The sequence below is a fragment of the Sciurus carolinensis genome, chromosome 10 (assembly GCF_902686445.1).
Source record: "Sciurus carolinensis chromosome 10, mSciCar1.2, whole genome shotgun sequence".
Lineage (NCBI taxonomy): Eukaryota > Metazoa > Chordata > Mammalia > Rodentia > Sciuridae > Sciurus > Sciurus carolinensis.
In genome coordinates this window covers 101,186,722-101,471,717 of record NC_062222.1, presented here as the reverse complement: position 1 = coordinate 101,471,717, position 284,996 = coordinate 101,186,722, and the positions used below count along the sequence as shown (strand labels likewise).

At 38.5% G+C, this 284,996-nt stretch overlaps 4 protein-coding genes, 3 non-coding genes and 2 pseudogenes across 12 annotated transcripts in view; 3 read left to right on the top strand and 6 right to left on the bottom strand.

Annotated features, from left to right (window-relative positions):
- Cnga1 (cyclic nucleotide gated channel subunit alpha 1) overlaps positions 1–7,284 on the bottom strand; it is an 11,394-nt gene extending 4,110 nt beyond the window's left edge. Inside the window, exons 1-6 of the mRNA XM_047567155.1 lie at positions 7,172–7,284; positions 6,309–6,425; positions 5,339–5,401; positions 2,064–2,102; positions 1,874–1,978; positions 510–617 (exon numbers count right to left, since the gene is read on the bottom strand). Of these exons, the coding sequence (XP_047423111.1) occupies positions 510–617; positions 1,874–1,978; positions 2,064–2,102; positions 5,339–5,401; positions 6,309–6,425; positions 7,172–7,278 (539 nt within the window). The 5' untranslated portion in view covers positions 7,279–7,284. The remainder of the gene's footprint in view (positions 1–509; positions 618–1,873; positions 1,979–2,063; positions 2,103–5,338; positions 5,402–6,308; positions 6,426–7,171) is intronic.
- A 19,862-nt stretch (positions 7,285–27,146) lies between these two features.
- On the top strand, positions 27,147–27,219 carry Trnap-ugg (transfer RNA proline (anticodon UGG)). The gene has a single exon. It is a non-coding gene; the product is annotated as a tRNA-Pro (tRNA).
- Positions 27,220–56,368: 29,149 nt separating this feature from the next.
- Nipal1 (NIPA like domain containing 1) lies at positions 56,369–76,115 on the top strand. Its single transcript, XM_047567301.1, has 6 exons — positions 56,369–56,500; positions 66,797–67,063; positions 69,400–69,456; positions 71,883–71,973; positions 74,046–74,206; positions 74,707–76,115. The coding sequence occupies exons 1-6, from the start codon at positions 56,455–56,457 to the stop codon at positions 75,333–75,335; spliced, it is 1,251 nt and encodes a 416-aa protein (XP_047423257.1). The 5' UTR covers positions 56,369–56,454; the 3' UTR covers positions 75,336–76,115.
- A 19,926-nt stretch (positions 76,116–96,041) lies between these two features.
- Txk (TXK tyrosine kinase) lies at positions 96,042–161,775 on the bottom strand. 4 transcript variants are annotated; one of them, XM_047566614.1, is made up of 15 exons: positions 161,689–161,775; positions 146,222–146,276; positions 145,311–145,413; positions 144,440–144,645; positions 142,673–142,738; positions 139,380–139,434; positions 122,252–122,331; positions 121,177–121,304; positions 115,967–116,038; positions 113,072–113,243; positions 105,719–105,935; positions 103,169–103,233; positions 101,073–101,191; positions 99,147–99,304; positions 96,042–96,440 (listed from the first exon to the last, which is right to left on the bottom strand). In XM_047566614.1, exons 1-15 carry the CDS (start codon positions 161,726–161,728, stop codon positions 96,372–96,374), a joined length of 1,605 nt encoding a protein of 534 aa, XP_047422570.1. In that variant the 5' UTR covers positions 161,729–161,775; the 3' UTR covers positions 96,042–96,371. The 4 variants fall into 4 exon arrangements, 3 of the variants coding, with proteins under 3 accessions (XP_047422570.1, XP_047422569.1, XP_047422571.1); XM_047566613.1 differs by lacking the exon at positions 161,689–161,775 and having other exon boundaries at positions 146,222–146,392; XR_007110520.1 differs by lacking the exons at positions 101,073–101,191; positions 161,689–161,775 and having other exon boundaries at positions 146,222–146,392.
- A 2,261-nt stretch (positions 161,776–164,036) lies between these two features.
- On the bottom strand, positions 164,037–283,552 carry Tec (tec protein tyrosine kinase). 3 transcript variants are annotated; one of them, XM_047566868.1, is made up of 19 exons: positions 283,426–283,552; positions 249,632–249,704; positions 248,164–248,349; positions 204,414–204,518; positions 195,692–195,773; positions 194,786–194,914; positions 191,310–191,350; positions 189,822–189,997; positions 187,235–187,300; positions 181,606–181,660; positions 177,495–177,574; positions 175,681–175,814; positions 172,211–172,285; positions 171,351–171,522; positions 171,014–171,230; positions 168,731–168,795; positions 166,074–166,192; positions 165,838–165,995; positions 164,037–164,668 (listed from the first exon to the last, which is right to left on the bottom strand). In XM_047566868.1, exons 3-19 carry the CDS (start codon positions 248,299–248,301, stop codon positions 164,585–164,587), a joined length of 1,896 nt encoding a protein of 631 aa, XP_047422824.1. In that variant the 5' UTR covers positions 248,302–248,349; positions 249,632–249,704; positions 283,426–283,552; the 3' UTR covers positions 164,037–164,584. The 3 variants fall into 3 exon arrangements, with proteins under 3 accessions (XP_047422824.1, XP_047422823.1, XP_047422826.1); XM_047566867.1 differs by lacking the exon at positions 283,426–283,552 and adding an exon at positions 283,183–283,256; XM_047566870.1 differs by lacking the exon at positions 283,426–283,552 and adding an exon at positions 283,032–283,101.
- On the bottom strand, positions 186,647–186,780 carry LOC124995160 (small nucleolar RNA SNORA2/SNORA34 family). Its single transcript, XR_007110635.1, has one exon. It is a non-coding gene; the product is annotated as a small nucleolar RNA SNORA2/SNORA34 family (small nucleolar RNA).
- LOC124994801 (UDP-N-acetylglucosamine transporter-like) lies at positions 196,557–199,065 on the bottom strand (annotated as a pseudogene).
- Positions 230,304–230,729, top strand: LOC124994673 (proteasome maturation protein-like; annotated as a pseudogene).
- Trnaa-ugc (transfer RNA alanine (anticodon UGC)) lies at positions 259,883–259,956 on the bottom strand. The gene has a single exon. It is a non-coding gene; the product is annotated as a tRNA-Ala (tRNA).
- Positions 283,553–284,996: the final 1,444 nt, after the last annotated feature.

Genomic DNA, 284,996 nt, shown 5'->3' with positions numbered 1-284,996 from the left:
TAGAATGCATTTTGACACAATGTACACAAATGGAGCATGTGTGTGTGTATGTGTATATATACGTATGTGTGTGTATATATATATATATATATATATATATATATATTCCTCCCAATCTTTTTTTCATTTGTTCTAATTAGTTATACATGAAAATAGAATGCATTTTGACACAATGTACACAAATGGAGCATAACTTCTCATTCCTTTGGCTGTACATGGTACCAAATCACATCAGTAGCATAATTCAGACTTTTAAATATATGATAGAGCAATCAGAAGTTTAAAAGTACTCCCTACCCCTCATCCCAGTACTAGAGGTCCAAGTATATTGAGAACCAAAGAACCTTCTCCTGATCTCAGGAAAACAGAAAGAGAATAATTCAGCCTCTCTTTACAACCGAGGGTAGAGAAAGGAAGTATATCCAAAAGAACTTTAGGTCAAATTGTTTTAGTCAGTTAATTTGGACGTTAGAAGTGGATTAAAATTCACAGAAAAAATATATAAACACCTAGCAATAAGCATTGTCCAGTTGTACATCACAGGTAAGGAGATACAAAGCAGCCAGTTGTAGTATGTATTTCCTGAGGGATCAATAATCACAACTTCTTTCTTCTCCCTAGCAGCAGGTAGAAATAAAGAGGAAGGTTACCAAGAAACAAGAACATTTTTATTTATCATATCAAATATGGTCACTCCTACCTCCCACAATTAATGAAATTGAAGTAAGCTGGTGAAGTTTACCCTGAAGTCAGAAGGTTAACTTGGTAAGTGCACCAGTCATAAGAAACTGATTAGTGAGGGGTGGATAGATAAACTACCAGTATTATGTTGAACCATATATTAAATTTCACTAAGGTCTTGGTTTTACTGTAATACTGTAGTCAGTACTATATGCCAGCCACTAAGATTACAGAAAACTATGGATATTCCACAAACTCCTTGGGAAGTTTATGGGTGGTGGAAGAATAGAAAATTTGCCACCACTTCCCAATCAGGTAACAAAGTGACTGGAAACACACTGTGTGCAGGGAGGGAACACTCCTGGCTTCTTTCTCTTCCGTAGAGAAAGAATAATCTAATACAATCTAATTCAAAACCCTTATTCACCAGCATGGAGGAAGGATTCTTTAAGAGAGGTGATAAAGGGCAAGAAAAAGGGAAGAAGAAAACATATGGTCACATGGACACTATTTTTGAATGTTCTGGTCCAAGCCTATGTTTTTAAGTACTTTTCTCCTTATACAAACCTATAGGAGAACCTAAATGGGCACAGAATGAAACCATTGTTTGGTAAAGAATTTTAAGTAAGTTCAGAAAACAATTTGCTTCTAATAGAAAGTAAAAAGAGCTTTCAAATGCCACTTGACCTTTCCTTGTGAAATTTTAGTTCTCAAGTGTTTGTTTTAGAAAGAACACAAGAAAAAGGTTGTGTTTTGATAGCATTTGTACTGCTCTCAAAAGAAGGCATGCTTTCACAATAAACCTTCTTTACTTTGGAGTATTTGCCATACAGTATATATTATGCAAAAGTGTTAATGAAATCATTAAATTCTGATTTCAGTTTCATGCAAGATCCTAAATACCCAATTCTCCTTGAACTTAAATATTTCCCAGTGGTAAGTTTATCTTCACCAATGCTTGTGGAAAGCTTTTGCAGTTATCCATAAGAAAACTAATAGTTACTAATTTTAGGGAACTTAGAAAAAAGTTTTAATTCACATTTGATAATAATTTATTTTAAATATTTGTTTTTAATATTTAAAGATGCTTATTCTTTATACTTTCTTTTACTTCTTATCATGGGAAATTATTCCTACATCTAAAACCCACAACAAATTTATTTCTAATTTCAATACCAATAAAAATACTCACTCTTCTTTTTTATCTTTGTTTTTCTCCTCTTTCTTTTTCTTCTCTTTATTCTTTTCCTTCTTCTTTTTCTTTCCTGGCTCCTTTTTATTTTTACCATCAGACTTGCTGAAAAGTTTGCATATGTAGTGTTAAAAAATGAAAATGTATGGGGCAACAAATATGAGGACATTTGTGTCAAAGTTTCACTTACCTCTTCTCTTTTTTCTTTTTCTTTTTTTCTTTTGGTTCTCTAAAGAAGGAATAATACCTCTGTCACATAATCATATTATACTCTGACTTCTATTCTTTTTAACTTTCCTGTAAAGAAAATTCTCAGTCTTGTATTCAAAAACCTGCCCCGGTGCTTAGAAACTAGAAATCTAGTCTCCTAAAGGAAATTGCTGCCAAAAAAAAAAAAAAAAAGTGGACACTTACCCAGATAATAAAATAATCAAAAAATTCCCAGGTTAATTGATGTGGAAAATTGAAGAAAATGGAGGGAATTAAAGATACAATCCCAAGAAGTCAATATAAGAAACAACAGCCCCCAAAAGAGTACACTTCCAAAAAGTATTGGTTTATTTTAAAACTAGTCATTTAGAATTTAAGCTCCTTGATGTCATTTGTATTTATCCTTAAATAAAAGCACAGAGAATTTTAAGAAAACACCACCAATTTTCTTTAGAGAAAATAATCCTAGCCAAAGCAATTTTTCATGAATAATCAAAAGAACTCTGTGTTAATACATCCAAGTAGTAAGACTGGACATCATATGTCTGATTGAGCATGAACCAGAGGGAACAGGTAAACTGTCAATTAACATAGTCACATCAGCACCTATCCCTAAGTTGCCACCTAGGGCCATTGTGGAATGCTTTAGGATCAACTGATGGAGCACAGCCCATGGATGGATCACTTGGTATGTGGATGTAAGACAAAAATAGCCTGTGTTTATACTATAGCCTCACTTAGTGGTGACCTTGAAACACAGTAGTGAGATTAATCTCCCCTATGGCACAATCTTCAAACAATACACAGTTATTCACTTTTGTATGGGAAAAATGATTTAGCTTAAGAATATTTATGTGCAGTCACAAATACCTTGACTTGTTGGTAGAGTACCTAGATGAAAAAAGATTGAAAGATCAAGGCAAATAGTTCTGGAGAAGAAACAAACTCACAGATTTATGAGCACATGCACTAAGACTGAAAATCTCTGTATCCCATTTTACTGTCCATCAAATAGCAGGCACCACAGAAAGGGTACAAAACAAACAAGTAGACAGACTGACTCAGCCAGGTGTTAAAGTCAACCTCTCATATCAGCATTTCCAATGCTGGCAGAATGTGGATATAAATGGAGCCACAATCATAGAAGAGATGTCTTCCCACTCACCAAGGTTGAACATCCAACCCACCAGTTACAGAGGCCAGTGCCATGACTCCAATACAGCACTCTTCAAGTTACTACACTGGACCCTTGTCACCATGAAGGTACAACAATATATTGATAATTGATATGTATATGTGCATATATATATGGTTTGTTTGTTTTTTCTGTCACAGGGCTTTAACCAGTGCCATTATTTATTATTTTAGGCTCTTAAACATAAGTTCAAAGTCAGTCTCAGCAACCTAGCAAGGCCCAAAGCAACTTAGTGAGACCCTTTTTCTAAATAAAATATATTAAAAGGCGGGGGAGTGTCTGGGAATGTGGGTGAAGAGTTAAGTGACTCTGGATTCAATCCCTGGTACCAAAAAAATATGATCCACTTACATAGAATACTGAGAATCAGAGGATCTTTTTTACAGGAAAGGAAATGTGGCATTGAAGACTGAACACAGGATTCAGTGGTCCTATCACGTGCTGCCCCACTCAGAAGTTGATGATGTGATAGAGGTTTGGAGTGGCCTTTTAAAGGCAAAGTTGAGGTGCTATCATAGAGTTCAGACCCCAGGAAGATCAGGTGACACCCTCCAAGATACTATATATATGAAGAATCAATGGTCATTAGATGATGCCCTCTGCCTATACAGAGTGCCTGGGTCTAGGAATCAAGGAGTCTAAGGGTGACTAACTGAGAGACAACATACTTCCCATTCCTGCAACTTTAGGCTTGATGAGTCTAGAAGTCCTGGTTTCCTGGGGAGAGGGGGCAGGTGTCATGTCTCTCCCAGGCTATGTAACTAAAGTTCCATGAAACATTAAGCTATCACTATTCCCCAGCCACTTTAGATCCCTCATGCCAAGAATCCAATAGTCAAGGAAGAGTCACCATACTTCCAAGTCATTGACCTTGATCATCAGAAGTAGTAGTGCTGCTGGTATACAATGAAGGAATGGAAAATGCATGTAGTACCCAAGTGACCCACTGTGGTATCTTTAAGCATTCTCCAGCCCAGATTTGGTAGGAAGTGGACAAATGCGGTAGCCATGACCTAAGAAGAGCATGATACCCAGCAGCTCAAATCCTTCAAGAATAAGTGTCTGTATTGTTTCATCAGGTAATTCATGTATGGCAACAGATGTTCTGACAAAGGGAGAAAGGACCCTAGAATGAGTTGGAGGGAATGGGGAATTTCAGTCAAATCTTCAAAACCAGCTGCAATTGTCAAAGACCTTAATTTATCCCCTTAACCTTCCTCTTATCAGCTTTCTCAGGGGCAGGGGGGAAGAAAACAACTAGAATCCTGGAGGAATATGCCCAAATTGGTCAATTTTCTATACAGAAAAGTGGATCTGAGTCAAGTACAGGTGGGCTGGATAGACAAGGTGGTTCACAGAGTTCAGGTATTCATTCTTGGCCTGCCAGGAGTGTTGGTTGCTGATAGTTGATGGTTTTTCCTATTCCTTGGCTAACTTTGGCTGAGAAACCACTATGCTCAATGTTATAGCCCCACTTCCTAGCGCCAGCCCTCATTCAATGACTGTACATGGATAAAGGCCCAGTCATTTGATCTAATATGGGACAACTCTGAAAGTCCCTCCATGCTCCAAAGCTCCTCACAGGATCACACTGTATATCAACTTAGTCTCTGAAATTCAGCTTCTTCCTCTGCCCAATTCTACCCCCAAATCCCTTTCAGATATTGTACCCAAGAGCATTCCCAGTAAACAAGTGTGCACAAACCTCCTTCTAGATTGTCTGCTGGGGAACTTGACTTAAGATACATTGGTTCAATTTGGAAAGGACTAACCAGGTTTCATACACTTTTGTCAGCCACTCTACCCTCAAGGGAGGGTGATTGCATGCACACAGTAGACTTGGGTTTTTCTACATATATTCAAATAAATGAATAAATAAATAAGTACTATTTTTAATAAGAAGTAAATCGCCAGAAAGAAAAAAAAGAAACCATAGAATACCATCGCTGTTATTTGATTAGATGGTTTGCTTAATTTGCTCCATATCAGATCTAGGTATACTAAATATCAGATTTACTGGTTTTCTTTAAAACTTTAATTTTCTATTGTAAATTACTTACTGGTCTTTATTGCTGCTGTTGTTGACATTGAAAAGTGCCATGGCACCAGGCAGGTATTGCTCCCTGGGAAACACAAAACATACAGTGAAATCATGATTGACACCTGAATAATGTCCGTTGTAAGCAAAAGGCCTTAAAGAACAAATTCCTTTCAGTTTCTACTCACTACTAAAAATTTCCTAGATGATTTTTGAAAATATAGGGCCTCCATGAAGCACAAGTTCCCAAATACCAGTGTTTTGAACCATGGTGTTTAGTTCATGACTGTTGGTGGATGTTCATGACAAGAATTAGCATCTTCCTTTTCCTTCAAGTGAACCAAGGTGGATGCCACTAGCTCCCACCAAGTGATCTAAGATAGGTCCGGGAAGATAGGAAGAGTTGAAAAGAAAAATGAAAACAGTGGAAAAGCTGTGGGAAGGAAAAAAGCAAAGTAAAAGTATCACAGAATGGGAACCCCTAATCCACACCAATGCCTCCTTCCACACCCTCAGAGCCTCATGCTGACCATGACTGTCTTACTTCCTACTAAGGAAGTGTACCTCTTCTCTTTTAGCTGTTCACTCCTCTGCACTGTTTCCTGGAAGTAGGGTCAAATGGGATAGAGCAGGTTAAAGAGTGACAGCCAAACTTCTTATGTAAAATTGCTTCAGAACCCTGAAAAATTGTCCTTCTTTCCTTAGAAAGAAACAGGAAATCAAAGAGAATTAGGCATGATGTTTCTGAAGGGATTGACGTGAGCCTCATGGAAATGATCATGGAACCCAAGGCACAAGCAGTGGCAGGAATTACAGCCAGGCAGTGGCAGTTTTCCAGTGGAGGACAAGGATTGGAACAGAAGGAGCAAGTTACTCCCGAGATCCTGTATAGTGTCTGAACATTTGCCCAGCCCAGTCTTTGGAGGGAGTAGAAGACTTCTTGTCCAAATAATAGTTAAGCCATGTCCTGAGGGACAGGTTCTGCTGCTCACCTCTGTGACGAGTCTCCCATTCTGCATGAGTCATGTTTAAAGGAGCCTCTTGCATGGAACCTCTCATTCTCTGATTCTTCAGATACAGAGGCACTGTCATCATTGTCAGAAAAGGAGCTACAGTTCAACAGGAGGCAAGGATGAATTCAATTAGTTTGCAACCATTGCAGAGGAGCAACATTTCTCCTACAAGGGACCACACGTCTCACCTCTTTCTTTCCTTCTCAAACTAACATAATTTTTTAATTAGGTTGGGGTGAAAACTGTATAGAATACATGGTATTCTATAGAGCATATGCAAAATACAGTAAAATGCACTTATTAAGAAACCATTTTCTAGAATTCCACATTCATAATTATTTAATGCATTGGTTGATGTTAACATTTATCAAACAGAAAGTGGGATATCTGGGTTTTAGATCTTATTATATAGTTGTATGAACTCTCATTTCCTAATATTCTCTTCCACTAAAAAAAATTCAACCACATTAACACACATTCTGTTAATTTATAGGGCAACCACTTTGTACTTTTAAATCATATTAGTAACAATTCATACTCAATGTACTTTTTCACGTTTATCTGTGGCAATGTCCTCTGTTTAAATGCAAAGTATCCCATGAGGAAAGGACCTGTCAATGACTAAAGAAATATTTGGTGTTGTGTGCTTCTGAAAAATTATCTCAATATTGTCCATGTTCATTTGTTATACAAGTTATACTGTTTCAAAGTATAAATAAATTCATGGCATTATATTATAAAGCATAAGGCTAAAAGTTATAAAGTTAAATTGAAATTAAACCTAGGTGAATCAAAGAACAATGACTACTATTAAAAATACGTAAGAAAATGCATGGATGTACCTGCAGGCTCCATTTTCCATCCTTCTTATTTCCTTTTCAATATCTGGAACAATCACATTGGGAATATTTACAAAGGAGTGCTGTGTATTGATAATATTTGTCTTCATGGTTTATTAAATATCTGAGGAGAAAGAAATCTTAATAGTGGGATGACTTTTTTATGTATATAATCAAAAGTTTGACTTTATTATTCTTTCAAGGCTATGACAACACTCATTTCCAATTATACATAGGAATTGTTTTTTAAAAGAATACAGACATGGTTCAGCCCCTTAACTTCAATTGGCCTGTTTTGTGGTGTACATTCTTTTTTTTTTTTTTCTTTTTTTTTTTTTTTTGGTGTACATTCTTTAATTCAGAAGTGTACCAGAGTCAGGTGTGATGGCACATACTGGTAATCCCAGCAGTTGGGGAGACTCAGGCAGGAGGATCACAGGTTCAAAGCCAGCCTCAGCAACTTAATGAGGTCCTTAGCAACTAGTGAGACCCTGTCTCCAAATAAAAATATTTAAAAAACAGATTTGGGATGTGAATCAGTGGTAAGTCCCTATATAACACTGATGACACAACATGAAAAACCCTGACCTAAACTCTAATCCTGATATATTATTTTCTAAGAGCAAGTAGAACAGGCAAGGTCAAAACTCAATTCTCTTGGGCTGCTTCCAGCATGAGGTATGTTCTGGTTACTGCCATCCACTGCATTGCTGTGTCCACCTACTCCGGCTTTCCTCAGTTGATGATTTCTGTCCATGCTCCTCATAAAGGACCCTCCCTTCAGTGTGATGACACTCAACCTGAGAAGACCGGGAACGTCTGCCATTCTCTGCTGCCCCTGTGGTCACAAATACTCCATGCTAGAAGGGTCCTGGCTGCAGAGTAGTGCATATTCTCCCCCTCGATCCCCTTCTTCCCTTGATCACCTGGGCCTAGAGTGTGATCCTCATCTTTGAAAGAGCACAGAAAACAGCACATGTGATGCACCCCTTGAGGAATTTCCTGGAAACCCTTGTAAAACTTTTGTTTTGGTAAGATTGGGGGCACCTGTGGGTATCACTGGGGCAGAAACAAGAATTATACACTGTCCATGATCTTGCAAATGTATTTGGATTCAAAGACTCCCTGGGTCCAGGGAAGTTTAGGTTGTGCGATCATTGTACACATTCAAACCAGGCTATTATTTGAAGGTACCCCCTGAGACTGCTAGATCAGCCAGTCATTTATAGACAGCATTCATTTCTGACTAGTAAGTCCTAACAATGGTAATAGTTGTTCAATATGTTTAGTATTACTCTTTCCTAATTTTATTATTTAACAGTTTTTTGTATGTCACAGTTCTTCAAATTAGTTTATAAGTTCTTGGAATCCAGGGCAATTTCTTAAAAGTTCTTTTTTAATCCTTCAAATGTCTATTATGATGCTACACAACTAACACATGGTCTGTTGGGGGCTGTGCCATGTGGGCTGTGCCGGGATGGCGCCTACAGCCAGCCGGAGGTTGCTTTGATCACATTGGCAGTGAGGAGGTTAATTAACATAATCACACTTGGCTTATTTATCCTTGGCCGTATTCAATTAAGTCCATGCACACAACAGCATGCACAGGTGTTCCCAAGTGCTCCTGCTCGTGCCTGCTTGCTTTAACCTTTGCGGTGATAGGGCAGCTGGCTCCTGGCCTGAACTCAACTGGAGTGGCCCCGCCCTCCGCCTCCTGGAGGGAATGTAAGTGGGCAGTAGGCGGAAGGCAAGAAGCAGCAGCTAGCAGAAAGAAGAGGCAGCAGAAAGCAGAAGCAATAGTAAGAAGAAGCAGCAGAACCCTAAGAAGAAATAGATCTCTGATAAGCATAGCAAGCCTCTCTTTCTCTAAAACTTTCTCTCCAAGCAAAGTCTCTCTTTCTATAAGCAAAGCCTATCTTTCTCTCAAATTTCTCTTCCTCTAAGCAGTTGCTCTTCCTCTAAGCGAAGTCTCTCTTCCTGATAAGCAGTTTCTCTTCCTCTAACCTCTAAGCAAAGCATCTCTTCTTCTCAAAGTCTCTTTTCCTCTGTAAATTAGTGAATATAGGAAAAGTAGTTTATTCCCAGTCTGCCTCTGATAAATACCCATGCAATTGTTACTGCGGGCAGCGACAATGGTCAATTTGTAATTTACTTAGTTACAAACCAGTCCATCTGTGGTCTGCTAATTTAGAAGATTTCCTCTTTGTTACATGTTTTTAAAATGGGAACAATGGTTCTAATTGAACAAAATATTTTAATTTGTGTAGGATGTTTTTTTAAAGCTTGGAATATGCTGTGAAAACAGATTTTTATTAAAGTACAAAATGGTTTTCTAATGGAAATTCCCTGCCTAATCCATACTGTTTCACACCACTGTGCCTTTGCATGCTCACTCCTTGGGTCAGAAAGTAAGCCTCCCTTGAGTCCAAATAGGTGCTAATCATCGTGGAAATCCAAGCCACCACATCCTCACCCTTGACCAAGCTAATTATTTCCTCCTCTTCTCTACCATTGCATTTCATACACATTTCAAGTATTTTTCTATGTGCTAAAGGTCACAGCTGGACCACAGCTGGATTGTGACCTTCTCTAAAATATAGACCTTTATCACCATGGCTGCGTGTTTGCACATAATACTACTGCTTGAGTTTATGAATTCTATTTTTGAGTTCTGAAAGTTGTACCCACATGACTTTTCATTAGAAATAATTAAAACTTGATGAAATTAACAAAGATTTTGAAGTGGTTCTTATGGTGGCAAATATGGTAAACTGCCCCCCCCCCCGGCCAAAAAAAAATCCATTTTTCTCTCCTTCCAGTATGCTTTTATGTTCTGGAAAAAAAACTGGAAGTGTGAAAAAAAATCTACAATTCCATAACTCTTTTGTAGCTCAGATTCTGGGTGCCATTTAGGTTTAGTCAATCAAATGCACTTGCATGAGATTTGGAAGACAGAGATGAAGACAAGAGTTCTTCCTCCTCTGCTATGGCTGCCAGCAAAAGCAGGCAAAGGGACATTAGGTTTTCTTAGAGAGCAATCCTTGAATGGGCACTAGCATTCTGGGTGCTGAAGGCAAGGCATCCACTCCATGCTGGAATGGATCTAGCAGAAGTAGGGTGGCTTTTAAGCCCAACTGCAGTGGAAATGGCTTTCTGATCCCTGGCTCATAGTTAAGGTGATTCATTCATGAACAAACAACTCCACCGGGAGCAACCACGCTGCCCACCTTCCGGATTGTGGGAAAGAAAGAAGCTTCCCTGTGGGACCAATTCTGGATGGTTGTTCTGGAGTGATGCTTGGGGTTCCATCTAGAGCATAACAGGGTTGGGACAACAAATTCCATAATTTACTGCAAATTTTTACATTAGTCTAACCTTTCAAGACAATGAGAGTATTGTCTCGTTAAATGTATTCATGTATAAATTAATTAAAAGAGCAAAAATACTGCCTTGAGAACTAAAGGACATTTAAAGAAAGGCAAGGTTAACGATGATACAGAAACACCCTTATGCTGTTTTAGGGATCTCCTACCAGATTAGGACTCATGTCACTGGATGTAAAGAGTGGAGGTTTCTAAAAATCCAGGAACTTGAATTAGCTTTGACCATTCCTCTATACTGTAAGCACTTGATAGTGTATCAGGAGAATATGTTCATTATTGTGCTTATGCTGTTTCTTTAATACAGAATTCTTCACCTTTCTGTTTTCCAAGGAAAATCCTATTTGTATATCAAACATCAGTTCATATATGACCTCTGTGAATACCTCAGTAATTACTCAGGCTCAAGAATTTATCGTATCCTCCTTTTTGTTCACATAGTTTTCTGTGTCTGCCTCTTTACACTCTGGCTAACATATAGGTACTGACATGTCTGGTTTCCTTGCTAAATTGTGAACTCTTTGAAAAAGTTCACTGGAGAGCTGTTGTGCACAATACTTGGCATGTACTAAAGTTCTTTAAAATGTTAAAGTTGGATTAATACTGTACCAAGTCCTAACTGTGCCTAAAACATAAATCATTACTACAATTATCTTATGTTTTGGTGGAAGCATGAGTTATAAAGTAGGAGCTACACAATACATTTATTTTTATTGCAGAAATAAAATCACTTTTATGATTCATGTTTTGACCTTCATCACTGCCAATTGCTGCCCGGGACTCAATGCACCCCTGATTTGGTGTGGGTCCTTGGTGACTGTAAGACTTGAGCATGACCCAACTTAGTGTCAGTCTAAGAGGCCAAAGGTCTGCCTTCACCAGCACTATTTCAACCTTGAACAGCATATTATAGTACAAGACCCCATTTACAGGTAAGACACTGCTAGTAGTCACAAGGCTTTACCCTAGAACTTAGTGTGCTAAGCTGGGGAAACCTAACACTGAGCAGAGTCTGTCAGTCTCCGTCTTCAAGCCTGCCTATGGATGGAGCCTGTGGAATACCTCCAGTGCCAAGGGAAGACATATGGCTCCAGTCTATCAGACTTGTATCTCAGATAGCATCATCTGTGGTTAGTTGTAGCAATCTTGAGTCACAAATTCACCTCAGCAGTAGGCATCCTATACAGTGTAGATCTTGGTCTTACCCCAGTGCTGTTCAGGTCTGGGTAAGCTGTGGGTTTCAGGTGTAACAAAGCCCGGTGGTATTGGTGATCGCAGGTATGACACAGGAACCAAAGGTTGTCCACCCATAGTGACTTCTCAGAGCTGGGCAAAATCCCATAGTGCCTGCTTCACAGGCCAAGAACTATGGTTAATTATGTGGGTTTATTTTAGCCCCAAGAAGAGGCTTGTGGGGACAGACTACTCTTTCTAAATACTCTCCTGGTTCTTTCTGAGCAACATACCAACAGTAGTGTATTTGGGGACAAACCTGGGCTCTAGTACTGAAATAGTGACCACACACTAACAGCAGACTCCCAGAAAATCTTAACCTGAGCACCAACCAGTGCTGAAATGGTGGAAGTTACTACAGGTTCAGAGAATATAAGCAGTTGTTCAGAAGTTCTGGAAAGACAGGCATGAAGTCAGATCAGGAAGACTGGAATAAATGTCTAATCCTTCAATGCCCAGATGACATTGCATGACAACAAGCTAATCTTTCTGGAAACCATGACCAATCTAATAAGGTGCCAGAAACTCTCAGGCAGAGAACTTAAAACAGCTGTTTTAAGAAAACTCAATGATCTTGAAGATACAGAGAATCATTTCAATACTCCAACAGAAAAACTTAGCAAAAAGCTGGAAGCAATTTTTTAAAAATAAAACACAAATTCTTGAAAATTTAGAAAAAAGAATTAAGAATGAAGAAATTTCATGGGAACTTTGGGACATTATTAAAGGAGAAACTATTTGGATTATTATTAAGGTTCAAGAAGGACTTGAGACAGCTAAAGGTATGGAAAGCTTTTTCAAAGAAATAAGAGCAGAAAACTTCCCAAACCCAAGAGAAGAATACAAATATCCAAACACAGAAAAGCCAAAGATCATCAATCAGATTTAACTCAGTAAAGTCTACTCCAAAACATTTTATAATCAAGCTCTCAAAAGTGAAAGATAAAGAAAAGATTCTCAAGACTACAAAAGGACCGGAAAATATATAGGAATGTCCCAGTTTGCTTGACACCAGACTTAATCTGCAGAAACTTTACAGGCCAGGAGAGAGTGGCATGAGATTTTCACAATACTGAGGGAATATAAAACTGTCAGCCTAACAGCCACGTCAATGTTCATAGCTGCTCAATTCACAATAGCCAGATTGTGGAACCAACCTAGATCCCCTTCAATTGATGAATGGATAAAGAAACTGTGGTATATATATATACAATGGAATATTACTCAGCCATAAAGAATGATAAAATTATGGCATTTGCAGGCAAATGGATGAAATTAGAGAATATCATGCTAAGTGAGATAAGCCAATCTCAAAAACCAAAGGACGAATGATCTCGCTGATAAGTGGATGATGACACATAATGGGGGGTGGGAGGGGTTAGTGTTAGGGTTAGGGATAGGGTTAGGGAGGGGGCAAGAATGGAGGAAGGAAGGACTGTATAGAGGGAAAAGAGGGGTGGGAGGGGTGGGGGGAAGGGAAAAAATAACAGAATGAATCAAACATTACCCTATGTAAATTTATGATTACACAAATGATACACCTTTACTCCATGTACAAACAGAGAAACAACATGTATCCCATTTGTTTACAATAAAAAAAAAAAACTGTCAGCCTAGAATATTGTACCCAGCAAAGCTATCCTTTAGAAATGAATAAGAAATAAATACATTCCTAATCAAAAACTGATGGAATATACCTCCACCAGACCTATTCTACAGTATTAAAGGAAATTCCTCAAACCCAAAGAGACAGTAATGAATAAGAAGAATATATGGAATTGTATAAATACTCACTTTAAGAGCAATTATACAAAAAATTCAGAATGCTCTAATATTGTAGGTATGGTACATAAATCAGTCATGTCTTTGGTATACAGACTAAAAACAATCAAAAATAATTAACTACATTAACATGTTAAGAGATAGGCAGTATTAAAAGGTCTAAAATAAGATACCAAAAATTCAAACTGTTGGGGGAAATGGAAAGCAAGGGTAGAGTTTTCAAATTACTATGTATTTTCTCTTGATCTTGTGTGTGTGTGTGTGTGTGTGTGTGTGTGTGTGTGTGTGTGTTTGTTCCTGAAGATTGGAATCCAGGGCCTCTGAAGTGCTCTACCATTGAGCTGCATCCACAACCCTTTTTATTTTTAATTTTAAGACAGGCTCTCACTTAGTCACCCAGGCTGACCTGGAACTTGAGGTCTCCCTACCTCAGCCTTCTCAGTTGCTGGAATTGTACCACAATCTCCAGATTGTTTCTTTATAATCATGTTAAGTTGCTGTCATTTCAAAATAGCTTGTGATAATCAAAATATGTTTTTCGTAAACTTCATTGTAACCACAAAGCAAAAATCTGTAAGAGACAAACCAAAAACAATAAGCAAGGAATCAAAACACATTAATAGGATAAATCCCTTCACCACAAAGAAAGATTGTAAGAGAAAAAAGAAAGAAAAATACTACAACAAAATTTTAAAAATAGGTTACATATTATCTGTTAAGATTAACCTATCAGTAATTACTTTGAATATAAATGGATTAAATTATCCAATTTAAAGACATAAAATAAATTAAAAATAAAACAAGACCCAATGATATGCTGCTTATAAGATAATCACTTTACCTATAAGCACACATAGACTGAGAGTGAAGGATAGAATAAGGTATTCCATGCAGAGAAAATCTAAAAGAAAGTAGGGGTAGACATCCTTATATCAGATAAAATAGACTTAAATCAAAAGAAGTATATAGAGACAAGAAAGGTAACTATCTTGGAATAAAGGGATCAGTTCAGCAAGAGGAAATAACAATTCTAAATATATATGCACCCAATATTGGAGCACCCAAATATTTCAAGCAAATATCAATAGACCTAAAAAGAGAGATAAACTCCAAAACGAAAATAGTTGCAAGATCTAACACCTCACTTGCAGCATTAGACAGATCATCCAGACAGAAGAATCAAAGAAACAGTAGAGTTAAATTGCACCCTAAACCAAATGGACCTAACCAACATCTATGGAACATTCCATTCAACAGCTCATGACTATACTCATATTTCATCAGTATATGGAATATTTTCCAGGATAGAACATGTATTAGGCCAAAAAAAATTTTAATAACTTTAAAAGAATTGAAATCTTATCAAGTATCTTTTCTGATCACAGTTCAATAGAACTAGAATTTTTCAATAACAAGAAAAACTTTGTGAACTATACAAATATATGAAAATTAAATAACATACTTTTGTTTTCCTTTTATTTTGCTTTGGGTACTAGCAATTGATCCCAGGGATGCTCAACTACTGAACCACTTCTCCAGCTTTTATCATTATCATTATTATTATTATTATTTTGAGATAGTGTCTTGCTAAGTTGTTCAGGGCCTCCCTAAGTTGTTGAGGCCAGCTTTAAACTTGTAATCATCCTGCCTTAGCCTCCCAAGCTACTGGGCATTGGGAACCATGTATAAATTGTGGGTTTGTTTGAGCCATCAAGGCAGGGAAGCTGCTTTTCTGGGAACTCCTGGGTGAAATTCCCCGACTGGAGAAAGCCCAGATCATGCTGGTACCCGCCTTAGCTCATAGCCCTAAGATCAAACACGGCTGCCCAGAGATGGGCGTAACCTGCCAGGCACCAAATATCCTGTTTTTCCTGAAAGAGCTCTTTACCAACCCCTTTGGTCTATACTGCTATAAATAAAACAAACGCGGATTTTTTTCTTGTTGTTAGGAGTCAGACCCATCAAGTCTGCTCCACCAATAACTGCCCCCATGTTATTTTTAATTAAAATCTTCTTTTACTTTTACAGACTGCATTTTGATTCATTGTACACAAATGGGGTACAACTTTTCATTTCTGTGATTGTACATAATGTAGATTCACACCATTCATGTAATCATACATGTACATAGGGTAGTACTGTCTGTTTCATTCTACTTTCTTTCTGTTCTCCACCCCCTTCCACTCCATTTTCCTCTACACCATCCAAAGTTCCTTCATTCTTCTATTCCCCACCACCACCACCCCTTGTTGTATATTGTCATGCACTTATAAGAGAAAACATTCAGCCTTTGATTTTTGGGGGCTGGCCTATTTCACTTAACATGATATTTTCCAACTTCATCCATTTACCAGCAAATGTCATAACTTTATTCTTCTTTATGGCTAAGTAATATTCCATTGTGTATATATACCACAGTTTCTTTATCCATTCATCAATTGAAGGGCATCTAGGTTGGTTCCACAATCTAGCTATTGTGAATTGAGCTGCTATGAACACTGATGTGGCTGCATCACTGTAGTATGCTGATTTTAAGTCCTTTGGGTATAAACAGAGGAGTGGGATAGCTGGGTCAAATGGTGGATCCATTCCATGTTTTCTGAGGAATCTCCATACTGCTTCCCAGAGTGGCTGCACCAATTTGTGATTCCACCAGCAAAAGTGTGCCTTTCTTCCCACATTCACGTCAATGCTTATTATTGCATGTGTTCATGATAATAACCATTGTAATTGGAGTTAGATGAAATCTTAGGGTGGTTTTAATTTGCATTTCTCTAATTAATAGGAATGATGAGCACTTTTTCATATACTTGTTGATCACCTGTGTATCTTCTGTGAAGTGTCTGCCCATTTCCTTAGCCCATTTGTTGATTGGGTTCTTTGTATTTTGGGTGTAAAGTTTTTTAAGTTCTTTATAAACTTTGGAGATTAGTGCTCTGTCTGAAGTGTGTGTGGAAAAGATTTTCTCCCACTCTGTAGGCTCTCTTTTCACATTATTGATTGTTTTCTGTGCTGAGAAAAAGCTTTTTAGTTGGAATCTATCCCATTTATTGATTCTTGCTTTTATTTCTTGCGCGATGGGGGTCTTGTTAAGGAAGTCTGGTCCCAAGCCAATGTGATGGAGATGCAGGCCTACTTTTTCTTCTATTTGGTGAAGGGTCTCAGGTCTAATTCCTAGATCCTTGATCCATTTTGAGTTGAGTTTTGTACAGGGTGAGAGATAGGGGTTTAATTTCATTTTACTACACATGGATTTCCGGTTTTGCCAGAACCATTTGTTGAAGAGGTTATCTTTTCTCCATTGTAAGTTTTTGGCACCTTTGTCTAGTATGAGATAACTGTATTTATGTGGGTATGTCTCTGTGTCTTCTATCCTGTATCATTGGTCTACCTGTTTATTTTGGTGATGATACCATGCCGTTTTTGTTAATATTACTCTATAATAGAGTTTAAGTTCTGGTATAGTGATACCTCCTGCATCACTCTTCCTGCCCAGGATTGCTTTGACTATTCTGGGTCTTTTGTTCTTCCAGATGAATTTCATGATTGCTTTTTCTGTGTCTATGAGAAATGTCATAGGGATTTTAATTGGAATTGTGTTAAATCTGTATAGCGCCTTTGGAAGTATGGCCATTTTGATAATATTCTGCCTATCCAAGAACATGGGAGATCTTTCCATCTTCTAAGGTCTTCCTCAATTTCTTTCTTCAGTATTTTGTAGTTTTCATTGTAGAGGTCTTTCACCTCTTTGGTTAGATTGATTCCCAAGTATTTTATTTTTTTTGAGGTTATTACGAGTGGAGTTGTTTTCCTCATTTCCCTTTCAGATGCTTTATCACTTGTATATAAAAATGCTTTAGATTTAGGCGTGTTGATTTTATAACCTGCTATTTTGCTGAATTCATTTATGAGGTCTAGAAGTTTTCTGGTGGAGTTTTTTGGATCCTCTAAATAGAGAATCATGTCATCAGCAAATAGTGACAGCTTGAGTTCCTCTTTTCCTATTTGTATCCCTTTAATTTCTATAGTCTGCCTAATTGCTCTGGCTAGTATTTCAAGGATGATGTTGAGTAGAAGTGGTGAAAAAGGGCATCCCTGTCTTGTTCCTGTTTTTAAAGGGAATGCTTTCAGTTTTTCTCCATTAAGAATGATGTTGGCTGTGGGCTTAGCATAAATAGCCTTTACAATGTTGAGGTATGTTCCTACTATCCTTATTTTTTCTAGTGTTTTGAGCATGAAGGGGTATTGTATTTTGTCAAATGCTTTTTCTGCATCAATTGAAATAACCTTAATAATATGATTATTAACCTTAAGAATAATATAAGTAAGATAAATAATCATAATAATATGATTCTTAATCTTAAGTCTGTTGATATGATTTTATTGATTTATGAATGTTGAACCAAACTTGCATTCCCAGGATGAACCCCACTTGATGGTGGTGCACTATCTTCTTAATGTGTTTTTGGATGTGGTTTGCCAGGATTTTGTTAAGGATTTTTGCATCTATATTTGTCAAAGATATTGGTCTAAAATTTTCTTTCCTTGATGTGTCTTTGCCTGGTTTGGGTATGAGGGTGTTATTAGCTTCATAGAACGTGTTTGGTAGGGTTCCCTCCTTTTCTGTTTCCTGGAATACTTTGAGAAGTATTAGAATGAGTTCTTCTTTCTTTGAAGGTCTTGTAGAACTTGGATGAGAATTCATCTGGTCCTGGGCTTTTCTGGTTGGTAGACTTTTGATGGCTTCTTCTATTTCATTGCTTGATATTGATCTGTTTAAATTGTGTATGTCCTCCTGGTTCAGTTTGGGAGGAGCATATGTCTCTAGAAATTTGTTGATGTCTTTGGTATTTTCTATTTTGTTGGAATATAGATTTTCAAAGTAGCTTCTCATTATATTATGTATTTCAGTGGTGTTTGTCGTGATATTTCCTTTTTCATCATGAATTTTAGTAATTCGAGTTTCTTCTATCCTTCTGTTTGTTAGTGTGGCTAAGGGTTTGTCTATTTTGTTTACTTTTTCAAAGAACCAACTTTTTGTTTTGTCGATTTTTTGAATTATTTCTTTCATTTCAATTTCTTTGATTTTAGCTCTTATTTTAATTATTTCCTGTCTTCTGCTACTTTGGTGTCATTTTGTTCTTCTTTTTCTAGAGCTTTGAGATGTAATGTTAGATTATTTAGTTGTTGACTTTTTATTCTTTTCTTCAATGCATTCCATGCAATGAATTTTCCTCTTAGTACTGCTTTCATAGTGTCCCAGAGATTTTGATATGTTATATCGTCGTTCCCATTTACCTTTAAATTTTTTTTTAATCTCCTCCCTGATGTTTTCTATTATCCTTGCTTCATTCAATAGCATATTGTTTAGTCTCCAGTTGTTGGACTAATTTCTGTTTTTATTTTGTCATTGATTTCTAATTTCATTCCATTATGATCTAATAGAACACAAGGTAGTATCTCTATTTTTTTTGCATTTACTAAGGGCTGCCTCGTGGCATAACATATGGTCTATTTTCGAGAAGGTTCCATGTGCTGCTGAGAAGATAGTGAATTTGCTCATTGATGGATGGAATATTCTATATATGTCTGTTAAGTCTAAGTTATTGCTTGTGTAATTGAGTTCTATGGTTTCTTTGTTTAGTTTTTGTTTGGAAGATCTATTCAGTGGTGACAGTGGTGTGATAAAGTCACCCAGAATTATTGTGTTGTGGTTTATTTGATTCCTGGAATTGAGAAGGATTTGTTTAATGTACATGGATGCACCATTGTTTGGGGCATAAATATTTACAATTGTTATGTCTTCCTGATTTATGCTTCCCTTAAGCAGTATGAAATGTCCTTCTTTATCCCTTCTGACTAACTTAGGTTTGAAGTCCACTTTATCTGATATGAGGATGGAGACTCCCTGCTTTTTTACTGAGTCCATGTGCATAGTAAGTTTTTTCTGATCCTTTCACTTTTAGTCTGTGGATGTCTTTTTCTATGAGATGAGTCTCTCGAAGGCAGCATATTGTTGGGTCTTTCTTTTTAATCCAATCTGCCAGTCTTTTTGATTGATGAGTTTAGGCCATTAATATTCAGGGTTTTTTTTTTTAAGGGACAATGGACAATCTTGCTTCACAGAAAATACATTGGTATAAAGCCCTTTGCATTTTCTTTTCCTTCTTCCTCCCTAAACAAGCACAAATACAATGTGTACTGCTCAGAGAACTGTTTTGATCATTCCATTTCTAAAAGACAGTTATTTCATTATGGATTTTAACAAAAAAAATCTACAAAATGTTTTATTTACTACCTCTACTTTAAACATACTTTGTGCCCTTCTAAACATCTAGAAAGACTAGATGTTTCAAATAAGGTCTTAAGTTTGTCCACTATGTACATAGTAGTGTTAAATAAACTACACACATGTAACAATGGTTACATTTGAAAGTGTCTTCTAAGTAGGATCACTCTGGCCTAGAATCCTTCATTTCTTCCACTTCTTTCTCCTATGTCACATGTGCCACATCTGAGTGTCACATGATATGATGTTATAATTTCACTTCCAAAAGTCCATTTCAGAAGACTGCCTTTCTATGAATTTTAACACAAAGTGTACAAAATGTGTTAGTTTACTAACTATTTTGTCATACATTGGCAACCTCTTTAATATCTAGAGACTAGATATTATAAAATTAGGACTCCTTTGTCCAGTATATATATATAATATATACAGCACAGCAAAGTTAAATGAAATGCACATCACAGGGCAATGAGTAAGCTGAAGTTTTCTAGCACACTCTTAACAAAACACCCTTGCAACTTCTTCCCTCCCACCTCCCTCAACCCAGTGAACAAGTACAGACAGTATTCTGTTCAGAGGTGGCTTAAAAATTCCAAACTATTTCCCATCGGTTTTTAAAAGTTATTTACAAAGTTTTAATTCTACCATTTCTACTTTTAAATATATCAAGCACTTCTAAATATATAGAAGTGCTAGATATTCCTCATAAGAACCTGTCCACTATGCACACAGCACTGGTAAATAAAATTGCACACATAGCAATGGTTATAATCTGAGGTATTTTCTAATATGACCATTTTGTCCTTGAACCTTTCCCTCCTCATGTCCTTCTCTCTACTTTCAGTCCAGTGGACAATTACAGGCATATGTAACACTTAGAGATGGCTGAACAAATTCATATTCAAAAGTCATTTACAGAGGACAAGCTTTCCTATGAATTTCAACACAAAATGTACAAAATGTGCTAATTTTACTAACTACTTGGTCATACACTGGCAACCACTTTAACATCTAGAGACTAGATGTTGCAAAACTGGGACTCATTTGCCCATTATATACACTATATACACAGCAAAACAAAATGCACCAAATAAAATTGATGTCTGAAAATGTCCCAAGTATGAACACACTAACATATTACCTTTTGCAATTGCTTCCCTCCCACCTCCTCCACATCACGGAACAAGTGCAGACAGTACTATACTGCTCACAGAGGTGGTTTAACAGTTTCATTCCCAAAAAGACTATTTCACATGAATTTTAGCAAAAAGATATTTACAAAGTGATATTTTACTACCTCTACATTTAACATACATTGGGCACTTCTAAACATCTAGCCAGACTAGATGTTTCAAATAAGGACTCAGTTTGTCCACTATGTACACGACAGTCTTGAATAAACTGCACACATGTAACAATAGTTCTATGGCCTGTCACCAACCCAGTGGGCTATAATGCTCAAAATTTTTGGAAGACAATCCTTCCTAGGAATTTTAACACAAAACATACAAAATTTGTTTACTAATTCTACTTTTGTCATATACTGGCAACCTCTTTAACATCTAGATAGACTAGATGCAGATTAGGATTCATTTGTCCTTTTTATACACTATATACACAGCAAAGTAAAACAAAACCCATAGACATAAGGTACAAGTCTTAGCTAACGGTATGCACACCCAAGGACCAGCACACAACTCTGTATGACTCAAAAGGGGGTTTGGCTACTGGCCCCCAAAAAAATATTTCATAAGAATTTTAACAAAAAGAAATGTACAAAATGTGTTGTATGTTACCACTTCTACTTTTAACATATATGGGGCACTTTAGAACATCTAGAAAGCCTAGATATTTCCAAAAAGTACTTAGCATTTTCATCTATCTATACAGTAATGAGGAATAAATGCACACACAGAACAATGGTTACAATAGGAAAATGTCTTTTACATAAAACCAGTCTGCACAGGACCTCCTCCTTCCTACAGTTGCTCTTTCAACTGCTTATTGGTATGATGGTTCATTGCCTACTTTTGCTCTCTTATCTCAACCTTTGCTTCATGAATCATTTTAATTATGTATATTCTGAACTCCTTTTCTGACATTTCTTCTACCATACTGTCACTGGATTCTATTAATATAGAATCTAGGTTTGTTTGGATCATTTTCTTCCCTTGTCTTTTCATGTTGTTCATGTATCTTCCCCTCTAGCAGTACAGATCTGGGGTATTGCAGTTTCCCCTCTATAAGCTTATAGAAACCCCATAGGTTTCCAAAACTTTTTCTTTAAGGGGGAGATCAATATTAGCAGTACCCAGTACAGACAATATGGAACCCTAAACCAAATAGCCCCTATGAGGATGTTAACAATTTTGTCATAATAAGCAAATGAGTTCAATTATTATCTACAGTATAACAAATAGATTTGCAATAAGATCTACAGTTTCTAATAGAGGACAAAGAGGATGGGTAGGGGTGTAGGATGTAGCTGTTAGTGGGATAAGAAAAGAATATATAGAAGTTCTAGATCATAGAAGGAGTGAGAGTATAATCAAAAGAAGTTGGTTGTTAGCATGTGAAACAGGAGAAAGAGACTCTGAGGGAACAGGTAAACAAAAGGAAAATAGAGCAAGAAAAGTCAAGAAATAAAAACTTAAAATTTTTCAATAAGGAGAAAAAAAAATCTACACTATAACAGTCATATAGTATTTAAACCTCCCAGTCTTCAGTAGCCTGATGTATGAGAGGTACCTGACAATGAGCTTCCAGTCTCCAGCAGGCATTTCAGGTTGAGACTTGCCCCACCTAAAGATGGGAGATATGGCTTCCAGGATTATCCAAGATGTCCGCTCTGGTTCCAAATGTGTTGGCAAATGGGGAACTGCAGCACAGGATATGGGTGTGGTTGGCTGGAGGTCCTGGAGGCAGGGCACAGTCAATCGGTCTGGGAGTCCTGGCAGTTGGGGAGCAGTCATTCGGTCTGAGGGCCCCCAAGGCGGAGAGTGGTCGATGGGGCTGAGGGGTCCTGGAGACGGGGTTCAGTCATCCTGGCCAGGGGTCTTACAGGTCCTGGCTGTTGTCTCAAAATATGCCCCCACTTTTTAAAATGTATATTTCTGATCTGTGTTTATTTTGTAATACTATTTTCATAGCCTTTATTTCATAGTTAGTCCATATCTCAAAGGTTACCCACTCCAACAGGCAGAAACTGGGATTAAAGACCTGTGCCACCATGCCTAGCTAAATAGTTTACTTTTGAATAAACAATGAATTGAAGAAGAAATTAAGAAGGACATTTTTTAAAGTTCTTGAAACAAATGAAAATGGGGATACAACATACCAACACCTCTGGGATACAGCAAAAGCTATATAAAATTGAAGTTTATAGCAATCTATGCCCACATCAGAAAAATAGAGATCTAAAATAAACAACCTATCATTACATATTGAGGAACTAGAAAAACAAGAATGAACCAAACCTCAGATTAGTAGAAAGTAAAAAAAAATAATAATAATAATACAGATCAGAGCAGAAGTAAGTGCAATGGAGACTGAAAAATAAATAAACGCACAAAAAGTAAATAAATGCACAAAAGAAAACAAAACAAGAGTTGGTTCTTTGAAAATATAAGCAAAATTTATTAGACTAACTAAGAAAAAGAAAACTCAAATATATAAAAATCAAAGATGGAAAGAGAGCCATTTACAACTGACACCACAGAAATATACCAAAGATCATTAAGGATTATATGAAAAATTATACAGCAACAAATTTGACAACATAAAGAAATGGACAAATTCTCAGATACATACACTTTACCAAGACTAAATCATGAAGACATAGAAAACCTGAACAGACCAATATCAATTAATGAAATTGAATGAGTAATTAAAGTCTCCCATGAAAGGAAAGCCCTAGGCCAGATGGATTCACTGATGAAATCTACCAAACATTTAAATAACTAACACCAATTCTCCTTAAATTATTCCAAAAAAACAAAAAAGGAATAAATTCTTCCAAAAAGAGTCTCCAAGGCCAGCACAACTCTGACACTAAAACTAGACAAGGACATGATTTTAAAAAAGAGAACTACAGGTCAAATCCTTGTTAAATGTAAATATAAAATCTTCAATAAAATACTAGCAAACTGAATCCAACAATGCATTAAAAAAATTATTTGCCATGATCAAGTGGGATCCAACCCAGGAATGCAACAAGGTTCAACATACACAAATCAAAAAATATATTGTACCACAACAACAGAATGAAGGACAAAAATTATAAGGGCATCTTAATAGATGCAGAAAAGTCACTTAATAAAATTACACATTTCTTCATGATAAAAACTGAATAAATTAGATATGGAAGGAATGTACCTCAACATAATAAAGACCATTTATAATAAGCCAACATTATACTAAATGGGGAAAAGAAGAAAACTTTATTTCTAAGATCTGGAACAAGACAACATACCCACTTTCACTCCTTTTATTCAACCCAGTTCTGGAAGTCCTTGCCAGAGGAATAAAGCAAGAGAAAGAAGTAAAGGGCATTCAAATTGGAAAGGAAGCTCCATTGTCATGGTTTGCAGATGGTATGAACTTACATCTAGAAAACAACTATTAGAACTAATGGATCAGTTCAGCAGAGTTGCAGTATGCAAAACGGATATACAAAAATCAGTAGCATTGATATACAACAATGTGAATTAGTCTAAAATAGAAATCAAGAAAGAAATCTCATTTTTAATAGCTCTAAAACATATAAATAAAATACCTAGGAAAAAATTTAAGCAAAGAAGTGAAATATCTCTACAATAAAAATTATGAAATGTTGATGAAAGAAATTGAAGAAGATACATAAAATGGAAAAATATACTGTGTTCATAGATTGGATGAATTAATATTGTCAAATGTTCATACTACCCAAAGCAATGTTCAGATTGTGACCCCTATCAAAATACCATGACATTTTATTTCTTTTCCCATTTGCATACCCTTTATTTCTTTCTCTTGCCTTATTGCTCTGACAAGCACTTCCAGAATGGCAATGAATAAAAGGGGTGTAAGTGAGAATCCTTGCCTTGTTCCCAATCTCAGAAAGAAAACTTTCATTCTTTCCCCATCTAGTTCCCCTGTGTTAGAGTTGTTTTTTCCTAGTACCTAAAACTATGAAACTATTAGGAAAAACAGGAGAAATACTTCTGTCTGATGGGCAAGGATTTGGGGGGCAAGATCCTAAAAGCACAGAAAATAAAAGCAAAAATAGACAATGAATGGAATTACATCAAACAAAAAAGTTTCTGCACAGGAAAGGAAACCATTCACAGAGTGAAGAGCTAACCTACAGAATGGGAGAAATCTTTGCAAACTATATGTTTGATAAGGGTTTGATGTCCAGGATACTCAAGGAACTCCAAAAACTCAATAGCAAAATATAGTAGTAGTAGTAATAGCAGCAACAGCAGCAGCAGTAGTCATGATAACCCAGTTCAAAATGGGCAATTTTAAAAAGACAGCTGGTCATGGTGGTGCACCACTGTAATCCCAGCAACTTAGGTGGCTAAGACAGGAGGATTACAGGTCCGAGACCACCTCAGCAACTTAACAAGACACTAAGCAACTTGGTGAGACCCTGTTTCAAAATGGGAATTTTTTAAAAAGATTTGGGGAGGTAGCTCAATGGTAAAGTGCTCCTGAATTCAATCCCCAGTATCAAATAAATAAAAACAATAGATCTAAATAGATGTACCTCAAAAGACATACAAATGACCAACAGGTACATGATAAAAACACAACATCACAAATTATCAGGGAAATACAAATCAAAACCACAAGGAGGGGCTGGGAATATAGCTCAGTTGGTAGAGTGCTTGCCTAGCATGCACAAGGCCCTGGGTTCAATCCCCAGCACCACAAAAAACCAGAACAAAAACTCACCAGGAGAGATTCCCTCAACCCACTAATAGTGGATATTTTCAAAAAATTAAAGATAACACATGCTGGCAGAGATGTGGAGAAAGGGAACCCCAAACACTATTGGGGGGAATGTAAGTTAGCACAGTCACAAGTTCCTCAAAAAAGTTAAAAATAACTGCCAACAATCCCACTCCCAGGTACATATCCAAAGGAAATAAAATCAGTATGGGAGTGTCATCTCCGTTCCCATGTTCATTTCAGCGCTATTCAAATAACCAGGAGGGCTGGGGAGATAGCTCAGTTGGTAGAGTGCTTGCCTTGCATGCACAAAGTCCTGGGTTCCATCCCCAGCACCGCAAAAAAGAAAAAAAAAAAACCCTCAAATAACCAGGAGATAAAAGCAACCTGAGTGTCCATCAACTGATGAGTGAATAAAGAAAATGTACATATACACAATGGCATACTGTTCACTGTCTAGACACTCACACACACACACAAATTAGAAATTCTGTCATTTCATTCCAATGTGAATGGAACTGGAGATCATGTTGTATTAAGTGAAATAGGCAGGTACAGGAAGACAAGTACCACATGATCTCATGCATATGTGGAATATTGAAAAGTTGATCTCATTAAAGTTAAGAGGAGAATGGTGGTTACCAGAGGTCGGGAAGAGTGGTAGCAGAAGGGCCCCATGGGGAACATCAATCAGAGGTACAGGTTACAGTTGGTAGGAGCATGTTCTGGTGAGCTCTTGCATAGCAGGGTAATTGTAGATAATAATAAAGTACTGCACATTTCAAAAAGTTAGAAGGAAGGATTTGGAAAATGTTCACCCTAAACAAATGATACATATTTTAGAAGATAAATATGTTTCGACTGGCCTACACATTACACCATGTATATGTGTATTAAAACGTTATATGGTACTTCATTGAGATGTATGATTATTATGCTTTTGTGTATCAGTTAATTTTTAAAATTTTTTTATTTGTTTTTTTTTTAGTTATACATGACAGTAAAATGTATTTTGACGTATCTTACATACATGGTGTGTTAGTTGTTTTTTTTTTTAATTAAATAGTCAATGAACACATGAAAATGTGCTTAACATCACAAGTCATCATTTTCATTTATAACCATAATTAAATACCATTTCACAACAAGTACAATGGCTAAAATTTAAGACTGACAACACCGAATGATATATCGCTGAGGGTTAGGAAGATGGTACAATCTCTTTGGCAAAATATTTGGCTGTTGCCTACAAAAACAAACACACACCTGCTCTGCCGAGCCTCTATGACATTCCAGATCTACAAGTCTGAAACATTTGATGGATTCTTACAGAAAAAAATAGTAATAATAATCCCGGGCTGGGGATATAGCTCAGTTGGTAGAGAGTTTGCCTTGGAAGCACACGGCCCTGGGTTCAATCCCCAGCACCACCAAAAAAATAAAAAGAAAAAAGAAAATGAAAACTCAACAAGTAATCAACATCTGTGCTCAATTAATTAATAAATTGAAAAGATTAACAGAGTGGGTAGGAACGGGTAATGGATCTCAGAGCAAAAAGGAAATGAGAGGCATGAGATCTTGTGGGATCCAAGAAGAGCTGTTCCTAATTCTCTGCCGGAAGCTTGAGAGAAAGCTTCCTGAAAAGGCAAGGCTACAGAGATCTTGGGCAGAGTAAACACGTATCCAAGCCCATTATGAGGTGGAACAGGATTCCAGGCAGAAGCAGACGTGGGTACAAAGATACACACATGAAAGAACAAGGTGCCTCCAGCAACTGCAGTGGGTCAGATGGTGAAGAGTAGTCAGTTCATGGGAATCAATGGCAGAGAGGGGTGGGAGGGAGAGCTGCAGGAGTCAAGTCACTGAGTGGTGGAATGCTCTGTTGTCCAGAAGGCCTGGAGGGCTGGAGGATTCGAAGTGCAACACTGCCAGTTTCCCAATGCTGTGAGAACCTGGAGACGGCAGCACAGGCCGGGGCAAGAGAGAGCCAGGGTAGGAATTTGTAGGACCTCGTGGCATCGGTGGGGTCCCATAATGCAACAGTACAAGGCTAAAGGAAGAAGAAGGGAGACTGGAAAAAGAGCAGTTTAGCAAATTAAAGGTCAAGGGGGCAAATAGCTCAATACGGTTGAACCCGTCTAGTAGGAAAAAATAAAATAAAGAGCTGGAAGCAGAGGACCCTGTGGTCAGGAATGAGATGCCATAGTGGAGGTTATGATGGTAAAGGTGAAGTATCTCTGACTCAGGGACTCAGGTGACCACAGTGGAAAGGAAGAGAAAGTCACCAGGGTCAAGGAAGACACAAGCCAGTCATGCTGGGGACTCAGATGTCCCAGATGTGTCATATTTCACAGCTATGGATGTTGCCCAGAATGACAGTGAGACTCAGTAGGAAGAGGAAATTGGAGTAGCATGTACTGAATAATTAGATAAATGTGGAGCCAACAGTCAGCAGCTCAATGGACACCCATGACAAGGAGAAGAGGAACCTCAGTGGGGAAAGATAAGGGTGTAGTGAAGGATTTAGTGGAAGCAGTTGGAAACCAGTAAAAAAAAAAAAAAAGGTCAGCCTCTCTAAGAGGATCAGGTGCTTCCCATCTGCATCATCAGAATCTTTCCAAATTCTGAAAGGTTCTTGACTTGAAGTAAAATTTTTGATTGCTTCAGAGAATGCCTCTGGGAATTGTCAATGACAGGCAGGTGAGAAAGACCTTCTATGCTGCCTTCAGCCTCCACAATTTTAGGACCATAAGGACACAGGAAAGGGGGAAAGAAAACTTTACTAAATGCCTTGGAGTTCGGGCATGACGTGAGGCACATGTTAGCACATTTAATCTGAGACACAGGCCTCACAGTTTCTGTTTCACAGGGGAGGATATGAAGCTCAGAGGGTAACGTGATTTGCTCATGATCATCAGGTTTTCATTGTAGAGCTGGTGTGCAGAAACAAACTTCAAAGTCCAAGCCCTTTCCATGCAATGCCAGAAAGTGTCAGGGACCAAGAAGTTCTCATTCTGAGAACATTCTGACCTTTACAATAAGCATCAGCGCCCCTCCCCCCTCCTGGCTGATAATTCTGACAGTATGGCGCCTATGGTGCCGTCCGTTGCGAACCTCACCTTCCCGCCGGCGGGAACTTGCAGCCTATCAGGAGCCCAATAGAAGAACACAGCCAACCAGGCTGCACCTCGTCATACCCCTCATTCCCTGAGCATATAAATACCCCTGTGTGAACAATAAAAATTTGCAGCTTGATCAGAATTCCTGTCTTGCTGCCTCTCCCTGCGTCTCTTGTCCCTTCATTCCTTCTCTCTTAGGTTTGCGGTCCCGTGTTGATGTCCCGCGGGTCGGGACAAGAAAGGCATAGTAGAGGAACACTCACCAGCTGCCCCACGCTGCTGCTAATCCCTGCCTCTTTCCTGTCAGTGTGGCAGCCTCCACGGAAGCAAAGACCAGCAAAGACCAGGCCTTTAGGACTCAGCCAATTACTTACAATGCAGGGAAATACTTTCAATCTGCATGTCTTAAAACATCAACTCAATCTTAACGGGGTGATCTTGAGGGGTTTACCTTCTAATTTGTCCTTTAGGATTCCCAAGCCATCCCCAAATAAACACACTTAAAAAAAAAAAAAAAAAAAGATTTGGTAAGCAAATGCAGACTTTCAGGATAAATTCCTAGCCCCCTTCTCACTGGATGGCTGCTCCTAAATCCCAACTGTGCAGAAATTCTGAATTCTCTTACCGTCTTTAGGGAAAACACCAGAAAAGATTTTTCATGGAATTTCACTGGACTGAGCTCTTTAAGGGAAGGAATAAATTTCGTCCAGTTTTTATTTCATTCATATCTTCTTAGCATTTAGCACTGTGCTTAGTACCTAGCAAGTACCCATGGATTTTGTGGAAAAGGAAGAAAGGAAAGAAGGGAGAGAGGGATCATGGAGAGAGGGAAAGGGGAGGGAGGAAGTAGGGGTAAAAATGATGAGGGAGTGAATCCCAATCTGCTTTGCTACCTCTCCAACTCTTTATTGAAGCCTCCTTCCCCACCTCTTTGCTTATCACTTTCTCCCAACTCATAAAATCCTGTTGTAGCAGGTCAGGATTGTAAGGATATTTCAGTTCCGATGATTCTGTGGCCACTAGAGAGGTGGATGGACTTGGGCTTCACATTTTCAGTAGTAAGTTCAGGACTACCAATTATAATCCTATGGACTGGAGCTTTCTCTGTCCCGGCAATTTTTTTCTGTGTCCTTCTATTTGTAGTAGTGGCACCATATATTGCATAGAAATCAGTGGTCTATACAGTGCCATATTCAGCATCCTGCTCTACTGAGGACTAGGAGGCTCCTGTTTCTACCCATCTTCCTCAGAGTTCAACCTTCACCTTTATGCAGGTATCTCCCAATTCCACATATCCAGCCTTGGCTACTTTTCGTAGCTCCTGCACCATGTTTTACTCATCTATTCATTCGGAATATTGTGCATACTTCCTATTATTCAAGCTTCTTTAACTTGCTTTCTCAAGCATCTGCAACAGAGTCCTGTGGCCAATATGTCCAAAGGGACTTTCATTTTTTTTCTCATCAAACCAGCTGTTTTTCTGACTTTCCATCTGTTCACAGAATCTGTTTTCGCTTACTTAAGTTCACTTAGAACTGGAGTTTGAGTTATCGCTGACTCTTTCTCCTGCTCATTCATCCTCTGTCAAGTCATATGTTTCTACTCTAGCAATCCCCTTGCCTTTATTCTCATCTTTTTATTTGAATTGTCACTTGAATTTATTAGGTGCTGGTTATTGCTTGTCTTTGACTAGGTTTTTTTTTTTTTTTTAAGTATATTTTTTCTAGTTGTTGATGGGCCTTTGTTTTTATTTATTTATTTACATGTGGTGCTGAGAATCGAACTCAGGGTTTCACACGTGCTAGGTGAGAGAGCTACCACTGAGCCACAACCCCAGCCCACTTTGAGTAAGCTTTTAACTGGTCTATTCATCTCCAGTCTCACTCTCCCTCCAAATCACCAGGAAAATTACTCCCAAATTAACCTTCTTAAGGAACATATATTATCATTTTCCTGTTCTAGAATATTCAAGGTATCACCATTGTTTACTGAATTAGCATTCTTTTCTTCCTGCAACAGAGACCCAACTCTCCTTCCTCCTTCCTTCTTCCTTTCTTCCTAACCTTTTAAAAATATTTTTTCTTCCAAAAAGAGGTCCCATAGGATGAAATACTATGCAGTCATTAAAAATAACAGAGCATTTCCATTTCAACAGGTATTAAATATACCTCAGAAATACCTCAGAGTATGCTTCTATTTGTAGGGGGGGAAGAACAAATATGTGGGGGGGGGAGGATAGAGGGAGAGGGAGAGAGAGAGAGAGACCACACACATATATGTGTAAAGAGACAAGAAATCATTTTGGAAAAATCAACAAGCAGTGGTAATAGTAATAGCCTACTTCTGAGGGAGAGGAGCCAGGGACTGGAAAACAGGAGTGGAAGGGGAAATAGTTTTCACTGTGCATCTTTTGTAGATTTTGAGTTTTGTATTATGTAATGAATTATTTAATGGACATGTATAATGCACCCCCCATTTCAAAATACAAAACAATTTACAATGATATCATCCATATTTCTACCACCAGGAATTAATAACAATTGACTTTTGTCAAATTGGCAGTCTTTTGGGCGTGTGAAAAAAATAAAACTTTAGGACTAAAGTTAAAGCCTTTGACAAACAGTCATTTCCAGGTCCATTTTTGTCTTCCCTCTTCTCTGCCTCCCTAAAAACAGCCTCTACTCTATGTCTGTTGTGTGTCCTTCCAGGTCATTCTTCATCCTTTTACCTACCTAACATAAGCATCCACACCAACGTATAGTTTGTGGTATATATTTTAAAGTTTACAAAGCAGTATCTTTCTCCATGCACACTTCTGCAACTTGGTTTTTTCCCACTCAAAAGAATGTTCTGAAAACTATATATGTTAATAGATAGAGTTATTTTATTTTCTAATATTCTTTGTTAATATTGTAGCCTGTAAGTACTCCATATTTTTTTCTATTTCATTTCCTCAAAAGGGGTTGCGGGTTTGGGGTATTTTTCTTTTCTTTTCTGTTTTTTTTTTTTTTTTTTTTTATTGTAAACAAATGGGATACATGTTGTTTCTCTGTTTGTACATGGCGTAAAGGCATACCATTTGTGTAATCATAAATTTACATAGGGTAATGTTGTTTGACTCATTCTGTTATTTTTTCCCTTTCCCCCACCACTCCCACCCCTCTTTTCCCTCTATACAGTCCTTCCTTCCTCCATTCTTGCCCCACTCCCTAACCCTAACTCTAACCCTAAAACTAACACCTCCCACCCCCCATTATGTGTCATCATCCACTTATTAGCAATATCATTCGTCCTTTGGTTTTTTGAGATTGGCTTATCTCACTTAGCATGATATTCTCCAATTTCATCCATTTGCCTGCAAATGCCATCATTTTATCATTCTTTATGGCTCAGTAATATTCCATTGTATATATATATACCACAGTTTCTTTATCCATTCATCAATTGAAGGGAATCTAGGTTGGTTCCACAATCTGGCTATTGTGAATTGAGCAGCTATGAACATTGATGTGGCTGTATCTCTGTAATATGCTGATTTTAAGTCCTTTGAGTATAGGCCAAGGAGTGGGATAGCTGGGTCAAATGGTGGTTCCATTCCAAGTTTTCTAAGGAGTCTCCACACTGCTTTCCAGAGTGGCTGCACTAATTTGCAGCCCCACCAGCAATGTATGAGTGTACCTTTCTCCCCACATCCTCGCCAACACCTGTTGTTGCTTGTATTCTTGATAATCGCCATTCTAATTGGGGTGAGATGGAATCTTAGGGTGGTTTTGATTTGCATTTCTCTTATTACTAGAGATGTTGAACATTTTTCCATATGTTGGTTGATTGCTTGTAGATCTTCTTCTGTGAAGTGTCTGTTCATTTCCTTAGCCCATTTGTCAATTGGATTATTTGCATTCTTGGTGTAGAGTTTTTTGAGTTCTTTATAGATTCTGGAGATTAGTGCTCTATCTGAAGTATGATTGGCAAAGATTTTCTCCCACTCTGTAGGCTCTTTGTTCGCATTGCTGATAGTTTCCTTTGCTGAGAGAAAGCTTTTTAGTTTGAATCTATCCCAGTTGTTGATTCTTGCTTTTATTTCTTGTGCTATGGGAGTCCTGTTGAGGAAGTCTGGTCCTAAGCCAACATGTTGAAGCTCTGGCCCTACTTTTTCTTCTATAAGATGCAAAGTCTCTGGTCTGATTCCAAGATCCTTAATCCATTTTGAGTTTAGTTTCGTGCATGGTGAGAGATATGGGTTTAGTTTCATTCTGTTGCATACAGATTTCCAGTTTTCCCAGCACCATTTGTTGGAGAGGCTATCTTTTCTCCATTGCATATTTTTGGCCCCTTTGTCTAGTATGAGAAAATTGTATTTATTTGGGTTTGTGTCCGTGTCCTTTATTCTGTACCATTGATCTTCTTTTCTGTTTTTGTTGTTGTTGTTTTGCTATTACATTTCCACACACACACACTGATCAACACTTAAAACTTTCAGTTTTAAAGTTTACCTCAATCCAAAGAGAGAAAACATTTTTGCACTATGGTTTCAATTTACATTAACTTATAAAGTTAGATAAACTCTTATATTTATTAGTCATTTGGATTTCTTTTGTGAATTACATATTTAGATTCTTAGTTCTTTTTTCCTGTTATTCTATTCATTTAACATTTAATGCACATTTTATTAAAACTTGCATTATTATTATAGAAGAACCTAAATGCTACTGGTCCTCTGACAACTAATTATACTTTAACTTTACATTTCTGAAGTAAGCATAAAATTCTGCCACCTATTTATGTCATTTATGTGCTTTACTAACTTGTAAATTCCTTAAATCAAATAGCAATATACACTTACTCACCAGTTTATAACTTCTACAGCAATTTAACTAATATGGCCTCATTTGATATTTAATTATCTTCACAACTATGTAGTGATACATATATATATATGAAGTGAGAGCTAAAGATTTGTGTGAAGTCACCCAAGCAGTGAACTACTTCTGGATAAAATTGAAAACTGAATTGAGGATCCAGTTTGTAAGGTTGGAAAAGCACAAAGATTCTAAAGCACTGTTTTTAAACAAAGATAGTTATATATTATGCACTCAGAGCATTGTTAACACCTAAGCATTTGAAGATGGCCAAAGATGACTCAACGTGTGTAAGGTTTCCTGTATGTTTGAGGTTTCTGGAACAGAATTCTGCACAAATGTCCCTAAAGATTATGATGAACAATGTATTTATTACTTATATATTTTTATGTTGAACTTAAAAACTACAATATGCATCTTTTAAAAATAAACCATGTTCTCATCCTCATTAGTTCAGTTTTTATAAAGAAGATATTCTACTCATCAATGCAACCAATAAAATTCGAACTCCATTTGAAAAAAAAATACAGAACACTCTGCATTAAACTATAAACAGTAGTAACCTCTGGAGAGAAAAGAATAATACATATCTTTAGTGTTTTAATTTTATACAGTGAACGCATTAATTTTATAATAAAAGGAATCACTTTAATATTTTGTCCTTGAAGAATATTATTTAACAATGTGAAAAAAAATGTTCACAATATATTGTTAAGCAGAAAAAGCATATCGCTAAGCAATATTTATATTGTCATAGCATTCTACTTAAAAACTGTGTATATTCACTCAGAAAGGAAAAGCACTTTAAAAACATTAAATTTGTAGAAGATCATAGACTTTTTTTATTTGTTTTAATTAGTTTTACATGACAGCAGAATGCATTTTGATCATTGAGTTCATCTGTATTTTCCCCTAATAATTTTTTTAATGAGGGAAAAAGTATTTTTTAAACAGGATTCTGTTTAATAGAAAAAATCATTTGTGTCAGCAACTTTGCTCTAAAATAATGTTTTCCACTGGTGGAAAGATACATGTTGGTGACGTGGTACAAAATGTCAGACGGAGTATTAAGTTCTGGAGATCTATTGTAGAGTGTGGTAAAATTTGATTAATCAATCAGATGCTTCAGTCTTTGCCCAATCTCAGTATTTAAAGGTAGAACTAAGTTTGTTTCTTAATATTTAACAATGCTCAAGGAATTGTGTAACACTCTGGAATAGTCTTTGCCGGCTCTGCAACAGAGAGACAGTGACTGAAAAATAGCAATCACCTGCTTAGCAAGGTCTTAGTTTCTAGCCCAACCCTTCAGTCAATTGCTGTGAAACCTTGGCAGAAACTCTTTTGAGTCTCAGTTCCCATTTCTGTAAAGCAGAAATGATAATACCTTCCCCTGTCTGTCATCATGAGTCTCTATGGAGAGCTAATGAACTATATATAAAGCTTCAATGGAGGCCATGAAAAGTTATACAAATGCAAATAGATACTATTATTATAGAATCTCCATATTCAGAGAGAGAGAGAGAGAGAGAGAGAGAAAGAAAGAGAGAGAGGGAGAGAGAGAGGGAGAGCAACAATCCTCAACTTTTTATGGAGTCAAGACAGTTAACATGATTAAAATAATCTTTCTTTAATTCCTCCCACTGAGCCATCACTTTGAGAAGTCAAAATTGTCAAAGCAACTATTAAGAAAATAATGATTAGCTTCAAAGGATCAGAAGCCAGCTATAATTCCCATGAAAAACAAAAACAGAACTGACACAATACTGGTGCAGTATATACCCACACAAACACAGGGACCCGTCAAGCTTGTTAAGTCAAGTGCTATCAATGTAGAAAGAAAACCCAGTTCCTCCTCAGTTCTACCAAAGAGATCATTATTATCATGATCATTATCATCGTCTTCACCAGCTAAGGAAAATTTACAAAGTACCCATCATAAAATAAAAATCCTGATCAATCAAAAACCAGTAAACAAAAGCCATCAAAAACCTAATCTGTTTTTCCAATAGGTCTTTTATTAACCAGAAGATTTTAAAAGAAGACAAAGTGATACAAAAGATTGCTTTAAATGTCAGGAAAAGTAAGCACAATAGGAACAAGGATTCTGTTTTGTTCACTACTATAATCCCAGCATCTAGAATTGTAAATGTGCCAATTTGTTAAATAAATACAAAGCATTGATTGTGTATATATATATTTTACGTATCTATGTATAATCTAGTGCTAGTCAGCTTTTAATTACTATAAACTATACCTATGGTAATCAGCTTAGAAAAGGTTTATTTTAGTTCATGATTTCAAATCAAGATTAGGTACACCCATTACTTTTCAGCTTCTGGTGGTGCCAGATGGCAAAGACAAGAAGTGCATGGTGAATAAAAACTGCCAGAAGTCAAAAGAGGAAGAGTTAGGGGCCAGGCCAACAACCGCTCCACAGGCATGCCTCCTTGACCTACCTCCCTCCACTGGGTCCCAACTCTAAGGCTCCACTACCCCTAACAGTGCCAACCAGTACTTGTTAACATTTTTGCTTCTCCACATTGGTTGAACATTTGCTATCCAGCAATACCGGGTAGATTGCTGAGGCATAAAGGGAAGAAGAAAGGGGGAAAATAGAAAGAGACCAACTTTCAGTCCTAGAAAAGCTAATAGGAGAAATCTGTAAGCAACAAAATCCAATATAATAATGTGTGTGCAGAGGCCAATCCTGTTAGAGTTGGGAGAATCACCAAGAGCTTCCTGAGGCAGGAGATATGTAACTGGATCTTGAAGGTTGAGTAGAGGTTTGCTAGACAGTAGGGGAGATAAGTTTTCTTGGCAAAGGAAATCTCATGAAAAAAAAAAAAGAATGATGAAAAGAATAGCTATCTTGGTGATCCAAGATGGCGGACTAGAGGGTGACTGCATCTCCAGTTGCTCCAGAACCCAGGATTCAAGAAGGGGAGGCATTGAGAGACTCGGACTAAAATAGAGCCACGGGGTGAGTCTCCCCCACCGGGTGAAGCTCTGCCTGGGTGGCAGGCCCAGATAGGGGCGGCTTATCAGAGCAGGACAGGGCAGCTAGAGTCTTCCCCAGGTAGCCCTGCTCACTCCGATGGTGGGCTCCTCCCACACGGCCAGCTTCTCGGAGCAGGCCCCCCAGTGAGAGCCTTTCTGCACAGAACCAGCTCCAAGTCCCGCCAGCGGCAAGCTCCGGCCCGCAGGCAGCTTCAGGGACCAGGACAGGGCAGCCAGGGACTTCCCCAAGCAGCCCTGCTCCCTCCGGCGGTAGGCTCCTTTCACGGTCAGCTTCTCTGAGCAGACCACCCAGTGAGAGCCTTTCCACACAGAGCCAGCTCCAAACCCTGGAGCCAGTAGGGGGTCAGGGGCAGCTTTCTTTGGAAGTACTGCATTATCGAGTTCCTCCAAGACTTCAGGCTACTGAAGGCTGGGAGGTGATACACTGGAAATCTACAGGGACACTATAAGCCAATAGAGGAAATCTGCAATATCTCAGTCTCACTGACATCTGACCAATATGAGAAAAAAAGGGAAGAAAATGTCCCAAACAAACCTAGATACTACATCAATAAAACCCAATGACAGCACAGCAGAAGAAATGTCAGGGAGTTCAGAAGGTACATAATTAAAAAAATCAGGGAAGCAAATGAGGAGATGAAAGAGCAAATGCAGGCATTGAAGGAGGAGATGAAAGAGCAAATGCAGGCATTAAATGATCACACCAATCAACAGTTAAAAGACCAAGACCAAATACGGGAAGCAAGAGATCATTTCAATAAAGAGTTAAAGATACTGAAAAAAAAAAAAAAAAAAAAAAAAAAAACAGAAATCCTTGAAATGAAGGAAACAATAAACCAAGTTAAAAACTCCATAGAAAGCATAACCAATAGGATAGAACACCTGGAAGACAGATCCTCAGATATTGAAGACAAAATATTTAATCTTGAAAACAAAGTTGGCCAAACAGAGAAGATGGTAAGAAATCATGAACAGAATCTACAAGAATTATGGGATATCATGAAAAGGCCAAATTTAAGAATTATTGGCCAATACCAAAAGTAGTAGAAGACAGGAAATAGTTAAAATCAGAGCCGAAATCAACGAAATTGAAACAAAAGAAACAATTGGAAAAATTAACAAAATAAATAGTTGGTTCTTTGAAAAAATAAACAAAATTGATAAACCCTTAGCCACACTAACAAAGAGAAACAGGGAGAAAACTCAAATTACTAAAATTCGGAATGAACAAGGAAACATCACAACAGACACGAGTGAAATACAAAACATAATTAGAAGCTATTTCGAAAATCTATACTCCAACAAAACAGAAAACCTCGAAGACATCAACAAATTTCTAGAGACATATGAATTACCTAAACTGAACGAGGAGGACATACACAACTTAAATAAATCAATTTCAAGCAATGAAATAGAAGAGGTCATCAAAAGCCTACCAACAAAGAAAAGTCCAGGACCAGATGGGTTCTCAGCCGAGTTCTACAAAACCTTTAAAGAAGAGCTCATTCCAATACTCCTCAAACTATTCCATGAAATAGAAGAGGAGGGAACCCTCCCAAACTCGTTCTATGAAGCCAATATCACCCTGATACCTAAACCAGACAGAGACACATCGAGGAAAGAAAATTTCAGACCAATATCCTTAATGAACATCGACGCAAAAATTCTCAACAAAATTTTAGCAAATCGCAGACAAAAATATATTAAAAAGATAGTGCACCACGATCAAGTGGGTTTTATCCCAGGAATGCAAGGTTGGTTCAATGTCTAAAAATCAATAAATGTCATTCACCATATCAACAGACTTAAAGTTAAGAATCACATGATTATTTCAATAGATGCAGAAAAAGCATTCGATAAAATACAGCATCCCTTCATGTTCAAAACACTAGAAAAAATTGGGGTAGTGGGAACATTCCTTAACATTGTAAAGGCCATCTATGCTAAGCCCATGGCCAATATCATTCTAAATGGTGAAAAACTGAAAGTGTTCCCCCTAAAAACTGGAACAAGGCAGGGATGCCCTCTTTCACCACTTCTATTCAACATCGTCCTTGAAACTCTAGCCAGAGCAATTAGACAGACCAAAGAAATTAAAGGGATATGAATTGGAAAAGAAGAACTCAAACTATCCCTTTTCACTGATGACATGATTATGTATTTAGAGGAACCTGGAAATTCCACCAGAACACTTTTAGAACTCATAAGTGAATTCAGTAAAGTAGCAGGTTACAAGATCAATGCTCATAAATTCAATGCATTTTATACATAAGTGATGAATCTTCAGAAAGAGAAATTAGGAAAACTACCCCATTCACAATAGCTCAAAAAATAAATAAAATACTTGGGAATCAATTTCACAAAAGAGGTGAAAGACCTCTACAATGAGAACTACAGAACACTAAAGAAAGAAATTCAAGAAAACCTTAGAAGATGAAAAGATCTCCCATGTTCTTGGATAGGAAGAATTAATATTGTCAAAATGGCCATACTACCTAAAGTGCTATACAGATTCAATGCAATTCCAATTAAAATCCCAATGATGTACCTTACAGAAATAGAGCAAGCAATTATGAAATTCATCTGGAAGAATAAAAAACCCAGAATAGGTAAAGCAATCCTCAGTAGAAAAAGCGAAGCAGGGGGTATTGCAATACCAGATCTTCAACTCTACTACAAAGCAATAGTAACAAAAACGGCATGGTATTGGTACCAAAATAGACATGTAGATCAATGGTACAGAATAGAGGACGTGGACACAAACCCAAATAAATACAATTTTCTCATACTAGACAAAGCGGCCAAAAATATGCAATGGAGAAAAGATAGCCTCTTCAACAAATGGTGCTGGGAAAACTGGAAAACCATATGCAACAGAATGAAATTAAACCCCTATCTCTCACCCTGCACAAAATTCAACTCAAAATGGATCAAGGACCTCGGAATCAGACCAGAGACTTTGCATCTTATAGAAGAAAAAGTAGGTTCAAATCTTCAGCTTGTTGACTTAGGATCAGACTTCCTCAACAGGACTCCCATAGCACAAGAAATAAAAGCAAGAATCAACAACTGGGATAGATTCAAACTAAAAAGCTTTCTCTCAGCAAAGGAAACTATCAGTAATGTGAAGACAGAGCCTACAGAGTGGGAGAATATCTTTGCCACTCATACTTCAGTAGAGTGCTAATTTCCAGATCTATAAAGAACTCAAAAAACTCTACACCAAGAATACAAATAATCCAATCAACAAATGGGCTAAGGAAATGAAGGGACACTTCACAGAAGAAGATGTACAAGCAATCAACAAACATATGAAAAAATGTTCAACATCTCTAGTAATAAGAGAAATGCAAATCAAAACCACCCTAAGATTTCATCTCACCCCAATTAGAATGGCGATTATCAAGAACACAAGCAACAATAGGTGTTGGCGAGGATGTGAGGAAAAAGGTACACTCATACATTGCTGGTGAGGTTGCAAATTAGTGCAGCCACTCTGGAAAGCAGTATGGAGATTCCTCAGAATGCTTGTAATGGAAACACCATTTGACCCAGCTATTCCACTCCTTGGCCTATACCCAAAGACTTAAAATCAGCATAGTACAGAGATACAGCCACATCAATGTTCATTGCTGCTCAATTCACCATAGCCAAATTGTGGAACCAACCTAGATGCCCTTCAGTTGATGAATGGATAAAGAAACTGTGGCATATATATACAATAGAATATTACTCTGCCATGAAGAATGATAAAATTATGGCATTTGCAGGCAAATGGATGAAATTGGAGAATATCATGATAAGTGAGATAAGCCAATCTCAAAAAACTAAAGGACAAATGATCTCACTGATAAGTGGATGAGGACATATAATGGGGGGTGGGAGGTGTTAGTGTTAGGCTTAGGGTTAGGTTTAGGGTTAGGGATAAGGAGGGTGGTAAAAATGGAGGAAGGAAGGACTGTATAGAGGGAAAAGATGGGTGGGAGTGGTGGGGGGGAAGGGAAAAAAATAACAGAATGAATCAAACAACATTACCCTATGTAAATTTATGATTACACAAATAGTATGCCTTGACTCCATGTACAAATAGAGAAACAACATGGATTCCATTTGTTTACAATAAAAAAAGAATAGCTATCTCTAATGGTTGCTTTTATGAACTGAATTCTATCCCCTCATAATTCATATATTGAAGCCCAAAACCCTACTAGCTCAGAAAGTGACTGTATTTGGGGATAGGCCTTTATAGAAGTGATTACACTAAAATGAGGCCATAGAATGTGCCTAATCCAATCTTTGGTGTCTTTATTTTATTTTGTTTTTGGTACCAGGGAGTGAACCCAGGGATGCTTAATCACTAAACCACAACCCCTTTTTTATTTTTTTATTTTGAGACAGGGTCTCACTAAGTTGCTTAGGGCCTCCCTAAGTTGCTGAGGCTGGCCTCAAACTTTGAATCCTCCTCCTGCCTCAGCCTCCCAAGCCACTAGGATTACAGGTTTGCACCACCATGCCCAGAATGATTGGTGTCTTTAAAAGAGGAAATTCAGACATGCAAAGAGACAAGAGGGCATGCAGAAGAATGATCACGTGAAGACAGCAGAAAGATGACCATCTGCAAGTCGAGAGGCCTTAGAAGAAACTGATACGGCTGACACGTCCATGGTGGACTTCTGGCCTCCAAAACTGTGAGAGATAAATCTGTTGTGTACTCAGATATTCACTAATCTCCAAAATGTATAAAGAACTTAAAAAACTTTACACCAAAAATACAAAGAACCCAATCAATAAAAGGGCTAAGGAACTGGGCAGACACTTCATAGAATAAGATATTCAAGCAACCAACAAATATATGAAAAAGTGTTCATCACTAGTAACTAGAGAAATACAAATCAAATCCACCCTATGATTTCATCTCACTCTAATTAGAATGGTGATTATCAAGAACACAAGCAATAATAAACATTGGCAAGGATGTGGGGAAACAGGTACACTCATACATTGCTGGTGAGACTGCAAATTGGTGCAGCCACTCTGGAAAGCAGTATGGAGATTCCTCAGAAAACTTGGAATGGAACCACCATTGACTCAGCTATCCCACTCCTCGGTTTATACCCGAAGGACTTAAAATCAGCATACTACAGTGACACAGCCACATCAGTGTTTATAGCAGCTCAATTCACAATAACTAGATTGTGGAACCAACCTAGATGTCCTTCAATAGATGAATGGATAAAGAAACTGTGGTATATATACATAATGGAATATTAGTCATAAAGAAGAATAAAATTAAGGTGTTTTCAGGTAAACGGATTGGAGTTGGAGAATATCATGCTGAGTAAAATAAGTCAATCCCCCAAAACCAAAGGCTAAACGTTTTCTCTGATAAGTGGATGATGATACATAATGGAGTGGGGAGAAGAGGGATTAGACAAGAATGGAGGAACTTTTGAACGTGTAGAGGGATATGAGGAGGGGGAGGGTGGGAAGGAAAGACAATGGACTGAGACAGACATCATTACCGTATGTACATGTATGATTACACAAATGATGTGACTCTACATCGTGTACAACCATAGAAATGAAAATTTGAACCCCATTTGTGTACAATGAATCAAAATGCAGTCTGTAAAAATAAAAAATAAATTTAAAAATTTCAGTTGTGTAAACCACCCTATTATTGGTCAATGGAGCAGTATTTGCATATAACCTCCTTACATGCTCTCTTATGCTTTAAATTGTCTCCAGATTACTTATAATACCTAATACAGTATAAATGCATGTAAATAGCTGTTACACTCAATTGTTTAGGGAATAATGATAAGAAAAAAGTCTGTACATATTCAGAATAGATAATTATTTTTTAATATTTTTGTTTTGCAGCTGATTGGATCTGACTGTTTCTTATGGCATCTCTAGTAGACCCACACAGCTGGTCTTAGGATGCCTGAGTGCTTCTGATTCCTCCACTACACCCACACAATACAGAGGGCTTATCATCAGTGTGGTGACCTTTCATTTTATTATAATTCATTCTTGTCAGTGTCTCTCCCACCAGACTTGAGACAGGTATCAATGAGCTCCAGTTTTTCTGTCTCCAGCATCTTTTACAGTGCTGAACTCATAATAAGCAACCAAAATGTTCTTTTCACTACTGTTGTTTATTTTATTGCATAAATATTACATGTGTGTCCAATCAAAATTATTCGTCTATAGTTGCATCACTTTAGTGACCACATTTAAATGATTTTATTCCTATTTAATGACTATTTAATTCCTATTACAGTACAATATGTGTACATTTATTATTGATAGCTGCCCTCAGAATAATTTTATCAAATTCCTAAGAAAATTCAACATGTGCTTTAAAAGGAGATTTTATTGAACTTATGGATTAATTTTGCAAGATCAACATGTTAACATATTAAATTTGTTAGCACATTATAAGGGATATCTTCTCATTTATTAATAGCTTTTTAAAAATCTACTTTGTAATATGCATTAAATAAACTATGTATATTTCTCATTAAATATACTCTATTCATTTAAACTTTTCATTTCTTATAATATCTGTTAATTTATTATCTAGTTATTGCTGGCCTACAGGAAAGCTATTAATTTAAAAATTTATTTTGTAACTTATCATCTTACTTTCTTATCGGTTATAATAGTTTTTTAATAGATTCAGTTGAGCTTTCTATGTAGACAATCATCCACAGTTAAACATGATTTTATCCCTTCAAATATATATATATATGATACATATATCTTATAGAACAATGTTAAATAATAGATAATACAATTGGCATTTCTTGTCTTGTTTCAGTGACGAGAATTTCTCCTATTTTTTGCCCATGCATTTCAGACAAATTTTCCTATTGTGTTAAGGAAGTTTTATTTAATTCCCCACTTTATCAAGAATAGTTGTTAAATTTTATCAATTATTTTTCATCAATTTCATATCAATTATTAAAACTCAGGTTGATTCCTGCTTACATATGTGGGAAGTGTTAGTTGTAACTAGAAGCATCATCCCAAAGCAGAAAGTACCTACAGCAGTGTAGTTCAAAATCTTGGCACAATGTTTGTCTGCTGCTTAGAAGGCACATTATATTTCTCCTTTAAGGGATGAAGGAAAGGACTTTAAGGAGATGGAGATGGAGGAAAGGACTGACTGGTAAAGTCTGGTTAAGGTCACAACTTAAACTATGGCAGCCCAAATGTCACACTGTCACACATTGTCATCCAATGTCACAACTGTAATGTGGATTTGCTCCTTTAACGTATTGATGGGGAAGCAGTAGGGAACAAAGGAAAGGTTCTATCTAGGAAAATGCCTGGCATTGTAGTAGGTACCAAATAAATACTTGTTGAGTAAACAATTAAGTAAAAAATATTTAGGATGCAATGACTTTTTTGAGGTAGTTCCTGAACAATTTTAAAAATTGTTTTCAATTTTACTTTTTAGTCAATATGTCTTTTGTTTTTTAATTTAAATTTAGGTATTTTTCTATAAAATAATGTATTTTATAAAAACTCCTCATTTTGGCACATGTCAACTTCATAACTTAAAAAATGACCTTCATAAAAAAGAGAAAAATCTACAACAGGTGTTTTGCCGTTATCTTCAGTGAAAGAGCTCTTGAGGTTCCTTTTCTTTTCCTTTTTCTTTTTTTTAATCATTTCTGAGAGATAGTCTCCTTAATTTACACTTTCTCATTCATTTCTAACTTTGACCATGACCACAGAAGTTAACCTATATACACTGTTTGCTCCACGGAGATCATTTCTGTGATCAATATTTATAAATTTTTCCAGAGTAGAGGAAAGAGGGTGTTTTCTCTATGGGATATAAGGTGCAATAGATAAGGATTAGGTCTTTCAATTACATTTACACCCCATGCTTCACTCCGCTCCCTCTTTTGTCCCCTGGCTTGATCAAATAAGAGTGAGGGATACTGGTAGACGTCTGCTAAGAGAAAGAACAAAAGTAATAGAACAAATTGACTAAGGGATCTACAAACCAAAAGGACAAAATGTAAAAAGTCAATCATAAGATGGATCTGTATTGATAGGAACATTTTAAAAGCTTTGTTTAGTAGTGTCTAATTTTCTAAAAAGAATGAAATCACTAATATTTGAAAACATATAATCATCACACAATAAAAAATTTTAATTTATAAAAATAAAACATGAAAGTAGGTGATAGTGGCTATTCGAAGTCTAATTAAAATACAAATGGCTATCAAAAAGAGTTAAGAAGGCAACGTGGTAGAAATTCTAGCCCCGTCACAACACTACTGTGTTGTTTTGGATGAGTCATTTCATCTCTTCAGGTGCTGATTAATTTTTTAAAGGAGGATATGCAGAATGTTATAAAAATGCTTTAAGACACTTAACGTTTTAGGAATTCCCAATGAGTTGGAGCTCATAGTTTAGAAGTTAATTCTTTATTACCATTTATGTGCATTTGATGTTGTTCTATCTTAAATTATTTTGAAGAAAATGAAAAAAAAACTGTATTAAATACTTCCTTTGGAGAAAGATATGTATGCCAAAGTTACTGCTTTTGACTTCTAAAAAATTTTTTTAATTTGCAAAAATCAGGTAGTGTTACTCTGTGGTCATATTCAGTTTAGCAAAATCCTAGGCTTTTATTTATTGTTATTTTTAACTAAATTGTATTTTAATTGTTTATCTGTCAAAAATGCAGGGAATCAACAAAGATGCAATTGCTAACTGTACCTGAAAAACATCGAACATGGAAAACAAAGAAAAATCTGATACTTTAGTCAATCAAAACTGAAGTGTAAGCATATGTGAAAATATAACTGTACCACTGAGTTCTTACCTTTGGTTGTTTAAGTCAGGTATCTGTGTCCTCTACAGTGGAAATCAGTGCTGTATCCAAAACAAACAGAGATGTACTGGAAATCTTGACATTGTCAAAATTCAGGTCTAAACTTCTTTGAAATAGTAAACATGCTAATTTTTTTTCCTTTCCTTAAACATGCACAAATCACTAAGTTTCTTATTCATTTCCAGGGGGGTTAAAAAAAAAAAGTTCCGTGGCATTGACTAAAGAGGATTTTCGTGACTTGTATTGGATTTGGGGATTTATATGTGGATGAAAATAACAGCAACCAAATCATCATTATCCTTTGCTTGAACCTGAGTTCATTAATATGTATGAGAATTAGAGATAAAAGAGGGTTTCTCTAAGCCACGCCTCTTAGCAAATTCAAAAGTAAACCCAAGGTAATATTGCCTAGTGAAATTTACTAAAAATATACTGCCAGTTTTTTCCAAGGTTACAATTTTGAAAATATTGTCTAGGTATTTACAACATATCATTAAATTTTCGAGTTTAATACTGTCATATTAAAAACTGCTAAAATACAAATTGGGTACCCTTAATTATTCATTGATATTTTTAATTTTATATTTCATAGAAGAACTGCATATTTTAAAATATCTGGTGGAGAATTAAATCTGAGCTTGTCTAAGAGAATAATTCATACTTCAATGTACAAAAAAATCACAAAATGTCATCTATGACATCAGAGTAAATTTCTCTGAAAATTCTTCATGTAACATCTGGTATTCTATGTATTCACAAAACTTTTACTTATGACCAAAAATCAAAAGGGCATGAAATAAATCTTATCACCTTTTATCAAAATTGCTTTTATTTTGATCTATCAACTCCCAAAACACTTCATTCTCCAATTTTGGCAGTATTTGTCCTGCTGAATAACTAGCCACTGAATAATCAAGTGACATTTGTTGCCTTTATTAAGTAGCTCCAGCTCCCAGTGGGATAGGAGGTTCTCAAAAGAGAAAATATCCCAAGATGCTTGGAAAAAAATTTAGGAGAGAACTGAATACCTTAGAAAAGTTAACTTTGGATTTCCAGGATTTTAAAAGTAATTTTTTTACTTCTAATTATATCATAAACATGCTTTGTATAATTTTGTATTCAAAAAATGAAAATAAAACTGAAACATTTTTATCCCTTGGGGGACAACCAATATTAACATTTTGGTTGTGTCCACCATTACATTTTTTAAATAAAATCACTTTGATTTTTACTTAATATTATGGTAATTTTATATTAATAAATATCTATAAAGTAACCTTTTAAAGATTACATTAATATTTTATCATTCCAGTATTCCATAATTTATTGATTTCCCTATCATCAAACATTTTTCTCTAAAGGGTTTAAAAATGAATGTTCTTATTCTTAAATCATTGTATACATCTATGGTTATTTAGTGTTTTCTTAGAAATTGTTAGATTGAAGTATATTATCATTTGTATGGTTCTAAATTCATATTGCAAAATAACGTTCAAAAAATCTATGTTCCCTGTTAGACTTTGTAAAGTTAAATTACTATCATTTGTATTTTATTACCTACTTTCAACTCACTGATCAAGCAACATTTTGCCAAATATGCCATTTAAATTTAACTTTTTTTTTGCAACCTTGTACTTAAACATATATTCAGTAAACAGCTCATATCAGCATTTTTAATAAATCCTTTCTGTTAAAACTTCCTCAAACTAACCAATGCAAAAACTCATGTCACAATTTAACTTTATGTTCAAGTGTTATTGTGTCAGTCCCTTTATATTCTGTTCCTTCCTAAGAAAAGCATGTATAATCTACTTAGGAAAATAAGCCATTTGCCTTGAGTAACATGGCAATATCTTAAACCTACCTCTGTGAAATTAATTGCAAACATTTTGAAAATCACAAAATGGTAGTAAACATTACAGATATAAAGTAAAATAAATAATGAATAAACACATGGAAAGAAATTATTTACCTTTCTTAGTGCTAAATAAATATTTTAAATACTAAAACAAGCCTGTGAAGCAGATACTTTACTTTCTTCAGTTTATTGAGGAGGAAATGAAGGCTGGGAGATAAAGCAACTTGCCAAGGGTCACAATGACTGGTATATTACCAGCTGGATTCACACCCAGATTTAGCAAATAAAAATACAATATTATATCTCTATAAATATATCTCAAATATCATATGAGACAAACATGCTAAAAATTGTTATTTATCTGAAATTCAAATTGAGCTGGATATGCTATTTTTTTATTTGACATCTCTATACCTGGTCCTCTCTGACTCCAAAGTGCCATATTGCTTTTGTCAACTGGAAGGTGAAAACATGAAAATTAAGTCACCTATTTCAGCAATGTGCCTTTAACAGTGACAGCAAAGAATACTGTTCTGGTAAAACGTTGCTGCTTTTCACCAACTGTGGTCCATCTATAACTTAAATGTACCTCAGCACATTACCTATACATAAATCCCAAAAAAAATGTTGTAATTGTTACTTTTTACAATATGTTTATGTCCCTCACATCTAAGTAAATTTTTCCTCAAAGTATTTTAATGTTTCTTAATCACCCAACTTGAATCTATCATTCATGAAAGTACTCAGGCCTTCTGTGGACCTCCCTGAAATTTTTAGCTTGCTGTTGAGGAGTTAGGGTTTTCAGAAGAAGACTACCTGTTGTCAAAAGTGGAAGACCCTTTTGTTCTCAGATCCAATGTTCATTTTACCTCAGCCTCTTATGTCAACAGTTGCTACCCAGTTTGGAGGAATTTTCCATGACACCATTCTGGGTTTAAGTATACAGGTTTTGGAGTCACAGGTCTGAGTTTAAAGCTCTAGTCACTAACACTGGGGTTGGGAGCAAAAAAGGGACCCTCAGTTTCCAAGAAATGGGTGTGATAATATCTTGTAGGCTATTGTGAAGAGTAAAATAAGATATAGTAATGTAAGAAAGTAGTACGGTTCTTAAAGAATGGTAAATGCTTGATAAGTGACTATTATAATTTCTAAAAGACAATGTCAAAATAAAGCATTATTTTACAATAATCACATTGTTTGCCTGGTTTATTTTAAAAATTGAAAATATATTTTCTGGTTAGGAAGTATATTAGAGTCAGAGAAAAATTTTTCTAGTCCTTCCTCATACATGGAAGATGTAACTAAAAAAAAAAAAACCTCTAAAAGTAAAACAAGGTGATACTTGGAATCTGTCCCCATATACAATCACAGAACATTTGCTTTTGCATGATTTGTCTTTCATTTTAAACTTTAACAAGTGATTTTAATGAATTAAATAAAACGGTTGGAGCAATAATTCTAGTAAACCTTCCTTCCTCCTGTCAACATAATTCCTGGTTGATATCATGAAATTTCATAGAATTTCTCATTAGAAAACAGCTCTTCCCCAGTGAAACACACACACACACACACACACACACACACACACACGCACACAAACACAACTTTATATATTCAGAATGACTCATTTGTCTCATTTTGAATGCTTCTTCCTTTACTAGCTCTCAAACTTAGCTCATGCAACTTTCCCCCTCCAAAACTAAAATTAAATAAGGATAAACTAAAAATTACTGATCCTTAGGATAATGGATATTAGTTATGTGGTCTTGAGAAAATGACATCATCTTTCTAGCATCAGTTTCTTTCTCTGTGAAATGAAATATAATTCCTACTTTATTAGGTTTTTGTGAAGATAAATGGAGCAACATTATAGCATCTCACACACTATTGATGTACAAGAGGACATCTAACAAATGTGCCCTCACTTCCTTTCCATCACCTCTAACCCTTGGACAGCACCTAAACTGGAGTCTTGTAGCATATTGCTTGGGCTTCCCCTGTACTAAATATGTTACAACTGGACTTTTGATAGCTAGGTGCATGTGACTAAGTAACAAATTTAATAGGTATGTTGGTGAAGATACATTTATAAAATATAAAGATACAGAGTCATTATTTATATACCTTGATTCTAAATAAGTTATACAATTCTAGCAAAATGTGACCAAATGAAATAATCCATTTCAAATTTTCAATGAAAACCTATGTTTTATGTGTGTCAAGTTCTTAACCACACAAAATAATAACCCTTCATAAAGTTGTGAAATTCATTCAAGTATTTGTTCATTCATTCAGCACATAATTCCTGAGCACCTAGGATGTGTAGGAACTGTCCTAAGATCTAAGAGCACATAATCCTTTCCTCACCTTTCCTCAGAGACTGCAGAGAGGAGGCGACAGGCCAGGGAGGAAATGTCTATGACACAGTTTGATAAAGAGCTGAGGGACTTCAGACAAGGACCCCTAAAATTTGGGAATAAAAGGAACTGAAATGGAATACTTTGATAGGAGGAATTTACCTTTCGACTGAAATTGACGGTAAGTAGGAATTTTGCTGCATATATAAAACACATGTCCTAGGATATATTTTTTAAATTTACCCAAAATTAAAAGGGTAAGAGTATTGCACTTTGTTCTTGTTCAATTTTGTTTCCCCCTCCAGTGGATGATTAGCTTGACCCAGTCCACCTATTACTGGATTTCTTTCCTGAGACCTGCAGTAACCTTGACTGATAGAACATAATCATATTGGATTATCTATTTAATAGTCTGCTTTTAATCTGGTTCCCTATCTTGCTTTGTCAGCTCCCTCTAAATCTTTATAATCCCATGTAAAGTACCTCTAACTACATATGCTTGCTCATTTATATGACATTGGTCCTTTGTATTTTTATTTTAAAATTTTATTATTTGAGAGATTCTGGATCTTGGCCCTAAGTTATGAAGTTTGATAGTCTGTCTGCCAACACACCAAGACCTTCAGTCAGAGAGCTCAATGACATCTCCTCTGTGTTTATAACCATAACTAAAGGTTATGTAATTAATTTTTTAATGACTCTCTTCCCTGTAATAATTATGAGTTTAGGGTCTGTGTCTGTGTTGTCCTTTACTTGTCTTTTACTGTATCTGAACTGTTGGTTCAGTGCCATGAATAGTTATTCATTCTGCAACTATTAATTCACTGCCCAGGCTCTCTGCTCAGCATTGGGGAGTCAATAGTTAATAACACTAAGTTTCTGCCCTCATGGAACGTTCATGCTAATGGGGTGAGAAAGACAATAAACAAAGCAGTAGAAATTCAGAAGTCAGATAGTGATCAGAGATATGATAAAGAACAGTACAAAGTAATATTACTGGACAGGGGGCCCAGGAGGTCCCTCCAAAGAGGAGAATGGAAACTCAACTCCATCTCGGTGAGTTCTTGACTTTACCTGCTGAAAATAATTTCCAAATGGGTGAGAAGCAAGGCACAAGCAAAGATTTATTTAAGGACAGAAAAGTGTGCACACCATAGGCAAAGTATGGGTGCCCCTCTCCTCCCAGAGAAGACAAGTAATGTACCTAGGGTTGAGCTCTCTAATTAAATATATGATTTCCCTGGGAAGCAATATGCAGGTTTTCAGTCAAGTATCTTTGAAAATCAAGTCCAAGACAATCATTAGATATTTGGGGTTCAGAATATTTCTCTTTGGTCAAACAGTCTACCTATAAGTGATTTGAGTAGCACATTATGTAAGTCTTTGAATCCGGTGATTTTTAAATTATGTTTCTGTTCTAATTGATCTGTTAAATGCATATGTTGGAGGTTTTGTTCATCTAACTAAAGGGACAAATACTACTGGTCATGCTCCTAGAACTGGGTCTCCATTTACTAAGAGTTCTCTCTCTCTCTCTCTCTCTCTCTCTCTCTCTCTCTCTCTCTCTCTCTCTCCAAGAGCCCACCTGTCTTAGTAATGGGCTAAAAATGATATGAGGTGGGACAGGATTGCATTAGGTAGGGTATTCAGGGATGGCCTTATTAAGCAGCGACCTGAAAATAGCGAGAGAGCTAGTCATAACCCCTTCCAGGGAAAGATCTTGTTTGACAAGAAAACGTGTGCAAAGACAGAACTGTGTTGGAGTGTTTAAAGAACAGGAAAGCCAGTGTGACTAAATCAGAAGAAGCAAGAAGAGGGAGTTAAAGAGTTAAGGTCTTAGAAACCAGATCATGTGGAGAACAATTAGCAGTCTATTACGGTAATTCAGTGAGAGGTGACAGTAGTTCAGATCAGGTTGGTAGAGTGGTGGAGCGGGAAAGTGGGTGGTGAGAAAAAGCCAGACAAACAGAGGTAGTAAGATTTGCTAATTGAGAGGGGTGGGAGGGGTGGGGGGGAAGGAAAAAAATAACAGAATGAATCAAACAACATTACCCTATGTAAATTTATGATTATACAAATGGTATGCCTTTACTCCATGTACAAACAGAGAAACAACATGTATCCCATTTGTTTACAATAGAAAAAAAAGAAAAAAAAAAAAGGTAAAAAAAAAAAAAAGATTTGCTAATTGACTGGTTGTGGGTGTGAATGAAAAAGTGGGTTCAAGGATTCAAGGATGACTATAGATTTTTTTACCTAATGCAGTTAAAAAAAGAGGTCATAATATGACGAGATAGGAAGGACACTAAGAAGAGCAGGCTTAGGGCAGAGGGAGATCTGGAAACTAAAGAGTAGTGTATGTCAGTGCCTCAGTAACATTCATTGGAAGGAATGAATCAAAGAGTTCCATGTTTTCTTATACTTACTTTAAAAATCAAGATTTAACCAGGAAGAACTGGAGACTGTAGAACTCTGAGGGTAGCAATAGAAGAAAGAGATAAACAGAACTGCCTTCCACAGCCCTTTGAATACAAAAGTTCTATTACAGACTTCATTGGCAGAGTTTGGGGGTCAAAGATCCCAAGCTATTACAGCATAATTTGATAAATACATGAATGTGTTCTTTTCTGAGATGATCCTCAATTTCTATCAAACTGTGTCCTCAAAACAACTAACATGAATCAATAAATTCAGTCAATATACATCTATTTAGTACCTATTAATTCTTCCTCGGAGATCTCAATTTAAGCCAAAATAAGTAAAATCTTCCTCTCTCTCTCTCTCTCTCTCTCTCTCTCTCTCTCTCTCTCTCTCTCTCTCTCTCTCTCTCTCTCTGACACTGTCTCACCATGTTGCTCAGTCTGGCCCCAAACACATGGGACTTGAGTGATCCTCCTGCCTCAGCCTCCCAAGTAGCTGGGACTAGAGGTACACATGCCACAATGTTCTTATTTTTAAAAAGGATAGATAGAAAGTAGTACATGCTAGGCAGTGAACTAAGAAGTGTTCATTACTGTCACCTACAGTGAAAGGTAGTTTAGCTTATTGTCAGAACTATCAGGCTGGGACTTTAGAGAAACTTTGGCTAAAATCTCAGTTCTACTTGCTAGCTGTGTTACTTAGGGCAAGTTGCAAAACTTCCCTCCTTCTTAATTAAATGGTCTATTTAATGTGTAAACTGTCTAACAAGAATGAGGTGTTCCACATATGGCTAGGTTTCTGCTATTAAGCTAACTAACTTTGATTATAATTTAGTCTCTCAGGTAGATTTGTTTTATAGGGAAACACTAATTACAGAATATGAGCATCCAATTTGCAAAACTAGACCCTTAATGTTTGTAAGAAATCAGTTTCCAGAATCCTTTCACAACTGAACATGTAAATAAAATAAAATATGGATCCGACATGGTCACAATCTTACTCCTGAGAATTCTGTGCCTTCTAAAGTACTATCATTCTACAGTAATTGTAATTACATCTCGTAAACTAGTATGCATTAAAAAACAAATGAATTGTGTTTATTATTATCCGATATTGACAGCTAATTGCATTATTGAAAATTTAGTGGACTATGCATTGAGTCATAAAGCAAATCTTCATACATTTCAAAGGATTGTTATTATTCAGAATATGTTCTATGTTCAAAACAGAAATACATTAGAAAGCAATAACAGAAAGATATCTAGAAATCTCTAAATGTTTAGAAAAAAACAATGTATTTCTAAATAAACTATGGGTCAAAGAAGAAATCACAGGAAAATTTAAAAGTATTTTGAACTAAATGACACTAAAAACACAACATACAAAATGTGTAGGGTGGATCTAAAGCACTATTTGGAAGCAAATGTTAGCCTTAAATGCTTATATTAGAAGAGAATAAATGTTTAAAATCAGTATCAAGTTAAGTTTTACATTGAAAACTAGGAAAATAATGGCAAATTAAACTCAAAATAGAAAAGAAGGAAGCAATACAAAATAAAAGCAGAAATCAGTAAAAATTTTAATATCAGTAAAGAAAACCAATGAAGGGAAGAGTTGATTCTTTGAAAGAAGATAAAATTGATCACTAAGTAAACTGAGAAAAAAATATATAAGGAATCATAAAACTACCAACAGTAGGCTATCCATACTGCTTGTTAAGATCGTAATATTTCTCTCCTTGTTATGGGGCAATGCAGCTACAACACAAGCTATATCTGTTTAGGAAAGGAGAGAAAACAGCAGCTGGCATTCAGAGCAACCTTTCCAGGTGAGTGGAGAGGTGTGTAGGCGCGGGAGGGGTTGGGGGTTGGGGGTGGGGAGACTGTAATATTTCTGCCAATTACCTTTCCCCACCCCTCAGCTAACAATGAGGCTTTGTCACCTATCCCTGCCCTAAGAACTTCAGATCTCCCCACAGTGCAGCAACTGAAGGGTTAAAACTTCACACAGCAGGAGACCTCCCAGACCTGCAGGGCTCTAAGACAAGGTGGCCTTATACCTTGAGGCCTTAAGGCTTCACAGATCCTTTTCATCATCTCCACTAGGTCCAGGTACAATATGACAGGAGTTGACATTTTAGAGGGTCTCATATCCTAAGTTTTGATTCAGAAAAGGAATTTTCTGAGTTGTGGTGCTGGCTCTCTGAAGATTTTTTAAATGCCCTTTTTTGAGTTAATTTAACAACATGCTTTTTGATAGGAATAAAAATTCTCCAGATTAAGTCACTCATGACAACACTCTGTAGTGCAATAACTGCATAATATCCAAAGTCAGCTAGCAATAGGCAGTGAAGGGAAATCCTTTACCAACTTCTGCTAGACAACATTGAAGCTGGGAAAACAGTTGATCTTAAACAAGTTAAGTATTTTTTGAGTGTTTTCTTTATATTTTTAGGACTGAAGAAAACAAGAATAATAACAAAGTGCATCCTACTTCAAATAAAGGTACATTTTTAAACTTATTTTTTTCAAGTCATATTACCAAATGGAGTAAGAGCACAGACTCTAAAGCCAGACTTCCTTGATTAGCATCTCAGCTCAAGCATACAAGCTATGTGTTCATAGGCAAGTTATCTTACTCTCTGTTCCTGTTTTCCTCTGCTGTTAAGAGGGGATAAAAACAGTGTCTACCTGGATGGATTTTAATAGGATGTAAAAAGCAAATATTTTAAGAGTGCTTAGAACAGTGCTTGCACATAGTAAATGTTACATGTTTGTTAAATAAGTAATAAATACCTTAGATCACACTTATTATCATGACCAATCTTTTATAAAGGGAAAATTTCAAGTCTGATGTACATTTAAATGTAAGTCTAAGATGTGAGTAAGTATTGTTAGCCAAAATTGGCATAAACCTCCCTCCCTTTCCACTTTCACATATTCCCATTCCATGTTATTCCTTTTTCACAAGGTCACTGCATATTAAAGTTGGGTGCCTGGGATTGTTATGTTGACTAATCATTTGTCCTTAACTCTTCTCTCATCAGCCTAAGAACAAGAAAAGCAAGATTGAGGCCTATGCAATGAAACTCAGGCAATAAAGTTAATAGCTGTTCATGACTACCTACAGCAAAAGCAAGGTAAGCAGATAAGAGTATTTTCCTCAATGCTGAGGTGCCAGCCACGAAGTCATTCCCCCGGAACCGCCTGCCCCCCTCCCCATTTCTTCCTGGTTTCAGCAGGAATTGTGCCTTCTCTACTTGCATAAACACATGCTACCAAGACTTTCAACCTTTAACTCACTCTTTGCCTCATATCTCTCATCTGCAAACTAGGATTTAATTATGCTGTGAGATGTAATGAGTTAAAACATACAAAGTGCCTGCATAATACGTCTGTGTATAAAAAGGATGCCATAAACGTTAGTGTTATTATTTTGTGGCACTAGATCTTTTCAGTTCGGTCATTGCTTTTCCACTAAGAATTTGTTTCAAATAACTGTAGGACTCAGAAAATGGGGCGGAGGAGGTGGGGAAGTTGCCTCCTGATTGGAAACCTAGTGGGGGCGGTTGGGAAAGTGGAGGGCCAGCGGGAGACAATGATACTGGCACAGAAGGGCAAAGTCTGTTCTGGATCTCCCAGAATAAACTTCAGCACGGGAATCCGCGCAGAAACCCAGTGATCAGCAGCTTTTGCACAAAGCGGTCAACAACTGAAGGTTTCCAAAACCAGCAGGGTCTGAAGACCTTTTGACCCAGGAGTAGCCACAGCGGGTCTCAGAACAGTCTCTACTCCAGTAAAGTTTCCCAGAGTTGCCTCGGCGGCCTTCACGCTCAGAGACACGCTGTTGCCCTGAGAAGTGTCTGTCTGTGGACTGCGCGACCCTAGCAACCGCCCTGAGGGGCTGCTGGTCCTCCCTTCAGTCATACAAGTGACCAAAGGCCACCCCCAAAGCCACCAGCACACAGAGAATTAGCACCCAAGCCAGGACCGTAGGGGCGTGGCTCGCGAGGAGGCCCCACCCGGCCATCCCCATTGGCTGAGGCTGCCGCGTGGGTGGGGTCCGCGCTCACCAGTCTGGGACCCGCAGCTCCGCCCCAACGCGGGTCCATGGGGACAAGAGGCCCAGGTGGGTAAGAAGCTAGCGCCTGTGCCCAGGAAGCCCGGTCCCCGGGCCATGGGGGGACAGGTGAGGCTGCCTCCCGGAGAGCCCTGCCAAGAAGGTGAGTTTCTACCCCGAGGCGGGAGAGATCTGGCATCTGGATGGCCAGGGGACCAGGTGGGCGGTCCCGGGGTACCTATGCAGACGTGAAAGATGTACCGACTCTTAACGCAGTCATTAGTGTAAATATTCACTTAATTGTTCAGTCAGTCCGTTGTGCCGGTCAACAAATATTTATTAGCGCTTACAATATTCCGGTTTCTGTGGGAAAGCCTGAGGGGATCAAGACAGTCGTGACGCCCACTGGGTCCCGCAGGCTGATCCCTGTAAACTACAGCGTGCTTAGTATGTGACGGAGAAAATCAGGATGCTATGGGAAGACTCCCAAATCCCATCTCAGACGGAGGTTTCCTCTGATTCAGACTCGCTTCCAGAGGGCGAGGTAGACGTCACCACTGGTCAGAGGGCGTGCCCAGGAACCCCGCTGGAGTCGGGTACTGCGCCCTGCGCGGGCTCTGGGAGGGTCCGACACCCTGGGGATCGTGCGCCCTGCTCCTCCGGAAGAGCGTTGGCTAAGTCTGGGTTTCCTTCGTTTCCCTTCTTCCTTCGAGATGCAAAGGTCTCTAACCCTAACCCTGGCTTCTTACTCGCGATGCAGTTATTTCTCTGCAGCTTACGGGGATAGCAGGATGGGAGAGGAAGCTGGGAACCCTGGGCACCCTTTTATAAGTTGTTCTCGCTGCCTGCTGGTCTGGGTTTATAGCCCCTACCTGAGCCCTGTTAAATCCTTGGGTGCGGTCCTTTGCACTTCGCCAGGTGTTCACAACTTGAAAGCTTTCTACAGTTTCGACACAGAAGGCGCATGTAGCCAGGAGAAAAGAGAGGACGCTTGAGTTGGGGGAGGGTGGTGTACACCAACTGAAATAATGGTTTTCTCGGTGTCACCGGGAAATTTACCTGGCAGTGACTTAAAGACGAAGGTGGAGGGGACAGTAAGCGGAAAGGTGAAAACTATACTTTTGCAAAGTGGCTGGCAACTTTCTAAGTTTCCTCTTCTCTGGGCTCTTTCAGCTTATTATTATTATTAATTAATTAATTTTTTTTTTTTAGGAGGAAAGTCGGGGTGGGTTAAAACTGTGCTGGAAAGAAAGAGATAGTACACACATAAAAAGAAAAACATGCATAAAGAATCCACAAACTATTCAAAAATTGAGATTGGTGGTTACTAAGGCAGCTATATCTAGAATTATTTCCTAGATAGTCAGGTAGTGTGCCCTTTTTCTAAATAATTCCTAAACCAGTAAGTCAGACTGTTACTAATATACCCACCCTTGTTTACTCAAGCTCTGTAAGTAAGAAGGGTGTGGAATTACACCCACTTGTTGGAACAGCCGGATGTTTTTTTCCTGCTTTGCTCACACATTTAGTCCCAACAAGAAATATTCAAGCTCAGTGCTTGATCAATACCTGTGATTAATTGTGGTAATTATGTAGAAAGCTGGTGGGAAAGAAGAGAGAAATTAGAATCCATATTTTCAGTCGTGAGAAAAGATTAGGCTTTGGCATTGGAGTCTTCCCAGCTAGAGCCTTTCCTCATCTGTAAAATGGGAAGAATTCCTACAGTTTATAGCTATGGGCATAGATGCAGGTGGGATTATATATGAAGCAAGCAATTCTGAATCTGATGGGGTTAACATAGACTCAGTTTTTCATTTATTCATTGATTCAAATAACAGATGAGTCCCATGGGCCAAGCACTGGCCTAGGTACTAGGAAAGGCATTTGCAATATGGTCTGATCTCTGCTCTCATGCAGCTTATTATCCAACTGGCAGATAATATACAAGAAGCAAATTAACTAAAAAGTTGATTACCACAGTGGTGTCATGAATAATGTATTGAGGGCGTTGGGAATATTTAGACTGAGTTCTCAAAGCCCCTTAAAGAAAGTGATATTCTAGCTGAGACCAAATGACAAAGGAGTCAATCATAACATCTAAGAAATTAAGGAACTGCATCTCTTTGAGAACTGGTGGAATCTCTTTTGTAATGATTAGGACATTTCCCATTTTTATGAATATGATCTGAAAAGTTCAAAATGTATTAGTATTCCATGAATTTTATTAGACAAGTATGTCCATTTTACAGATATGGAAACCAAGGCCCAGAGAACTGAATATGGTTTCATAATTATAGATCAAATCAAGCACAAAATTAATTGGGCTTTTATTTCTCCTGTGTTGCCTACAATGGACTGAATGGTGGTCGGGGTTTATTGGTATAAATGCTAACTTGTTGCAATATTATTCCTTAAATTCCTTTCCTGTCTCTTTAGTTTTTAAAACTATTTTTTTAATTTCAAGATTTTATCTTTAATGATATAATAATTTTACTAATTAACAGACAGTAAAGTGTGAAAACAGCAGCACTCATGGAGGAAACCTGATAGACAACAGTCCTCCTAGAGTACGGAGCTCCCCACTGTGTTTAGAAATACAGGTTTTTAATTTTTTTTTAAATAGATAGTAGCTTCTCAATTTTATTTTGATTAAATGGAGTAATGGGCATCTTACCAGTCATCAGTTTATTTATAGATTTACCTAATATGACATGATATCCCAATTTGCTCTAAGTTCTCAGTCTCTTCCAAATTTGCTCTAAATTGTTTTTACCCTAATTCTGCTCTGAATTTGCTCTGATTTCTCCTAACTATTCTGCTCTCATTATTATTTGCTTGTTCTCTCACTAAAATCGTCAGTTTTACAGAACAGAGGACTTTTCACCTGTCTTGTTCTCCGGACAGGGCTGATACAAAGTACTATTAAGAATCAGCTACAGCTGAACAGGTGATAGCTAGCATAGTGCCTTGCAAGTTATGTGTTCAACAGCTATTTTGTTGAGTGAATCAATGAAATAAATATATGATATACAGTGTTGCAAAAAACATAATTGAGCTGTAAAAAGTGTGGGAGTATTATATAGATTGATGTAATGGAAAGTAATTGAGAGGATCCTTTAGACTGAGAATGCAGACTCTAAGGAGGTGACTTACACACATACATGCTAGGCAAGCACTCTACCACTGATCTACACCCCTGTCCCCAGAAAATGACATTTCAGTGCTAAGAAGGAGCTAGCTATGCTAGCTAGCACTCTGTAATGGGCTAAGTAATCACTATTTAAAAAGTTTTAAGGTGAAAAGGAGTTTAGCCTATGAAAGGAACAGAAAAACATTTTTTTTTTTTTTTAACCAGAAGGGAATGAGGTTAGACAGAGAGATGAAGGCAGGATACTGCGGGGCCTTGCAGACGATGAGGGAGGATTTTGGAAGGAGAAATGCCAAGATTCAACCTACTTTTCTACAGTTGGTTTCACCTGATCTCACTCCTTCCTACTCTTTGACCACGTTTCATACCATCTCCCTTCTATCGCTCCATTCAGCCTGGTTGAGTACAGTTCCTTTCACTTCTCAAGCACATTCCTTCTATGGAGTTTTTGCTTTTTCACCTAATCCTATTTTCAAAAATATATTCATTTATGCCACTTTTACTACTTCTCATAATGGTCTTAACATATACAGTTATCTGTCCATTTGTTTGTTTCCCCCACCAAAACATACAAGATCAGGGTTTTTGTTGAATTCCTTGTATCCTCAGCTTCTAAAATCTGCCTGACAGAGAGTAGACACTCAATAAATAGTTTGAATAAATAAATAAAAACTTGATTAATGTTGTTTCAGGGCTGAGTGAGAGGAAAATCAATGCAATATGATGTCAGAGGTGGGCAAGTTTCAGAGTATACAAAGCTGTACAGTATATGGTTAACTAGGAATTGAGGTTTTGTTCCAGTTGGAATGAAAAACCATGAAGGGGATGGGAAAGACTAAGCAGGGAAGGACTTAATCTGATTCACATTGACTGGCATTTGAGGATAAATTGTAGTTAGCATATAAAGATTTAATTCCATTTTTCCTATGCCACTAGGAATAGACAGTTTACCACATTCTTGCTTTTGTGTCTGCAGGACAGCTGAGGGTTGAGTGGTCTAGAATTGGTTCAGTTGGTGTCTCTGCTTCACATTGTATAACTAGCTAGGGTTGGATTTTTCACGTGGAATGAGCTCAGGTCTTCTCCACATTTTTTTTTCTGGGTGGAATCAGGCTGAAGGAACAGCAGCTTCAGGGAATTATAGAGTTTCAAGAGAGTAAACCTAACCAAATAAACCATTTGGTGTCTATTATCACATCACCTATGCTATCTTCTTATTGGCCACAAAGTCACTTCCAACCCGTCAGGAGATGTAAATTATCACCTGAGACATTGTACTTTGGTTTATGATTTATTTCATCTTGCAGTTTTGGAGGTTACAGTCCACAATCAGTTGATCACATTGCTTTGGGCCTGTGGCGAGGTAGCACATCATGGCAGGAGCATGGGGTGGAGCAGAACTGCTCACCTAATCATGAGAAAGGAAATAGGGGGTGTGGGGGTAATAAGGGGAAGTAGTCTGAGTCTCATTTTTATAAGGGCATGCCTTCAGTGGCCCAAACAACTCCCACTAGGTCTTACTTTTCTCTCTCCTCCCCCATTTTTTGTGTGTTTGCTTTTATTAGTGTATTATACATACATACATAGTTATACATAATAGTTGGGTTCATTTTGACAAAATCATACCTGTGTTGAATTTGATTTACTCCATTGAAGTCCCTGATGACCCACTTTCCCTCCCCTCCTCCAACCCATGTTCTTTCCTCTACTCTGTTTTTCTTCCTTTTACTCATTTATTTATTCATTTTAATTAGTTCTTTATAGACATACATAAAAGTGGAATTTACTGTGATATATTTGCACGTGCACATAACATAACTTTGTCAAATCATTCCACATTTCCTCCCCTTTCCCACACCTCCTGTCCTCTCTCAATCTCCTTCTTCTTCACTGATTTTCCCTTTATCTTTGTAATATATGACCCATTGTTTTTTTTCCCTTACTTTGTTCTAGCTTCCACATATGAAAACATTCAACCCTTGAATTTCAGAGTCTGGCTTATTTCACTTAGTATGATGCTCTCCAGTTTCATCCATTTATCAGCAAATGCTATAATTTTACTCTTCTTTATAACTGAGTAAAATTCCATTGTGTATGAATACCACATTTTCCTAATCCACTCAGTATGATGGAACCACTTAGCATGGTTCCATAACTTAACCATTGTGAATTGCGCTGCTATAAACACTGATGTGACCATATAACTACAGTATGCTGATTTTAGTTCTTCTGAATAAAGATTGAGGAGTGGAATAACTGTGTCATAAGGCGGTTCTATTTCTAGGTTTTGAGGCATCTCCATACAACTTTCCAGAATGGTTGTGCTAATTTGCTGTCCCACCAACAATGTCTGAGTTGTCCCTCTTTCTCCACATCCTCACCAGCATTTATTATTATTTGTATTCTTGATAATTTAGGTCCCACTTCTTAAAGGTTCCACCACCTCCCAATAGCACCACCCTGGAGACCAAACCTTTAACACATGGGCCTATGAGCAACATCCAAACTATACCAAGGGAAGAAGCGTCTGCCCACGGGTTAGGAAAAGGGAGTGAATGCTAGGTGAATAATCAAATTATCACAGAAGACTAGATGATGAGATGATGATTTCCTCTCAAACTGTAAATATCTCGCATGATTAAAAATGTAGTTTTATGCAATCACAGACATCCTAGAAACCAGATACTCTATTCCATGTAATAAACTGGGCAATTTAAACTATTATTCTCTACATGTAAATAGTATTTGAGAAACTATTTAAAGCATTACATCTTTGTAGAAACATTAATACTTTAAAACCAGTTTTACTTGTATTTTATGTTGGTATTTTTCTGAAATGGAAAGAATACTGGCCTGGGAATTAGCTTTCTTGGTTTTGGTTGTGGCAGTTACAGAAGTTTGCTCATTTAAAATCTTTGCATCGGTTTCTTTAAAATATCTTCCAGCTATCAGTGCTTATAAGTTTAGAACTGGTCCATCAGCAACATGTGTGAGTCAGTGAGATTAAAAACAACTCTGGGAGCAAAGATAGATTATGATCAAACCACAAAATTATGAAGATGTCTCTAGAAATATTTTGTCAAACTCCTTAAGGTGGGGAAAGATATACTCCTATAGAATATCTAAGTTAGTTTTCAAATTTTAAAGGCATGTGTATAACCTATTACACCTGTAAATAGAAAGCACATGTTAATTTGAGCCATATGAAATGCTATTTTTGTAGGATCAAAAAACTTATTATCATGCTAATTTTGTAGTTGTAATGTTACTCTTAATGTTATTTTGCTAGCTTTTCAAAGTTTTAAAAATATATATAGTGATATCAATTTAAAAAAACTTATTATCAATTTTATGATTCAACATAAAATGAGAGCATTAGAAAGACTCTTTAAAAGCAGAAACATCATAAATTACCTAAATGTCCACCAATTATAAAATAGAAAAATTAGTTGTAGGTTAATAATATAGTAGAAGTCTATAAAACAGTGGGAGAAAAAATAAACTTTGTGGCCACATGTATCAACAGTGACAAACCTCCAAACAAATCACCAGATAATACATTCTACATGATTACATTTTTATGAGGTACAAAAAGAGGCAAAACTGAACTATTTTGATGTATCAAATAGAAAAAATCATTTGAAAAGCAAAGGAATGTATAAGAGAAAATCAGGATAGTTGTTACCTCTGACAGGTAATATTTTCTGTCTTAAATTGTGTGGTTGACACACTTGGTGTACATTGAATTGTTTTTCTTTATAACTGATACGTATTTCCTAACTATTCATTACTTAATATTTTTAATTGGAGAGAGATTATTCACTGATATTGAAGAATCCAATAAGTATAAAAATTAAGGTAGTAATAAGTCTTATATTTGTTAGTCTGAAAATCACACCTCTAGCCATTTATTTGAATGGCTCACTCCCAACTTTCAAAAGAACAGATTGCAAAAAGACTGAAAGAGACTCCTATACAACTACATAGAAGACTATATTTTCATTAAAAAATGGTTATTTGCAAATAGAACACATCAAGGAGTCTTCATTAGCATAAAAAGTTTCATTCTGAAATATCAACCTCATGAGGTGATACAGGAAAAATAAAAACATAATCATCTAAATTCATCCAAAAGTTCTTAAATCCAGTTTTAAATCTAAGTATCAGGGTCTTTACAAGAAATGAAATTAACAGGGGATGTAGCTCAATAGTAGAGCACTTTCCTAGCATGTGCAAAGCTCTGGATTAGATCCCCAGCATATTTTTTTAAAAAATCTTAATCCATGGAGATGTACACCTGTAATCTCAGCTACTCAGAAGACTCAGGTAGGAGGATCGGTGGTTGAGGCCAGCATGGGCAATTTAGGGAGACCCATGCTGTTTCAAAAGGAAATAATCCACCATAGCATCACCCTGGGATGAGGCTGGAGTGTGTCCCAGCTCCAAGAGCCTGATATGCAGCTGGTTCTGGCTGAGCTTGGGACCCTGTTCCAGATGTCAAAACAACAGGCCTATTGGGATTACCTAGTTCTCGAAGGTGGTGTTTCAGGAGGAGGCTGAAAGAATCCTCCAAAGCATTGCTTTTCTCAAGACACATGCAACACACGCTCTACCAGCACCAGGCTCTGTACTCCGTGATTTCATCCTGAGATCCATGGCTAAGTCTATCGTTTTAACTGGAACTTTCAATATCAAACAGAGAGGTTCTAATGTCAGTTTTGCCACAGTCCTGTGGTACCAGCCTTTGGGCCTCTGCTCAGTCAAATCATTGCTCAGTATTGAGAAAAATAATAACATCAATGAAGTTACACATGCTCCCTCCTGGAAGGAATATAAATTGGCACAGTCACTTTATAGGGCTATTGACACTGTCTATTGGAATAAAAAAATAATATAATAGACTGTCTTTCTATGTCGATTAAAGTCTGGATTAAACGCCCCAACAGTACTTTGCTCAGATCCTGAGAAGCCGACCCTGATTTGAGATAGCTTTGATTTCTTTGAAACAGTCTCTGCCCACACCCCTGCTTCACCCATCCCTCCCCTGTGCCATTGCACACCCACCAACCCACCATTCACTCCCTCCCTCCAGCAGTCACTTCTGCTCTGGGCTGTCTCCCTGACATACGCCCAAACATGGAGCAATCCAAGTCCTGGGACCTGTAATCTGACAAGGTTTTATTTGTCCTGTCTTAAAACCCAAAGCATTCATTCACGTCTGCCCCTTACAATGAGAACTTGGAAAACGCAGCAAAGATTATTCGCTCTCCCTTATCTCCCTCTGCCCCCACGCCCCCTAAAATGTCGGAAACATTTTGCTAGGTCAACAACTTAGAAGGAATATTGTTTTGCTGGAATGAGATCCACCCACCCTGGTTTTGGAGATGAAGTTTTGAAATGGTTATGTTAACTACATAGTAAATGACACAAATACAGCCATGGAATTCACTGGAAAGCCAGTTCCAATGTTTTCTCAGGAATGAATGTAGTCAAAGTTCTTACTGACAAAAATATACACACTCATTTCCTCTCCTAGGGTTTAGATGAGATGAACAATAGGCAGAACAAGATTACTAAAGGCTAGTATGCCTGAAAATTTGCAGCGGTTCTTATTCAAACAACCTACATGAATATTCTCCAATATTATAGAATATCCCTGAAGAAATAGAATTTTCCTTCAAATATTTATAAGTTTTGACTCATAATTTATTTTGTATCTCCTAAGTAAAGTTAATTCATTTTCAAATTCTTATGGAACAATAGTCATGAATACCTTGAATTTGCCAGGTACTATGATATACACCTGTAATCCCAACTACTGAGGAGGCTGAGGCATGAGGATTGCAAATTCAAGGCAATTTAGAAAGACCCTAAGCAACGTAACAAGACCCTGTCTCTAAATAAAATGTAAAAAGGGCCAGGATTCTGGGTCAGTGGTTAAACACCTCTGGGTTCAATCCCTGGTACAAAAAAAAAGAAAGAAAGAAAGAAAAAGAAAAAAAAAGAAAGAAAACAAACAACGAGAACAACAAAAAAAACCCTTGAATTTATTTTTTTATGATTTTCCAGATAGTTATTTACTAACTTTGTATGTGGTAATATTCCAATGCCTTCATGATGCTTTGCCCGGGATACCAGATCTACTTATGAAAGTTTTGTTGCTTAGACATTATTTGTTGTTGTTCATATGTCTTTTTCAGATTTTTGAGACATAAAACAGTTTTTCATTGAACCCCAAAGTTATACTTAATAATTTTCCTTTGCCCTTTTTTGTATAGGGTAACTCAACCTGAGAGAATTTTCCTTTTTTTTTTTTTTTTTTTTTTTTCTTTTGCGGTGCTGGGGATTTGAACCCAGGGCCTTGTGCTTGCGAGGCAAGCACTCAACCAGCTGAGCTATCTCCCCAGCCCGAATTTTCCTTTTTTGAAAGAAAAAAAAAAAAGAAAAGATAGAACTTTAAGTGACAGTGTCACCTTGTCAGTATCATTCAAGTGGCAGAGTTTGTGAAACTTTCTTACACACAGTAAATGTTTTCATTTTGTATTTTACTGTTTAGTCTTGAAATTGCAAGACACTTAAAATAATAGGTCTGGTTCATTGACTTTACATGCTTATTTGAATCTTATTTTTTAAAAAACCTATTCATTTTTCTATTAGATTCTGCTTTATTTTGGAGATTATTCTGCTTTATTTTTGGATTAGTAGACCTAAAATAAAATCTTTTTTTTTTTTTCTTTCAGGAAAAGTTGCAAGGAAAATTAAATCTACTTTACATGTGTTTTCTCAAATATGCAGTCGTACTCTATCAAATGAGTTAACTGAATATCCTATGGTGGGGTAATTTATAGACCAGTGGGGTTGCTGTGCCCTCTCCTACATTCATGGGTCACAGCCCCTGCTTTCTGAGAGACAGGCTGGCTATGTGAAGCAGTGAAGTGACCTTGGGGGACTGTGAGGAATTGTTGAGGCCGAGTCGGGTCTAATAACTGCTCACAGCTCCTGTAGGTTGCTGTTCTGGTGGAGCAAAGACCCAAGTATTGCCAGATCTTCCAACTTACAAGGATTCCAAACTTTCATGTAAAACCTCTCATTTTTTAATGATGACAACTAAACAAATTTTAAATCATTTTTCAGAACACATGGAAACCAAATCAATAATGTCCAGAAGTCTGTGGACCCCCTGTTAAGCACTGTCCTGCTTGCAGTAGAAAAGAAGTATTTCCATACCGTCCACTCCGGTCTGTGTTTCTTGCAGAAAGCATTAATACATTTCCTTTGCACTGTTGACATTTCTCTCTTTCCTTTTTCCAGGCTATGTGCTGTCTCTGATCTGTCCGAACTCCTCCCAGGCTTGGTGTGAGATCACAAATGTGTCACAGTTTCGAGCTTCTTCCGTCCTTTACAGAAACCTGAATTCCAACACAACCAACTGGAGCATTTCAGCAAATGTAGAAAACAAATACAGTCTTTATGTGGGCTTGGTGTTGGCCATATGTTCTAGTATTTGTATTGGCTCCAGCTTCATTTTGAAAAAGAAGGGCCTCTTGCAACTGGCCAACAAGGGTGTTATTAGAGCAGGTAAGGAACACATGCAAGTAATGAATCCAAGTTTCTAGTTGCAGAAATGGTTCCATTGTGATACCACAATGCTACAGTCATAATCATTGACTCTATTTATCTAAGCCTGTGTGTCCTTGATTGAGCCAGCTGTCACCCCAGCAGTCTCTGTCCTCCTACATAGGATGACTCCTGCTACCTCTCCAGCTCCCTCCTGTGCCATCCTCTCACTCTTCTCTCCAATTCTTGGAATAGACAAGCTTCCCCCCCCTGCCAGGTCTTTCCCATTAGCCCAATACTCTCTGCTCCCTGCCCACTGAGCTGACTCACCCTCCAGACTTTGGCTTGAATTTCACTACCCTGGAAAGGCCATCCTGGACCATCCAGTGTGGGCAGGTCTCCCTGCCTGCATCCCCTGCTACTCTCTATCAGTCATTGCACTAACAGTCTCCTTTCTTGTGGTTATGTGTGTATTGTTTATTTACTTGTTAACAGGTTTACTTGTTTGTTAATGGTAGATTCACAAGAGAGGAACCTTCCTTTGCACAATGTTTGATATCTGATATTTGTTAATCACTGAATAGAAAGCAATAGAATTAGGCCACTATTTATAGTGACATTTCAGATGCTGAGTAAGCCCAGCCCAACTATCCTTCAATCATGAATCTTCTCTTCCTTTTCTTCAAGTGTAAGTCCTAAATTAAATATTTTTCCAAGATCCATTACATATTTTTCTAAGGTCCATATGGAAAAATAAATCAGTACAAATTATGCAAACAAGTTTCTGAAGGAGTACTATTGAGAGGATATTTGTATCTTCAGAAAATAAAACATACTATATTGGTATATAAAACAATTTAGCGCTGGCATTAAAACAGGTATAGTGATAAAGATTTATTGAAAACGTATAGGTGGATCCAATTACATGTAACATTTTATTTATTTTTTACAGATAACATTTTAATATATACTTTGTAAAAGTGATATTTCTGACAAGTGATAAAAATGAATTATTAAATTAAGAATATTTGAGTCAAGTGCAGAAAAGTAGAGGAGAAAAATGTGAGAGATCTACTTTATACTATTCATCAAAATAAATTCCAGATCAGTTAGGGTTAAATTTAAAATGAAATAATTTTTCAAAAATCTGAAAGACGGCCTTTTTCTAAACACAAAGATAAGGAAGAACCTATTCTATATAAGGAAAAAGATTTTCTGAACTGGCAAAAGGAAAAAACACACATGCACACATATGCACACAGTGAAAATACTTTAGCTGAAACTACAGAGCAAATGATTTATCAGTAGGGGGGAATTATGAAATTATTAACAAAGAATAGGTAGGTTTCATAATATAAAAGAGTGACTGCAGTCAACAAGAAAATTAGTGCCCTCACAGAAAATAAGCAAAGTTCATAGACAAGAAAAACAAAATCAGAAATGCAAATGAAAAAGAAAACAGAACTGTGAATGGTCAGTAAACATATAAAAGTAAATATTATTTTACAAGTACCCAGAAGATACTAACTATGCAACTAAGGTTCAATATCGTAAAATGATTCTAATTTTTTCATGTACAAATTTTGTAAGGAGAAAATTCTAAACCATAGTTAACTGTTTTGTAATTTATAGCATTCGTGTCCTCGTTAGTTTAATTATAACAGTCATCTAGGTCAAATTCAAGGAGTTAAGCAAATAAAAACTGAGAAAGTTCCATTTTCTATAGAAAACATGCAACAATGCCTTCAGGTCACAGATTACAGCAGCGGAAAATCTTAAGGAGAGTTTTGTTTTGTTTTGTTTTGTTTTTCTTTTTTTTTTTTTTTTTGGTCCTTTTCAGTAGATTAGACAGAAGCTCAATGTCATTATGCCAAGGTAAAGAATAAGTAGAGTACTTCTGTCTAATGGTTGTTTTCCTTTTATGGACTAATCCAAACTTCAAAAGCTTTCATGCTAATCATTCTCTTCCCTTCAAAGTCCTGGAAAGGTAACCAGTATAATTTCAATTTAGGATTTTATGTTTTAAATTTTAACTGTGTCTAAAACAAAATAGTCAGAGTTTATCACATTCAATGTCCATACCTCTGACTGAGATAAATGCAATGAACCTGATGATTAAATAAAATTTCCTATAAAAAAAAAACTATGTAGAAATCAAAAGTGAAGTGACATAATGGAAAGCTTTAAAAGATCTTTGGAAATGACCAAGTAAAAAAACTCAAAGATTTTTAGATTGACTGACTTGACCTTATGCCTCAACTATCCAATCATAGTTGAGTATCTTTCCCAGTTGTCAATCATTCTACCCTTCTTTCTCTAATTTGGAACCTAATTTTCATTTTTGATCTTTTTTCTAGGACAAGGTGGACATTCTTACCTCAAGGAATGGCTGTGGTGGGCAGGATTACTGTCAAGTAAGTTCTTAATGGAGAGAATCGTGTTTACTTGTAAAATGATAAATTGATGACATGGAATTTTTCAAAATTAATTTTTTCTTCCTGGCAAGGATGGAATTTAGGTCTAAAGGTGTGGATATAATGTATTGCCTTATATCAAAGAGTAATAACAACCACCATTGCTATGTGTGTATACATGTGCGTAATATATGGATTATTTCTTAGTCACCCCTATCCCCATACTCTTGATATCATCCTGGAATGGAAGGGGGAAAGTTGGCATTTGAAATATTAATAGTTTCTGGAAAACTTCTGATATTTTCTTTTCCATGAGAACTGAGAAAAGTGCTTTCCTCCCATATTTTCCCAACTCCAAATGTGAATCCACGTCTATCCTAGCTGCATATTTCTCAGGAATGGGCACATTTTCCTTGCAAGGACCAAACATGAATAAATGAAAGGATCCTTTGGCTGTTGATGCTGCAAAAAATGGGAAGATGAGCGTTGCTGGCAGCTCCCTCCTCCCAGACTTGCTTTCAGGAGGAAATGAGACTTTGCAGCTATGAAAGCACTTTCTAAATGCTAATGTAGTGTCCTCACAGAAGAAAGCCTTGTCCCCCTCCACATCCCCTGTTTCATCCTTGCTCTGGCCTCCTCTGAACTTCCTTAAATCCCAAGCCTGAAACCTCCAAAGAAAGGACACCATGAACAGTAACTTCACGTCACTCACTAATCACTCTTTATGATTCCCTTTATTTCCCCAAACCAAGTAACACATTTCAGTATTTCATTTTTTGCAAGATTCTTGTAGAAAGGAACTTAGGTCCATTTTCCTTAAAAAAAAAAAAAAAAAAAAAATGGTGGGATCCAAAAGGATGATGAATAAAACAGATTTAAGTTTGTGTAGCCCTTTAAGGTATTTTCACATCCATTTCCTTACTTTAGTTGAATTAAAGTTAACAAGAACTGTACCGAGAAGATTCCAGATATGTGAATGATTCTCTTTTTTTCTCTTTCTTTCTTACATCCCTCAGCTTGTACTTTAGAATGAAAATACAAGGAGAATATTTTATGACTGCATTTACAATCTTACATTTGCCATGTAAACAAGTTGATGCTGTTGTTAAGAGACTCCAGCATCATGGGACAAACATGGTACTTTACTCATGGAGTTGATGTTTTTCTGGCACGCTGTCTATAAAGATGAAAAAATAAGCAACTTAAAGTATTCCAAAAAAGTTTAATGTTCTGAGAAAACTGCCATAATTTGTTTTTACTAGAGTAGTCCTCTAAATTGTTCTGTAAATTTAGAATTGTTTTATAGTGCTTTCTTTTTTTTTGGTACTGGGAATTGAACTCAGGGCCACTCAACCACTGAGCCACACCCCTAGCCCTATTTTGTATTTTATTTAAAGTCAGGGTCTCACTGAGTTGCTTAGTGTGTTGCCATTACTGAGGTTGGCTTTGAACTCAAGATCCTCCTGCCTCAGCCTCCTGAGTCACTGGGATTATAGTGCTTTCTTAATGTTGGGTCCTCCTTTAGTTTGGTGGGGGTAGGGGAGGTTATCAAAGCAGCCAAAGAAAGAGAAAAAGAAAAATAGGCACTCATTCTAGTCTGCACTAGTGTTCTTTTATCCCTCTACAACAACCATTTGCTTGGTGTAGTTTGCCAGCATGAAATACTACATTATCTGGGCAAGTGTCCAGTTGTGATCTGTGAGAATTATTTGGCTCCAATACAAGAGTCCAACTCTAGGCAGGATTTCCCTCACTCTAGGAATTATTTGTATCACACCACCTCATGAAAAGTCTGGAGTTTCTCAGATAAGAAAAAGATGACATTCTGAGCACATACTTAGAACTTAAAAGCAGTTGCTTTAGATCTTCCTGAGCTATTGAGCTTCTGTTACTTGCTTGTAGATCATCTGTAATTCAAGATGCCTGATGTCGTAGGCCTGGGGTAGGGATTTCTTGGCTCCCTGCTAAGTCAACACCAGCTCTCTACAAAGCCTTCTAATTTTACAGATTGTCATCGTTGTTGTTCATTTGCCACAAATAGATATTCAAGAATGTCAAGTAGATGTTCTTGAGCAAATGGAATAATTCTCAGATTACTCCAAAGCTACCTCTATTAGAGTTCATCAGAGTGACCGAATATGTTTTCAGTACTGAAATAACTAAAATCAGTTCTACTAAAAGTTATTTAGGATGTGTATTCATCTGTCACCATTAGTTGAGTTTATATCACCAGGTAATCTGAGTTTATCTGAATCCCTAATACCAATCTTTTCCCACTCTCCATAAAAAAAAAATCAAATCATTCATTTTAGCTAGATCTTTGAGTGTCTTTGAGATGAAAGTGCACTGTTTTACAAGGGTCATTTGTTTTTCTCTGCTGATAAATAAATTCATCATATATATTAATATTTCGACTTGCTTTCTAGTGGGAGCAGGAGAGGCTGCAAATTTTGCAGCTTATGCATTTGCACCTGCCACCCTGGTCACCCCACTGGGAGCTCTGAGTGTTCTTATAAGGTAGGTGAGCAATAAGGAGCTTGGCTTTCTATAGGTATTTTAATAACATGGCACACTTAAGCCATAAGAAACATTGCTAAATATACCACAAAAAAAAAAAAAAAAAAAAAAAAAAAAGCTGAACCAAACTAGGCTCTGAAAGCATTAAAAAACTCAAAATAATTTCTGGGACCCCAGGGGAGCTTTAAACAAGTCACTTAATCTTAGTTTCCTCATATGTTAAAGAGGGATAAAAAATGTTTTTTCTTGGGCTGTGGGTGTAGTTGGAAGTAAAGCCCTTTAGCATGTGCAAGGCCTTGGATTTGATCCCCAGCACTGGGGGAAAAATTCTTGCCTAAAATAAAAAAAAATAAATAAATAAATAAATAAATAAATATATATATATATATATCACAAAATAATAATTTAAAAAGACTAGAAAAAAGCAGAAATAGGAAGAAATAGATTATCATATTATCATTTAAAAAACAATGAGAGAGTGAGCTTGGTTTGTGACAATTCAGTGAAGTCTAACAGAGTTTTGTGTATTTCTATTTTTTTAACTCTGACCTGAACAAATTGACAGAGTCCTGTTAATTCTTTCTGTTGTCATAGTGGTTAATGACTATAGAGGACTTTCAACTCTCACTAAAATGCTGTGTCATCTGCTCTATACTTCTGTTTGAAGACCTGGTAGATTCTTTTAGTGCTGAAAACAGGAATGATTTTTATCTTTTGTACTGTGTGGATCTGATGTTTCTGAGTTGGTCTGTATTATGATCCCAAATGAATGAATCCAGTGTGTCCTTGCACTATTTCAACTAAGTTTTCATTCATTATCAACATTTACTAGTAAACTTGTGATTGGGCCTCACCATTTATCTTCACCTTCTTTATTGGATTGTTATGACAATTAAAAGAGTCAATACACATAAAGCACTTAAAAAACACATGTCTATGAAATGAATAGCTAATGTTTTCACCAGTACTGCAGTCCCACAAGTGGCCACATGAGGGAGACTCTAGGCAGGCACCTAATATTTGCCCATAGGCTTTGTGGGTAGATGAGCACCATTAATTTCATTTGTGCAAGTGCCAGGGTATCAGAGGAAGGAGGATGGCATGCTGAAACCCCCGGTAGGTCTACCAGTGAAGGAACACGATGGCATACTCTGGTGTCATCATGGTAGTGCCAATTTGAATCATTCCTAAGTTCAAGGCACTAATAACAAAGTATTGGGAGCTTTGAATAGGTGAAAGTGTCAAGGCAGTAGCAGGTAATAAGGAAGCATTTCAATATTTTTACAATCTCCATGATTGTCCTGGTGCTTACTAGCTATCAGCCCTAAGCAGAGCAATTCTTCTTAGTATATACATCCTTCTTTGAAATTTTGATAGGCACACACAATCTAAGGACTGGTTGAGCAACCTTAGTCCAAAAATCCAGAATCCAAAATGCTCCAGAACCGGAAACTTTTCAAGCATGGACATGATGCCACAAGTGGAAATTTCCACATGTGACCTCATGAGATGGGTTGAGTAAAAATGCAGGTACACCCAAAATATTGTATGAAATTCCCTTCAGCCTACACATACAACATATATATGAAACAAGAATGAATTTCATATTTAGGCTTAGGTCCCCTCCCCCAAGACATCTCATTTTGTATATGCACATATTCCAAAATCCTGAAAATTTGTAAAATCGGAAGCATTGCTAATCATAATCATTTCAGATAGGGATATTCAATCTGTATCATGTCAATAAGCTGTAAAAGACCTTTGATTTTGCTTGTTTTTACAGGAGAAGATGTTACAATTGAAAATGAATCAATCAGGAACTCTTAGAAGGTCAGGGAATTGACAGGACTATAAAAGTCTGTGATAACTCTTCAGATTTAAAAGCAACAAAGCAGACTTGATTGACCATCACTTCTGAGTTTAAAACTAAACCAGATTTTTCAGTGTCATTTAGTACATGTCAAGACAGTTTACTGGGATACAGAGTGGCAGGTACCTACTGGACTTCTGAGCTGCTATGGAATCAAAAGAGAATTCAACCATAGTGATTTTACTTTTTTCTCTCCCAACAGTGCAATCTTGTCTTCTTATTTTTTAAATGAGCATTTGAACATTCATGGGAAAATGGGCTGCATATTAAGTATATTGGGGTCAACTGTGATGGTTATCCATGCCCCACAAGAAGAGGAAGTCACTTCTTTGCATGAAATGGAAATGAAATTGAGAGACCCAGGTCTGTGGTTCAGTTTAAAGAAATACCCAGAGTCTGCTCCTTCTACCTTCCTCATCAAATGATATTTATAACAATATTATAATAGTCTTCCTACAAGTCTTCTTGTGGGTTGTGAGACACAAAAAGTTTTACTTTCTTACAAGTCTTCTGAAAAGGAGACAATTTATTTTTGTGTTCATGCTTCCCCTCTACACAATGAAAAGGAGAGAGGGGAACAGTGGGGGCAAAAGATGTATAATTAAACTCAAAGTTTTGTCATTTCCTCCCTAAATGAAAATAAAAAGGTCAAGACTTGCCCTACCTCACAGTATTATTGGCGAGATTCAAACGATGTTTGTAAACATCCTTTATAAAATAATGTGAATAATGCAGTTTGTTGTTACTTTTAATTAATCTCACTTCTATTTCTAAAATATCTATGCTCTCAAATTCAGGACTAACAAGAAAGACATGATTCTGTTAACATTTTCTGAAATCTAATTCTTTTCTCTTCCTGACAGGATTTATTTCCTTTGCTGTGATCATAACTGTGATCTCCTTGGTGCTCATTTTGATTGTGGCCCCCAAGAAGGGACAGACTAATATATTGGTCTACATTTCAGTCTGTTCTTTGATTGGAGCATTTTCGGTTTCTTCTGTCAAGGGCCTGGGAATTGCCATTAAGGAACTATTAGAATGGAAGCCAGTTTACAAGAATCCGCTGGTCTTTGTTTTGCTGGCTGTACTTGTACTTTCAGTGACTACACAGATTAACTATCTCAACAAAGCCCTGGACACTTTTAATACATCTCTGGTGACCCCCATCTATTATGTGTTCTTCACTTCCATGGTAGTGACTTGCTCCGCCATCTTATTCCAGGAGTGGTATGGCATGAACGCTGGAGATATCATTGGGACCCTGAGTGGGTTCTTCACTATTATCAATGGTATCTTCCTTCTACATGCTTTTAAAAATACTGACATTACGTGGAGTGAACTGACATCCTCTGCTAAGAAAGAAGTCCTTTCTCCAAATGGCAACGAGAACAGTTATGTTTTACTAGAGAACATAGAAAGTTCAACCCCAGGATATGATGATGATGTTACCCTGTTTAGCAGGACTGAAAATCAAAGTCACCATAAAACCTGAATTGTAACCAATATTAGACACTCAAAGAAAAGAAAGAAGACTTATTCTCAAAAGGACTTCTAGGGGAGTTAATATTAAAGTTCCAATACCTTAGATGTAAGTCCACATTCCATCAAATTTAAAAGTCAAGATCTGATATTCCTCCCAAAGACTTTTCACTTCTGTGAACTTTGAAATATCCCTTAAGCCTAAAAGAAGTCAAGGGGTCATGTTTGTCTCAGAATAATCTTTTTTCTTCTGGTCACAATAGATTTGGCTCTGCCAGGTGACTCTTCATTTCTTTGGTTACTACTCTTAGATTCACAGTAAGTCATAAAATTAACTGTGTTCTGATAAGCAGAGTACCAATCACCAGACTCTGATGAATCATAATCTCAAATTATTAAAACTGAGAGGAGAGAACTCTGGTGCTCTGACCTCCCTTCTGAAACTGTCTTCTTTTAAAACTAGATAGCAAATGGGCAAAGTATTACAGAAAAAAAGAGGCCTGCTTTGGACTCCTTTCCTACCTAAGCTAAAATGCACAAGACACCCCCCCAAGAAGAGTTTATGAATTGCAATTTTTTTTCGAATGTCATAAGGACTTCATTACCATTAAAAAGGGAAGACTGTAGGAAGAAGGAGAATACTTGAGACCTCTGGTAAAAGAAACACAATTTTTTTTCTTTTCACATAAAAACGAAAATGATCATTTCCACAGATTCTTTTAACAGAGACCCTGATGACATATGACCAAATAGACTTTCTGGAGAAGTAAAAGTAAAGTCAGCTTTGGAGTGACTTATGTTCATTTTGTTACTTTCTTTAATTATTTTCCAAAGGTTATTTTTGTATTGACAACAAATTTTTTTTTGTAAAATCTATGTTATTTTAGGATTACATTGTGCCTTCAATTTTTCTATGATGTTTTATCCTAAAAGGTGAGTTTTAGGCTGTTTTAAAACAACTAAAAAAATCTTTTCAATAAAATGGAAGAAATTATGCTAATGGTTCTCTTGAAACTTGGTCTTTCACCCTTAGTAAGGAAATTGTGATCAGTTACTAACTTCTCAAAATAGGCCTATCCTACCACAAGTACTAGACTGCTTTTTCTTCTAAATTCATCCTGACCATGTTTTCCATGCAGCTTATTGATAAGTGTTTTGGGAAAACAGGAGGGAGAGTGAACTTGCTGGAAAATTAGGAAGACCTCAGAAGCTGCTGCAGGGAATGTTTTTTGCACAGTAAAACTTTCATACAATTTTCCCATCTCATTCCAGATTCATGACAGAAATAATGTTTTGGGTTGTCTTTAGTGTTGATAGACAAATTTCTCCTCAGTTCTCAATTTATGGAAAAGAATTGCCTCTTTTAGTTCTAAACTAAACTGATTTCTCTGAAACAGAACAGAAACCCTGACCAAAAAGTTGCATTTGAAAATAAAGTTTTAGGTTGACTGGATTTTTTTTCAAACATCATCAGTTTTGCTTTTGGCTTTTGAGCCAGGGTAATAATAGTAACCTGTGCTTTCAGAGTTCTGTTAAGCTGACTTCAACATTTCCACAGTTCTGCTGAACTGTGACTGACATTCACTGGGATGACCTGGGATGACTACAAAGTCTTAAAAGTGCTTTAGAGTCTTCAACGTAGTTTAGCGTTGAGTGCAACTCAAGGTGTTCTAAATTTTTAAAAATTCACAATCCATGGAAGGCCCATGGGCTGATACCTCAGGCCAAACCTGTTTATTCTGTGCATCCCTGGTTGGCTTTACCTGTATATCAGCTAGATAAGCTATGAACACAAGTTTGTATGGAAAGTATCTTCTGACAAGGTAACGTGTGAAAAATTGTAGGAATTATTTTAACATTCTTCTTTTTGTATTGAAAACTTCATTGGTTTCTCCAGGACACCTTCTTGGTGAGGAAATTAATGGCATTTTTCTTGACATTTAACCTGAAGCTGTGGTGGTTCTCCACTCTAATGAATTTAAATGACATTTATTTAATTCACCTGTTACTTGATACCTTAAATGCCAAGTTTTACCCTTGGTACATTGTGCCCAGGTCAGAAGTTCCTGGAACACAGGGATCCATGTGTACCTGGATTGGAAAATGGTTTGGTATTGACATATATGCCCAGGAGGAAGACTGAGAACCATTTAATGAGTTGATATGTGGAGAAACAACGAGCTATTTGAAAATCCCTCTTTATAAAAATCAATGGTGGGCATATGCATTGAAAAACATCAAAGTGTTGCTGCAAATCTAACACAAAAATTGATTTTTTTCCCAAAATAAGAAGATACTATCTATGGAAGAGTAAAATGCTGGATTCCTCTATTAATACTATGTTAGTCTTAACTGGTTGTTTTATATACATATGTATTTTAATAAATATCATCACATAGATATCTTAGGGTTTATTATATGAATATTAGTATGTGTGTTGTTAAGGATTGTAAGTTAGGTGAGTACAAGACAATTTGAAAGCTTTCCCTAGTTCTATAAAGTTAACGGTTTTATTTTGACTTACAATTTTACTCTTATGTCAATGGTTAGTGATTTTATTTTTAGTTCAGACTATAGGGTTTATAAAACCCGTTAGATTTAGCAACATGAAATTAAATTAACACCTATTTTTAAAACTATTAAGTCAAATACATGGAAGGTACCTTGTATCATGCTGAATATATAATAGGCACTTGAGAAAATTCAGTTCTCTTGGAATCAAAATTTTAATTCTCACAGTCTTATTATTGGAGAGGTAAGGACTGCTGAATGCCAGTTTTTGCAAATCCCTTATATGTCACATAAACTCATTTTCAGTAATACAAGTGAAAGTACATTCCATCATTATACTATCTCAATACCAGTACAAAATTAATCCAACATTTTATTTTTCTTAATAAAAGCCAGTAAACTGAACTTAATGCTATTTTTACCTTCCAACAAAGCTTTGTGAGAAAATAATTTATATGAGTATATGTGAAATGTCCTCATATTTTAAATAAATTATGTTCATAAAATGCTATATTTTTGAAATGTTTATAAATAATGTTTATTTTAGAAAGTTTATACCTTTTAAATTGTTCTGTATATTTTTCATTTGTAATAAAATAATGTGGTTTAATTATGCTTTTTAAAGTTTATGGAAGGTATGCATATGTAATGGCGAGGATATCCTTGTTTTGAAATTAAAAGGGAAGTTCCAAGGTCAAAAAAAAGTCTGCACTGACGTTTATTTTCCTTTTTCATTTTCCTGAAAATTGAAATTTGTTTTTAGAAGGCTCTTTACAAAACCATGGGACAACAGTTTTGGCATCTTATTCTTCAGTGATTTTATTGAATAAGTCAAGAGTTGAAAGCAATCAATATAATGAAGTCTCCCCTCTGTCAGTAATTTATTTTTACAAAAGAAAGTACAACCATCCACTGGTATCTCTGCAGGAGTTGTTTTCAGGACTCCCTGCAGATGCCAAAATCTGCAGATGCACAAGTCCCTTATATACAGTGCTGAAATATTTGCATATAACCTGAGCACATCCTCCTCTATACTGTAAATCACCTCTGGATAACTTATACCTAATACAATATGCATGCCATGTAAATAGTTTGCCCTGTTTGGGCTTGGACTCAGGTTTGAGAACAACTCCCTCATTTATTTCCAATTCAGAGAAATGAGTTGTCTAGAGTACAAGCAAGGGATATCTATTTCATCACCATTTCATAAATGAGGAAACATACTGTACTATTCCTTGAATCAGTTACTAGAATGAGGACCAACACGCAAGCCTCCAACACCCCAATGGCTGAGTCTAATGGATTAAGACCTATGTAAGAAGGGCCTGGTGGCCTTTGCTGTGCATAAGAACGTAGCATCCACAGCAGAGTCAGAACAAACTACAGGCTTCCTCAGCAAGCTAGGTTGATAGCAAACACATGAACACCCTGACTGCAGTTTAATAAGGAATCCATTAAGTGGTATGCTTAGATTACAAAGATTCTTAAAATTTGCTTTAACAGAAAAGCAATATTTTTCTCCCAATTGAAAATTTTGGTTAAAGCAGGGGGAAAAAAAAAAAAAAACAGGAGAGAAAACTGAGACTTTTCCCGCTTTAGTTACAACTCACAAAGAACTTTTCTTCTTGAGGGAAAGCTGACTCTATCAACACTATTCATGTAGGAGAGAACTTTGACTTAACATTTGAGCTTTTATTCATAGACCTTCCATGGAAGTTGAGGGAAAGGGGTGCTCTCCAATTTCCGGAGGCCAAGCTCTTCTCAGGAACCTCCACTTTACCATCTACTCTAGGACCCTCATTTTCCACCTGCCTCAGGTGAGTGTCTAGCCTTCAGGAGACAAGGTCTCACATCAGCTTTCCCCATGGGACACCCACTTATCTACAGTAAGGTCTCCTGCACAGCAGCCAAATATAGGCCCCAGCAACTACGTGATGGGACAGCAGAAGGGCTAGTTTGGTAGTGGAGGTAGAGGAGCCATTACTCTTTACAGAATTCCCTGCCACACTCGCCTTCCATAATCCAGCCAGTAACTCCTGATTGTCGGTAAGTGGCAAACGGCTAAACCCAAAAGTGTATGGACTACTTTGAAAATGCTTCCTAGAGGTGCTCACCAACGTAGAAATCAAATACAGGTCTCTGGTCGTTTGGTCTGTATGGAGAAAGCCCTGGAATGGCTTTGGCTATGGACTAATGACATGCAACTGCTTCCCATGTTAATTGTGCCTGCCAAACATCCAGAAAGTAATAACCCTTAGCTAAGTCCAACAAAATGGATTGTTTCCATAGACCAGGAGGAGGCAAATAGCTCTCCAGTTCAGAAGGGCCTTATCTCTCAATTAGCTTTTACCTTTGTTTTCACTACTAAATTTCATCATATTACCAAACCTTTTAAATTGTATTTCAATTTAAAACAGATCAAGAGATCTCTGTTCTCTTAAGCCCTTGGAACTGTAAAATTAGGTTATAATAGACAAGACTTGGAAGAAAGAGACAAAAAAAAAATTGTATGGGCAGGATGCAATGGGACTCTATTTACCAAGGTTATCTCACTTGAACTTAATTCCTTCAGAATAATCTTGTGTGCACAGTGAAACGGGCAAAGCTCTACCAGTTTGGAGAGTCTATATTCAGTATCCCAGGGAGTAAGTTCAAGTAATTTGGTGATTCTGTCTTTTTAGCAAGTACACTCAGCACAGAGAGCTTGCTGGACTGAGTTCACCTGGGCCAAAGGGAGGACAAGCATCAGCAACATGCTGATGTTGTCTCACTATGAGAACCAAACTGGTTTAGAATGAGACAGACTTAAGGAATTCAGTGCAATTCAGGTTATACACAATTCAGTTCCACTCAGAGGGAGGCACCTGCTGATTGAAGATTAGCCTGCAGCAAAAGGGAAAAATAAGGTGTGGAGGAACTGGTCAAACAAGATCGGGCACTGTACTATTTATTTTGCGTACAGTGGGGAGTAGCTGGGACTGGAGGTACCCACAATATGAACACATGATCTCCTTTCACAATATCCTAGCAATTCACAGTCCAACAGTGTGAAGATTAACCACTTCCACCCGACACGTTTCTGTGTGTAGTGATTTAAAAGGGGATGACTTTGCAGTCATGAATGAGGTCAAACAGGTGAGTTGCCAAATAGGAGCCATGCAGGAACAGGTGCAATCCTGTTACCAAACAGACAACAAAGTGAGGCTGACCTTAGTGAAACACAAAATGATTTTGATTGCTCTGATCAACTAGCAGACTCCAAAAAATAACAAATGCCCTTTTAAAATATTTGAACTGTCTCTTTCCTGAGGTTTCATGGAATTCTGCCTATAGTATGGTCCTTTGAGCAGCTGTACCAACTTCTCAGCAACTTAACTATTTCATCCTGATATTGAAATCAAGAGACCGAGACCAGATATTGAAATCAAGTGAGAAAAAACTATAAACTCTAGCACTCAGCTTCTGGCACTTGGTAGTACAGCATTATATTTGCTCTGCTGTCCTTAGCTTTGATTCCATAACTACTCTGATAGCTGACATTGCTTTTAACCGTTGTCCATCTGAAATCACAGGCAGGCCAGCCAGAGCATGTGAGGACATCTAGAGATAGCTGTTTAAAAAAGTTGTTACCCACCAAACATTGGTGGAATGTCTCTTTCTCCTTTTGTTCCACCTATTTTTTTACATTTATTTATTTATTTTATTATTTTTTTAAATTTTTACAGGCAGCATTTTGATTCACTGTACATAAATGGGGTATAACTTTTCATTTCTATGGTTGTACATGATGTAGATTCACACCATTCATGTAATCATACATGTATATAGGGTAATGATGTCTGCCTCATTCCACCATCTTTCATACCCCCACACCCACCTCCCTCTCATTTCCCTCTAAAGTTCCTCCATTCTTCTTTTAACCCCCGCCTGCTGCCCCCATTATGTGTCATCATCCACTGATCAGGGAAAACATTCGGCCTTTGGTTTTGGGGATTGGCTTATTTTACTTAGCATGATATTCTCCAATTCCATCCATTTTAATAAATATCACAAGAAGCCCCAGTGCAAACAGGAACACGAGGTATTTTATCTGCTACATTTAATTTTAGCCCTGGCTGCACAATTATCTTTGCTTGGAGAGATTTTTAAAAATTACCTTGTCTGGGCCCCATCCCAGACCAATTAAGTAGAAAATCTGTGGATGGAGTCAAGTGCACAATATTTGTTAAAATCTAACCAAATGATTTTTTAAATGTGTTCTTATTAAACATGACAGTAGAATGTATTTTGATATATTTTACATATATTGAGTATAACTTTCCATTCTTCTGGTTGTACATGATGTGGAATTACATTGGTCGTGTATACATATATGAATATAGGAAAGTTAGATCAGATTGATTCTACTATATTTCTTATTCCCATTGCCCCGCCCTTCCCTTCAGTCCCTTTTGTCTAATCCAAAGTACTTCTATTCTTCTCTGCCCTCTACCCCTCCCTCTATTATGAGTTAGCATATACATATTAGAGAGAACATATCAGCCTTTGGTTTTTGGGGGAGATTGGCTTATTTTACTCAGTATGATAGTATCCAGTCCCACCCATTGACCAGCAAATGCCATAATTTCATTGTCCTTTATGGCTGAGTAATATTCCATTGTGTATATATACCACAGTTTCTTTATCCATTCTTCTGTTGAAGGCACCTAGGCTAACCATAGTTTAGGTATCGTGAATTGAGCTGCTATAAACATTGATGTGACTGTGTCACTGTAGTATGCTGATTTTAAGTGCTTTGGATATAAACCAAGGAGTGAGATAACTGGGTTAATTGGTGGTTCCATTACAAGTTTTCTGAGGAATCTCCATACTGCTTTCTAGAGTGGTTGCACCGATATGTAGTCCTATCAGCAATACATGAGTGAACCTTTTTCTCCACACCCTCAACAACATTTATTTTTACTTGTATTCTTGACAATTGTCATTTTGACTGGTGAGAGATGAAATCTCAGTGTAGTTTTAATTTGCATTTCTCTAATTGCTAGAGACCTTGAACGTTTTTTCATATATTTGTTAACTAATTGTATTACTTCTGTGAAGTGCCTGTGCAGTACCTTTGTCCATTATTGATTGGGTCATTTATTTTTATGTTGCTAAGTTTTTTGAGTTTTTCATATATCCTGGAATTTAATGCTCTATCTAAGGTGAAGGTGACAAAGATTTTTCTCCCATTCTGTAGGCTCTTTCTTCACATTCTTGATCCTTTCCTTTGCCTGTGAAGAAGCTTTTTAGTTTGATTCCATCCTATTTGTTGATTCTTGACTTTACTTCTTACATTTTAGGAGTCTTGTTGAGAAGTCAGTTCCTAAGCTGACATGATGAAGATTTGGGTCTACTTTTTCTTCTATTAGGTGCAGGGTCTCCTCTGGTCTAATGCCTACGTCCTTGATCCACTTTGAGTTGAGTTTTGTGCAGGGTGAGAGATAAGGGTTTAATTTCATTTTTAAATCATTTTTTGCTAGCACCATGTGTGAATAGGCTATCTTTTCTTCAATGTATGTTTTTGGCACCTTTGTCTAGGATGAGAAAACTGTATTTATGTGGATTTGTCTCCGTGTCTTCTATTCTGTACCACTGGTCTACATGTCTGTTTTGGTGCCTCCCCCAGGTGATTTAAATATGCACCTAGGGTTGAAAACCACAGATCTGATCTAAGACTTCACCTATTAATAAACTGCATCCCAACTTCAGAGCTGTTTTTTTTTTTTTTTTAAAGCACTGAAATATAGTATACACATTCTGTGATTGTGGTTGTTCTCAATTTCTTAGATTTAAGCAATCTTTGAAATAAGATACACAATCTGTTTCCACTTTCCCTCAACAGTGATCCTTACCCTTCGCATTCTTTCTTGAAAAACAAAGGTAATTTAACAATGTTATTGGTAACACACCTGAAATGTTTATACAATGATTAAAATCAAATAGTTTTGTATTGGTCAGTTGGCTGCCATGACACAGTACCATACACGGGTTCACTCAACAGAAAGTTATTTCCCACAGTTCTGGAGGCTAGAAGTTTAAGATCAGAGTTCCAGCATGGTGGGGTTCTGGCAAGGGCTCTCTTTCTGGTCTGTTCATGGCCAACTTCTTGCCATGTCCTACACAGTGGAAGGAAAGAGAGAAGCTTCATGATGCCTCTCTTATGGGCATGCTTCACTCTCAGAACCTCATCCGAATCTAATTACCTCCGAACGACCCTGCCTTCAAATACCATCACAGTGAAAGTTAGGGCTTCAATAAATAACCTTTTAGGGGCAGATTACAAACATTCAGTCCATAACAAGCAATTTGACTAATTTGAATAAAAAACTAAATATTAGCTAAAACTTATTGAGTACTTACTATGACACTATGCTAAGTATCTTATATACAGTCTTATCTAACAACTCTGTAAGAAATAGACTATCATCCCATTTTATAGAGGAAACATGAGTTGCCAATTAATGAAGGGAACTAAGAAATAGCAACGCAGGACCAGAAAGCTGGTCTTTGGCATTGATAAGGCTGCTACTATTAGCATCTTTGGTATTATTAAGGTCTTGGTACAGATTTCTGGGTAGACTCAGACGTATACAGCACAATAGCTGTCATTGGAAAAGTCAGGGAAGATGTATCATTTAGGAATAGACCTGGCTGTAGGTAATAGAGCACATGATGGCTTAAGAAATTGGGGCTCAATTTGTCTTTCATGTCTGGTCACAGGGGATTCAAAAGGTATGCCAGGGCTCAACGATTCTACTTCATAGGTGAGGTTGACAGATTTAGCACATTTGAATTTCAGTTAAATAATGAATTTGTTTCAGTATGATCATATCCCATGCAATATTTGTATCACATTTTTGGTAATAAAGAGTCTGATCCCATATTCTGTAGGCTATCAGCTTTCAAGTCCCCCCTTTCCCTCTGCCCCACTCACACCTGGGCAAGATGGTGAGAGAGCCTGGGCGCTCCTTTTCTTTGGTGCCAGGTAGGAGTTCAAATCACACAAGCCTGAGGGTCATTATAAAACAACGAGACTGGCTTCGTCTCTCACCAGCATGCCATCCTCCAAGATGAGACACAAACACCTCACCCCTTGTTGAACTCAGAGGAGCACTTAATCAGACTTTCAGCCTCCAAAACTGTGAGCCAAATAAACTTTGTAAAGTGCCCAGCTTTATGTATTTTCTGTTATGGTAACAGAAAGTGGTCTAACGCAGGGGTCCATCCTTTTCTGGCAGTGACAATCTAGAGATTGACCACAACACATACTTAAAACCACTACTTTATCTGACATTCTGATTTATCAGGTATCTCATTTTATTTGGCAACCCTATCTCTAGGCCCTCGTCTTCATAACTATTTCCTCAGAATCACAGATTGGGGCTATACCTCCAGGTCCCAAAACCATATCTCAAGCAGAAAAAGATACTCCTTAAAGTTTTCCTTTTATCAACATTGGACTTTTTATTTGGTAAGGGAAGCCCTCCTCAAACACTCCTGGCTCTATTTAATTATATGGAACTTTCTCTTGTACTTATTCTTGGTATAAGAGAGTCTAGAAAACTGAGTGTGTTAGTCTTCCAAAGAGGAAGAATGAATGTAGCTGACTTTTGAAAAATAAACCTAGAGTCTACTAGGAAGCTGTCTATTGGGGTTAGGGGAAGAAACGTAGCCCTGGTAAGAATAATATGGTCCTAGGACAAGCACCCTTTTCATTATTTAAGCCCTACCCCAGACCTTCTGAATCAGAATCTACATCCTAACAAGTCTTCAGGTGGCTGCACATGCATTAAAGTTTGAGAAGAACTGGTCCAGAAGAATCCTGGCTCTCATATTTGGCTGCCAACTGAAATAACCCAGGGAGCCTGAAAAATACCATTCCTGCCCTGTTGATTTTGATTCTATTGGCCTATAACATAACCTGGGCATCAGGACGTTTCAAACTTCCCCAGATGATTCTAATAAGCAGTGACACCTGAGAACGACTGGCCTAGGACAGTGGCTCTCAACCCAGCTGCCCACTGGAATCACACAGGGTGCTTGGTTTTAACATTACCCATGGCTGGGGTCCTCTCAGAGTAGTTAAGTCAGAATAGAGAGGGATGGGTGAGAAGATAGGACATGGGCAACTAGTATTTTTGAAAGGCCTCAGATAATTCTAGAGTGGAAGAACCACACCAGGAAGAGGAGGTGAAAAGCTCACATCCTCTAGCCTGGTGGTTTGTGGGTAAAAGAGGGAGAGTGTGGAGGTGGGTTGAAGGTCTTGCTGAGGGAGGAGGGCTGGGTAAAGGGGACTGGCAAGGGCAGAAGAGAAGATTTTGGCTCTGATTTCTATTTAGATTCCTGGATGGGGTTACCTCACACACAATCACTGCCCAAGTCTGGAAAAGAGCCAGGGTGAGATCAAGTGTGCTGCACGACATGATTAAGCAAGAGGGTGAGGGCAGGGGCGGGAGTGTGGAGGCCCAGTTTTGGTATTCTACTCAGAACCCTGGTCCTACTCAGGACCCAGAAGTCCCCACTTGTGCTCAAGCTGGGATCCCAGAAGCAGCTGAGTTGAGAACCAAGAAGCACCTTTGTGGATGCCCAGCACTCCAAGGCAAGGGGACCTGCAGTTCCAGGCAGCCTAGGCTGGAAAGAGCTGGAGTGAGCTCATGTCATCCAGGAAGTTCTTTCATACCCTGACCAGGTCAGGAGAGACCAGCCCACACTAGTCACCAACTACATCTGCAAATACCAGCAGGGCAGGCAGCAACCAGAGTGATAAGAAATGTTGTTGGGAAACCAGAAGTACCAGGGGACACTGCTCTGGTACAAATAGCCCCTTCTCCTCCCCTTCACCACTGCAAGGTCACCTTGCCAGGGCTGATGACCTGAGTCCACAATGAAAAGCTGAGTCCATTTTGGCAGTCAGCATTCATTCCAACTGATCTGTACCTATGCCAAATCAGTTGTTAAATATTTTTAATACCTTGCCTGGATAAAGTCACCCTTTCCCCCTCTATACCCAGATACCACATCAGGCAGGAACAGAGGGAGGGAGAGGTAAAAACATATTCTACCTAAGGAGATTATTTTCACTGTTGCACTGGACTAAAGTTTTAGGGTTAAACTAAATCAAATTTCCTGGTGTTACCCAGCCAGTAGGGGCGCATGAGAAAAATCAGAGATGTTATAGATAAAATAAAGTAGCTATAAGTTGTCTGCACCTCTGAGAGTAGTGTGAGAAAACTTCCATCCGTGCTGCAGACAGAAGGATAATGTGCTTCCTCTATTAAGTATTTATCTATCCATAAAATATAGATTCAGATTTTTATATAGAGGTATTATTTTTAACCTGTTGTTAATTCCTAACAAAATACATTTTCTCTACCTATTTAAATAGGGAAAGGGAATATAAAAACTTGTGTACAAGTCAAATTGTTCAGGAAAAAGCAAAGTCTATACCAAAAAGGGCTGCTGACTACCTGAGGTCATCAGATGAAACCAGACAGAAAAACAGTCCACTACCATGTGCAAAAGCAATGGATTATTCCAGAATTCCCAGGGAAAGTTGCTTCCCAGCCTGCTCCTGTCTTTGGGAGATGGAACCTCTGGATGATCCCACTATTTTTATTCCATTGGTCATTTCATGAATATTTACTTAGCTGTTTGCCAGTCTCTGGGCTAGGACCTGAGAATACAGCAGCGAATAAACAGAAATACCTGCCCTCACAAATATTATAGTTTGGGAATGGAAGGTGATTACCAGATATTAAACCAAATAAAAAAAGAAAAGATAAAGGATTTGTTATATAGGATTAAGAGTTATACCAGATAAGCATACAGAAAAGGGAGACAGGGAATATCCATTAGGTTGCAATTTTAAATAATGTGGTTGGAGACAGATACCAGGAGAGGGTGACAGAGGAGATGAAGAACAAAGTCATGCAACTATCTAGGAGAAGCCCTGCTCACAAAGGAAACAGCAGGTGCAAAGACCCTGAGATGGATAAGAAAGGGCCCAGCATATGCAAGGGGCAGCAAGGGAGTTGGGTGGCATGAGGGAACAGGGGAGTGGCAGGAAATGAGATCAGCGAGCCTATGCATTCAGGTAACAGAGGGACAATGCTCTGATTCAAGTGTTTTCAACTCTCCCAGTGGTCAAGCACTTGCCTAGCACTCATGAGGCACTGGGTTCCATCCCCAGCACCACATTAAAAAAAATTAAATATACAAAATAAAGGCATTGTGGCCATCTACAACTAAAAATATTAAAATAAAAAAAAATAAATAAAGTGACATGGAGTCACCCTAGCCTCCAGAAAGATACCATTTACTTACTTTTCCTCCAAGTAGCCAGGGTAGGCTGGAGGAGAAGAGAGTCTGAAATGCCCATCTAGAGATGGATGGCCAGCATCCAGCATCTCTTTCTGCTGCCAAATGTAGGGGCAGCAGAGGTGCTATTTATCACACCTAGTGAATGACACAGGAGGTGAGAAGGGGAATGCCCAGGTTGGAACCCAGGACCAGTCCTGAGGATGTATGGACAGGGGAAGCAGATGGCTCTGCGGGGGAAGGGCGTGGCTGGTTCTGCACGTTGGGAGGTAAACCCGAAGGACTGACCAAAGCAGATCCTCCTGGGGCAGCTTTAAAGCCAACTAAAAGAAGCTGACCGTTGTGTGTGTGACCAAGAAAATACCCCTCCAGATGCAGAAATCCTGTTCCTTCCGGGAGTTCTTAATCTTTTTTATGCTACGAATTCCTTTGGAAGTCTGGTGGAGACTTTATCCTCCCTCTTGGAATAATGTTTTCAAATGCATAAAATAGAATACACAGAACTAAAAAGGAAACTATTGGAATAAAGTTATTAAAATATTGAAAAAGTAAGTGTGTATTTATGGTGTATTTGTGTGTGTGTGTGTTAAATGACAAGATCTAGTGGCAGTCATGAAAACTGTCATGACTTCAAAATAGTGATGAATGTAAACTCAATCTCAAGAAAGTTGCAACAACTCCCTCATAATATGAAAATAACATTATATCTTGACAAAGCCACAAAAACTACTTATAGAAAGTACTAGAGCTTAGGTTTTTAAAATTTTTTCCAACTATATTTAACATTGTAAGAAATGCTAAAGTTTAATAAGAGGTCAGTAAAAATAAAGATGTAATTCTTCCCCACCCACATTCAAGAATTATTCAGCCCAAAATGTGAACAGTGCTGAACCAGAGAAAGAACACTTGGAGAAAAAAGAGTCAGGATGAAGCAGATTCTCCAAGGGAGTTGAGAAATCTGTCCATTCCCCAAAACCTATCCGTAGGAAGCCTGAAAAATCTATCCCACCTCCACCCTCAGGGATGATAGTGTCCTGAAGATGTTTTCACGGAAACACAATTCAAGGCAGATAGAAAGGAAACGTACGAGAACAATACAGGCAAAGGAACAGCAGCTGTTATTCAAGGAAACACAACCAACTCATAGGACACCATTTGATGTGCTCTGGCTTCTACGTGAACTTTGTCGGGAAATAAGGAAACTCTCATTCCAGGAGGAAAGGGCAGGGTTGTGATGCCCAAGATCTGTGCTTCTCCCAACACCCGCCCATCCCAGGATGGAAATAAATCACATTTCCTGGAATGAATTTAGATCCAATGAGGCCAATTAATCTGGACAGGTGGAAAGTAGGTGGAGGCTGAAGCTCAGACTTGAAATGTAGAGCCTGTCTTCTCTTAGAGGGGCAGCTAACATGATGGGTGATGACAAAGACCACCCCCTTGGCCCATTTGGAGTCAAACTCCACTGAGCCCTCTTCTTGACTAGACCTCGTCTCCAGTCATCCTTGACTTAGCTTAACAAGAATCCTGCTAAGTCAGTTTAGTAGGAATTCTCCCACCCTGGATATCTGATCAGATTCCTGATCCCCTTGCTAAATAACGAAATTCTTGGGTTAGAATTCTATTAAGCCAGTTTAGCAAGATTCCTCCTACCCTTGATGGGAGATCTCTTCTTAGTAGTTTTGTATCACTGACCCCTCACCAAAGCTATGACTCCCCAGCAATTTTTGCACTCTCCAGTTGTTTACTCAGAGTGGAGATCAGTCTTTCTCTCCTCCTACAATAGTCTTGACCCTTATTGCATTGCCTTGAATAAAACATGTTAACAAATGTCCAAACACTTTTTCTTTAACAGTTTAGGCTAAAGTTCTGCAGTCCAGAGGATGGGAAGATGGTTCCATGAATGTGTGGGAGACTGAGCACTAAGAGAAAAGCCTTTGTAGAAAGCCATGGCTAGGCTTCTGGTGGCTGAGACTACTATCTGCATGGGAGTTTCCTGCAAGGGAAGCAGACAGCCAGGGGCAGCTGCATTCTGGAAAGGAAAGAGCAACAGAACATACAACCCCAGAACAGCCTTCTCTTTGCCCCCAACTGTCATCTCTGTTGCCCACACAGCAAGAAACCTTCAGGATTCCTGTACTTCCCTGGGGAGTCAGGCATAGTATCTCCCCTCAAAATGCATTTCTCACATTTACGGCAAAGGAGAGACTCAAACCAGATTTAATTTGATTCAGAAAAGCAAAGTTATATTTCTTACACCAAGAATTGCAGAATAATTCTATACCAGCTGTGTGGGTGTGGTATCTCTGTTACGAGGTTGTGTTTGTCAGTTTCTTGTTGTAACAAAAATACTTGACCAGAACACCTTAGAAGAGGAAAAGTTTATTTTGGGCTCACAGTTTCAGGGTTCAGTCCATGATGAGCCAACTCCATAGCTCTGGGCCTGAAATGAGGCAGAACAGCATGACAGAAGGGTATGGCAGAAGAAAGCTGCTCTGTTCATGGTAATTAGGAAGCAAAGAGAGGTGAGAGGGGAGGAATAAGAGACAAGATATAATACAAGGCCACATCCCAAATAACCTACTTTCTTCAATCACGTTCCCTCTCCTAGTAGTCCATTCATCTATCAATGGTATAATCCAGCAAATGGATTAAGGCTATGATGAGGCCAGAGGCCCTAATCATTGCCTAAAAGTCCCACCCCTGAATATTGCAGTATTGGGGACCCTCCTTCCAACACATGAGGTTTTGAAAACATTCCAGATCCAAATAGAAAAGAGGTTCTCCAGTTAGCATCCAATTTCCTCTCACAAGAGAAGTATGGAAATTCTTCTTTAGGTGTGGCTCAGAAAAATGGCTCTTCCAGGTTTCAGACCTTGCTATATCTTTGACTGATTCTTTTCTGTTAGAAGACTGTTCTAGATCTCATACCATTTATGTCTGGATTTTTCCACTAATTCAACTGTCACCCAGTTGATTCTCCAAGTTACCCAGGCTGCTTGGAAGCTAAATATCTGTAACCGTAGGGAACATTCCTCAAGCTTATTTGACAGCAGTCGCTGACACCATGGTCTAAATAAATCGAACAGTCTGGATGGAGAAACTGAGGAAATGGTAAAGACTCACCATGAATTATAGGCCTTTGCAGTTACTGAGGCTGAACTGAGGGGAAGCCTCACTCAGCAGGCATCACAGCAAGCTGTGATGTGAGTTTGCTGTGCTGCCTTGCCTCATGCTGTGTGCTAGACCTTGCCCTTCTCAGATTGTTTGATTTATTTAGACCATGGTGTCAGCGACTGTTGTCAAATAAGCTTGAGGAATTTTCCCCACATATAACCCAGATGTGAACAAGTTACACTGGCCCAAACTACCTCTACTGCATCTTCAGTGTACCAAGTGCACAACTGATACATACCAACTTCTGTAAGTCATAGATACATTCTAAAGGACCTTATGTACCTGCAGTTTCTTCTGCCTCTCAGGTTTCTGCAAGTTATATATGGTCTTGGTCCTGCATCACGTAGATCCACATATGAAATACACCCTACACACTTCCCACACATGCAACAAAATCCACTCAAACACAGCCATCATGATCCCAGCAGACTCTACTGAATAATTAGGGGTAACAGGGAAGAAAAGATCCATCACGGACTGCCCGAGAGAACAGACCTTCCTGCTCTCCAGTCTGTTATTTCCTTCAGGCAACGTCATACCTCCAGCTACTTATCTGCTTCTGTCCTTCCCTGCCCCTTTCCACTTTCTCTATAGGTCAAGTGGTGCATCGGACTCCAATGTAACCCATAAACTTGTTTGACCAAACCCATCAAGTTTCTCATCAAACATTCAACAAGACCCACACCCATTACAAAGCAATTAGAGACACAAATAGCTCTGTGTGTGTGTGTGTGTGTGTGTGTGTGTGTGTGTCCCTCAGTTGATAAGAAGTTCACATCTTTCTTATCCCCAGCTCCAAATTCTTCTATCAAATTCTCCTTTTTGGCTCCATATTACACCTCTGTTTTTTCTCTTTTGTATCACTCGAATGTCTTCAATCATCCCCAATACTACATACTTTAGATTATACATGTAACACACTGCGATGCTAACAACATAGAGTGGGAGAAAGAGATTATATTGCAATACAGCTCAACAAACAAAACTGAATCTGAACCAGTTCATCCTTAACAGTCCTTAGATCTTTTTCAATTCCAATAGAGATGAGTTCAAATGTTGAGGATGTGGATCACCTGCAACTCTCCCACACTACTGCTGTTGTGTCCTTGGTTATATTCACCTAGGACACTGCCTAACGCTATTTACAAAAGCTAAATACACATGTATCACTTGGCCCAGTAATTCCACTCCTGGGCATATACCTAACAGAAATGTGCACATATTTTCACCAAAAGACTTGTAGGAAAATGTTCATAGCAACACTGATCTTAATACTTAAAAATCAAAAAGAACTCAAATAACCATCAAAAGTAGAATAAATGAGTGGGATAATTATACAGTGTAAGACAATGCAGAAATGGGAATAAATATAACTTAATGTGTATACAGCATGGATGGGTCAAAGGAAGATATTGAGTGAAAGATGGCAGACACATGTTCTGGCTTCTGTTTATAGAAGGATTCCATTTATGAAAAAAATAGAAATAGGCCATACTAATTCATGGTGTTGGAAATCAGGATACTAATTACTTTTGGGTTAGTGACTTGAATAGGGAATGAGAATGGCTTCTGTAACTCTGGAATGTACCATTTATTGATCTGTGTCTGGCTACACAGATGCATTCACTTTGTGACTATTAGGAAAGCTGTATACTCATGGTGTATGTGTGTGTGTGTGTGTGTGTGTGTGTGTGTGTGTGTGTAAATGATTAACAGTAGGCCTGTACCCTTTTTCTCCAAGACCTAGGTCTATCTGGAGAGACTTTTGGTTTACTATCTCCCAGCACCAGTCCTTTGGAAATGACCTGAGTTAAGATAAATTTGGAATGTTGGGCACCAAGTCAGATCCCTGTTAAGTACATTGTGAAACCTGCAATCTGTAGCACAGCACAAAGGGGCGGGAGACCCATGGACTGTGAGCCTATGTGACTGATGGGCAACCAAAGGAGATTGTTTGCATCCAGGTGAGACCACAGAGCATGGCCTCATCCCCAGCAATCATGAACACTCTAGGCAGCTGAGGAGGGAAACAAGACACCAGAGCCCATGGATGGTTGGTAGGCTTTCATGGAGACTGAAGGCTGTGCATATTCTATTTCCAGTCTTAAATCCTTCTCTGAAGCTAAGAAAACAGTGCTACATGAAATGCTGTTGCATCTTGTGAGTTTGCTTGCCAGTCCAGATGGTGGGGCCAGGTATTAGACTTCAATGAAAAGTTTACCGAAAAAAGAAATCCTGTGAGTGTTCTTTGCCAAAAGTTATTTTTGCTGATCATATCTTCTGCTTGGCCTCCAAATTCCTTCCATTTTTCTAAACCTCCTCTTTGTTGTTTGACCTATTCTCTCTTTTTTACAACCAGTCCCTAAACCACCTGATCATTTCTCATGCAGAGCTGTTTAAATATTGTCTCAAACTACCCACTGAGACCTCATGTCAATAACAAACGGTAAAAATAGTGGCAAAGCATAGTCCATACCCAGGAGAAGTTGTATGGTAGCCTCTTTAAATTTTTTTCTTTCTTTAGTTAAACAAGGAATGGACCATCTCTGTCACGGACATTTGTATTCACACATTATCTTAGTTGCTGAAAACATAGCTCTAGTTATTCCTGTTTCTAATTTGGTATCTCAAACTTTCCTGAAAAGGTGTAGAGATAGTCTCTAACCACCAATATGTGCTCTTAGAAGTACAGCTGAGGTCACATGACCCCTAAGAATGACTTCCTCTGGGTGTCACTCCTTACTCTTACTTTGCACTTTCCAGTGATGGCAGATGCCCTGTAGTCAGTGCTAGCTTTACAGTGTTTGTTTCTGGGGTTTTGTTACTTTCTGGTTGTTGCTATTGTTGTTGTTGTTGTTGTTGTTTATAAGGGAATGAGGACCTTCAAGCTTAATAAAAACAGAAAAAAAAAAAAAAACCTTATTGCATATACAGATAACACATTATTTTCTTTGTCATGCACTTTTGCTATTAAATAGTCACACAAGGGCTGGGGAGATAGCTCAGCTGGTAGAGTGCTTGCCTCACAAGCACAAGGCCCTGAGTTCGATCCCCAGTACCGCAAAAAAAAAAAAAAAAAAGAAAAAATGTTCTTATTGGGGGGAGGGGAAAAATAAAATAAACATCATTACCCTATGTAAACGTAAAAAAAAATTTTAAAAATTAAAAAAAAAATAGTCACACACCCTCATGAGCTAGACTTCATATGTTTTATTTGAATTAAGGTCTCTGTAGTTGGAGTGTTCTGTCTTTCCTCACCATGGCCAGAGTCACAAGAGAAAGGGTATGATAGTGTCAGAAATATCTCAGTATCTCATGCGAACATTTCTGAAACCACTACCTGAATGATCAAATCTTTTTCTTGTACCTTCTTCTCATTTAAAATAATGCAAATTTATTGAGCACACTGATATTCAAAGATAGAATTCTGGGCATGGAGGAAATATGATTCAAAAGGCACCAACGACTTAAACTCTAATGAGGATCATAAAGGATATTCCCCCAGAACATCACACAGGGTGAGGTCATACACAATTAAAAGGCACCTATTGTTAACCTTATGGTATCTAGACCTGTGATTTCTTCTTATAGGACTTCTGAAGCACTTGGAATGATTAAGACCAATTTCCAATCATTTCTACATACAGTGCAAAAGAAAGTAAGATTTAACCATGGTTGCTCGTTGTTTCATCTTAAATTCAAAGTCCTGGACTTCAGAAGTAACTTAATGAGTTAATGTCACATTTGGAAATCTTATTTTTTTGTCTCCTGCCTTGGAAAGAATGAGTCATAGAAAGTACAGGAGGCATTTACTATAACAAAATAAGGTTTCTTAATTTGTCTAGTCTCACCTGTACACAGCATGAAATCTCAGAACTGAAATTAGTTCTGAACTTCCCTAACAATGGTCATCACTAGAAATAGAAATATCACCAGGATCTGTTCAAAGGGGACTTCAGTTAAGTCCTATAATAATATTTAAAACTGAAATACAACCGTGTCCAAAATAATTGGATATGTGCAAAAGTTTTGTTAAATAACATATGGGAAGATTTATTAAAGACATTTCCAAGTGCTCACATTCACATGGTTCCTAAAGATATGCTTTCTGTAAAGATCTGTAGAGCCACAAATTCTGCCACGGAGGCTCCTTTACTCCATGACCTGGCAGAATCTACTTTCACCTTCTATGCATGGACCACTGAAGTACAAGTCACTCCTCTTTAGGAATGAAATTGACTTAGCCTTGGGAAGATTCAGGTTTTCCTTACCCTCGAGGGTTCTTAGCAATCGCCATGTACAGCAGTCACTAGAAAATCTTCAGTGGAACCTGTTTCAGTTAGCTCTTCTGCTGCTGTGACCAAAAGACCCAACAAAAACAAGTTTATTTTGTGGTTCCTGGTTTCAGAGGTCTAAGATCATAGACAGCTGGCTCCATTATTCAGAGCTTGAGGTGAGGCAGAATATCATGATGGGAAAGTGTGGTGAAGTAAAGAGCCTTAGGACAGGGTACCAGAAAGCAGAGAGAATCCCCTCCCCACAGGCAAAATAGACACTCCAAAGGCAGTCCCCAATGACCCACATCCTCCAGCCACATCCTACCTGCTTATAGTTATCACCCAATTAGTCCCTATCAAGGATTAAAGCAGCAATTAGGTTAAGGCTCTCATAACCCAGTCATTTTGCCTTTAATCTTCCTTGCATTTTCTCACACATGAGCTTTGGGGGACACCTAATATATAAACCATAACGTCTTTTTTCCATCTTCACATATGGATGTGAAATATATGACAGAAGGGGAGTGTAGAAATCCTTCTCATGCATGCAGAAAAACTATTGTCAGAATATTCTTAAAACAATTTGAAAAGTCCGTGATCTCTGCACTATTTCTAAGAATCAGCAGCTCTAAAAGGAAGATATTCCCTTTAGTGGCAACCCACTCATGATTTGGTCTTGTGACAATTTCGCAAGATGATCCTCTGGGCTGGCATTCCATTTCAGGTCACCAGGTTTCTGCAATTTCTGTGAGCACTTGTAGCAACTCAGTAAACGTTGGGCGGCCTTTAGGGGTCTGGAAAAGAAAAATGGAGGAAGTCAGCTCAACTAAAAACACTCAGACACCAGCTGCAGATCTTGCTGGCAGGAACTGAGATCCAGTCTGGTTCTCCACAAAAAGAAGAAAAAGATATCTTGGCTGATACACTGTGGCATGATTGCATTTGAACAAGGCAGGAGTGTGAAAACATAAAAGTAAAGATTACTGCAAAAATAAAATGGCTGGAATTGACTAGTTGGGCATGGTGGTGCATGGCTGCAACCCCAGATTCTGGGGCAGGGTCGGGTTTGAGGCAGGAGGACCACAAGTTCAAGGTCAGCCCTAGCAACTTAGTGAGACCCTAAGCAACTTAGCAAGACCCTGAGCAACTTAGCAAGACCCTGTATTAAAATAAAAAATAAAAAGATCTGGGGATGTAACCAGTACCAAAAAAAAAAAAAAAAAAAAAACTATAAACACTACCACATGTGGTTATTTAAATTAAGTAAAATTAAATAAATGTTTAAGCTCACTTCTGCAGTCACACTAACCACTTTTCAAGCCCTCAATAGCCAGAGGTGACTACCATATTGGACAGCACAGATTCAAACATAGCCACAATTACAGAAATTTCTACTGGACAGAACCACCCTGGAGCCCTATTTGATTGATTTGACACATATGAGGGCAAAGAAGAGCTAGGAGGGCTGATTTAGAGCATCAGGTCCCCAAGCTCAGCCCCAGTTATTTACTATATTTGATTCTGTCTACAAAGAAGGATTTCACTCAGAGAGCAGAAGATATGTTTCGATGAGGAACTTTGCAGATCCTGGGGCACAGGCTGTGCTATCTTTAGGCCCAGTCAACAAAATCCCTGGCCATGAAGCCAGGAATTGGAACATTTTTCCTATTTCACTGATGGATGTGATTTGGCTCTGGCTTCATGAGGAAGAAGAAATAGCACTGTTGGCATCCTTGAAATCCATAGAAAATAGAATTATTCACAGTATTTGCTTTCGCAGTGGGTGAGGGGAAGATGCCACCCTTAGTGGCTCATAAACAGAGGGTTCCAGTAAAAAGAACAGAGCAGATGATGTGAGCACACTTTATAGTCCTCCCTGAGACTCCAAGAATAAATTGTGGGGCCTTTTGAAGAGGCTGAAATTCTGCAGGCAAAGCATTAAAAAATGTGTTAATCAATGGTAACATGATCACATTTGAGTCTAGAGGCACTTAAGCACTTGGGGCAAAGTAATGGGCAAAGTCAACTTTTGCTAACAAATAAGTCAACATAATGGAAAAACTATTTTAATCAATTTCCCAATGACAGTTTGAGATTGAGGTCATTTCTTGATCTTCCTGGCAACATCCCATTTACCCTTCCTCCTTCTCTGTCTCATATCCACAGATATGTAAAATCTCACTAAGTATTTTATGCACATGTACATGTATATTGTTTCATATATATAAGCTCTACTTACCATGAGGTTTCTCCCTAATGAACCTATCACAAGTTGAAAATGTCATAAATCAAAAATTCATTCAATTCACCTAATCTACAGAACATCATAGATTAGCAACACTGTCCACCATAGAGTATTGGTTGTTTACTGTGACCATGTGACTGCCTGGGAGTTGTAGCTTACCAACTCTGCCCACCGTCCTCAGAGAGAATCATACCTCATATTGCTATCCCAGGAAAAAAATAAAAATTAAAAATTAAAAATATATTAAAAATATAGTTAAAATTTTTAATATAAAAATTAAAAATTAAAAATATTTATGGACTGTACTGAATGTATATCACTTTTGTACCATTGGAAAGGTGAAAATTTTTAAGTCAAACTATTATAACTATCATGTGTATATTCCTGAGCTCTCTATGTTGTTATTGCAAAAATGTTCTTAAGATAGCTGTTTGCTAGCACATTGCTCTTGAAATATTGGCTTTTCCAGTATCTGTGTTTTGGGAATCAAGTGGTCTTTTTTGTTTTTTGTTTTTCCTTTCAAGCAGGAGGAAACCCCTCATCAGGCTGTGATTTTTCTAGCCAGAGACCATCAGCAGCAAAGAGAGTAGAGCTCTCAAAACCACAGGGGAGTCTGATGAGAGGGAAGAGACGTGTTGAGTCAGTGCCCGGAAAAGGCAGAACTGGGACAGAAACCCCTCTACTTTATTTTTAAGCTTGGCATTTCAACAAAAGAAGAAACAGGGCTCCCAAGAGTTCATTTCTGTGTGGCGGCTGGCACACATTCTGCTTTCATTTCTAGTTTGCTTTTATCTCTCCAGCAGGAGTCTTAAGTGCCATAGAGAGATGAAACCCATTCCTCCCAGCCTTGAAAAGCAAGGCAAAAACAAAGTGGAGTGAAGGAAATAAAACACCAGTCTTCTTTTTCAATGGGGAAGTTTAGTAAACCTGGTTCTACCCTTGGTTCCACTGACCAATTCTTAAAAGGTAACAAAATATCTCATCATTGAGGCTTTAGTAACCACAGGAGTTTCTACAAGAACCCATCTCAGACAGATAAGATTTGGCCCATGCACTGAGATCCTCAGCAGAGAGGTCACTGTGAAAAACAAAATGGACACACGACTGTACTCTTTCAAATAGAAAGAGTATTTCTGGCCCACAGGATCAAGAAGACAGGCAGCTTTTGCTGCTATGAGAGTCTTGGGTAATGCTGGTGAGAACACGTTTGCTCTCACTTGCTGGGACTGCCAACCAGGAAAAGCAGGCCGCTCACCTCATGCCAGCAGCTATACATGACTTCATATATGGACATGGATGCCAGATGAGGGCGATACAGCCGGAAACCGTTAGAAATGGCTTCCACGACTTGCAGATTTGACTTATTTTCAAAAGGCATTTTTCCTTCTGTAAAAACTTCCCACATTAAAACTCCTATGAAGAAAATGCACAAAAACAAAGGGTTAGTGGGCAATGGTTACTGGGAACTGCAAGAACAGTTGACTTCAAATTACTGTTATTTTATTTTATTATTTTTCTCCCCCAGCCTTTGAGTTACAATCAAAATGAAAGTCTTCTATCTAGAAAGCAGGTCATGCATACCTGAGTTTTAGAAGAGGGCTGTAACTCAAAAACAATCCCAGAGAAGGCAAAATCTTTCCTTTTCCATTGGTCTTGACAGCCTCCATAGTGGAAGAAAATGCTGACGGCTATTTCATCTCTAAGTATTGCTCATGTCCCACACCCTGAAATCAATGAGCCCTTCTGACATTCCATAGAAAATGACAGAATTGTGGGAGCCTCTGCTGCCTGCTAAGACATGCCCCCCCTCTTTCAATGAAAGGCCACACTGTTGGGCAGGGTCCTAGAGGGTTTGGCAAGAGCTCTGTACATAAGGCAGTGTTCAATAATCATTGATTGATTATTGATTGACTAATGAAACTTTTTTAAGAACTCTCAATTTGAGTTCATTTAACTATAAACCTGTTTTACAAATATTTATTTGCTATTGGTTGGAAAGCAGGCCTATTCTAGGGCTAGATGGTTCTATAAGAATGAGACCAGTTCATATCCTGAAGAAGCTCACTGTCTAAGGAGGAAGAAAGAAAAGTGGTCAGGTAATACTCAGGCAGTTCTCATTGTTCTGCAGCCACTTGATGAAAGAGATGAAGCCTTCATGTCACTATTCAGAGGTCTCACAACTCACCTGCTCCTGGCTAGGAGCACCATAAGGCAATGGAGAGGAAATGAGAGCAACGATACAGGCGTAAGCTTACTATGGACAATAAAATCCACACCATCTTAAGGCCCAGAAGTCTCCCCAAACCCAAAAGTTATCCAGGAAGGTCTGGATGAAAGAAAATAAGATAGTTTCTTGCATATTCATTGCCATGTTTTAAGAATCAACCCAAAGAACAAACTGTATTAGACATGGTTCCTATAGCTTCTCAGCCTCAGTAAAGAATATCGCCCAGTATAAATTAACAAACAGGTGCCAAAGAAGCCTATGTCTAAACCTACAAAATGTGAAGGCAATGAAGTAAATGAGGTAGAACCCTTTTTTTTTTCTAATCTGGGTTATAAGTTCAAGTTGTCAACTGAACAACTGGCAAATAGGCTGCTTTGTAGTTAAGGAATGAAGTTTATTAAATGCACATACATTCAGGGATGACCTACAATTATTTTTCCTAAAAACCTTTGTAAGGTAGAAAAGTTGGCTGGTTCTGTTTTCTAGATCAGTAGACTTTTTGCTATGGTTTTAAAACAAGGACTCACCAAGGAAGGAAAAGATCAAAAGGCAGACTGATGTAAAAGGTGTATGATGCCCATTGTCAAAGATGAGCTGGATGAGGTGAGAGCACATAAGGAAGCATAGCTATGATTTTTTTTTTTTTTTTTTTGGTACCAGGGATTGAACCCAAGGGTTAACCATTGAGCCACACCCCAGCCCTTTTTATATTTTATTTAGAGACAGAGTCTCACTAAGTTGCTCAGGGCCTTGCTAAGTTACTGAGGTTGGCTTTGAACCTGTGATCCTCCTGCCTCAGCCTCCTCAGCCACTGAGATTGCACGTGTGCACCACTGAGCCTGGCACGAGAAGACATTTTTTAAAGGTCATAGTTTGTGAAGAAATAAAGGCAAAAAGATTAACCATGTGATTATATCAAGCTCCACCAAATGAACATCAATCAAATGCACTCACCAAACGACCAGACATCAGATTTACTGCTGTATTTGTTGAAATGGAAAACTTCAGGAGGGGACCACTTGATTGGGAATTTGGCTCCAGAAGAACTTATATATTCATCATCCAAAACATACCTACAGTCATCATATTCAAAACACATTGTGTTAATTACCTCCATGATTTGCAAAAAGATGTATTTTACCCCAGAAAACTTCTGTACACCTTCTCCTCTCATTAACAGAATGTGAAATTATTCTTTGTAGGGTTTTCTCCCCAAACCAAATTTCATTGTGTTTACTTTCATTGGATCTTAGAAAACCATCATAATTCTTCAGTTCGAAATAATGGTCCACTCTGTATGTGTATTATGATTCATTCTTACTATATGATAAGGCATTCTGAATGCTCTAACGAAGTTATTAAAAGGAAATAAAAGTTCAGCCTTCTTAGACTTAAAAAGAATGAATTCCAAATTGCTATATTTTCTTCCATGTATTTTTGTAGGGCATAAAGAAGGAGAAGGGAGAATAAAAGCATCGAATACACTTCGATGTGAAAAACCTCTAATACATTGGAATAATAAAAAGAAATAGGAATAATTGCCCTCTCCTTTAAAAAAATATAAAACCTCTCTCTCTTTTTTGAGAACTGTATGCAGAAATGTCAAAGTATGGTAATCCGGAGAGAAGATACAAGAAATAATGTGTTCTTGTTGCCCCTTGAATACACGATATAATTTTAAATTACTTATTATAAATTATTATTATAATTTTGAAGTATTTATTAAGGTTGCCTCCACACTCCCACTTTCTCCCCCATGTACTCCATCTCACACCACCTTGAAGACCTCCTCCCTTACAGAGTCAGAGGTCATTCTACTTAGATAAAGAATGATAAGAGGAAATAAAGGAGGAAAAGCCATTTTCCATAGACTTGGAGTTTCCAGAGTCTAGACAGAAAAGAAAGATTGGGTTATTAACAAGACATTTGGAGAAATGGATCATTAGATCTCATCACCACCACCACCACCATTCATCCATTCACCTAGAGAAAGATTCCCTGGACTAGAAGGAAGGGAGAACTGAAGGGAAAGAGAAGGAGGACCAGGCCCTGGTGGTGCTTTCTACCTTATAAGTGCTGCCCAGGTCACACAGCAGGGAAAGATGCTACCACTTCTATAGAGGGTCAGTGAGACTCAAGTTCAAAACAAAGCCTGTTCCTTCTTTCCCAGGTAGTGGCCCAAGAAAGGCAAAAATTCCAGAGAGTAAATGACTCCAGATGTGCCTAGATAAGTGAGACCTTAGATAGCCCCATGGAATTTTCAAATCATAGAGAAAGCCAGTTTCGGAAGGAATCTTGCAGATAGAAATTTGGGATAGGTGAGAAACCACCTGTGGTTGGCTGGCTGAAGGAGGAGGATGGTGGCCGCAAAAATGCCAGTGTGCCTGGAAAATAACAGGAACAGAGAAGTCACCTTCCTACCAGGACCCAGCCCCATATTACATCCAGAACTGGGACAATGATGTTGAAGAAAGTCAGAGAGAAACCCTGGATTCACTGAAGTTAAATTTCTAACACCCCAAAGAAAAGGGGACTCAAAATGTCAATTATATTGGAGTGCAAAAGACATGACTAAATTTTTCACACTCTTGAGTTGTAGGCTTGAAGCTAGCTACTACACTTAATAATAGATGTGTTTGATGTTGACCTAGAAAATCAGGGCTGACCAAACACATTTTGCCCTTTTTTCCCTTTAAAAATACACATTTATCAGAAAAGTATTTTTCTTCATCTTACACAGATGAATGGACTGAGAAAATCTTTTTAAGATTTAACATAGTTTTGTTAATGATGACCTGAAAGATGAGAAGAGCCCACAGTAAATAAAGGCCTACCTCACAACACAAACTGGCACATGTCCTGAAATCCAAAGTGGGTTAGTGGGCCACATACCCACACCAACATTTTCCCCAGAGGAAAAAAGCAGAGACAGTAGCATCTTCAGTTTTTCCACAGACAAATGTAAGATTCTTATTATGAGTGAAAAATATATAGATATATAGATATATAGATATAGATGATTTAAATTTATATTTAGATTTCTCACATACCTGGTCATTCCAAAGTCCGAAATTTTTACTATACATGTAGAACTGACCAAACAATTCCTTGCTGCCTATAAAAAGGAGAAAATAATCCAAGTTTAATTACAAGTTTTTCCTTCAAGAGTTTCTGAGCTGGGAGTGTTGCTCAGTGGTAGAGCCCTTGCCTGGGATGTGCAGGGTTCTGGGTCAATCCCAGCACTGGAAAAAAAATCTGCTCTCCTTTTCTTTAGCTTCCCCTCTGTGGAGCCAGACATGCTGTTGTTATGATGATATCTATCAATGTTATATATGATTTAATAACCTGCCTTTGTATGACGAATTTTAATGATTCTTCAATGTAATAAAAAAATTGAAATGTCAACACTTTTTAAAATGTTTAATCTTCCTCAAGAAATATACTTGATAAATATGAGAATTCATTTAATCCAAAAGATGATAAACTATGACTCTTCGCATAAGAGTAGTATATATTTTTTATTTAACTTAAGTAAAAGAAAAAAACCCAATATACATGACAAATAAGAATAGTCATTTCATCTTTAGAATCTCTACTAGGTAACAAAAATTAAGAAATTAAGTTTTAAACTTAAAGTGCACTGAAGATAACTATTAATAGCAATAGTTTCATATTTCTTAAAATTACCACAGTGAACTAAATATGGTATACTATAAAACCAAGATGATATATGTTATGCCCAAACAATCTATTTTCATCAATTTAATTAAGAAAATCATTGATTTGGTTATTTAGCAACATAAAGTTGAATGCTTGATAGAATTTTTTTCTTTTCTGCTAATTTGTGGTCCAATGAGTCCAACAACTAAACAAGAAACTTAGCCAGGTGCAGTGGCGCACACCTGTAATCCCAGTGACTCCAAAGGCTGAGGCAGGAAGATCACAAGTTGGAGGGCAGCCTGAGAAACCTAGAGAGGCCCTGTCTCAAAATAAAAAAAATAAAATAAAAAGGGCTGGCACCCCTGGTGCACAATCCACAATATGGCAAAAAAAAAAAAAAAAAGTAAGAAACTTGAAATGGCAAACTGCAAGGAGCCAGCAAGGAAAATATCAGTAGGTACCAAGGTACCAACAATGATCTCAAAGCCAAACCATAAGAAATGTCCTTGACAGAACAGACTTCTTGTTAGCTGATGTGTTTTATGGAGCAGGTAGGTAGATAAAATAGAGTGTAAATAAAGTGAACAATCAAGGAAGAAAACAGGTATAGGAGGACCTGTGTGAAACTACCTGGAGCAAACAGAACGATGAGAACAATCGCACAACTGAGTTTTGAATTATAACCCAGGAAAGACAAACCTATAGAGAGCAGGAAAGTGAGTTAGGTGCAACAGGTACGCTATCCATCCATTTGAAACTTTGCTCAAGAGCTCCAATGTGCTGGGTACTGGGAGACATGCCATGAGGGATGAAGAACAGGGATCTGCCTCTGCAATAGCCACAGTTAGCACTGCAGAGCTCTCAAATGAGCCAGGCACTGTTTGAAGAGCTTGCACATAGCGATTCATGTAATCCTCCCACCAAACCCATACTAGGGAGTTGCTATGGTTTACTGGTTAACGAATTTGCCCAGGGTCATATACCTAACAAATAATGTAAAACAATTAACTATTATATGAATCAGTAAATAATAAACATCATGGAGTTCTGAATCATGGGTGGGATAAACTTACTTCCCAAGATGTGCCAGAGCCACTGTAACTATGCCTCCTTTCTCTCCCCAGAATAATCCGGCTAAGTGACAGAATTAGGAATATGGTCACTCTTGGTCAGGTGTGATGGAAGCATGGGGTTAGTTCTAGGTGTCAGTGTCATGGACTTCTTATAGAATCTTCAAATAATCGTTTAAGATAAATTTTAGATTCAGAAATGAGACATGGAAGAATGTAGAAGGAATAGCATGAATATCCTGAAAAAATGTGGAATGGACAGAACACATTATTGCAGGGGAGATAGTGAAAAAGGGAAGCAGTGCTATTAACATTTGGTTTGGAACAAAGATAGTCATTTTTTTTAATAGGAATGTTCTGGGCATTACAGAACAGAATAATTTAGCGTTTCTAGTCTCCCTCCCTCAGTAATGCCAATAACCATCTTGCACTACTGTCAGAACCAAACCAGCTGCACACTAGGGTAACTGCACCCTGGGTGAGAACCACTGGAATTTGCTCTTCCCTGCTGTCTCTAGTACCTAGAAGAGTGCTTGGCATGCACTCGGCACCTGATACATGTTTGATTATGTGTTCAAAGGAAGAAATGTGGAAGGAAAGAAAAAAAGAAGGAAGAAGGGAAAAAGCAAGAGGATAAATGAAAGAAAATCAGTTTTGGTTCATTCAAAGCACATTGAGAATAAAAGACTTGGTTACAGCATCAAGGGGCAATAAAAAAATAAAGTTACATTTCCCAACAAATTGTATAAAGAGGAAAGGTTTTGAAATGAAGTTATAGGATATGTTCTTCCAAGTATTAAAAGTAATTGCCATATCCTTCCAAACACAGGTACAGTGTGTAAGATCATAGGGAATTTGCACCGTACTTACTAAATCTCTGTGGATATAGCAGTTCCTCTCCAGATACTCCATTCCTTCACATACATCCTGGCACACACTCAGTAGCATTTCCTTCCTAAGTTTTCCTTTTCTGTCCCTGAGATAGTTAAGCAGGCAGCCATTTTCCATAAACTCTGTCACAATATAGAGGGGCTTCTGCTGTATACATACCCCATAAAGCTGAACCAGCCTTGAATGGGATAGTTTCCTGTTGAAGAAAAACAAGAGCAGTGAACAGAATCAGTTTTGCATTTCAAAGTGTTGGAACACAAGTGGCAATGTTGGCCGTCTATGTATCATTTTCATTGTCAGGATAAACATCAGCCCCACACAGAGAGGAGAGCATTTTCCTTTCCACTTTATGCACTGAGAAAGTGGGATCAGAAATTTAAGCAGCGCTTCCAAGGTCATTGTTTTTTGTTTTTTTAAAACATGTTTTTAGATATTAATAGACCTTTATTTTTTATTCATTTATTTATATGTGGTGCTGAGAATCGATCCCAGTGCCTCACACATGCTAGGCAAGCACTCTACCACTGAGCCACAACCCCAGCCCCCAAGGTCATTGTTGATGTGTGCCCCATATTCTACTTCTCAGTATTCTAGTTTTCTGCTTTCCATCTCGTGGGTCTTCTGCTTCCTCCTTTCTGCTTCTCCAGGCCCAGGCCTCGGAGTTCTGCTCCTTGACTCCCAACCTTCCTAACTTCAGTCACCCAGACAAAAACTCCTGGATAGACAGAAGACAGGAGTGATCAACGACATCAAGAAAATTAAATGTTAAAGAATAAAGGCATCTTAAATGACTTTTAGAAATTTTTACATAGAGACTACATTTACCAACATGAAACCTTGCTTTGTAATTAGTAATTACACACACACACATACACAGAGAGACCTTGAATGTTGCCTATTAAAACATACCCAGGGGCCGGGGATATAGCCCTGGGTTTGATCCCCAGTACCGTAAAAAAAACAAAAACAAAGACAAAAACATACCCAGAACTTTATAGTCATCTGGACTTCAAAAGTTTATTGTTTCTTCCATGGAACATAGAATGCAATCTCTAAAGACCTTTTAGGCTAACTGATCACCATGGAAAACAACTTCAAATTAATGTTTGTAATTTTACAAGATGTATAATAAGCAATTCTCTGTTACTCCAAAGCACCTTGAAAATTACCTCTTCTTCTCATTCATGAGAGCAAAATAAGCTCAGTGACTCTGGAAGACTGTTTACCTTAAAACAAAGTGTATGACGTGATTATAGACACATTACCACGAAATCAATTTGTGAAAACACTCCAGTTAATGGAGAAGAGGTACTCAGAAACTGTGAACATTATTTTAATTTTGTATATATATGTATTTTTATATAAATATTTCATCAGATTTAACTTTCAAGTTCACAAAGTGTACTTTCAGTTAAGGAATGCAGTTTATATGCATGCCAAGCAATGGCAGGAAAGTAAGTCTTAAAATGGAATATTAATGTGCCATAAAAAAAATCCACCAAGCCAACACCCCCAAGGAAGCATTTGAGAATTGAAACATTACCCTGCAGTGGCTGAGCAAGACCACTGGCAAAAACCTACTAAGACAAAATTCTACCTGAAATAAGGCAAAACAAATAAACAAACCCTCGTGTATATTCAGTCTAATGAATAAGACAGATGTTTCTTCATAGGCATAGAAAAATGCAAACAGAAAAAGTACATTCTTGTTTGCTGTAAATTTAGTACCTCTTAATAACTTAGAGAAGTATAAATGATTTGTTGTAGAACAAATATCATATTTATTTATCAAATAGTAATGAATGTCATTTATTAATATATTTGCTTATTAAAATTAATAAATATTATTTATTCAATATTTTCTTAAGGACTGAAGAAATCTCTGATATAAATAATATAAGTAACATATTTTACTTCTGATTGCCTTGGTCTTTTGCAAAATGAGGGACTATCCGCTGAGAAAGTGGACAATAAGTTATATTAAAGTGGCTCTTCCTACTGTCTCTAGGAATATGTAAAGTAGCAATTTTCTTTCTAAACTAAATGTGTCTGACAAGAGGTACTTGCTGTTATGCAGATAAAAAAGTTGTCTCCCTCAGGAGAGTTTGCGCCTTTCAGATACCCATGAGCTGTTGTCTTGCTCCTCTCCTTCTGGACATAATTAGTTTCTTTAATCATGCCTAATAAATCAGTCCCTTCATTCTCTTAATGGTTTTTCTTGTTTTTCTCTGAATTCCATCCAGTTGCTTTCTATATTTTTAGTAATGAATAAAATAAAACTTAATGGAAAAAAAAAAAAAAGAACCAAAAAAAAAATTTTTTTCTTAAATATTTTCAAACCCATTGCAGAGTTCTCCTATTCTCCTTTTCTACTTATTTACTGTCCCATTGAATCAAGTTTCATGGTTTTAAATATCAGCTCTGATGATCATTCTCAAATTAACACCCTTCACCTTGAACTTTCCCCTGAATTCCAGACTCCTGTATTTACCTGACCACTTGGTCACCATTGGCTGTCTGATAGGGTTCTCAAATTTAACACTTCCACAGCAAAATTTTTCATTTTTCCCCAAACCTATTCATGTCAGCAAGTGAAACCCCCTACCTAGCAGTGCACACCAATACCTTGGAATCATCTTTGCTCTCCCAGTTTCCTCCCATTACCTGCCTCATTTGACAAAATAGGTCTTGATCACTTTTTCTCAAACATGTATCTTGAAACAACTCTCTTTTTCCATCTTCACCCACCCACTGTCATCTTCCACCAGGACACTTGAATAGCCTTCAACCTGCTCTCCACTCCACTCCAGAGTCCCATCAATCATCTCCACAAAACAGCCAGTGTGACCCAAATAAAATACAAACCAGATGAAATGCTTGCAGTCCCCCTTGGCTATCCAGTCCAGCTAAGCCCCCAACCGGCTCCTAGTATCTTTGTCACATCTTCCTGTTTGTAGTCTTAGCCCTTACTTTTCTTCAAAGCTATATTGCTCCTCTGCTTGTTGGTTTGCTGTCTGTCTCCCTCCTCATCTCCCACTGGGCATCAATTAACTCTTCAAGAGTAGGAAACTTACCTGTGCTACTTATCATATTTCCAGAACTTAGTATCTACATAATCAGTAACAGACAGTTAATGAATGAATGAATGAATGAATGAATGAAAACCGAATGATGACATTGATGCTATATTTTGTTTAACAAAATAAAGTTGTAAGGGACACTATGAAATCTTTGAGAAATAAATTATTTCTAATTCAAGAGATCGCTTGAATATTGGAAAATGTAGCAAGAGTTTGCAATGTGATCTGCATTTATGCATGATTTAACACAAACTCAGGCAGTTAGAGCCAGGGCCTCTCTTTCCCAGCCAGCTGCCCTTGGGGTGTTCTGTCCTATTCCTTTCTAAATCCTCACACCAACAGAAGAGCTACTCAGAACTTGCTCTTCTGAAAGTAAATTTTCTTCTATTTTTCCTTTTCCTCTCATTCCTGAATCCTCTTTCTTTCCCTGATCTGCTATATGTCTAAAAAACTTTCTATTAATTTACCTTGAAGGGTTTTTTCTTTTATTTTGTAGGCAGAAAAGAAGACTCAATACAATTATATAAAAGATTTGATGGAAAGAATAAAAACTATAAAGAAATAGCTCTTCTAGGAGAGATATTTGATGAATCTTCTCCCTTCCTCTGTTTTCCAAATGTTCGGATTTTAAGTGATATTTAAAATAAGGTTTCTTATAGTATTACTATGTAAAAGCATTTAATTTAAGTAATATCAATTATTAAATATAAATACTAGGGCCTAAGAATCAATTAAAACTTTATTATTAATTAATTATCCCTGAAGAAAACACTTCAGCAGCAGGAAACAAGAAGAACCAATGGTATTTTCAATTCTTAATTCAATTCTGTTTAGCATGAATATAAAATGTTAAAGTCTGTTTTTGAAAAACTAAAATATTTAGTTTAAACTAAATATTAAAATAAACTAAAATATCATGTCATGGGAAGACATGACATAGACATAATGAATCAAATGAGATACACATTTCAAAACTCTTAGAGAAATTAGATGTACTTACACATGTTTTTCTTTGTTTTAAATGTTATTAGTTCACGTATCTCCAGATAGTGTACTGCTATTGACATGCTACATCTAAAGATACAAACCCACAAGTGAAAAACTAAAACAAAGGACCCATTAAAGGCAGAGCAGTGCTTTAATAACTCAAGGGAATATAGTACTCCTGATCCAAAGAGCTGCATTCGAGTTTTTTTTCTCTCCTATTGGCTGCATGACTGGAAATGACTTGTTTAACCTTTCTAAGCCTCAGTTTTTTCATGTGTGAAATGGAGATAATAAAACATGCTCTTCTAACTCCCAGTGAAAATTTAAGTGGGATCATGTTCATGAACATATAAGAAATATAAACCCAGGTTTAAAAAAAAAAAAACAAAGATGAATTGGAATGTTTAATCAGATTTTATGTGAAGAAGTTGTCTAAGACACAGATTGTCTTTCTCTCATTCTGAAGTCTTTAGAAGATGCTCTGGAAACCCCAGCGAACAGGCGCCCAGTGGAGGGAACATCCCTCAATACATTGATTGACAACACAGCACATATTTGAATTTTGTTTGTGTTGCTATACTGGAAAAACTACATGGCAACAATATTGGCAAAAGTTAAGGCAACTACTCTAAGATCTGCCATATATTGATCTATCAATAATTTTTGATTATTGTTAGTTAACATTATGGGCTGTGTGCCCAAACAGTTCAGGGTCCTGATTTAATTAGAAGCTCAAATTGTGGAACTGTAGATAAATTACAGAACCTTCCTAAATGTCCTTTTTCTCATCTGTAAGATTAAGATCTACCTCTTAGAATTGTGGTAAGGATTCATTAACTCATTCAATAATCCACTAATTTTTATTTTAGCATCAACTCCTGACCAGTCATCGTTTTGGGCACTCACCTGGTTAAATGAGAGACATAAATAATTGACCCTATTATTATGAAATTCACATTCTAGTAAGGGACAAACATGAAGCTTCAGAATAGTGACAAGGATTTCAATGCAACTAACACAAGGTGACAGAGAAGAAGGTGCCTGGGGCTGGGTGTTTCCACTTAAACAGAGTAGTCAGCAACCACCTCCTAGAGGAGACAACATTCACACTGCACACCTTCGAGAAGGAAGTAACGTGCAGCGCTGTGGATATTTGGCAGATAGAACTCAAATGCATGTCATCTATTCAAAGATGAATGTATTTGCAATAGGATATTAGAACGGAGCTTTTCCTGCCTTATTTTCAAAATATCAGGAAAAAAATCAGCCTCGTTCTAACCCAAGAACATATTACGTCCATCTGAACTGGCTTACAAGTCGTTGGCCTCATTCCTGCCTCTATAAACTGCCAGAAGCTGTTTCTATTCTCACACTACATAAATCTTCCATCACCTTTAAAATGTTATCCTCAGGAGATCAGTGGAATAGATGAAGGGGATTGAGGGTGGGGGAGGATAAGGGAGGCACTGTGGAATGAAACTGACCAAATTATGCTATGTACACATATGAGTATACCAGTGAATTCTACCCTTTATGTACATCTATAAAACACCAATTAAAATAAATAAGTTAAAAAGAAAGACTAGTTTTTAATTCATTCTTTTTGTTATAATTATATAAGCTTGGAATGTATCATATTCTAATTAGGACCCCATTCCAAATACACCATGGTGGGATTTGCTGTGGTGTATTCATATAGGTACATAGGAAAGTTATGTTGGATTCATTCCACAGTCTTTCCTTTCCCTACCTGCCCCCTTCCCTTCATTCCCTTTTGTCTAATCTACTGAATTTCTATTGGAAGACCGGTTTAATAGAGGAGGGAGACAGGGGGAAGGAGATAGAAGGGAAAGAGGAAGTTCTGGGGACTACAGTAGAGCAAATTGCTTTACATAGAAGTATGATTATATCAAAACAAACTCCACTATTATGTATAACTATAATGCACTAATAAAACATTTTAAAAATCATCCTCAAGGATCCTACCCAATTTCCCAACCAAGTTTGACTCATCCAAGAATTCCCTCATTGTGGTATCAAACGTTGCAGATTCTTGTTTGATAGAGATTCCAATATGTCTTCAGTTCCCTCTGAGTCCCATGTTTCCTGTTCAATTTCATATTATGCCTATTTAACCCAACACGCAGAACTATAATTTTTGTCCTTCAGATATAGGAAAACCATGGTCAGATGGATATCATATCAAAGAGCAAAAGCCAGGCAGATAGGTGCTTGAGGAACCCTGAGACACAAAAATGTCATTGGGAAGCCGATGTCACTGGAAAATTGTGCTTATCATAACCTCCCTCTGGATTCATCCTATTGTATGTGGCTAGAAAGGATATTTTAATAGGATACTTGGGGACTAAATTTAGAAAGCCAAAAGACATCACTGCTCTGCCTTCCAAGGAGAATGGGTTCAGTTAATCACTTTTGGTTGTCATTTGTCTATTTTAGTGTTGTTTTAGTTCCAATTCTGCAAGTTTGGGATAGAATTAAATTGCTCTGGACAATAAAATAATGCCACTTGGGGTTTTTCTTCTTCAATGCATTGATCCTTTTCTAAGTAAATGTTGAATAAATATTTAAAGGATGTTGACTTGAACCATGCCAAATTATTGATTTGTCCTGGTCCAATCCAACAATCATAAATCACAACTCTAAGTTCAACTTAGTCAAAATGGTGTCCTGGAAAATAAAAATTTTAAGAGCAGGGTCCAATGGCCTACGGTGAACCACTTCTCTTTTAAAACTCAGGATTCTTAAATTCTCTGAAAGCAAATACTTTATCCTTTCAAAAAAAAGAAGAAGAAGAAGAAGAAGAAAGAAAGAAAGAAAGAAAAAAGAAAAAAAAAGTGTTTTTGACCACTTGGGGTTGCCCTTCCAAAAACTGAGCAATACATTACTACAGAAACAAAATTAACATTTTTCTTCAAGGAAAAGGAAAAATATAAAGAGCACTAATTAAGCAACTATTATTAAACTAAAAAGAATATACTTGCTAGTCTTTTGTATCCTCGCATTAATTCATACAATGATCCTGTGAAGTAGGTACTGTTAGCCCCATTTTACACATGAAGGCTATGAGGCTTAGAAACCTGAAATAATTCATCCAGGTCACAGAGGTCTAAGAATTTGCCTGGATTACACAGCCAGCTTGAGCAGAGTTGTGACATAAATTCAGGGTTGGCTGATTCCAAAGTCCGTGTTCTTTCCATGACACCAGGTATCAGGCAATGTTTATCTGTGTGTTGCTTATACTTACATCATCACTTTAGCTTCTTCAATGAAATCCTCTTCAGACATGGAGCCTTCATTGATGGCCTTGATAGCTACTGGCAGATGTGCTCGCCATTCACCTAAGTGGACCACCCCAAACTGACCACTTCCAATCTCCTTGACAAAAGTCAGTTCAGACGGATCTATCTCCCACTTTTCTGGAAAAGTAAAACATCTGTGTTACAAGTAGGGGAAAGAACGCTAAAATTTTAGAGCTAGAAAAGATTAAAGAATTTTCTAATCCTATCCCTTTATTTTACAATAGAGGTTAAAAACTGTATAAATAAGTGAAGAGAGTTTTAATGCTCTCATTGTGACTTACCTGTGCAATTCAAAACATTGAGTTTTAAAGTACAAACTTTACTTCCTTGAAGAGCATTGTACAACAGAGTGGGGATATCAAAACATACCCAAGAAATGAAATATGTCTTTCTAAACGAAACTGACCAAAATTAGATCTGGGATTTAAAATAGGTATGTCCCCAGCTTAGTTGTGTACTGGTATTTAACTTGTAAGGCAGATGAATTTTGTGATACTCCTTTCCTCCTTTCAGTTTCTTCGACTGTTCTTCTCACTTCACCCCAAAGAACTTCCCTGCCTTAATGCGTCCTCATCTTAGGGAAAGCCAATCCATTCATCTAATAAACACATCCAATGTCATAACTCTAACCCACACACATCTAAGGGCACATTTGAAGTAAAATTTGTGTTACTGTGTATTTCTCATTCTATAGAAGCAAATCGGGGGGAAAAAACGAAGTATTTCTAAAATGACCTTTTTGAACACTGTTAAACACCAATTCGTTTTTTAAGCATCTCCCTTTCATACAGCAACACCAACATCTGCTGGAACTTTAGAGTAATGCACTTAAAAAAAAAACTAAAAGCTGACGGCCTCATTTCAATTGTATAAATTATCCCTCCTCCCAGGGGTATGCTTGAAAAGAAGTCTGGGAGAATATAATCATTGCCTTGGTGTTGGCATAGACTTATTCAATAGAATATTAACATACAGGAAAACAAAGAGAAATTACTGTTCATAATTTCGTCTGTTCATCAGAAACGCCCCATTGAGAAAGCAAAAAGGTAAGTCACAGTCTGGGAAAAGATATTTCTAAAAACATATATCCATATTTATGTACCTATTTAGAACATAAATAAACTAATTAAAAAAGACATGTCCCCCTATTTTAAGGGCAAAATGTTATTCGGTTATAAAAGAGAATTCCAAATGGCCACTAAACCTATGAAAGATTCATCAAAATAAATACTTATTAGGGAAATACATTTTAAGTCATAATAAAATACTTCTACACACTCACTAGACTGGCTAAAATAATGTTTTGTGTGTGTGTGTGTGTTTTGTTTTTCTGTTTTGTTTTGGTACCAGAGATTGAACCCAGGATTGCTTAACCACTAAGCCCCATTCCCAGACTTTTGTTTGTTTTTCATTTTGGGTCAGGGTCTTGATAAGTTGCTCAGGATCTTGCTAAATTGCTGAGGCTGGTTTTTGAACTTGCAATTCTACTGCCTCAGTCTCCCGAGCTTCTGGTATTATATGTGTGTACCCCTGCGTCCAAGTAAAATGTTAAGAAGAAGAAGAACAGAATACTGAATGTTGACAAGGATAAAAACATGGAACAATGGAATTCTTGTTCATTGTATGTGGGAATGGAATTTGGTTATAAGCCTGGGAACCTGATCATATCTACTAAATCTGAGCACATGCATGGTGACCCAGTACGAATACTCTATTGAACATGTCCAATATACATACACCAGAGCATAGATGTATACTTAGCTTCATCTAAAGGCATAACAATATTATTTGTATTTGTATGTTAGTAACAATATAATTTATAAGAATCAAAAGTTGATCACAACCCAAATGGCCATCTAAAGGCACATGGGTAAATCACTAGTGGGTCAGTCCTGCAATATGGCACCATGTCACAGCAAAAATGAACCTACCATGGCCAGCACTGTGGGTAAAATTCACAGATGTAATGAGGACATGAAAAAGTTAGACACAAAATGCTGTAAAGTGTCAGATTACATTAATATTTAGTATATAAATAAGGTGGTCAAAACCAGGCAAAATAAATCAAGCTATAGATATTAATTTTCCACTATTTTATATGTTGCAAAAATTGGAAAAGTTTATTTCCAAGAAATTGAAGAGCATCTATTTAACTTAAATACGTGGTTAATGATGGCACTTTTTATTATATACAGTATCTAAATAGGTGGTTAATGATGGCACTTTTTATTATATACAGTATCTATAGGACAGAGGAATGATGGAGGCACCCTGAAATCACCCTCGCATCCCACTTAACCAGACAAGAACCTGATAAAATTATGTCATCGTGTTTTTCAGTATAACCTGAATACCACTAATAAGAGAAATTTAAGGAAACAAAATATCACCAAATTAGAAAATAGGACTCCCTGACTCACTCATATTCTCACAGATTCACAAATACTACATTTCCTAGAAAGTGGTTCAAATCAAACAATACAAATTCTATTTGAAAAAACATTAAAAGGATACTTTTAACATCATTTTTTTGGTAGATTCTCTTGGGGATCAGTTGTTTCCTAACCACCTTTGTAACCAGAGAGTAACAGCCTGATCATCCAAATAAAAAGAACTGTCATTTATATAAAGGGTGAAGATTAAATCTTCTGATGATGTGGAGTGAAATCTGAAGTATTTCTCCCTGGAGTTTAAATTGCCCTTATGAAATGCATTATTTAAACATCTCAAACAGGGGGGTTTAAGGTTTGAAATAAGTTTATCTAAATAGACATTTCAAAAGAGCTAAGAATTTAAGATATCTATGGTAGTAGGTTCTTTACTACATATGCATACCTTACCATAGCTAAATCCAGCTGTGGCTGGCAAACAACCCATCAGCCCAACTGGACAGCGGAGTCGAGTCAGAAGACCTGCAGAGGAAGAGAAATCTATGTTTCAAGTCTAGTTCCTAATATAGAAGAAAGAAAGAAAATATACCAGGAGACAGTACCATTCTTTTTATAATTTGGCATAAAAATGATTTCTACAGATTATTCTGGTTGCTCAATCTTTCCATTTGAAAAACATTTTTCATAAAATAATATGTGTTCCTTGTACACAATTCAAAGGCAATGAAAAGTATAAAGATCCCTCAGAAGATCTTAATGTCAAGAGATATGGTTATTACTTGAGTGAACACCTTCTTAAGAATTTCTATATGCACACTTGAAAGTATATACACATTCAATACATTTTATGAAAAGGGAAATGCTTTGTTATAAGACTTTTACAGTTTGCATATAATTTGTATATACCAATGACTATAAATAGACCTTAAAGTTATTTCCAAAATTTCACTAGTATAAAATTCTTTTTGTATATATGCTGTATATTCTTTTGTTTGTTTGCTTGCTTGCTTTTATATAACCTCCCCTTCTTTCTCAACAGACTTCATTTTTTTAGAGCAAGTCAGATTCACAACAAAATTGAGTAGAAGGTACAGAGATCTCCATGTATTCTCTGCCCCTATAAATGCATAGCTTCCCCCACCATAAGCATCTCCCACTCAGAGAGATATTAAAACTAATGAACCAATGTTGACACATCAGTACTACCCAGGGTCCATCATTTACAGGTTCACTCTTGGTATTGAATATTCTGTGAGTTTGGACAACAGGTAATGACATATATCCACCATTGTAGCATCATGTAGAATAGTTCCACTGACCTAAAAATCTTGTGTTCCACCCGTTCATCACTCCTTCTCCCCTCTGTTTAAAAACTCTTAACTCAGTCCTATATAGAGTCAACCAAATTGAAACTTTTTAATCAGATTTCTTCAGGGTGCTGTGTATTTTTGAACATGCATTTATATGTACCTCTCAAATTGTTGTCTTATAAAATGTGATTTCCAGGTTGAACAGTGTCCAGAAAGGCTACTACGATTCATTTGACCATCATTAGTGTTAAAGTGTACCCATTCCCTCATCCCACCCTTTGAGAGTAGTTTACTTTGTGTGTGTGTGTGTACCAGGGATTGAACCCAGGGGCACTTAACCACAGACCCACATCCCCATCCCTTTTCTATATTTTTTTAAGAGACAGGGTCTCACCAAGTTGCTTAGGACCTTGCTAAGTCGCTGAGGCTGGCTTTGAACTTGTGATCCTCCTGCTTCAGCCTCCTGAGTCACTGGGATTACAGGCATGTGCCACCATGCCTAGCTTTGTAGTTTACTTTTTTAAAAAAAATAGCATGGTAGAGTAAATGAGACTTCCTTTGAGTGGGTCAACATGCAGAATTCTAAACAACCAATTTCAACTTAGTTCAATAAGCATTTATTGTTTACTTCTTTCTTCAATATTCATTGAGAGCCTAGCATGAGCCATGTGCTACCACAATGTTGGGTCTCTAGAGGGAAAAATAAACAAGTGTATGCACATACAAGAAAGGTGGCCGAAGAAGAGTGCAAGGCAGAGAAGACAAAATATAGAGACTGTAGATGGCTGCTCAGGGAAGCCCTTCTTGAGAAGATGACAGCTATGATGACATTGATTGACAAGGAGCCATCTTACAAAGATCCAGAGAAAGAGCCTTCCAGGCAGATGAAACATCATGTGCAAAGGCTGGAAGGCAGAAACAAGCTTATCTAGTATAAAAACAGAAAGAAATATGTATTAAGTGCCTACTGTATACAACTCTTTTTTTTTTTTTTTTTTTTGGGTGCTAGGGATTGAACCCAGGGCCTTGTGCTTGCAAGGCAAGCACTCTACCGACTGAGCTATATCCCCAGCCCCTTACAACTCTCTTTTAGACAAATCCAAAGATAATAAAACAAGCGAGCTCTAACTCAGTGAGGAAAGACAGGAAAGGGGAGGCTGTTCCAGTGTAAAGTACTGTGCTAGAGATGCATGCAAGGCGTGCTGGGATAGAGAGAAGGAGCTTTGACCAGTTTGCTGGATTTTATTTTATTTTATTTATTTATTTATTTATTTTTGTGGTACTGGGGATTGAACTCAAGGCCTAGTGATTGCGAGGCAAGCACTCTACCACCTGAGCTATCTCCCCAACCCGCAATTTGCTGGATTTTAAACAAAGAAGTTTTCTGGGAGGAAATGATACCTGAGATGAACCTGACAAGTGGAGTAACTCACAAGGAGAAAATTGGAAGGACATTCTAGGCAGAGGTGACAGCATGAAGGATACTGAGAGGTGTGAAGCATGAAGGTGGGTACTTGAACAAAAAGTAAGAAGCAGGAAGAGGCAACAAGTTGTACTGAGAGGTAGGAGGAATTCTGGTGGTGATGGGCCTCGGAAGTCATGCTAGGGAGCATTACAGTTTCCTGCAAGTGGGAGACAGTCATTGAGATGTCCCAAATAAGGAGGTGGAATGTTCTTATTTATATTTTTGATAGTCTACTCTGGCAACAGAATAGAGGTGGGTTAAGGGTGAGAGAGCATTGGAGACAATGACAGCAGTTAAGAGGCTACTGCAGTTTTCCACCTGAGCGATGATTAGGACAGCACTAATAGGGGGGTAAGGGTCAGAGGAGACACTTTTAGGATGTGAAATTAATTCCACTTGATAATTAATAAGAAGTTAGGAGTTGAGAATAGAAACATCAACCTCCTATGCTTCCAGTCTCTTTAGTTGGCTAAATGATGGCACCATTACCTGAGATAAATAGCAGGAAGAAGAATAGATTTGGAGGAAGACTGAGGATACAAGATGAAGGACTCTACTTCATTACTGAAGTTCAAGGCAGGGAATTCCAAGTGTCTGTGTCCACCAGATAGAATTACACAAAGGAAGAACCCTAAGGTGAGATGACAAGTGATCAAGGATGGACCCCTGTGGAACATCTGTGTTTCCTGGACCCTTTGGGAAGATCCATAAGGAATGATGTAGGTTAGAGAAGACCAAGAAAGGATGATGTCAGAACATCTAGGGAGCAGGGAAATTAAAGAGAGGAATTGGAGGAATTTCCTCTAACTTCAATGTTTTTATTTGCAAAATACTTTTATCCTGGGAAGTGCTATCCACGGGTTAATGATGATCTTTCTGTGACAGAAAGAAGTCTGTCACTCTCTTGGCATTGTTCTTATTTCTGGTGAGGCAGTGAATTTTCACGGGTTAAAATGATTCATGCACATGTTTATATGTTTACAGAAAAAGTGAAAGTTAATAACTTTTTTAAAATAAAAAGACAGGATAGCCATGGACTTCAATTCACATCTTTTCTAAAACTGAACCTTCCAAAATATCCTTCAATGGCATGAGTTGCCTCTTTCTAGAGGATACGGTAGTAGTTGAGTGCAGATGCTGGAGCCAGTGGGTTCAATGGTTTCAATAGTTTCCATGACTTCTGTGGGTTCAAACCTCAGCATAGGTACTTATTAGCCATATGACCTTTAGCAAATTACCTCAAAATTCCTGCCTTAGTTTTTTCATCCATAAGATGAAAATATCAATAGCGACTACCCAAAGGGTTGCTCTAAAGATTAAAAAAACACACATAAAAGTGCTTGGAACAGGATTTGTCCTGAAGTAAATCTTTAGTAAATATCAATTATTTCTGGGGCCCATATCTTTCCCCTACTCCTTATCACCCCTCTTTCTTGTTTTCTTATTTCTTTTCTATTGTCTTTTCTCTCTTAAAAAAAAAAAATAGCACCGTGGTATCAATTTTGAACTCCCATTTTCACTTTTTTCTTGTTTCAGTTTTTTCATTTTTAAAATTATCTTTGTGATATTTTGTAGATTATAAGAATGATTTATATGCATTGTAATTTTAAAAACCCTAAAGCCATCTATAAAGCAGAAAATAAAAGTGTCCTTTACTCCCAGTCTGTTTCTACAAACATTAACAATTTATAGTCTGTTATAATCTTGTTTAAAAATTATTACCTAAACTTTGACTTTTTCTGTGTACATACAAATATATGCAGATATATTTTTAACAAAAAAATGGGACTGTGGTCTGACTGTTTTGCTCTGAATTTTTTTAACTTAGCCACATCTTTTAATGTCAGTACATCCTAATCTACTTCATTATTTTTCTTAACATCAATTTTTAAATTTTTTCCTTTGAAGGAAGGAGGAGGAGGAATGTGCAGAAGAAACCCTGATTCAGGAGGTTTCTATCTCCAGCCATACCTGTGGCCTCCCAGGACCTTCTGGAATATCCATGTGGATTCATCCCATAAGAGGATACAAATTTCTTTGGCTTTATTCTTGATATTTAGGATCAGTATAGTGGGAAAATGGTCTCTTTCAAGAAAGGATTTTTTTGTCAACACAACTTTTCATGAGTGAAATCTAAAAAAGCACTGCAGGACAAAAAGTCAAAACAATATGAAAAGTTACAATAGGTTCCAAATGCTGTGATGCTAAGGTAAGAAAATTCTCTAGTGGACTCAAAGTGATCTAGCACAGGATGGGTGAGGGTTGAAGGCCAGAGATGTGGTCCTAATTGTGGTGGAACTTTCTGGGATCTTATATCTTTCTGCAGATGATAGGTTTGCACAAATGACAATGTGGAAAATAATAGCTGGGAAAAGGGGTTAAATATTTCTCTGGTATGTTTAGGCCTAAGTGAACCTATAAAAGGCTGGATTTTGTATAACTTTTTCTTTTCTCCAAACTAGAAAGAACAGAGAGAGATTTAAAGGGAGTTTTCTATTACAATTGTCTGAAGTAGAGAGCAAATCTAGGGGAGGAGAGTAAAGAGAAGGAGGCATTATTATTTAGGGTATTTGAAATCCTATTACATTTAACCCTACATAAATTTCTAGAACAAATACATAATGACCAAAAGGCCTTTTGCTTCCCAGTCACCTGTTATTCTTCACATGGTAGAAATGTAAAAAACAAACTCACCTCTTTCCCATTGACTAGAAAAACAAAGGCACAATAATAAAGAGGACAGTTTCCCAGAAAACAGATAATTTTTCAAGTTCCTAAACTCTTTCTACAGGCAATTTATTCCTGTTGAGCGTCTGATACCCAGAATGCATTGCCTGTCCAGAACCTGGACCCCCAGCCCTCCCAACCTGACATCCCTCACTTACCAGCGGCATTATGCTGGTGATACCAGATCAGCTCAGGCACTGATGGAAAGAGGTGTCTTTCAGCCACATACCACTGTCCCGAGTCATTCCTTTTAATCTGATAATGTTTTATTGTAGCCTCTGTACTTCTATAATAGATAACATGTGAATTAGTAAACAATCAAAAATCACTTTAGAGCTGAGGCAATTCATTAAGCAACAGGACTCCAATTCTCAAATTCTCATGCTATCAACACTATACCCTGAAGAGAGGATAGATCACTTTAACATGTGCCTGACCATCCTGGGAAAATTCCTCAATGGTCTTATTGGGGCCTCCGATTCGAACATAACTTTAGCCAATATTGGCTAGGTGATAAGTTCAAGGTCCAAAAAAGTGAAGCTCATCATGGAACACAGATGAATATCAAATATCAGTTAAATAAATGAAAAAATATCCTGGAGGGACGGGAAATGTGAGACAAGGAAAATCAATATACAGAACATTCATATATAGACCAAAATAGGGTGCATTGATGAGCAGGTTACTGCTCTACCCAACTTCAGTCCTTCTGGGAATCTGAGACTGGAGAGCACACCTCAGAACTGCCCCACAGAAGTGCAAAGAAACAGGTGTTCATCCACCTGCTCCCATTCCTCACTGATGGAGGGTCTCTCCTGATGTAACCACTCAGGTATTTCCAGCCTGGTCATGGGGCCCATTTGCTTCCACAGTCAGAGAACATCCTTAGGCAGGAAGTCTTGGGAAGCCTTCTAAGTAAGGAAACCTCCCTGCAGGTCAATTCCAGAGTGGACCAAGGGACAGGAGGAATGCAGCAACAGCATCTTCTATGCCTAACCTAATCTAACCCCTTTACTTGATGGTTGAGAAAAAGGAAGACAAAAAGTTCATGTAGCTAATGCAATATCACACACAGCATGTTAGGACACAATGTGGCCTGGCTAGTGGTCCTGACCTCCAGGCCGGCAATCCTCTCCCTAAACTAAGCTCTCACATCTATTCTCTACATGATTTTATCACCATAAAAATAGATTGTCTGAGGTTTATTTCTTAATCAAAATCACAACTGCTTACCTTCTATCTCTTATAAACACAGAAATGGTGTAAGACCCCAAATGTCTTGAATCTCTGACAATAAATGCACCTTCTTTGGCCTGAAAAACAATTTATTCATTACACAAGTCCATTTCTACTCAAAAAGACACTACATCTTGGCGATGGAAACCAAAGCTATACCAACTTACTAGAAGGAAGTCACTAACCATATTCTTACTATAAAGAATAAGACCATTTTTATAGAAGTACACATAAATGTTTTAGCTCTCTTGTAGGTTCAGAAGTCACATTTCTAGAAGTAGAGTAATTTAGACATGAATTTATAATGCATGAGTATTTAAAAACACTCTGATTTTTTATAAGAAAAGTTCTGTATTTGAGAACTTTGTACCCAACTTATTAGTTATTTTTGTTGTATGAATCAGGACACAGATAAATATAGCTGGTAAATATGAGTTTACTTTGGAAGGAGAGAAATAGGGTGGTGACTGGCATAAGGGAAGCAGAGAGAAATATTTCTGGAAAGAAAGAGAGTGGATGGAGAGATCAGAGTTCATGAGAAAGAATGGATTCCAGGGAGTCTGAAAGGAGGAAGAAGTTGTTGTAGGGATGGGAAGAACTGAAAAGAGAAATGGCAGGAGAGAACATTTTAACAAGTGTGAAGCTAAATTAAAAGTCAGATCCCAACATGATAAAGATTTGGGCTTTTTCTTCTATTTGGTGCAGGGTCTCTGGTCTAATTCCTAGGTCCTTGATCCATTTTGAGTTGATATGTGCCCAGTGAGAAATAGGGGTTTAATTTCATTTTGCTGCACATGGATTCCCGTTTTCCCAGCACCATTTGTTGAACAGGTTATCTTTTCTCAATTGTACATTTTTGACACCTTTGTCTAGTTGGAGAAAAGTGTATTTATGTGGGTTTGAATCTGTGTCCTCTATTCTGTACCATTGATCTACCTGTCAATTTTGGTGCCAGTACCATGCCATTTTTGTTACTATTGCTCTGTAGTATAGTTGAAGTTCTGGTATCGTGATACGCCCTGCTTCCCTCTTCCTGCTAAGGATTGCTTTAGCTATTCTGGGTCTCTTAGTCTTCCAAATGAATTTCATGATTGCTTGCTCTGTTTCTGTGAGGTACGTCATTGGGATCTTAATTGGAATTGCATTGATTCTGTATAATGCTTTTGGTAGTATGACCATTTTGACAATATTAATTCTGCCTATCCAAGAACATGGGAGATCTTTCCATCTTCTAAGGTTTTCTTTAAGCTTAGGACCAGACTTCCTTAACAAGACTCCCAAAGCACAAGAAATAAAAGCAAGAATCAATAAATGAGATAGATTCAAACTAAAAAGCTTTTTCTCAGCAAAGAAAACTATCAACAATGTGAAGAGAGAGCCTACAGAGTGGGAGAAAATCTTTATCACATGCACTTCAGATAGAACACTATTCTCCAGAATTTACAAAGAACTCAAAACACTTAAATCAAGAATACAAATAACCCAATCAGTAAATGGGCTAAGGAAATGAGCAGACACTTCACAGAAGAATATTTACAAGCAATCAATAGATATATGAAAAAATGTTAAACATCTCTAGCAATAAGAGAAATACAAATCAAAACTACCCTAAGATTTCATCTCATCCCAATTAGAATAGCTATTATCAAGAATATAAGCAACCATAAGTGTTGGTGAGGATATGGGAGAAAGGGTACATTCATACATTGCTGGTGGGATTGCAAATTGGTGCAGTCACTCTGGAAAGCAGTGTGGAGATTCCTTAGAAAACTTGGAATGGAACTACCATTTGACCCAACTATCTCACTGCTTGGCCTATACCCAAAGGACTTAAAATCAGCATACTACAGTGACACAGCAACATTAATGTTTATAACAGCTCAATTCATAATAGCTAGATTGTGGAATCAACCTGGATGCCCTTCAGTAAATGAATGCATAAAGAAACTATGGTAGGTTTTTCAAGATGGCGGACTAGAGGGTGGCTGCATTTCATGTTGCTCCAGGACTCAGGATTCAAAAGAGGATATATTGAGAGACTTGGGACCAACTCAAATCAGTCGGGTAGTCTCTCCCATTGGGAGGCATCCCGGATGGGGCGGTAGTCCCAGAACGCAGGGAACTTTGTGAAGTAGAGTTGCCCAGCGAGACACCCCTCCCCCCGCTGGAGCAGTGAACTCAGACAACTGGGAGCATCATAGAGGAGGCCACTCAGCACAGCGCTTAGACTCGGAGCAACCCACTGGGCTTCGGCGGCCGCCCAGAGGAAGGGCCTCATAGCCAGGCGATTAGGTGCAGAGCAGGGTCCCAGGACCTAGGTGGCTTCTCGGTGGAAGAGCTGCAGAGACAAGCTGAGGGGTGGAGCAAAGGTTCCAGGTCTGCGGGCAGATTCTCTGAGGAGAGGCAGCCTAAGGAGACTCGTCTGCGAAGGGTGATGCTCTCAGGCCCAGGAGGTAGGTCCGGGCCCCTGGGAACGTTGCAGAGGAAGACTGACCAGCCTAGGTGGCAAGATACCCCTCGCCCCACTGGAGCAGTGAACTCGGAAAACTGGGAGCTTTGTACAGGAGGCTGCTCAGCACAACGCTTGGTTTCAGAGCAACCCACCGAGACTCCGGCAGCTGCCAAGAGGAAGAGCTGCGCGGCGAGCTGTTTGGACCCAGAGCGACCTCCTAAACAACAGGGGTGGGGGCGGCTGCCCTGAGGAGGAGGAGGTGCGCAGTGAGTCGCTTGGTCTCCAAGCGACCACACAGAACACCGGGTGGCTGCCTGGAAGAAGAGGCATGCGGCGGGTCGCTGGGGCTCCGAGCGGAGCATCCATACGAGGCTCCAGGTGGCTGCTCAGAGAAGGGGCCACATATCCAGGCGATTAGGTGCAAAGCATGGTCCAGGGACCTAGGAGGCTTCTCAGTGGAAGAGCTGCACAGAGACAAGCTGAGGGGCGGAGCGAAGTTTCCAGGACTGCGGGCAGATTCTCTGAGGAGAGGCAGCCTAAGGAGACTCGTCTGTGAAGGGCAAGGCTCAGGCCCAGGAGGTAGGTCCGGGCCCCTGGGAATGTTGCAGAGGAAGGCAGCCCAGCCCAGGCAGTAGTTGTGGATTGAGGGGAACTTCTAGGAGGGGAACTGACCAGCGAGACCTCCCCACCAGGTGAGTCTTCCCTGCCGGGTGAGGTTTTCCCACAAGAACGGTAAAACCAGAGACACAGGCACAAACAGGCCTTGCCTCAGCCTGCAGCCTAGTCCATTGGTCAACAAGTGGAGGCACCTCTGCCCACTAGTAGGGAATATACCCCACCTGAAGGCTACCACCCCTAGAGAGGCAGCTTCCTTGGGGAGCACCGCATTATCAACTTCCTCCAAGACTTCAGGCTACTGAAGGATAAGAGGGGATATACTAGAAATCTTCAGGGACATTATAAGTCAATAGAGGAAATCTGCAACATCTCAGCCGTCCACTGATACCTGAACAATATGAGAAAACAAGGGAAGAAAATGCCTCAAACAAACCTAGATGTTACATCAATAAAATCCAACGACAGCATGGCAGAAGAAATGACAGAAAGGGAGTTCAGAATGTACATAATTAACATGATAAGGGAAGCAAATGATGAAATGAAAGAGCAAATGCAGGCATTCAATGATCACACCAATTGACAGTTAAAAGAGCAAATACAGGAAGCAAAAGATCATTTCAATAAAGAGTTAGAGATATTGAAAAAAAAACAAACAGAAATCCTTGAAATGAAGAAAACAATAAACCAAATTAAGAACTCCATAGAAAGCACAACCAATAGGATAGAACACCTGGAAGACAGAACCTCAGATATTGAAGACAAAATATTTAACCTTGAAAACAAAGTTGAACAAACAGAGAAGGTGGTAAGAAATCATGAACAGAATCTCCAAGAACTATGGGATATCATGAAAGGCCAAATTTAAGAATTATTGGGATTGAGGAAGGCTTAGAGAAACAAACCAAAGGAATGAACAATCTATTCAATGAAATAATAACAGAAAATTTCCCAAATCTGAAGAATGAAATGGAAAATCAAGTTCAAGAGGCTTATAGGACTCCAAATACACAAAATTACAACAGACCCACACCAAGGCACATTATAATGAAAATACCGAACATACAAAATAAAGACAGAATTTTAAAGGCTGTGAGAGAAAAGAACCAAATTACATTCAGGGAGAAACCAATACGGATATCAGCAGATTTTTCAATCCAGACCTTAAAAGTTAAAAGGGCCTGGAACAACATTTTCAAGCTCTGAAAGAAAATGGATGCCAACCAAGAATCTTATACCCAGCAAAACTTACCTTCAAATTTGATGATGAAATAAAATCCTTCCATGATAAACAAAAGCTAAAAGAATTTACAAAAAGAAAGCCAGCATTATAGAACATTCTCAGCAAAATATTCCATGAGGAAGAGATAAAACACAAAGAAGCAAATCAGCAAAGGGAGGAATTATCCTAAAGGAACTGTCAAATAAAGGAGGAACCAAGTTGTGTCAAAAAAATAAATAAATAAATAAAATTTTAAAAATGAACCAAATGACCGGGAATACAAATCATATCTCAATAACCCTGAATGTTAATGGCCTGAATTCATCAATCAAAAGACATAGACTGGCAGATTGGATTAAAAAGAAAGATCCAACAATATGTTGCCTACAAGAGACTCACCTCATAGAAAGAGATACCCATAGACTAAAGGTGAAAGGATGGGGAAAAACATACCATGCACATGGACTCAGCAAAAAAGTTGGGGTATCCATCCTCATTTCAGATAATGTGGACTTCAAGCCAAAGTTAGTCAGAAGGGATAAAGGAAGGACATTTCATACTGCTTAAGGGAACCATAAATCAGCAAGACATAACAATCATAAATATCTATGCCCCAAACAGTGGCTCATCCATCTATGCCAAACAAATCCTTCTCAATCTCAGAAACCAAATAGACCACAATACAATAATACTAGGTGATTTTAACACACCTCTCTCACCACTGGACAGATCTTCCAAACAAAAATTGAACAAAGAAACCATAGAACTCAATAACACAATCAATAATTTAGACTTAATGGACATTTATAGAATATAACATCCAACCAAGAGCGAATACACTTTCTTCTCAGCAGCACATGGATCCTCCTCTAAAATAGACCATATATTATGCCACAAAGCTAATGTTAGCAAATACAAGAAGATAGAGACACTACCTTGTATTCTATCAGATCATAATGGATTGAAGTTAGAAATAAATGAAAGAGTAAAAAACAGAAACTACTCCAACACCTGGAGATTAAACAATATGCTATTATATGATGAATGGATAACAGAAGATATTAGGAAGGAAATTTAAAAATTCTTAGAGGTAAATGAGAACAAAGAAACATCATATCAAAATCTCTGGGACACTATGAAAGCAGTACTTAGAGGAAAATTTATTTCATGGAGTGCATTCAATAAAAGAAGTAAAACTCAACAAATAAATGACCTAACACTACAGCTCAAAGCCCTAGAAAAAGAACAGACCAACACCAAAGTAGTAGAAGACAGGAAATAGTTAAACTCAGAGCTGAAATCAACGCAATTGAAACAAAAGAAACAATACAAAAAATTGACAAAATAAATAGTTGGTTCTTCGAAAAAATAAACAAAATTGATAAATCCTTGGCCACACTAACAAAGAGAAAACCCAAATCACTAAAATTCGAAATGAACAAGGAAATATCACAACAGACATGATTGAAATACAAAACATAATTAGAAACTATTTTGAAAATCTATACTCCAACAAAATAGAAAACTTTGAAGACATCAACAGGTTTCTAGAGACATATGAATTGCCTAAACTGAACGAGGAGGACATACACAATTTAAATAGACCAATTTCAAGTAATGAAATAGATGAAGTCATCAAAAGCCTACCAACAAAGAAAAGTCCAGGACCAGATGGGTTCTACAAAACCTTTAAAGAAGAGCTCATTCCAATACTTCTCAAAGTATTCCATAAAATAGAAGAGGAGGGAACCTTCCCAAACTCATTCTATGAAGCCAATATCACCCTGATACCTAAACCAGACAGAGACACATCAAGGAAAGAAAATTTCAGACCAATATCCTTAATGAACATCGACGCAAAAATTCTCAACAAAATTTTAGCAAATCGCATACAAAAACATATTAAACAGATAGTGCACCATGATCAAGTGGGTTTCATCCCAGGGATGCAAGGTTGGTTCAACCTCAGGAAATCAATAAATGTAATTCACCATATCAATAGACTTAAAGTCAAGAATCACATAATTAATCAACAAATGGGCTAAGGAAATGAACAGACACTTCACAGAAGAAGATGTACAAGCAATCAACAGATATATGAAAAAATGTTCAACATCCCTAGTAATAAGGGAAATGCAAATCAAAACTACCCTAAGATTTCATCTCACCCCAATTAGAATGGCGATTATCAAGAATACAAGCAACAATAAGTGTTGGCCAGGATGTGGTGAAAAAGGAACACTCATACATTGCTGGTGGGGTTGCAAATTAGTGCAGCCACTCTGGAAAGCAGTGTGGAGATTCCTCAGAAAGCTTAGAATGGAAACACCATTTGACCCAGCTAACCCACTCCTTGGCCTATACCCAAAGGACTTAAAATCAGCATACTACAGAGATACAGCCACATCAATGTTCATTGCTGCTCAATTCACCATAGCCAGATTGTGGAACCAACCTAGATGCCCTTCAGTTGATGAATGGATAAAGAAACTGTGGCATATATATACAATGGAATATTACTCTGCAATGAAGAATGATAAAATTATGGCATTTGTAGGCAAATGGACGAAATTGGAGAATATCATGCTAAGTGAGATAAGCCAATCTCAAAAAACTAAAGGACAAATGATCTCGCTGATAAGCGGATGAGGACTATAATGGGGGGTGGGAGGGGTTAGCATTAAGTTTAGGGTTAGTTTAGGGTTAGGGATAAGGAGAGCGTGAGAATGAAGGAAAGAAGGACTGTATAGAGGGAAAAGAGGGGTGGGAGGGGTGGGAGGGGTGGGGGGGAAGGGAAAAAAAAATAAACATCATTGCCCTATGTAAATTTATGATTACACAAATGGTATGCCTTGACTCTATGTACAAATAGAGAAACAACATGTATCCCATTTGTATACAATAAAAAAAAATCACATGATTATTTCAATAGATGCAGAGGAAGCATTTGATAAAATACAGCACCCCTTCATGCTCAAAACACTAGAAAAAATAGGGATAGTGGGAACATTCCGTAACATTGTAAAGGCCATCTATGCTAAACCCATGGCTAATATCATTCTAAATGGTGAAAAACTGAAAGCATTCCCCCTTAAAACTGGAACAAGGCAGGGATGCCCTCTTTCACCACTTCTTTTCAATATTGTCCTTGAAACTCTGGTCAGAGCATTTAGACAGACCAAAGAAATTAAAGGGATACGAATAGGAAAAGAAGAACTCAAACTATCCCTGTTTGCTGATGATATGATTATATACTTAGAGGAACCAGGAAATTCCACCAGAAAACTTTTAGATCTCATAAGTGAATTCAGTAAAGTAGTGGGATATAAGATCAATGCACATAAATCTAAGGCATCTTTGTACATAAGTGATGAATCTTCAGAAAGAGAAATTAGGAAAACTACCCCATTCACAATAGCATCGAAAAAAATAAAATACTTGGGAATCCATCTCACAAAAGAGGTGAAAGACCTCTACATTGAGAACTACAGAACACTAAAGAAAGAAATTAAATAAAACCTCAGAAGATGGAAAGATCTCCCATGTTCTTGGATAGGAAGAATTAATATTGTCAAAATGGCCATACTACCAAAAGTGCTATACAGATTCAATGCAATTCCAATTAAAATCCCAATGATGTACCTTACAGAAATAGAGCAAGAAATTATGAAATTCATCTGGAAGAATAAAAAACCCAGAATATCTAAAGCAATCCTCAGTAGAAAGAGTGAAGCAGGGGGTATCGCAATTCCAGATCTTCAACTCTACTACAAAGCAATAGTAACAAAAACAGCATGGTATTGGTACCAAAATAGACAGGTGGATCAATGGTACCGAATAGAGGACACGGACACAAACCCAAATAAATACAATTTTCTCATACTAGACAAAGGGGCCAAAAATATGCAATGGAAAAAAGATAGCCTCTTCAACAAATGGTGCTGGGAGAATTGGAAATCCATATGCAACAGAATGAAAATAAACCCATATCTCTCACCATGCACAAAACTAAACTCAAAATGGATTAAGGACCTCGGAATCAGACCAGAGACCGTGCGTCTTATAGAAGAAAAAGTAGGTCCAGAGCTTCAACATGTCGGCTTAGGACCAGACTTCCTCAACAGGACTCCCATAGCACAAGAAATAAAAGCAAGAATCAATAACTGGGATAGATTCAAACTAAAAAGCTTTCTCTCAGTAAAGGAAACTATCAGCAATGTGAAGAAAGAGCCTACAGAGTGGGAGAAAATCTTTGCCAATCATACTTCAGATAGAGCACTAATCTCCAGAATCTATAAAGAACTCAAAAAACTCAACACCAAGACTACAAATAACCCAATCGACAAATGGGCTAAGGAAATGAACAGACACTTCACAGAAGAAGACCTACAAGCAATCAACAAACATATGGAAAAATGTTCAATATCTCTAGTAATAAGAGAAATGCAAATCAAAACCACCCTAAGATTCCATCTCACCCCAATTAGAATGGCAATTATCAAGAATACAAGCAACAACAGGTGTTGGCGAGGATGTGGGGAGAAAGGTACACTCATGCATTACTGGTGGGGCTGCAAATTAGTGCAGCCACTCTAGAAAGCAGTGTGGAGACTCTTTAGAAAACTTGGAATGGAACCACCATTTGACCCAGCTATCCCACTCCTTGGCCTATACCCAAAGGACTTACAATCAGCATACTACAGAGATACAGTCACATCAATGTTCATAGCTGTTCAATTCACAATAGCCAGAGTGTGGAACCAACCTAGATGTCCTTCAATTGATGAATGGATGAAGAAACTGTGGCATATATATACAATGGAATATTACTCAGCCATAAAGAATGATAAAAATGATGGCATTTGCAGTCAAATGGATGAAATTGGAGAATATCATGCTAAGTGAGATAAGCCAAACTCAAAAAACCAAAGGAAGAATGATCTCGCTGGTAACTGGATGATGACACATAATGGGGGGTGGGAGGTGTTAGTTTTAGGGTTAGAGTTAGGGTTAGGGAGGGGGGCAAGAATGGAGGAAGGAAGGACTGTATAGAGGGAAAAGAGGGGTGGGAGGGGTGGGGGGAAAGGGAAAAAATAACAGAATGAATCAACCAACATTACCCTATGTAAATTTATGATTACACAAATGGTATGCCTTTATTCCATGTACAAACAGAGAAACAACATGTATCCCATTTGTTTATAATAAAAAATAAATAAATAAAATAAAATGTTCCTCAATTAAAAAAAAAAGAAACTGTGATATATATACATAATGGAATATTATTCAGCCATAAAGAAGAATAAAATTATGGCATCTGCAGGTAAATGAATAGAGTTGGAGAATATCATGCTAAGTGAAATAAGCCAATCCCAAAAAACCAAAGGCCAAATGTTTTCTCTGATAAGTGGATATGATACATAACAGAGGCATGGGCTAAGGAATGAATGGAGGAAGGATGGATTGTGTAGAGGGAAATGAGGGGTGGAAGGAGGTGGGGGGAAGGAAAGATAATGGAATGAAACAAACATTATTACCCTATGTACATGTGTGATTACACAAGCAGTGTGACTCTACTTGGTTGTACTTGGGGTACAACCAGAGAAATGAAAAGTTGTACCCCATATGTGTACAATGAATCAAAAAAAAAAAAAACGTATCTGTACGTTCTTCTGGAGACTCTGATAAAACTGAACATTGCTTTCAAATAATTTTGAACGTTAGACTTTCAATTCGTATGTTTCCTATTATAAAAAGTTTTGGCCTCCCTGGATATGCTTATGTTTTCCAAGCAAGAAAATTCTTGGAATCGCGGCAGAAGCCTCATTCTCTGATCAAAGATTCCCAAAGAATCTCCTATAGCCATTTGAAATGATAAAATTTAGCTTTCATTGAATTCCTACAGTGTTCAAGGATTGTGTGTATCGTAAAGATATAAATGATAAAGATGTAAAAAGTGAAGGTGCATGTTCAGTTTAGATATATGTACAATAGCACATACACTTGTGGTATATGTAATATGCAGATAATAAAGTTGCACATGTAATGGTCTCCTCATCTAAAGTTTCAAAGTAGAAAGAATACAAACAGTATTTCCTGATCACGAAGAACAACAGTAGAAATTCACAACAAAACCCCAAATAAAATGCCCCTACCACCTATAGATTTTTAATTCTCTTTTATATAATTGAAGGAAATTAAAACAAAAGTGAAAATATCCAGAAGATAATAAGGAAACATCATATATGAGAACCTTTGCTGTGCATCTCTAGCAGTACTCAGAAATAAATTCGGTCTTATTATTTATACTAATAAAAAAGAAGTAAAAATAAGCATATCCAAGTTAGAGTTATGAAATAAATCCAAGTACAGAAGAAATAAGTTAATAAAGATCAAAGTAGAAGATAATAAATCATTTTGGAAAGTATGATACAACTAGTAATTAAGTTCAAATCTGACTGCTCAGGGAAACAACAGATAAGCTGCTAAAAACCTAATCTATAACTAATGACAAAAATCTGTCAAAAATAAGTCATAAGGTACAAATATGCAAGGATCCAGAAAAATATAAAACTTTACTTGACTCTATACAATAAGTTTGAAAACTTGAATGAAATGGATAGTTAACTAACAAAACATAACACTTATTAAAATTTAATCCAGGAGAACTCAAAGTTTTGATGGACCTATTAATTTTAAAAATGGATGTTTTTAAAGAGCTACATTTAAAAACTCCACAGTTACACATTTTGATATACTAAACCTGAAAAAAAGTACACAGATTAAACTAGTTAAGAACATATGAAAAGAACAAAAAAGCTTCTAAATTTAAGAACAAAGAGAACTTATTATCAATACCAACCCAACTGTGCACAATAGAAAAGTACTGACCAGTTTACATCAACTTAGATCACTTATCTTAACACAAAAAGTCTAAATAAAATGTAAACAAATCAAATCCAAAAGAATAATACACCATGACCAAGAGGGCTCACTATAGGCATGTAAGAGAAAGTCAACATTGGAAATCTCATTAATATAATTTGGCATATTGGTAGATCTGAGGGAGAAGAAAAAAATCACATAGACATCTCCAGAAAAGTTTAAAAGGCATTTGACAAACTCCAACTTCTAGTATCACTTTTTAAAAATTCTAAGTAAAATAGGAAGATATTTGTGCTTCCTTAACACAATAGCATTTACCCTAGTCTCAAGTCCTTTATTATGCTTTATGTGGAAATCATTCCAAATAATGTCAAGAGAGAAAAAAAAATCACGCCCACTAACAACACTGGTATTTATACTCTCCTGGGAACACTAGCCAATGAAATTGAATGAGGGGCAAAAATTAGAAGTACTGCATTAATATTATAAAAGAGTAATTGAAATAATCACTATTTGCTGCTGGTAGGATCATATATCTGAAATCCAAGACAATCAACTGAAAAACTACCAAAATAATGAGAATTTCCCCAACATTATCAATTACAAAATTAATTCACAGAACTCAAAAGCTCTCATAAATCAAAGCAAGATATATTCACTTATAATAGCAACACAAAAGATAAAGTACCCTAAAACACACTAAAAAATAAATGTGCAAGCTACAGAAGAAAAACTTTAAAATGCCTTTTAAGAATACAAAAGTGTTTGCTTTTCTCATTAGGTATCTGATCCATCAAAACTTACTTTGCTTGAGATAGAGATCTAATATTTTTCTAGATCAACAATCAGTATGTGGGTCCTAGAACAAATTGGTCTCCAAATACCATTGATTTGAACTGCCTGAAAAATTTCCCTAAATTAATTTGTACATTTATTGCAACCAACAAAAAAGTAATTATGAAGTTCATATGGACAAAAAAAAATCAAGATCGAGAATATTTCTGAAAAAAGAATAATAACGAGGTAGGCTAACCACACCAGAGAAAGCCCCAGTATTTACAATACTGCAGCAAAAACCCATGGATGGAAAGACTGAGCAAGGACACCAAGTAAAGTCCAGACAAAATACGAAATAGGAATTGTGTTTATGAGGAAAGTGCAATTCAAATCGATGCAGAAAGATGGACATTTGGTAACCATCTAGGAAAAATTAAATTTGGTTCCATGCCCCACTTCTTACACAGGGAAAAAATAGGAATGGATCAGAGATATCAATACACAAAACAAAATCATTAAAGTAGCAAGAAATATAAGGGGTTTTGTTTTGTTTTCATAACCCTGGAGTGGGGAAGATAATTCTGACACAAACTCTCAATTCTTACAAAAATTTGCCTGATAAATTCAAAAATACTTAATTTAAATATTATTCATGCCAGAAAACCATAAAACAATTGAAAAACTGTAGTAAATATTGCCACATCACAAAGATTCATTTCCTTAATATAGGTCCTACAAATTCTGAGAAAAGGATAAGAAACAGAAGATTGCAAAGGATATGAACAGTTTACAGAAGAGGAACTAAAAATATATAAAATTTAATATATGAATAATATTTAACATCCCCAGAATAAGAGAAATGCGAATCAAATCCACATTGACATGAGGTGTCAAAGCGCAAAGATCCAGATGTTTCTTATAAACTGCTGGCTGGAGAGGTTATGGGAAACCAGATACTCTTCATTTCTGGTAGGTATACAAGCTGATACAATTTCCACAGAGGGCACGTCAGTCTATGAAAATCAGAAATGTACATTCTCTTTGTCCCAGAATTTTACCTTTGTGATTTATCCCACAAATACAATCACATAAATGGAAAAAGATGTGTGTACAGGTTACCAATGGCAGCATTGTTTTAATATAAAAATATATATACTTCTTTATTTCCATAATGAAATGTGATACATCCAAACTAAAGAATACTATTGCAGATATAAAATGAATGAGGACACTTTTTTATACAGAAATGGAAAGGTTCTTAGTGTGCACTGTTGGGGGGAAAGTAATATGTAGAAGGTTAGATATATATTATGCTGCATTTTGTGTAAAAATAGCAACACAACAAAATATATTTGTACTTGCTTGTGCATGTATTAAATGTCATAAAGGACACAAAATAAATTAATGGTAGTTTTTCTACAGGGAAAGAAATTGGGAGCTTAGGGACAGGATGCAAGAAAATTTCAAAATCTTGATTTTGGTCCATATGAACATACTGAATCTTGAAATACAAGAGAAACAAAAATTATAGGATACTGCTATGAATGATTTATATAATAAATTTGAAAACAAGTATAAAATAGGCAATTTTCTCTGTAAATATAAATTATCAAACAGTTCAAAAAGAAAAGGAAGTTGTCAGTAGTTAAATATCTACCTGTTTTCAAAGGTATCTTTTGTATCAGAGAGAGGAAACAAACAATTAAAAACATAACTACTTTCCAATACAAACTACCCCAGAGATGGAAAAACAGACAAAGACCATCCCAACATATTTTACGATGCCAGTATAATCTTTATACGAAAACCAAACAAAGAAATTGGAAATTTGCAAGTCAGACTTGATTTTGTACATAATAGGACAAATGCTAAATTTATATTAAGGAAATATAATTAAGGACAATATTAAGGAAACCCAACCCAGAAAGAAATATTTTAAATGCTTAATCCAAGCATACTTTTACAACTAAAATTTAGACAATATATAAATTAGAAAAATATTTTAAGACATATAGCAAAAATATGTATCCTTGAACATTCCATTCATTATACATACACACATTTTAGATGGATTAAAGACCAACACGTGCAAAGCAATTCTGTAAAACAGATATTTAAATGAAAACACCTTTTAGTTCCAGAAGGAACTGGGCTTCTTATACTAACAAAAAAGTAGATTACAGATCATAAAGGAAAATATTGAGAAATTTGACTGCATTAACATTTTCAAAATTCTCTGTAAAATAAGACAACAGCAAAAAGTATTTTAAAAAGCAGGAAACCAGAAGAAAATGTTTGCAACATGTTACACACAAAAAGATTGATATTCAAGATGTATTTTTAAGATATATACTTATAAGTTTAAAAATCAAATACACTGTAGAAAAATAAGCAAAGGATATTAATGGACACGCACAGGAGAGTAAGTCTAACTGGCCAGTAGACACAAGAAAAGTTATTGAGTGGCACTAGTAGTCAAGGGAATCTTCATTCCTTAAAATTTATACAATGTCTGGGATTGAGGCTTAGCTCAGTGGCAGAGAGCTTGACTAGTATGCTCAGTCCTAAATTCAATTCCAAGTACTGCAAGTAAAATAAATATAAACAATTTCTTATCCAGTGAATTAGAAAAAAAAAAAAAGTGTGAAATTACCAACGGCTGGCAAGAATGAAGGGAACCAGTTTATCTCCTTCCCTGTAAGAGTGCAAATTAGTACAACTACTCTGAATTGTGGCTTGAAAATATCCAACAATGATAAATCTGCACATACCTAAGACCAAATAATTCCATTTCATCTTTGGGTGCAAGATGATATTAATAAGGAAGTGCCTTAGAGCTCCATTTTTAATAGTAAGACTTTAGAAACAATTTGAATAATATTAACATTGGGCACATTTGATACATTCATATGATAAAATACTATAGTTAATGTACTTGACCTATATATATATCTAAATGAACAAAATTTTAAAACATGTTTAATAAAAAAATCAATGAACATATGATATTTATGTCAGATGATAAAACATAAAAAAGACTATTGATTTTTATGCATATACCTAGAATATAAAAATATAAACACAACAACAAAATGAGAACACACCCATCTATTGAGATTGTCTCTGGAGAGTGGAGGACAAAAAAGATGAGGGAGTGGTCTTCAACTATATCTATAATGGTTCAATTTTTTTAGAAATGCCATGAACCAATTTTATTGTATGTTACATCTATCTGGCGGGGACTGCTACATAATCCTGTTCTTGACTCTGTCAGAGAGATGGGACCTTCATCTCATCAAATCTAACTTCCTTCCAGAAGCAGAAGCTCTTGAGCTGGATATGCACATCCCCTGATTTGAATGCTACACACTGTCCTATCTGTGACCAGCTTGCTTACCGCCAACTTTCTCTTGGACTTTCCTCCTCTCATCCTGCCTGTCATAACATTTTAATACTCCATGTTGAATTTACTAACATCACTCTACAGAAGGCTGCCTATGTGACCATGCCAGGGTTACAGAGCTGATTCTTTCTTAGTCACATTTCAAGATTTCCTCAACATCCAACAGAGTGTATAATGACACAATACCTCTAATCTAGTTTCTAGTTTTGACTCTGTGTTTCCCCACAGTTAATGTTTACCGACAGTTGGAAATTTAACTATATGCAGTTTTGTTTTGGTTTGACCTAAATGAGTAGTTCTGATCTGAGTTCGATATTTTGTCTACCCTACTCTCCCCTTAATTCCAAAGAATGAAGAAACTACAAAACTGTGTACTTTTCTATATTTGCATTTTTAATGAGTGTAAGTTTGTTAGGTTAGAGAGTATATTTGCTTTTGCTGCAGATGTTATATGGGCAACTCAAATACAGACTCTACAGGCAGAAAGTATGTTAGAATAAATGAAGGAGTCTCAGTACATTGGAGTTGAAATTGTTTCAGGAGAAATATATTTCTGAAATTATGATGAAAGTTAATAGAAAATATGATCTGACATAAATATATGTGACTTACCAACTTACCAAGAAACATGTAATAGGGATGAAGTTGTAATAAGATTTTAGAATTAGAAAGAACAAAAAGCAAGACACCTTTTTATTGGTTAAAGTCTTCATAATATGCCACTCATACTTCAGATAGAGCACTAATTTCCAGAATCTATAAAGAACTCAAAAAACTCTACACCAAGAATACAAATAATCCAATCAACAAATGGGCTAAGGAAATGAACAGACACTTCACAGAAGAAGACCTACAAGCAATCAACAGATATATGAAAAAATGTTCAACATCTCTAGTAATAAGAGAAATGCAAATCAAAACTACCCTAAGATTTCATCTCACCCCAATTAGAATGGCGATTGTCAAGAACACAAGCAACAATAGGTGTTGGCGAGGATGTGGGGGAGAAAGGTACACTCATACATTGCTGGTGGGGTTGCAAATTAGTGCAGCCACTCTGGAAAGCAGTATGGAGATTCCTCAGAAAGCTTAGAATGGAACCACCATTTGACCCAGCTATCCCACTCCTTGGCCTATACCCAAAGGACTTAAAATCAGCATACTACAGAGATACAGCCACATCAATGTTCATAGCTGCTCAGTTCACAATAGCCAGATTGTGGAACCAACCTAGATGCCCTTCAGTTGATGAATGGATAAAGAAACTGTGGCATATATATACAATGGAATATTACTCCACAATGAAGAATGATAAAATTATGGCATTTGCAGGCAAATGGATGAAATTGGAGAATATCATGCTAAGTGAGATAAGGCAATCTCAAAAAACTAAAGGACGAATGATCTCGCTGATAAGCGGATGAGGACATATAATGGGGGTGGGAGGGGTTAGCGTTAGGGTTAGGGTTAGGTTTAGGGTTAGGGATAAGGAGTGTGGTAAGAATGGAGGAAAGAAGAACTGTATAGAGGGAAAAGAGGGATGGGAGGGGTGGGGGGAAGGGAAAAAAATAATGAATCAAACATCATTGCCCTATGTAAATTTATGATTACACAAATGGTATGCCTTGACTCCATGTACAAATAGAGAAACAACATGTATCCCATTTGTATACAATAATAAAAAAAAACTAAAAAAAAAAGAAGTCTTCATAATACACCTCTCTCAGAAATTCTGAAATATTCCAATTTATTCATCACTACAATGAATTACCTCTTGTTTCAATAGACGTTCTGCCTGATTTCTGGTAATGTTCCTATGGTACCACCTGTAAAAGCAACACAAATGATGTTTAAATTTTTTATTTAAAACTCCCCCCGCCTCAAAAAAAAAAAAAAAAAAAAGAAATAGTACTCTATTTCCTTCATTGTGAAGAGCTTACTTCAGGGGTTGGGATTGTGGCTCAGGGCAGAGCGCTTGCCTAGCATGCATGAGGCACTGGATTCAATCCTCAGCATCATGTAAAAATAAATAAATAAAATAAAGGTATTTGGTCCATCTACAACTAAAATTTTTTTTAATTAAAATAAAAGATATTCATACAGTTAACAGAACTTGATTTCTCATATTTATAAATTTAACTTATTAGGTTTCTAGGATCATTTTAAAGACTTACACAGGGCTTATTACAATTGTGAATTTGCCCTGTCAAATATGTAAAGAATTTAAAAAGATAATTGAATGTATTCAGTTTATTAATGCTAATTACATGTCTCAGGAAATTTAATTAACTGAGCTTATAAATACGACTGATTGTTTAAGGACATTTAGTATGTGGAGTGTGAATAAAGGAAATTGTTCTTATTTAAATTTACAAATACATGCTGAGTCAAGACTTACATGCTGAGTTTGTGAGCTTACAAAAAAGTTAGGTTTTTGTGTTGTAATATTGATAATTTGAGTTTACATTTAAGGCCAAGTAGGGGGCTGGAGTTATAGCTCAGTTGCAGAGTGCTTGCTTTGCATGCACAAGGCCCTGGGTTCAATCCCCAGCACCACAAAAAAAAAAAAGCCAAGCAGGCATAAATCTCTTCATGCATGCAGGTTCCCCTGAGACATCTGAAGTGCACGTTGGCAGGGCATATTTTCCCCACAGCACCCCTGATGGTCTCTTACCTTCCCTGGCCCTTGTGTCTTCCCAACTCAACATCCCCAAGCACATTATATCCTCTTCCTGTTGTTTTCTCCCACAGTGTCCTACACTTTTCCTTCATAACACTACAATTTAGAATCATATATTTGTTTTTGAATTTAGGGTTGTTTAATGTCCCCATGAAACTGTAAGTTCCATGAAGGCAGGGAAGGTTCTGTGTGTTCCATGTTGTATCTCCAGGGCTGAGAACCACTAACCTTTGATCCATCCTAAGTGTATAATAAACACATAATTAACAAATAAAGTGATTTTGGGGGCCAAAGTAACAAAGGCAGGCTGTGCACTTACAACAATATGCAAGGTGGGCCAAAATGTAAATGCCTTTCCCATTTGTTCCATGGAAATAATGATTGCTAGAATGTAAAGACCATTTACTATATACCATACAAAATAGGTATAATTGTCCCCACTTATTAGATTATCAGAGGTTCAGAACAGTCAGAGACATTAGGCAACTTTGCCTAGAATCAAAGAAGTAGCCAGTGGTGATGCCAGGATTGGAGCCAGTTTGCTCCATGTCTAAGCTCATATTTCAGTACTTCGACCTGGGGCGGCAATCCTTGTCCTTATACTTGGCACATAGGTAAGTGACAAGTAAACTTTGTGATTAATAATGATACCTATTATGCCTATATTTTAACAAGTTTGTTTTTTTTTTTTTTTTTTTTTTTTGTGGTGCTGGGGATTTGAACCTAGGGCCTTGTGCTTGCAAGGCAAACACTCTACCAACTGAGCTATATCCCCAGCCCTACAAATTTTTTTTAAAGCAATAAAGTTAAAAGTCTTCCCAGAATTAGAGTGATTGATAAGGATGATTTTCAAAAATCATATAAATTGAGGCCCCAAAACATGAAATGGCAATTGTAACCCCAGAGTTGATTCAAATGATGTGAAATCTACAATATAAATAAGTGTTGCAGCCAGAGCCCAAGCCTGTTCCAAACAATGGTTACAATGAGCAAATTAATTAACAAAAAGAAAAAGAGTAACAGTGCTGAGTAAAAAGTGTCCATTCACTACCCACAAAGCCTTGTGTTAGACACTGTCACAGAGGACTCCTTTAATCTTCCAGAAAATTCAAACTGGGATGAAAAACAAATTTATTTTTCTTATTTTTTATAGATGATTTCCATCCAAAATCTGTGACATGGCCTTCTAAAACACCTTTTCTCTTGGTCACCTTCCACATGGGGTGACAGGCCTGCATGAGGCATGCTTGAGTAACTATAGATAGTCGTGAAGCTGTTTTCTAAGGAAGGTGAGTTTGTGCACATAAGGGCTTGGAGACTGGAGTCTTGGGTCAGGACTACCACGCTCAAGTCAACAGAGAGGACAGGGCAGGTGAACTGAAGGTAGAGAGAAAACAGAAGAGACCTGTGGTAGAGCTAAGGAGAGTGGCTTGGGGAAGAAAACAGAGACAGTCAATGGAGAAGCCTCAGAGAGTGATATTAGAGTTGTCATGTATCTGTGGTCATCTCCTTCTACTCTCCAATAAAACTACATTACTCACCAAAGTTTTTGGAATTGGATTTACTTTGGGGAGGGACATACTGAATCCTTCAGCTGCGCCTAAATTAGTAACAAGGTCAAGAAAATTTCTCTCATTCCTTTGATATGTGGTTCTCAAAAAGCACCTTAGGGTGTCAACTCCCATCATCTACTGCCACCTTCTGGAAACATGGGCTAATTGCAAAATAAGGATCCCAGGGAGGAGGGAGCAAATGCTCAAACTGAAAAATCTAAATTTATTTAAAAAAACAGGATTAATGCCAGCTCTGCCACTTCCTACTTGGAAATTAAACTGTCAGCCTTACTTTTTCATCTGAAAACTGAGGATCTAAAAAAAGTGATTGTTAATATCTCCTTCTTTTCAAATCTATAATTTTATTAAAAATAGATTTTGAGCAGAACCTTAGTGAACATGCCTATAGCACTACCCTAGTTCTTAACTTCGGCAATGTCTAATATACCTCAAAACATGAGCTAAAATATAGGAACTGTTTACATAGTAAATACGATTCTCCACTCATTGAAAAATTAAATAATACTTTTTAAAGTAAATTTTTCCATGAAGGATATATAGGGTTGTTTTTTTTTAAGTGCCAGATGGATTTACTCTGTTGCTGTTAAAAAAGAAAAGTGGTCATACAAAACAAAACAAAATTAAGTTGAAGAAAAAGAAGTTTCTAAATCAATCATGATAAGAACCAACAGTCTCTCTATTACTAAAACTGTCGAATGTGTTACTTTCTTTTCCTTTTACAGACCAAAATGAGTGTCTAGACTTTGAAATTGCCAGAATGTCCCTGATTTTCATAGGTTTGCCATTCAGAACGCTTTGGAGGACACTTACTCATATAATTCTAAATTGGTGAGTCTGTTTTCAGTCACATAGTTGCTTGGGATTAAGCCTTCATTCCTGCAACAAAAGACACAGCAAAAATCAAAATGTTCAGCACACTTGTGACATTATCATGGCAAAAGTACTTTAAAAGTCCAAGGATGCAAGGGAAAATCAATTTTTTGAACTGATTAAATTGTTAAAAGAAGAATAAAACATTTTTTGCATCCCCAACTCATTAAAAATCCCTGTACAAGAAACACCAAGATCTTAATTTATGTGATGAATAGTTTAAGAGATTTTATAACCTTAAAATATTTTCAAAAAGAAAAAAAAAACACTAATAATTTGAAGTCATAGTGACCAGGTGTAAAAAACACACACACGCAAATTACAAAGATACTGGCTTTATTCTTTTTCATTGCTGTCATGTATTGTATAGTGTACACATTCTAGTTTAGCCACTCCCTATTGAAAGCAGTGCTGTAAAGAAATTCTTGGACATGCCTTCTTGTGCACAAGAATATTTTTCTAAGGTGGATACAAGCAGGGAATAAGTCACCAAATATGTGCTCAGAAACACAGCAAAATGCCTTCAAAATAGGATATACCAATTCACACACCTAACAGCAGTGTGGGTGCTAGGAAGGCTCTTCTCCTATGCCTTCATCAGCATTTGAAATTGCAAAATGACCTTCAAGAAATACTATTGAGAAGTAGAAGCAAGTTGCCGGACAATGAATGAAGTGTGATAAGATTTAGGTCAATTAAACCTATAAACAATCCCATAAATTTCAGTCTGTGTGTATAAGCTCATTGAACAGAATCTGGAAGGGTGCTCACTAAATGGTTAATGATGTTTGCTTTGGGGAAAGATACTAGTTTGGAGGTAGTGGCAAAACAGAATTTTGTCATTATTTTAAAAACTAAACTCATATAACTATGAAATAAAATACTAATACAGTGTTTTTTTTTTTTAAGTCTGAGACATGTTGATAGTCTACCTACAGGTGTGGTTAATTAATTACACATCCTGAATCTAATTTAAGTTCACATGATGAACTTAAATTCAGAACTAAGACAGTCAACATCAGGAAATATAATTAAGGATTGAGGTACATGGTCGAAATGCTCATAATACTTAGATACTTATGCTCTCCAAATTTTGTCAAATATCAGAAATCAATGCTACCCTTCTCTCCCAGGGAGTCCAGAAATTCCTCAGAATTCTTCTGAATACAGGATTATAGTCAGGCATTAATAATCTATTGCATTTAACATGATGAAATTTATTTGCATCCAAGGATCTGTTTTTCTTTCCAGTCTAATTCAACAACTACTGCAATGTTTGCTTCCAAAACTAGTCATCGTAGAAATGTAAAAGTGAATAAGATACTATTTCTGTTCTTACCTTACAGTTTAACAAGAACAAAAGAAAAATTCCCAACTAAAGAATCAGAATAAGAACCTATATGACAGGAATCACTGTTCCCCCATTTTACAAATAAACTCAAAGTGAGTGAGTAACTTGCCAAGGACCCACAGCAGTAAATGGCAGCACAGGGGTGTGAAACCAGGTGTTTCTGGTTCTGAGCTCCCTGAAAACACGGTGGTCTAATGCTCTGTCTTAAGGTGGAGGTGAGGGGGATGGATTCTATTCCATACAAAGGGAAGTTATAAAGGAGAAAAATGAGCCACTATATAGAGTCTTCTTTATGTTCTAAAGTCTTCAGAGGCCAACAGAAGAGGAATTGATAAGGTCTAAGCCACGAGCCTTACCCCAAACGGTCTCTCGCCTTCCACCAATGAGGATCACACTTTTCCAAAATCAGGTATTCTTCTGCTCTCTTTAGTGCTAAATTACAGGGTTCTCGGGGCAAGAAATCATACAGTGCCTTCACCTGGATCTTCTCTTCAGCAAGCTCGGAGGGTGGAAGGGGAGGCAAAGGCTTGCGTTTTGAAGGTTGCCCACAGCTCCTGTTGGACTATACACACAAGGAGTACTTTCATTCTTTTTTTCTGGTAATTACTTTTTTAGCCATCTGTACTAAAAACAATTCGGATACAGCATATCTACCTGCTATGTCACATCTCCCATCCAGGTATATGCCAAGACAGAAAACAGGGTGGGAGACTAATTAATAAAACAGCCTTTGAGTCCAGCCACACACTCATCATTTTATGATTTCTGAGATCACAACTTCTCTTGACAACATCACACTGGGTTTGGCATGTCACAATTCTTAAAAGATGATTTACTCCTGAGTAGTTTCATTTTGTTTTAAGAATCTTCTCTTATGAAAGAAGAAAATTGGGTGCCCCCTTTCCTGTGTTCTAGGCTTGGGTTGAGTTCACTTCACTTCCTAGGAATACTGCTTCTACCAACACTCAGCTGAAATTTACTCCTTGCCTCAAGATGGTGGGAACCAAAATAGATTTCTTTTTCCCAATTCACTTGTTCAGGTTCTAGTGCTATCTTTAAATACAGCAAAGTAGGCTGTTTTAACTGTCCTTTTTTTCCTTTGGCTTGTTTCTAGAACATTCACTGACTGATTACTGAGCACTTGTTACAGACCTAGCTGGGTGGTAGGTTCTGGGCCTGGCGACAGAAATCATGGGGCACAGACTCTACTATGGACCTGATACTCACTTGCTTCTTAGTTGACGGTTCGCTGAGCCACCGCCTCTGACGCTGAGTGTATTTTTCTGAAAGTTCTTCATCTCTGCTCAGGCTTATTTGTGTTCTCACTTGTCTGACATTGAAGAGCAAGCATGTTACAAATGGTTATTGGTATTAAAAATATCCATACACATACTAGATTAACACCACCATAGTAAAAAAATCCAGGTATCTAGCCAGCTGCTTTTTTATTTAGGTTTCTTAGCTCTATCTCCTCAGGCAAATTGCCAGTTCTCAGAATTTAAGTTCCTTATCTCAGAGATAGAGATACTAAGAGCATATAGAGTGTGGCCTTAGCTAAGTGGCGTAAGGTCTCTAAGCCTCAATTTCTTCTTCTTTAAAGTAGGAATTGTAAAAAGACCCTGGACGGTTTTGAAAGTTATGTGAGTGAATAAATGTTAATCTCTTAGTATAAAAACTAACATGTGAACCCTCGTCTTAAATGTCAACTGTTAAAATTAAGATGGTACCTTGGATTTAATTTTTATGCAGTCATTTTACTGGGCACAAAGGTATAAGATACACTGATAGTTTGGGGTGGGGGAAGAGACTCAGATAACTAAGACAGGTTTCTCACACTTAAAGGAGAAAGTAAAGAATTGAATACAGACATAAAAGCAATAGATATGAAATAAACGTCAGGTAGAGAAGCAAGCTGCCTGCTGTGGGCGTACAAAAGAAGAGCGACTATCTAGGAGGGCTGGAGGAAAGATCACAGACCACCTGACAGTTGACCTACACCTTTAAAATGTCCAGGCAAAATAGAAGCATTCTCCAGCTGAGAGAGCAGCAGATACAAAGAGACACAGAGACTCAGTAGACAATAAGGAAACTGTGAATGAATTTATTTCCAAGAATTTTGCTTTCGGAGGCAGACTTACCGATTCTGTACTGAGCAGCAACAGCAGCAACAGAAAATGGACTGGAAGGTGTTATCTGAAAAGCAGATCATTCTCACTGTTAGGGAGCCACAAGTCCATGACATTGGATAGATGAAGCTGGAGGTGTTATCCCAAAAGAGGAAGTCCATAGGGGCAGGGGATATGAATTGTTTTGAAGCATATGACCATGTTGATGTGCCCTCCTTCACTAGTGAAGGACAAAACCTGTCACTAAAGTGAAATTTAAAAAAAAGTTACTAACACACTGGCCAATGTGGTTTCCCTTCTCAGGCTCCTCTTTCCTGGTCTAGCTTATGCATTTCCTCAGTTTGCACATGATAAATGACCAGCATAGTCTTCTTTACTTTTGTCAGGGCTAACATTAGCTAACAAATGTACAAAAAAGAAGGATTCCAAACACAATGTTCTCCTTGGAAATCTGTTAGCAGGGACTGTGAATTAAGTCTATCACATTTAAGAATTTTAAAAACAGAAGCAAACTCTTAACTTTTCAGTGACTTAAGTCCATATGTAAACTGAACATTTAAAAGAAAGAAAGAAACTAGCCAGTAAATCTGGGTCATGCTTATACTTTTATGGTGAAGCTTATTCTTTATTTAAGTGAGATGATTTGCCTTTTTAAAGACCAGAAATAAGTCTTGAAATTCAAATGAATGTTTTATTTTCATAAAACTGTATTTTTACAATCAGCTTATGCTTAAATTGACACTTGAAAATGAATTATTACTAAGGCATCAAAGTATGGTAAAAGATAACCTTTAACTTTGAGGTAGAGTTGGTTTTAATCCAAGCCACATGGCTAACTATATCTTAGATAAGTCCCTTTACCTCTCTAAAGCTATTGTGTGAACTTACTGAATCAATTCATAGGGAACACTGAGACCAATGCCAGCTATATAGTAAAAAGGTTATCAAGAAGACATAATAGGGTTGTTGTGAACATTAAATTAGATGTAATCTTTAAAGTCCCTAGAACACAGAAGGGAACATTATCAGTAAGGACCCCAAAAAGAATCGGAACGCTCAAATTAGAATGTGTTGTGTAGATTTTATTTATAAAAAGAAGGTATACAGATGTCAACAGAGCGTAGCCACATGTGCAGAAACAGAGAAGAGCTGTTCTACCAAGCCAGATGCTCTTGAGTTAAGGAGCACATTGGTAATATATTTAGGACACCACTGAAACAAGAACCAATGAAACCAAAAACAGGTTAACTGCACAGAATGGGTCATCTTGTCAACCTCTGGTTGTATTCCCCACCCTGTCTCGATTCTAAGAGTTTCAGCTACATTCCTCTCTCCCAGTGCTTCTTATCACCAATCTCCCAATTCTGCTCATGCAGATTTCTTGACCTGCTGGGGTCCTCTTTCATTATATACCACTTCCATCTTATGATGGATAACTTTTGCATGCCCAATTTCATAGTTCATTGAATCAGATAACAACTAAGTTCATGATATGCAATTTGCATCACATAAATATTTGATTCATGATCAACCATGCAGCCTTCACCAGAAACTACTTTTTAAATGGAAAATAGTTATCAGAATGAGTCAAAAAATTATTCCAGATTCATGGAGAGCTGTGCTGCAATTTTCATACTGGAACCTTCCAGAAGCTTCAAACAGACAGCATTTTGCCCCTCATTTGCACTTTATCCCAGGCCACCACCATGATAATTCAAGTAATTGATAATTGATTTATTTCTCCCAGCAAAGATGATATCCCTGGACTTCTAAATATGATCAAATAAATCCAAGATCTGATTTTGAATCTATTTCCCAGAATCATTTTTGATACCATTTACTGTATCAAAGTTCTCATAGGAAACATGACATACCTTAAATCATTTTTAAAGTTATTTATAAGGAATAATTATAAATCTATGACTGGGGACAAGGGAGCCACAAATGGCATGCAGGAGAATGGGTGGAGCAATCATAAAACTATCACCAACCCCAAATCCAAAAGGACCATGAGAAGGAGAGAGCTTTCAGCAGCTCAGAGATCTCTCTAAGAGTAGCTATGCTCTGAAGTGAGGCAACCGTCAGCTCAAGCCAACCTCACTACGACTGCTTCCAATGGGTATACTCCAAACAGAATGCAGAATCCATGAAGTTGGAAGCATGTTGAACTAACCCCTTCAGCTTTCTCTTTCCAGGATAGCTTGTAGGGTGGAAAGAAATAAATACCAAGAGATGGGGATCACTGAGTCATTTGGGGGCCAGTCTACTACAATGTACCCCTACAGATTCATCCTTCCAGTAGAATAGTATGGAAAAGAATGAAGATATTCAGGCAGTAATTAATACATATTAATTCCATTCCTTGCAAAGAAGTTGATCTTCCAAACCTACATTCATGCATTAGTTTTTCTATGATTTGGATATCACCATTGTTCATTCATTGAGCCAATAACTCATTGGTGGTCCAATGATAAAATTCTAATTACTGCCCTGGATATACAGTTCAAAAGACTCACCTTTACTGTTTTACCACTCACACTGATTTAATAACTTTCTCTCTTCCTTTTCTGCACCCAGAAACCACTCATTTTCTAAGTTCTAGCTGAAGGCTTATTTCTAGAAATACAAATAAAATTCATTGATTCCTAAAAATCTGTACCACATCACATTACACATTATGTTTTTTTACTTTGGCTGCTTCTGTCAATTTTTATCTGGTGTGTCTGGTGGTATCTGCATGAGCAATTTGCCAACAAACAAAAACACAACTTGGAGAGAGGGTACATGAGCACTTGAGGGTTCTGTCTACTTTGGCAGGAGTGGATCTAATTTACAGTTTTATCAGTTTATTCCAGAGTCATTTAAAGCCATATTAGATCTGTATCTATCCAGGCCAAGATATGCAAAATTAAATGTAGGTTACATAGATGAGTGAAGCAGGTCAGAATACAGGCAGGCAAAGCACCCTGCCCAAGTCCACTTGGAGATATTTGAATTCAAATATTCAAAAATACTCCCTCCCTCTCCTATATCACCATTTTTGCCCTCTCTAGTGGATCATGCCCAACAACAAATATGCTGCTACTTCAGCCATAAAAAACAAGACAAACTCTCTGATTTTATTTCCTCCATTAGCTTTGCTCCTTGTCAACGGTAAGCTCTAGAAATGAGTGTACCTGCTGCCTCCAATTGTTCTTACATTTTCTCTTAAACCATTCAAGTCAAGCTTTTGTAACTCTCACTTAAAAACAAAAAAGACTATTGTTAGGGTCACCAGTGACCTAGACACCACTAAACCCAATGGTCAGTTCCAAGTCCTCCTCCTCCTTGACGTCTCAGCAGCATTTGGCACTCTATCCCCATGGGTTTGATCCTTCTTCATCTCCTCTGCTGCTCCCTTCTCTATCTCCTGACCTCTTCATGTCAGATAGCCCTCAAAGTTTTTGATGTCTTTTTTTTTTTCTCTGTCTTATTCACTTCTTTGATTATCTTACTCCCTCCTGTGGCTTAAAAACCGTCTATCATGGGAGGAAGAGAAGAATGAAGGATCTTAGGATGGTGTAGAGGAAAAAGGGGTGAGAGGGGGTGAGGATAGAAAAATAATAGAATGAAACAGACAGTATTACCCTGTATATCTGTATGATTATATGAATGGTGTGAATCTACATTGTGTACAACCACAGAAATGAAAAGTTGTACCCCATTTGTGTACAACGAATAAAAATGTGTCTGTAAAAATAAAAAATATTTTTTAAAAATCTATCAGCTGATGACACCCAAATGCACACATCTGGCCCAGTTCTAATGAACTCCAGATTGCATACCAAATGCACTCCTGAACTCTCCGTTTGGATTTCTAGCAGACACCTCAAACGAACATAAGATGAAATCCAAACTCCTTTTCTTCTTTCCTTCCCCAATTTTCTTCACCCACCCTCCCCAACCTTGTCCAAAGCACTTCCATCTTTCCATCTTTCTTGAAGTCATCTTTGACTCCTCTCTTTCTCTCATACTCAGGTCATTCTGTCAAGAAAGCATGCTGAGTGTGACTTAAAAAATATATATATCTTGACCTAGGAACACAGCTCTATAGTAAAACACTTGCCTAGCATCATGTACAGCCTCTGGGTTTGATTCCCAGCACTCAGGGAGAGGGATACAAATATCTACATATTTTCAGTTCAGGATGATGAAAAAGTTCTGGAGGTGGATAATGGTGATTTGTACAACAACATAAATGTATTTAATGTATTGAATTTAATGTAGTTAATAAATCTGATGTAATGAATGTCACTGAACTAGATGTTCAAAACTGTTGAAATGACAAATTTTTCAGTTATGAATATGCTATAGTTTAGATCTTGAATATCCTTCAAAAGCTCATGTGTTGATAATTTGGTCTCCAGTTGATGGCATTATTGGGATGTGGTGGGGCCTTCAGGAAGTAGGGTCTAGTTGAAGGAAGTTAGGTGATTAAGGATGCACCCTTGAAAGGGATTTTGGAAACTCAGTTTCTCCTCTTCCTCTCTCTTTGCTTCTCTGAAACTTTGAACCAAAATAAACCGTTCCTTCTTTTTTTTTATTTTTATTTTTTAGTTGTAGATGGACACAATACCTCTATTTTACTTTATTTTTTTATGTGGTGCTGAGGATCAAACCCAGTGCCCCACACATGCAAGTCAGTAGCTCTACCACTGAGCCATGACCCCAGCCCCCCGTTCCTTCTTTGAAATTGATGATCTCAGGTATATTGTAACAGTAATGGAAAGCTGATTAACATAATATATCTCACCTCAACTTAAAACATACACACATATACATGCAGAATCTCATGGCTTGTTCCCTCCTCATCTGTTACTAGTATGATTAAACCAGTCTCAACTCATCTGGCACACATGAAAAACCTAACTTCTTGCTTCTTACCTTACCAATCATTAGTTTATTCTTAGTACAGCAGCAAGGGTAATTAATTAAAAACCTAATAGATCATGTCACTCCTTGTCTGCGAACTCCACAGTGGCTCTCCACCTCAGAGTTACAGCCAAATTTCTCACAGTAGCCTATGAAGCCCTCCTGTTGGGTTACACAGCTTCCTGTTGCCTCATCTCACCACCAAGAAAGGCCTACCTTCCCTCCAGCCACCCTGCGTCTGGAGCATGCCAAGCCAGCTCTCACCTTTGCCATTATGTTGTCTAGAGTACTCTCCCTTAGGGATCTGCGTTCTCAACTACCTCCACTCCCTCCCAGTCTTTGCTTAAATCTCAGCTTCTCAACAGAGTACCCTGACCAATTATCACAGCCACATACACTCCTAACGCTGATGTTTCTCACTCTGATCTATTTTTTCTTTCTTTTTTATGGCATTTTTCATCTTCCAACATACTATGCAGTTTATGTATTTATTTTTGGATTGTGCCATCTGTATTCCCCCTAGAATGTAAGTAGGGATCTTTGTCTAATTTGTTTGTAGTTATATCCCAAGAGACTAGAACCATTTTTCACTTCTTCATGAGTGAAGGAATGAACGAACAGGTTCAAAGGAGCACTAGATTATAAGCTTACTCAGAACACATACCTGTCTTGATTCAGTCCTAAGGCGACTATGCAAACTCTCTGAGAGCAGATCAAGCAGATGCAATTAGGAAATGGTGAACAATATGAACAGAGGATAAGATTAGATTAAGAAAGTCCTTGAACTAAAGGAAGATAAGACTGAGCATCGATACAGTAGGGAGTCAAACAGATACTGTGGGGAGCCATTTATGACCAGCAATTAAAACCAGGCTTGGTGAGTTGTCAGACATGGAAATCTGGCTTCCAGGAACTGGCAATCATTGAGAGATTGTTCCAGATGGTCTGAGATATGTGATGTCTGTGCAGAGGCTCACCACTGGGAATTTGCAGGTCTTACTGGGATGACCCGCTAGAGCAAATGGCTTCCTTAACTCTACCCCATCCTGTTCCTCACAGAAGAAGCTCCTCCTGGTCCCCCTTTTACCTGTATGACTATAAATAAAGGGAAGAAGGGAAGGTGGGCTCCCCCACTTTGTTAGAGCCAGATCTTAGCATGGCTCAATCCATCATGCCCCCTTTGATTTAAAAAAGATAATTGTCTCCTGTGGTTATTCTATTAAATAAGTTTCTTAGTGATTAATCTACAGTCAGCTCATCCCTCCAACAGAAACCCTTTCCCTCACCTACACTGAATATGGAAGAAATCCTATACCACTGATGGGGAACCATTTGGCCATTGACCAAGGCAGAACAAACTGTATATGGTCTAGAAGCCTTTATAAGATGGTCCAGAAAGGTAAGCTGTGAGCTCGTGTTTTAAAGTAATCTTCATTTATTTAACATCATCAAATCCAAGAAGTATAAACTGAGGTCACTTGACTTTTTGAGGAATACCTGGCATGTTACATTAGTCTCCATTTTTTAAATACATCTGAACTAAAAGGACAGTCCCCCAAACTCAAGTTGGTCTGCGGTTAGGTACCTATTCTAGGTATGATGACTTGTTACATGAATACAATTTTTAGTGATACATTCTACTAGACTACTTGACTTTTTCCTTTTTATGCACTCTGTCCAAGCCCTCAGCAGTTCACACCTGCATTTCTACACTCATTCATTTAATCCTCACAATGACCCTATGGAGTGGATGCCTCTTTACAGATGTGGTTATCCCTTACTGAGAGTCAAAAGCTACTAAGCATAGAGAGGATTTGAACTTAGGCATCTGACTCCAGGGTCTCTGCTCTGAGCTGTCTCCTTTGATTCTTTCTATAGGCCTACTCCCTACACTGCTTTCCACCTTCAGCATTATAATCCTCTCTCATTTCCAATGCCTTCTATAATTTGACTGGCCCCGGCCTGACCATGTTCACCAATTCCTATGGCATTAGCTTCTTCCACTTGCTCTATTCTCACAGACACTTTGCACATTTCTGAAAAGGACTTCCACTGCAATCTACCTCTACCATTTCAGGGTTCCCAAAACATCTGTGATCTGCCCTATGCATGGTTCTTAACTAGGTACTACTTTAGATGGTTATTTCTTTGAGTAGGCTTCATCTCTGGCAGGATTTCTCAGTCTCACCATTATCAACAAGTAGACTGGGTGTTCCTTCATTGTGGAGAGCTGTCTTATTGTGGAATGATCAGCGGCACCCCTGGCCTGTACACCCTAGCTGCCAGCAGGTGCACAGTTCCCCTCTCTTCGAGTACCCACACCACTGCGCCCCTCAAGCTGTGACAACCAAAATTGACCAGACATTATCAATGTTCCCTGGAGGTAAAGTCACCACTGGATCCTAAGCTCTCGTAGTCTCATAGTTCTGAGATTGAGTCTGCAATCTTAGAACTGTGTCTTACACTTTTTATTTTGTCTTCTCCAAAGCATCCCTCATCAGTTTCTGACATATCACGAGAACTCAACAAAGAGCTGTTAAGCAAAACCTCACCCGTCTTAATGCCATCCCATCATACCTGTCTCTCCTTTTCAGTAACTCGTTCTGTCACATGGTATCTCAAGGACCACAGAGAAGGCTAGGTGGACCACAACATTTTGACTTTGCAGAACGGCAAAGTTGAAGAAACTGCTTCAGAAGCTTTAGCTAGCATTTAAAATAGGCAACAAGTCTAACCTTTTGTTCCAGATCTATTCTAAAAAATGGAAAATAAAATAGTATAAATGAGTTCATCCAAAATCAAGTGTCAAACCATAAGATGCTAAGTGAAATTAATAAAAACTCACTGGTATTTTTTTTTTTTTTTTTGTATTAGGACAGCACACAAGATTGAGAAGCCTTTTGAATCAGGCAGATATGGCCTAAAAATGTTCCGTTAACTTGTAGCAATGAGGTAACTCTTGGCAGCTATTCAGATGCCTCATCAGCTAAACATAAGTAATAAAACCTATCTTCTCGCAATTGCTCTTCTATCAACATCACCCTTACCATACGCTAGGCACAACATATACTAAGATATTACTCTACCGTATTAACTGACTCACTCATTGTGCTAACATTGAGACAGGTTCTGTTATTTTAGGTCTTATATATAAACTGAGTAACAGAGAGGTTGCTTCATATGTTAAAAAGTAGCTGAGCTGGAATTCGAGCCCAGGGAGTTTCGCTCAGAGTCCCAGAGCAGGACAACCTGACGATTAAAATAGGAAGGGCATAGCAACAAGTTCATGACAATTAGTTCCCTCCCACCTTTTCCCTCACCCAGTTCTCTGGAACTCATTCAGCGAGTGCTTACTGGGTACTGGAATATTTAAGGTAAACCCATAAAATCACGATGGTGGGGCTGCGGCTGTAGATTAGTGGCAGAGTGCTTGCCTAGCATGTGTGAGCACTGGGTTCGATCCTTAGCACCACAGTAAAAATAAACAAATAAAATAAAGGCATTCTGTCCATCTACAACTACAATTTTTTTTTTTTTAATCGCAGTGGTTCTCTGTCTGAAGACAAACTGGATTCAAGAGTTAGTCAACACGAATCCTCAGTCCCCGACTTCTCTCCTCTGAGCCCTGCCTCTGACTCAATGTTGCACCCACTCAGAACTTCTCTCCCCACTGTCAAAACAGGTCTCAGGAGAGGCTCTGACCCTTGCCCTCAATAAATGTAAATGACTGATGTGACAGGAGACACGCTGTACTACTGGGCTTCTCTTAGTGGTATTTACATGTTTGTAAGCATGGCACCTGTATTAGGATGAACAGACAGGGAGGTCTGTTTTAAGGAACTGGTTCACGTGACTGGAGGCTAATAAGTCTGAAGCCTGAGACTCAGGACCAGGTTAGTGTTGAGTTCATAGACATTCAGGTGGAGAATTCCTTCTTGTCTAGAGGATAATACTTTCATCCATTCAGGCTTTCAACTGTGAATGAGGCCCAGCCACACTACAGAGGGTGTTATGGTTTAAATATGATGTGTCCTCAGAAAGCTCCTGGATTAATGTTCAGAGGGGAAATGGTTAGTTCATAGAAAGGTAAGCTAATAAGTGGATTAATCTGGTTGAAAAATTAATAATTTGAATGGACTAACTGGGTGGTAACTATAGGCAGGAGGGACATAGCTGAAGAAATTAGGTCACTGGAGACACACTTTTGGAGTTCATATTTTATCCCTGGCTCCTTATGTGCTTCTCTCTCTCTCTCTCTTCTGGTTGGCTGCCATGAATTGTGTAGCTTTCCTCTGCCATGCCCTTCTGCCATGATGCTCTGCCTCATCTCAGGTCCAGACCAATGGAGTCAGTAGACAATAGACTGAACCTCTGAAAACATGAGCTCAAAATAAACCTTTCCTCCTCTAAGTTGCTCTTGTCAGGTATTTTGGTCAGAGCAACACAAACTAACACAGAGGCAATCTTCTTTACTCAAAATCCACCCATTTAAATGTTAATCACATCCAAAAACACCTTCAGAGAAACATCTAGAATAATGTCTAACCAAATAGCTGGACACCAAGGCCCAGCCATGTTGACCCATAAGATTATCACAGCACTTGAAATTCATGAAACTTCAAAAGAGAAACTGCTGATAGCAGACAATAAGCAGGAATTATGATAAGGATTTGAAGTACTTCCTCAGAAGACCAGGAGCAGTTGTGAGCAGAGAAGACAGCCTCTGCCTTGCTTATGGATCCATCTCCCTGTCCACACTTGGGCTAGCAGATAGTTGCTGCCCAATAAATAATTGTTGAGTGAATTAGAAAAACTATAAGACAAACAGCTCCTTGGTGTCACCTTGCTCTGCCTGACTTCCCAAGATACTAAGTATCTTTATTTGCAGACAGAAATATTGGACCAACATCCATCCCATTGGTATCAATGATTAATAGATTTGTGGTCATTTTCTGTTACGACATCACAGGACTCCTGGGTGAGTGAGTAAACACAGAACTGTCTTCCACATGCATTTATGATAACAGAAGTCACTCTCTAAATCCTTGTGCTAACCTGTAGATTGAAAGTTCTTGCCCTTCCAGAAAATTCCTAATTTAAGCAGGAACTCATGCATAACAAGGACCTTTGCCAGAGAGACTAAAATGCCCCAGAGAAGGACAGTGACTATTTGGAAGGACATGTGGAAGGATTATTAATGAAGGAACAGGGCTTCCTCTCCTACAGGAACATCTGCGCTCTTCTTTTCATCTGCTTATTCCTCAGCAAATATCTTTAATGTTATGCCATGTGCCAGCAAATTATAAAAAACAGCTTCGCATCCAACTGTAATCTCTGCGACCTTTCGAAACCGTCGGCACATCTCTTGAGGTCATGCAGTTGAGCCTCTCATTTATTTGGTATTTGTGATCTTTCCTGGGAAACTTTGTCCTCCTTCTGTCATTTAGCTGGGAGCCTGCTGGGGTTCCTTCCACCACCAAGAGGTTTCTGGATGGTGACAACAGTGCTCTGATTAGAAACAGGCTTCTACCCGAGGGCACAGGAAGGGAGTGAGGGTGAGAAATGCCATTTCTCAGGACAGCCCATAAGGTCACCTCTCCACAGGGAAAAACATGGAGGTGAAAACCCTGGCCAGGGCTGTTTGGGAAGCAAAGCAGCTGTCGCTGCCTCGTTTCCAATGTCTTAAAGTTCACATCAAGTAAACCTTGAGTTCATCCCCCACACCGCCACACAATCCCACCTCCACTCCACACATCCGATATCAGTTTCATTTTGAATCAAGGGAAATTCGATCCTATTGAATTTGGTCATCATCGTAACTAGCACATGGTTAGTGTTTTTTATTTAAAAACATGACTTGAAACTGGCTTAGTTTCAGGAGCTGCCTTGAGACTATGACCAGGCTTGTTGGCTCCAGGCTGTGGTCTTTAGACAAAGAAGCTCTGGTGCCAGCTGCAGCTCAGGGGCTGGGGAAAACCTTGTAAAAGTGTGGCTTTGGGAAAATGGCTCTGAACACAGCTGGTTCTGTGGCAATAAGCTATGCCTTGTCTTTTTCCAGAAGTTTATGGAAAAGCCAAACTTCCTTAATCCTCTGTCCTTAAGGACCACCACTAGTTCCATTTTTTAGAGCCTTTTGAAGACACATGCTTTTTAATTGAGTTAACCTAGATTATGTGGGAGATGCAACACTGCTAGCTTTTCTATAGCATGGATCTGTACCTCTGATCAGGAGTTAAGTAGGTTTTCCAGACACAAAAAAAATAAATAAATAAAAAATGGGTGGTGGGGAGGAAAAGGAAAGAAAGGTGGTACATTGAGTTTGCAGCTTTTATTCAATTTAGAAAGCTATCCCTATTCTTTTTATGCCGTCTGTACATTTAAGTTATTGAATCATTCTGAGTGTGCGTGTGTGTGCATGCGCTCGCTTGTCCTTTTGATTACTAAAATGCCCACTCTTCTAAGACATGATGGTTACCAGAGACCTTACCTTTTCTAAATGTATTGACCAAATAAGTGAGCAACTCTGTGTTAGAACCCAAACTGTTTTGTTGTTTTCGTTTTGTTTTGTTTTGTTTTGTTTTTGGCATTAGAGTATCTGTGAACCCTTGAAGTGGAGAAAATTGTTACATTAGGGGATTCATTGTGAAGGAAAGAGGTACCCAGCTAGCGGGACAGCAAAGGGATAAATGGGGTGGAAGGCAAGAACCACGCTTAACCTCTCTGGGGCCTGAAGGGGTGCAGTGTGGGGGAGGGGGTACAAAGAAGACTCTAGAAGCCTGAAAAAGCAGAATGGGGCATCCAACACCAGGGCGACTAGTGTTCCCATGAGTGAAGGGTCCAGTAACAAAAGGTAGCGAGTCTCCCTGAAGAAGCCTCATGTTTCCCAGCCGCAGCCAAAACACCGTATGGATTCCCAGGTCCTGGAAGCCCTTGCTTGCTCTTTACAGGAATTTTGACTTCTTCCAGGAAATGACTGGTGTGAGCTGGACTTTACATTCAACCTCTCCCCTCCCCCATACCTTGGAATCATATTTCCCAGAACTCTGTTGTCTGTGGCTCAAAGTTGATGACAAACTTGCACATATCACACCCAAGATGCCCTAGACCGCTTGCAAGGTGAGGAAACGCCCAGCCAGGCCAAAAGGCCTGTGGGTACAGCTGGCACTGGACCGCAGGTTGTGCTCACTGACTCTCAGGAGTCAGGGAAAGCAGACAACACTGGCCAGGGGGCTCCATAGAGGAGCCACAGAATCCACAAGTCAGCACAGAAGAAAGCAGGGAAGCTACCCCGAGGTGGTTACAAGCAGTGGCTGCAATTATCTTTTTATACTTTGTTCAGAGGGTAAGTGAAATAATTTAAGGCATAAGACATATCTTCTAGTGTTCATTTTAATTGAGACTCTTTTTTTGCGGGGGGGTTCAGAGTTTGAACCCAGAGGTGCTTAACCACTGAACCACATCCCCAGCCCTTTTTAATTTTCATTTTGAGACAGAGTCTTGCTAAGTTGTTTAGGGTCTCACTAAGTTGCTGAGACTGACCTCAAACTTGCGAACCTCCTGCTTCAGTCTCCGGAGTTGCTGGGATCACAGATATGTGCCACCACATCCAGCCAACATTGAATCTCTTTTTGAGAAAGGGCATTAAGTAAGACCAGAGGCAAATGATTGTGAAAGCCGACAGGCTTGTTTCTAACGCTTGGTAAGTTATCTGTCATTAAGAATGAATCATTCTCAAACCTAGTGAAACTATGATCTCATGGTCTCCATGGGTCAGGGGTTCAGGAACAACTCAGCAGGGCACCTGTGGCTCAAGATCTCTAGTGATGCTGTGATCAGGCTGGGCCCACCAGAGCTGGAAGATCCACTTCTGAGGCTACTTCCATGGCTATTGGAGGGCCTCTGTTTCTCAAGGTGGGCTTCCTCAAAGGCAGACAAAAAGCTAGAGAGCGCCAAGACCAGAGCCTGGACCTCCTTATAACCTAGTCTTGAAGGTGACATTCCATCATTTTTACCAGGTTCTATTCATGAGAATTGAGCAACTAGGTCTAATTCATATGCAAGAAAAGGGATTGCACTAGGGCTTGACTACTTGGAGGCAGACCTCCCAGGGAGGCATCTTAGAGGCCGCCTCCCCCTGGTCCTTTCAACTTCACATTAGAGATAATAATAATGGACAATTTTAGCTCCTTACCTCAACCTCAGATCAAACTATGGAGAGAAGTCCAGAAACTATGGTTGTTAACTGGCTTCACCTGGTATCACTGAGCTTTGTCAAACTTTGATTCCATAAGCTTCCAGAATTAAAATCAGACACAGTATTTTCCTTCCTTGTTTTTAAACTATGTGCACAAGTCCCTCAGAATCCTCGAATTAAATTAATAACAGTATCCCAGGCATGCTTCAAACATACTAGACTTAAGAACCACTTATGAAATTATTTTGCCTTCTACTTTATACAGTGGAAAGAAAATAAATGCAGAGAAATGGAGGGACAGGTGGTGAGAAGGTGGGAATGGGCTGCAGGGGAGGTCAGAGGCAAAATTTTCTAAGCTTCAGTCACTCCACCTGGGCCCTGATCTCTCCTAGGCTGGGTCTGCTCTCAGCACAACCGTTAGTTGCTGGAAACGATGGCAATTCAAATTATGTTGTACAGATTGACACTCTCTAGAGCAGCTCCCCATACCCCACTCAGAATCTGCCATCACTCAGCACGATCAACATCCCAGCTTCCAAAATCACCTCCATCTACCCTGCAGCAGCTGATGAAGCCAGAGCGCCATGACTGCCCTCAAAACAACAATGGCATTTGGCAGACAATTCTGGAAAACACACATGAACATTTTTTTTTTTTTTAAATTAACTTTAGTCTACAGTGAGGAATTACTGGGCTTTCTCCTTGTCCATAGTAGACACTCATTCTTTTACCAGAAGAAAATGGAGGCACGTGTTAGCTGCTGAAGGAAATAGGTGATTCTCACCATCAAGCCAGATTGTCAGAAGTTGGGAGGCACCAAGACGGCACCCAAATCATCCCCTTCCATGGCAAAGAGAATGTCCTCAAAATACCCCTGACAGGTATTCTTGCTTCACCCCTCAGGCAGTCTAAACTCTGACTTAGCCCTCACAACCGCCTCTCCCCCACATACCCAAGCCCACCCTGCTGTAATTCCCTCTAGTTCTGACCTCAGCAGACGTGAAAAACCCTTGTGCAGAGTTTTCAATATTTCAAGATCCTTACGTCACTGCTATGGGTGGGGGGGACCATATGTTGCTGCTTTTTAGCTTTTTCTGCTTTAATCTGCTTGGCCTTTATTTCTGATAACAGGCAGCCTTGGGTTTTTTTGTACTGTTTTTATTATAGTGCATTATAGTTACACATAACACTGGGCTCATTTTAATATGATTATACATGCTTGGAATATAATTTGCTCCATTTCAGTCCCTTCCTCTCATCCCTTTCCCCTTCCTCTACTCTGTGGTCTTCCTTCTATTTATTTATTTATTTTTTAATTTAGTGCTTTAGAGATATACATAAAGGTGAAATTCACTATGATATATTCATACATGTATATAATTCTTCCTGTCCCTTCTCCCTCCCCATTTATCCCCTTCCTCTGCTCCACTAATCTCCCTTTTATTTCCTTGGGACCCCCATCCCCACCTTTTCCTGTATTTTGTTCCAGTTCCTGCATATAAAACATTTAATCCTTGACTCTCTGAGTCTAGCTTATTTCACTTAGCATGATGTTCTTTAGTTCCATCCATTTACCAGCAAATGCCATAATTCCATTCTTCTTTATGGCAGCCTTGTTTTTATCAGAATGGATTAAGGCTGTAAATTATATATGGGTAGACAACTAGAATAGCATGGGTTTTTTTTTTTAACAAATACTGGCAATATTGGGTCCCAATTTAGCTTAAACAGATGATATTTTAAAATTACAATCCATTTTTCTAAACCCCACCCGAAAATCCAGAAATGCAAAAACTTGACTTTGCAATCAGCCTTAACCAGATATTGAGCTTTGTTGAAGCTTAATTCCAGAATGGCATCCAGAATAGTCTTCCAAAGTAACACCAGAATTAAGCTCATGAAGCACCCATTACTTTTATCTGTTGTTTCTTTGTGATGTTTTGGTGGTAGGTAACCATAAAGGGAGTAGTCCTTTTAAAGACAGGGGCTTGATATAAAGAAGTTGCCAAGGGTAACACACCAAGGCTGCACAGAACCACAACTAGAGTGTGTCTCCTGGCCTTCAGCCCTGAGTTCTTTACATTAAATATCGTTCTAGAATCAAACACTTCACACTGATTAGTTTCAACTCACATTATAGATGTAAGGACACTGTTTTTGCTGTTTTTGTTTTCTCAATGCTGAACATTTGCTAGAATTATATCACCACTGTGGTTATTTAAAAAAGAAATGAAATACTGTCAATATATCTGGGGAAATTATCTGCAAACTTTCACAAGTTCTATGCCTTAGACAAAACTTCCTCTGATGTTCAAGAAGAAGAACACGTTCAGAACAAGCCCTGAAAATAAATGGCAAAGCCCAACTTACTTACAGGTGGACAGAATCATGGCTGTCCTTCTGCAGGGGCACATAAAGCAGTCCTCAGTTCTTCAGCCACGCTCCACTCACAAAAACACATCTTTAAACTGAAATCATAGTTTACCCAAGACGATTCTCAGCAGCAAAGATAACCCCACCTATTTTCCTGTTCTAAAAACCTCAAAGTCTGTGAATGACAATCTAATGGCCTACATAAGAAAGTTTGATAATCTGCATCCACATCTATGAGGGTGGTTGCTATTACTTCCTCATTCCCATATGTGTGGGTGAGTCTAGCAAACAACATTTTCAAGAAATCACAAAATTTTAGTAAAAGGCACCTTAAGGATCATTAAGTCAAATTGCCTTCTCTGGACAGAGAATGAAATAAGTAACAGACAGGATAAGGAACTTGCCCAAGGCCACGGTTAGTGGTAGAAATGGGACTGGATTCTGGATTTGGGAATATCAAGCCTAGAAGGTTTTGTCCTCTGAATTAGGATTGACATTTCTGGAACTTTGGTGGTAGGAGACAATCCAATGATACACTTAAAATATGACTGAGGTGTGGCCAAAAAATATGAGAACAATGTCAGTGATGTAATCTGCATTGGGGAGTTTCACTTCATCCCACTGGAAAACAACCAAAAATTAACTAATTAAAACTCAACTAAGGGATCAACTTTAAGAAAGACACAATGTACTCACATTGTCCTCGCTACTTCCTGCCTCATAAAGTCAGATCTTTTGGCATTCTGGGTCAATACTCGAATTTTTATTTTGCCTTTGGCCTTACCTATGCTTTCATACAAAGTTTTGAAAAAGTTTTAGTGAAAAATAATCAAAGATTTTTAAAGAAAATGCTGCAAGTGTTCCAAGAATCATCTCTCTTATTTTTCCATCAAAAGCTCCTATGAGGGTTAGGGCAGGATAGACCTTCTCCTGGTCTTCTTTTCTACCACCTGTTCTTCCCACAGCTCTACAAGGTGAAAAGGGAAGCTTGGAGACAGTGGGGGAAAGGTGCAGAGGAGGGAAGTGGGCTGGTGACACTAAGGTCTAGCTCGCACATGACCAACTCCTTGAATGATCTATAAGTCAGTAAAAAGTATGCAAGTTGCCAGATGTGGTGGTGCACACCTGTAATCCCAGCAATTCAGGAAGCTGAGGCAGGAGCATCATAAGTTCATGGCCAGTCTGGGAAACTCAGCAAGACTCTGTCTCCAAATAAAAAATAAAAAGTTCTGGTGATGCTGCTCAGTGGTTAGAGTGCCCCTGGGTTCAAGTCCCAGGATCACAAAAAGAAAGTGTGCACGTTGTTGTGAAAGGGAAAGAAAGATAAGGAAGAATGTGGCCGATTCTGACAAGAACGGGGTTATTTTGACTTTTTTTCTATTATAAAGGGACCAGCAAAGGAATGAATGCAGCCTTAAGCAACTGGGCTGCCTGGTACACAGAACCCAGACCAAAGACGTGGTCCTCCAGCGTCAAAGTGAAGACACAACTCAGAGCAGCCAGCTCCGGCCTATCTTTTCACCAAACATATCACAGTGCAAGAGAGACCATGGCAGCCCCCAGAGGGGATGGAGCTCCTGAAGGAACACCCAGGTCTTCCTCAGCTTTCTGCCCAATAAACACCAAGAATATGCTGGGCAATAAATGCTCTCTGCTGTTGGTGACCCAGATGGTTTCTTTTCCCTGGATTCATGAAGAGGAGACTCAGTGGGTGTCTTGGAGGTTGTAAGGGTAAGAAACCCACTGGAAAAAACAAGCTGGATAGCAAGGTCTATTGTGAGGCAATATTGACAAATCCCACTGCTCCAAGAACCCAAGTCCAGCCAGGCCTCCTGCAGTCCATCTGGGAGGTGCTCAGAACACCTCTCTCCATTTGCCTCAATAGCTCCCTGGACTCTTTGCCACAACCTGAGCTGTTCCTGGGTCCTGCTTGAGATGGGGACAGTTATTGTTACAAACATTACCTAATCTGTCTGCTCCATAGTCCAGCACCTCCGATCGGAGCAACAGTGCCCTGGGTAGATTCTTAAGATTTAAGAACTCTCTGATTTCCTGGATCAAATATTCAACAGATTAGTTGTGGCCACCATAGGCAGGATCCTGTAACCCCAAAACAAGTCCTGCTGTGGCCTATGCTAGACAGCCATCAACAATTTGTCTACATGAGGAAGAAAGGCAATAGCAATAAAAGAAACCACACTTATTTTCTCTTCAGTAAGGAATATTTGATCCCCAGGAAAAAAAAGGAATTGACAGCTGTCATATATAATCTCTAGACCTAAAACGGTGAGCTTATATACTACAGAATTCAAAGTTTCAATTAAAAGACAACTCATGCTTTTTATAAATATATAACTTTATATATAATATGAATTTACAATATATACAGCATACAAGTATTTTTTAAATGTAGTATTAGGAACACTCTTGAAAACACATGTTTTCAAAATAAAAGATGGGTACTTATTCAAGGTGGGTTCCTGATTCATCTAGAACCCAATTCGACACAATGCCCCAGGCCCATATTTCTGCAGAAGTCAAAGGGAAGTAAAGGACTACTGGAATGTGGTTCTAATACCATTCCCCTTCCCCAAAACGCTGGCTTTCCACTGGCACCAGCTAACATGGTCCCATGAACACCCCTAAAATGGGCAAACCACAAGGCCTGAGCATAGTGTCTGTCACTCAAGTTCCAGAGAAATGAGAAGTGAGCTTTGAAACCCAGCTCTAAGGCCCCATCTCCACAATCGGGTAGACTCAGTCACAGTGTCAAGGTTTGTCTAGAAGCAAATGCCTTAGCTGTTTATAAGTAAAACAGTCTATACATCCAGTTGCCAAATAAATAATCCACAAAGTGCCATTTCCTCTTCATGCTTTGGAATCAGTCACAATGCCACTTATCTTCCAAAAGTTTCTTCACATTCAACTAATTCATCTATGGTGCGCAGTAAATCTTCGAATGAAGGCCTCGCCTCTGGTTTCTACAATTAAAAGGCAAAGAGATCTGTGAGTTCCAGAATCCATTCTCAAGAAAAGTCTCACTATTCAAACACAAAGAAGCAACTGTGGCTCTGGGGCTGGACAGTACAGATATCGCCCAACCTTCTGTCTCTAGCCTAGTTGACCCTGCATGCATTGCTGCCTGACCAACCTTTCCAAAGCACTGTTTTCATGTCCCTGTTCAAGGACTTACTAGAGCTCTGCAGAGCCTGCAAAATCAAGTCCTGCTAATTTGCAGAGCCTTCTATAACCTGCCCCTCCCCTCATCCCTTGTTACTCAATTTCATTTCCCAAGAACAGCTTCACATGGGTTCTCTGCTAAATCAGGCTAATTTCCACCCTCACATACACACACCGTGTTTATAACCACCTCCTTACCTTTGTTCGTGCTGTTCTTTCCCCCTAGTACCACTTCCTGCCTAGCAGGTCTTTCTACACGTCCCAATCAGGGCTCTTGGGAGGTTACAGTCAGTGATTGAAAGCCTGGGCTTTCAAGTCAGATGAGCCTCTGCTGCTCAGTAGCTAACTGGCCTTGAACAAGCATCAACCTTCCGAGCCTTAATGGTCTCAGCTATAAAGTGATTACAGGATAAATAGTTCCACCTCAAAGGGTTATTTTGAGAACTAAACCTAAAGCATTCAGTACAGCACCTAGTACACAAGGCACGTGAGCTACTGTCATTGTCTTTCAAAAGTCATTTGGCACATAATCTCTCCTGTAAGATGACACTTGGGTACTTCCAGAAACTAAGCAAAAAAAGACCTGGGGAAGCTGAGGTCTAAAGGAAGAAACCTTCCTTGGTGGAAGAGTAATACTTGAACCCCAAAAGTAAGCCACTGAAAGGAGGGGAGCAACCTCTCCAGGCACATTCCCTTGTCTCTGGTTCAGGCAACTGTGTCAGGATTCGCACTAGGGAGTGAGGCAGCAGTCTGAGTGTATGAAGTTCACTACTAGCGTAGTGTATGAAGTTCACATTATTCCTCTGGTTATTCAGAATCAAGTTGTGAGGGTTGACGTCCTACCTAGCTAGAGTCTGAAATCACTCTAAAACGTGCACCGCCTCACTAGGCCTTAACATTATCTAGCTACCAAGCCCAACCCCTCAATGTCTTGGAGATTCCATAAAAGAACACAAAGAAATATCTATACCTCCTGCCAACATCTCAGCATCACCTCATACACATATATGGATGCCAACTTCGGCCGGTAGAGTCGGTGGCCTCGAGTAACCATGGTTACCACTTCGTAATTGGTGTTCTTTTCAAAGGGCATTCTGCCTTCAGTGAATATCTCCCACATCAAAACGCCTGGGAAAGGATAAGAGTTACTCCATGAGGTATCCACTTCCTCCTCAGAGAAGAAGAAATGTGGAGCACGAATCTTACCAAAGGACCAGACATCTGATTTGCTGCTAAAGCGGCTGTAATTAAACACTTCAGGTGGACACCACTTCACGGGGAATTTAGCACCAGAAGAACTTGTGTATTGATCATCCAGAACATACCTAGAGTAAGACACATTGTGGGTTTACACCTCTGAAGCACGATCTTAGTTTAGTACGTGTGCTTTCGTTTTACCCCCTTAGAATAAAAAACACTGTTGACTGAAGTCTATAAGCATCCGGCTGAAGTTTAAGGTTCACCTCAGTGACCACACCTAGTGATTTCCATCTTCCTCAGCATAATTAAGGGCACAAGAGGGATACATCACAACATCAGTACCTGCACTTTCGTTTTTCTGTTCACCTTTTTTATTAGGCAACAGAGGCGAAACAATAAAATAATTTGAAAACTTTTTTGTAGGCAGTTCTGTTCTTCAAACAAAATTTTACTCAAAGGCCCCATATGTGAAAGATCTAAAGCAGTGCTGCTCTAAAGGAAGTGGTGAAAAGTGTCTAGAGACACGTTTTGAGCCCCTACAATTCCACCGAGCACAATTTAAAACTGCAACATATGAAAAAAGCAAATGCAAAAAAAAAAAAAAGGCAAAATGAAGTATGTAAATGGTGGCATGTATTTTTATTTTATTTAATTTTTGTACCAAGAATTAAACCCAGGGGTTCTTAACCAGTGAGCTACATCCCCAGTCCTTTTAATATTTAATTTAGAGACAGGGTCTTGCTAAGTTGCTTAGGGCCTCACTAAGTTGCTGAGGCTGGCTCTGAACTTGCAATCCTCCTACCTCAGCCTCCTGAGCCACTGGGATTATAGGTGTGCACCACAATGCCCATTATGTATGTTCAGATACCATGACATCCCCACATGCACATATACTCAAAACAATACCATATTATTTTTCTATGTGAACACAGTTATGCCCTTCTGGAAGGACACACAGACACTGGTAACAGGGGTTGCTTCTGGGGAGCATCCTTGACAGAGGTGGTAGATGTGAGGACCTCAGCCCTTGCTATAACGTGTTCGGTACATATTTATAGGAAGAACGTATTTATAGGTTACATGTACATATAAAGTTAATTTCTAAAAGTTGTGAGAAAACACTCAAATAAAAGCACAAACTTTCTTTGTGCAATTATACAGACAAAGACGGTAGCTGGAAACAATGCCACCAAGGGCTGGATCAAATCACGTCAGGGGAGTAGAATTTAGTAAATAAAGATTGTTTAACAGAGGTTGATATAAAAGCAAAAATTTGAGCTGGAGATATGGCTCTGTTCATACAAGACCCTGGGTTCAATCCCCAGCACTGCAAAAAAGAAAAAAAACCAAGCAAAGATTTTTCTGAAAGTCAGACATATGAAAGTGGAGGATGACTGTTAGATGTTAAGCATCTTCATACCAAGCACATAGAGAGCGCTAGGTATTAACACCTCCAGAGTCACAAGTTGATAGTAACGGCTTTCTAACCTCCCTAGGCCTGAGTTTCCTTAGGCACTAACCTTGGTCCCTTAACCATGGCCCCATAGCACCTGGCCTTGCCTGCCATTTTAACTGTTCTTAGCACTACCTATGGGCCAGCCTCCTTGGTCCTCTTCCAGTCTTCCAAGTAGGCCAAACTCATCCAGACTTCAAGCCCTTGCACTTGTTCCTAACACCTGCAATATTTTCTGCCCAGATTTTCACCTGTCTGCTTCCTGCCTTTTGGTCTCCACTCACCATCCCCATCTCGGAGAGGTCTTCCCGGCCAGCAGATCGAAAGCAGCTTCCCTCACCCCTGCCCCACCCCTAGTTATCTCTCTAAGGGGTCCACAGATTTTTTTTCTCAAGAGGGCAGTTCTTTGAGTATCCAAAATACTTTGGGCTTCACAGTCCACACACAGTCCCTGTCACAACTCCCAGGGGTGCCTCTGCAGTGCGAGACCAGTCACAGACGACACATCAACAAAGAAGTGAAGCTCTGCCTCAATAACACTATTTTTATGGACACTGACTTTGGAATTTCAGATAAGTTTCAGGTGTCCAATATTCTTTGAATTTTTTCTAGTCATTAAGAAATATAAAAGCCATTGTTAATTCACAGGTCATCCATAAAAAAGTATAGGTCGGACTGACAGGACGTCATTTGCTGACACCTGCTCTCCACATAAATTTATTCTCAGGACTTGCATATTTTCTTCCTCACAACATGAGCTATATGAGGGCAGGGACTCGGGTGGCTAGTCTCTGCTTTGTCTCATAAAGCTGTGCCTGGCACCTACCTAGCAGGCACCTAATTTTTATGAACAGATCGAAGGATAGAGGGAAGGAAAGAAGAAAAGATAAACAATATACTTTTAAAAAATCTTTTCTACACTCTATTATAATTAAAAATATTAAGACACTAAAAATGCTGCAGATGTGGTGCTGGATCACCACACACATTTCTGTGAAAACAAATCTAAAAATCTAATCCACATGGGGGAGAAGGGCTGTATATTTAACGGGCTATACTACCACCTAGTGGAGAGAATTATTAACACCACGATGTATAGTTATTGCAAAACATTACTCTTCTTTGCCTCATTGGTGCTAATTACTCCGACACATATTAATTCTATAATATAAGGTGAACATCACTTAAAGGCACATATACTGAGACATACCTGGCCATTCCAAAGTCCGACACTTTCACAATTCCTGCCTCATTTACTAGACAGTTTCTGGCAGCCTGGAAAACATTATAATGGTATATTAGTTAAAAAACTTATACCAAAAAAATGCAGAAAAATAAAAGTTCTGTCACTATACCCCAGTCAACATTTGCAGAATGTGGAAATGTGTCCTTATAAATCATTTTTAGCCCTACAGAAATGTCTCCAATGTATAACAATCAGTAAAAAGTTCAAACAACTATATTTGCAATTAGGTATTATGACATTTATACTTAAATAAGGACCAATAGATGGGTCATCCCTCTTTCCCCACTTCCAGTCCTATTCTTATCAAACTGTGTGATTTTCTTACTGACCAGTGATTGATCATCTCAACCCCAGTCAAAAGAACAGCTGTGTGTAAACACAGATACTGCTGCTTTTTAATGAGGTTTCCAGTACACTGAAACATGATATACTCAATTGGTTAACTACAAATGTGGATTATTTAATACATATTTTCTTGTCCATTTGTTAAGGTTCAAGAAAACAGTCTGGTAGAAAGACATGGTATTTCTCCAAAGGAAAACATGACATTTTTATGCCAAAACCCATGGGTCAAGATGTAGTTTTCTGACTGTTCTGACTGCTATTTTCTATTTGTAGCAATTTCACTTACATAAGGTTCTCTCTTGCTGAAGGCATTTTAATAGTCCCTTCTGACTCAAGATGCCCAGCCTCAAACTGTCTCCACTTTCCCAAGAGGATGCCCACAATGACCTCATTCAAAGTCAACAGGGTTCTTCGCCAGCAGATGGGAGGGAGCATCAAGATCTTCCCTTAAAGAGTGGCAGCATCACAGGCACAAAAATATCAAAAACTGCTCTCCTCAAGATAAGGGCTGCAGACAGGTGTAGCGTGACACATTCCTGAAGACATTCCACTTGTATCCGTTTTGTAAGTACAAAAAGAGCAATGTACTCTTTCAATAAGATCAAGAAATATTCTGTCATCACTGAGGCATAATAACCAATACTAATGTTATATACCACATCTACTTTATAATCCCTTTGCCTCAATTAAAATAGTCTTGTGAGGAAAAAAAAACCCACAATTTACTGATGTGGAAACAGGGTCTGATGCTCAGAGAGATTAGGCAACTATCTCAAAACACACTGAGGAAATCAAATCTTCCAACTCCAAATCCTCAACTCTCTTTTATACTTTAAATCGAGACATATTGTAGCACAGCAGTTCGAGTATCAACTCCAGTCAAAACCCCAGGTTCAAACCTGCCTTCATAGTTAAATTCACTATTGATGTACTTGCCCCTCCATTTCCTCATCTGCAAAATGGGAACAGTAACGGTTCTACTTCCTAGGGTTGTTACAATGATTAAATGAGATCTTTTTGTAAAATACTTATTAGAACAAGGCCTCTTTACAGTACCTGTGAAATTTTTTTAAATGCCTTTCTGCTTCTCTAGAAGAAATGTGTTCACACTTTATCACGAAAAAAGCTGGAACTAAAATAGGGGGGAAAGTCCTACATGCAAATCATTTTATTTTGGTGAAAGAGTCAGAGTAGACTGATAGTATAACTGATATGCTGAAAACAGACACAGTAGTGAAAACAGGTGGAAAAGAAAAATGGAAGGAAAAGAATGAAAGAAAAAGAGAAAGCAGAGTAAAAAAGGAAAAGTTAAGGAGTGTCTCCATCACAGTAATTTAGAACCAGTAATAGGTTTTCAGTTTTCTTTTCTGGTCTTGTCAGAGGTTAACATATAAGATAAAGGAAGTGAACTAAGGGATTTCTGATAGTTTCTGTTCGTAGTGTGGGAGGTGGAAAAGAGCTTAGGATTTAGTGAGAAGGTCAAGGCCAAACCTAACTTTTCTGTTTACCACATTAGGCAAGATTTTCACTTCCCTGAAGCTAACTTATCTACAAAACAGTCATGGTGATAAATCTGCTATGCTTGCTATTTCTTTTCTTTCTGTTGTTTTGGGTTTGTTTTTTGATTTTTGTTTTTTATGACTTGCTATTTCACGGAACTCTTCCAGAAATGCAATATTTAATACACAGAAACTTACCTGGAGGTATCAACTCCAAAAATTTTTAGATTTAATAAAGATTTTTCCTTTAAAATTATGCAAATGAAATCTATCAGGTTCAAAAATAATGCTGAAACACTATTAAGAACAAAAATTGGATACTGATACATCATTGCTCATTAGCTGATCCACTGTTACAAAGCAATCAGGCCAGTGAATGGGAATACAAGCGGCTTGTGGTTACCAGGTCTCTGTGGATGAAGCTGTTCCTCTCCAGGTATTCCATCCCTTCGCACACATCCTGACACATGCTCAGCAGCACGTCTCTGCTGAAATGGCCTTGTCTCTGTCGAAGGAAGTTCAGAAGGCAGCCCCGTTCCATGAACTCTGTAACAATGTAAATTGGTTTCTGCTGGGTGCATACACCGTAAAGCTGTACCAACTTGGGGTGTGTCAGTTTCCTGGGAGGGAAGACATACATATAAAGAGTTACTCTAGGAAAAGAAACCAGCAGGTATATTAACTGGGGAAGAGCCACCCTCTAATACAAACAGGGAGCCACGAGGGAGACAGAGACTTACATCATGACTTTAGCTTCTTCTATAAAGTCCTCCTCACACATGGCGCCTTCCCGAATGGCTTTGATGGCTACTTTGTACTGGGCTCTCCACTTGCCAAGCCTCACCACTCCAAATAGTCCACTCCCCAGTTCCCTCATAAAGGTCAGCTCTGAAGGGTTAATCTCCCACTTCTCTGCAAGGCAGAAGGGAAAAGTGAAAGCATTTAATGAAGAGAACACAGCACCAAATCAGTGGGGAAAAGACACTCTAACAAGATCCACCTCAAAATCCTAGGATAACTGCAATCTGTGTCTAGACAGCACAAACTGGCTCTCCACTCTCTGGGGAATATGTTGCTGTTCCACCATAATGATACAAGCAAAGTGAACTGAAGAAGCAAGATGCTGCATAATAGGAAAATAACATAGCTGAAGGTTAAGGTACTTTTTTGAAGACAAATATTTCCTCATTTGCCACTCTTCCCCTGGAAATTTTTTTTTCCTTTTTAATTCCAGCAAGTTAGAAAAAAATTAAACCTGCTCTTTAAAAGGCTTTTGCCAGAAGCAACAAAAAACAACCTCATTGAAAGACTTCTCCATTACCTCTAACAGCAGTGAGAAGCAGGAAGGGCTATAATTTATTTTAGATATAACATGATGTTTATTTTTCACCAATGGAAAGTTTTTTACTGAATTACAAATAATCATGAAAATAGAAAACCTAGGGTTACTTTGGCTATAAAACAGAATCATCTAAAAACTCAGAGTGCAAATCTGTAAGAATGGTTCCACTGTGCAGAATTCTACACACCTAAATTCGTCTTGTGATAGTAGATTGTTTTCATGGAAAATGAGCTGATGCAACTACAAAATGAGAGTTACCATAGCTGAATCCTGCAGTGGTTGGTGCATTCTTCCCCTTCGTACTAACTGGGTACCGCAGCCTTGTGACAAGTCCTAGAAATCAAAGAAAGTGTCACAGGTGAAATCGCTCATAACCATTCCACATGGCCAAATGCTAATCTAGAAATGTACGGTTCATTCATTTATAAATGTACCACTCTCCTTCTATGTACACACATAGCTCTATGTCATAGGCTTTCATTCATTCCACAAACATCTTCTTTTAAATAGTGTTTATCAGGAACTGTGCTAGCTTCCTAGCAAACATTTCAAAGGAGAGTAAAAGGCTTCTTTTATTATTTCATGTTCCTTTCCAATATGAAAGCTAACCTAGGAGCTGCTAAAAATTAAGGTAATTCCCCTGATATAACTCAATGCTAGCAATCTTAGCATAAAAATAGGTCGTTCATTATTAACCCCTGAGAATACTGACTACAGGAAATCAGGAAGGTAAGCTAAATCTTTTAACCTAAGTTTCTTTTAGCACTAAATAAGAAATGGGAGGTGCCTTTCCATCAACACCAAAACCACTCTGTATTTGCTCTACTACAGCACATCTCACAGTGATTTAAAATTGTTAGGTGTATTTTTTTCCCCTCAGAGGATAAGATCTGGGAGAATCAGGATCAATGACTATCTAATCCATAGCACTCTCCCCAAAACTTGGCTTGACCTCTAGCATGTGGTAGGCACTAAATACATGTTTGTTGAATGAATTGAGATAGTGATGAAAAATAAAACTTATACAAGAACACAAAAGGAAAAAAAAAAATACAGGCAAGTGAACACCAAAAATGAAAGCAACAGAACCAACAAAAAAGTTATTTGGGAGGGGCTGGGGATACAGCTCAGTTGGTAGAGTGCTTGCCTTGCACGCACAAGGCCCTGGGTTCAATCCCCAGCACACACACACACAAAGAAAATTATTTGGGTATATGTCAATATGAATGAACTCCTCAAATGTTATACACAGAGGTGCTATGTAACCCAGTAAAGCCACACGAGGTAAATATCTAAGAGAAATAAAAACATATTTTCATGCAACACTTATATGCAGCTATTCATATCAGCTTTATTCATGAAAATGTAAAAACAACCCAAATGTAAAAACAACCCAAATGTCCATCAATAGATGAATAATAAGCAAAATAAATAAATAAAATCCATACAGTGGATTATTTTCATCAATAAAAAAATTGATACCTTATCCAGCAGGCTGCCTGAATTTAGAAATTCCATATTCCCCAGGACCTCTATCCTGTTAGAAGTCAGACCTAAGCAGAACACATAAGCCATTTTCCAAGGATGTGTATAGCAAGTCCATCGAGGCAGAAAATGTTATCAGGGATTTATATAGCCCAGAATTCCTAGTGATACCCTCAGCAATTTTTCTCCTAACCTCATGACTTCAGTTTGTGCATACCCAGGCTATGTGTTGGTTTCCATAAGTAAATGAAAAATGACTTGCTATCACAACAGGTAAGTGTTAAGATAACTCGCCAGATTTGGAATTAGAGGGGTAGATCTTCTGTCTCACCACTTACCATTAGTACACTGAAGTTGGAACTTTTATTGAAGAGATAAAGGTAGACTTATATGTTGGCCTAAGAACCTATACATTACACAAATATTAAGCTAGGCTCTGCATGGTGACTCAATAATTGGTAGAAGTTGTGCAATTCCTTTGTGTCTAGTCCTGTGCATTTATATATTATCTAATTGTTTTAATTAACTTGTGATAGTTTTTTGTTTTTTGTTTTTTTTAAAGAACAAAGCCAGGCACAGTGAATGGCACATGCCTGTAATCCCAGTGGCTCAGGAGGCCAAGGCAGGAGTACCACAGGTTCAAAGTCAGCCTCAGCAACTTAGTAAGGCCCCTAGCAATCCTTGCCTCAAAATAAAAAATAAAAAGGGCTGGGATGTAGCTCAGTGGTTAAACATCCCTGGGTTCAATCCCTGGTACCAAAAAAAAGGGAATAGAATACTTATGCATGGTATAACATGGACAAACCTCAAAAACATTATAATGTATCCAAGAAACTAGTCACAGCAGAACACACACGGGATGACTCCATTCCTATGAAATGTTCAGAATAGGCAAATCTACAGAGACCAAAAGTAGGTTAGCGGTTGCCTGGGGATGGGCTGGTGAAGGAGGGGTAGTGGGTGATTCCTTTTGGGATGACGACAATGTTGTTAAAATGAGATGATGGCGACAGCACAGTCTGCAAGTATACTAAACACCACTGAAGTGTATACTTTAAATGGGTGACTTCTGTGCTATACTAACTGTTCTTATTATTTTCTGGAAAAAGTAAATGGACTCACACAAAAACAACAGGCTTTGCAAAGGGCATTTGATAAAATTACAAAAGTTCATTTTCCATGAATTGGGTTAGGTACCTGTCTTGTTCCCTGTTCAGTTACATCTTTAAAGTCCAGGAGTAAAAATCATGCTAAATCAATCCCATAGAACCTCAATGGCATAAATGTGGTTTCCACCCATACTTTTTGGTGTTTGTTTTGTTCCCACTCTGGGGCTAAGTGTAGCAGAGATTCAGGAAAAGAGAACTCATGGGACGTGATTATAGATGGTCTGCAACTTATGATGGTTCAACTTAGAGTGTTTCAACTTCATGGTGATACAAAAATGATATCCAGTCAGTAGAAAGCATACTTCGAATTTTGAATGTCTGGTGAATTTTTCTATGTCTTGTGAATTTTGAATTTTGATCTTCTCCTGGGCTAGTGATATACAAGAAGGTACTCTCTTGCAATGCTGGGCAGCTGCAGTGAGCCACAGCTCCCAGTCAGTCATCAATGGACACTCCACAGTGCATTGTGTTGCTAAGCTATGTGTTTGGTAGGTGAGGTGGATTAAATGCACTTTCAACTTAGGATATTCTCAATTTAGGACAGGTTTATCGAACCTAAGTAAGGAAAGGAGCGTCTGCTATAATCTACTCTTTGGAAATCTACAGCACAGGATGAAATCTTGGTACATCTGGCAGCTACTCCAGTGACTACAATATCTTTTTTTGAGACAGGGTCTCACCATGTTGTCCAGAATGGCCATGAACCCTGGGCTCAAGGGATCCTCCTTCCTTAGCCCCCAAAGTAGCTGGAAGTACAAGCACATGTGATCATGCTTGGCTTAAAACAGACATATCTTGAGAATAAGTTTAGTACTAAGGACATAAAGCACAGAAATGTAAATACCATATACCATCAAAATAACTCATGCTCTGATGTCAAGATAGAACTTTTTATGAACCTTGATATTATTCCTGATTTTTCTTGGATATATCACTTCCTTAACATGCGCTAATTTTACAGCCATCACACTCTACAACTAACTACAAAATAAAATTGTTCACAGAGGAATTCATTATAATGTCTGATCATCTGCACCAATACCAAATATTTGAAATAATTAACAGGTCACTTACCTGCCGCATTGTGCTTGTGATACTCAATAATCTCAGGAATTGAACTAAAAGCATGCTTTTCCGCTAGATAATACTTCTTTGGAGATGTTGTTGTTTCCTTAATGTGATAATGCCTGAAACCTGATGAACCTTCTCTATAAGAAAAATTGAAATGTGTTACAACTGAGTTGGGATAATGTAACTTCACTCTTAGATGTTTTCTATAGGCCAACCCGGGTTTTCTCCGTATGGTCCCTTCTATTCCTGAATGAACTTTATTTCTTTCTCCATGTTCTTTAGTTTTGCCTTTCACACTAACGGGTGGAAGTTTTGCAAATGGTCACTAATAACATGCTAGGTCCCTTTCATGAGATTGAGAAAGATAACACTCTCCAGTTCCATTCAACAACAGCTGAAGTTCTCAAAATAGTCATCAAGGGCTACCACTTTTTGCCCTTGCCATTGACATAAACTTGCAAATTTCCAGAGCACTTGCCATTTTTTTTTTTTTTTTTTTGTACTGCAGATTGAACCCAGGGCCACTTTACCACTGAATTACATCCCCAGCATCTTCTTAAATTTTTTTTTATTCTATGACAGGGTCTTGCTAAGTTGCTAAGGCTAGCCTTAAACCTGCAATTCTCCTGTCTAAGCCTCCCTCATCACTGGGATTCAGAGCACTTACACTTCTAAAAGTGAATAAATTAGGATTTAAAAAGCACACACTCCACTTAAGATGTCTTTCTAGAATGCAGACCTTCTCCAGTCATCTCTTGATAAAAATGCTTTCAAGACAGAATAAAACCCACAGTCTTTGACACTGACATGACCTGGCTTCTGCTTCTACCTCTCAGGTTTCTCTTCCTCCCTCTTTGTGTCCCTCCCTACAATCCAGCTACGTATACCTTTTCAGTTCTTTGAAACTCACCATACCCTCTCTCACCTCTGGGTCAGGGCAGTTCCCTGGGTCAGACACTCTTTCCCTTCCCTCCAGCTTTTCCCTGCCTTACCTATGAAGTCTCAGCTTGAATTAAGGGCAGCACTCATGAATAACTCAGATGTGTCTTGGGTCTATAATCCCAACTCCCCCCCAACATCATCCTCCTGACACAGTGATCCCCCCGGCCTGCCTGCTTGTCTGCAGCCCCCACTGAGCTAATGGAGGCAGGGTCTGTGCTTACTTTGCTCACAGAGTCACCCTTAGTGCTTAGCTCCATGTACAATAATTATTTTTTCCATGTTACTAAGGTTTCTATAGCATGCTCAACATAAACCATGGAGCATGGAAAATTATGAAGTAAGTTCCTGAAAACATAAATGCAAAAAAAGTATAGACTTTAAGCCAGGCATGGTGGCACATGCCTGTAATCCCAGCAGCTTGGGAGGCTGAGGTAGGAGAATTTTGAGTTTAAAGCTAGCTTCAGGGGCTGGGGAGATAGCTCAGTTGGTAGAGTGCTTGCCTTGTAAGCACAAGGCCCTGAGTTTGATCCCCAGCACCCAAAAAAAAAAAAAAAAAAAATAAAGCTAGCTTCAGCAAAAGTGAGTTGCTAAGCAACTCAGTGAGACCCTGTCTCTAAACAAAATACAAAATAGGGCTGGGGATGTGGCTCAGTGGTCAAGTGCCTCTGAGTTCAATCCCTGGTACCCAAAAGAAAAAAAAAAGTAGACTTTAGAAATAAAGTTTTGTTTTGTTTTGTTTTTTTAAATGTTGAAATGCAGCATCTTTTTTGGAAATTAGGAATACATATAAACAATATAGGAAATTCATGCAAAACTCTACATTATAAACAAACAAACAAATACATACATACATAAAATAGAGTAGGATTACTTACCCTCCAAACTTTGTATAAAGGGAGACAGTGTACAAGCCTGGTTGACTGGAGTCCCTCACCATAAAACCACCTTCTTTATCCTAAAATACAAGTTAAGAAATTGCTCTTTTACTTCAACAACTAATATTAATGTCATGGAAGAGACACAAGAACCTGATCTTACCATTTTATGAATATTGTACTCTACTGAGAAAATGCGCTCTGGAGAAGCCCAATTTGTCAGTACAGGTCCTTGGTTTCTCCCATTCACATGGCTTTCTATCTCACACTACTGACCAGTTAAAGAAAAGCACGATCACAATTCCCCACAGCTGTGAATTCTCACACACACGAATGCAAGACATTGCAACCAGATAACCCCTTGAGAATCTTACAAAATTAACAGACAAGGTTTTGCAGTGCCTATTAATCCCGGGCATGTGGGAAAACAGTCACTGAAAAATGTACTGCACCAGGTCCGGTGGTGCACACCTGTAATCCCAGTGGCTTGGAGGCTGAGGCAGGAGGATCGAGAATTCAAAGCCAGACTCAGCAAAAGTGAGGCACTAAGGCAGGAGGATCGAGAATTCAAAGCCAGACTCAGCAAAAGTGAGGCACTAAGCAACCCAGTGAGACCCTATCTCTAAATAAAATACAAAATAGAACTGGGGATGTGGCTCTCGGGTCAACTGCCCCAAGTTCAATTCCCAGTACCCCCCCCCCCCAAAAAAAAGAAAAATGTATTGCTTGTCACACAGGCCCGTAATCCCAGTGGCTGGGGAGGCTGAGGCAAGAGGATCACAAGTTCAAAGTCAGCCTCAGCAACTTAGTGAGGACCTAAGCAACTTACCGAGACCCTGTCTCAAAATAAAAAATAAAAATAAGGGCTGGGGATATTGCTCAATAGTTAAGCATCCCTGGGTTCAGTCCCTGGTACAAAAAAAAAAAAAAATGAAAGAAAGAAAAAAAGAAAAATGTATTGCTTAACAATTAGGTTTCACTTCATACATTTTTCACATTTGCTATAAGCTTTGAATCCTGACTTAATATCATTTTTCATCCTCATAGCATTTTTCCTGTAAATAACTCAGTGCTCTTTATAAGAATGTACTTAAATATTCTTAATTCCCCTGGAATTTAATGTTAAATATCACTCTTTACAAAAGGAGAAATGGAAGCACAAGTAATGTAAGTGGAGGAAATCAAAAGTCAGTAACGATTCTGAATGAAGGACAAAGCTTCAGCAAATTCCAAGAGCAAGAAACAGAAGTCATGAACCTCAGGTACTCCACCAATAACACCATGTTCATTCATGCTGCTCTGAGACAAAAAAGGTGCTGCATAGTTGAAAAGTAAAAATGACTCTTCTCTCTCTCTCTCTCTCTCTAAAGCTAGGCTCAAACCCAGGACATTGTGCATGCTTACTGAGCTACACTCCCTAACCCCTTAAATTTGATCCTCCATACTACATAAAAATAAATACATAAAAATAAAGGTGTCTATCTACAACTAAAAGAAAAATTTTTAAAAGACCTATTCTCTCTTTAAAAAAAAAAAAAAAAATAGAAAGTCAATGGAATTAAATCATGTCCCATAAATACATCTGATAACGATTAGAGACAATCATTATGATAGTTAATTAATGAGTAAAAATATAATAGAGGTAGGTACTCATGCTGTTCCCATCTAACTTCACATGAAAGAAAATGGGCATGGAAAGGTGGATAACTTGCCTCAGGAGACAAAGCTCATAAGTAGAGAACCAGGATTTGGAACCCAGACCACCTAGCTACCACATCTCTAGAACTGACTCCTGTCGTGGAGCCTCTGGGGAGGTACATAACAATCCTGCAGGAGTCAGGTGTGGTGGGGCACACCCATAATCCCAGTGGCTCAGGAGGCTGAGGCAGGAGGATCGCAAGTTCAAAGCCAGTCTCAGCAAATTACCAAGGACCTAAGCAACTCAGCGAGACCCTGTTTCTAAATAAAATATTTAAAAAAGGGCTGAGGATGTGGCTCAGTGGTTAAGCACCCCTGGGTTCAATCCTGGTACCAAAAGAAAGAAACAAACAATCCTGCAGGGATGGACATTGTTAGGTGTAACCTGGATGAGCAAAGTCATCTGCCACTGTTTCTGCAGCACACACTGCAGAAACAAGTGCTCAATAAAACCCTGACTGCTAAAAAAAGCAGGAGAGAAAATGAGAAAGAATCTTAAAAGACCCAGAACTATTTACTAAACAGAATAACTAGATCATAAACACAGGGGATTGCAAAGGTCATCTTCTAATCCAACCTTCTAATCTTATGCAAAGAGTAGACGAGAAAAGCCACAGCTGGACTCACATCTCCTTCCCCAGCCTAGTGCTGTTTTGTCTAGACTATTCTTTTAGTTCTTTTTAAGGTGTGAGAATTGCAGCACATTTATTTCTATAGGCAATTAAATATTTTATTAAAATTTCACTTATAAAGATTCATAATATCAGTGTGAATTATTCTAAAATGAATAGCTTCAAGCAAAAAAAGAAAAATCACTAAAATACTAAAAAGTAAGGTAGCAAATGAAAATTGGTATGAAATAAACAAAGAAAAAGTTGCTCATGTACAGCTATTACCTATTGTTATGGGTTTAACTGTATCCCCCTCCCCTGCCAAAGAAGCTCCTAAGCTCCAGTATCTCAGAATGTGACCTTATTTGGAGACAAGAATCTTTACAGGTCAGTGAATTTAAATGAAGCCATTATGGTCAGCTCTAATTCAACATGTCTGGTGTCCTTATAAAAAGAAGACATTTGGACATGGAGGCAGACAAGCACAGAGGGAACATAAAGTTAGGAAACAAGGAGAGAATAGCCATCTTCAAGCCAAGGAGAGAGGCTTAGAAGAAATTCTCACCTCACAGTGCTCAAAAGTAACCAACCAAGTTTTCTAAGGATTCTCCATACTGCTTTCCAGAGTGGCTGCACCAATTTGCAACTCTACCAGCAATGTAAAAGTGTACCTTTTTCCCCACATCCATGCCAACATCTATTATTGTTTGTGTTGTTGATAATAGCCATTCTAATTGGAGTAAGATGAAATCTTAGAGTTGTTTTAATTTGCATTTCTCTAATTATTAGAGATGTTGAACACTTTTTCATATGTTTATTAATCACCTGTGTGTCTTCTTCTGTAAAGTCTATCCAGTTCCTTGGCCCACCTTTTGATCCAGTTATCCCACTCCAATTATACCCAAAGGACTTAAAATCCACATGCTACAGTAACACAGCCACATCAATGTTTATAGCAGCACAATTCACAATAGTTAAGATTGTGGAACCAATCACAATTCCTCTGTAGATGCCCTTCAACAGAGGAATGAATAAAGAAACTGTGGTATATATACAATGGAATATTATTCAGCCATAAAGAAGAATAATATTATGGCATTTGCAGGTAAATGGACGTAGTTGGAGAATATTATTCTAAGAGAAATAAGCCAATCCCAAGAAACCAAAGGCCGAATGTTTTCCCTGATAAGTGGAGGATGATATGTAATGGGGGTGGGGTGGTAGGGAGTGAGAGAAGAATGGAGGAACTTTAGATTATGTAGAAGGAAATGAGGAGGGGAGTATGAAAAATCGTGGAATGAGACAGACATCATTACCCTATGCACATGTACAATTACATAAATGGTATAAATTTACATCATGTACAACCATAGAAATGAAATGATGTACCCCATTTGTGTACAATGGATCAAAATGCAGAAAGAAAGGAAGGAAGGAAGGAAGAAAGGAAGGAAGGAAGGAAGGAAGGAAGGAAGGAAGGAAAGAAAGAAAATAAAAATCTTTGATATACTGAGGGGGAAAAAAAAAGTAACCAACCTTCCTGGGACCTTACTTTGGACTTCCAGCCTCCAGAACTGTGAGACACAGAGTTCTATTGTTAAAGTCGCTCAGCTTGTGGCCCTTTGTTAATGAAGCCCAGTAAGCTAACATACCAATAATCTCTTTTAAATGATGTGGAAAAAATATATTTATACAATAGACATTTTAGGCTTTAAAAACAGCTATGTGGGACCACTTATTAGGAATTCATTAAAATTAAACTGTACTGAAATCAAACCCATAAAACAAGCACAAACACTTACCTCAGTTCTGAGGAGTTGCTCTGCCTTGCTTCTATTCGTATTTCTGCAATACCATCTGAACAGAAAAAGATACACTTAAGGTCTCATATTATTTAAAATTATGTTTTTAATCTTAGTAGGATTAATCAGTTAATAAAGCACACCAGTAATAAATACAACAAGTAAAAACATGGCAAGATGTCACTCATAATCTCAATAGACAACCAGTAACATATCAATATATGCACTTCCAGATATTTTTACTTATATTTTTATGAATACACACATGTACGCCTGCATTCTTATTGTTTTATTAAAGTGGGATTAAACTCTACTTGATACATCATAACATGAATCTGTCACATGACAGCTAATAGCAATCTACTTCTACATATTTTGATATGGATGCACCATAATTTATTTAAGGTATTCATTATTCAACATAAAAAAATCGGGCTGGGGAGATAGCTCAGTCGGTAAAGGGCTTGCCTTGCAAGCACAAGGCCCTGGGTTCGATCCCCAGCACTGCAAAAAAAAAAAAAAAATTGAGAACATAAAAAAATCATCTCCAATTTTTTGCTCTTTCAATCATAAAGAGAGCACAAATTTTGTTCCACTGCCTCAAACTAGCAGACTAGGTCACTTTAAAGTTTTGTCCTGAATTCCATTTAAATCTTATTCTAAGCCCCCACCCACAGCAATGTGGCAGATTTCATCTCAAGTCATTATGGTGGCTCTCTGTTGAATTTCATGAAGGTCTCAAGTGTCAAAAGAAAAGGAGCAAAACCTAAGAGCAGGCCTTCTTGGTTTTCCATACTTGCCAACTTCCAGAACCCTCAAGCCCTTGTAAGTCTCCTGAGACTACTACAGAAATCGTGCCCTGGCCAAGCAGCTACTCCTTTCCTCCCACCAGGTCCAGCCACCACCCTCTGCCACACGCCAAGTTCCTGCAGCTCTGTGCCCCTTCTGAACATCAGGGAAACCTTTCTCCTCATACTGTCATCTCCCGCCTCGTCCCTAGAGGTACTCTCCCCTTTCTGTATCCCCCAGTCCAATCCCTCCATACAACCACTAGCAAATGTTCAAAAACACATGAACTGAGATCATCTTCTTTGGCCTTCAGTTTTAAATTTGTTTTATTAAGTGTTTTTTTAAGTTGGAAAGGAATCCACCACCACAGTCAAATACCCTGAAACTTTGAATGTTATGAAGCCAGCCTGGCCCTTTGAGCAGCTAAAATTTCCACCACTGGATCAGCTTTCCACAAAAGAACCAGCACCTGACTTTGGCCCATCAAATACCCTGAGACAAATGAATACAAAGGCCTTCCCCGATTGAGGAAGGCAAAAATACAAAGAACAAAACATAAGATGGGACCTTTTTTCTGTCTGGATTCTTTTTATGTAGCAGTCAAATGTAAATCACAATCTCAACACAAATGATGTTGGATATTTTATTCAGAATCTGAGGTGGTGTACAAGGTCTCAGAATTGTCAACATCTCATTACTGTGGCTCTCACTTTAAAATGAGACCAAGTTCAACAAAATTGCTATTTTGATAAATCCATTTCTGAATGCAAATGAGAAATATATAAACTAGGAGAACAGAATAAATTCTGCCCCTAAAGCTTTTCCACTCATACGAGAAACATTTGTCAGATGCCAAAAGCAGTCATAAAAATTAGCTAAAGAAAGATAATACACAGTATAAACTAAGAGAGTTCAAGGGATTGGAAAAAATCTATCTATTAATAACAGAAGATCCAGTTCCACATATTCACAGTGAGAATAAGCGATGGGGGTTCATATGCAGGATATCAGGAAAGCTAAACAGAGGATCTCAAGGGGAGACTACCCATAAAATACTCAAAGAGGTAGGTGCCTTCCTCATCTACTATATTCCATCATCTGGGAAGGGATTAAAGAAACAAGGAAAGAAAAGGGATCCACTGCAGAGAGAGCATGCTCTTTGAAATCCTGTTCCAAGGGGTCATTTTTATGCTTTTGCAGGTTCTCTGAAAAGGTTGCTTTCATACTTGGGATATGCTACCATTTGGATATGAATTGCCCCCCAAAGGTCCATGTCCCCAGGCTTGGTCCCCAGGATGGCACTATCAAGATGTTGTGGAACCTTTGGTAGGTGGGGCCTTATGAGAGGTCCTTAGGCCAAGGAGGGGCGTGCCCTTGAAGGGAATTGTGAGACCCCGGCACCTTTCACTTCTTTCTTTTGCTTTCTGGTCATCAGGTAAGCAGTTTTGCTCTGCCATGTGTTCCCACCATGATGTGCTGCCTCACCACAGGCCCAAGACTATGGGTCTAATCAGTCATGGACTGGAACTTCCAGAACCTATGAGCTACAATAAACCTTTTCTCTTTAGAAGATAATTGTCTCAGACATTTTCTCAGAGTAACATGAAGCTGACTAATGCAGAATATAAACTCAATCTTTCAGGGTACATTGAAGGAAGGAGAGAGGAAGGACTACCAAATAAACAGGGGAATTAACTAGTGATAAGCATTTCCTAATAGCTCTCCATGGCTTGTTTCTCCTCTCTTCTAATACCTATCCCCAAGCAAGGGAAAAAGACCACAGGGGCTCTGCTGAGTCCATTCTGTCAGAAAGAAACATTCGCACCAGCAGAATGTGAAGGAGCCCACATGACATGAGAAGACAGAGGTGCCATCCCACATAGCTCTCTCAAAGCCTGCCGCAGAGATGTGTCATTTGAGATTAACACCTTTTGCTGAAGGGACTCCACGTCTGAAAATAATGCCCAGAATGTGTAGGTAATGAGTCAACCTGTCCTCAGATATCAAAACTCTGATATGAGTTTTTCAAATTGACTGGTCACCTCACAATATTCCAGAGAAACAGGACTTTGTAGCAGTGTCTGCATACAGGGAAAGAGGAGGTTTGAGGACATTCGGTCCTTTCTGGAAAGGTCACGCCCTGGTCAAGCTGCTTGGGGAGGGTGGGAGAGGATAGAGCATGAAAAAAGAAAACAGTAGAAAGGAAGAGGGAAAAGTATGAATGTTAGCCAACCAGCTATAAATCGTCATCTGATCTGTAATTATGTCCCTTTGTCACCCACTGAAAGCCTTTATCCTACATGGTTTCCTGTTTGGGCCATTTCATTTCTGCCACCTCGGTCCCTTAAAATCTTCCCATTGAGAACATCCTCATACCTGTCCCAGTGACCCTCCATTCTTTTTTGGCAGCAGTTTCTCTAATCCCTTCACTGGGTATGGAGGTCAGAACTAGGTCACTAGTCCCGGGAACCAGGGGCCTGGTAGTCCTGGTGGTACTGGGTAAACCCAGGGACAGTCTGTGGCCTGGGATTATGCATCAGCCCAAGCAAACAGCAGAATGCCCGATTCAACAGCAAGCGGAAGGCTTACTTTTAACCATGGGGCCATGAAAGATGGGCTACAAGATGGTCGTGGCAAAAACAATGAAGCAAAACAGAACCTGGCACAGGGAGACAGCAGAGGGGGAACTCAGCCTGCCACACCGAGGACAGCTTTCCCCTTTGTCATCTGGCTGGGTGAGGCACAGAACCAAGTGGAACCCCCGCCCCCAGCACAGGACATCAAGGGGACACACACACCAGACACCATGCACAACAAGTTCAGAATCATGTGAGGAGGAAAATCCGTCCAAAGAGATTAAGTTTTCAAATGAAGATGTAACAAAAAATTCATGGCCATGAATCATAAATTTCAGTATCAAAAATCTTTATTTGAAATCCCATGAGTCACAGAAGGTCTCATAATTAGACAAGGATTATCTGGTCTCCAAGTTCCCTCCTCCTACTCAGTCCTATCTGTTTTCCCCTTTTAGCACCTGACCTATTTATAAGGATTTTACTAATTTTTCCTAAAACTCATTTAAGGGCTGAAATGCTATTTTATTTATATAGTCAAGCATCACTTAACGACAAGGACACCCTCAGAGAAATGTATTCTTAGGCAATTTCATCCTTGTGTGCACTTACATAAACCTCGATGCTGTAGCCTAACACACACCTGGCTACACGCTACACACTATTGCTTCTAGTCTACAAACTTGTATAGCATGCTACTGTACAAAATACTGTAGAGACACTTATACCATAATGGTAGATATTTGTGCTTCTAAACACATCTAAATTTAGAAAAGGTACAGTAAAATACTAGTAAAAAACTTCAGCTTTATCATAATTTTATGGGACCATAGTCCAAAACGGTCCATTTTAGCCAAAAATGTCATCATACACACACACAACTGTATGTAGTTTATATTTCCCACCTACTTCTAAAATTTCCTTAAGGGATCATACCACTGAGCACTGTGACTCTTTACAACTATTTGTCCTCATCTAGATTTTAAGGTACACTCATGTTATCATAAGTGACATGAACAGAGGCAACAGCTTGCTGTTGTTTTTAAGGAAATGAATGATGCATTAATACACTTATCTCAAAGTGACCACGAGAGTGTGTGGTGTGTATGAGCTCTGCACCAAAACCTGGCCACACCGTCAGTAGGCTGAAACAGGACAACTCTGTCACCACACAGCAGGAGTCCTAACAAGTTCATACACATAGCCTTTCAATATGAGAAATGTCAATTTTAGAGATCTCATTTAAAACAGCAAGCAAGAAGAGGTTATCCCAGCTATTTTTACATAGCAAAGATGCCTGAGACAGCCTAACGCCCCACAGGTGACTACATCACCTGCTGTGCATCCAGGTGCATATAGGCATCTTAGCCTGAGACATGCTAAGAGCTCAGTAAACAGCTAACAGATTTATGACGGAGTGAAACAGAATGCAGTCATGAAAATGTTTCCAAAGAATATTCAGTGGCAGAAGGAAATATTCACTCATGCTATTCAGAGGGGAAAAAAGATATAAAACTACATACAGCACAATTCTACTTTTTTTAAACCAGTAAAAAGATTGAAAAGAAATATACTAATGTTGACAAGTCAACTGTGGTTTATGAGAAATTTTTTTCTTATTAACATTTTTCCTATTTTCAAGGCTTCTTTTTCTTTTCTTTATAAAAATTTTTTTTCTATCACATTTCTTCCAACTGAATCAATCATTCCCACTAAGATAGTGAATAGCCAAAAGACCAAAGGAAGTTATCATTTTTTGGCTCCTGTTTGAAATTAACAGCTATAGCAAACATCTGTCTTGATTCAGGACCAATTATTTTCAAGGTTTATAAAATAAGTCATATTTAAACAATAATCATATTTAAACATAATATTTAAACAGATATCCTATTTAAACAAATTCTTTTAAACAATAATCATTACCTAAGTTTTAGTTAGAAAAAGGAAACATTTTCAAGACCATTCTGGGAAATGTTATTCCCATATCTTGAATGAACAAATGATCTGTATTTCAAAAACAGCTAACCTATAATTTGTCTAAAATCAATTCAATTGTATCTGCTTGTGTAACTCCATTCACACACCTTCAGGAAAAATGCATTACAGATATTAATTCTGTGTTTTACCACACCAGACAACGAGAATATATTGACACCACATTCTAAAGGTTATGAAATATGCCCATCAACTTTCAAAATGTCTTACAAAATGAAGAAAATGAAAACATTTTCTGGTTTTTCCCATTTATAAAATAAACGTCTACTCACTCATATTGATCTAAGTTGTTTGATTTCTTTCCTGTTACATAATTACTTGGGATATATCCTTCACTCCTAGAAATAAGGAAAACACTGTGGGTAAACATACACTACTTTATTGAGACGTTATTTAAAGAAAGGAAGATAAATGACTTTCCAAGATAGTTAAAGCATATTGCCCAAAGTTTATAAGACAGATAAGCTAACTGCCAATAATTCAGAATATCTGTATCAGTTGAAACATTTCAAAGTACTTCCACATTTGATCCATAAGAGTTCTGAGGCAGGCAAGCATTACTATACTAGTGGGAAAAGCAAGGCTTAGAAAGATTCAGATACTTTTCCAAGGTCCCAAAGCCAGCCATCAACTGAACCATAGCTGGAACTCTAGACCTATGACTAAGCGCAGTGCTTTCCCCCAAATTCCATGATGCTTCTTCAGAATTCTCAATTTCTTGGGATTTTTTCCTCCATATTTTTATTGGTGCATTATGATTGTACTAGGATTCATTTTTACACATTTATAGGTGTTCTTGGGATGTTTTAAAGAAACTAGAGGGCTGGGGTTGTGGCTCAGTGGTAGAGCGCTTGCCTAGCATGTGTGAGGCACCAGTTTCAATTCTCAGCACCACAGGTAAATAAATGAATAAAATAAAGGTCCATCAACAATTAAAGTAAAAATATGAAAAAAGAAACTACAGTATTCACAAAAGCAAAAGTTCCAGATAAAGACACCCACCACTCTAATACCTTAACAGTCTTTTTTTTTTTTTGGGTGGGGGTGCTGGGGATCGAACCCAGGGCCTTGTGCTTGCAAGGCAAGCACTCTACCAACTGAGCTATCTCCCCAGCCCACCTTAACAGTCTTTATAAAATAGATTCAGAAAGGACAGGCTCTGACTGCTGCATCAGTAGCACTATAAGAATTACCAGGTTGCTTTTTAAAAAGGCAAATTTCTTAGCGTGAATAAGGTCCTGGGTTCCATTCCCAGCCCCACAAAAAGAAAAAAAAAAAAGGAAAATTCTTAAATCACACCCCAAGAGACAAGAATTAAGAAGGCCTACATACTCTAATAGTCTAGGAAAAACACACCAGGAAGATTGGTAAATCAAGATGGTAAAATGTTGGTAATTTTTTACATTAAGTGATGTTACTATATATTTTTGTAGATGTTTGGAAATTTCTCCAATACAGGTTGAATATCTCTTATCTGAAATGCTTGGGACTAAAAGCATTCCAGATTTCAGAATTTTCTTGATTTCAGAATATATACATAGACTGTACCAGTTAAGCATCCCTAATCTGGTCATCTGGAACCTAATACTCCCAAACCCAAAACTCTCGGAGTATCAACAAAGCATTTTAGATTTGGGTTTTGGGATTAGTGACATTCCAGCTGTGTAAAATTATGAATAAAAACCGTATACAAAGTCTGGTGAAAAGAAGCAGGAGGAACTTCTTATAAACACAAAACAAAAGGTTAAGATTCCCAAAAAGGTAATAACGTTCAGCAAACCAGCACCCAGATGACCAGCAGTGCTGAGACATAAGAAGAAGAGAGGACCCTGCCTGACCCAGAGGCCACCGCCTTTCCCAGAAGTGAACTGAGAAACAGAGAAGTGGAACTAGGGATGGGTCAAGGAGGTGAGAGCAGGTAGAAGAGAGTATACTTTCGTAGGACTAAAAGATCCCTGTTCTTATCCACTGGAGTTCATAATGTAAATGGATTATATTTCAGAGGTAAGTATAGGATATAGTCCCCTTAATGAAGCCCAAGAGAGACTCATCCTCTGTGTTTAACCATATCTACCTAGATATTTACAATAAGGTTAAAAGAACTGCTTTAAATCCTAAATTATCTGGTACAAATAATGCTGTTTTGTTGTTTTTGTTTTGAGATAGGGTCTCACTATGGTTGTCCAGGCTGGTCTTGAACTCCTAGGCTCAAGCAGTGTTCTTGACTCCGTCTCATTAACACTGGGACTATAGGTATATACCACCACACTGACAATACTTGTGGTTTAATTTCCTGCATGTATGTGTGTGTGTGTGTGTGTGTGTGTACATGTATATGTATATAATATGTATTTATTTATTTTATAGTTACACATATATGTATGTACACACATACATAAATATTCTCCCATCCTGTTTCTCTCTCCTTCCGATGAAGGGAGAGAGAAAGACAACTTCAAGTGACAAGAGGCTCCATTATGCTGTGTGTATATGTATGTACATATGCATATTACAGAGAGAAATTCTAAGAAAATTATGATAGATAATGACTTAGAAAGACCTAAGATTACCTACTGCAGGAGGGACAAAATAAAACTATTTCTCCTAAGGTCAAAATAGTCAAATAAAACACAGTAGATGAGAAAGAGATGAGTGTAATTTATTCCAAGAGTGATTGATCAGTTTGCATTGATCAAGTGACCACTAAGAATGCAGTGGTAGTACAAAATAATAACATGTCCTTTGACGTATGGCCAATTGAGACAACCTCATTACATGATAGTTAGAGCTCACAAGCTTCATGCAACACTTCACTCCTATCCACCCACTGCATGCAATGCCCAGAGAGGGAATGCTTACCCATATTTATCTCTTGCTTTCCACCAATGGACATCATTCTTTTCCAATATGATATACTCTTGGCCTCTCTCTAATCTGAGATCATGTGCTTCTGTTGCTTGGAAATCATACATTGCTACAACTATTTCTTCACTACTATCTTCTTCTTCAGGAGGAATTGGTGGGGGAGGCCTTCTCTGAGCAAAAAAGATAATGTTTAAAAGTTTAGTCTTCTATCTGAAACTGATAATGAAACAAAATACTAAAACACTGAAGGATTCACACATTACCAAAGAATAAAGCAGAATAAGGCAGATCCCTCTAATGGAGTAGGTCACCTGATAGCAACCAAAGAACCTTCCAATGTTAGATGCAATAGATGCTACCACGCCTCTTATGGGTTTTCAGAATACAGAAAGAGAGCAAAAACCATCTTGAAGCATTAAAAGAATTTTCCTGTGTCAGGAATAGTTTTCCAGGGACAGGCAAGGGTAATATGTGAGTAGAAACCAGGAGAAACTAAAGAGAGACCCACCACTGAAATGGACTGCAATGCGGAAAGCCCACTGTGGAGTCTGTTAACAGATCTCCTTCCACTTGAAGAGATTTGCACTTCTTTATGCCCACAATGCACAAAACACATGCTTAGGATCTAACACAGTTTTTCTCATTTATTCTTCATATTGCTTCCACGAAATACAGCATTATAACTCCCATGTTACAAGTGAGGCAACAATGGTCTACATGATCCATCCAAAATCACTCATATCAGACTCACGTCAGCTCAGTTCTGGACTGGGTCCAAAGTCCATGCTTTTCCAGCATATTTCAGTCCTCAAATGCATAACCAAAATCACTCACTAGTCATATTGTGGGTTTTTTTGGTTTTTGTTTTACTTTTTGGAGATTTTGTTTGTTTTGTTTTGGTTCGATTTTTTTTTTTTTTTCAAACCAGGAATTGAAACTTAACCACTGAGCCACATGCCCAGACTTTTTAAAATTTTTTTATTGTGAGTCAGGGTCTCGCTAAATTGCTTAGGACCTTGCTAAATTGCTGAGGCTGGCCTTGAACTTTCCATCTTCCTGCCTTAGCCTCCAAGTTACTAGGATTACAGGCGTGCGCCCCACTGTCATATTGTGATCCTGAGATGAAAACAGTCCTTTAAAGTCCCACACTTCTTATACAACGCTTTCAGTCAAACTATAGACGAAATGCCAGATAATAATAGACCCCCTCCCACCCCAGTGATAAAATCTATTATTTCACATTAAGGACGATTCAAATAAGTCACAGCATATCTGCTTCAAAGATGGTCCTGGGGGCAAAACCACATCATGAAAAGGAATATTTTTATTCATTTTAATATTTTAAAATTCATTTTTATTTTTAATATTCATTTTAATATTTTTATTCACACTAAACATAATTAATAAATTGCAAATCCCTCCAAAACATAAAGACATAAGGTTGAAAATTGAGACAACTGCCCAAGGTGAGAGTCCACCTACCTTTTTCATTTGGGGGGCTAGAGGCAGTGCTTTTCTTACACCTGAGAATGCCAACAACAAAAGTAGGTCAAAATACTGTGTAGCAACGCTAGATAAAGACACTGGGGTTTTACAGAAAACAGAACACACAGGCAAGGGACCCACTCTGCCTGATTCCATGGGCACAGCCAGTGTCTCTGCCTCCTTATCTCCACCACTGCTAAACTGGGTTTTCCATAATTCTTATCGAATCGAAAAATAAACTGAATTACAGTAGCTCCCCATATCCACGGTTTCACTTTCCACAGTGTCAGTTATTCCAAGTCGCCCACAATATGGAATATTAAATGGAAAATTCCAGAGAAAAAAAACTCATTAAAGTTTTAAGTGGCACATTTCTCTGAGGAGTGTGATAAAATCTCAGTCCCCACTTAGTCCCTCCCAGGACATGAATCACCCCTTTGTCCGGCACATCCACGCTGCATGCGCTCCCAGCCCCATTAGTCACTTAGTGGTCTCCATTTTCAGATTGGCTGTGGTGATGTCATGGTGCTTGTGCTCAACTAACCCTTACTTTACTTAGTAATGTCCTCAAAGTGCCAGAGCAGTGATGCTGGCACTCTGGATATGCCAAAGAGAGGCCATGAAGTGCTTCCTTTGAAAAATGCTGAACCTTCTTTGAGTTGTAAGGAAAAACCTGTATGCTGAGGTTCCTAGGATCCACAATCCAATAAGATACTGTGTATGTGAGAGAGACCACATTTACATAACTTGATTGGACTAAATTGTTCTAACTGTTCGATTTTATTGTAGTTGTTGCTGACCTCTATGACTAACCTATAAATTAAACTTTAACCCAAGTATGTATGTATAGGAAAAAAATCATAGCATATATAGGGTTTGATACTATTCATGATTTCAAGCATCCATCTGGGGTCTTGGGACATATCCGTGTGGATAAGGGGGAGCATTGTAATGACAAGGTGAAATTAAGAAGGTCTGGCAGTCTGTCCCTTCCTCTGCCAGAGTTCTGCTGGTACCTTACTATCCAGTCACACGGATGGGATGAAATTCTAATCAAAGGGCTCTGAGGGCATTAAATGGGGTATGCTGTTTTTAGATCTGGTCCCTTACAGGTAGGTCTTCCCACAGGTATCCTTGGCCCCTTTACTCATTTCTGATACCAGGAAAAGAGAGAGCACTAGAGCTAGAGAAACCTCAGGAACTATCTGCAGAACCACCTACCAGCTCTGGGCCAGCCACCTACCTTGGGATCATTACCTGAAACTGAGAAAAACTTCTAGTTTAAGTCACTGCAATTTTCAGGTCTCTCTCTCTCTCCCTCTCTCTCTCTCTCTCCCTCTCTTTTTAAATTGGTTCTTCTTAGTTGTACATGAAAATAGAATCCATTTTGATAAAATTATACAAGCATGGAATGTATCTTTTCTAAGAAGGACACCATTCTTGTGGGTGGGCCCAATGGTGGGATTCACTTACGTATGTTCATATTGTGTACACAGGAAAATTATGTTAGATTTATTCTACTGTCTTTCCAATCCCCTACTCCCTTCTTTTCGTTCCCCTTTTTCTAATCTACTCAATTTCTCTTACTCCCCTCCCCTGCACTTTACTGTGGTTTAGCTTTCACATATCAGCAAAAACATTCAACATTTGGTTTTGGGGGATTGGCTTATTTCACTTAGCATGATAGTCTCCAGTTCCATCCATTTACTGGCAAATGTTACATAGTCATTCTTTATGGCTGAGTAATATCCCATTGTGTATAGATACCATAATTTCTTTATTCGTTCATCCATTGAAGGGCACCTAGGTTAGTTCCATAGCTTAGTTACTGTGAATTGTGCTCCTATAAACATTGATGTGGCTGTGTCACTATAGTATGCTGAGTTTAAGTGTATGGATATAGGGGCTGGGGGTGACTCTGTGGTAGAGTGCTCGCCTAACTTATGTAAGGCCCTGGGTTCAATCCTCAGCACCACATAAAAATAAATAAAATAAGGTTATTGTATCCACCTACAACTAAAAAAAAATTTTTTTAAGTGTATGGATATAGCCAAGGAGTGGAATAACTGGGTTAAACGGTGATTCCATTCCTAGTTTTTTGAGGACTCTCCATACTGCTTTCCAGGGTGGTTGCACCAATTTGCAGTTCCACTAGCAATGTATGAGTGTGCCTTTTCCCCCACATCCTCACCAACATTTGTTGTTACTTGTATTCTTGATAATTGCCATTCTGACTGTCAAGAGATGGAATCTCAGTGTAGTTTTAATTTGTATTTCTCTAATTGCTAGAGAGGTTGAACATTTTTTCATATATTTGTTGATTAGTCATATTTCTTCTTTTGAGAAGGGTCTGTTCAGTCCCCTTGCCCATTTGTTGACTGGGTTATTTGGTTTTTTTGGTGTTAAGCTTTTTGAGTTTTTTGTATATTCTGGAAATAAATGCTATATCTGAAGTGCAGGTGTCAAAGATTTTCTCCCATTCTGTAGGCTCTCTTGTCACATTCTTGATTGATTCTTTTGCTATGAAGAAGCTTTTTAGCTTGATGCCACCCTATTTATTGATTTTTTTTTATTTTAACAGCAGCTCACGCTGTGCACTAACTAATACTAAACCCTAAGAATTGAAAAATTAGGGAATAATAACAGACTTAGAAACTTGAGCCTTCTCTTTAATGTGCTAAATTAATGTCAGGGTACCCCAGGATACCTGATGTCAGGTGGAGGGACTTACAGAATCAAGGGCCAACCTTCCTGCATAAGCCAGTATCCCTGCCAAATGGCCATTCTGCTTATAGCTTGATGGGTTCTGATTGATATGGCAAGAACCATGTATGGTGCCGGCAGTAAAACAGAAGCATGGATACCCACTGCCCTATAATACTAGCAAATTTGAGTCTCTATTTTTAACTTATGACTAAAGGCCTCTCATTTTCAGGATTTATAAGGGTCTTAGGTGTCAAGATTCCTAGACATTTTTATTCATCTGAACATTTACAAGTTAGTAGCATTATGACACCTAATTATTCTGACAGATTGTGAAGCCACTACTAAAATCCATACCTCAAAATCCATACCTAAAATCCATTCTCAAAATGAGAATGATACTAACTCAGATTGCAGATGCACTGCTATATGAGGTTTCTAGCAAAACATCTGGGAAGAGTTTATTTGCTGACAATACATAAACATTAATAAAGAAAAGCTGTTGATGGTAACATATAAGGCTCATGACTAACAGATTGTAGCCTTCAATGTTGTGATAAAAGGTCCCCAGAAGAGACCTTTGATTTTAATTCCATGACAGGGTCCCACTGCTAGCTAAACACATTATTCTAATTACTCTTAACACACCTAACTACATTTCCATTTTCTAGAAAGTGTGCTAAACTTAATCAAAATCAAATTCATGCCACCCTACCAATGATGTGTCCATTTTAAGCACAATAAAATTACAGAGTAAAACAAATACTTACTACTCTCAAAAAGATTGTATTTTTCACATCCAGGTGCGAGTTTTTCAGTTTGTCTGCAACACTGGTAACTTCCATCTGCCCAGAATTTTGGATGATATTTAATCATAATGTCATTGTTGTTCTTTATTTCTGTAATTCACAGACACATTAATGATCAGTGAAATAAAACAGACTACAGAATGTTTGCTAAGTAACACCGTCAATCATTCCTTGGATACCAAGTTGTTTACGAGAACACTCTCATAATGTCATGTGACCTAGCATTCAGAAAAGCCAAAGGATTCTCTTTCACTTTTTAAAAAATTTTTTTGGATGACACACCTTTGTGAGAAGTGACAGTTGCTACTCCATGATGGATAAATGCAAAAGTCAGCCCACAACCATTTTACTCCCAAGGACAAGTGGTGAGGACAATACACTCATTTAAACACCTGGTGTGTATGTCAATCCAACCACACTAAATATCGGCTACATGAGGCACTTCTTAGAAAATACTAAATCCGGGCTGGGGAGATAGCTCAGTCGGTAGAGTGCTTGCCTTACAAGGCAAGGCCCTGGGTTCGATCCCCAGTACCACCAAAAAAAAAAAAAGAAAATACTAAATCCTGTTATCATAAAAGCCCATTCTTTATCACCTTCAAATACATCACATATTAAATATCACACACTAAATGGAAGCATGCTTTCCTTAGAAACTCTCTACCACTAGAAAGAATCAGATTTTTAAAAGGGGAGTTATCTTCCATATGCTGATTATTACTTATTATAACTGACTGTCCTTGGAGAAACATGTAGTGTTGGTTAAAAGATTAGAATTGCAAAATATATTGGCTGTATCTCTGTTTTAATCATAATGACATGTTCTAAAATTATGCACAGATTAATATTTCATTACATGGGTTTTACCTTCTTTTAACTTCTTCACCCATCGGTCCCTGCTTTGTGCACTAGGTGCAAAAATGTAAAGTGTGTTAGCATCATGAACAACCTAAAATAAAACAAAAGATGAAATCAGTGATAAATATTTAGACACAGCCCTCCTGTCTGTCAGAGTCCTTGGAACCATGAGCTCAAGTGACAGAATAAAATATTCACTTCAGTGGCTTGGGAGGCTGAGGTAGAAGGATTGCAAGTTCAAAGCCAGCCCCAGAAACTTAGTAAGACCCTGGGTCAAAAATTAAAATAATAAAATAAAATAAAAATAAGTCATTTACTTCAAATCCAAAAAACCTGGATTCCTTTCTCATAAAAGCACATTTATTTATTTATTTATTTCTACAACAAATGGGGCACACATTTTGCAAAAGACTTATTTTTTATAGAAGAAAAAATGCATAGGTCAAGATGTTTCATTAAATCTCAGTATTTATTTCAATTTAATTAAGTAAAGATTCTTAGGTAAATTTGATGAAACAGGATTATTCTTTTTTTTAATTATTAAATCACTATTTAATCCACTTAAGTTACATTTTAAATTTTCAGTAACAACACAAAAATTTAAAGTAATATTAAGAATTTATCTGATTTACAGAAAAGATATGCATTAAGAGATCAAGGGTAAAACTCCATTAGAGTAAAGTCACTGGCTACTATCTAGCACAGGAACAACTGGATTACATCCAGCTGTCTCAAAGCACTAAAAGATCTTAGAATTTATATGGAGAAATAGATGTCTCTTTACATTACATTTAAATATGAATTTTATTCTCTGACAAATCAGACCCATAATATTACCTTATCAAATTTTGTAATTAAACAAGTAACATTTTGCAATCTTTTGTTTAGTAATCTTTTATACAAATATAAAAATCTCAGATATGTGAAAAAATTTTCAAATCATATTTTTATATTTCACAGCTTTATAGGTAATTATAGTTTTCAAACTTTGACTATTCCATGTAATTTGATATTTCTGTACAAAAAGAATAAGAAAAAACATTTCATAAGAGTAAATAGATCTAATTTGCAAAAAATTGATATCTGCATTTGTGTGCTCTTGCAAAGAGTGCATAGGACATTTCTGCAGCAATCAAAAAGGTAAACTCTTTTTAAAATTAAATTAGATTTCAAGTTTCCTCCAATATTCTCTCTAATTCTAAACCCTGGAAATACTTTCAAGTTTTGATTTCTAGGTGTAATGTTTTGCTACATATACAGTACAAACATTTTATCTCTAAGTCTGTATATTTTCAAACCACTAGAACAATATGATTAGATTCAGCATGATGATATCTTCACAGAATCTGTAGAAGTCCTCTGTGCAAGATTAACGTCGAGATTCTAGTGCACCACCATGAGAAACCAGTTAAAGAAAGTTTCTAACTATGCTTTAATGGGATTTCCTGCAGGTTTGGGATCATAACCATATAAGAAAGTAGCTGCTATTACAAGGATGGCTCCAAGGAAAAAGACACTGGTTGGCACAAAATCTTGTAGCCAAAAATAGGATATCAATGTTGATAATATTATGGATAAAGAGGTTGCAAATCCTTTTAAAATATTATTCGCTTACTTAATAACAGCAGCTATAACAAGGCCTCCAAGTGCCTGAAGAACAACTACTATCCAGGTCAGTTGGTTATATCCCTGAAAAAATCCATTCTTTGATACCAGTTCTCCATCATAAATGTAAACACCTATTAATCCAAATATGCTCCCAAAGAAACCAAGCTAATGTTTCTTATCCACACTGATTGTTTTGTTTCTTTTAAGATTTTCTCAAAATAAACTCCAGCAAAGCCACTTGAAAAACATGCTGTAAGAACTGCCATGAGGCCTACAAATTGAGAGCCAGCTGAAAGTTCCTTAGAATCAATCTCTTGAGAATCTGAGGGCCACTGTACAAAAGCAACTCCTGTCATCAGAATTACTAAAGAGAGCCATTGGTATACACCTAATTTTTTACTAAGCATAGACACAGAAAATAATGCTGTTGTAAGAATTTTCAACTGATATGTGACCTGGTAAGTAGCTGCATCTAGATTTGATAGTGCCACATAGAGTAAATTATTCTGAAGAGTATATATCCCTGATGGAATAGCAAGTTTAAGTGTTTCCATAGGTTTATTAAGAATTTCATCATGCAGTACTCGATTCAGTGCTCTTAGACTACATTCTACTTCTGTCTTTGTAGACTAATAAAAGGCAGGCCATTATCTTCAAAAGTTCAGCAACAACCACTGCTGTAGAAGACAGATAACGAGGTCCTTCCTCTTTTAAAGTCCTAGAATAACGCATTGTTAGAACCAAACTGGTAGTCTGAAAGACCAAAATTCCCAGGGAAAGGTATTTTAGGTTGGTGGATATTGTTTTATCTTCATTTGCCTCCGCTGCAGCTCTGCCAGCTGCACGCACTGGGGCCTGCGGCTCAGCAACGCCGGGCGCCCGAGGCCGCTGAGCCCGCCTGGTGCACCGCGACTGCCGACCCGCAGCGCCGCCAGCTCCCGCCGTCGTCGTGGGTCGGAACAGGATTATTCTAAACCAAAATTTTTCTACATAATATTTTAGATAAGCAGACTACTCCTTCAGCTTCTCTCCTACAGTTTCCTTCTGCCACTATCAAAAATTGTGGTATCCTCACTATTTGACCCAGCTATCCCACTCCTTGGTCACCTAAAGGAATTAAGATCAGCATACTACAGTAATGCAGCCACATAAATATTTACGGCAGCTTGATTCACAACAGCTAAACTATGGAACCAAGCTAGATGCCCTTCAACAGATGAATGGAGAAACTGTGATACATATATACAATGGAATATTACTCAGCCTTAAAGAAGAATGAAATTATGGCATTTGCAGGTAAATGGATGGAACTGGAGAATATCATGCTAAGTGAAATAAGTCAATCCCAAAAAGCCAAAGGTTGAATGTTTTCTCTGATAATGGGATGCTGATCCATAGTGGGGGGTGGGCAGGGAAGAATGAAGGAACTTTGGATTACGCAGAGGGAAGTGAGAGGATGGGTGGGGGTGTTGGAGATAGGAAGAACAGCAGAATGAGACAGACATTATTACCCCAAAAAACATATGAAAAAAATTTTAAATAAAAATAAATAGACAAATATCAGAAAAAAAAATGTGGTATCCAACTTGATTAACACTGACTGTCCCAGCTCTTGGCGAGATGCTCTATAGATTCTAACTCAATTTGTTCTCCCATCAAAGTATTCCCACTTACAGAAGAGGAAAAAATGGTTATCTACAGACTCTCTGCCCCCAAACAACTTCAGGAGGCACTGCAAATGGTGTCTCCTAATGTGTGCCACCTAACCTGCCCATCATAAATTGGCTGGTAATGCAGAGAGCCAGGATTTTGACTCCAACTGTCAAGCTTTTAACACTAACATCTCTTTCAGAGGTAGCCCCTGTCTGGCAATTAATCTCTTTATTTTTTAAAATAATTTTTTATATTTTAATAATTCTTTAGTTTTTTTTTATTGTATACAAATGGGATACATGTTGTTTCTCTATTTGTACATAGAGTCAAGGCATACCATTTGTGTAATCATACGTTTACATAGGGCAATGATGTTTGATTATTTTTTTTGTCCTCCCCCACACCTCTCCCACCCCTCTTTCCCCTCTATACAGTCCTTCTTTCCTTCATTCTTACCGCTCTCCTTATCCCTAACTCTAAACTTAACCCTAAACCTAATGCTAACCCCTCCCACCCCCCATTATATGTCCTCATCCGCTTATCAGCGAGATCATTCGTCCTTTAGTTTTTTGAGATTGGCTTATCTCACTTAGCATGATATTCTCCAATTTCATCCATTTGCCTTTAAATGCCATAATTTTATCATTCTTCATTGCAGAGTAATATTCCATTGTATATATATGCCACAGTTTCTTTATCCATTCATCATAATTCTTTAGTTTTGATGGACCTTTATTTTTATTTACTTATATGCAGGGCTGAGAATCAAACCCAGTGCCTCACACATGCTAGGCAAGTACTCTACCACCGACCCATAACCCCAGCCCCAATTAGTCTTCTTTTTACATTTTTTATATCAATAATAATAAGCCTGGAAATCAATTCAGGAATTTTGTCACTTTACCCCTAATGGTCAATCACAAAGCTGAAATACCCTGACTGACCCCAAAGGAATACAAGGCTAGAACCTTCCTTTCACCACATCGACATCCACTGAATTAGAAAACAAACTGATCTCTCATTGATAAATGGCTGTTCCTGACCCTGGTCAGCAAACATGAGGACCATATCATTAAAATGGTCCTTCTCATTCATCTTAGTGAAATTAATGCACTCGGATAGCACATAAATATGCAACATTCTTTGGTATGATTAAGACACAAAAATTAATCAAACATGAAGTCGATTTCCAAGACACATGTAGAAAAACCTTATTACAAGGCAGAATATAAGCAGGCCACCATGGTGCACGCCCGTAATCCCAGTGACTGGGATTTAGTCTCAGCAATTTAGCAAGACCTTATCTCAAAATAAAAGACAAAAAGTGAGAGGGGATGTAGCTCAGCAGTAAAGCATCCAGGATTCAATCCCCAGTACCATAAAAAGGAAAAAAAGAAAAGAAAAAAAAATTAGATAATGAATGCGAGAAATGAAAACAGAAAGATAAAGTGCAAAGGGAGGTTCATGGAGAGATGTTTCCTTATTTGCCACATGTTGTTCACACCTAACCCAGATTTGTCCAGGCAACTGACTATACAAAATAATGAGGTTAAAATGTACCAGGAAAATCATTCTGAATTCTCACTCACATGTCTGGAAAGAAGCACAAGAGCTTTAGACCTTCCAGAAACTCTTGGGATATTATAAGAATAATGTATTTTATTATGACTCACTGTACTGATCACTACGTGAGGCTAAGCACTTCACATACCCTAGGTAAAGTCTTTATTAGTGTTAGAATTTTCATTTCCCAGATGAGTAAAGCAAAGTGCCTGAGGTTAAGTCATAAGAATAGGATCTAACTCCCTATTGTGGTTTCAATCTGGAATGTTCCCCAAAGCTCATGTGTTGAAAGAGATGGTCTCCAATACATCAAAGTTCAGAGGTGGGCTTTTAGGCGATGATTGGATCATTAAGGCTCTGTCCTCACCAATGGATTAATCCACCTGATGGTTGGATGGACTACCGAGAGGTGGGACCCAGCTGGAGGAAGTAGGTCACTGGGGACAAACCCTGGAAGGTTTTATCTTCTTCCCAGTCTCTGCTCTCCTCTCCAGTCCTGTCCTCTCCTCTTCACTCCCTTTCTCTCTCTCCCACCTCTGCTTCCCAGCTGCTGTGAGGTGAGTAGCTTTCCCAAGCCATGACCTTCTGCCACAGTGCTCTGCCTCATTTCAGGGCCAGAGCAATGAGCTGGTCAACACGGACTGTGACTTCTCAAACTGCGAGCCAAAGTAAACTTTTCCTCCTCTAAGTTGTTCTCATCAGGCATTTGGGTCACAGCAGCAAAATACTGACTTACACACTCCCAAAGGTTTTTCTTATCCATATGTTTTCTCCCAAACACCTTCATGCAGTCCCTTGATTATTTCCCTCCTAAAATCTTTCTGGGCTCCATGCAGACTAACTTCTCCACAAAACTGGGCTTGTGTCAGTACTGTGAGCTCTGTAACCTTGTTAAAGTTTATTAAAGACCAGCTAATCTGGGCTGGGGCTGTAACTCAGTAGTAGAGGGTTTGCCTAGCACGTGTAAGGCACTGGGTTCAATCCTCAGCACCAGGTAAAAATAAATAAATTAAATAAAGGTATTATGTTCGACAACTAAAAAATTTTTTTAAAAAAGACCAGCTAATGCAAGTAAAGTTAATCCAAACTTAAAGAGTTCTGATAATTACAACTAGCTTGATATATTACCTCGCTAACTTGGGGCATTTATATTTGTGCAAGAAATTTCTAGAAATACCACCCTAAACCTGAATAATAAGCATCTGATTTTGGCATCTCTGGTAGGTTGACAGGATAGAGAGCTATTTAAGGGCCTGCATCCACCCTTCAGCAAAGCCCAGGTCACACATTGGGACCACCTTGTATGTCATCCTTGTGGACAGCTTCTGTGGCAGGGTGGACAAGGAGTGCCAGGTTTCTCAGGTATCTCAAGTCTTCTGGTGAGTCTTGTATAGGAGAAGAGGTTGTCAGGAAGGAAGAGCTTGGCAAACTTCCTTTGTTGAAGGGCAGAAATCATTTCAACAGGGAGGAAATACTTAGAGTAACACCAGTACCTTGACCGTTCTCCTCCCTCCTATTTAAATCTTTATTCACTTCTTCAATGGACGTTTAAAGACAGTGTTGTGCAGGAGAAACAGCACAGATGTAGCAAACAGATCTGGGTTTAAAATCCAGGAAGGACATGCCACCTCCTGGGAACCCTCAGAAGCCACTAGAACTACTCATCTAAGGAAGCACAAAGGAGGTGTGCTTTCCTCCCTGTTTCCTCTGTCCCTTCCCTGGGCTAGAATATGCTGAAGAGGAAGCAACTTCCTTTTTTTCTCCTGGTGTCTTTTGAAAATGTCCACTTCTCCTTTTTTTATTTTTCCCCACCTGGCATTTAGACTTGGTAGAAAATTTCACTGTCAAGATATGAAACTAGGATCTAAACTTCCTTAGTTATACTTAAGTAACAAGATTTCTTTCACTTTTCAAATCCAGTTGGTTTAAATTACATAATCAGAGCTCAAGATTACCTCTTCTTCATTAATGTTTAAGATTTTTTTTGAACTGCTTTTATATTTATTCATCTCAACAACTGAAAATGGTTTAGGGATGGAACACTGTTCTATTTTTCCTGTTCTATTTTTTTTTTTAATCATCATTCTTAAAAGAACCCAAAGTTTGCAGAATAGATCTCTTTTCTCTCAGAAATATTCTAAGTATGAAAAATCCTAATTCTGAGTTCAGAATCATGAGAACCATTGCTCCCCACTTCAGCTTGCCCTCAGAAGTGTGGCAGGAAAGCTTCTTCATCAAACTTCAAATAAAATTACACAAACACACCATGATAGATGCATTCAGCATATTTACCACGAAGAAGATTTAAACTGGGCTCATTCTAGATCTGGGGGGCAGGTGTCATAATCACAGCAGCAGTAGGAAGAGAGTACCAATAACAATAGTAATAAAATCAACTCACACCTTGCTCTTACTACGTGTCTCAGCTATTTATATATCATCTCCATTAATCCTCATGACAACCCTAGCATGCGAATGCTATTATTAGTATTTTCACTTAGAACAGGAAACAGATATAGAAAGGTAAAGTGACTCACAGAAGGTCACAGAGGCAGTAAGTGGCAAATCAGGCAGTGTGGCTTCAGTGTCACCTCCTTCAGCACCTAACTCTCCAAGCTCTTCACTCGGAGAAAACAGCAGATATAAAATGAGGAAGGGTAAAATGTAAATGTAGCCCTTTCTCTTTTTGTGTTGTTAGTGGAAAATAATTCAGATGCAGTTTTAAAGCTTGCATGTTTTAGCCCACTGCATCCAGGTGATATTGATTCCCCAAATTGGAAAATGTTTTCAAAAAACTCTTAAAAAACAAAATGTAGCCAGGTGCAGGGGCACACACCTGTAATCCCAGTAGCTTAGGAGGCTGAGGCAAGAGGATCACAAGTTCAAAGTCAGCCTCCGCAACAGTGAAGCACAAGCAACTCAGTGAGACCCTGTCTCTAAATAAGATACAAAATAGGGTTAGGGGAGTGGCTCAGTGGCAGAGTGCCCTGAGTTCAATCCCCAGTACCAAAAATAACATTTTTTTTTTAAAGCAACCAAAATTCCACTGCAATATCATCTTGAAAGAGACTTTTGCAGTTTGGCCCTCAGTCATGGTGAGACCATAGCCATGGACAAAAGATGACTTCCATGACAGATGTACATTGCTCAAAGGAAGGCATGGAAATGGTCTCAACCAGAGAAGGGATCCATCAGGTGCTGGACAGCGTCCTGTGCTGTCTGCAGTAGGCTCTAGAACATCAGGGTCCAACTCCTGAATTCTCAGGGCACATGTGCCCCAAGATCCTGCCATGCCCGTGGAGTGGCCTAGGACTGGTACCCATCCTGCTTGGGAGCAGGAAGATGTGAGTGTGTGTACATGGTTGTTTTTAATTCACAAAGTGACCCTGGATGAGTCATTTAACATCTCAGAGCCTTATTTTCTTCAGTCATAAGCAAGAAGAGTATGATATTTACCTCCTTTGTGTTCAGGATCATTGTAAGGAGAAAAAATGAAATATATGAGTATCCCTTAAAAATACCATTCAATTAACATATAATGCTAATACTCTGTTTTCCACCACAAACAGACTTTGCATCTCATTTCTGATTGAAATGAGCGACTCTTATCACTTCCCAGTTTGTCAAATTCATAGAGAAAATTTCATTATACTTTGTTCAGCCCCAGTGATAAATCTGAACACTAATAGATAAGACCTGGGGTTGAGAGACTCACGACCACTGGCAGAACATAACAATCAAAACAAGAAGATCAAGTTTCAACAATGATTTGAGTAGTCCATGAAGAAAAGCAATTGCTATTAAAGTGGTAAGTGAACCTAAAAATCAGTCACCAAACCAGTGACAAATAGGAAAGATGGTGACAGAAAGTCCAGAGTCACACTGTTGCAAAAATATGCCAGCTCACCTGAAATGGATACTTATTTTGACAGGGAATGACACCATCTTCGTTCTTCACAATTTCCACACATTTGATTTTTGAAATATCAATAAACCCCTTTCTGTATTTTTTCTGTTGAAAGAAAAAAGGGGAAGAAGCATTACAATCATAAGACATAAGAAAAATGTTTTAATGATAATATTTGCTGATGAAATTACTGATTCAAAATATTATAATTTCTTTAACAATAACCTAAATTATATCTTCCTTTAGCTCTTAAAAAGTATTCAACACTGAATAAAGAAATTAAAGAAGAGCTTAGAAGATGGAAAAACCTCCCATGTTCTTGGAGAAGTAGAATTAACGTTGTCAAAATAGCCATGCTACCAAAAGTGTTACACACATTCAATGCAATCCCCATCAAAATTCCAATGGCATTCTTCACAGAACTAGTAAAAAAGAGTTCTAAAATTCATTTGGAAAAATAAGAAACTCACAATAGCAATCCTGAGGAAAAAGAGCAATGCTGTAGGCATCACAACAATGGACCTCAAATTATACCAACAAATGGTATTGGCTTTGGTGGAATAGACCAGTGGAAAAGAACAGAAGACACAGAAACACCGACATAAATACAGTTATCTGATATGAGACAAGGATGCCAAAAATATATGCTGGAGGAAAGACAACCTTTATAACATGAAATGCTGTGAAAACTAGATATCCATATGTAAAGAATGAAATTTGAACCCCATCTCTCACCCTGCACAAAGTCAACACAAAGTGGATCAAAGACCTAGAAACAAGACCAGAAACTCTACAATTGCTTCAAGAAAACGTAGGCCAGCACTCCAACATGTCAGCTGAGGAACCGACTCCCTTAACAAGATTCCAAAAGCTCAAGAAGTAAAATAAAAATCAGTAAGTTCAACTAAAAAACTTCTGCGCAGCAAATGAAACAATTAAGAATGTGAAGAAAGAACCCTACGGAATGATAGATTTTTGTCACTTGCTCTTCCAGACATTAATATCCAAAAAGCAAATAATCTGACTTAATAATGGGTAAAAGAACTAAATAGACACTTCTCAAAAAAAGAAACACAAATCACCCATAAATAAATGAAAAAATGTTCAACATCTCTAGTCATCAGGGAAATGCAAATCAAAACTACTTGAGAGTTCATCTCTAGTCAGAATGGAAATTATCAAAAATACAAATAATAATAAATGTTGGGAGAATATGGGGGAAAGGTATACTCATACAGTGTTGGTGGGACTGCAAATTAGTGCAATCACTCTGGAAAGCAGTATGGAGATTCCTCAAAAAACTAGAAATAGGACCACCACATGACCCTATCCCAGTCCCCAGTATACATCCCAAAGACTTAAAGTCAGCATACTATAGAAATACAGCCCACATCAATGTTTTCAGCAGCACAATTCACAATAGCCAAGCTATGGAACCAGCCTAGGTGCCCTTCAACAGATGAATGGATGAAGAAAATGTGGTATATAAACACAATCAAATACTAGCCATAAAGATGAATGAAATTATGGCATTTGCCAGTAAATGGAAGGAACTGAAGTCTATCATGTTAAGTGAAATAAGCCAGACCCAAAAAGCTGAAGGTCAAATGTTTTCTCTGATATGTGGAAACTAGTCCAAAATAAGGGGGGTGAGAGGGAAAGAGAGTGAGAAAGGAAAGATCAGTGGAGTGAAGGAAGGTGACTGAGGGGGAGGAAGGAGGGAAGCAATAAGGGAAGAACGGTGGAATGAATCTGACCTAATTTTCCCATGTGGATATATAAATACACCACAGTGAATCTCACCATTATGTATGTTCACAAGACCTAATTTTAAAAGACTATAAGTAAATAACAGAGAGATCAGTAAAATAGAGGGAAGGAAATGGGGCGGAGGTGGGTGGGGGAGGAAGGAAGGGAAAGGAGAAGTACTGGGGACTGAATTTGAGCAAATTATATTGTATACTTTTACGTCAAAATGAATCCTAATGTTATGTATAACTAAAAGTAACCAATAAAATACACTGTGATGATTATAATCAAAACCATTCAACCTTTAAATTTCTAAAAGATGAAATCGTTCAGTCCTTGCCTCAAAAAAGCTCCAGAACAGAGAAATAAACTCCTTTTCACTGCTGCCTTCCCCTCCCAGACACCCACCTTATTCAATTTCTTCACCTTCTTGGTAATAGTGCCCCAAAAGAAAGAAAAGTATCAAAGGGGGCTGGAGATAAAGCTCAGTTGGTAGAGTGAAGCACAAGGCTCTGGGTTCAAACCTCAGTACCACAAAAAAAAAAAAAAGTATCAAAGACAAAAACTTAATCAAAGCTCCACTGACACAATCACAGATGCAAATCCAACCAGCTGTGTCTCCTCCTCCTGTGTAGCTGCCTCTATCTAGTACAGGTGGACACAGAGCTCAGCAAGGTGGACTGTGGTGCTCACGGAAAGCTCCCCTGGGACTCTAGGGTTGAGTGCTCTTCTTTACTTCCCTGTTGGCCTCCCTCCCTGCTCTCTGCACATCTGCCTGGAGCAATTAACAAATGGCATACCAAGAACGCCCCACCCCTCCCCTCCGCCATCATCCACACCCTTGAGCATGGTAATGTCACATCTGGGAATTTGTTCCAGGGAGAAATCCAAAGGAACACAAAGTAGTATCTGCAAGGATAACCTGATATCATATATCCATTAAAATGATTATAAATACAATATAGAAATAAAAAACATTTGCTGAATAATGATGCATTCCACACAAAATGTTGTACAATGACTAAGGTCGCTTTCCCCCCCTTTGGTAGATGTTCATATGATAAATAGAAGGAAAAGAAAAAGAAGTAAAAACAGTGTTCTATTGGGGCTGGCCAGCCATTTCCTGCCATTAGGAGCTCCCATATGACTATATTATTCCAGCTGCCATTTCACCAGAGTGTCCGCTCCCTTCCTCTTCCTCCTCCTCCTCCTTCCCCCCCCCCTCTCTCTCTCTGTCTCACACACACACACACACACACACACACTAATATCCCACCCCCTTGACACTTTCATCAGTCCCTGGTTGTGTCCATACCTTTCCCACGTCCCTTCTCACCTAGCTGCAGAAGGTCCCCTGTCCTCTCTACACCTAAGCCAGGCCCTCACCACTGCTCTTCAGTTCTTTTATTATCTCTAGTGGCGAGCACTTGATGGCCTCATGGAGACCAGCAGCTCTGTGAGAACTGCAAACCTTTCCCATTCCCCTCACTTCGGTGGACAATCTTCCTCCCTGCTTTGGGGAGAAGATAGCAACCATTCTTAGAGAACCCTCCCAACTTCTTGCCCCTGCAGTTCAGCAGTATTTTAAGATTTTGCCCTTTTCTCTTCTCTTTTATCTTGTCTCCAAAAGCAGGTTAAAGGTACTCAACAGTTGAGCTGGCATTTGACAGAAGAACTTCATTCTGTGCTCACAAAATCCTTGGGAGCTAAGAATTATGCCTGTTCTACAGATGAGGCAAGCTCATCTTGCAAAGACAAGTGACACACACTACCCAAGAACCTCAACTGACCCCGAGGCCCACTGGACCCCAGGATGCGCCAGCTGCAAGGATGTAAGAGAATGAACGGAGCCAAGTCCAAGGGGGTCAACAGGAATTCTGGGAGTGCACCAGGACAGGGAGAAAGGCATTCTCGCCAGTTGCTCTCTTCCAAGGATTTACTCTGTCTGCAGACTCATTCAATCTCCCCATCCAAACCAAGACGTCTTCTCTGGTCCCACTAATGCCCTGAGCTTTCTCCTCCCTTCCTGAAAGAGAAAACGACTGCACCCCCAGCTTTCGTTTCCTTCCCGCCCACTCCTCCTTAACCACTTGCAATCTGCCTCTCACCTCACAGTCTGCTCAAACTCTTCTCAAAAACAGCACTAATGACCAAGCCCAACCGTCTTTTCTGAGTTGGTATCCGCTTTCTGAGCATCTGAAAGTGCCAAATCTCTCTTCTCCCTTGGTGGCCTTGACTTTGGTCATCCTGGTTTTCCTCCCTTTTCTCCTTGATTTAAACTGCTTGTGTCAACACAAAAAGACAAGATAGGAAAAGTTCATTTCCTGCAAGTGTCATCTTGGAATTGTGCCAGGAGCTTTTAATCCCCTTCAAGGTAAGGTTTATGATACCCATATTACAGATAAAGACAAAATCAAGTAACTTTTCCTAGCTTTCCTGAGGGAGAGAACAAACCAGAAAACCATTATACAATGTAGTTGGTGCTATATAGAAAAAAAAGATGATAAGAGAACACAGAGAATTATGATTTACATGTCAGAAGAGGGACAGTAGAGAGAAAAATCCTACAAAATGAACAACATAAGAAAAGAAAAACATTACTGGCATGACTTCAGTTTCCTCAACTGTAAAATGGAATAATACTAGTACCTATTCCACAAATTTATTATGACAATTAAATGAACTAATACTGCAAAGCACTTAACAGAGTGTCTGACCCATAATACAAGACCTGTAAATATTCACTAAATTGAAAGCAAAACACACCAAACACACACACACACACACACACACACACACACACACACACACACGAGTGTGGCTAAAGCACAAGGTGCCTGAGGCAAGAAGGAAAGGCGAGCAGGGGCCAGTTGGTAAAGAAGCTGCTGCATGGTGCTCCAGGGGCTCCTCAGACAGTACTACCCACCTGGCTCCAGAGTTCGGGCCCTGTTAGTGAGTGTAAAAAACTGTCTGAGTGACACCCACCCATTAACAAGACACACACAGTCATTGTAGAAAATACTAATGGCACAAGGAAGAATCTAATGTCCCCTGAGCCCCAGCTCTGGAAGAAATCACTGTTGGCAATATGGGGTTGTGCAGACACTCCTCTTAGGTGGCATTTCTCACCTGCCAACTTGTTAACAGCAGGCTGTAGTCTGCTTCCAAAATGCCCATCACCACCCACCACCTGCCCCAGTTACTGAAAGCAGATGTCAGATGTTGCTCAATCTGCAGAAAATTTGAGATGGCTTAGATACTGGGTTGACTTATTCACCCTAGACTGTGTGATGTACAGTCACCCAAGACATTAATATTTGGACTTTCTTATCCAAACATCTTCCTATATAATTAGCATATAAATGTCCAAAATTTAAGTTATTTTTTTCATTATTTTATCTACTCTACTAGTAAACACTCACTGGACACCAACTAGGCACCAAGCACAATGCTGGAGTCTCAAAGCTAGGGAAGGGGAAGTGAGGGGTCTCTACAAGAGGATTTCACAATAATATGGTGAATGGAGGGGGAAGTGGGGGGGTGAGTCATAATCTAGTAATGATAAAGTAGTGTGCTTTCATGGTATGATATGTATGTCACTGTACTGTGGGCAATGACAGGCCCAGGACAAGTTGGGGTCTTGGGGGAGGAAGTGACAACTTGATTTGTTTCTAAAGGATAAATTTCCCTGCAAAGAAAGTAAAGAAGGCTCCAAGCTGCAAAAACAAAAAAGCACAGAGTATTCTGAGAACTGAAAGAAATTCACTGTGGCCAAGGCTCAGGATGGCTCAGGGGCAGTGTGGGAAATGACATCAGAAAGGTTGTTTGAGGCTAAATTAGGAAGAGACTTAAAGGCCAGACTTAGGGGCTTAGATTTATCCTGAGTGGCTGTAAGCGGGGATTGAAGAGGCCTATGCCAAGGCATGTTTTTGAAAAGATAACTCAATGGGTGGACACAGGGAGGCTGGCTAGGGGACTGTCATTCTCTACATCCAGCTCCGTGCACTTTCTCCCGCTTTAACTCTTGGTGAGAGGTAATGGGCTTCGGAATCAAGTCAATGGCGGTAGGAGGGTAAGGCAAGCAGGGACAATGTAGGAGAGGGGGAGATTTAGGAGGCAGAATCCACAAAGCTTTGTGACCTTAGAAATGGGAATGAAGAGCAAAGAAGGAGAGAGGCAGGCTCAGGGATTCTGAGTTGGAGCGAGCAGCAGGCAGGGATACCATGAACCATGACAGAGAATACTGAAGGACAATCAGGTCTGAGGGAGCAAGGCTGGGAAATGTTTGACGACAGAACCAGCTGGAAATGTGGGGAGGTAACTGAAAATATGGGGCTAGAACTCAGAAATGCATGGCACCCCTTTAGAGACGGAGGTGATTCTGCTTTACAGTATTCACAGGAGCACCTCATTCTGACCACATCTCAGGGTGGCCCTGGAGGCGAGACATGTTGAAGGACGCTCACCACAGGGAGCCCCAATTTACTCATACTGTCATGTGCTCCTTCCATCTCTGGTCCCAGGCACTGACTCCCACAGCCCACTTTACATCTTGGCATACCATCCTTTCCAAGTCACACCAGAGAGGCCATTTAAAAGTAACTCTTAAGAACTTTGGGAGATGACTTCTGAGTAGTTACCACAGTTAACCTTGAGAAGAAACATGCAGGTTCTTCTCCACCTAGACTATTCCTTGAAATTTCTTTCAAAAACAAAATTAAATCGTAAGATATACTATAAATTATTCTGAGTATTATGACCTAAAGAGAAATATCCAAGTCATTATTTTTTGGGTGTAACTTTCCTTTCTATTTTAACATCTTTGTCCTACTGCTAGCTTAGAAATCAGAATGAAGATAAGAGCTCCTCATACTCATTTCTGAATCCTCCACACTAAAATGGCCTGGCACTTATATGAGTAAGACTCTGTGTTTACAGTGTGTGTGCATGTGTGTGTTCTCTCTTGCACATCCTCTGTATTATTTGCAAAGCTTGAAAATGAGGTAAGTAATAACCATTCTACAACCAGCACAAACGAAGAAACTAGACAGACAGATAGAATATAACTTACGTAAAACTGTACACCAACTGAATGGCAGCACTGAAGTTAGATTTTTAAAAATCCTGTCCCCTAGAAAGTCTTACAAGTTACACCATTTACCTTAAATTTCCAGAACACTCATAATTTTTGTTTTTGGGGGGTTTTGTTTGTTTTTTTTGGTACCAGGGATTGAACCCAAGGGTGCTCAACCACTGAGCCACATCCCCAGCCCTATTTTGTATTTTATTTAGAGACAGGGGCTCACTGAGTTGCTTAGTGCCTTGCTTTTGCTGAGGCTGGTTTTAACTTGTGATTCTCCTACCTCAGTTTCCCAAACTGCTGGGATTACAGGTATGCACCACCGCACCCAGTCAGAATTTTAATAATACCAATATCAATCTTGAATTCAAGCAATTAGATTACAAAAGAATTTAAACAAATAACCATCTGGCCCCAGGTGAATTTAAGACCCTAGTCATTTACTTCTGGATATCCTCCTGTCCTTTCTCCTAGGCACCTTGAGTCCCCATTATGCACAATGACTTACCAGAGTTTCTCTTTGATATTCTAAATGATTCCACCCATTCCCCATATCATAACTATTATTCCTGCTGTGGCTACCTCCAGTGTCCTGCCACAAGGGAAATCTGGATGAATCTCCTCTGCACTGCAGTAGGACCTCAGGTAGAGAGCATGAGCTTTGGAGATAAGCAGTTCCTGATTCCAGCATCAGCTTTGCCACTTACAACCCATATGGCCTAGGATAACCCCTGCCTCTTCTCTGTGCCACTGTTTATCTTTCTGTAGAAATAGGACAATACTACTTATTTTGCCAAACTATTTAGTGGGGTTACAAATAGTGAACATAGGTGCTGAGTACAGTGTCGGGCACATGGAACTCTGTGATGGTTAAATACATGTGTTGACTTGATTGGGCTAATGGGTGCCCAGATGACTGGTAAGATATTATTTCTATGTGTCTGTATGGGTGTTTCTAGAAAAGACTAACATTTGAATCATTGGTGAATAAAGGTGGTTTATCTTCTCCAATGTAGGTGACCATCATCCAATTTACTGAGGATCCAAACAGAATAAATAAAAGCAAAACTAGGACATTCACCTACTCTTGCCCTTAGACATCATAGCTCCTGGTTCTCAGACCTCTGGGGCTTAGGCCATAAGCCTCCTCCCCATTTCCAGGTTTCCATCCTTCATTCTCAGACTGAAGTTCCACCATTGGCTTCCCTGACTCTTAGGCCTTGGACTTGGGTGAACTACTATACCACATGGCTTTCCTGGGTCTCAAGAGTTCAGACAGCAGATTGTGGGACTTTCTCAGCCTCCATAATCATATAAGCCCCTTCCCATAATGAATCTCTTATACATATCCCCCCCTTCTCCCCCCCCTCTATTTCTATCTCTCTCTCCCCCATATACGTACATATACATCATATGTATGTATGATATATGAACATATATCTTATTGGTTCTGTTTCCCTGGAGAACCCTGACTAATAAAAACTCACTCCCTCAATGGTAGCATATCCTATTAGTTTTTACAATAACATTAGGCAGTAAGAAACTGCATCTGAGAGGTTTTAAGATTGGCCAAAGATCATAAGAGGCTAAGCCAAAACTGAATCCAAATCTCTCAAAAACACCAAATTTTTTACCTGATTCAAGACTTTTCAAACTTCAATGTTTATGGATTCTTGTTACGGATTCTTGTTAAAGAAATTATTCTTTGTGACCCAAAGTTAACAACTACAGAGCACTATGAGCCAGACACTGTCTTAGCCTTTTATATAGATAACCTCACAGCATTATAAACATGAGAACTGCTGCCACCCCATTTTATAGATGAACAACTCAAGACTTGAAGAACATATTAACTTGCCCAGTAACCTAGGATTTTAACTCTACCTAATTCCAATCCTAAATTCTTAAGTGCCACACTCACCTGGGCCACTTGATACCACTTAACTATGTACAATCATAAACTCAGTGAAATTTTCTTATGCCTACAGCCCTTACACAACTATACACTAAAGCAAATTCACTAATAATATACAAACAAAGCTGCACAACAAATAAGGTGAAATTAATGTCACTGGCATGTGCTAAACGGGGTGCTTGCTGGAATGGAATCCTTCTACCTCAGTTCTCTTAGCATCCCTTGTCCTCATGACTGCAAGACATGTGACACTCTCTCCTGCCTCTTCTCTCAAGTCCAACTGTGGGGAACCTCGGTATATATACTCTATCCTATCATTAAGTCCTATGCAGCACCTCCAAATTATCTGATATTCAATCAGCCTCCTGTTTTTTCTCAGTAGACCACAACAATAAAAACAGACCACAAATCCAAATCCAAATCCAAATAGGGACTACTGATATGGCATGATGAGTGATGAGGAACCACCCAGGAAATGCAAATAATAAAAATAAAAAATTATACACACATACACACACACATGCATACCCACATAAAATGTTATTGAAGGGAATAAAATATTGTCATCAAATTAAGAAGACAAAATTTTAAGTTCCTAGAACTTGCAGTCCTCATACATACAGAGCACCAAACGTTTTGGTGAACATTCACTGCATTCCTCATGACAATTTTTATTTGGATTTAATCTGTGAACTCACTTTGGTCCTTCATTTAGTCACATTCATCAAATACTCAGGTCCTTCTGTCATCTGCAAGATCCAGACACCAAAGTACCATGATGGAGATAAAAACATACAAAATTCCTTGACCTTAAAAAATTCACAACCAGACATTTGCTAAGGTTCAGGAGAGGAATAATAATATTCATAAGGAAAATTCGAATGGGGAAAACTGAAAGGTAAAGAGGTCCAGTCAACTCTCCAACAAAATAGAAAGTGATGCACTGTATTATCAAAATCCCAAGTGAGTCAGAAAAGTCACTTCATTCCTAAGAGTGGTCCTTCTCCCTTTCCACTCAGAGCAGAGTTCAAAGAAGGGGTCTCAAGTGTGGCAAGACCCTTTAATCAGGAAAAACAAGGAAAACCTCAAGATGGCTTTCACATTTTTCATGTGCATACCGAGAATAATTTTGATACAGATCTTTTCGGGGTCAGAAAAAGTAGAATAAAAAAAATTTTAAAGTGCTTCTAGTTTGGTGATAAATTGCCTGTTTTTTTTTTTTTTTTTTTTTAACCAAGGATGAAATTCTAATAAAAAACAAAAGTAAAAGCAAAAACAAAAACTTGGCATCCCAGTATCTTTCTTCCTCTCTTAACCAGTTCATAATATTTACTTCCACGGGTACTTTACATTTTATAATGGGCTTTTATGCTTTAACAAAAAAAAAGCTTTTGCATTGAGAAGTTAGTAGTTACAGACATAAACATGATTTAATGATAAAGTTTATGGTTTTTAAAGTAATATCTGGAATAAAAACAGGATATTAAAAAATGTCTATATTGAAACTCTAGCCAGAGCAACTAGACAGAAGAAAGAAATTAAAGGTCTACAACTAGGTAAAGAACTCAAACTATCACTATTTGCCAGTGAGATGATGCTATATTTAGAAGATCTAAAAAAATTTCCACCAAAAATCTTCTAGAACTAACAAATAAATTCATCAAAGTAGCAGGGTATAAAATCAATACCCATAATTCAATTGTGCTCCTATGCATCAGTAATTAATCCACTGAAATAGAAATTAAGAAAACTACCCCATTCACAGTAGCCCCAAAAAAATAAAATAAAACAAAATGCTTGGGAATCAATCTAACAAAAGAGGTAAAAGACTACACTAACAAAAGAAATTGAAAAAGACCTTAGAAGATGAAAAGACCTCTCATGCTCCTGAATAGGAAGAATTAATATTGTCAAAATGGCCATACGACCAAAAGCACTATACAAATTTAATGCAACTATTAAAATCCCAATGGCATTCTTCATAGAACTAGAAAAAGCAATCATGAAATTCATTTGGAAAAATAAGAGACCCAGAAGAGCCAAAGCAATCTTCAGCAAGAAATTTAAATCAGGAGGCAACACCATCCCAGATCTCAAACTATACTTCAGAGCTTTAGTAATAAAAACAGAATCATATTCACACCAAAACAGACATGTGGACCAATGGTACAGAATAGAAGACACAGAGACATACCCACATAAACAGTTATCTCATATTAGACAAAGGTGCCAAAAACATTTACTGGAGAAAGGATAGCTTCTTCAACAAATGGTGCTGGGAAAAATAGAAAGCCATATGTAATTAAATGAAATTAAAACTTCATCTCTCACCCTGCATGAAACTCAACTCAAAGTGGATAAAACTTAAGCACTAGAAGAGAGACCTTGAGCCTACTGCTAGAAAAAGTAGGCCCAAATCTTCACCATGTCAGTCTAGGATCTAACTTCCTTAATAAGACCCCAAAGCACAAGAATTTAAGTCAAGAATCAATAAATGGGATGGGCTCAAACTAAAAAGCTTCTTCTCAGCAAAAGAAACAATCAATAATGTGAAGAAAGAGTCTACAGACTGGGAGGAAATCTTTACCACATGCACCTCAGATAGAGCACTAATCTCCAGGATATATAAAGAACTAAAAAAACTTGACACCCAAAAAACAAATAACCCAATGAATAAATAGGCTAAGAAACTGAACACACACTTCACAGAAGAAGAAATATAATCAATCAACAAATATATGAAAAATCATCCAACATCATTAGCAATTAGAGAAATGCAAATCAAAACTATTCAAAAATTTCATCTCACTCCAATCAGAATGGCAATTATCAAGGATACAAGCAACAATAAATGTTGGCGAGGGTGTGGAGAAAAAGATACACTCATACATTGCTGGTGGAACTGCAAATTGGTACAGCCACCCTGGAAAACAGTATGGAGATTCCTCAGAAAACTTGGAATGGAACCACCATTTGAAAATTATCCCACTCCTTGGTTTATACCCAAAGGACTTAAAATCAGCATACTACAGTGACACAGTCACATTGATGTTGATAGCAGCTTAACTCAAAATAGCTAAACTATTCATCCTTCAAAAGACAAATGGATAAAGAAAATGTGATACACATGCACACACACACACACACAATGGAATATTACTCAACTTTAAAGAAGAATGAAATTATGGCATTTGCTGGTAAATGGATGGAGTTGGAGAATATCAAGAAAGTGAAATAAGCTAATCCCAAGGAACCAAAAGCTAAGTATTTTCTCTGATACATGGATGCTAATTCACAATGGGGGATGGGGGAGGCACTAGGGAAGAATAGAGTTACTTTAGATTAGGGAGAAGGGAGTGAAGGGAGGGGAAGAGGTATGGGGGTAGGAAGGATAGTAGTGTGAAACATATTATTACCTCATGTACGTATATGACTGCATGACTGATGTGATCCTACAATATGTACAATCAGAAAAATGAGAAATTATACTCCATTTATGTATGATTTATCAAAATGCATAAATGCATTCTGTCATGTATAACTAATTAGAACAAATTTTTTAAAATTTTTAGGGGTGGGGGAATGGGGGGGAAAGGGAAAAAAAAATAACAGAATGAATCAAACAACATTACCCTATGTAGATTTATGATTACACAAATGGTATGCCTTGACTCCATGTACAAATAGAGAAACAACATGTATCCCATTTGTTTACAATTAAAAAAAATTTTTTTAAAGAAAAAAAAATTGTAAGAAATCGGAAGATAAAATTCCATTTCCAGAATCAGAAAATAATCTTTAGTTAAGATTGTGCTGATGTAGGCAATTATAATTTCTGGCAATATATTTTCACTGTATTTTATAGTCCAGTTGCAATCCTCAAAGATCCAGTAACTACTGCCAAGGGATTCCACAACCACAAGAGATGGTGGTCATTGGCTGTGTTGCTGCAAGTCTCGTTACTTTCAAATTTTTTAGCAGTAAAAGAAAAAGAAAACCCTTTAGCCTAGGTTTCAATTCTTGAGTTTCTACAAACAATACTCACCAGCTGCACTTTCTGTAATAGGGTGTGTGTGTGTGTGTGTGTGTGTGTGTGTGTGTGCGCGCGCGCGCGCACATGTTCATATCATGTGTTCAGCATTTGGGGCTCTTGTTTTTGAAATGACACTTCATATCTTTGTGAAAGTTGAAATAACTAGAATCACATAAACACAATCTCCTATCAAGAACTTAGGAGAGATAAGCTTCGTGAGTGTTAGGTGGATGAGAGTTAAAACAGCAAGATAGAAAACACAGTTTCTGACATTGGTGGTGGGTAGCAGGGGCAACTAGTAACTCAAATACCCAGTGTTCAAATCCTGTGGCCTTTGCATGTGAAACGAAACCTATGACTACTCTCCTTCCAGGGATGCCATTCCTACCCTCCTACCCCAGTGTCCCCACCAGAGATAATCCAGTCCTGGGAGTGGACACCCTTGTGGCATTCTCCACAGTCTCGCCCCAGGCCTGGGTTTCTGGAAAGGCATGAACCAGGGGGTTCACAGTCTGTCCAGGACGTTGCCTCCACCCTGCCCAGACCTGCTCAGTTCCTCCACGAAGAAACCCCTCTTCTGCTTATCTGGTGTTAATGGAGGGCACAGGGGCATGTGCACAAAAACGAAATGAAAATATCAATCATTTAACATGTAACAGAGTTTCACTAGAGCACTGCAAAGGTGGAGCACTAAACTGGTCCTTAACTGCACTACTACTGGCCCTATACATTTCTCTAGTTCTCTCCCCTATTAAGGAGATTACATTGCTGTTTTTCCCCCCAAAACGCCTATAAAATACTAAACCACACATAATGAGGTTCCTCTATTACTGTTTGCTGCCTACAAGAGGGTACTATCCCCTCCTGTGTCATTTTCTTTTCCAGTGAGTATAATCAGCCTGCTGGGAGAGTCTCCTTCCTTTTGCTTCTACAAGGGAGGGGGTCGTGGGGAGAAGGCATCACCATAACAGAACAAGCAAGAAAAAGAAAACGTGATTTAGAAGCAGGTCTCCAGTGAAGGATGAACTGCCCATCAACTCTCCCCTTAGTAAGATACTCAAAGAGAAAAACACGGAATTTCCTCATTGTGTATTCCAGGAGTTCCTATGGGCCTAGGGGCGTGCCAATCACTGCTTTTACTATGGTTTCTATAGGAACAGTCATTCAACCTGTATTGCAAGTATCAATTTACAGTAAACTTTTGGAAGTCAACCTACCTCTTGGGAACATTCTTTACATAAAGTTATTTTAAAGGCAATTTTTTCCACTGCCTGGGTGCTTGATGGCATTGAGGAAGTTCTGCAGATACATTTAGAAACGTGGTAAGAGCTTTATGGTTCTGCTTAAGCTGGAGACCGCTTGACTTTGGGAAGTGTATACAGAAGCATCTATAGAAGAAATTATGTGATTTCTACAAGATAAGGGAGCGGATGGGATTTGCTACAGATAATGGAGGTGGGGGAAGAGCAGCATGGGCTTTGGGGCAACCCGATAGGCACAAGGGGTTCTCTGTACTGTTCTTTCTACTCTCAAGTATGTTTGAAATGTTCCCTCTTAATTCCCTTGCGAATGCAAATATCCTTCAACTACTCTAGTAAAAATTAATCCTCATTGCAAAATATCTTGTCCATTCTGAGAGATGTCCCTCAGATCTAGGTCCCCACTGGCCAAGAGACACCCACTCACTGAAATCCACCAGCACCTGCAGTATGCAGTAGGAGCACTATATGTGCTTCTCTTCCTTGGGTCTCGCCTCCCTTCCAGTGGTGCACAGGCATCACATTCAACCCCACTCACAAGACCTTGGAAGGCTCAAAGGAACTGTGTGGGTTACTTCGTAACACTGTGAGTATACCTGAAACCTCAATATTACCAAGCACTGGCTTTTAAGCAGATTCAGAATGAGAAGCTGGTTTTCTTATCAATTCACTAAGGGAATATTAGGTCGAATCATAATAAACTGCCATTTTTGTAAGGACAAAAAATGATACAATATTGTCATTTCAGATCATTCTGTTTGGACAACGTGGATCCCACTGCCAGGTCTCATGCTTTGAAATATAAGCAGCTTATACTCTTCCCAACTTCCACATGTCACGACTGCAGTGACTATTGGTGTGACTTTCTGTGGAATACCCCTCGCCCATGGCAGACTCTGCTATTACAAGTGCAGCAACGTCGTCCACCTGGTATGGTCACCACTGGCTTCCAGCACTATCAGAATTCAACTGATATTTGGTGTTGACGACCCAGAAAAACACTGAAATTTGAATTAGATTTAACTTAGTAAAAATCAGACAGTTATCACAGAATAAGAACTGTTTTAAATTATACACTACTTTGATTGCCAAGATGAAAATGGTCTCCCTGTTGCATGCTTCACAGGTTTCATGATTGATTGTACACTTACCAATTTGTAAACATTTCATTCCTGGTTTTGAAATAAAAGAAACCCTACTGAAAAAAACTGTCTCAAAATCAAAGTAATATTTTCCTTAGATAGGATATTAAAGTCAGGAATTGAGTAAATATCCTCTCGCCTTTCCATCCTCTCCCCTGTACTCCTTTCCTTCAGCTCTTTTATTCAACGGTTATGAAGCATCTGGTTAGTAAGACAGCTCTTGTGCTTAAGGAACTAGTTCTTTCCTGACAGCAGAGGGACACAAAAGAAGAGTTTCATTCATCCAGGGGACAATCAGAAGCAGTTTTAAGGAGGTACCTCTTTGAGCCAGGCCTGAAATCAGGAATAAGAATTTTCCCAGCAAAGAAGGAAAGAGGAAAGAATATTACAGATACAGAGAACATCACAAGCAAAAAGCTGTAGTTACAAAATGGTACAGCAGGTCTGGGGGCTGCAAGCCTTTCACAGAGTGAGTGACGCCTGTGTTAAGATGAACTGAAGGGGAAGGGGTGGGGGGTCGAAAGGGCAGGAGAGGAGAATGGAGGATGGGAGCAGATTATGAAGGACTTTGCAGATACTGCTAAGGGGCTGCACTTAGTCTTCAAGGCAATGAGGAACCATGCCCTTAATAATTAATTAAAAAAAAAAATTGGGGGGTAACTTTTGAAAATACAAATAAAGAAAAAGTACAAACCACCTTATCTTGTTTTCCATCTGTTACTTCTCATTAGGTAAGCACCAGCAAGAACATTTATAATAGAGCTACTGCTTCAAAGCAAAGGCTCTGGAGCCACGCTGAGATTGAATCATCTGCCACTCACTCACTGTGTCTCCTTAGATAAGTTACCTAACTTCTCTGTGCCTCTTGTTTGTTTAGCTACAAAATGAATAACAGCACCAAGAACTTTGTTAAGTTTGTAGTAAGAATTAAAAGTGACAATTCATGTAAAGCTTTTGGAACACAGCCAACAAATGGTAACTGCACAATAAATATACTATTATTATTTGCAAAAACATACTGTCCCTAGGAAAAAGAAAAGCAAAATCTACTAGATTTGTTTAAGAATTATCTCTCATACCTACCTTCTAGACTTCAAGAAGGCTCCTCTGAGAACTGAGATTAAATGAGAATGTATCTTACAAAAGAAAATGGTCCGAATGAGATTCTTTACTGGGTCATGGAACATATGAGTTCCCCAAAATTAGAGGAGGGTAAAAGAAATGATTCTCTACCAGCACCTACTCTTTTTAACAAGAAAAAGAGGTTCATCTTTACTTCACACGTTTTGTAAAGCTGTTTTTAAAAAGGACATTGATGCTGCATGTGACTGTACTATTTTTACCCTTTGAGGCTGTTATTTTAGTTCTGTCTTACAGTATGAAACCAAGACCGAATCAGCAAGTGACTATATTAGCACTTCCTCCTTACCTTAGCCACAGTCGAGCTTGGATAACCCCAGCCTCTAACACCAGAGCAAGGAACCCCTTTCAAAAATGTCTCTTCCTTCAAAGTGTAGGATAAATGTTACAAAGACATGTGTTTTTTGTTTTGTTTTCTTTGCAGTGCTGGGAATCAAAGCCAGGGCCTTGGGCATGCAAGGCAAGCACTCTACCTACTGAGCTATCTCCCCAGCCCACAAAGACACATTTTTATCAATTTGTTAGGCTTTCCCTCTCACCCCAGGGCTGGGGATGAACCTGGCCTTGCACATGCTGGGCAGGCACTCCACCACTCTGCTGTACCCCAGTCTTTGTGAGGCTTCCTTGATAGCTAATTAATATTCTATGAATATAAAGATTAATATATGTCTGATCCCCATGCAAAAACACAATTAGGACAACCAAAAAGTATTACAAAGTTATCCAGAGGTGGTAGAGCACATAGTTCAGAGTTCTGGAATCAGACTGCCTCTATTATGTTCCTAGCTCTGCCACATACTGACTGTGTGATCTTGGGCAAGGTACTCAACTTCTCTGTTCTTCAGTTCTTTGTCTGTAAAATGGGAATAATAACTTCATCTACCTCATACAGTCAAGAGGATTAAAGTTAATACTAATAGAGCATGTAGGACCAGGCTTGGCATAAGATAGGCACTTAGTAGGGGAGCAGAGTACACCAACCCCAAATAGGTCACACCGGCATATAGGATTATTTTGAGTTACAAGCATTTAAGACATAGCAAATGCAGGAAGAACACAGAGACCTCCCTTTTTATTCCTATAATCATGAAAGGTTCCTGTACTAACAGAAAGAAATACATTCTTATCGTCAGAGAGGAAGAGCTGAAATAGAGAGAAATCTACAGGCACAACCCTGCTCACTAACCCCAGTTACTTTTCCACATGAACTGCCCTATCCCCAACCCCATTTTCTTATCTCAGTTTTACAATCTGGCAGCTTTCTACTCTTTGTTCGTGCTAGTACATAAGCTTCTCAGGGCCTTCCTTCCCCTTGTTGCACAGGTAGGAATTACTAAATGAAACCCCCAAGCTTTTCCCCTGTGAATCCATCTTGAGGCAGTCTAACTTACAGATGCCCCACCAGGAAAACTAAAATGGGCAGAGAGAAAAAAAAAAAAAAAGATTTTTCCTCCCCTACACACTATGAAAGTACTTGTTTAAAAAAAGAAGAAAAAAAAAAAAAAAAAAAAAAAAAAAAACTAAAAACATCTCCAAAGCCCTCCTGGGCCAAAGCCCAGAAGCTGATCTTGGTTTTCACTGTGCAAAATGTACATGCAGGCCTAACAAGGAAATGATAAAGAGAAAAATATGTTCCATCATCTCGATTTTTAAGGTAAAAATAATTCATTTTGGAGGGGGTGGGTAACCATGGGTTAAACTCAGGGGCACTCAACCACTGAGTCACATCCTCAGCCCTATTTTGTATTTATTTATTTATTTTAATTTAGAGACAGGGTCTCACTGAGTTGCTTAGCACCTCGTTTTTGCTGAGGCTGGCTTTGAACTTGTAATCCTCCTGTCTCAGCCTCCTGAGCCGCTGGGATTACAGGTGACATTCATTCTTTTAATCACATCATGTCTTTAAACTAAACTGACAGAAGAGTTTGTAATGTTCTGTCTGAGGCATGTTGGAGGGGCGGGCAGGGTGGGCATCTTCTACATTCACAGATGAAGAAACTGAGACTCGGAGTTTAACCAAATGCCCAGTGTCACAGCTGGTGAGAGCAGATCCATTTGACTTCAAAGCCCACTGCCTTCCCCTCTGGAAGCTGCCTCCTTTTAGAACAAACAGCATTCAATGAACTAGAGATGTTGATTTACTTCTCTAACCCCAACTTCTCACGTGTGTCCTGGATCTGTACCTCTAAATGCCAGCAAGATTATCTCTCCCCCATTCTTTCATGTGTAACTCTTTAACCAGATATGAACTACATCAAATTCTCCTTGAACTGAATTCCACCCCAAACAGTTGAAAACCATTTACTGACTATTTACCATAGGCTGAATACTGGGCTAAATGATGCCTCTGCAAAGCTAAAAGACAGACTGAAATAACACATTAGTTCAAGATGCAAGATGATGTTACACAGGGAAATCTAATCTAATCTGGAAGATCAGGGGGTACAGGAAGGAAGTGATGTGCAAGCTGGAACCCCTCGGAGGGGAGAAGTGAGTCAGTCAGGGTTCTAGACAGCAGACCCAGCTGGTCCACAGGTTCTGAGAGGGAGGGTGCTGGTGGCTTCAAGGGATAAATAGATGGGGGAGAGGGAGGGTGGCAGAGAAGAAGGGACTGCAGACCTGTGCACACAGGGGGCGTCCAGGGTCCCACAGGTCGTGTTGAGGGCTTCTGAGATTGACACTGGGGATAACGTGAAGTTCTCGATGGGTTTTAGACAGGGGAGGGCCAAGAGCATATTTGTGTTTTCATAACTGTGGTCACTGTGTGCAATACACTAGGGAAGGACAAGAATGGAAAGAGGAGCCGAACAGGATGTGGCAGAGATCGCTACGTGTCTACCCACAGCATTCACTTCTCTCCAGTAACAAAACTCATTTTACACTGGGTATGCTGGTGCCTGAATAAAATACTGTATTTCTCAGCTCCCTTTGTGGCTAGGTATAACCATGTGGCTAAGTTCTGGTCCATGAGATAGATACAGGCAAAAAAGTCTTGGGGGGATCAAAAGGTAGGCTGACTCAGGTGGGAGGAGTCCTTTTGCTTTTCTGCTTCTCTTCTTTCTAGCTTTCAATTCAGACAAGATGTCTAGACCTCTACCAGCCATCTTGGCCAAAACATGAGATAGTAAGGGAGAAGTCGAAGGGCTTAGGCAGCCAGGGAAAGATGGCGAGTGAGGAGGTCGGGGGCAGGGCCAGAACACAGGAGCAGGAGAGGGTCTTCTGATGAGGTCAGCTTCCTGCTTGATGAAAGTGCTCGTGGACACAAGCTGGGGACTCAATCAGGCAGATCCGTCCTTACTCATGCTCCTAAGCGGACGTGAAGAGAGAGCCTACAGAATGATGGCTCTAGCCCTCTGACCAGAACATCTCCGGCAATTAGAAAAGCAAATTAAAACTACACCGAGAGTCCATCTCACTCCAGTCAGAATAGCAGTCATCAAGAATATAAGCAACAATAAATGTTGGCCAGGCTGTGGGGGAAAAGGCACACTCTGCACAAAATTCTGCACAGCCTATTCCCAAACCCTACACTGAGAGAGAGCAGCCCTTGACAGACAGGAAGGAGCTGTCAGACGAGAAGCAGGAAAACCCTGGAGTTCCCGTGAGGAGATATGTGCCAATAATTTACTGCCCCAAGAAGGGCCGGGCTGTCAAAGAGGCAGGGATTTAAGAGCAAGGAGGTGGGATTCCAGAGGAGGGAACACAGCATGGAGGAGGACAGGGAAAGAGGGCGAGCAAAATGTTCCATGTCTGGAGAGGGCTGCGTGTGTGTGTGTGTGTGTGTGTGAAGGTTTCAAGGTTTATTAAAATGAAGTATTACCAAACAATATGTGGAAACAAAGTCCTTAAGAGTTTTGGTTTTGAAAAGCACAACATAAACAGAAAAGGAACAAGTACAAATAAGAAGTAGACCAGTAGTGCAGCTATTGGTTTTTGTTTTTTTTTAATCATCTGCACAGGAAAAAAAAAAATTATTATTTTTTTTTTTTTTTGTATTAAGGATTGAACCCAAGGGCACTGAGCTACAGCTACTGAACTACATCCCTGGTCTTTTTATTTTTTATTTTGAGACAGGGTCTCACTAAATTGCTGAGGCTGGCCTCCAAACTTATAATCCTCGCGTCGGCCTCCCGAGCCACTAGTATCACAGGTGTGCACCACCATGCCTGACAGGAAGGCTTTTAAAGAGAACATGAACAGGTATGTGCATTTAGTTTTCATGACTCTGGCCTCCACCTCCTGAGACAGGCTAGGGGGGAGGCTAGGGAGGGTCTCCATGCCAAGTGAAGGGAAGTCATTCTCTCTCCCCCAACAACCAGGAGAGTGTCAGTGGCTGCTCAGCTCACATCAGGGAGAGTCACAGGTGGAGCCCCAGGCTGCCTGAATGTAAAGGGTGGTGGCTTGATTTAAAGTGGACAGGCTGTCACCTGCCACATATGACTTCTTTCAAATAATTATCTTAACATTTTTATTGCTGAGTAAAAATATTATAATAATATGTATTAATGTATTATTAAATTAAGCATTCTTAAAATTTTAAAGGAGTGTGAAGTTGAGAGTCAGGAATTTTATTTACTCAAATCAATGCCCGCAAGTCAAAAAGAGAATGGATTTTGACAGGCATGACGGTGCAGTCCAGGAGGCTGAGGCAGGAGGATCACAAGTTGAAAGCCAGATTCAGCAATTTAGCAAGACCCTAAGCAACTTAGCAAGACCCTGTCTCAAATAAAAAAATTTTGGAAAAGCGGGAGGGCTGGGGATGTGGCTCAGTGGTTAAGCACCCTTGAGTTCAATCCCTGGTACTAAAAGAAAAAAAGAATGCATTTTGATATCCTGAGAGTTAACAACAGCAGCAATGTTATTAGCTTTTCTTCAAAAGCCTCACTCCATGCCAGGCTCATTTACTGTTCCTTTTAGATGTATCACTTCAAACAACCGCACTGCAGCCCTTTGAGGTAGTAACTATTATAGTTTCCATCTTACAGATGAGGAAACTGAGGCATAAAGTGGTTGTGTTTTGTCCAGTCTCATAAAAACTAGTGAGTGTTAGAGCCCAGGATCTGAAAGTGGGTCACCTGAGGTCAGAACCAGTGCTTCCTGCATTCGCCAGAACATGTGCTTCTCCTAACTCTAAAGAAGACCAGACCTGGCCATTACCTTAAAGTAAGTAATGGAAAAATAACTAAGCAAAGACAGGAAAACAATGTTTTACTTCACTAGAGAATGGGTGGAACTAGTCAGACAAAAAAAAAATAAATAAAGAGGTGAGCTCTTTGTGTTTTCTTTTTGTCAGTCTGTCATAGCAACTCAGCAAAAAAGGAACCTGGGTTATCATCAGTTCGTGGTAGCAATGGTCTGCTCCTTCCCAGAACTGTGACAGCAGAACGCCCTGGAAAGTCCTTGTGATAACTGGATACGCACAGACAATTCAGTCAGCCCCTGTGCATGAGAACAAAGGGTGGTGTGGCCCCAACATGTGACCCAGACACCGAGGTGGCCAGGCGCAGGAAATTGTTCCACTTCTAGTTAAAGTTCACTCATGTATAAGTGAGTCTGAGACAAGGTGTCTGGGGCTGTGGAACAAAAGAACCAATATTTCCACTAGAAACACAAATAGCAGACCTCAGCTACTCCAATGTACTCATATAAAGGCCTTTGAAAAGAGAAAAGTCACTGAGGAGTAGGGTTGGGGTTATGAAGCCACACCAAGGCACTCTGGATAAGCAACTCATACTTCATCACAGTTGGGAGAACCAGCAGTCTGGGTGAGCCCACAGAAACTTCCAAACACAGAAGCACTCACATTACAGAAACAGAGGAGGGGCGTGTGAGTGAGGATCTGTACTGCTCAGGAACCATTATTAGAAACCCACTCTCTATCAAGTTCTCTGCAGACATTCAGGGGGAAGGGGGAAAAATGATAAATAGACAGGCTCCATCCTTTCTCAATCTGCTTCTCTATTTTTACATTTGGCCAGTGTGCAGGAAACAGTTAACACAGCACGCTGGGACCTGCTATTCTTAGAAAGGCCTATTTGCCTTTTCAAAGTTGGCCTTTTGGCATCTGAGAACCTGGATTTGGGAAAGGTCCTACCATTCCCACTGAGCCTAAACTTTTTTTGTTTGTTTGTTTGTTTTTTGGGGTTTTTTTTGTTTTGTTTTGTTTTGTTTTTTAATAATTTACACTGAACACCTGCTTTTCTTCTGGAAGCCTGGAATTTGGGAGCCTACTAGGAAGAGGGTGCCTACTATGCAAGCAGCTGCTGGGGTTGTGGCTCAGTGGTAGGTAGAGGACTTGCCTGGCATGTGTGATGACCTGGGTTGGATCCTCAGCACTGCATATAAATAAATAACTAAAATAAAAGTCCACTGACAACTTAAAAAAAAAAAAAAAAAAAAAAAAAAAAAAACTGGGATCCCAAGTCTCTGGTAAGTTTCACAGGGGGTAGGCAGGCAATATACCATATGTTATTGCAGCTCATTGCTGGAGGTTTTAAGCAAGTTCTGTGCTATGCAATTCCACTGGAATGGGACTCCAGATACACCCCACATGCCTTTCCCCTTTGCTCATTTTGCTCTGCATCTTTCACTGTAGTAAATGGTAATCATGAGCACAACTATACACTAAATCCTCTTCCTAACAAGTCATGGAACCTGGGAACGGTCTTGGAGCTCCCCAACTCTTGACACAGTGGGTGAACTGGAATGAGCTCTGGAGTAAGAAAGACCTGGTGTAAGTCCCAACTTTGCCCTTTAGCAGTTGTGAGTCATTAAGTTAGTGAAGTTCCCCAGACCTTAGATTTTTCTGAAAATAAGATAGTCCAACCTGCCTCAGAAGACTGATAAAGAGTAAGCAGTACACAACAAATATGTGCTTTTCTCCTTAAACTAACATGCAAATGGCACTCCCCGTAGTTTCGCAGGGCCCCACCTGCACAAAACCAGGCAGGTCCAGTGAAGCTCACGGCACCCCTTCCTCCCTCCCACAGGTGGGCGGGAGTCTGCCAGCTCATGAGAGCCTGCTGGGCTCCACGTCATGCAGGACACCAGTAATCTGACACAGGGGAGTACTTGCACTATGGAACTGGCAAACTCTAAAAATCAGGGCTTCTCCCAGTTGCTGAACATTTACCTGCATGCCACTACCCCTTCATCTAGAAAATCAAAAAGGGACGAAACTACGAACATTTTAAAAAGAATCAAGCTATGAGAAAAAGGTGCTCAGTGTTACTAGCCTAAGCAACACAGTGAGCTACCACTTTACATCCACTAGAATGGCAAGAGTAAGAGTGAAGCAGCATTTGGAGAAACTACTGGAATCCTAATACACTATTAGTAGGGAAGTGAAGTAATTCAACTCCTATACCCAAGAGAAATGAAAATATATGTCCACACAAAGACTTGTACATGAACATTCATAGCAGCTCTATTTACAATAGTCAAAGGATGCAAACAACCCAAATATCAAAATGCTTGCCGTATAGCCCTACAACGGAGTATTTAGCCACAAAAAGGAAAGAAATGTTCCTGATGCCGCAGCCTCCCTGAAAGGCATCTCAGCGAGAGAAGCCAGGCACTAAAGGTAACCAGTACAAGGGTCTATGAAATATCCAGAACAGTCAGATTCATAGACAGGAAGTAGGTTAATGGTTTCCAGCAGCTGGGAGAAATGAGGAATTGATGACTTACTGGGAATAGTTTCTATGTACTTGATGAAAAAGTTCTGGACCTAGACAGTGGTAATTGTATATAACATTATGAGGTTACTTAATGCTACTGAATTGTACACTTTTAAATGGCTACAATGGTGAATTTTAGGTTATATATATATTTTACCACAATAAGGAAAGTAAAAGATATTTAAAAAGTTAGATAAGCTACCAAGTATAAACAAGTACAAGGGTTTGATCCAGAAAACATATTTTCTATCTTATAAAAATAAACCATGAAAAGTCAGAAAACCTAAAAGGAAAAAAATGTCTAAATAAGTATTTCAATAGAGTAAATGCTAATGGGCAGGGAACTATAATTTCCTTAAATGCATTGAGTTCCCCTCACCTCACAGGGATACATTAAGGTAAAAACTTACAATAACTGGTAAAAGAACACTCTCTTGAGTTCTGATACATAAAGCCAAAGGCAGCAAGGAGGAAGGAAACATGTGCATAGAGGTGGTCAGTGAAGTTACTGTTTAAGGAAGTCCCCCTATGTGGGAAGTAACCCAGTGCGGTTTAACAGATAGCACACTCACCAGAACGATAAGGCGTCTTGAGGCACTTAGTCAAATGAGAAGGCACCTGACTTTGTCAGTCCCCTGGTTTCTTAATTTATAAAACAGTGGACAAATTTGTGGATTATTTCAGATACACATGATCTGGAATCTAAGCTGTGTACATTTTAAGACAGAAGAAGGGCTGGGGTTGTGGTTCAGTTATAGAGTGCTTGCCTCACACGCATGAGGCAGTGGGTTCGATCTTCAACACCACAGACAAATACACAAACAAAATAAAGGTATTGTGTCCATCTACAACTAAAAAGATTTAAAAAGAACAGAAGGAAACCTGGAAATCCCAGAGGTGCAACGGCCCCACCTCACAACTGAAATCCAAAAGCCAGTGAGACTGAGTCCTGGGCAATCCAGAAACGCATGGTAAGGGTCAAAACCACAATGGCATACAAAGATAAGAAACAGGAACTCCAAGTCTCAAGGTCACCTTCACAGCAGAGTGGAGGCAGCATAAGAGAAAGTAAGCTACCATGAGCCCAGAAAGGCAGAGCTTCAGCAAAATCAGACTGGGAGCTTAAGGAAGCCAGGACCATTCATCTTTTGATTTCTCCATCCGGGGCATACTCACTTACTCTCTGCTGTACAAAAGAAGAATAAACGAAAACAAAATGGATGACTCTTGCATTACAAATTACAGTGGGGCTGGGGACAGAGCTCAGTTGGTAGAGTGCTTGCCTAGTATTTTCAAGGCCCTGGGTTCAATCCCCAGCACCACAGGAAAAAAAAAAAAAAAGATTCCACAAATTAGTGTATGGACGGAGTCTCTTCTCCTCAGAAATTATATCCATAAGCTTCTAAAAGGAGCAAAATTTACCAGGCTCCAATCTCGTGAGCAAGGAATTACACCTATTCATGTTACTTTTGCAGCGGCAAATAAAATTAAGGAACAGCTATAGCTACATGACTACTCAGAATAAAGGAAGTGAAAAGGTGTTCTCAAAGACCTAGGATTATGTGAAAAATTTTCTTCCCATAATCTGTTAGAAATCATTAGAGGTTTCGTGGAAATGTCTTACTCATTTGTTTATTTGTACATATTTTGACCATTTTTCTTTTCAGGTCTTTACCAGGGTGGAATCACGCAAATATTAGTTTTCTAAAATTAAAAATTTTCAAAGGGAAAGGAAGAGTTTTGGTAATGAGGATATAACTATGTTTTTATCTGAAATAGTAATCATCAAACTTTAATATTTATCTTAGAAATATAATGCACAGGAAACGGAAGTGAGCGGTAGGGCCGACTGACGGTAACGGGGCTGAGTGGTGTTCCCTGGCTGGTGTGAACATGTATGCCAGAGGACTTGGATCTTAACTAAAAGACAGTATTCCAGTTTCAGAACTTTCAGCAAGTGGGCCTTTTGAAAGTCACAATCTTCTTCAGAAAGGTTTTTCTTGTGTGAAAAATGAACTTTTGCCCAATCATCCTCTTGAATTATCAGAAGAAAATTTCCAGCTCAACCAAGATAAAAAGAATTTTTATACACTGAGAAACATCCAAGGTCTACTTGCTCCTCTAAAATTACAAATGGAATTTAAGGCAGTGCAGAAGGTTCAGCGTCTTCCATTTCTTTCAAGCTCAAATCTTTCCCTGGATATTTTGAGGGGTAATGATGAGACTATTGGATTTGAAGATATTCTTAATGATCTATCTCAAAGTGAACTAATGGGCAAACCACATTTGATGGTGGAATATAAACTCAGTTTACTGTAAGATAGTGTGCTGTTCATGAATCAGAGGGTCTCATCTTGTTATAGTTGTCTTTTGTTATAATTAGATGTATATAACATTAAAAGTACTGACACATGAAAAAAAAGGAATATAGTGCACAAAACCCAAAGCTGATAATGCCAAGAGTTCCCTTAATACAGTTAAAAGAATTAATTCTACTAGATCAATTCCTGAGTAACATAAGTGTTTCTAAGCCCCAATCCGTGCATTATGGTCTATGCGTATCTAACTAACCAGCATCAACCAATGGTTAAGAGTTGACACATCTGAAACAGTCACAGAAACAATTCAAAATGTTTCACTTTCTCAGATTGTCACATGAGCTCTTCTGACAGCTTATAGTAATAATATCCACCTTTGCTGGTTGCTGGTAATAATATCCACCTTTTACTTTGTGGGAGCAATTAATACCAATAAATATTAAATGGACATACTTCCATGTCTAAATTTAAATAATGTATCTCCTCAAAAAACAAAATGAAGGGCTGGGATTGTAGCTCAGTGGTAAAGCACTTGCCTAGCTTGTATGAGGCACTGGGTTCAGTCCTCAGTATCACATCAAAATAAATAAATAAAATAAAGGTATTGTGTCCACCTACAACCAAAAATTAAAAAAAAAAAAAAATGAAACAAAATTATATGGGAAAGCACTCTCACAAAGATCTAAAGATCTTCTTGATTTCTTTAAATTCTTACTAATCAGCAGCATTTTAACCATTACCAACAAAAACTTTCTTGAGTTAATGGGCACAAGGTATGGTATAATATGCTTAAATTATGAAGCAACCATTTTTGCCCTCAGGGAGATTATTATGTTCAGATAGTTGATAAGCAAAAAAGGCAATAAAAATAATGCAGACAGATATAACAGTAGCTTAGAAAGGGCAAGGCATTTACAACCAGGGGAATGTCCCAGGTCTCCCTCTTAAGAGCACCTGAGATGGGTTCCCATAACTGGAGAGGAGTGCTGTCATGCACTGCAGGAACAAAGCTTCAAAGATAGGATAGTGTCAAGTGTTTTCGAGCACAGAGGTCTGAATAGTCCTTAAATGCTATCCATTATTCATCTTTTTCTTTTTTGTGGTACCGGGAATGGAGACCAGGACCTCACACAATGTAGGCAAGGAATCAACCACTGAGCTACATCCCCAGCCCAGTGATATCTGTTATAACTGCAACCACCACATTGTCTGAAGCTGTACAGATCTTTCACCTACTTGGGCAACTGAGACACCCTTTCCAGAACTAAAGCAATGCAAGTGCAGAGACTAATCGAGGAACATCCTGACATGAGCTTCAGTATAGGCAATCAGCTATTGGGTAGCCTAGAGCAAATCATCTCCTTATCCTCCGTTTCCATAAGTAAAAAAATCTGGATGTCATTCTTCAAAGTCTCTTCAAGTTCTAAAACTGTACAATTCCTCTTTATTACTAACAAATCAGTTACCACTTTGTATGAGTAATTATCAGTTATATAAATCTATATAGGTCTAGGAAGAAAACATTCCATAAACACACTGAGTCCAGTTTCACCCCAGGGCCACTGCACACACTCTTCCCTCTGTATGGCATGGGCCAGCTATGTCTATCATTGCTCACACACCAATTCTTGGAAGCCCAAGTAGAAACTTTCCCTAATCCCTTCCTACCTCCACTCCCAGAAAAAGCTTTTGACACCAAAGCTTCCTCCACTCATACAATTCAGTCTCTTTTTCAACTGTCTCCCAGGATAAGTGTCATAATACCTATCCTCATCAATAAACGCTTAATAGAAACTACTAGTTACAATAAATAGCTTCAAAGAATCTAAGAATCTCCAGGGCTGGGGATATAGTTCAGTTGGTAAAATGCTTGCCTTGCAAGTACAATGCCCTGGGTTAAAAAAAAAAAAAATCTCTAGTCCAGTACTTTATGGTATTGCAGAGAAATAAAATTCAATTTACATAAATCACAATGCCAAATGCAGTTCTTCATAAAAAGTTTTTTTCAAAAAACTGCATATAGTTCTGACTAAGACAAGTTTCCTTCAAATAAGCAAATGGGAAAGGAGGGATGAGTAGACACACTGATTATTTCAGTTCTGAGACCATTTCCCAAACTTTCTGGGAACGAATCTCTTCATAATTGCTTTCCGTGCCTACAGCACAGTCTTCTGAATACATTCAGTGGAAAAATAGCTAAATAAAACTTTGATGGAAATTTGACTTGTTGATATCACTAAAAATTGCTGAAAGCCAAGTTTTATGAATAAAATAAACCAGATGATACCTTTTCTGAGCAAAGAGGCTGATTATTCTTGCAGCCACTATATCTCTCCTCATACTACAAATAATCAGTGAATAGAACATAACTATCCAGCCAGATGCAAGAGTGTTTTTTAAGATCGAGAATATTTTTATTGCTTCTACTTTTAAGTTGCAGGAGAATCGAACCTTTGAATAAACCTCTCTCTTGATTTATAGTATTACTGTAGAAAAAAATTACAAATACTACATAAAAAAATCCCAATGTGCCTAACTCCTGTTTTCTATACAAAAGAATAAAAAGTTAAAACCAGAAAAGGAGGAGGTGAGAGATATGAAAAACAGTAATAATTGAATTTTACTCTCCTTGTGGATCATGCTAAAATAATTTCTTTGTAGGGAAGGGGATCTTCAGTCTCTAATGATGCACATAAGAAGAGGAATAAGAAAATACATGACACTGAACAATCTTTAAATCTGATTTCATATTTGTAGACTCTCACAAGCAATCCATGGGGATTCACAATATCATCGGCATTTTAAATATGGAACAAAGAAGAGCACACTTCCACACGTCTCTTCCTCTCACCATGAACATTTTTAAAACTTTATTTCTTAACTAACTAAATGCAATGTGTGATCATGGATTAGATCCCAGATTTGGGGGTGGAGAAGGAAGGAGGTTGAGAAAGCACTATAAAGACACCAGAGGGACCACAAATGTAATGTGACTATGGACTCGGATTAAACGTCTCAATATTGATCATTGTATTGTGGTTATAGAAGAGAATGTCCTTGTTCCTAGACAACACACAATGACCTATTTAGTTGTAAAAGTGGGGGGACAATGTCTGCAACTTAAGTCTCAAATGATTCTGGGGGGCGGGGAAGAGAATCATTACTTAGTTTCATATACTATTATGTATTCTATGTATTATTAAACTATTATTGTAAATTTTCTGTAAGTTTGAAACTGTAGCAAGGTGAAAAGTTACTGCCCTGAGTTCAATACCCAACACCACCACCACCAAAAAAAAAAAAAAAAAAGTTACCAAAATATATTAGGGATGTGGATGAAGGTAATGGTATTGCTACCCTCATCTATCTTCAGTAGATTTCAGCTTCCTCAGGAAAAAAGTGACTATTATTTTATTAAACGAAGCTAGGTAACCTGAAAAATTAAAAAGATAAGTCAGACCCTTGAACTTGAAACTTTAAGTGATAAATGATAAGAAAGAACCAAAAGAATAGAATAAGAAGACAGATATAAATCAGAAACAGAAGAGACAGAAAAAATGGAGACATAAAAAGAAAGTTTTTTTATGCTACCTTATTTCAGAAACAAGGAGAATTATTTCCAAGAGGAAAATGAGTTTTCATGGGATAATATAGTTGAGAATTTTCAGAGCCAGAAAAATCGTGTCACACATTAACCAAAGTACTGTCCACGGACTACAGTGTCCCTCACTTAGTCACAGTGTTGCTTTCCGAGGTCTCAATTACCAAATTATATGGAAAATTCCAGAAAAAAAAATTCCTAAGTTTTAAGTTTCATGCTATTCTCAGTAATGTTCTGAAATCTCAGGCTGTCCTACTCCATCCCACCTCGTATGTGACTCATCCTTTGGCCAAGACTATAGGTCCATGAATCAATTAACAGCCAACTTGGGTACCAGATCAGCAGTAGCAGCATCACAGTGCTTTTGTTCAAGTAATCCTTATTTTACTTAATAATGTTCCCTGAGCCAACAGTAGCAAAGTTGGCAATTTTATTATTTATTCTTCTAATTGTTCTAGTTTACTATTAGTTATTAATTACTTATTGTGCATAATTTATAAATTAAACTTGACTATAAGTATATGTAGGAAAAATATGTATAGGGTCTGGTGCTAGCCATGATTTCAGGCATCCACTGGGGGTCTTGGAATATAACCCTCAGAGAGAAGGCACCATGGTATTGAGAGCCACACCACTTTTTGCAAACTAGTGAACTTCCTGGTAACCTCTTAGGTTTGATGCAAATGCTTGCAACTACCCTGCAGTAAAATAAACTATTTTTTCCACTCCACATTAACTCCCTAGAATTCAAGAAACTGCTGAAAGATACAAAACTTCAGGAGGGCCCTATAAGTTTAGGGTTCCCACTTGGGCATCCACCTAATCTAAGGATGCAAGTAAGAAAGAAACATCAGATCATCTCAGAACCTTGGTAGACTCTCATCTCTGCATGGTTGAGAGCTTCCAGCTTCCTGAACTGGTCAAGAAAACAACCCTAATATGACCCAGTCAACCATACAGAAGTATGAGGGATTTCCAGGGTGTTGATAGACTTGTGCCATAGTAAGTGGGTAGATAGTTGGATCCTGGACCACAGGCAGAGGAATATGTCACTCTGAGCAGACTGGGCAATGTTATCAAAGGCAAAATGTAAAACAGCAATTACAGGTTAATAAAAAACAGACAAAAAATAGCTGAGAATGGAGGGAGAGAGAGGAAAGGGTGAAAAAACTGCATAAAGCACCCTGCTTTCCAAGTTAAGGCATTTTAACTTGATCCTAGAGAATCTATAGCTTTTAAACATCCCCCTGATAGCTGAATAATCAAAGGTGATAATCCAAGAAATAAATCAGATAAGGCAGTAATCCACCTAAAAGACAAGATCAAGGTTTGTAATAAACTGTAGCAGAGGGAAAGAAATTAAACATCATCTCAAAGTGATGTTTAATTTTATGTGTCAACCTGAATGGGCTACAAGGTGCCCAGATTAAGCACTGTTTTTCAGTATGTCTGTGAGGGTGTTTGCACATGAGAGTAGCATCTGAATTGATGGACTCCAAAGTAGACTGCCCTCCTCAATGTGTGGTCATCATCCTATCCTAAACAGAACAGAAGGTAGAAGAAAAAGGAATTTGTGCCTCTCCTGCCTCACTGCTGGAGTTGGGACACCTCGTCTTGTCAGTTCCTGCTCTTATGCTGGGATTTCCATCACTGGTTCCCTAGCTATGGCCTTTGAACTTGCACTGGCTTTTCTGGGTCTCCAGTTTGCAAACAGCATATCACAAAACTTCTCAGCCTCCATAATCGTGTGATCCAATTCCCGTAATACATCTCCTTTTTGTTTTGGTTTGAGATTTTTGTTTTGTTTTCTTTTGTTGTTATTGTTTTTGTATTTTTTAATTTGCTCTAATTAGTTATACATGACATCAGAATGCACTTTGAATACAATGAATCAAAATTAAATAAATAAATAATTTTTTAAAAAGAAAGCATTTTGACTAATCTCCTTTTATATGTATAGATAAACATATCTATAGATAAGCATATATATGTAGACACACACATATATATATATATACATATGTTACATATATGCATTTGATAGTCAATCAGATGTGTTTTGGAGTTGAAATTGTGATGAAAAGGAGGTGTTAAGAAGATAAAATATATATATAATGAAAGTAATATTTAAACTATACATAAAAAGTGAAGAACATCCTAGAACATCCAATTAGAAGTAAAAAGGACAAAAAGCCCTGTTTGGTGTTAACTTTTCCTATTACCAAAAAAGTCTTAAAAAGTCATAACAAAAGTAATAAATAAAAATATTCTCAAAAGTTTTAAAATAAAACGTTATCTATATTCTGGAGAGCTGTAATAACCACTGCCCCCATTTTCCCTGGAATGCATTTTCCCTGGAATGTTTTGAAGATAGGCTCTAAAGAACAGCCCTGCAATTTCTTACATGTGTATGTAATTTATATGTTATGAAAGTTTTTAACCTTTCCATGCCTCAGTTCCTTGTTTTGAAATGAAGTCTAATAAGACTTAATATAGCATTGCCTAGAGAAATAAAGGAAATTATATATGTCAGGTACTTAGCACTGCAGTTGGCATGTAGTTAGCAATCAAAATATTGTATCACTCTTATAACTAATGTGCAAAAAACAGTTACTGTAACAGCCAGAGACTGTTATCCTAAGGAAGACCTGTTTACAATGTTGGGCCTCAGCTGGAATCCGGCAGTTTGAACTCTGGAAGGATCCCACCATCCCCAATACTGATGAGGGTGTCTCACTGTGCCTCAAGTGTACAAGACTATGGTTTCTGTTGACCATCTACTTTCCTTCCAGAGTCTGTAGTTTTGGTATACACTATGCAGACGGTGTCTATGGGACCAGTCCCCAACAAACACACTGGACACTGAGTCTCTAATAATAGCAGAGATCTTCTGTCAGAATTCAATGCTGGAGAAAAATGCACATCCTTGTTACTCCACCAGGAAAAGACTCTTGGATGCTTGCACTAGGCCCTAGGCACCTGTTTGCTTTCCTGATTTTGCTTTGTATCCTTCGCTATAATAAATCACAGCTGAATATGACTAAAAGTTTGAGACCTGGGAGTTCTCATAATGAACATCTGAGGTAGAATGTCTGATTCTACTAGTCAACCTATTCCTTTGATATTATAAACTACTTGCCAGTGTCCATACCAGGGCAGTATTACCGGCAACAAACCAACCAAATTAAGATCATCAAAGTCCAATTATAAAAATTCCTGCTGGGCGTGGTATAACCATAGCAGTTTGGGAGGCTGAGGCAGGGGGACCGTAAGTTCAAAGCCAGACTCAGCAACTTAGTGAGATCATAAGCAACTTGGCGAGACTCTCTCTCCAAATAATAAATAAAAAGGCTGGGGGATGTGGCTCAGTGGTTAAGCACTCCTGGGTTCAATCCCTAATACAAAAAAAAATAAAAAAAAAAACTCCTAATCTCCTAGCAAACAATGGTTGTCAATTTAATTAATACTTGAAATTTATTTTATTCAGCAAGTCAACATGTAGAAATCTATTCTTTTTTTTTTTCCTCTTCTTTATCCAGTTGGTCTTTTTCCTGATTAAGCTCCAGTTCTGCTCCTCCCTGGTTCCCATGTCAGTATTACATGGAGTCTCCAATGGAACATCAAGTGGCCTATCCCATGTGTCACTTAGTTCCACAATTACAAAGCAACATCTCTTGCGAAACCTTCATGGTCCTTTGTTCTGTGTTATTATGAGTAAGATCAAACAATATAAACTGTCAGGTAGATCTTTTTCAGTTCATTAGAATGTACAGAACCACAGTGCTAATGGACTTACCACCAGAAGAGAAAGGAGGACAAACTGAAGAATAACCCAATGGAGTCACTGGAACATAGGTTTTGCAATATAAGGTTTTCAGGAAAGGGCTTGATTGGATCTTGTCATCTAGAACAGAATTTCTCAATATACTTTGAAAAGCACAAATGGCCCTAACACAATAGGAAGAATTTCAATAAGTTTGTTGCCATGTTGAAGGAGATGGAGTCCAGAGAATAAGGAAAGAATGGATGTCTGTTTGCCATTATTATTAACTAAGAGTTTCAACCTAGTACTAGTAACCACTTAATTGCTGTGAAGACACTACTAATTGTAGTTACAGGATCCATAAACAGCCTCTTCCCTGTTTTTCTTTTAAAAATAAGAGAATTATGACAATTTAAATATCTCTAGGCTGTTTATTTTAACCCCAAATAGCTGCCAAGGTTTTTCTAACCCACTTCTAGAATCTTACATTTTTAACAAAATATTAAAACTCCTGCTGATTCTCATGCAATACCCAACTCACAGCACTTTTTGAATCATCACTTCTAATGCTAGAGAGATAAAAACCAGAAGAATGTCCATGGAAATAAAAGAACTGAGCATATTCACCCAACTGGGAAAGACACACACACACAAAAAAAATAGGTGCTACGGGACTCACCCAGAGGACAGGCTGAGAGCTGTAATGTGAGAATTAGCCCAAAATAGGCAAAATCAATGTTATTTCAAGAATTATGATTCTTACCTTAAAATTCTTAATTTTTAATACTGACTTTTTGTTGTTGTTGTTAAGTGTCAGGTTTTTATGTACAGAGAAAATTTATGGAGGTCACATTTCAACATGCTAATCTTGACGAGGAAGAAGTGAATCGTTTTTCCACGTTTACACAAGCTTGGACTTTTGGAAATGCTGTACATATTATAATTACAATTAAAAAGTACACTGAGGTAATATAAGAACAACTGAGCAAGTATACATATATTAAATGACTAAGTATGTAAAAGATTCAGTAGATTGATCAACTGACGCTGTCTCACTGGCCCTAAAAGTCTTCTTTCACCTCCTGTTTTGTTGTCCATCTGCCCACCCATATCTCTGGTTTCCTCTTCTCTGAGGGTTCTTTGAACTCTGTAGCGAGTTCCGTTCTTACTTTAACCAGCTATCATTGAATATAACATTTGGGTTTTTTTTTTTACTCTTTTTTTAAATTTATTTTTATTGTAAACAAATGAGATACATCTTGTTTCTCTGTACATGAAGTAGAGGCATATCATTTGTGTAATCATACATTTACACAGGGTAATAGTTTTTGATTCATTCTGCTATTTTTTCCTTCCCCCCACCCCTCCCACCCCTCTTTTCCCTCTATACAGTCCCCACTTCCTCCATTCTTGCCCCCCTCCCACTCCCATTATGTGTCATCATCCGCTTATCAGTGAAATCATTTGTCCTTTGGTTTGTTGAGATTGACTTATCTCACTTAGCATGATATTCTCCAATTTCATCCATTTGCCTGAAAATGCCATAATTTTATTATTCTTTATCACTGAGTAATATTCCATTGTGTGTGTGTGTATATATATATATATATATATGTATATATATATATATATATACACCACAGTTTCTTTATGCATTAATCAATTGAAGACATCTAGGTTGGTTCCACAATCTGGCTATTGTGAACTGAGCAGCTATGAACACTGATGTGCCTGTATCTCTGTAGTATGCAGATTTTAAGTCCTTTGGGTATAGGCCAAGGAGTGGGATAGCTGGGTCAAATGGTGGTTCCATTCCAAGTTTTCTAAGGAATCTCCACACTACTTTCCAGAGTGGCTGCACTAATTTGCAACCCCGCCGGCAATGTATGAGTGTACCTTTTTCCCAGCATTCTTGCCAACACCTATAGTTGCTTGTATTCTTGATAATCGCCATTCTAATTGGGGTAAGATGGAATCTTAGGGTAGTTTTGATTTACATTTCTCTTATTACTAAAGATGGTGAACATTTTTTCATACATCTGTTGATTGCTTGTAGATCTTCTGTGAAGTGTCTGTTCATTTCCTTAGCCCATTTGTTGACTGGGTTATTTGTATTATTGGTGTAGAGTTTTTTGAGTTCTTTATAGATTCTGGAAATTAGTGCTCTATCTGAAGTATGGGTGGCAAAGATTTTCTCCCACTCTTTAGGCTCTCTCTTCACATTGCTGATAGTTTCCTTTGCTGAGAGAAAGCTTTTTAGTTTGAACCTATCCCAGTTATTGATTCTTTTGCTTTTATTTCTTGTGCTATGGGAGTCCTGTTAAGGAAGTCTGATCCTAAGCCAACATGTTGAAGATTTGGACCTACTTTTTCTTCTATAAAATGCAGGGTCTCTGGTCGGATTCCAAGGTCCTTCATCCATTTTGAGTTGAGTTTTATGTTGGGTGAGAGAGAGGGGTTTAGTTTCATTCTACTGCGTATGGATTTCCAGTTTTCCCAGCACCATTTGTTGGAGAGGCTATCTTTTCTCCATTGCATATTTTTGGCACCTTTGTCTAGTATGAGAAAATTGTATTTATTTGGGTTTGTGTCCATGTCCTCTATTCTGTAGCATTGATCTACCTGTATATTTTGGTACCAATACCATGCCGTTTTTGTTCCTATTGCTTTGTAGTATAGTTGAAGGTCTGGTATTGCGATACCCCTTGCTTCACTCTTCCTGCTAAGGATTGCTTTATCTATTCTGGGTTTCTTATTCTTCCAGATGAATTTCATGATTGTTTACTCTATTTCTGTAAGGTACATCTTTGGGATTTTAATTGGAATTGCATTGAATCTGTATAGCACTTTGGTAGTATGACCATTTTGACAATATTAATTCTGCCTATCCAAGAACATGGGAGATCTTTCCATCTTCTAAGGTTTTCTTTAATTTCTTTCTTTAGTGTTCTGTAGTTCTCACTGTAGAGGTCTTTCACTCTTTTGTGAGATTGATTCCCAAGTATTTTATTTTTTCGAGGCTATTGTGAATGGGGTAGTTTTCCTAACTTCTCTTTCTGAAGATTCATCACTTATGTAAAAAAAATGCATTAGATTAATGAGATTTATATAAGATCAATATCTTATATACTGCTACTTTACTGAATTCACTTATGAGTTCTAAAAGTTTTCTGGTGGAATTTCCTGGTTCCTTTAACTATATAATCATGTCATCAGCAAATAGAGATAGTTTGAGTTCTTCTTTTCCTATTCATATCCCTTTAATTTCTTTGGTCTAATAGCTCTGGCTAGAGTTTGGAGGACAATGTTGAATAGAAGTGGTGAAATACGGAGTGCATCCCTGCCTTGTTCCAGTTTTTAGGGGGAATGCTTTCAGTTTTTCACCATTTAGAATGATATTGGCCATGGGTTTAGCATAGATGACTTTTACAATGTTAAGGAATGTTCCCACTATCCCTATTTTTTCTAGTGTTTTGAGCATGAAGGGATGCAATATTTTATCAAATGCTTTTTCTGCATCTATTGAAATAATCATGTAATTCTTGACTTTAAGTCTGTTGATATGGTGAATAACATTTATTGATTTCCAAATGTTGAATCAACCTTGCATCCCTGGGATAAAACCCACTTGATCGTGGTGCACTATCTTTTTAATATATTTTTGTATGTGATTTGCTAAAATTTTGTTGAGAATTTTTGCATCAATGTTCATTAAGGATATTGGTCTGAAATTTCTTTCCTCGATGTGTCTCTGTCTGGTTTAGGTATCAGGGTGATATTGGCTTCATAGAAAGAGTTTGGGAGGGCTCCTTCCTCTTCTATTTCATGGAATACTTTGAGAAGTATTGGAATGAGCTCTTCTTTAAAGGTTTTGTAGAGGGCTGGGGAGATAGCTCAGCTGGTAGAGTGCTTGCCTCGCAAGCACAAGGCCCTGAGTTCAATTCCCAGTACCACAAAAAAAAAAAAAAAAAAAGTTTGTAGAACTCAGCTGAGAACCCAACAGGTCCTGTACTTTTCTTTGTTGGTAGGCTTTTGATGACTTCTTCTATTTCGTTACTTGAAATTGATCTATATAAATTGCGTATGTCCTCCTGGTTCAGTTTAGGTAATTCACATGTCTCTAGAAACCTGTTGATGTCTTCAAAATTTTCTATTTTGTTGGAGTATAATTATGTTTTGTATTTCACTCGTGTCTGTTGTGATATTTCCTGTTCATTCTGAAGTTTAGTAATTTGAATTTTCTCTCTCCTTCTCTTTGTTAGTGTATCAATTTTGTTTATTTTTTCAAAAACCAACTATTTATTTTGTCAATTTTTTCAATTGTTTCTTTTGTTTCAATTTCGTTGATTTCAACTCTGATTTTAACTATTTCTTGTCTTCTACTACTTTTCATGGTGCTCTGTTCTTCTTTTTCTAGGGCTTTGAGCTGTAGTGTTAGGTCATTAATTTGTTGATTTTTTTCTTCTTTTATTGAATGCACTCCATGAAATAAATTCTCCTCTAGTACTGCTTTCATAGTGTCCCAGAGATTTTGATATGATGTATCTTTGTTCTCATTTACCTCTAAGAATTTTTTTATTTCCCTCCTGATGTCTTCTGTTATCCATTCGTCATACAATAGCATATCATTTCATCTCCAGGTGTTGGAGTAGTTTCTGTTTTTTATTCGGTCATTTATTTCTAATTTCAATCCATTATGATCTGATAGAATACAAGGTAGTATCTCTATCTTCTTGTATTTGCTAACAGTAGCTTTGTGGCATAGAATATGGTCTATTTTAGAGAAGGATCCATGTGCTGCTGAGAAGAAAGTGTATTCACTCTTTGTTGGATGGTATATTCTATATATATCTGTTAAGTCTAAATTATTGATTGTGTTATTGAGATCTATGGTTTCTTTGTTCAATTTTTGTTTGGAAGATCTGTCCAGTGGTGAGAGAGGTGTGTTAAAATCACCTAGTATTGGGGCTGGGGATACAGCTTAGTTGGTAGAGTACTTGCCTTGCAAGCACAAGGCCCTGGGTTCAATCCCTAGCACCACCAAAAAAAAAAAAAAAAAAAAAAAAAAAAAAAAAAAAAAATCACCTAGTATTATTGTGTTGTGGTCTATTTGATTTCTGGAATTGAGAAGGATTTGTTTGACGTATATGGATGAGCCACTATTTGGGGCATAGATATTTATGATTGTTATGTCTTGCTGATTTATGCTTCCCTTAAGCAGTATGAAATGTCCTTCTTTATCCCTTCTGACTAACTTTGGCTTGAAGTCCACATTATCTGATATGAGGATGGATACTCCGGCTTTTTTGCTGTGTCCATGTGCATGGTATGTTTTTCCCCATCCTTTCACCTTTAGTCTGTGGGTATCCCTTTCTATGAGATGAGTTTCTTGCAGGCAGCATATTGTTGGATCTTCCTTTTTAATCCAATCTTCCAGTCTATGTCTTTTGATTGATGAGTTCAGGCCATTAACATTCAGGGTTATTATTGAGATATGATTTGTATTCCCAGTCATTTGGTTCTTTTTTTTTGGTGCTGGGGATCGAACCCAGGGCCTTGTGCTTGCAAGGCAAGCACTCTACGACTGAGCTATCTCTCCAGCCCCTTATTTTTTGTTTTTTGACATGACTTGGTTTCTCCTTTATTTGGCTATTCCTTTAGGCTAGTTCCTCCCTTTGCTGATTTACATCATTGTATTTCATCTCTTCCTCATGGAATATTTTGCTGAGAATGTTCTGTAGTGCTGGCTTTCTTTTTGTAAATTCTTTTAGCTTCTGTTTATTGTGGAAGGATTTTATTTTGTCATCAAATCTGAAGGTAAGTTTTGCTGGGTATAAGATTCTTGGTTGGTATCCGTTTTCTTTCAGAGCTTGAAAAATGTTGTTCCAGGCCCTTCTAGCTTTTAGGGTCTGGGTTGAAAAATCTGCTGATATCCGTATTGGTTTCCCACTGAATGTAATTTGATTCTTTTCTCTCGCAACCTTTAAAATTCTGTCTTTTTTTTTGTATGTTAGGTATTTTCATTATAATGTACCTTGGTGTGGGTCTATTGTAATTTTGTTTATTTGGAGTCCTATAAGTCTCTTGTACTTGATTTTCCATTTCATTCTTCAGATGTGGGAAACTTTCTGATATTATTTCATTGAATAGATTGTTCATTCCTTTGGTTTGTTTCTCTAAGCCTTCCTCAATCCCAATAATTTAAATTTGGCCTTTTCATGATATCCCATAATTCTTGTAGATTCTGTTCATGATTTCTTACAATCTTCTCTGTTTGGTCAACTTTGTTTTCAAGATTAAATATTTGTCTTCAATGTCTGAGGTTCTGTCTTCCAGGTATTCTATCCTATTGGTTATGCTTTCTATGGACTTTTTAATTTGGTTTGTTTCCTTCATTTCAAGGATTTCTGTTTGGCTTTTTTTCAGTTTCTCTCTTTATTGAAATGATCTTTTGCTTCCCACATTTGCTCTTTTAACTGTTGAGTGGTGCGATCATTCAAAGTCTGCATTTGCTCTTTCATCTCATTGTTTGCTTCTCTGATCATTTTAATTATGTATATTCTGAACTCCCTTTCTGACATTTCTTCTGCCATGCTGTCATTGGATTTTATTGATGTAGCATCTAGGTTTGTTTGGGACATTTCTTCCCTTGTTTTCTCATATTGGTCAGGTATCTACTCCTCTAGTAGTGAAACTCTGAGATATTGCAGATTTCCTCTATTGACTTATAGTGTCCCTGTAGATTTCCAATAACTCACCTCCTAGCCTTCAGTAGCCTGAAGTCTTGCAGGAACTTGATAATGCAGTGATACACAAGGAAGCTGTCCCTCTAGGGGTGGTGGCCTTCAGGTAGGTTATATTTCCTACTGGTGGGCAGAGGCGCCTCCACTTGTTGACCAATGGTCAGTCAAAAGGGGGACTAGAATGTGGGCTGGGGCATAGCTGATCTGGGCCTATGTCTCTGGATCTACCACCTTGGTTGGAAAGCTTCGCCCGGCGGGGAAGACTCACCCAGTGGGGATATCTTGCTGGGCAGCCCTCCTCTGTGACGTTCCCTGGGGCCCAGAACTACCACCTGGTCTGGGGGGCCTGGCCCTGCGAGGGACTCTGTCTCTGAGCGGCCCTCCTCTATGACGTTCCCTGGGGACTGGACCTGCTGCTCAGGCCTGGGACCCTCACTCTGCGCCGAAGCCTCTTGCTGGGCGGCCCTCCTCTGCAATGCTCCCGGTTGTCTGGATTCACGGCTCCAGCAGGGGAGTCTCACTGGGCAAATCTACTCCATGAAGTTCCCTGCATTCCAGGACTACTGAATTCCAGGGAGCCTTGCCCAGTGGGAGAGACTCGCCCGGCGGCTCTGAGTTGGTCCCGAATCTCTCAATACCTCCTCTTCTTGAATCCTGAGTCTTGTCAAAGGGCCTCCAGTCTCCTGTAGGTGTCTCAGAAAGGGAGCCGCCCTTCCCATGATGATGGCCACGCCCTCAGGAATAATTCAAAATGCCCGCACCAGCCTCCAAAGAAGATGTGGAGCCCCAGCGAGGGTGCGCTGAGTCAGCACAGAGGCAAGTGCAGTGTCCCTCAGCAGTAGGGGGTAGGCAGGCAGGCTCAGCGATGGCGTCCTACCTCGGCATGGGAGTCGGTGGGCCAGCTCACAATTATTTATTTTTAACTGGGAGAAACAAACTACTCTGCAACCACTGCAAACTACTCTGCAACCACAGGCTTTTTAGTAGGTCACCAATGAATGTCAGGCAAGGAGGGAAGAACCCAGGAAGATAGAAGTGCCCAGTATTTCCAGAAGAGTGAAAGATTAGGCAGGAATTAAGCCAATGGGATGAGGGTCTCTGGACCAGTCAGCAGCAGTCAGGAAGGAGATGGAATCTGACCAGAAATGTTCACAGTGGGATTTCACATGTTGGACACGACTTCGTTCTGTCCTTTCTGGTTCTCACAGAAGCTAAGCCTGCAGAGTAAGTTGGGTTCTGAAGTAAAAGAATAAAAGATTTCTCTTCACTGTGCTTAAGATAAAGCATGAGTGCACTTTCAACTTCATTCAGTCAGCCCTCCATATCTGCAGGACCTACATCCACAGATGTGACTGTCCATACATAGAAAATATCCAAGGGAAAAAAACTGCATCCCCACTGACCATGTACTGACTTTATTTTTGCATGTCATTGTTCCCTAAACAATACAGTATAACAACTATTTACAAAGCATTTATATTGTATTAGGTATTATGAGTAATCTGGAGATGATTTAACAAGTATCAGACAATATGTGCAGGTTATATGCACTTACCCTTTTTTTATAGAAGATATTTAAGCATCTGAAGATTTTGGTATCTGAGGCACAAGCCTGGAACCAATCCCCCACAGATACCAAGGGACAACTGTATAGCAATCATCTTCAAAGTGAATTAACAATTACAATGTGTTTTAATATTATCAAGCATATTTCTAAGCAGATAATGTAGGTTTCTGAGGCTTTTTAGTTAGTAAAGAACCACATTTTACCATGTTCACTGCTATATTTCTATTCTCTCCTTAAACATACTATATAAGATTCAAATTTTAACAAATCACTACCACACAGCAAAAACATGTAAATGTTTCCCTTAAAAACTGCTTTAGGACTGGGGATATAGCTCAGTCCGTAGAGGGCTTTCCTCGCATGCACAAGTCCCCGGGTTCAATCCCCAGCACCATGAACACACCAAAAAAAAAAAAAAAACTGCTTTACATTTTAAAATAATATTTCTGGTAATATTCCTTATCTGAAACACTTGAATTTCTGAAATTTTCAGATTTAACAAATGAAATACAGAACACATACCACACAATATATAACACAGAGACTGAGACAGCCCCACGTAATTGAACACATTCATATTTCCGTATGCACACACAAATATTCACAATGAATAGGACAAAGACAAAAATTGATTTCAACTAAAATGTGGTTTTGCAAATAAGAGTCTTTGAGGTTTTGGATTTTAGCATTTTGGGGATTTAGGGATAAGAGTCTATGATCTATCTGAACCCAAAGAATCCCACAGGTCACAATGAACTTGACAGAGTTGAAGACCAGCAGAACTTGACAGAGTTGAAGACCATTCATGAGAAACAATGCAATTCTGTCAGAACTGGGGGAACCAAACCACAGAGAAATCAGTGGGAGTAAGACAAAAACAGAACAAGCAAATCAACTTCTGAGGATGGTACTCTAGGAAAAAAAAACAGAACTAAAACCAAACATCAGGATCACAAGTGCCCACTGTAACGAAGTGCACAACAGCCTGTGGCCAACCAAGGAAAACTCAGTCCCCAGTCACTCCCTAGAACCCAAAAATATTTCTAGGAGAGAGGACATTGGCAGTACTAGAAAAATGCAATTCCCAACATGTCAAGAGCCAAAAAGTGGGCTGGAGATGACTACCCATTCACGCACTTCATCCAGAGGTGAAAGGAGAAGGAGAAGCAACTGAAAAGCCAGGGGCTAGCTGATCACAGCCCTCCTGAAGAACGTGCTTCCTGGCCAGGTTTCTTAGCTGCCCCTCCTTGTTCCCATCACAGGAACTTGGTAGTAGCAGCTTTCATGAAAAAAGCTGAACATTTCTGCTTCAGGTCAACTTCAATGACATGCTGGGACCACCAAATCACTAACCAGTTTAAAGTAGCTTCTATTTAATAATGAAGAAACATTATTATAAAGCAAAGGACACAGAGTACATATTGGTTAAGAAAGACTTTGATACATAATATGGTGGTTTGTGGGAAACAGTATACAATACACTTAAGGAATTCATAAGGATCTAAAATTGACAGAGAAATTTACTTTCTCTGGCACATTTTTTATAAAATGAGCATCAATATATGAGACCTGTAATTAATATAAAAGATTTGTAATTTCTATTCACATGCTAAACTTCACCTTTCACATTCAAATGGTAACAACTCACAACCTTAACTTCATCATCCCACCGCTCATTCCATAAGATTGGAGAGCTGAGCAGTATAATAAAACATATTGACACAGAAGGCAGCAAAGTAAATTGCAGTGATTGTCTCCTACCTCTGCTCGGCCCTCATAATAGGTTAACATGGACTTTGTAAGTACAAAAAGTCTCTCTTTGTAGTTTAAGGGTGAGGTCTTCTTTTTCTGTTGGGACCTTTTAATAAGAATCTCTTCTAGAATACTGTTAAAATTCATCTCGGTCTTCTGATCACTCCTTCTGCTGCCATTGAAGGTACCAGTATTCTAAAGTGAGAAAATAAACAGTGAAAAAGTGACATTTTAATTACTCAAGGATGTTGTCATTTCAAATTACCAATACAGCTTTTCCTCTCACCCTAACTGGACCCTTGAGCGTTATTCTCTGAGCCTGGATTGAGACTTCCCTGGGCAAAAAGGCTCAGCCTCATCTCCTACCCCACTCCCCCTCCTGCCACGTCATTTCACAAGAAAAACTAATCCAGGCTTCCCATGAGGATGACTCCCTCTTTTATTTCTCCCCAGCCTCCTTTAGCTCTCTAGCACATTCTTCTTCTATTTGATTGCAAGGAACAAAAATCTCAGAGGGCAAAATTCATTTCACTGTGTGACCAGCTATTCAGGCCAACACTGACTTGTCTCAAGATGCTGGTGCACAAAACAGAGGACCACACAGACATCACACACTCTTGAACAAAATGAGTTGCCACAGTGGTAGATTCAATTCACACTCCAGCTCTGAGAAGAGGATGCTCTCCACACAGCACCCTAGTCACCAGGGCCACAGGGAGGTTTTCCGGTGTCTACACGACCATACTTCACAGTTCCCTTCTCTATGGCTCCTGCCTCAACCATGAAAGAAAGGAAACCAACTCAGTCATAGCTAAACTCATTCAGGGAAGAATCCACCTGGATGAGAAGGTCCTCAGTCCTGTGTCAGGAGCCCATCTCTCCATACTGTCCATACCTACACCAGGTCCTGTAATAATCAACAAAATTTTAAGCTGAAGACCCAAAAATACTCAGAAAAGGTCCAAAGACCTTATTTAAGATAAACTGAATGAATGACAGCCTTTTATTCCCTTGCCTCCAACACACCTTTTCAAGAAGTAATTGCATTGAGGAAAAATGAGTCACATGAAGAGCATTAAGTGACTATTTGATAGCAGAGCCAAAGACTACTGAGGGATTCTACCATCTTCAACTCAATCTGATACCTCCAATGAGCCCTTATAACTCTTCCACCAAGTGGCCATCATCCAATCAGGCTCCTCTGGGTTTTTTAAGGTTACCTTATAACAGCTTAACCTCTGAAAACCAGTTCCTTCATTTATAAAGTATGGAGGGAAATACCACAAGATTAATGCAAGGTTTGAATGAAATGTGGGAAAAATATTTATTATGAAAACACTACACAAATTTAATTAGTGTTAAACCATACTGCTGTTCTCCTCAGAGCATTTCAACCTCACATCTGGACTATGACGGCAGCTGCACCACTGGCCTTCATTTCCCCAAGCTCTTGCCTTATTTTATTCAAACTACATACCCCGTATTCCCGTTGAAGCAGTCTTCAAAGATTGATCATGCCATTTCAGAAATCCTCAGTATCTCTCCAACACCTGCAGGATAAACAAAAATTCCTTACTCTGACCCTGGAGACTGTCCATAATCTGGTTTCAACCTGACATCCAATCTCTACTTCCACTATTCCCCAAACAATTCACATTTCAGTCAAAATAGACAGTTAATTTCTAGGGACTCCTTTTGCAGTATCCATTCCCTAACCTAGAAAACTCTCCCCAGTCCTCTCTCTCCATCTATGAAAACTCTACCAATTCAGAACTCGACTCCTTGATGTAGACCTTCCTGATAACTCTGATGGATTAAAAACCTTCCAATTCCTGTACCAGTAATCTCTCACTCATCATACAGCAATCTGTATGACGAGTAGTATGATAAGTAGCAATTAATGTACATGTTGTGGTTTGGATCTGGAATGTCCCCAAAAGCTCATGTGTTGGCATAATGACTCTAATACAGCAAGGTTCGGAGGTGCAGATTTTAAGCAATGATTAGCCTCTAACCTCATCAGTGGATTAATCCATTTGCTGGATTAACCATTGACAGGCGAATGGGTAGTAACTGCAGGCAAATGAGGCATGGCTGGAAGACAAAGGTCACTGGAGATGTGGCCTTGGACTACCACTATCCCTGGCCCCTTTCTCTCTCTCTCTCTCTCTCTTTCCTTCTGGGCAGCCATGAGCTGAACCGTTTTCCCCCCACTGTGCTCTAAACCTTGATATTCTACCTCACCTCAGGCCCAGAGCAATGGAGTCAGCCTTGCATGGACTGAGTCATCTGAAATTTTGAGCCAAAGTAAACTTTTCCTCTAAGTTGTTCCTGTCAAGTATTTTGGTCACATCAACGAAAAGGCAACTAACAATACATATGTTAATTTCTCAACTAGCTGTTAAGCTCCTAAAGGAATTGTTCTCAGTCCTAAGGGTACACTAGACTCACCTATGGAGTTGTTGTTGATGTTTTTAATACTGATGTCCAGGTTCCACCCCTTACTCTCCTTTTTTTTTTTTTTCTTTCCTATACTTGGTCTTGGGCGGGGGGTTGGGGGGGCTGGACATCATGATGATACATGCTAGTAGAATTGAGCATCACTATCGTAAACAAAGGAACTGGGATCTTGCACTTCTTTATACTTTTGTTGCTACTTATAGTTGTCTCTCAATAAGAAGTTAGGTTATAGACCCCATTAATCCATGAGCTGTCCAAACTATCAGAGAAAAGCTCTTCTTCCCTTTGCCTCTAAGGTGGTCTTCTTAGTTCATATTAAGATTCTGGTACTCTATTTTGTCTTCCTGAGAAACTGTTGGTATGCAAATACCCCTTCTTTAGAAATTGTCTTTCATCTCTGTGCAACACATATTCAGTACAAGGTAGAAATGACTACTTACAAGAAAGGTTACCAGGAAAAGTGAGCTATGCTCTGGAGAACAGCCCACAAAAAAATGTGTGGTTCCCAAATCAGTAAGCAACACCATAGTTACCAAATGGGAGGCAGGCTTTTGGAAGGCCCAGAGAATAACTAGGATATGACTTATCTTCAGTTCTAGAAGCAAAAGGTCTCAACATCAGGGATAGGAAAAAGATTTCACGTTGCATGCCCTAAGGTAGAGTGGAGTTCACTTTATCTAATTTATATGACAGATAAATAGTCTTGAACAAAACCATACCATTTGAATGGAAAGGAATCTTAGCCATCATCTAACTCATCTCCCTCATTTCACAAATAGGCTAAGATTTAGAAAAGTTAAGAATCTTTCCCAAAGTAACAAAAACCAGGACTAGAAACAAAGCCTCCTGGTTTCAAGTAAAGGGCTCTCTCCACCATTCCATACCATATTATTAAAGTGCACTGCTGTTGAAATTCATGGACAATGGGGAATCCTGGCCAAAGCAAACCCTAAAGTTCACAGGAACACAAATGAAGGCCAAGTCTTCATTCAATGCAAACATTCACCTTGGTTCTCTCCTGAAATTCCATTAAAAACAGGTAGTTTGTGGTTGTTGTAGGAAAATTGTGTCAGATTCATTCCCTGTCTTTCCTATTCCTAACCCACCTCCCTTTCCTTCCATTCCCCCTTGTCTAATCCAATAAACTTCTATTCTCCCACCACCACCCTTATTGTGTGTGAGCATCCACGTATCAGAAAGAACATTCAGCCTTTGGTTTGGGGGATTGGTTTATTTCACTTAGCATGATAGTCTCCAGGTCCATCCATTCACCAGCAATTGTCATGAAGTCATTCTTTTTTATGGATGAACGATACTCCATTATGTATCTATACCACAATTTCTTTATCCATTCATCTGTTAAAGGGCACCTAGGTTGGTGCCATAGCTTGGCTGTTGTTAACTATGCTGCTATAAATATTGATGTGGCTGTAATACGGGTAGTGTATTCATATATGAACATAGGAAAGTTATGACTGACTCATTCTAGACTCTCTTTCCTATTCCCATCCCCCCTCCCTTCTCCCTACTCCACTCAGTCCAGTGTGGCGAACCTCCCCTTCTCCCTCCCTGCTCCCCCGCCTACTGTGAGTCAGCATCTGCATATCATAGAAAGCATATCAGAGAAAACATTCAGCCTTTGGTTTTTTGGGGTTTGGCTTATTTCACTTATCATGATATTCTCAAGTTCCATCCATTTACCTGCAAATGCCACAATTTCATTCTTCTTTAAGAGTATTATTCCATTGCGTATATGTGCCACATTTTCTTTATCCATTCACCAGCTGACAAGCACCTAGGTTGGTTCCGTAGCTTGGCTATTGTGAATTGAGCTGCTATAAACAAGGATGTGGCTGCATCACTGTAGTATGCTGATTGTAAGTCTTTTGGGTATAGGCCAAGGAGTGGGATAGCTGGGTCAAATGGTGATTCCATTCCAAGTTTTCTGAGGAATCTCCACACTGCTTTCCATGGTGGTTGCACCAATTTGCATTCCCACCAGCAAAGTATAAGTGTACCTTTTCCCCCACATCCTGGCCAACATTTACTGCTGCTTATATGCTTGATGACTGCCATTCTGACTAGAGTGAGATGGAATCTCAGTGTAGTTTTGATTTGCATTTCTGTAATTGCTAGAGATGTTGGAAATTTTTTCCTATATTCATTGACTGATCATATTTCTTCTTCTGTGAAGAGTCTGTTCAGTTCCTTACCCCATTTATTGATTGGGTTATTTGTTGTTTTGGTATTAAGTTTTTTGAGTCCTTTATATATCCTGGAGATTAATGCTCTATCTGAGATGCATATGGTAAAGATTTTTTTTTCCCATTCTGTGGGCTCTGTCTTCGCATTCTTGATGGTATCCTTTGCTGTGAAGAAGCTTTTTAGTTTGATTCCATTCCATTTATTGATTCTTGATTTTATTTCTTACACTTTAGGAATCTTGATGAGGAAGTCAGTTCCTAAGTCAATGTGATAGAAAGTTAGGTCTACATTTTCTTCTAGTAGGCACAGGGTCTCTGGTATAATGCCTAGGTATTTGACCCACCTTGAGTTGAATTTTGTGCTAGGTGAGAGGTAGATAAATTTCATTCTGCTACATATGGATTTCCAGTTTTCCCAGCACCACTTGTGGGTGAAGAGGTTATCTTTTCTGCAATGTATGTTTATGACTCACTCTTTATTCTAAGAATTAGTAACTACAACCTAAAGAGAGTTAAATATGAGATAAACACATTTTTACTTATTTTTCAGGATAAACTTGAATCATAGAGTTCTTTCTTTCTTCTTCCTCTTACTGATTACTGTGAAATTTAAGTGGATTCACTTTAAGTGGTAGTACTCTGGCACCCATTCTCAACTTGGCAACTTGAATACTAACTGCATATTGATGGCATCAATGTTTGTTCATGTTAGTCAGTTTTTGTTGCTATAATGAAATACCTAAGGTAGCTAACTTTATAAAGAAGAGGTTTACTTAGTTCACAATTCTGGAACTTTCAGAGCAAGGTACCCATGGGTCTGGTTCTGGTTCTCAAACATGTCACACTGCGGTGGATGGTAATAGCAGGAGCACGTGTGAGAGCAACCAATCACATCTCCCCATGAAGAGTGGTGAGGCTCAGGCCCACATAACAGCTCTCTCACAACAACCACCTTAACCTGTGTGACAGCACACCCCCAGTGACCCAAGGACCTCCCACAAAGCCCCACCTCTTACAGGTCTCATCTCCCAACATCACCACATTGAAGATCAAGCTCCCAACACACAGACCCTTGAGGGACAAATCACATCCAAATCATAGCAGTCGGTAAAAATCTGTTTGACAATATTAACAAAATTAAAGGTTATCTGAGAGTTAAGAGTAGGGGTGGAGAATAATCACATCATGATTATATTTTTAAGAGTTCCTATCTTTTAGATATACACACTGAAAAATCTACAGATAAAATAACGTCTGTGCTTTGCTCCATAATCTGATGAGGGGTATGTGGGAATATAAACAAAATAAAATTGTTTGTGCGATAACTGCTGAAGCTGAGTGAGAACGAGAGTTTCAGGTTTTCCAACCCTCATTCATGAATTCAACAACTTTATGCTGAGGCACATGACAAATACATGGCAAATACAAGGGGTTTCTTATCCTATCCTATTTTTACTTATATTTGAATTTTTCCACAATAAAACTTTTTAGGATATATTCAAGAGAATAACACGGTTTTGCATGTCCCAGTCATGGAACACTCTGGAACCAGTAAGAAAGAAAATAGAAAAAGGGGAAAGAAGAAAAGGGAAGCGGAGAAGAAAAGAACTAAGGTAGTAGGCAAATAAAAGAAGGAAAAGGTAGGTGGGCTTCCCTTCCTCAAGCAGCTTTACTACCACTGTGCCTAGCAAAGCCCTTCTAATAGAATCAGTGACTCCTGTGAAGCAGCCTGGAGCCTCATGATAATGTAATGTGACACTCCCCTAAACAAACAGGAATGTGTGGTTTCTAGCCACCAAAAATAAAACCACAGTCTATTGCAACATCTGTCCTTGTGATAACTCCTCTCTTCCCTCTACGTATTTCCTTCCCTTTTCCCTGCTCAAATTTCATGGAAACCAAAGTTTGGTTTCAAGTGTACAGTGTAAGACAAGAAAGATTCTGTACTAACTGAGCAAGTACCAAAGTATAGTGGGCAGTCAGGCATAGTGAGTATATCCAAATTGCAGCCTTCTTATAAAAGAATCAATGAAAAGATCCTCAACTATTAATGTCACAATTGAACTACTTAGCACAGAATGAGGCAGCAAATTTGACCAAAGACATTTTTACCCTTATTTCTAGGCTGTATGATTCTTAGTGAATAAAGGATTTCCAAAACTGAAATGTAAGCTGTTATATGCCTGATTTATAAGAAGGAAAAATTAATAAACTGGTAAAATACTAATTCCATAGGAAACATATCTCATCCATCACTTAGAAAAAATAAAAATTATAAACTACATTCAAAAATGTCATGACTTCAGCCCAATCTAATTATTGTTTGGAAATGTCCAGTGACATTTTCATATGTCCCCTCAATGATGAATGAACTGATAACATACTCTCCTGTTCTTTGCTCTATCCATCATTGGCATTACCTGGTTGGTGTTTTTAAATATAGCTACACATTCTTTGACATTTCTCTCATTAAGAATCAGGGTCTATGTCCCCTCACCTGGAATCTGAGTGGGTGTGTGGCTCCTTCAACCAATACAATACAGCAGAAGTGATACTACATGACCCATGAGCCTAGGTCATTGAAGCCAAGTAGCTCCACCTAGTTCCCTGGGCCTCTGGTCCTTTGGACACTCCCTCTTGGAACCCAGCCACCATACTGAGAGAATCCCATACCAAATGGAGAAACCATACACAGGTGTTCTAGTGCAGAATTCCAGTGAAGCCCAGTCTTCAAATCATGCCAGCCCAGAAGCCAGTCATGAGAGTGGGAGAACTTTAGATGATTCTAGTCCTCACTCATTTGAGTCATCCCAGCCAATCAAGTTTTTCAAGAGAAGAGCCCAGACTCTGTGAAGCACAGACAAAACATCTCCATTGTGCCTGTCCAATTGCCAACCTCCAGAATCCATGGGTATGCCAAAATAGTTGTTCATGTGTGCCTTTACATTCAGGGTGGTTTCTTACACAGCAGTGGATAACTGGGACATATACTGAGGCTTCTTCACTACACCATTCTCATTTCGCTTTCTCTAATCCCTGTCAACCTTCTTCCCTCTCTCAAATACTTCCTTTTTCACTCAAGTCACCTTTTCATAATTTTCAGTACGTGAGCCAATTTGTCCACAGGAATAGTTTCAGGCATTCATTCTGACATTCGTTCATTCATTCTGACATTTACTGCATTCCCGTGATGTATGAGGAGCCATGCATGAGGCATCGGGTGATTACAAAATTGAAGAAGACATGATCTTTGCTCTGGAGAGGCATGGGAAAGACTGACTTAAAAACAGCAACACCACACTCAGCAAAGGGCTATAAAACTGACATTCGTGAAGTATCTTGGAATCACTGCCAGCCCTAATAATCACCAATCTGTAATCACTAAAGAGGAAACAATGGCCCCTTTTCAGAGTATTACAGATGACATCAACGAGAAAACAACACAGGATCAGAATTTTAACAGATGGCTAGAAAATTGCCAACACGTGAATCAACCTAGATGTTGATGTTCTGATCTTGACACCCACGTCCTCATATAATGGATACAGAGATTCTTTTTAAAACTTATTTTATTTTCATCAGAATCACCAACAGGAAATAAAAGTTTAAAAAGGCATGTGTTTACTATTTTATTTTCCAAAGTTTTACAGTGAGTTTTGAGTGTTTATTTTGAGTATTTAAACTCCACCTGAGTTTTAATTTTGAGTTTTTTTAATTAATGTAGGAATGAAATTTCAGAGAAAAGCAATAGTTTTAGGTACAGAGAAATGACTTTTAATTACACATATTATTGACTTTTCAGACTAGATGCATTCCAAGCACAGGGTTTAAATGAAAATAAAATATAACTAGAATTTTCCATCTAGATTCAATTCTAGGATCAAAATTACATGCCCATGGGGAGAGAAATTATTCTGTACACATAGTATAAACCTTTAGAAAGAGACAAAGAAATGATGTTGGGACCCAGGCCATTTTTAGGCAGTAGGGACCTGAGGAACAGTTGCACAGAACTTCCAGAATTTTTCAAAGGTTCGAACAGAAACATTGTATTTTATACAATTTTCCATCTCCCATTACCCCATTTACTTGTATGACCTTCTCCAAAGCAAATAAGTTTTTGTCACTCATAAATCTTCCCTAACATATAAAACTCCTCAAGCTAGAAACTCCTCCCTTTGGAATATCACCTGAGTTAAATCTTAATGTCACATTTTGCCAATAAAGTCTAAAAATTACATGAGCTGAGAAATCATTTTCTATATGTAAATCAATACCCAATTTTTCCAGTACTGTGTGAAATTCTAAAAATCAAATTTACTTAAATAAGTGATAGTGATATTTAGAAAGCCACAACAGAATAAATTAGTTAATATGTGTAGGTACACACATCACACATATACATAAACCTCTGGTCCCACCAAATTATTCTAAAGCACATTTGTTTTTTTGTTTTTGCTTTTGTTTTTGTTTTTTCCTGAATACTTGGTCTTACACAAATCAAGCAAAAGAAATTTTATTTGGCATAACCTGGTGCCCAGAACATTGAAACAAATTAAGTATTTGGTAAGTGTTCAGATGACTTAATGATTTCACTTTATTTAAACCTCACTGTACTTTCTTCAGAAGCCAAACCTCAAGTAAAGGAAGCATCTACTTCAGAACCATCACCACTTTTAGTTTCTCTTACTGTCACTGAACAGACTTGAAGGAAACTTCCTATTTCAAAAATATCCATCTGCATTTTAAATCCGCATTTTGGCATCATAAATTAACCAACAACCAACAGGATCCTTTTCTTCTAAGATGCTCCTGAGGATGGATCCTGTGCACAGGAGTTCTTTTCCCTGTGAGGGCAAGAAGCTCAGTTTCCCCATCTACCTGAGGGGCCCACGCCAGTCTCAAGGTGTCACTGATGAATGAAACGATGGTCTTCCAACCAGGTTCTCTCGCCCTCGTCACTTCAATGTGACAGTCTGCCTACAACTATTCTGAATTTCCTATTAAATATATATATAAAGGGGTATTCTCATGGTTTAGAGAGACTCTTCTGTCCTTAACAAGAAAACTGAGGGCAAAACTCACAAACCTTGAAGTCCCTGGGACATCATTTATAAGATCCAAGGACAGAAGCCGTTGATCTCTACTACTGTCATTAGCCCTTCAATTTATTATTCAATTCGTCAGTGCAACTTAATGTGCTAGCAGCCCATTTGCTCTCCATATAACTACCATCTTAAACACATAAAAGTCAGCTGCCTAGAATAAGCACACACCTTTCAACATATTAAAAGACCAATTCTTTCTTTGAGTTAGGGTCCTGATACCTTGCCCAGGTTGGCCTGGAACTCTGGGGTTCAAGTGATCCACCTGCCTCAGCTTCCCAAGTAGCTGGCACCACAGGCACACACCATTTCATTTAGTTTCTAAAAGACCAAAGTTTAAGCCAATCCCCAAGAAACAAAAGCTGAATGTTTTCTCTGTTAAGTGGATAATGATACATAACAGGGGCGGCGGCGATGTGGGGGAGGAGATAGTGGACTGAGACAGACATTATTACCCTACGTACACGTATGATTACCCAAATGGTGTGAATCTACATTGTGCACAAAAATGAAAAGTTGTATCCCATTTGTGTATAATGAATCAAAATGCAATCCGTAAAAATAATAAAAATAAATTGAAGGGCTGGGAATATAGCTCAGTTGGTAGAGTGCTTGCCTCACAAGCACAAGGCCCTGGGTTCAAATCCCCAGCACCGCAAAAATAAACAAATAAATAAATAAATTGAAGAAAAAGAAAAAAAAAAGACCAAAATTTTAATTTGCCTCCTGACAGAGCCATAGGAGACATATGCAATGGTTCTTTAAACATTATCTTAAAGATTTATTTTCTTATCTCATCTTCTGTCATCTTATTCCACCAATTATTGACAACAGGCTTCTGGTTAAGCAACATGATTCAGTGGAAGGAACTAGTAGTGCTGAGCTGATTAACCGTCTCTGAATCTCAGCTTTGTCATTCATTAATTACATAAGTTAATGCAAATTATTTAACGGCCTAGGGACTATTTCTTTATCTGGAAATGAGGATGGTGTCAACCCTACAGGATTATTATAGGAAAAAATAAGAAATTGCACATTAAGTTTCTTACTCATAAGCAAACACTTGGGAAAGACAGGTCAACAGTTGCCATATCTTTATTCTGAATTGATTCACATTTACACACTCAATAACTATTAGCTGAGCATTTGCTAAGTGCCAGATATGTTCTCAGTCTCTGAAACTAAAAATAAAACTTAAAACACAGCCACTAAGAGACCCATACCCTAGTAAAAGGGACAGACATAACAAAAACTAACACATTCATTGGCATGTTATTAATGCTAAACCACAGATGACTACAAGCTTCAATCCTACCTGGAGATGGAGACAGAAAGAATATCAGCAAAGCTGAGACCTGGGCTGGGTTACAAAGCACAGTAAGTTGTGAAACATGAAAGAGGGTAGGGCAAGGATGCACCCAAGGCCAAGAGCTCAAGCATTGTAAAATGGAAGGTGAGTATGAAGAAACACAAACAGTAGACAGTGTGTGTTAATTTAAACATATCCCATTTCAATACTCCTTCTTCTCCCTGTCCCCAACCCACACACACACACACATACATACACACACGCGCACGCACACACACACACACACACACATATTCACAAAGGAGAGAATACTATTTCCACTATTTAACAAAACCAGACTGATTCCTTTCCAGCCTTATGCTTAATTTATTCACTCATTTTCCAGTGAAACATTTTATTTAAAATCCACTTGATATCAGGCACCATGACAGAAACAGACAGAGAGGTACAATATCCAGACGCTGGATTACAGAGTCTGAGGCCTGGGCACTCTGAGATTGGAAATCACTGGATCCAAACTTCTCAGTTGAGTGATAACAATACTAAAGTCCCAAAAAGCTGAGTTGGCAAACACCTCCCTTGATATGTTCATTAGTACTATTACTGACCCCTTATTTTCTCTTTCTTTTTTTTTTTTTTTTTTTTTTTTTTTGCGATGCTGGGGATTGAACCCAGGGCCTCGTGCTTGCAAGGCAAGCACTCTACCAACTGAGCTATATCCCCAGGCCTGACCCCTTATTTTTTAAAAAAAATAAAACATTCACCATAATTACTTTTGAGAATTTAACATTAAAATTATGGGATTTTTTTCCCCCAGTGTCACTCAAAAGACTTCATACACACACAGTCACACAGTTCTTTAACTTTTAAAGCTATAGGCCATCCAGTATTTCATTTCATTAAATAAGTTAATGCATGTAAAACATTTGGAAGAGCTAACAACTGTAGCATGTCTATATGTTTGCTATCACTATTACTGTTTTAATTTTCAAGGAATTACTATAAATCACTAAGAAACTGAAATGTGCAGGCGTAGATGGCACTTTCACAGGTGTGTTTTATAAATGAATAGATAAAACCAAAGACAAAATAATAATAATAATGTTGTACAATATCAACAAAACAGAATTGATAGTCTAGAAATAAACATACATCTATCATCAACTGACTTTTGACACATGATAAGACCATTCAATGGGAAAAGAATAATCTTTTCAACAAATGACACAAGGAAAACTGGATACAAATGAATTTGAGCAACTACCTCCTACAGAGAACTGAAGAACTAAAATTATAAAATTCTTAGAAGAAAATGTAGGAGTGAATTTTTGTGTCCTTAGATTAACCAACAGTTTCTTAAATATGACAAAGAACATGAGCAACAAAAGAAAAATGGATAACTTCATCAACTTAAAAGTTTTTGCCTGTCAAAGGACATTATCCAAAAAAAAGTTAAATCAGGGGCTGGGGAGACAGCTCAGTCGGTAGAGTGCTTGCCTTGCAAGCACAAGGTCCTGGGTTCGATCCCCAGCACCCAAAAAAAAAAAAAAAAAAAAGTTAAAACAACCCAAAGAATGTGAGAACATATTTGCAATATAAAAAGGACACTTACAAGTGAACAATAAAAAGACAAATAATCTAATTGTATATAGGCAAAAGGAGACAGGTACAGTGGCATGTGCTTAAAATCCCAGCTATTTGGGAAACCAAGGCTAGAGGATCACTTGGACCCAAGAGTTCAAGGCCAGCCTAGTAATATAGCAAGACCCCATTTCAAGAAAGAAAAAAAAAAAAAAGGAAATGATTAAATAAGCGAAGGGACAGGCACAGTGGTATGCACCTGTAATCACAGCAGCTCGGGAGCCTAAAGCAGGAGCACTGAATTCAAAGTCAGCCTCAGCAAAAGTGAGACACAAGCAACTACATGAGACCCTGTCTCTAAATAAATACCAAATAGGGCTGGGGATGTGGCTCAGTGGTTGAGTCCCTGAGCTCAATTCCCAGCACAAAAAAAAATTTTTTAAATAAATAAGCAAAAGGCTTGAACAGACATTTTTCAAAAAAATAAATACCAATGGCCAATAAGCACATGAAAAGATGTCTGACCATCCTTAGTCATTAGGGAAATGCAAATCAAAACCACAAGATACCACTTCACACACACTAGGATGACTAAAATAAAAAAAAAAGAAAAAGAAACATAATCAATATTCTGCAAGAATGTGGAGAAAACAGATCCTTATACATTACTCGTGGGAATTAAAATGATATAGTCACTGTGAAAAACAGTTTGGCAGTTCCTCAAAAGTTAAACACTGAGTTACCCTATGACTTGGCATTTCCACCCCTAGGCATAAACCTAAGAGAATTGAAAACATATTACTCAAATAAAAACTTGCACATGAATGCTCAAAGCAGTACTACCCATAATAGTCAAAGAATGGTAACAATTCAAATTTCTATCAACTGATGAACGAATAACTGAGGCATATCTATACCATGGAATATCATTCCACCATAAAAAGGAATAAAATAAAAAATATTACAACATGGATGAATCTCAAAAACATATTACATTAAAGAAGCCAAACACAATTGCGTTGATTCCATTCATACGAAATATCCAAAACAGAAGAATCCTCAGAAGCAGAAAGTAGATTCTATTTCAATGGGAAGATGAGAGATAATGGAGGAAGGGGTTTTCTTTGGAGGGGTTCATAGAAATCATTTGGAATTGGAAAGCGATGATGGTTACACAATATAACAAACACTAAAAGTCACTGGAATGTGCTCTTTTAAATTATTTAAATGGTGAATTTTATGTTAATTAAATTTATTCTCAAAAGAAATTTAAGAAAAAAATTCACGTACAATATATAAATAATATGCTCATTGGGGATGTAACACAATGAAAGAGCAGTTGCCTCGCACATCCCTGGTCTTGCATTTGATCCTGAGCACCATCAAAAAAAAAAAAAAAAAATATATATATATATATATATACACATATATGTGTGTGTATGTATATATGTACATATATATACACACAAGCAAACATATATAAATGTACTTATATATTTTGTGATCCATGTATATAAGTGTATAAATGTGTATCCACACATATACACACTGATGAAAATTAAAAGTGAAAGGAGATATTAGAAATGAAAACAGTGGAACCCAAGTTTATACGTTAAGTGGAGGTTGATTCGTACATCAGCACATATGGCAGAAACTGAATATAGTCAAAATTAGCCTTGACTATTCCTCAGCAGACACAAGTCTCAAAGGAGATTGATACTCCATCTCTGAATAAGTTCAACACAGCACTGGCAGAAATGTTCAGAAGCCACTGGGAAATCTATCAGTTCTTTATAACAAAAATAAAACCTGTTCCATAATTAATAGCCTAAAACAATAAAATATTCTCAGGATTCCAGAGGTTGGTTAGGCAGACCTGGCTTGGAGTCCAGCATGGCCTCCTCATACTTCTGGCTCTGGTAGGTCTTCAGCCAGAACACATGTGGCCCCTTCCACAGAAAACTCGGGTTTGTTCACAAGGTCTTCAGTTCCGAGAGCAGGAGGACAATCAAGTCCCAATACACGACACGGTACATACATCCGAATGCTTTACACTCACTCTTGCCCTTGCTGGCCAAAGCAAGTCATATTACCAAGGCCAGAGTCAAGCAAAGAGGCTACTAATCAAGGGAAGTAGATGTACCAAGGGGGAACCAGGAGGCTTTTTACAAACAACCGAGCCCACAGAAAAACATATTGTGGTTTTTTTAGTTAAGCATGAAAGTAGCTGCCTTGGGTTTAGGGGCCAGCTAGTGTGAAACAGTATGAGCCTTCAAGGAGGCTTTATAAACTAAGACTGAGTGAGAGAGCAGCAGGTTCAGGAAATGCACACACCCTTGGGACAGTACTCATCCAGAGGAATGGTGAATGGAAGCACGCACACTTTTCGCGTTGTTTCCTTTTTCCTTGCTGGCACACAGAATTAAATTACCTTAATTCAAATTCACTTATGCTATAATTCTGCTGTACACAGATAACCAGAACTCTGAGACACTGACTGCAATTGGGACATCCAGAGCTTCCCAAAGTCTAGGAGGAAAAGGAAAAACACATCACAGAATAGTGATTCTTCATGATTATCAATTTATCAAAAGAAAAACTTTCCCTGTCACTAAATTCTAAGGAGAAAATAGTTTGAGATCATAACAGGATAAAAAATAGTCAGGATCAGAAAGGATAATGAAACCTATCATGCAATTCCTTCAATAGGGGCTTGGTCAGAAATCACAAAAACATTCCTCACCAGGCTACTTCTGATATTAACACTCGATAAAGGTTGGTCATGATAAAGGCATATTTCTGTGGGCTGAGCAAGACAGGTTACTTTCTGGTTAACTCAGAAATAGCAATAAACTATGGAAATGGATAAATGTGTATGTACTGTGATCTTTGTTCTATAGCTGTCAAGTTCACTTTGGGCAAAAGTTGAATAAAATTCAAGGTTTACTCTCCAATATGTGACAGGAATATAAATCTTATGTTAGTAATAATGCAGTGTATTTAAAGAGCATATCTGTGAAATTTTAAAAAGGTTAAGGTGTGCCTTCCTGATAGGTCAGTGTAGCCAACTGAATGACCCAATGTAACAAAAACACCGCCACTCTCAAAGACTGATGGCTTCACACTGGAAGCATTTATATTTGGAGATTCCAACTTTATCTGATGTAAGTCCACTTCTTGACTTCATGATCTTTCTGCTAACATTGAGTTAACATATCTGAGACGATCAGTGCAGCAATTAAAGACCCTGGCAGTTGTTATTCTCAGTATTATTTGCGCCAAATCAAAAATCTCTGAGGCAAAGCAAAAACAGGTGTGTTTATTCAGTTCACAGTATAAATTATACAAGTAGACACTAGTATTTTGGGGGGTGGGGCAGGTACCAGGGATTGAGCTCAGAGGCACTCAACCACTGAGCCACATCCCCAGCCCTATTTTGTATTTTATTTAGAGACAGGGGTCTCACTGTGTTGCTCAGCACCTTGCTTTTTGCTGAGGCTGGCTTTGAACTGGAGATCCTCCTGCCTCAGTCTCCCAAGCTGCTGAAATTACAGGTGTGCACCATGGTACTCAGCAACGCTAATATTTAATTAGCGAAATAGCAAAGTGGATTCAAGCCATGGAACAAAAATTTTCCAGGGTCATAATACACTGTAAGACAGGGTGCTGCATCTCTTCACACAACTCCCCTCACCCATCACACAGTTAGCATGTACCCAAAGGGGGGTGATAAAAATAAAGCTTCAGTAATGCCAATTGTACACTTGTCCTTAACCCAAATACATTTCAAATTACCATTGACTTGACACATTTGCTTTACACTATACTTTAAAATTGAAGTTACACTGGCTTCAAAAGCATAAAAGGTAAAACTGTCACTCAGCTAAAATTCCAGAATGCACACCTTGCCTGAGTTCTACTGAATAGCACCTTAAAGTCTTCTAGTGTGTGCATAAAAGGTATTTAGGTACCCTAAAGTCTTCTAGTGTGTGCATTGCTGGGTGCACCTGCTTCTTTATATTAATCAAAACAATCAAGTCAGACTCATAAGAATGTCAAACAAGGAAGGAGCACATATATTCACATTCCTTTTTTGGCTCTGTCTGAGATCTGCCCAACATGTAAACCACATCAAAATCTAAAAACTGAATTTACCAGCTTCAATAACCATCATAAAAAATGCTGAGCATTGGGGCTGGGGAGATAGCTCAGTTGGTAGAGTGCTTGCTTTGTAAGCACAAGGCCCTGGGTTCGATCCCCAGCACTCAAAAAAAAAAAAAAAAAAAAATGCTGAGCATGACAGATATCACCATTCCAAAGAGGTCTGTCCTCAATAATGTTACCTGAATGACTCTATTACACAGGCAAACTGCCCAGTGTGACAAAGAAATCACATGTAGAACCCTACCCTGGCTGATGACTGAAACGGTTCCCATAGTGGATATACTTCCATCCCACAATTTAAAATAAAATATAGAAAGAAAATGCCCCTTTCTAATATATAGACTAAATGTATTTAAACCATCTCAAGTGTTGCCCTCAATCCAGTGCACCCCATCCAGTCTGCAAGACTGTCCCCCTTAGCTGTCACATCACTTAAACATTCCCAACCATAAACCCTTCACTCCAGCCACATGCACCTCCAAGTACTATGTTAGTTCTGAATCCCTTTGCAATGAAAACTCTTGAAAAACTGGATGATCTTTGCTCTCTCTGCTTCTCACACCGCATGCTTTCCTCAAACCCCTCCAGTTGGGCTTCTGTCTCCATCAATTCACCAAGACTGTCTTCTTCAAAGTTACCAAGTTGCCAAAACCAGTGGTCCCTTATCAATTCTTTTCTTATTTGACCTTTCAGAGGCATTGAACATTCTGTCCTTGAAATGCTTGGCTCTCTCTTGGTTCTCTGTGACACAAAATTTCCTGCATTCTCTGATCTTAAAGATTACACCTTCTCAATCTTCTTTGCTGGCTTCTACTTTCTGTTTTACTTCTAAACACAGGCAGGCACCAGGGCTACACATTTCTCTTCTTGGGCGGCCTCATCTAGTTCCACAGTGTGAAGCATTATCCATAGGTTGCTAACTCTAAATCTACATGTTCAACCCAAGAACCTCGGATTTCTTGCTCAACTGCAAATCTGACACCTTTCTTTCAATACTTACAAGCATTTCAAACATATTCTAGCCAAATATAACTCTAGATTTCCCCTAAACGTAGCTCTTTCGTCAGTCTCTGTCTTCTGAATAAATGGCCTCCCCATCCCTCTAGCTACTTATCTAAAAATCTAGGACATATCATTGATTCATTCCTCTCTCTTACTCAGATCTAAGGCATCAGCATGTTCTTTGGATTAGGACTCCAAGGTATTTCCCAAACCATTCAAGACTCTCCTACAATCCTCTCCCATTAGTGTAATAAATTTATTGTTGTAACATCCTTGATTTTTCCTATCTCCCTGTATCGCTCACACCTCTTTGAACACTTTCCCTTTACCACGCCCTCCCACACTGACTGTGTAACATGCTTTGACCAACAGGACAGAAACAAATTGAACACAAGCTAAAATTTTGGAATGTGTTTGCTTGTTTCTACTTCCTATCTTGCTTCTTTACTATCACCATGAAAATATGTCTGGACCAAGCTGTCCTACTAGAGGGATGTAATGTACATACAGAAAAAACTTGCCCCTGCCATCTCAGCTGAGGCCATGGTAGGTTATCCTAGACCAACTGACAGCCAGATAGTCCCCAAACATAAAGAATCTAGGCAATATGGAAAAGATCCTTACCTGACCCACAGGTGATCACAGATACATAGGCTAGTCCAGTCAAGACCAACTGAGCATGGTCCAGATCAGGAACACTACCCAGACATTCTATCAACTCATGAGCAAAAATAAACCATTATCATTGCATGCTGCTGAGTTTATGGGGATGTGTGTTACACAACATTACTGTGGCAATAATTGATATAATTACCATCATCTCTCATCAAAACTACTGCAAAATACTCCTAATGGGGTTCACTACTTCCTTTTATCTCCTTCAGATAATTTCTACATTCATCAGTCAACACAACCTTTCAAAAACATAAATCATGTCCATGTCAGCAGCCCTGCTTAAACCCTTCAATGGCTACACAATACACCTAAGACTAAAACCTAAACACCTTACCCTGGTATACCACCTACTTCTCCTACCACCTCTAGTACCACTCTTTCCTAGCCCATCATGATTCAACCACATCCATCTTCTTCCTATTCTTTAAACCCAGAAAACTTATACTAGGGTCTTTGCATATGACAATCCCACTACCTGAAAGAAGGCTCTTCTTGGGCTGGGGAGATAGCTCAGTTGGTAAAGTGCTTGCCTTGCAAGCACAGGGCCCTGGGTTCGATCCCCAGCACTGCAGGAAAAAAAAAAAAAAAAAAAAAAAAGAACGCTCTTCTTTCTCTCAGTCCCCTCTATTTACCCTCCTCCCCACTTTTCTCCTATCAGCTCCTTCTTTAACTCAGATATCAACCTAATGACCCTTTCACAAAAGGCCTTCCCTTCACGCCCAGTCTACAGGAGGTTCAGTCACTCTCCCTCTGGTCTCCTGTTTTACTTCTTCATATTCTACTTATCACTGTAAGACATTTGTACATGTGTTTTTATTGTGTGCTCTCCCCGCTAGCTGTAAGTTCCGCAAGAGCAGGAACCTATTCACTGCTGAATCCTCAGCTCTTAAACAGTTCCTTCACATAGTAGGTACTCATTAGAGATTCGATGAATACTACCTGACTCATTTATTAAATGAATGAATCAGATCCTTTCTGACATCAGGTTTCTAAAAAAAAAGGAGACAGACATGCTGAAATGGAAAAGAGAAAAGACAAACTGATTCCAAGAGAGAAATCTTGAAATCACTTGACCTGATACAGAATGAAGGCAAGAGTTTGGACTCTGAAATCAACCTAGAATGGGAACCTGGCTGTGCACCTTACTATCTGTGTAAACAGGGACACATTAGTCACCTCTCTACGCTTGCTTCCTCATCTATAAAGCAAGGTGATCATTATGACATCATAGCATTGTAAAAATTAAGTAAAGAAGTCTACATAAAGTACTTAGCCAGATATATGGATCAAACAATCACACAATATTAGTGATGATAATGGTGGTGATGGCGATGGTGGTACACACACCTCCCTGGTGTTATTGATTAAACTGACATAGTCCAGAGTATCTCACTCAATCTGTTGTGTCTACTTGAATTTTCTTCAATTTTAGGCACTTCAAATTGTCCCTCGTCATCAAGAATGGAATAAGCATAGAACCTACAACCAGAAAAGCTGGGTTCTGGCTCTGGTTCTGCAACTAATCATCTGGGTAACCTTGGATGAGTCACCAACTTCCCAGACCCGAAAGTTTTCTTGTCATTTGCTCAATCCATGCCCAAGACAGGAGGTGCAGGAAATATTCTGTGAAGAGGTGTCAGTATTGGTGTAAGATAGAGTTGTGAAGGTAGAGAGACAAACACTCCACATTAATCCATTCTGGAGCAGAAAAATGAGTGTCTGAATACCTTAAGACCTCCCAAATCATGTTCCTCAGAACACTAGACCTGTTGAATGATTAGACATGCTTATTCCAGACCCTAATGTCTTAATGGCAGGGACATCATCTGCCTTTGTTGTCTATTGTAGAACCAGTGGCCAGCACAGCACCCAAAACACACTGGCATGAGCTTACTGCATGCTTGTTGAAAGAATGGACAAATGAATAAATGAACGGACAAACATATATGGGAAAAGCCGGCTTAACAATGTCAATCAGTTCCTTATGCACATTTCTTGGAGCCTTTAATATGTGAACAAGCTCTGTGAAACACATAGAATGCAATGCTTCCCAACCTTATTTGATCAGAGAACTTGCTCTATTTCCCTTGAACCTCATTAACATCTCCCAGAGTTATAATACTCTATAAAACACTGGGAAATATCATAAGCTTATATAAGTCATTTTTACCGTCATGAAATATTTGAGTTATCTTACTCTTCAAGCACAAAGTAATTAAATGGCCAAGTAATTTGGTTCATATCTATTATATTGCTGTTGTCTCCCAGCACCTGGGAACCCCGTAAGTCTGCCATCACCAGGCAGGACCTCATCCTCTCCAGGTGTCCTGCCTCATTTCCGTGCCCTACTCTGTGCTCCCCATCACCAACCTGGTCTGCCAATCCTTCCACGTCTTCTTCCACCATCTCCACTCTACAGTCCTACCCTGACTGTGAAGTTTCTTAAACTGCTGTCATTACTCCTCCACCCCCTTCACAACCACCCCAACAAGTTTTAACCTTGCAATTGACGATATCATCCCACCCCTCTCTCTTTTATAATAAAGGCTGTTCCTTTGTCTTGCACTCTCCCTCCTGACTCATGTCTAATACAACCTGGGTCCCCTCTTCCTTTCCTACCATTTGTGTCCCCACACTCCAGCTCTTCATAACTTCAGGCCTTTGCTCAAGTTGTGCTCTCTGCCCAGAAGACTCTTCCCTCTTAATCCTCCTGTTGAAATCCCATCATTTTTCAAGGTCCTTGTTATGATTTGGATCTTAAATATTCCCCAAAGGCCATGTGTCAAAGGCTTGATCACTGTGGTACTATCAGGAGATGGTGGAAATCTTAGGAGGCAGGACCTAATGGAAGGAAGTGAAGCCACTGAGGATGTGCCCTTGAAGGGGATATTGGGAAGCTGGTCCCTTTCTCTCTGTCTTTGTTCCTTCCTCTGTCTTCATTTCCCAGCTGCCATGATGTAAACAGTGTTCCTCCACCATGCTTTCTTGCCAACCAACCATGATGTACTATTGCGCTGCCCAGGCCCACATCTGTAGGGTCAAGTGATCATGGCCTGAAACCTCTCAAACCATGAGCCAAATAAATCTTTCCTCTTTGTAAGTTGTTTATCTCAGGTATTTTGTTGCAATGATGGAAATCTGACAAAGTCCTAAGCACAGGTAATCTCTTCAATGAAGTCGCCCCTGCTTTTCATTCCCACCCAACTAAGTACTCCCATGAACTACCCCAAGGCATCTGCTCAACTATTGCAAATATATTATTAGTCATATATATAAATGCAGAAAGTGCAAAGCTGGGAGAAAGCGTAGGAATCGTGTGAGTCAGTCCAGGAGAATGACCAAGAAGCTCATGGGAAAAGGAGAGACCAGGAGGTGTTTACAAGAATGACTTGAATGCTAAATGAAAAGGGTGTTTTGCATGAGAGTTGAAAAGTGATGCCCTCAAAGTTGTGAAGAGAAACCAGGAGAAGGCTACAGCAGAGAGAGCTACAGGGAAGGGAGTGTTTTCATGTAAGGAGGCTGGGGTGTGGGAGAGTTGATTCACTGTGGAACAATGCTCTCAGAGGGCCACCGGAAAGACTTGGAAAGCAAGCCAGCAGATGGATGGAAGTTCAGAATAATAGGGGGGCTGAGAGTACATAGGAAGATTGCTGATCAGAAAGGCTGGAAGTCAAGGAAACTGGGGATAAGAGGCAAGGCCTTGGCCTAAGCTGGCTGAAAGCCCAGATGGTGTCAGAGGCCAGATGAGTTCATTCAAAAGTCTTTGATGAGCATTCAAAGACAAGACTGATGAGCAATTTTTCTGATGTCTATGAAGAACAGATTTCTCTAATGCTCCACTCATGGTACAATCCGTATCCCACCCAGATCCATGTGTGTGGGCTACACCACGGGATGGGAGGTGGTGGAGGGACTGGGTGTGGAAACTTCTTTCACTGGGGCAGGGCTTAAAGGCCTAAAAGGGAAAGAACAAGCTGAACATGGTTCAGAATCTGCAGAGATCAAAGGCCTCCAAGCACAGTTCAGGCACCAAGTATACAAAGGCCCTGGAAGCAGTGGGTCTACTCTCATCTAAAGGTAGACACAGAATGGCAATGGGGAAGCCAAGGCAAAAATATTCATTTTCTAAAATTCTGTACCTTAGGCAGGATTTTTTCCAAATGCACGTAACCAGATTTAAGCAAACAACAACAACTAATGGAAGATATTGACTCACATAACTGAGCTGTCCTGGGATGCTTCAGGAGAACTCTGAGCTTCAGGTGAACCCTGAGCTCCAAATGATGTTGTCCACGCTCTTGAGACCATTCAGGGACACTTCTCACTGCAAGATGGCCTCACTCTCTCCTACTACAGCTTCCTCCATGGAGCAGAGCCACCAGTAGCTCCAGGTTACATTACTACAGCACAAAAGAAAAAAGAAAAAGCAACCCAAAGCAAAGAGTGCCTCCTTTCCTAAATGCAAGCAGAAAAGAAGCCTCATTGAGCCAGCCTGGATCATACATTCTCCCTGAGTCAATCACTTGGTCAGGTGGAAAGAGTGCTCAGATTGGCCAAAGCCAAGTCACATGACCAACCCTGGAGTCAGTGTCAACTCCACACAAACCACATGAACTGGGGAAGAAAGTTCCCCAAAGAAAAAGTCTGGACAAATACTAAGTCCACTACAGTGTGGGCACTTTTCCATAAGGCCCCAGATAACAAAGGCTGAAGCTCTGCGCTGGTTGTTAAAGCACAGAAGAGCTTTGAAGTCAGCCTGGACTGGTTCTGACACTTACTAGCTATGTGACCTCATGTAAATTACTTAATTTCTTAGTGCCTCAGTTTCCTCATTGTAAAATGGGAATAATAACAGTGCTACATTCTAAGGATGTTTGTGAGGGTTAAATGAAATAATGCACATAAATTACTAAGCACGACGCTTAACACAAAGAGATCAATAAACAGTAGTGCTACTACTAGTAATAATAACTATAATGACTATTCGTGTCATTAGAACCAGGGCACCCCATGAAGGGCGAGCAGTGACTCTGTGAAAGAGAGAGCCATGTCAGCATCTGGATAATCAGCCAGGGTCAAGTCTCATGAAGGGCAAATCAGGACACAATAGAGGCCCATAAGTCAAAGCTAGATAACAATTCAAATGAATGTGTTGAGCATCATGTGCACCAGGCACTGGGAATACAATGTGAGTGAAACACATATAGGTGGCTCCAAAGAGAACTATCCTGAAGGGTGACTATGGCACTGTACACTATTCCAAGGAGAGGGAGGATAACTGAGGCTGCTTCATTCTTTCAGCCACAGGCAGAAGGCCCTGGGATTATGCTGAGCAAAAAAAGAACAATGCAAAGAGCCTAACAGATGAAACCATAGGGAGAAACGGAGGAGCCACAACCAACCACCTACCCATCCCCTCAAAATATGTCTCCACATGAATTAGAAAAACGTGCCTCTTCCTTTTAAAATTTTACTTCCATCTCCCTTAAATAGTTGCATTAAATAAGCAAATTTACTAGGTCTACAATGTAAATGATATCCAAGAATTTGCAGTATACAGCCTATACAATTGTACATCGTAGTTTTGGGCACAGGTAAAGAAAATAGATGGGAGCTAAGAGGACTGAGGGGCTGGGGTGGGGATGGAGTGTCTGAAAGTCCCTGGGCCTTTGGAGACAGAGTGCACCTTTTGCTATGGAAATGTACTGTTCAATATGGTAGCCACACACCACAAATAACTACGGAGTCCTTGAATATAGCCAATGCAACTGAGGAGAGAAATTTTTAAAATTTTTCTATTTTAATAAATTTGAATTTTAAGTGTTAAACTGAAGCAATATAAAATATCTTTTCATTCAACACAACTTTATTCTTTAGAACTACAGTCCACTTTACCCACTGCAACACAAAAGATTTCATATTGTATTATACTGTATTTATTATGTTGTATTGCTTCTCAATTGTTTCTAATATCTCATTAATTTTTATATGATTGTATAGTAAAATATAATATTTTATATGATAGGTTACATAACATATATTATGAAAATTAATTTCACCTGTTGCTTTTTCCTTTCTTAACATGGCAACCAGAATTTTTAAATTCCCTATGTGGCTCACAGATATTTCTACTTCACAGTGCTGCTGTGAAGACTTCCTCAGATCTATAGGGTTAAGGGGCTTGGGAACAATGCCCAGAGATACTGATTGTTTTGGTTTTTATTTGAAGCAGACCTTTCTATTTACTCCCAGACTGTCCAACTCTGTTTACCAGGAGAGAAAATAAGACAGTGAAAGGAGAGGAGCAAAACTCAGCCCACAGAGCTCAGCAGAGCACATAGCAGAGAGTCCTGGACTGCATTATTCTGAACTCTGTTATCACCACTTACTGCTTACCAAGTGTTACAGAACCTCCCTGAAATTTAATTTCTTTATCTATAAATGCTGAAAATATCTTATCCATTTCACTGGATTCTCTGGAGGATTACATGTGATAATCCACATAAAGTAGCCTGGAGTCCAGCACACCATATGTACCCAATAAAGAATTGGAATGTTTGTTATTTGGGAATAAGAAGGTGCAATGAATGGTTTTCCTCATATTATTTGGCTCAATTTCCATAGTTCAAGCAGGTCCATCCTGTCTACAGGTCTCCTCATTTATCTTTCTAGACTAAACAGCTGATAGGAGTATGTCGCTCAGTCTTCTATGTCACTGATTTGCTTGCTCTAATGCATTACATCTTTAAGATACATGATGAAACTTGTAGAAACTTAGATGCTGAAGCATACGAAAGTGAAATAACATTTCTGAATTATTTGTGACGATAGCTAAAATTAGTCAGCATGTTTGTTCCAAATTATCCACCTTGTGAATGTCTTAAGAGTTTACAGTAACCAGGTGTGGTGGCACACACCCATAATCCCACAACTCTGGAGTCTGAGGCAGGAAGACAGTAAATTCAATGCCAGTCTCAGCAACTTAACAAGGCCCTCAGCAACTTAGAGATCCCATATCAAAATAAAATATAAAAAGGGCTGAAGATGTGGCTCAGTGGTTAAGCACCACTAGGTTCAATCCCCAGTACCAAAAGAAGAGAGATTATAGTAATCTCTGAATCTTTTGTGTCAAAAACTGAAATGTGTATCTGCATGTACAGATGGATTCCTTTTACCTAAATGTATTCTTTACCACTTACCTGCTGCTTTGCCTAGACTTGAGATAAGCAATTTGACTTTTAGTGTCACAGAAGGTTCATGTTGTCTATAAATTAGAAGTTTACTTTAGTAAACTCCCTCTCATATATTACTTACTTCAAAATAATAATAATAGACTATTTCAACCACATCTGTATTCTGAGAAATGTCCTAACCTTTGTTCTGTCTTTCAATTCTCTTTCAAGTTCTGATTTTAACCGCATTTCTCCCTAACTCCCACTGACCCTACTTAAGAGTCTTTGTGTGGAGTCTTTCCAAATCACTTTGATAGTCACAGTTTAGCCCTACCTTTCCTATTTACTTAATGCTCTTCGATGTTAGTGAATTTTTTCAAACATAAGTCCTCCTTACAAAGGAGTAGCATATCCCCCCAAAATGCTAATTTGCTTAAGCAATAAATAAATATATTTTGCATGCACACACACTAGTAGTCATGAGGATTTTATTTTAGATTCCACTTGTTCTACCGAGTCCAAGGAAAATTTCATGAACACTACATTATATTTACCCCCTGATTCTCAACAAGTCATTATTCTCTCTGACTTGCCTGCAATGAACATCAGACAAAATGTATTTTTCTTGTCCATAAAATGAGTATAATATAAATGGCCTTTGCCCAACACAGCAAGCCACCTCATTATTCGTAAATGTATAAACACTCTCCAGGAAATGCTCAAAGTTCTTTACAAGCATTAAGCCATGAATCTTCTGAAGTGCACTATTAATTATGTGTCATTATGCTTTGTGTAATAGGTGGAAAACCTGAAGGATGGGAACATAATACCAGTTAATAGTTGACTTTAGAAATATAGCTTAGGTTTTAACATTAGAACATGATATCTAGAAAGATGTCAAGGGGAAAATCCAAACAGAAATTCACTCTGCTCTAGGTCCTAATCAAGAAATACATCAGTGCAAATTATGATGGTGCTGGCCCTGCACACCTTACTGAGTCTGGCTTACAGAATCCAGGAATGAGGAATGAGTGGGAAGGTTGGAGTTTCCCAAGGATACAGACTGCCTTCCCAGCTTACTGGAAAGGATCATAAAACCTGGACCAGGTACAGAGTCAAATGAAGTTGCAGTTACCACAACAACCTCCCCACGTTTTGTTACTGATCCTTAGAAAGTTTTTCTATCAAATGTCCAGTAAAATGAAATTATTAATAAGAACAGAGCTTCTGTATATGTTCTGTCAGGTTCTTCTGTCTTATCTGACCATAACCAGGTATATAACATGGTCTCAAGGGTTCCCACATACACAAAGAAGATACTGTTCATCTGAAAAGGTCAAAAAAGGGGCTAACGTAGTCTATATAACCTTATACAGCTAGCAAGCTTTTTTTAATTGTTATTTTTGTTTCCTTTTGACAATAGTTAACAGAAGAAAGAAATCCTTAATGCCAGAATGGTTGAAAATATTCCCAGAGGAAATAATCCTCAAAGGAAAAAAAAAAGCATACCAATTTGAAATAATGGGGTAGAGAGTAGAGGGTAAACTTGGTGGCGGAATGTGTATCTAACATGTGCAAGTCCCTGGATTCAATCCAAAAAATTACTGATTGATTAAGAAATAAAAAATTTCAAGAAGGAAAATAATAAAATATCCAACAGTTGCAAAGTTGCTCAAAATACTATCATATATAACATGACAGAATATCCCCTACCTACTAAAAATCAAACCATTCCTGTAAGAAAATGCCATACAAAAGGTTACCCAAAGAACATTATACATGAACTAATTAAAAACCTCATAAAGTAATTGCATGTGTATAAATAACAACTACAGAATTCAGAATTACAGAAACAGTTGCACATAATGCTCATCAGGTTAATTATTTTCTAGGAAGTTGCTGAGGATTTTAAGAAGTCAAATGATAAGAGGGCAGAGAGGAGGCTCATGAACATTCCTTCTGGGATAGTTTCAGGGTGTTTTGTAAGCTTAAGTACTGTTTTCATTTTTTTTTTTTTTTTTTTTTTTTTTTTTTTTTTTTTGCGGTACTGGGGATCGACTTAGGGCCTGTGTTTGCAAGGCAAGCACTCTACCAGCTGAGCTATCTCCCCAGCCCTACTGTTTGCATTTTTAACAATGAATACAGAAAGCTCTACTAGAAGACTTTTTTAAATGATGAATGAATATATAAAGCTCTACTAGAAGACATTTTTTTTAATGATGACAGGAAGAATTCAAGGAGCACATTGAGCCTGAGCACCTAGGTGGTGCCCAGAGATCACTCCTTGGCCTGGGAAGTGTGGGAGGATCTGTCAACAGCTCTGAGCCCAAAAAATATCTTCCCACTAAAACTCCAGAACTCATGACCAAGAATTCTTTAATGCAATGCTTCTGTAAGTGGTTTGGCTATGTGACAAAGACATCATAATCCTTTTAAAAACATTCAGAAGCTCATGGGGACTTGAAAGTTGACATCACCCTGCTGTCAGTCAAAATACATATATATTAAGAAACATATGTATCTAAATTTACATATATGACAGCATTCATAACCCAACTAAACTATATCTCTGTCTCTCACGGCTAAAGAGTCAGGAAACTTTATTTTAGCATACAAAAAAACCAATTGCCTTCTATGAAACGAAAATAGCCCTAATGGTAAAACTAACTTTACTGCATGCTTAAATCATACTGGCAGAAAAATGAACTTGAAATTGCTGTTGTGGTCAGGGGGAGCTTCATTTGGGAGACAGTCATGTGGAGATTCCACAAGATGTGGTTGAAACTTAATATTGGAGGGTATACGAGGACACAAGAGTTTCTATAGAAATAGTAACAGAAAAGATGCTGTTGGAACTTCATTCAGGATAAAGAAAAAGCATTAACATTTTTTTCCTACTAACTCAGTTTAGAACTTTGCAAAATTGAAAATTAAAGGGAGTAGATATTTACAGAGTTCTGCAGAATCAGGATCTCATCTAGTATGTGAAGACTATAAGTCTACCACTTTGATATTCTGTAGCTAAGCATTTTAAACCTTGAAAATAAAGGGCATATACATATACAGAAGCTAAAAATATGTGTTGCTAAAATCCAAAGGTTAACCTTCTTTACATAAAAGCACCAGTGTAGACAACCTAATCAGCATACACTTCCCTCCTTCCTCCAAAAGCCATTCCTCTTTGCCATAAAAAAGAACTCAACACTATGCTAAGTAGAAATACATGAATGGAAAATAACAGTAATATTAGTTTCCATGAGGAATATTTCTAAATGATATGAGAAACAATACACTAGGAAAAACTTAAGTTAAATGTCATTTGCTTCAGTCTATATAGTCAAATCAAAATCACGTCTAGTCAACTTTGTGAGTTTAAGAGTACAGGACAACTTGGATAATTATGACCAAGTATCTTTTTTTTAACTGCAAAGTATCCAAGATTATCTGGAAAATTCATTCAGTGCATTGACTGAATATATTAGCATAATATTTAATATTATGCTTTCTCTAGAAGAGTTTACTATTCAGCTGGGAAGATAAAAAGAGCTTATGTTGAGCCAGGCACACAAGCCTGCAATCCCAGCGGCTCAGGAGACTGAGACAGGAGGACTGCCAGTTCAAAGTCAGCCTCAGCAAAAGCAAGATGCTAAGCAACTCAGTGATACCCTGTCTCTAAATAAAATACAATAAGGAGCTGGGGATGTGGGGCGTGGTGGTCTAGTACCCCTGAGTTCAATCCCCAGTACTTTAAAAAAAAAAAAAAAAAGCTTATGTTGAAGCACTGAGGATATTAGAGAAAACTACACTGTATGGAAAGAGAGACTGCAATGGCACTCTCCTCGGAAAAGGGAAAGAGACCTGAAGAAGTACAGTGGGAGGAATGAGATCTGCAGCATGCTCCCTGGCCAAACTTTCATTCATAGCGGTTACCTACTGGGTACCAGCTAAATAAGTATTTCCTAATAACCCATCCTCCCATCCTTCGCTGTCATCCACCAGAGACAAAGTCACTCGTGCACCTGCTGCATTGTAGCAATTGCCAGCACTGGTGTTTTCTGTCTGCCCGATGCACAGCTGCCCTCAGAGGGAGCTAGAGCTTCGCCTTTGTTGCAGGTAAGATGATTTGGGAACAATGCTCTTCCTACTCAGTGGAGGTGAAAGCTCATCAATATTCCCCTGTGCAAAACCAGAGCATGCTGCTGTTGCAAAGTCCCTGGAAGAGAATACTCCTTGCATGAAGGGAGTCTGAGCAATGACTCGACCGGTAAATTGGCTGGGAAAGTTGCAAGGAGCAGGGCAGGTCAGTCATTTCTGCCCGCCCAGCCGGAAACAGGAACTTGGTGCACATTCCAAGAAGGGCACCAGCTTGCAAAGGGGAAGGGAGGATCTTGCTGCTGGTAATACCCTGGCCTCCAGAGGGAAATCATAGGAACTTCCACTGAGGTCAAGGCCATCCGATGACACTAGCCCTGGTTTTCAAATTGAAATAAAATTAGACTCACCAAAAGGTAAGACATTCAGAAACCAAGGGGACAGAATGAGTCTTCCTAGACAAAAAGAATTCAAGAACTAGGAACAAGCACTGAGTGACCAATAGGTTACATACCAGCCAAGCAAGGGTTAGGGAGAAGTTTTAGTGCCTATGACAACTGTGATCAATTTGTAAAGAAACATGAGAAACCTGAGGTCCAAATTGGGCTCAGTGAGAGAATATTCCAGGTTAATTAAAAAATGTTTACCTGTGGTTAGAGACAGGGGAATCAGCAGCACACTGCCCTGACAACCCACACAAGTCTCTCAGTAGAAGCTGGTTAAGAAATCTATATTCCAGGCACTTATCAGGTTGAACATAAAACCTTGTCAAAAGCCCAGTAATATGTCAATGAAAGAATTTTTTTTTTCTTTAATGTGTAAACCAGCAAGGACAGAGAAGATGAGAGAAGAGACAAGAGCAAAACCATTTTTGGTGGGGTAAAGGAAGGACAGTAAACAATCTCGGCAGAATCTTCAAAGGTGGAAGTAATTAAAGGCAATTGGGCCCTATGGAGGAAGTGTGGATTGAAAAGAAAAAGGATTGATTGCATGTCTCCCCCACATCCCTCAGCCACTCTGAGCAGTTTGGCGACAGCCCCTTCTCTATAGATAGCAAAATGCCTCATGTCCCCATCCTCCAGGGTCTCCATACATCAGGCACATTTGAGGTGCTCTATGGAAGACAGCATGAAAGTATTATGTGAACATCTGCACACCAGATGCTGAGACCACCAGACTCCTCCACTTGGTTCCCAGCTCAGGCGCTCCTTCAACCTTCAGATTACTAGTAGAGCCTTTTCTGAGGACTCTCATCAGTCCAAGAGGTGGTGACATTAAAGGTTCTCCCAAAGAGAAGGCCCAAATAGATCCCACTACAGTGAAGTTCATGGTCTAGAGACCATCCACATACGTCAGCTTTTAACCTCCCACTCAAATGTCAGCAGACAACCAAGGGCATTTGAAACACAATAAAAGTCTCAAACAGGAATGCATGAGACCTAAACAGTGAAAAGACAAGAGCAACTTTTGCAAACTGAAACTGTGCAAGAAAGAGAAAAAAAAAATTCCCCCAAAAGTCATTAAGCTTCCTGAGGGGAATGAGACCCTGGAACCACAAAACAAAAACAAGAAATACAGAGATATACAAACACAAACACATAAATAAGCATGTATGTGTGTGTGTGTTCAGAGAACAAAAAAAAGCTTTTAAATGAAAATACTAAATACATAATTATAGGTATAAAATCTCAATGAAAGGATTTAGATAATAAAATTGAGAAAATCTTCCCAAGATCAGGAAATAAAAAGAAAAAGGTAAGAAAATCAGAGGCCTGATCCAAAATATCCAATACCTGAACAGTAAGTTTCTTAAAGATGCATCATAGAAAACAGAGGGAGTAAATCACCAACAGATCATTCAGGAAATTCCCCAATCCAAAGGATATAAATTTAAAGATTCAAAAGCCCACCTCAAGGCACAACATCATGAAATTTCAGCACTGCAGAAAACAAGAGAAAATTTTATGAAATTCCAGAGAGGACACAGCCAGTGTGGAACCTGTACACAGTCTGCAAACAAAAATTGAGGGGTGGGAACAGTTTTGAATTCCTCAACAACCACACCACAATCTAGAAGACAATGGAACACTGCCTTCAAAATTTCCATCCTAGAATTCTGCACTCAGTCAAACTATAAACTGTCAGTGGAAAACAGATATTTTCAGGCATTCACAGTCTCAGAAAGATAGATATCCCACTCATCCTTTTCCAGGAAGCACCCCAGGACATGTGCTACTAAACTAGGGAGTCCACCAAAATACAGAAAGACATGTTCTGTGGGTACCAGGAGATCGACACAGGAGTGAGATGATGGGAATCCCCAGACACTGCTAAAGGGAAGCTCTTGGGGAGAAATATCCAATGGCAACCAGTCCAGATTACAGCAAGCCAGGAGGCTCAGGACTGGCTCCTTAGAGAAAATGAAATTAACAAAAGACCATTTTGAGGCAAGACTTTGAAAACGGGCCAAGAGTTGTAAGTTGAATTAATGAGTACAAAATGATCAAATAAAGCAATTATTAACTCAAAGAAAAACAACAGAAAATGTGCTTAGCATAACTACGAATATTGATCCAGCCATTAATCAATATTCTGCTTTAACTATTGCAAGGGTGGTAAAATTAGGGAAGCTGTGCTCATGCTGGGGGGTGGACAGAAAAAGACAGCCTACTCATTGTCCTCCACAGTGGGAAGTTAACAGATAAAGCTTAAGTTGAAAAACTCAAGAAGTATCAACTACAAGCAATGCATGCCAAAGAATTACAAGTGGTTACTTCTGGAAAGGAAGAAATGCAACTTGGATAAAGGTTTAAAATTCAAAGCAAAACCAAGTTGGTTTCCATGCTCCATGTCTATTTACATTTGTTTGGCTTTTTCTTTGTTTTCCCAATAGCAAACTATTTTGAAAAATTCCTTTCTTGTTTTTCTAAACAAAAGAAATTTTCATTTTCTACATCTATGCCACAGTAGCTGTGGTCATCTGAGCTCTAAGCAGTCACGTGGTGAGGAAATTAATAGTCATAATCTGATCCAAGGAAGGACTGGTCGAGCCAGGGCAGAAACAAAAAGACCAGCCCAGGGGAAGTAGGTTTGGAGGTACAGGCAACTACTAAGCCTCCCTCCTGCAGGTTGGTTGCTGTTGCAGTTTTCAATAAAACTCTTCTAATACATAATAGCATTGGCACAGGATAATTTTACAATTTGTCAGTGACTGTGAACTAATTTCACTTCTTTCTGACAAAAGTGAATGCCCAATTTATGACCCTAATCCAACCAAAACAGCTAGCCCCCAGGACTGTTGATATGGGTTCAACTTCAGTTACTCTGTTTTGCCTGGTGCAGACTAGACAAGAAGATAGCATAGGAAGGAGGCTAAACAAGTGACAGTGTCATCAACAGATACTTACTGACCACCCCTTGGGGCCCCAGCACCAGGTTAAGGATTAACACGCCTGATGCTGTGGATCAAGGTTCCCTATCCTGAACAAGAGCTGGGAATCTGGGCAGGGGTGAAGCAGAAGCCAGGGAGCCAGAAAGCAGGGGCCAGGAGGAGAGGCACCAACCTGGCCAACCTGGAGGAACCTGAAGGCAGAGGCAGGATCAGAGGGCCAGGACACAGGTTCCTAACACTCTGGATCCCTGGAGGAAAGCAAAGAGGCCAATAATTCTTCCCCAAGCATAAATATGGGTCAGTCACTACCCACAATTTCTTCAACCTCCCTGTTAAGGGTCCTCTTCAGAGAGCAAAGGTTGCCATTCTCTGAGCTTCACCATGGTTTGGTAAAACATAGCCCTTGCCCTTGAGTAACTAGTCACTGAAAAAACAAGACCATCTTTTTACAGAATAAAGTAGGTAAACAAGTTGAAATGCTACAGCATACATGAATATCCTATATTCTTTCCTATTTGGAAAGATTTGAAAAATCTACATCAAGGACCCAAGTGGGGCAAAGGTACAGTTGATTAGAATTGATTTGCATGTGTTTACAACACTTGCCCTAAACAGTTCCACAAACCAGAATGTACACACCCTTATGGGAAGAATCAAGATCATTAACATAAACACACTACAGTAGGCATCCTGCGTTGGCAAGAGTAGTTAAGACACTGATCAGATTAATTAGAGTATAGGGAAAGTATGTTTCCCTATACTTTAATTAATGAAAACAAAACTAAAGTAGACATATCTTCAAATATCTTCAAATAGTCAATGTGAAAATTACTCATACTTTTCTTTTGCCCATATAAATCCTGGTAATTTCATACTGCATATAATCCTTGTGGAACAAAGAGCTAACATCGTGTAACCTAATTTGTTAAATCCCAAAAGTGATTTGGGAAACCTGCCGTTAGTAGTTGGGTTTTTCATTTATTTTTTTTCTCCCCAGCTCTATAGGGAAGAATCATCCAGGATGCAGTAAATTCAAAATTTCCTAAGAGGAAAATGAGCACTCACTGGAAAGACAGGGTATATACACAAAGCATATAACTATTTTGGATAATCTTCAAGTCCACTTAACCACCATTCTATTGTTCCAAGTTAACACTGAGATCAACTCTTCTAATCAACTATTCCAGTTTCCAAAGAATGACAAGAGATGAGATTGTTCCTGAACCAGACATACAACGCCTTACGTCTGTTATTCGTCCATGAAAAAAATAAAGTCAAACGGAGATTTAGGATCCCAGAAAAAAAAAAAAAATGGCACACTCTCTCATCAAGGCCCTAGTTTTTCCAAGTACATATATTATCCAAGCCCCTGTTTTCAAGATCCACGCACCATTTCCCGTAAGAAAAAGACTGTGAGCTTGATGGAGTGAGGCACTAGGGCACCTGCAACAGTGGAACATCTTCCTGGATTCTGCCAACTTTCAGTCAAGACTGCGCTGCCCCCGGAGTGGAGAGGAGGAACCAACTCTGCCGCGCAGCTGGGAAGTGAACCCAACGCCAGGCGACTTGGGCCCTGAGATCCAAAGGAAAAGGGGGCGGGTGCCTCCCTAAGAGAGATCGGCGCCAGAGCCCGGGGGACCGGCTGCAGTCGGCGGGAAGGCGCGCCCACGCAGGACGCGCACCAGTCCTTTCTTCCTGGACAAAATGGGACGGGTCCCTCACCTGCCGTGGGGCGCCCGCGATCACTACGACCCGAAAAGTAGAAAGTCCTTCCAGGTTCCACGACGGTCAGTTTGGGCATGTGGAAGCCACCTCTGTCCGCGCGCATGGCAGTCCTGACCCTCCCTGCCGGACCGGCCCGCGCCGCCCTTACCTGACTGGAGCGCTTCTGCTGCGCCAAGCCGGGGAGAGTGTGAGGTCTGTCGGCTCTGCAAAGTCCGCTGCCAGGCGCCCTCCGCCCCCGCCACGGAGCGCCCCGCCCCACCCCGCCTCCGATCGCTCCGCCCCGGTCGCTATAGCTCACGGCCACCGGTTGATACCGCCTTGTAGCAATTTCAAGGCAAAAGGCCGGAATAGATCGCAAGTGTGTCCAGGCTCCCGCCCCCAAGGGACTAACCTTATGCTATCGGACACAGCGCTGGGCCTCCCTAGGCTTGGGCGTCCCAGCCCAAGAGAACCGCCCCACGAGGGCTCGTAGGTCCCCGGCCGGGAGAACCCCGTGCAGTGCCACCTGTGGGTGACTGGGAGCCCGGTAGGAACTAAGAACCGCACCTCCTCTTCCGCTAAGGGGTGGCGGGTCAAGCGGGTGACGAGGTGCCCCGGAGTGATGCAAGACTTTATACGAAAAGAATAAATCATTTTACTGTCAAACCTGATACTTATAGGGTCACGTGCACAATTCATGTCTTAACACTTCACTCTTTGAAGAGTAGAAAACGTTTTGATAAGACTTAATATGTTCCAGGCGCTGCTCCAGCGACTGTACCTCAAATTCATAGTATCAGAGACCCCACTTTAGATATGGTGAAAATAAGGCATAGAAAAGTAAAACAACTTGTCTAATGCCAAACAACTAGTAAAGTGAAAAGCTGAACTTCAAATCCAGGTAGTCCTCCTGGGAAATCTTGGCTCTTAAACACTGACTCACTGAAATCTGAGTGTCCAGCATGTGCCATAAACTGACACAGGCTTGTTGAATACAAAACAGAGCTCTGCCTGCAGGGAGCTTTTATTCTATGTGGGGAACAAAGACAATAAACATGTAAAACATGTGAGAAGGGTCTTGGCAAAATTACAGCCAGGTGATGGAAGAGAGAGTGATAGGAAGAGTGTGGAGGAGCCTCCGGAGACACGGTGGTCTTGGAGGTTTCTAAGGAGCAAGTGACGGGAGAACTGAGACCTGGAGGATAACACAGGCAGCCAGCCTGAAGATGGTACTGAGGAGATGGCAAGTGCACTCAAATATATGCCTTGTGCTTGTTTGGAACGAGAAACAGTGCCTTCCTATATTACCTCTCCTTTGATCATTATAATTACCCTGAGAAGGAGTCTGACAAGATTCCAGGAAAAAAAGGTAAGCCTCAGAGAGGTTCTAAAGACTTACTAAAGTCATTCAATTAGAACAATGGGGATGGGACAAAATGGACTTTCTGAATCCATATCCTCTCACACTCCAGCCAAAATCTTGGGTATACATAATGAGGTACTCCGAATGAATACTGTAAAATTTCTCTCGTGTAATCTACTGTCTCCTCCCTGCCCTGTTCTCTCCTGCCTCTTACCCTATTCAGATGCCTTTTTTTTTTTTTTTTTTTTTTTTTTTTTTGCGGTGCTGGGGATCGAACCCAGGGCCTTGGGCTTGCAAGGCAAGCACTCTACCGACTGAGCTATCTCCCCAGCCCTCGGATGCCTATTTTAATTAGTTAATAATTCCCCCCAGGAACAGTGTTCTTTGAGAGATGGAGGGTCATGAACCCTCTGAAATTGTTTGCAAAAAAAAAATGAGGTGTTTGTGTGTGGAGAAAGCTAGTTATTATAGTAATAAAGTTAATTTTCTCCCAAGAAAGATGCTCAGACACATAAATGAGAAGACTTTAGAACGTTAATTATATGACTTTTGTAAGTTTAAATGCCCAATATCAGATTGACATTGTTTCTGTACTTGAGAGATGAAAATACATCTTTTTA

What these genes read in the sequence shown, in the direction of transcription:
- Nipal1 (XM_047567301.1), top strand. Translation starts at nt 56,455, where the DNA reads ATGGGGGGACAGGTGAGGCTGCCTCCCGGAGAGCCCTGCCAAGAAG. An exon ending in CGGAGAGCCCTGCCAAGAAG is followed by an intron (nt 56,501 to 66,796) that starts GTGAGTTTCTAC and finishes TCCTTTTTCCAG; the next exon opens with GCTATGTGCTGTCTCTGATC. An exon ending in GTGGGCAGGATTACTGTCAA is followed by an intron (nt 69,457 to 71,882) that starts GTAAGTTCTTAA and finishes CTTGCTTTCTAG; the next exon opens with TGGGAGCAGGAGAGGCTGCA.
- Txk (XM_047566613.1), bottom strand. Translation starts at nt 146,370, where the DNA reads ATGGACTTCCTCTTTTGGGATAACACCTCCAGCTTCATCTATCCAATG. An exon ending in GAAGAAGCTAAAGTGATGAT is followed by an intron (nt 105,936 to 113,071) that starts GTAAGTATAAGC and finishes TTTCTTCAACAG; the next exon opens with GAAACTATCCCATTCAAGGC. An exon ending in TCGGACTTTGGAATGACCAG is followed by an intron (nt 101,192 to 103,168) that starts GTATGTGAGAAA and finishes TGATGACTGTAG; the next exon opens with GTATGTTTTGGATGATGAAT.
- Tec (XM_047566868.1), bottom strand. Translation starts at nt 248,301, where the DNA reads ATGAATTTTAACAGTATTCTAGAAGAGATTCTTATTAAAAGGTCCCAA. An exon ending in TAGCCCCCCAAATGAAAAAG is followed by an intron (nt 189,998 to 191,309) that starts GTAGGTGGACTC and finishes TTTTTTGCTCAG; the next exon opens with AGAAGGCCTCCCCCACCAAT. An exon ending in ATCAGATGTCTGGTCCTTTG is followed by an intron (nt 165,996 to 166,073) that starts GTAAGATTCGTG and finishes ATCCTTTCCCAG; the next exon opens with GCGTTTTGATGTGGGAGATA.